At 46.5% G+C, this 288,358-nt stretch overlaps 5 protein-coding genes and 1 non-coding gene across 28 annotated transcripts in view; 2 read left to right on the top strand and 4 right to left on the bottom strand.

Moving 5' to 3' along the window:
• PTK2 (protein tyrosine kinase 2) overlaps positions 1 to 5,200 on the top strand; it is a 458,969-nt gene extending 453,769 nt beyond the window's left edge. For all 20 annotated transcript variants that reach the window (XM_040355020.1, XM_040355019.1, XM_040355017.1 and 17 more), the window contains one exon: positions 3,637 to 5,200. In XM_040355020.1, coding sequence (XP_040210954.1) covers positions 3,637 to 3,849 — 213 coding nt within the window. In that variant the 3' untranslated portion in view covers positions 3,850 to 5,200. The remainder of the gene's footprint in view (positions 1 to 3,636) is intronic.
• A 27,445-nt stretch (positions 5,201 to 32,645) lies between these two features.
• LOC120941561 (60S acidic ribosomal protein P1-like) lies at positions 32,646 to 43,509 on the bottom strand. The gene is made up of 4 exons (XM_040355016.1): positions 43,290 to 43,509; positions 37,501 to 37,575; positions 34,961 to 35,072; positions 32,646 to 32,771 (listed from the first exon to the last, which is right to left on the bottom strand). The coding sequence occupies exons 1-4, from the start codon at positions 43,359 to 43,361 to the stop codon at positions 32,692 to 32,694; spliced, it is 339 nt and encodes a 112-aa protein (XP_040210950.1). The 5' UTR covers positions 43,362 to 43,509; the 3' UTR covers positions 32,646 to 32,691.
• A 49,732-nt stretch (positions 43,510 to 93,241) lies between these two features.
• AGO2 (argonaute RISC catalytic component 2) lies at positions 93,242 to 187,246 on the bottom strand. Of its 4 annotated transcripts, none has more exons than XM_040355011.1 (20): positions 187,025 to 187,246; positions 185,124 to 185,361; positions 155,381 to 155,561; positions 134,106 to 134,226; positions 131,365 to 131,549; positions 130,602 to 130,738; positions 127,680 to 127,814; positions 126,228 to 126,333; positions 121,744 to 121,891; positions 120,120 to 120,239; positions 113,230 to 113,379; positions 107,484 to 107,617; positions 105,661 to 105,845; positions 102,973 to 103,132; positions 99,926 to 100,016; positions 98,839 to 99,033; positions 98,592 to 98,726; positions 97,512 to 97,613; positions 94,868 to 95,067; positions 93,242 to 94,468 (listed from the first exon to the last, which is right to left on the bottom strand). In XM_040355011.1, exons 2-20 carry the CDS (start codon positions 185,167 to 185,169, stop codon positions 94,360 to 94,362), a joined length of 2,640 nt encoding a protein of 879 aa, XP_040210945.1. In that variant the 5' UTR covers positions 185,170 to 185,361; positions 187,025 to 187,246; the 3' UTR covers positions 93,242 to 94,359. The 4 variants fall into 4 exon arrangements, with proteins under 4 accessions (XP_040210945.1, XP_040210948.1, XP_040210947.1 ...); XM_040355014.1 differs by having other exon boundaries at positions 113,257 to 113,379; positions 187,025 to 187,245; XM_040355013.1 differs by having other exon boundaries at positions 126,228 to 126,315; positions 187,025 to 187,245.
• Positions 146,979 to 147,113, bottom strand: LOC120942099. The gene has a single exon (XR_005749894.1). It is a non-coding gene; the product is annotated as a small nucleolar RNA SNORA16B/SNORA16A family (small nucleolar RNA).
• A 29,400-nt stretch (positions 187,247 to 216,646) lies between the features above and the next one.
• On the bottom strand, positions 216,647 to 223,309 carry CHRAC1 (chromatin accessibility complex subunit 1). Its single transcript, XM_040355010.1, has 3 exons — positions 223,064 to 223,309; positions 220,081 to 220,207; positions 216,647 to 217,034 (listed from the first exon to the last, which is right to left on the bottom strand). The coding sequence occupies exons 1-3, from the start codon at positions 223,292 to 223,294 to the stop codon at positions 216,781 to 216,783; spliced, it is 612 nt and encodes a 203-aa protein (XP_040210944.1). The 5' UTR covers positions 223,295 to 223,309; the 3' UTR covers positions 216,647 to 216,780.
• A 17,132-nt stretch (positions 223,310 to 240,441) lies between these two features.
• TRAPPC9 (trafficking protein particle complex subunit 9) overlaps positions 240,442 to 288,358 on the top strand; it is an 806,634-nt gene continuing 758,717 nt past the window's right edge. Inside the window, exons 1-9 of the mRNA XM_040355009.1 lie at positions 240,442 to 240,527; positions 241,934 to 242,537; positions 249,560 to 249,705; positions 255,689 to 255,817; positions 260,567 to 260,593; positions 263,854 to 263,975; positions 265,590 to 265,715; positions 272,904 to 273,120; positions 282,096 to 282,239. Of these exons, the coding sequence (XP_040210943.1) occupies positions 240,458 to 240,527; positions 241,934 to 242,537; positions 249,560 to 249,705; positions 255,689 to 255,817; positions 260,567 to 260,593; positions 263,854 to 263,975; positions 265,590 to 265,715; positions 272,904 to 273,120; positions 282,096 to 282,239 (1,585 nt within the window). The 5' untranslated portion in view covers positions 240,442 to 240,457. The remainder of the gene's footprint in view (positions 240,528 to 241,933; positions 242,538 to 249,559; positions 249,706 to 255,688; positions 255,818 to 260,566; positions 260,594 to 263,853; positions 263,976 to 265,589; positions 265,716 to 272,903; positions 273,121 to 282,095; positions 282,240 to 288,358) is intronic.

The raw sequence follows: 288,358 nt of genomic DNA, 5'->3' as shown, positions 1-288,358 counted from the left end.
AGGCACAGTGGTAAAAGGCTCAGGTATAATACCGGGATATAACAAAGGCGGAGGTCCAGATATTAGAGATCCCTGAGGCACCGCCCATCAATAGTCAAGCAAGAGTAGTACAATCAGTGCTGGGAGAGGGTTAGTGGACTTGCCAACCATCTACCCCAAATTTTGTGAAAGGTTTTGTTCCGTTTCCGGAGTTCAAAAGTAGGTTTATACAGTGGGATAGCGTCATTAATACGTTTTAACTACCCTATATTTTCTATAGGGGGCTTTTGAAGCGTTACCTATAGGTATCAGTTTAGTGTTACAGAGGAGAACTTGTGTCAATATGCAACACGTGTATCGCAATCAACGGTTTCACACGTAGGCGCCCCGGCGCATGCCTTTACGTTCATGCATGTGTATATGTGGGGGGCCTCCAAAAAAATTTGGGAGGGGATTTTATGTGCTTGGATGTAACTTTATTTTTTTAAATCACCATCCCTATGTGATGATTTTTAGGTGACTAAAAGACTCTGCATGTCTCCCCTGTACTCTACTGACTTTTTTGCAATGCAGATCGCGCTACAAAACGAGCCAGGGACACCGAGAGCTTGACCCGGAAGTGATGAAGGAAGACGTCGCTTCTGGGTCACAAAAAGAAAGTGAGGAGAGCGGACGAGTGTCCACTCTTCTACTTTCCCTCTACCGGCGGTCAGCCGACATATAGATCCTGGGCCTGCCGATGGGCAAGCGGGGCGTTGCGGTGGGGGGAGATGCCGGTATCGCAGGTGTGAGCGATCGGCCGGCAGCGGAGCCACCTGAATGCTCTGCCTGTCAGTTCCACGCGCAATCACGGTGGCTGCATCCACCGGATTGTGTGTGATAAACCCCTTCCGACGTACGGACCTGGAGGCGAAAAGGTTAAACCCCAGAACAGCTGAAATCCTTACTGGTATTCGTTTCCAGCATTAGTTCAGTTTGGTCTGTGCCAGACTAGTTGGCATCTCTTAACCATTTAAGACCCGGACCTTTATGCAGCTAAAGGACCCGACCAGTTTTTGCGATTCGGCACTGCGTCGCTTTAACTGACAATTGCGCGGTTGTGCGACGTGGCTCCCAAACACAATTGGCGTCCTTTTTTTCCCCACAAATAGAACTTTCTTTTGGTGGTATTTGATCACCTCTACGGTTTTTATTTTTTGCGCTATAAACAAAAATAGAGCAACAATTTTGAAAAAAATGCAATATGTTTTACTTTTTGCTATAATAAACATCCCCCAAAAATATATTAAACATTTTTTTTTCCTCAGTTTAGGCCGATACGTATTCTTCTACCTATTTTTGGTAAAAAAAATCGCAATAAGCGTTTATCGGTTGGTTTGCGGAAAATTTATAGCGTTTACAAAATAGGGGATAGTTTTATTGCATTTTGATTCATTTTTATTTATTTTTTACTACTAATGGCGGCGATCAGCGGTTTTTTTTCGTGACTGCGACATTATGGCGGACACTTTGGAAAATTTTGACACATTTTTGGGACCATTGTCATTTTCACAGCAAAAAATGCATTGTTTACTGTGAAAATGACAATTGCAGTTTAGGAGTTGACCACTAGGGGGCGCTCAAGGGGTTACGTGTGACCTCATATGTTTTTCTAACTGTAGGGGGTTGTGGCTGTAGGTGTGACGTCATTGATTGTGATTCCCTATATCAGGGAACACACAATCAATGCGGGCGCCACAGTGAAGAACGGGGAAGTTGTATTTACACACGGCTCTCCCCGTTCTTCAGCTCCGGGGACCGATCGCGAGACTCCAGCGGCGATCAGGTCCGCGAGTCCCGCGGTCCCGGAGCTTCGGACCCGGTCGCGGTCCCACGACTGGGCACCAACAGAGGACGTACCTGTACGTGGATGTGCCCAGCCGTGCCATTCTGCCGTTGTAAATGTGCAGGAGGCGGTCCTTAAGCGGTTAAGCTGGCCATAACTGTGTAGAATTTTGTTTGATTCCTGAATTGGTTGAAGTTGGTTCCATGAGTGTCCTTGTAAGCAACACCCGGGTGACCAAAATTCAGTTTCATTAATTGCCATCCAATCGGATGCAGGCACTGTTCCGATATTCTGACTGACAGGCGGGAGATTTAGTTACCTGTGCTATTTGGCATGGAAGGAGGAATCTTTTTCAATTTCTTTGCTTCAGCCAGTAGGTTGAACACATACAAAAAAGGGAGAAAGGCTGGAGCCATGGAAGTTGGCTAAAACAAACATTGTTTTAGTATTGCAGGTGAACAACAGTCAAAAAAGCCAGCTTTAGGTTCTGCAGATATGTAGACCATATACACATGTCCTAATTCCCCTCATCCCAAAGGATCCATTCTTTGTCCATCAAAATCTGACCCTTCCATTAAAGCAGAAATTGAGAGCCTTATGACCAGGTACAATGTTCACCATGTTCAGTCACCCGAAACTGGTGTTCTGCGGCCCTTGGAGCCTCATTTTCCTCATCATAGGTGACGGAACCACACGTGGTCTTCTGCTGCTGAAGCCTGTACTCTAGAAGGTTCAGTATGAGTGCTCAGGGGTGACCATCTGTACAGCACTGCTGTAAACCACCATTAGCATCAGGATAGCTGTAGACCACCTTCTGTAAGCTTTGAAGACATCTGTCCGTTCTTCTCTGATGTCTTACTAACAAGTTTTCACCCACAATCTCTGAAACATTGTTTATTAGGCCCCTTTCACACGGGCGGATCAGATTTTAGACACCCGCTTTCTCAGCGGGAATCGCTCCGTTGATCCCCGCTGAGCCGGCGGATCACAAGTCCATCTCTGCACACTGTTCAGAGACAGACCTGCCAGATCTCTTTTTTCCTCTATGGGGGGGAATCGGATGAAAACGGACCGTAAAGTCAGTTTTCATCGATCGTCGTGCACGTGCCCACCTTTTTTGCTTTCTCAGCGGGGATCGCTCCGTTGATCCCCGCTGAGCCGGCGGATGACAAGTCCATCTCTGCACACTGTTCAGAGACGGACCTGTCAGATCTCTGCTTTCCTCTATGGGGGGGAATCGGATGAAAACGGACCGTAAAGTCAGTTTTCATCGATCGTCGTGCACGTGCCCACCTTTTTTGCTTTCTCAGCGGGGATCGCTCCGTTGATCCCCGCTGAGCTGGTGGATGACAAGTCCATCTCTGCACACTGTTCAGAAACGGACCTGTCAGATCTCTGCTTTCCTCTATGGGGGGGAATCGGATGAAAACGGACCGTAAAGTCAGTTTTCATCGATCGTCGTGCACGTGCCCACCTTTTTAACAACTATCGTTTGCAGGTTTAAGTGACTTTCATTAATGCCTGGCCTGTGTGGGTGACTTTTGTATTGTCTCTTCTCGATTTTCAATAAAAAATTATTGTACCAGGAAAAAAAAAAACGAAACAATTTAGCCACAAACAAAAATGTGGAGACCGGTCAATGCACGGGACTGTGATCTATGTAGACCTGGAGCCCTCTAAATTTTAAAGTGGCATAAAAAAAAATATGCAACATTTTTAATTTCATTTGCAAATTACTTGCCATGGCTTGGGACAATATTGTAGAATAAAATGTATAATGTTATTAACAGCAAAACTAGAATACAATATATAATATATTTTTTGCCTTTCAGATTGAAATGGCACAGAAGCTGCTCAACTCTGACCTGGCAGAGCTCATCAACAAAATGAAGTTGGCCCAGCAGTACGTCATGACCAGCCTCCAGCAGGAGTACAAAAAGCAGATGCTAACCGCTGCGCACGCACTGGCCGTGGACGCCAAGAACTTGCTAGACGTCATTGACCAGGCCCGGCTAAAAATGATCGCGCAGTCGCGGCCACACTAAGCGTCCGAGCACAGACTCCTGTTAACGCCTCTGTCTAACACGTTTTCCTTTTGGGATCATGTCTAGCCTTCCACCAGCAGCCTCGCTGTCAGCAGGCGGCCCACGCCTCCGGCGCAGGAAAAGCGCCGGTTGGCGCTGCGCGCAGTTTTCAACCTCTTTCCGTCACAGCTGTCAAGGGCTGAGGGTGTGCCGCTGCCGCGGGTCTCTGTATGTGTCAGTCACCGGGAGGAACGTTGGCACGGGACATTGCTGGATCGAGAATGACCAGAGTCCAGGTGCAGATCAGCGGAGGATAAGGCTCGGCGATATCCGTAAAAAAAAAAAATCCGCAGCGTCCGTCAATCCCGGCGGCTGCTGCAACTGGAATATCTTCCTGTTCTGAGTTTTCTTCTTTTTTTTATTTTTATTATTTTTCATTTCTGCTGTCCAGTATGCTACGAAGAAGTTCTATTTTCAAGACTTAATCTATTGAGAGACTCCAGACGGATTGTTGCAGTTCAGTCCCTTTTTTTATTTTTCACCCCTGTGGACGTGTGAAACCTTTGATCGGACACTCAGTGTGAATCCTGTATGTCTTACATTTCCTTTTTTTTTTTTTTATCTTCCCCTCCACCAGAATAAAGTGCCAGTTTTTTTTTCTCCCCCTTTTTAAGAGGTCGATTTTTGGTTGCTTTTTTTTTTTTTTTTTTTTTATGTAAACGCGCGCTGCTAACTCACAAAAACGTGCGTATAAGACAGGCGTGGATGGTCAGTATCCCTCCGCCATGAGGATCTGCAACTCCCAGCATGCCTAGAGGCTGACAGGTCATGCTGGAACTTGTGGTTCCTCAAAAGGATGGGGTTCTCCGTGCCTGGTATAGATAGATCCAGAGCCATTAAATATTCCCATTTTTTTTTATAAATATATATATATATCTGTAATTTATAAATAAATCTTAAGGCTGTGCTAACATTTTAAATGCAGCTTTCTTGTGCACTGTCTTGCCTGTTCCATCCCATGTTTTTTGTTTTTCGTTTTCTTTTTTTTTTTTTTTTTTTGTCACAGCTTTACTTCCCTAATAAATTATCAGACCACGTTCACGCTATAAGACCTATTCCCTCCTACGGGTTTGCCAGGGGAATAGAATTGATTCTCAGGAAGAATATAAAGAACTTGTACAGAGCATTTCAGCTATTAAAGAATTAGGCGGTTTGTAAAAATCCAGAATCGCTGGGATAGACGACTTGTTTCCTCAATGGTTTCAGCAAAAAGAGATAAAGACTCGGCCCTCCGGATCGGTGTGAACAGCGGAGCATCTGGGAAATCGATAAGCTCTTGAAGATCATTCAGTTATTAAAGGATTTGAATATATTGCTGGTTTCCTTGGCGTTGTGTTTGCAGATGCCGTGATTAACGACTCTTAATTCAAAAAGCAAAATACCGTAACCCATGAGCAACCAAAATGTACTGTTCACGCCTTTGCATTGGTTTATTGAGTAAGTCTGGATGAAAATGAACCAGCAAGAAAATACTAGAAATATTCTCACTTTCCTCACTAAACCGCACCAGTTGACCTTGGGGCACAGCCCCTGTAGACTTCTTTGGGAGCATCTCTGGCCTCAGGACAGAGCCCCATAGACTTCTTTGAGAGCATCTCTGGCCTCAGGACAGAACCCTGTAGACTTCTTTAGGAGCATCTCTGTCCTCAGGACAGAGTCCCATGGACTTCTTTGGGAGCATCTCTGGCCTCAGGACAGAGCCCCATAGACTTCTTTGGGAGCGCCTCAGGACAGAGCCACATGGACTTCTTTGGGAGCGCCTCTGGTCTCGGGACAGAGCCCCATAGACTTCTTTGGAAGCATCTCTGGCTCCAGGACAGAGCCCCATAAACTTCTTTAAGAACATCTCTGGCCTCAGGACAGAGCCCCATAGACTTCTTTGGGAGCATCTCTGACCGCAGGACAGAGCCCTTAATAGACTTCTTTGGGAGCATCTCTGACCGCAGGACAGAGCCCCATAGACTTCTTTGGGAGCATCTCTGACCGCAGGACAGAGCCCCATAGACTTCTTTGGGAGCATCTCTGACCGCAGGACAGAGCCCCATAGACTTCTTTGGGAGCATCTCTGACCGCAGGACAGAGCCCCATAGACTTCTTTGGGAGCATCTCTGGCCTAAGGACAGAGCCCCATAGACTTCTTTGGGAGAGTCTGTGACCGCAGGACAAAGCCCCATAGACTTCTTTGGAAGCATCTCTGACCGTAGGACAGAGCCCCATAGAGCTCTTTGGGAGCATCTCTGACCACAGGACAGAGCCATATAGACTTCTTTGGGAGCATCTCTGGCCTCAGGACAGAGCCCAGTAGACTTCTTTGGGAGCATCTCTGGCCTCAGGACAGAGCCTCGTAGACGTTTTTGGGAGCATCTCTGGCTCCAGGACAGAGCCCCATAAACTTATTTGAGAGCATCTCTGGCCTCAGGACAGAGCCCCATAGACTTCTTTGGGAGAGTCTGTGACCGCAGGACAAAGCTCCATAGACTTCTTTGGGAGCATCTCTGACCGTAGGACAGAGCCCCATAGAGCTCTTTAGGAGCATCTCTGACCGCAGGACAGAGCCCCATAGACTTCTTTGGGAGCATCTCTGGCCTCAGGACAGAGCCCAGTAGACTTCTTTGGGAGCATCTCTGGCCTCAGGACAGAGCCTCGTAGACTTTTTTGGGAGCATCTCTGGCCTCAGGACAGAGCCCCATAGACTTCTTTGGGAGCATCTCTGGCCTCAGGACAGAGCCCCATAGACTTCTTTGGGAGCATCTCTGGCCTCAGGACAGAGCCCAGTAGACTTCTTTGGGAGCATCTCTGGCCTCAGGACAGAGCCTCGTAGACTTTTTTGGGAGCATCTCTGGCCTCAGGACAGAGCCCCATGGACTTCTTTGGGAGAGTCTCTGACCCCAGGCCAGAGCCCCATAGACTTATTTGGGAGCGCCTCAGGACAGAGCCCCATCTCGGGCCAGAGCCCCATAGACTTCTTTGGAAGCATCTCTGGCTCCAGGACAGAGCCCCATAATCTTCTTTGAGAGCATCTCTGGCCTCAGGACAGAACCCCATAGACTTCTTTGGGAGAGTCTGTGACCGCAGGACAAAGCCCCATAGACTTCTTTGGGAGCATCTCTGACCGTAGGACAGAGCCCCATAGAGCTCTTTGGGAGCATCTCTGACCGTAGGACAGAGCCCCATAGAGCTCTTTGGGAGCATCTCTGGTCCCAGAACAGAGCTCCATAGACTTCTTTGGGCGCGTCTCTGACCTCAGGACAGAGCCCCGTAGACTTCTTTGCATAGGTGGCCGATGCTCCGTTTTTTTAGGAAAGGGGGGGGCAAACAAACCCCGCCTGCACTTACCCCATCCAGGTGGCGGGCGGCTTCTTCTCCAGGCCAATCCGGTCTTAGGACCCACTTCCTGTCCTGATTGGCCAGGAGGAGAAGCAGGAAGACCATAGCGAATGTTGATTCGCTAATGTCACAAGTATGTGGGCTTGGAGGGACAGTGCTCTGCTCCCCAAGCCCAACCTTTTTGAAGCCAGTTAGAGCACCATGTGCTTTTAAAAGAAAAAAACCTGTAGAAATCCATGCATCCGGCACCCCGCATGGAGATTAGGGGCCAGCGCATGGAGAATAGGGGGCATCACCCCTTATGGACGGCCACCACTGCTTCTTTGGAAGCATCTCTGGCCTCAGGACACAGCCCCATAGACCTTTTCAGGTCCGTTTCTGGCCTCAGGACACAGCCCTATATAATTCTTTGGTAAGGTATCTGGCCTCAGAACAGTCGTGTAAACATCTTTGGGAGCATGCAAAATAAAGATGTAACCCTAATTTGTTTATGCACTAGGTGCAATAGGCAAATGCTAAGTGCAGCATTTTCTTATTTCACCTAGCGCATAAAAATATTACGGTTACGTTTTTGTCTTTGGGAGCATCTCTGGCCTTGGGACACTGCCCCATAGATTTCTTTGAGAGCATCTCTGGCCTCAGGACAGAGCCCCACAGACTTTTTTTTTTTTGGACTGTTTCTGGGCTCAAAACATAGTGCCATAGACTTTATTGGGACTGTGCCTGGGCTCAGGACACAGCCCCATAGATTTTTTTGAGATCGTCTCTGACCTTAGGATACAGCCCCATAGACTTCCTTGGGAGCATCTCTGACCTCAGGACACAGCGCCATAGACTTTATTGGGACTGTCTCTTGGCTCAGTACTCTGCCCCATAGACTTCTTTGAGACCGTCTCTGACCTTAGGATACTGCACTATAGACTTCTTTGGGAGCATCTCTGGCCTCACGACACAGCCTCATAGAATTCTTTGGGACCATCTCTGGGTTCAGGACACAGCCTCAGAGAATTCTTTGGCACCATCCCTGGGCTCAGGACACAGCCTCATAGAATTCGTTGGGATCATCTCTGGGTTCATGACACAGCCTCATAGAATTCTTTGGGACCATCCCTGGGCTCAGGACACAGCCTCATAGACTTTATTGGGACTGTCTCTGGGCTCAGTACACGGCCCCATAGACTTCTTTGAGACCGTCTCTGACCTTAGGATACAGCCCCATAGACTTCTTTGGGAGCATCTCTTGCCTCAGGACAGCCCCATAGACTTCTATGAGAGCATCTCTGGCCTAAGGACACGGCCCCATAGAATGCTTTGGGACCATCCCTGGGCTCAAGACACAGTCTCATAGACTTAATTGGGACCATCTTTGGTCTCAGGAAATAGCCCCATAGACTTTATTAGGACCACGACTATCCGCTTGGAAAAAAACTGAAGACCCACCTCTTCTGAAAGACCTGTACAACTCTGGATGCTAGCACCTTGAGGCGATTAAGTTCGCATTTGTTTGCGCTATATAAGTTTCTCACTCACTCACTCATCTCTGGCCTCAGGACAAAGCTCCATAGAATTTTTTTGATAGTGTCTGGCCTTAGAACACAGCCCCATAAACTTCTTTGGAAGCATTTCTGGCCTCAGGACCAGCGGCGGCCCATCCATTATAAGCACTGCCCCCCCAAAACCATGTGTCCGACCCCCTAATCTACATACATTGTGCTTGATGCATTGATTCCTATGGGGGGGTCTTTGAAGCACGTGATTAGAGCCAGAGGCTCTAATGGACTTCAAAAAAGGGCAGTCTCGGGGGGCAGAGCACTGCGCACTGAGCCCATCCAGTTTTGTGATGATAACGAATGAATATTCGCTATTTTCACATTGAATCTGCCTCCCCCGCCAATTGGGAAGCTGGTCATGAGATCCATTTCCCGATTGGCCAAAACGCCAGGCAATCCTATTGGGCGCTGAGAAGAGCACAGCCGGAGGAGAAGACCGTCCGACTCTCACCGGCCGCCACTGTGACCATGGATGGCTCATCCGCAGCGGTTTAGCCATCTGGCACTCCCCTGGTCGGACTGTGAAGGGAGGGGAGATCGGAATGCCATCCAGGGCAGGTAAGGCGGCCGTCCATCTCGTGGGGGGGGGGGGTGGAACGGCCTTGTCTCCCGCCAGGGGGGGGTGGCATTGATTTGCCGCCCCCATAACATTTGCCACCCCTCAGGACACGGCTCCATAGACTTCTTAGGGAGCATCTCAGGCTACAGCTCCATAGACTTTTGGAAGCATCTGTCCACAGCTCCATAGACTTGTGCATAGGCGTGACAAGGACAGTGAATGCTTGCACTGTTGAATGTAAACAAACAGCAGTACCGCAGCCATCAAATCGAGATACATATATATGCATCTGTGGAGAGGGACAGTGAGTAAAGCCTAGTACCTAGTTGGGCCGGCTTCTGTCAAAGGGAAATGACTGAAAAAGGTCTGCCGATCAACCAATGGTGCTGAGAGCGCTGACTAGGGAATTCTGGTGGAGGGACCGCCCACTGGGTTGAACGAAAAACAACTACTAGTGTTTACCAGGCTTTAGATTGAGTGAAGAGAAGGAAGGCAAAAAGATTAAATTCACTTTGTTTTAAAGCGCACTTAACCTTTAAAGCGGGGTCTCCGAATGATTCAGTATGAGGGCCACATCGTATATTTTACAAGTATTTGCGGGCCGATAATATCCCCATCAGCGTTCTCCTTACATCTGGGTCCCCATCAGAGTCTCCTTTACATCAGAATTTCCCCCCCTTACATCAGTTTTCCCATCAGAGTCCAGAGTTCCCCATTGGGTGGGGAAGGGAAGGGGGGGGAAGTTGATATATAGACCATGGACAGCCTGTGTTGACCCTAATCCTCAACCTGTGCACATTGACAATACTCCAATGACCCTAGCTGTGGGCGAAATAAAATCTTGTAGTGGGCCATAGTTTGGAGACCCCTGCTTCAAAGCATTGCTTCCCAACCTCAGTCCTCAAGTACCTCCAACGGGCCATGTTTTGGGAATCTCCCTTAGAAAAAAATAGGCATCATGAATACCAAGCCATTGACATTGATTTAAAGCCCCTGTGCAAGGTGAAGGAAATCCAGAAAACATTACCTGTTAGGGGACCGAGTTTGGAAACAAGTGTTTTAACCACTTGCTTACTGGGCACACCCCCTTCCTGCCCAGGCGAAATTTCAGCTTTCAGCACTGCGTCGCTTTAAATTAAAATTGCGCGTTCTCCCAAAACAAAATTTACATCCTTTTTTTTTTTTCCCACAAATCAAGCTTCCTTTTGGTGGTATTTGGTCGCCCCTGCAATTTTTATTTTTTTGCGCTATAAACAAAAGAAGAGCGACAATTTTGAAAAAAAAACCCAATTTTTTACTTTTTGCTATAATAAATATCCAATTAAAAAAAAAAATTGTTTTCTCAGTTTAGACCGATATGTATTCTACATATTTTTGGTAAAAAAAAAAAAATCGCAATAAACGTATAGTTATTGGTTTGCGCAAAAGTTATAGTGGCTACAAAATAGGGGATAGAATTCTGTTTTTTTTTTTTTTTTACTAGTAATACGGCGATCTGCGCATTTTGTCAGGACTGCGATATTGCGGCGGACACATCTGATACATTTTTGGGACCATTCACATTTATACAGCGATTAGTGCTATAAAAATGCATTGATTACTGTATAAATGTGACTGGCAGGGAAAGGGTTAACACTAGGGGGGCGAGGAAGGGGTTAAATGTGTATCCTGGGAGTGATTCTTACTGTGTGTGGAGGGGGACTGACTGGGGGAGGTGACCGATGCTGTGTCCCTATGTACAAGGGACACCGCATCTGTTTCCTCTCCCTGACAGGACGTGAAGCTCTGTGTTTACTCACAGAGATCCACATCCCTGGCTCTGTCATTGCCGATCGCGGGTACCTGGCGGACATCGCGGCCGACAGGCACACACATCGGCATCTCGGGGATGCGCCGGCTCCCCAGTGGCTGGAGGATGCGAGGCCGTAAAAAGACGGCCTCCCGGATTTATAGAGCCACCTGGAGGCCGTCTTTTTACTATGGCCCGGGTCTAAAGTAGTTAAAGTGACTCTGTTGCCTTTTTAAAAAAAACATTTTTTGTAAGCACACTACAGAAAAGATCATACTTACCTGTTTTGTTGTTCATTTATGCTACCGCTGCCAAAGAATCTTCATGTCCATCAATTCCATGTGCTCTACTGGAGTTCCTTCCACTGGTCCCTATTGTCATGGCTAGTTCCTGCATGTAGGGTCCACATTGGGAACCACACAATGCAGCAGGGGATGCAGGTATACCTGGAAGTGTTAAATGTGAAGATCCTCCAGAAGGCCATAACCCTTAAATGGAGTGAAGATTCGGAATGGGTGGCAGCGGAGTATTAATGTCTTTCCCAAATAGTCCGTCCGCCCCTGCTCTTGAGGAAAGTACTGAGGCAGGGTGATGTGATGTTTTCAGCAAGCCATATAAGGCACCTTGGTTGCAACATGACAAAATGTGGAAAATTTTAACCACTTAAGCCCCGGACCTTTAGGCAGCTAAATCCCCAGGCCAGGTTTTGCAATTCGGCACTGCGTCGCTTTAACAGACAATTGCGCGGTCGTGCGACGTGGTTCCCAAACAAAATTGGCGTCCTTTTTTCCCCACAAATAGAGCTTTCTTTTGGTGGTATTTGATCACCTCTGCGTTTTTTATTTTTTGCGCTATAAACAAAAACAGAGCGACAATTTTGAAAAAAATGCAATATTTTTTACTTCTTGCTATAATAAATATCCCCCAAAAATATATAAAAAAATGTTTCCTCAGTTTAGGCCGATACGTATTCTTTTACCTATTTTTGTTAAAAAAATCGCAATAAGCGTTTATGGATTGGTTTGCGCAAAATTTATAGCGTTTACAAAATAGGGGATAGTTTTATTTATTTTTTTACTACTAATAGCGGCGATCAGCGATTATTTTTTTCGTGACTGCGACATTATGGCGGACACTTCGGACAATTTTGACAAATTTTTGGGACCATTGTCATTTTCACAGCAAAAAAAGCCTTTCAATTGCATTGTTTATTGTGAAAATGACAGTTGCAGTTTGGGAGTTAACCACAGGGGGCGCTGAAGGAGTTAGGGTTCACCTAGTGTGTGTTTACAACTGTAGGGGGGTGTGGCTGTAGGACTGATGTCATCGATCGAGTCTCCCTATAAAAGGGATCACTCGATCGATGCAGCCGCCACGGGGAAGCCGTGTTTACATACGTTCTTCAGCTCCGGGAGCGATCGCGAGGGGGTGGCTAGAAACGAATAGCCGCGCCCTCGTCCCGGATCGCTCCCCGCAGGTTTCCGACCGCCGCATGTACCGGGGGGGGGGGTCCCGATCGGACCCCCGGGAAAGGCAGGGACATACATGTACGCCCTTATGCCTGTACGTGCCATTCTGTGGACGTACATGTATAACCGGTTAAGGAATAGGAATATTTTTTCGAGGCACTGTAGATATGGCACATTAGGCCATGACTAAGGACGAACGTCTGAAACGCGTAGGTGTTTTACAGCTTTGTACATGTATTTAATAAAGAAATACCATTTTGGATGTCATCCTGAGTGCTGACCATCCCTTTCCTTATATTGTATACCTGCATCCCCTTAATGTCTGTATGTTGCAGACACTCCATGTTGGAGCCACAACTTTTTTTTTTTCTTTAAAATTTACACACTTATGCCCCACCTTGGCTGCAACTAGGGTTGCCACCTGTCCAGGATTCACCCAGACAGGAATGTGGCTCAGAGCAGGGCTCGACAGAAGGGTGAGGGGGCACTGTGTGCACCACATTACCTTTCCTCAGAGGTGTCCCAGGTCTGTTTATCCTATAGTGCAGTGATGGCGCACCTCGGCACCCCAGATGTTTTGGAACTACATTTCCCATGATGCTTAACTACACTGCAGAGTGCATGAGCATCATGGGAAATGTAGTTCCAAAACATCTGGAGTGCCAAGGTTCGCCATCACTGCTATAATGTATACTAAATTAAAATAAAAATTAGCTGGGCGCCGCTAAAATGTTCACGTTTGGCTAGAAGAAAAAGTGGCAACCCCAGCTGCAACACAACCGCTACACGCCATAACAAATGCTGTGCCTGTGAGATCCAGCTTGCTCCTTGCAAGGTCCACAATTTGTCCTCCTTACCACTGCTAACCCTTCCTACCTTGGCAATTCATTTGTGAGTAACTGTTTTTAGAAATGTCCTCACTTTACCAACTCCTAGTATGACAGATCATAAGCGCAAGGGTAGTCTATACAGTTTACAATCCACTAACCGCTCAGAGGCGTAGCTTGAAGCTTGTGGGCCCCAATGAAAAAGTTGAGCCGCCCCCCCCCCCCCCCACCACCACCACCACTTTCACCGCGCATGCAGATGCACACACCGCACGCCATGATACTCAAAGTGGCTTAAAGTGGAGTTCCACCCATTTTTTTTATGTTTGTCTGTGCTGCATGCTCTAATCTCATAGTGTTCAGAATGGACAATTTTTATTTAATTTGTTGCTTGTAAATACCTTTATTTTGTAGTCCTTCATTACTTCCTCCTCCTTATTTGCCTAGGCTATTTGCAAGGGTTTCTGGGATAGGCATCATGTTTCCCAGTAGTCCTTGCAAACCTGACTGAAACCTATTACATTGCTTGTGCACTGAGCATGTGCGAGATATGCAAAGCTGAAATCCATGAAGTCATACAGTCTGGCTTCATGATGCCCACACTTAAGATGGCCACGGTCTATTTCATAAACTATCTAAATGCTGTAACAACCTAACAAAATGGACCTTAGTTTACAGACTAACTTTACTAGAATACATTAAGCTTGTGTTTTACAGGGGTATTTATATTTAAAAAGTGAAATTGTGGGTGGAACTCCCCTTTAAGAGTTTTGAGTTCTCAGAGTTCCTCCTTACATCAGAGGACAGGGATCACCACTGGAGAATCGGAGGCCAGGAACCACTAGCAGGTCACTTGGCAGAGCTCCTTTTCTATCTCAGCACTGTATACATCTCCTCCCCCCACACAACACAGGGCTGAAATCACATGCCTTTACACACAGTCTGTCAGAATTCACAGGGTGTATCTGGCTTTTATGTTCCCGTTCTGATCTGTGAAATTCTCTGGTCGGAACGGCGGTGTAGTTGCAGTAGGCAGATCATGGATGACTGGCTGTTTTGAAAAGGAATGCGATTTTAGCCCTGCGGAGGAGGAGCAGTATAGAGGGCTGTAATTGGAAAGGAGCTCAGCATCCAAGGTGGAGGGTGTGGTCAGGGGGCTTTGGGGAGGGGCACAACTTAGATCTGGGGGGGGGGGGGCAAAGCCACGTGATACAAAATCTTGAGCCTGCAGCCCCTCAGGAGGTGGGATTTGTTTTTAGCAATTTCTGAAGGTTTCTCTGTCAGTGTTCGCAGGTGTTGGGGGAAGGTCGCCCCCCCCCCCCCCCCCCCGGAGGTGTGTGTCTTTTCCCCAGTTGTCAGGGAAGTGGGGTAAGCGGACATCCCCGGATGGGAGGGGGGGGGGGGTAAAGAGAATCCCAGCTGGTGACTAGGAGACACTCACCAGTGCCATTGGTCCCAATGTGGCGTGGCTATAGGACGGCACTCTCTTCCTCTTAACTCGCTGAGCTTGGTTACCATTCCATGTTGCCAGCATACAGCAAAGACAATTCCCCATCCTGGGCTGTTCTCACCCCGTGCTTCTCTCCATTCAGGAAATGACTCACAGCTTCTCCTCAGCCAATGAGAACAGAGGGGTGTGGACTGTGGAAGCCCAGTACTGGAGCGTGGCTGTCTGGCTCTAGGGCAGATCGGAGCTGGACTTTGTGGAGTACATGACAAGGAGGCTGCAGGGCCCCCCTGGAGCTAGGGGCGGGGTTGCGATTGTGATCCCTGCAACCCCTTATGCTACGCCCATGGTTTCACCGTAGTTTGCAGCGGACATCTTAAAGGACCTGACACATAACTAGACTAATTTTTTCCCTGCTTGAATCCAAACTACCCTCAGAGTCCTCTTTAACTCCCACAGGTGTAGCTCCTCATCTGTATTGTCAATGGAGGAATTTTCTGCAACCTTGAGTTCAGGGGAAAAATTTCAGCCATGTTAGCGGACTCAAAATGCAGGGATTGAAATCGTGCTTCCCCGCCCTCTCCTCTTCTGGTGGCTAGTTTCCGTCCACACATTCAGCTGGGGTTGTTGAGTGTACCTTGCCCCTTTTGGATGATTTGGTACATGAGGAGAGTCAGTCTGCTGACATAACTCCTAAGCTTAAGTATACCATTTTGGTCTTTATCGCAGTACAGACATCTAGCGCTGGAGCAACATGCATCTGCCATCTCTACCAGCCATGCTAGCCTGGAAAAGAGGTGGAATGGTTAAGCAGAACTAAACTGTGTGACAATAGCGAAAGGGGGGGGGGGGGGCAATCGTCCCATACTGGATCTAAAGGTTCTCAACGCTTTCCTTCAGATTCAAACATGGGAATGTATGCAGAAATGATATTATACTAACCATAACAATAATGACCCAGAGAAAAAATGAAGTGGGGTAAACTTGGCCGCAGGCCTTTATTACTGGTATTTAATTTTATTAACCATATTTATCCAAATATATAACCATTGTTAGATAACACACATTTATTCAAAACCACATTACCTTCATCAACCCAGCCACTATGACTCAGGTTGGAATCAACAACTTTCTTAACTAACCCCTCTTGTTCATGAAACAAAACCAAGGGGGATACCCCATAATAATCAGGCCGCGACAAGGGAGGGGGGGAAGGGATAGGGCTTCCTAATGATCTGGTCACAACAAGCCTGCTGTGTCAGCCCTACAGTATATAGGCTCTTTTCTTTCCAGAACCTTCCTTGGTACCATGTGACCCTACCTATGACCTTTCATTGGTTACTAAGATTACCTGTTCCTATACCTGTACAAGGGGAGGGGCTAAACCCCTTTTACTTTAGCCTCAACCCAACAGCTGAGGGAAGATGAGGGGGACCTAGAAACTCCCTTCTGCACCATTCCCATGAGCTCGGGTGACTTAAAACAGTCCCCCTCACTGGCATTCTGCATGGAATCTACAAGGCTTTCCGACCTCCATGGATATCGGAGACGATCACTTGCATGTCCCCATCTTTTTTGCTGCAAAAATGCTTCCTGTGTTTTGCAGTGGGCATGCAACATTGCCAATTCATTATTTTTTGGTCTGACTGTCAGTCAATGTCAAACAAACTGATTAACCTCTGCAGAGGTTTGTGTAGATCTTTAACCGGTTAACACCCGCCGCATGTACATATACGTCCACAGAATGGCACGTACAGGCATATGGGTGTACATGTACGTCCCCGCCTTTCCGCGGGTCGGGGGTCCGATCGAGACCCCCCCCCCCCGGTACATGCGGCGGTCGGTAACCCGCGGGGAGCGATCCGGGTGGAGGGCGCCGCTATTCGTTTCTAGCTGCCCCCTCGCGATCGCTCCCCGGAACTGAAGAACAGGGAGAGCCGTATGTAAACACGGCTTCCCCGTGCTTCACTGTGGCGACTGCATCGATCGAGTGATCCCTTTTATAGGGAGACACAATCGATGATGTCAGACCTACAGCCACACCCCCCTACAGTTGTAAACACACACTAGGTGAACCCTAACTCCTTCAGCGCCCCTTGTGGTTAACTCCCAAACTGCAACTGTCATTTTCACAATAAACAATGCAATTTAAATGCATTTTTTGCTGTGAAAATGACAATGGTCCCAAAAATGTGTCAAAATTGTCCGAAGTGTCCGCCATAATGTCGCAGTCACGAAAAAAATCGCTGATCGCCGCCATCAGTAGTAAAAAAAAAATAATAATAAAACTATCCCCTATTTTGTAAACGCTATGAATTTTGCGCAAACCAATCGATAAACGCTTATTGCGATTTTTTTTTACCAAAAATAGGTAGAAGAATACGTATCGGCCTAAACTGAGGAAAAATTTAATTTTTATATATGTTTTTGGGGGATATTTATTATAGCAAAAAGTAAAAAATATTGATTTTTTTCCGAATTGTCGCTCTACTTTTGTTTATAGCGCAAAAAATAAAAACAGCAGAGGTGATTAAATACCACCAAAAGAAAGCTCTATTTGTGGGGGAAAAAGGACGCCAATTTTGTTTGGGAGCCACGTCGCACGACCGCGCAATTGTCTGTTAAAGCAACGCAGTGCCGAATCACAAAACCTGGCCTGGGCATTTAGCTGCCTAAAGGTCCGGGGCTTAAGTGGTTAACCTCAAGCAGTAAACACTGGAACCAATCCATCACTAGACCTCCTCCTGCACACTGTTCTGTCCAGGGGACTTTCTTCTGCAGGAAAAACTCAATCTGCTCTCCCATGTTTGTACTCCCCGGCCCATAAGATACCCTACTCTCTGTTTTTCCAGGGTTCTGGGCTTGATAGCTGTCTACTTTGAGGCAATTCTCTATGCCCAGTTGCACTCCAAACAGCTCATCATTCTTGCTGCATGGAATAAGAAGGCACTTTCTCTGAACAATCACATACACCTGACACCCAAGACCAGAACCTGCCCTGCCCTGACCTGGTGGCTTATGAATCTAGCCCTGGAGTCGGAGAAATAATTTTTCCCACTGGTCTGGAAGGTTTTCACAAGGGCCTGAGGGACTGGGAAGGAGTGCACATCGAAAGAAGCTCATCTCCCAATCAACATTTTAGAGCTAGAGGTGATTTGGCTATCCTTTCACTGTTGGACCTCCCAAATGGCAGGGTAATTCGACTGGGAACCAGTCATACAACACCACAGTTGTGGCTTACGTTAGCTATAATGGAGGGGTCACAGAGAGGTAGATCTGATTGTGGCTTGAGGGATACTTCACGTTCCAACCCAGTCTGGTGAGCACATTCCACATTCCAGGTGGGGGTTTCAAGACCTTGCTGTGGAAAACGATAGACATGGACCTCCTGGCATCCAGGTTCAACAAGAAAGCAAGCAACTTTGTCTCCAGGTCCAGGGATCCTCTCTAGCTATGTCAGGGGATGCTCTGGTGACTTTATGAGATCATTTAATCTTTCTTCCTCTGAAACTGCTTCCACACGATCGAAGTGAAGGGCATTCTGGTGATATTTATCACACTAAACCAACCCTGGCAGATATGGTACTCAAACCTTGTCAACCTCCTGGCAGATCACCTGGATTTTTTTTGTCTGTTAAAGCCCAGGTCACAAAAGCCAGGTGCTTAGATTCAGTTATGTAAAATCAACTTTATCCAAAATCTACCATCACACCTAGGAACATATTTCTCATGGTGCAAGGCAAGGATCTTCCATCCCAGGAACCAAGTCCTTTCTCCAGTCTGGCCTGGATCAACATTTGAGTACCATCACAGGTTAAATTACAACCATGGGCCCGGATTCAGAAAGGACTTACGACGACGTATCTCCAGATACGCCGTCGTAAGTCCAAATGTGCGCCGTCGTATCTATACGCGTATTCTGGAAATCAGATACGCCTGAATTTTGCCAAGTAAGTCTCCTACGCCGTCGTATCTTGGGTGCATATTTACGCTGGCCGCAAGGGGCGCTTCCATAGGTTTACGCGTCGAATATGCAAATGGCCTAGATACGCCGATTCACGAACGTACTTGCGCCCATCGCATTAAGCTACGCTGTTTACGTAAGGTGTACGTCCAGCGTAAAGTTACCCCTGCTATATGAGGCGCAGGCAGGGCTGGACTGGGACAAAAATTTGGCCCTGGACTTCATCCAGACTGGCCTACTTTGACAGGTGTCTCCCATGGCGGCCGGACAACTACCGCACCCCCCCAGGCCACCCAAGCCCCCTCTCCCCCTTCACTAGCCATTCTACTTTATTAGAGTAGAACGGCTGGTACTGGTACTCTTATAGGCAGTACCAGTGGGAAGCTAGACATTATTTCACCCGGGGCAAAGAATCAGTTCGGTGTGCCCCCCCCTTATGGGACAAGATTAGGCAGAAGTGAGAAACTCCCAGGCCATAGCTGTTGAGTCAGCTGTCTGTCCCCTCCCCCATGCTCCTCTGTCGCCCCCTCTGGTCCTCCCCCTGATTCTCTGTATCCCCCCAGGTGAGCGCTGCGGGGAGGGAGAGGAGGTGAGCGCTGCGGGAAGGGAGAGACAAAGGGGCGGAGGGGGGCGGCGGTCTGCTGTCACTGAAGCCGGCCCACTGAGCCATCGGCCCACCGAGCCATCGGCCCACCGGGAAACTCCCTGTAATCCCAATGGCCAGTCCATCCCTGGGCGCAGGTAATGCAAAGGTATGGACGTCTAATTTTACGTCATTTACGTAAGTCGTACGTGAATCGGGCTGGGCGTAGTTTACGTTCACGTCACAAGCATTGAGCCAGCGTATGTTAGGGAGTAAATTGGACGTGATACTGAGCATGTGCGCACATGTGCCGTTCGTTCGACGCTTCATTTACATGGGGTCACAATTAATTTTAATACAACACGCCCACTACTTGCCTACTTTGAATTACGCAGGCTTACGCCGGCCCATTTACGTTACGCCGGCGCACATATGGGAGCAAGTGCTTTGTGAATACTGTACTTGCCTCTCAATGTTACGATGGCGTAGCTCATATGAGATGCGCTACGCCTATTTAAAGATGCGCAGATCTCTCTGAATCTGGCCCCTGGTCTCTTTCAGAGACTGCTTGCCTCTCACTACTTAGTGAAAGCTTTTGAACTGGGTGTTGCTCATGTTGCCCCCCCCCCCCCCCACCCACATCTGTACATCCCCCCAACTGTGCAATCTCAACCTGGTTCTGTTGGTCATGCAGAAACCACGCTTTGAACCGATCAAGAATATTTAAGTCTCTTCTACTCTAACTCACAAGCTTGCCTTCTAAATTTCATACAACATAAAAATTGCAACTTCTGCCTTTTTATTTTCCAGGCTCTGTGCTATCAGATTATATTTTTTTGGGGACTTAGAGTAATTTCTCTTTATATATATATATATATATATATATAAAAACATTGAGAGGCAAGTACAGTATTCACAAAGCACTTGCTCCCATATGTGCGCCGGCGTAACGTAAATATATATATATATAAAAAATGTATCAAACACATAGAACCATATAGAAGTCCAATTGATAAAACAGCGCTAGTATTGGAAGTCGGAAGTGACGAAACATGTCTGTGCGTGGCTATGACGGCGTAACCAGGAAGGGAGAGGAGTGTGTTCCACCGCCTGCCACAACGTAACCAGGAAGGGTCCCTGCAGCACTGTGCTTTCAGCACACACGGCCCCTGTGTTCAGAGGACAGCAGTGATTACCCTTTTCATATGTTCTTTACAAGTGTATGAATTGTACGTATATTGGAAGAAGGGTTGTTGGTACACAGGGTTTATTAATTAACCACTTCATTACTGGGCACTTAAACCCCCTTCGTGCCCAGACCAGTTAAAAAAAAAAAAAATCGCAATTGATTAGTTTGCGCAAAAGTGATAGCACCTACAAAATAGGGGATAGATTTATGATTTTTTTTTTTTTTTTTTACTAGTAATGGCGGCGATCTGTGATTATTATTTTTTGTCAGGCCTGCGATATTGCGGCGGACACATTGGACACTTTTGACACTATTTTGGGACCATTCACATTTATACAGCGATCAGTGCTATAAAAATGCACTAATTACTGTATAAATGTGACTGGCAGGGAAGGTGTTAACACTAGGGGGTGAGGAAGGGGTTAAATGTATTCCCTGGGTGTGTTCTAACTGTGTGGGGGGGGGACTGACTGGGGGAGGTGACTGATGCTGTGTCCCTATGTACAAGGGACACAGATCGGTCTCCTCTCTCCCTCACAGCACGTGGAGCTCTGTGTTTACACCCCATCATTACACACAGAGCTCCACGTCCCTGCTGTGATCGCGGATACCTGGGTGACATCGCGGCCGCCTGGTACGTGCATCGGCTTCCCAGCGATGTGCTGGGCACAGTGTTTCCCCGCTGCGTGCCCCCAGTGGCGTGCGCGGGGAATGTAAATAGCAGGACGTCCACCCGGCACTTGAGAGCCGCGCTGTGGACGTCTTTCGTCTATAGCGCAGCCCTCTAGTGGTTAAAGCAATACTAGCGCTGTTTTATCAATTGGACTTCTATACGGTTCTATGTGTTTGATACATTTTTTTATTTTGTTTTTATAGATGATTTTTCATTTATTCTCAAACAGCTGCTGGTTTTATTTATCATATCATTATTTTGATATTGGATATTTATTTATTTTCTGTATGATTTTTCCTATACTCCATTTTGCAATAGTGGAGTCTCATAAACAGTTAATTTAGTTCCTTTGGCGCAGAGAAGTGCACTTTGGGCCCCTTTTCTGTGTGCACCTTCTTTTGATTGATATTATATATATATATATATATATATATATATATATATATATATATATATATATATATATATATATATATATATATATATATATATATATATATATATATATATATATATATATATATATATATATATATATATAATTGTGTGTGTGTGAAAAATAAAAGAATTGCCCTGTAACAAGTAGTTAAAGTGGCTGCAGGACTTGGAAGTTCTTAATTAGTGCCTACAGCCAGACCTGCATTGTGTACAGGGCTGTGATCTCTCTAACTTGTAGTTCAGTTGCTGAGTTGCATGTGCCGCCTATTGTCAGTTTTATTTTATTTTTAAATATTTACCTAGGAAATATATGAATTGTGTGGCGTAAATTAGCCATTCATGAATAAGACCATTTCTAATGGTAGCGCTCAAAGCTGCAATAATAGCCCCACCTAGAGGATATCACACCACACTACCTCTCATAGTGAACATTACATTGGCTTTTTTAACCACTTCAGCCCCCGGACCATTTTGCTGGTCAATGACCGGGCCACTTTTTGCGATTAGGCACTGCGTCGCTTTAACTGTCAGTTGCGCAGTTGTGCGACGTGGCTTCCAAACAAAATTGGCGTCCTTTTTTTTTCCTACAAATAGAGCTTTCTTTTGGTGGTATTTGATCACATCTGAAGTTTTTATTTTTTGCGCTATAAACAAAAATAGAGCGACAATTTTGAAAAAAAATGAATACATTTTGCTGTAATAAATATCCCCAAAAAAAAATAAAAAAAAGTATTTTTCCTCAGTTTAGGCCGATACGTATTCTTCTACATATTTTTTGTTAAAAAAATCGCAATAAGCGTTTATTGGTTTGCGCAAAAGTTATAGCGCAGGGATATTGAATTAGCAGACCTCCAGCTGTTGCAGAACTACAAGTCCCATGAGGCATAGCAAGACTCTGACAGCCACAAGCATGACACCCAGAGGCAGAGGCATGGTGGGAATTGTAGTTTTGCAACATCTGGAGGTCCGCTAATTGCATATCCCTGTATATAGAGTCTACAAAATAGGGGATAGTTTTATGGCATTTTTATTAAAACAATTTTTTTTTTTTTTTACTAGTAATGGTGGCGATCAGCGATTTTTTTTTTTTGGTACTGCGACTTTACGGCAGACACTTTGGACAAATTTTTGGGACGATTGGCATTTTTTATAGCGATCAGTGCTCTAAAAATGCATTGATTACTATAAAAATGACACTGGCAGGGAAGAGGTTAATACTAGGGGGGCGGGGAAGGGGGTTAATTATGTTCCCTGGGTGTGTTCTAACTGAAGGGGGGGTGGGACTGACATGGGGAAAATGATTGATCGCTGTTCATACATTGTATGAACAGAAGATCAGCATTTCTCCCCCTGACAGGACCAGGAGCTGTGTGTTTACACACACAGCTCCCGGTTCTCGCTCTGTAACGAGCGATCGCGCCCGCCGGGCATGCGCATCGTCACCAGGGGTGTGCGCCCCTATTGGCTGAATCGCGAGATGACGTATAGCTACGTGATCTTGCGCAGCCGAGCCGACCTGCCGCCATATAACTGCAGCGGCTGGTCGGCTAGTGGTTAAGAGTAGCTCACAAATGTAAACTTCCTAAGTAATAAAACACAGAGCCGGCCTGAGGATCCACATAAAGGAGCTCCACATGCTGGACAATGGCATAAACAATTGTGATATTCTGCATAACTGTGCCCCTCCTAATTACAGCTTGAGGCTGGGTTCCCACTATAACACACAGCGTCTCACTACAGGAGTCCAGTGCATCTCCATTCACCACTTCAGGTCCGATTTCAGCCCAAGATTTTTTTTCTGAATTCGGACCAGAAAGGGAACAAAAGATGCACAGGGCTCCTGTGCAAATCATGCACAGATCTTAGGCGGGATTATGTCCTCCTTGAAGATCCTCTCCAAGTCGCTAACGTTTCGAGGCTGACATTTAGTAACTAGAACCTTCAGCTCCCTCCATGTAATTTCTAGGGGATTAAGGTCTGGAGACTGGCCAGGCCACTCCAGGACCTTAATGTGCTTCTTCTTGAGCCACTCCTTTGTTGCCTTGGTCGTGTTTTGGGTCATTGTCCCCACAGAGGCAGCCATGCCCGTCCGTCCGTCCGTCCCCACAGAGGCAGCCATGCCCGTCCGTCCGTCCGTCCCCACAGAGGCAGCCATGCCCGTCCGTCCGTCCCCACAGAGGCAGCCATGCCCGTCCGTCCGTCCCCACAGAGGCAGCCATGCCCGTCCGTCCGTCCCCACAGAGGCAGCCATGCCCGTCCGTCCCCACAGAGGCAGCCATGCCCGTCCGTCCGTCCGTCCGTCCGTCCCCACAGAGGCAGCCATGCCCGTCCGTCCGTCTGTCCCCACAGAGGCAGCCATGCCCGTCCGTCCGTCCGTCCCCACAGAGGCAGCCATGCCCGCCCGTCCGTCCGTCCGTCCCCACAGAGGCAGCCATGCCCATCCGTCCGTCCGTCCCCACAGAGGCAGCCATGCCCGTCCGTCCGTCCGTCCGTCCCCACAGAGGCAGCCATGCCCGTCCGTCCGTCCGTCCGTCCGTCCGTCCGTCCGTCCGTCCCCACAGAGGCAGCCATGCCCGTCCGTCCGTCCCCACAGAGGCAGCCATGCCCGTCCGTCCGTCCGTCCCCACAGAGGCAGCCATGCCCGTCCGTCCGTCCCCACAGAGGCAGCCATGCCCGTCCGTCCCCACAGAGGCAGCCATGCCCGTCCGTCCGTCCGTCCCCACAGAGGCAGCCATGCCCGTCCGTCCGTCCGTCCCCACAGAGGCAGCCATGCCCGTCCGTCCGTCCCCACAGAGGCAGCCATGCCCGTCCGTCCGTCCGTCCGTCCCCACAGAGGCAGCCATGCCCGTCCGTCCGTCCCCACAGAGGCAGCCATGCCCGTCCGTCCGTCCTCACAGAGGCAGCCATGCCCGTCCGTCCGTCCGTCCCCACAGAGGCAGCCATGCCCGTCCGTCCGTCCGTCCCCACAGAGGCAGCCATGCCCGTCCGTCCGTCCCCACAGAGGCAGCCGAGGCAGCCATGCCCGTCCGTCCGTCCCCACAGAGGCAGCCGAGGCAGCCATGCCCGTCCGTCCGTCCCCACAGAGGCAGCCATGCCCGTCCGTCCCCACAGAGGCAGCCATGCCCGTCCGTCCGTCCGTCCCCACAGAGGCAGCCATGCCCGTCCGTCCGTCCGTCCCCACAGAGGCAGCCATGCCCGTCCGTCCGTCCGTCCCCACAGAGGCAGCCATGCCCGTCCGTCCGTCCCCACAGAGGCAGCCATGCCCGCCCGCCCGTCCGTCCGTCCGTCCCCACAGAGGCAGCCATGCCCGTCCGTCCGTCCCCACAGAGGCAGCCATGCCCGTCCGTCCGTCCCCACAGAGGCAGCCATGCCCGTCCGTCCGTCCCCACAGAGGCAGCCATGCCCGTCCGTCCGTCCGTCCCCACAGAGGCAGCCATGCCCGTCCGTCCGTCCGTCCGTCCCCACAGAGGCAGCCATGCCCGTCCGTCCCCACAGAGGCAGCCATGCCCGTCCGTCCGTCCCCACAGAGGCAGCCATGCCCGTCCGTCCGTCCTTCCGTCCGTCCGTCCCCACAGAGGCAGCCATGCCCGCCCGTCCGTCCCCACAGAGGCAGCCATGCCCGTCCGTCCCCACAGAGGCAGCCATGCCCGTCCGTCCCCACAGAGGCAGCCATGCCCGTCCGTCCGTCCCCACAGAGGCAGCCATGCCCGTCCGTCCGTCCCCACAGAGGCAGCCATGCCCGTCCGTCCGTCCCCACAGAGGCAGCCATGCCCGTCCGTCCCCACAGAGGCAGCCATGCCCGTCCGTCCCCACAGAGGCAGCCATGCCCGTCCGTCCCCACAGAGGCAGCCATGCCCGTCCGTCCCCACAGAGGCAGCCATGCCCGTCCGTCCCCACAGAGGCAGCCATGCCCGTCCGTCCGTCCCCACAGAGGCAGCCATGCCCGTCCGTCCGTCCCCACAGAGGCAGCCATGCCCGTCCGTCCGTCCCCACAGAGGCAGCCATGCCCGTCCGTCCGTCCCCACAGAGGCAGCCATGCCCGTCCGTCCCTCCTTCCGTCCGTCCCCACAGAGGCAGCCATGCCCGCCCGTCCGTCCCCACAGAGGCAGCCATGCCCGTCCGTCCGTCCCCACAGAGGCAGCCATGCCCGTCCGTCCCCACAGAGGCAGCCATGCCCGTCCGTCCGTCCCCACAGAGGCAGCCATGCCCGTCCGTCCCCACAGAGGCAGCCATGCCCGTCCGTCCGTCCCCACAGAGGCAGCCATGCCCGTCCGTCCCCACAGAGGCAGCCATGCCCGTCCGTCCCTCCTTCCGTCCGTCCCCACAGAGGCAGCCATGCCCGCCCGTCCGTCCCCACAGAGGCAGCCATGCCCGTCCGTCCCCACAGAGGCAGCCATGCCCGTCCGTCCCTCCTTCCGTCCGTCCGTCCCCACAGAGGCAGCCATGCCCGTCCGTCCCCACAGAGGCAGCCATGCCCGTCCGTCCCTCCTTCCGTCCGTCCGTCCCCACAGAGGCAGCCATGCCCGCCCGTCCCCACAGAGGCAGCCATGCCCGTCCGTCCCTCCTTCCGTCCGTCCGTCCCCACAGAGGCAGCCATGCCCGTCCGTCCCCACAGAGGCAGCCATGCCCGTCCGTCCCTCCTTCCGTCCGTCCGTCCCCACAGAGGCAGCCATGCCCGTCCGTCCCCACAGAGGCAGCCATGCCCGTCCGTCCCTCCTTCCGTCCGTCCGTCCCCACAGAGGCAGCCATGCCCGTCCGTCCCCACAGAGGCAGCCATGCCCGTCCGTCCCTCCTTCCGTCCGTCCCCACAGAGGCAGCCATGCCCGTCCGTCCCCACAGAGGCAGCCATGCCCGTCCGTCCCTCCTTCCGTCCGTCCCCACAGAGGCAGCCATGCCCGTCCGTCCCCACAGAGGCAGCCATGCCCGTCCGTCCTTCCGTCCGTCCGTCCCCACAGAGGCAGCCATGCCCGTCCGTCCCCACAGAGGCAGCCATGCCCGTCCGTCCCCACAGAGGCAGCCATGCCCGTCCGTCCCTCCTTCCGTCCGTCCGTCCCCACAGAGGCAGCCATGCCCGCCCGTCCGTCCCCACAGAGGCAGCCATGCCCGTCCGTCCCCACAGAGGCAGCCATGCCCGTCCGTCCCCACAGAGGCAGCCATGCCCGTCCGTCCCCACAGAGGCAGCCATGCCCGTCCGTCCCCACAGAGGCAGCCATGCCCGTCCGTCCCCACAGAGGCAGCCATGCCCGTCCGTCCCCACAGAGGCAGCCATGCCCGTCCGTCCCCACAGAGGCAGCCATGCCCGTCCGTCCGTCCCCACAGAGGCAGCCATGCCCGTCCGTCCGTCCCCACAGAGGCAGCCATGCCCGTCCGTCCGTCCCCACAGAGGCAGCCATGCCCGTCCGTCCCTCCTTCCGTCCGTCCGTCCCCACAGAGGCAGCCATGCCCGCCCGTCCGTCCCCACAGAGGCAGCCATGCCCGTCCGTCCGTCCCCACAGAGGCAGCCATGCCCGTCCGTCCGTCCCCACAGAGGCAGCCATGCCCGTCCGTCCCCACAGAGGCAGCCATGCCCGTCCGTCCGTCCCCACAGAGGCAGCCATGCCCGTCCGTCCGTCCCCACAGAGGCAGCCATGCCCGTCCGTCCCCACAGAGGCAGCCATGCCCGTCCGTCCCTCCTTCCGTCCGTCCGTCCGTCCCCACAGAGGCAGCCATGCCCGCCCGTCCGTCCCCACAGAGGCAGCCATGCCCGTCCGTCCCCACAGAGGCAGCCATGCCCGTCCGTCCCTCCTTCCGTCCGTCCGTCCCCACAGAGGCAGCCATGCCCGTCCGTCCCCACAGAGGCAGCCATGCCCGTCCGTCCCTCCTTCCGTCCGTCCGTCCCCACAGAGGCAGCCATGCCCGTCCGTCCCCACAGAGGCAGCCATGCCCGTCCGTCCCTCCTTCCGTCCGTCCGTCCCCACAGAGGCAGCCATGCCCGTCCGTCCCCACAGAGGCAGCCATGCCCGTCCGTCCCTCCTTCCGTCCGTCCCCCCAGAGGCAGCCATGCCCGTCCGTCCCCCCAGAGGCAGCCATGCCCGTCCGTCCCTCCTTCCGTCCGTCCGTCCCCACAGAGGCAGCCATGCCCGTCCGTCCCCACAGAGGCAGCCATGCCCGTCCGTCCCTCCTTCCGTCCGTCCGTCCCCACAGAGGCAGCCATGCCCGTCCGTCCCCACAGAGGCAGCCATGCCCGTCCGTCCCTCCTTCCGTCCGTCCGTCCCCACAGAGGCAGCCATGCCCGCCCGTCCGTCCCCACAGAGGCAGCCATGCCCGTCCGTCCCCACAGAGGCAGCCATGCCCGTCCGTCCCCACAGAGGCAGCCATGCCCGTCCGTCCCCACAGAGGCAGCCATGCCCGTCCGTCCCCACAGAGGCAGCCATGCCCGCCCGTCCCCACAGAGGCAGCCATGCCCGTCCGTCCGCACAGAGGCAGCCATGCCCGTCCGTCCCCACAGAGGCAGCCATGCCCGTCCGTCCGTCCCCACAGAGGCAGCCATGCCCGTCCGTCCGTCCCCACAGAGGCAGCCATGCCCGTCCGTCCCTCCTTCCGTCCGTCCGTCCCCACAGAGGCAGCCATGCCCGCCCGTCCGTCCCCACAGAGGCAGCCATGCCCGTCCGTCCGTCCCCACAGAGGCAGCCATGCCCGTCCGTCCCCACAGAGGCAGCCATGCCCGTCCGTCCGTCCCCACAGAGGCAGCCATGCCCGTCCGTCCCCACAGAGGCAGCCATGCCCGTCCGTCCGTCCCCACAGAGGCAGCCATGCCCGTCCGTCCCCACAGAGGCAGCCATGCCCGTCCGTCCCTCCTTCCGTCCGTCCGTCCGTCCCCACAGAGGCAGCCATGCCCGCCCGTCCGTCCCCACAGAGGCAGCCATGCCCGTCCGTCCCCACAGAGGCAGCCATGCCCGTCCGTCCCTCCTTCCGTCCGTCCGTCCGTCCCCACAGAGGCAGCCATGCCCGTCCGTCCCCACAGAGGCAGCCATGCCCGTCCGTCCCTCCTTCCGTCCGTCCCCACAGAGGCAGCCATGCCCGTCCGTCCCCACAGAGGCAGCCATGCCCGTCCGTCCCTCCTTCCGTCCGTCCGTCCCCACAGAGGCAGCCATGCCCGTCCGTCCCCACAGAGGCAGCCATGCCCGTCCGTCCCTCCTTCCGTCCGTCCGTCCCCACAGAGGCAGCCATGCCCGTCCGTCCCCACAGAGGCAGCCATGCCCGTCCGTCCCTCCTTCCGTCCGTCCGTCCCCACAGAGGCAGCCATGCCCGTCCGTCCCCACAGAGGCAGCCATGCCCGTCCGTCCCTCCTTCCGTCCGTCCGTCCCCACAGAGGCAGCCATGCCCGTCCGTCCCCACAGAGGCAGCCATGCCCGTCCGTCCCTCCTTCCGTCCGTCCCCACAGAGGCAGCCATGCCCGTCCGTCCCCACAGAGGCAGCCATGCCCGTCCGTCCCTCCTTCCGTCCGTCCGTCCCCACAGAGGCAGCCATGCCCGCCCGTCCGTCCCCACAGAGGCAGCCATGCCCGTCCGTCCGTCCCCACAGAGGCAGCCATGCCCGTCCGTCCCCACAGAGGCAGCCATGCCCGTCCGTCCCCACAGAGGCCGCCATGTCGTCGTCCCCCACAGAGGCCGCCATGTCGTCGTCCCCCACAGAGGCCGCCTCGTCGTCCCCCACAGAGGCAGCCATGTCGTCAATACACTCAAATTGCATGACAGGTGCACTTTAAATTGTTAGTTAGTTCAGTAGAAGCACTGGCTGGATGATAAAGAAATCCTTTTACAGGGGGTGACATGCAACCAGCAACTCTCCAGCTGCAGCAGAACTTCCCAGTATCCCCCCATTCCCTGCTGGCACACATTATGCACTCTGACTGACAAGGTATGGTGAGAGCTGTAGTTTTACGCCAGCTGAAGACATACTGGTTGCCCTGCATTGCTGTAGCAGAAGACTACTTAGAAAATCTCTCATTCCTGACTACGTTCATAGTCCAATATGTCCAGGAAACATCCTTCCGAACGTGAACACTCAGACAACTGTAGCAATGCTTTACCAATGGTTCACTCACAATGCCTGTGCAGTTCATTGCACGTCAAATGCAAACTCCCAGCAGCATCTCTACACCCCTGTATGTCAGCGGCAGCGTGCAACACAGGCAGCGTGCAACACAGGCAGCGTGCAACACAGGCAGCGTGCAACACAGGCAGCGTGCAACACAACATTATTCTGATCATACAATTTCATATTGTGTGGTAATGTTGGGAACGAGAAGAAAATCCCCAAGGTATAGATTCTATTTGAAAAAGGCACAGAAAGTGTACACAGCTACACATTTATTCCCCACACAGCATGTACACTTTAACAATTGCCACAGCACTCCAATAATACACGCATCAGCAAACTCAGTTCCTGGGCATGAGAAAGGCCTGTTATTTGGGGGGGGGGGGGGGATCTTCCGTAGGCACCATCACAGCCCCCCCATTGGCTCAATGGTAAACCATGTGTTCCGCCTGTCATCCAACCCGGAGCAACCCTTCATCTCTTCCACACCCCATCATTGGCTCAATCCTCACCACGTGTTCCGCCTGCCATCCAACCCGGAGCAACTCATCTGGTCCACACCCATCCTAGACACATCATCCCTGGCCCCAGAGACTTGTGGGAGATTAAGTTCTATGTGAAGGGGAGCTGTGGACACGATATACCTCAGTACAGGATTTTCTCACGTGCCCGCAGAGAGGGCCTCGGCGTGCCACAGGTTCGCCATCACTGATATACACTGTCTTTTTTTAACCACTTGCCGCACGCACTTATGTTGACAGAATGGCACTCCTGGGCAAAAGGATGTACCTGTACGTTCCCTTTAAGGAAGCGGCATTGTGGACGCGCTCCGCGAGCCTGAAAGCGGGTCCCGCAGACTCGATTTATTTATTTATTAAAATGCTTATAAAAAACACAGCGCAGTCTTACACACGTGCCTCGATGCGCTGGCGGGATAAAAACAGAACAGAAAAGGGGCAAAAACATCGACCAAACAAGTGACAATAAAATAACAATCAGCGAATAAAAAATATAAAAAACATACAAAGCTAAATATATAAAAATTTTGAGCTATCAGAATACTTAATATTTAAGTCACCCCGAAAGCCTGGATATATAACCATGTTTTTAACAATCTCCTAAACTTTAGGAGATCATTTTCCAGTCTTATTTGAAGGGGTAAGGAGTTCCAGAACTGAGCTCCTTGAACTTCCAGGGTCCTCCCACCACATTTGTTTTTAGCAAATTTGGGGATGTTCAACAAAGCCAAATTCTCAGACCGCAGCGATCTAGTAGGCACATGTCTGATGAATTTTTCTGTGAGATAGCCCGGTCCAAAACCATGGATGGCCTTATGCACAAGACACCCCGTCTTAAACTGAGCCCGTTGTGCCACGGGCAGCCAGTGTAAGGCTTGTAGGGATTGCCGCGGGGATACCCACAATCGCCTAACAGTGAGGAAGAACAGGGAGATGCTAATGTAAACTAGCATCTCCCCGCTCTGCCATCAGACAAGCAGGAAGTGAACAGAACAGAGAAGAAATAGAGCCACTTCTGACCAAAAACGAACAATGAGGAAGTGAAAAGAGGAATGTCTGCAGGTAAAGGATGATCATTATGAAAAAAAAAAAAATTCCTTTACAACCCCTTTAAAGCATGTACAAACAAGCCACACACCAGACCAATGATAGAAGAGCACAAAAGTGCTTTAGTGGATCATTCAATTATCCAATGTATTTTGGGGATGAGTGCCGCCCACATTTCCAAATTAGTGCCTTTCTACAAATGTGAATTTACAATGACAGAGGAAACCAAGGACCCACACACACTGACCACACAGGAACACACTACACTCCTGTTTGATTCACATGCTATTCAGTGCGATTGATTTGAGCCCATTTTGAATAGGCGCACACTGCACCAAAATACTGCGAGCATTACTTGTGGAAATGCACTGCAACCAGATTGCACGATACATTTATACCAGGGGTGTCCAATTTTTTTTCAAAGAGGGCCAGATTTGATGAAGTGAAGATGCGTGAGGGCCGACTATTTTGCCTGAGATTCTGTGAACCATTAAAATTCAGTCTAAGTGTGTTCATTCGAGCAACTAATACACGGCCCAACAAGAATTCTCTTGCCCTTGTAACCGAGTAAAGAGATGAGCTCTGGTGTGTTATTTGAATATACCGGATTTATTGGCGTATAACACGCACCTTCACTTTAAAAAATCTTAAATTTTAAATAACGTACTGTGAAGCAAAATTAGGGTCAGTGCCCTCAATGGCCCCAGCACCCGCACAAGTGCCCTCAATGGCCCCAGCACCCGCACAAGTGCCCTCAATGGCCCCAGCACCCCCAATGCAGACTTACCATTGCAGCCAGATTCATGCCCATCTGCAGCATTGGAGGAGACAGGGAGGGGGTGGGACAAGCGCCGACAGACATACAGGAGAAACTTTTGTTTTATCGGCGGCCTGTTTAATAGAAAGTTCCACCTCCTGTGATGGGCAGAACAGTCGTCCAATGGAGACGGGACTTTCTTTTACAGAGGTCGCATGTATTTCTTTTGTGGCCCCCGGGGATTTGTTGGGGGCCACAAAAGATATACGTGTCAAAATGACCAGGCAGGCCACATGAAACCGGAATGCGGGCCGTGCCTGCGGGCCAGACTTTGGACATGCCTGATTTATACCATGCAATCTGGTACAGACAAATGCACGGTTTGCAACCTGCATTCAGCATGTTAACCCCCCTGGACACCCGCTGCAGGAAACGTGCCCAATCACAGCTTTCCAACACTGCGTTCTGAGCCCCGCATTGGTTTGAAGCTTGTGTGTTCCAGGTTAATACTAAAGACATACAAATGAAAAGGCAGAACAGGTTTTACTTGAAGACAGTTCTTTATTACAAGTCCTTTAACAAAATTTCTAGTCAAAGAGACCGAAGCCCATGTCATCATCCGACTCCTCAGACTCGTCCTTCACTTCCTCCTTTTTCTTCTCTTCAGCTGCAAAAGAAAAAAAACGATCAACGTCAGCGAGTTACTCACCCAGCCCCCGCTCTACACACACCGCATGCAGTTCATCTACTTCTAATCAGTATGAGTCTGGGAGGCAGCAAGTTGTCAGCACATCAGCGGTCTCCCAGCACACTACAAATCCAGCTATTTGAACAGAACCCAGAGGGTCCAGTCCCAGCTCTATATATTCAGATACAAGTCAGGATTTCATGAAAACGGAAAAAAAATGCAAGTCTGTTCCTTTCAACAGGAATCCAGTCTGCTTCTGTAATTGGTTCTTTCTAAAAGGTCTGCACAGAGCCTGAAATCAAATCACACGCCTCAAAGTGTGGGCAGCAGAGTCCTTGTTATATTTGCCACAAGGGGGTGCTGTTCCGTATTCAAATAAACTTATAAGTAAAGGCAAAATGTTAGTGTCAGTTTTGTATAGAGTGGAGAGGGATTAGAACCTCTGTCAGTTGTATTGCCGTCTGTGCCCCCGTTAAAGCGGGGGTTCACCCAAAAAAAAAAAAATTTAACATGCCATTGAGCCGAGTTGTCAGAATGACCAATCGGCTGTTTTTTTAGTGCAGCACATACCGCATTTTCACCGCCGCTTCCGGGTATGTAATCTGCGGGACTGGGCGTTCCTAAGTGATTGACATCCTTCTGACCGGCGCATACAGCGCGTCACTAGTTGCCGAAAGAAGCCGAACGTCGGTGCGCAGGCGCCGTATAGAGTCGACTCGCAGTCCGGCTTCTTTCGGCAACTAGTGACGCGCTGTATGCGCCGGTCAGAAGGATGTCAATCACTTAGGAACGCCCAGTCCCGCAGATTACGTACCCGGAAGCGGCGGTGAAAATACGGTATGTGCTGCACTGAAAAGAAAAAAAACGTCCGAATGTTATTCTGACAACTCGGCCGAATGTCATGTTAAAAAATGTTTTTGGGGTGAACCCCCGCTTTAAGGAGATTCACACTGTGTCCTGTTTATCATCCTTGAAAGTAAAAAAAAAAAAAAAAAAAAAAAGTAAAATTCTGGGTTGTCCCCATAGAAATAGAGGGGGTATCTTCCAATGGGACTAGTTCTGGTGACATGGGAGTCCAAGGAATTTCCTCTCACTTCCTGTCTGGCTATGGGACAGGAAGCGGAGAAAACTCTGCAATGGGACACAGATGGTGAAAAAACCAACAGGGGTTCCAACACTTCCTGGCTCTATCCAAAATGAAGAAATGTTTTGCCTATATAGTTCTACTTTAACACATTACGTGATAGGCCACATCAGTGCATTCTTTTGGGGCCTCGGAATCATTTCAAGCACCCATCTCCATATCTAGAGGACAGAAGCAATAAAATTAAGTCCTGCTAGACGACTTCTAGGCCGGCCCCTTTTGCAGGTATAGTGATGGAAAATATGAGAGCGCGTTACTGGATTCTAAACAGCACTTCTCATCCTGCTCTGCACATGCTCAGTTGCTCTCCCATTTTAGGCATTGCTGAGATTGAAGAAGCCAATCTGCTGACAGCCCTAAAGCGCAATAAAACCCTTCTATACTCTACAGCAGGGATATGCAATTAGCGGACCTCCAGATGTTGCAAAACTACAATTCCCATTATGCCTCTGGGTGTCATGCTTGTGGCTGTCAGAGTCTTGCTATGCCTCATGGGACTTGTAGTTCTGCAACAGCTGGAGGTCTGCTAATTGCATATCCCTCCACTACAGCCAAGAAAGCTGCTTCTGTTAGATCTTCAACTGCCATGGTGCTGCATATGTTATGACAGCCATTTGATGGTTGCGGACACAATCAAAATGTGACAGTTATCCATCCTGCCATTCCCAGAACGCCACTTAAAGCCATTAAATCTTTGGGTTTAGTTGCGCTTTAGGATTTACTGCCGCTCAGAGGCTTTGCGCTTCAGCAAAATGGCAGCCTCCATCAAGACACAGAAGCAATGCCAGAGGCAATTTACAGCACACACATTCTGGTAGCAGAACACGGAATGCATGTTGCCAGCTAAAAGAACATTTGTTATGGGTAAAGTTCTGCTTTAGGGACATGAATAAGTTGAGCAGAATAAAGATGTCTTGGACAAAGATTAATAAAGCTGGAATTTGGATTTGAATATAGGTAGCAGGTCCCATTCAACACTGGGGACCTCAAGCTAAGCAGTCAGCCATTCACTGCAATCCCTTACCTGGAGCAGCTCCGCCAGCTGCAGGAGCAGCAGGGGCAGCGCCAGCAGCAGGGGCTCCACCACCGGCTCCCACGTTGCTGATCAGACCACCAATGCTAACATTGGAGAGTGCCTGCAGAGAGAAGAGAAAAAGGTCAATGAAATACACAACTTCAGTCTGCTGTATGTCAAACTACAGCTTTCACCTTAGACCCCTTTTACACTGTCATGCTAATTTGCAGTCCCAAGTCACACAAAGTCACACCTCATAATTTCCAGTGAGCACCATTCATCTGTGAGACTTCAAACTAGTGCCTGCACTACTCTGGCCCGACTGATGCAAGTTTAGGTCCATACACCAAGTTTACACAGGCACTCCCTGAAGTCGCAGCCAAGTGAAAGGGGCCTTGCAGGGTCTGAAATCCCTGAACACTGTGGCCTCCAACCCCAGTCTGCCTCTTCAGGTCTTGTACCACCATGCAGATATTCAGGACAGGTACTGCTTTAATCTGTCGCACCGAATTCTATACACTTGCCAAGTCTGTCTATAGATTACCACTCTAGGCGGTGATACGGGTGCGTTCCTACTGGGATCTCTTCCTTCCCGCAGTATTCAAATGCCAACAGGATAGGGTTTTTTTCTCTCAACCACAAAAAAGGTTTATTGCAAGTATTACAAAATCTCACATTGCTTCACCACTAGACTCTCTCCTATTCCAAAGTGAAGCAATGTGCTGACAGTTTGTACTACTTGCAATAAAGCTTGTTGGATATTTAAAAAAAAAAAAAAAAAAAAAAAAAAGAAGCAACCCAAGTATAGTGGGCTACCTTACTCCAATGACAATGTGCATTCAGTGAGCTGCTTATTCATTTGTGCGGCATTTCTTCCAACATCTGGTATAAGCAATATGACTGTATAGTCGGATTTGTGCTCCGCAGGATCTTTATTTTTGTTTCAACCCGGGGCTAGTTCATCAATTAGCATTTGATAGGGAAATCGTGCAAATTTTCCAAAGTTTTATTTGCTGCCACATTCCTGTTCATGCGACATGACTAAACAAAAGACTCTCCAGCAGGAACCCACAAGTCACACCCTCCCCCGCTGTCATATTCTTAAAGGGGTGGTTCCCCTAAAAATAAACTTTTGACATTGCATTTGCTACATTAATTACAATTAGAATCGGCTGGTTTTATTGAAAAAATACCTCCGTACGTAGCGTTTGCTATATTCGTTCCCACCGCCACTTCCGGGTACGATGCAGGCGGTGGGCGTTCCTAATTGATGGACAGGCATCCGACCGACTCATCCATCGCGTCACGAGATGCCGAAAGAAGCCGAACGTCGGTGCGCATGCGCCATATAGAGCCGCACCGACGTTCGGCTTCTTTCGGCATCTCATGACACGATGGATGCGTCGGTCGGATGCCTGTCCATCAATTAGGAACGCCCACATCGTACCCAGAAGTGGCGGTGGGAACGAATATAGCAAACGCTACGTACGGAGGTATTTTTTCAATAAAACCAGCCGATTCTAATTGTAATTAATGTAGCAAATGCAATGTCAAAAGTTTATTTTTAGGGGAACCACCCCTTTAAGTATTTATGGAGTCAATATAAAATAGTGAAGTCTGATCTGATTGTACACCCTGTACAGCCACTTTTACCTCCACGGTTTAGGAGGTATTTACAATAGCGACGTGCGCCGTAGATAGTGGCTGGGGCATACTTTAGAAATGGCCATCTTGCCATTTCTAAATGAGGATGTGCTGGCGGCTCCTGCGCATGCGTGGGAGTGACGTCACACGACACCAGAGTTCACAGCCCCTGAAGGAAGCAGAGTGAAGATGACGCTGACTGCTAGTGGAGATGGCAGTGACATCACAGGCTTTGGTTTCAGGCAAGTGGCACATAATGGGCTACTATGCACATTATGCTTTACCTTTGCAGGGAAATAAAGAGGAAGCAAAGGCCATCAGGGTTTACTTCCTCTTTAATGATTCAATGACTCACGTACGGAACCAAGATAACCAGAAAACTAGCATTTTCTTCAGAAAGGTAAAATGCCTTTACAAATTATATATGGGCAGCACAATGGTGTAGTGCAGGGGTGTCAAACTGGCGGCCCTCCAGATGTTTCGAAACTACAAGTCCCATCATGCCTCTGCCTGTGAGAGGCATGCTTGTAACTGTTAGCCTTGCAATGCCTCATGGGACTTGTAGTTTTGCAACAGCTGGAGGGCCGCCAGTTTGACACCCCTGGTGAATAACACTCTCGTCTAGCAGTAAAAAGGGTCACTGGTTTGAATCCCGACCACGACACCCTGCCTGGAGTTTGCATGTTCTCCCTGTACCTGCGTGGGTTTCCTCCGGGTACTCCAGTTTCCTCCCACACTCTAAAGACATGCTGGTAGGTTAAATGGCTTCTGCCTTAATTGGCCCTAGTATATGAGTTAGGGACCTTAGATTGTAAGCTCCTTGAGGGTAGGAACTGATGTGAATGTACAATGTATATGTAAAGTGCTGCGTAAATTGACGGTGCATAATATAGAAATAAAAGTACCTTGGAGAAAAGGCTGGGCCAGAAAGGCTCCACATTGACTCCTGCTGCTTTGATCAGAGCGATGATCTTGTCTTCCTGGAGAGAGAAGAACAAACATTGTTACTGACAACCATAAAGGGCAACATCACAACCCAGTATAGGAGTCACCAAATACAGTACATTATATATACAGACACAATACCTTTAGATTGTAAGCTCCATGGGCAGGACCCTCCTATTCCTTCTGTATTAAACTGTGTGGCAATTCTACTGACCCCCTTTATATTGTAAAGTGCTGCACAAACTGTTTACCAAATCCTGTAGAATACTTGCGCCAAGAAGGACCAAACAAGTCATGACTCTAGAACGCTGCATGTCACAAGGATGAAAAGGGATCCCAATATTCCCAGCCAGGTTAAGTGCGCCATATACAGATCACAATTCAGTGGGGGGCCGTTGTGCAAATTTTGATGTGATATTTGCAACAGCCAGCATTTTATTCTCTAGGACAGTGAACCTCGGCACCACAGAGGTTTTGGAACTACATTTCCCATGATGCTCATGCACTCTGCTAGGGTTGTCCCGATACCGAGTATTTCCGGGAGTACTTGTACTCCCGCAAATGCCCCCGATGCCTGGCTGAATACTTGTCCCCCGCCGCCGCAAACCCACTGCCGCGTTGATCTGCATGCAGGGAACATTACAGCTTTCGTTTGAATAGCTGTGTTCGCCGTGTATAGACACTCCCCCTTGCTTGGGATTGGACGGGTGATCTGTCCAATCCCGAGCAGGGGGGAGTGTATACACGGTGCGGAACACGGCTATTCAAACGAAAGCTGTAATGTTCCCTGCCCGTTGATTAACACGGCAGCGGCATCTAGGTATGGGGGGGGACACGGCTGCATATGTGGGGGGACACATTTAAAAAAAAGTTTTGGTATCGGCGAGTACATGAAAAAAAAAGTATCGGTACTTGTACTCAGTCCTAAAAGAATGGTATCGGGACAACCCTACACTCTGCAGTGTAGCTGAGCATCATGGAAAATGTAGTTCCAAAACATCTGGGGTGTCAAGGTTCTCCATCACTGCTCTAGGGCCTCTGCTTAAATATATGTTTGAGGGTTTTAAGTTTTCTAGCACAAAAAAACAAAAACAAAAAAAGTGTTTTTCACATGTAGGAGAGTAATGTCAGAATTGGACTGCATGTGGTTTGCATGTGGTTTGCATGTCGTGCTGGTGCTCTTTGTACTTTACCCATTATGTTACTAAACATCTCAGGCCGGGGTCATACCTCTGTTTTTTGGTGCTTTTTGCAGAAACACACTACAGTTCATTTACATGTTTTCCTATGGGACACGTTCACATCCATGATTTTTTTTCAGCTGCTGCGTATTTAGAAAGGGCGGGGACTTTAACGCAAAACGGTGCTATTTTTATTTAATTTTTTTGTTCAATATACTTCAATGGAGAATCTGCAGAAAAGTCCTCACCGGGCAGTGCTGCGCGCCCTCACTTGCCGCCCCCCCCCCCCAAATCACTGGCCTCATTAAAAAGGACAGCAACATCTCCTGTGTCCTGTCAGAATAAGGAACTTAGCAGAAAAATCTAACCACATCCTTTTGCTTTCTTTATAGCCGAGGTCCACCCTTTTTTTTTTTTTTTTTTTTTTTTATAAAGTCAGCAACTAGAAATACTGCAGCTGCTGACACTTGCCTGTCCAGGGTGCCCACGATGTCGGCAGCCGAGCTTGAGCAACCGCTCGTCTCTCAGCTGCCCCCGCGGCCATCCTCTGTGAGGGAATCAGGAAGGGAAGCATTGCGGCTTCACTGCCCGATTCCCTACGGCGCATGCGCAAGTAGCAAGGCAAGCTCTCACTGGTCCCCGCTGTCGCCTGGAACCAGTGTGTTTCCCAGGAGAGAGCGGGGGGGGGGTGTCGTGACCCCCAAAAGGTGTTTATGCCCAGAAGTGGATGCAAATACCTGTCAGGTATCTGCACACCCTCCCCACTGAAAGGTGCCAAATGTGACACCGGAGGGGGGGGGGGTTCCCGAAAAGCAGACATTCCATTTTTGGGTGGAACTCCGCTTTAGACCATCAGTAATTGCCGATTTGGATGAATCAGTGTTTGGACACAACACTGGGCTACTGAATACAGTGCGGTACAGGAAGATTTTGCCGTTTTCCCCACAGCACAGCAGCTAACAGGACAAAGTTGCCTCGGAGGCGGCCATTTTCTTGGTTAGATTCGGAGCAACAATCTCCACTCATAATATTGTGCGCCGGACTATATTCGGTTGCCGGTTTTGTGTCCAAACAGCAATTTGTCTAAATCTGCAATTCATGATGGTTTAAAGCAGGGGTCTCCAAACTGCGGCCAGATGCAGCCCTTTGCTTGCTTTTAACTGGCCCTTGGGGCATTATTCCTTCTACTGATACAACACACTATTGTGCCACCTGGCACCAACAATGGGGCACCATTTCTTCCACTGACACCAACAATGAGGGATCCATTTCCCCACTGACACCAATCATGGGGCATTACTCCTTTCTATAATACCAACAATGGGGCATTGCTCCTTTCTATAATACCAACAATGGGGCATTATTACTAGAGGTCAACCAATAAAGCGATCGACTTTTAGCACTTTAAATCGGCATCGGCCGATTGTTTAAAAAAAAAGCAGATTTACTTCAGCGCGACTTGCCATGACTTCTATGATGCAGAAATCATTGCAAGTTGCCTGAAGTTTCACGTGGAGGGGCAGCCAAGTGTGAGAAAATAGTGTTTCTACTTATCACTGAACTCCATGTGTAGAAGTTCTCAGTTTCCCGGGCTTTCACACCGAGACTGCAGGGGAGCCGTTTTGCAGGCGCTATTTTTAGCCCAAAAGCGCCTGAAAAACACCCCAGTGTGAAAGGGGGTTCAACTGTTAGATTTTATGAGATGAAGGGGGAAATTCTTGTTTTTAAATTGGCCCAACACAAGGGTCTCCAAACTGCGGCCCGAGGGCCAGATGTGGCCCTTTGCTAGCCTTTATCCGGCCCTTGGGGCACTATTCCTCCAACTGACGCCAACAAGGGGGCACAATTTCTTTCACCGATACCAATGATGGGATACTATTACTCCTAATAGGGGAACTCCTCCTACTGACTGCAAACATTGAGGCCATATTTACTCTCAACAATGCTGGACCCAGGACTTTTTTTACCCCCATGGTCACAATCCGGCCCTCCTAAAGTCTGAAGGACAATTAACTGGCCCTTTATTTGAAAAGTTCGGAGACCCCTGGCCTAACATATCGGCCCAAATAAAGCGGCATCATTTATCGGCAGCCGCAATTTCTAAATATCGGTATCGGCCAGAGAAATACCCATATCGGTCAACCTCTAATTACCCCCCCCCCCCCCCATACCAAATGTTTGGATGTTTACCCTCACTGCCCGCAGTCATGCCCTCCTAAAGTCGGAAGGACAAGAAAGCAACCCTTATTGAGTTGAGACCCCGGGTCTAAAGAGAACAGAAGAGACGCGGGACGCTCACCCTGCCAGGTTTGACATTTTGTCAGAACCCTGGTGACTTGTCGGCATGGTTCCTGTAAGGACTGCGCAGGCGCAATCCTCGCCGACAGAAATCTCCGAACCTCGGCCGGCATCCAGGCTCATTCTTTAACATCCCAGTGGATTGGAGGATGTTAAAATAAGAGCCAGGAGGCCGAGCGAGCCGTCTGAGCGAAGCGAGAACGTGAGGCCGACCGGCCCCTTTCCTCAAATTCAATGCCGGTCGAGATTCGGAGATTTCCGTCGGCTAGGATTGCACCTGCGCAGTCCTTACAGGAACCATCTGGATAGCCGGAACCGTATCGTCAGATCACGGTGCATTGTTTATATCCAGGAATGGGGCGGTCAGCCAATCACAGCATGCCCATGTAACAAGCCAGCTGGGAAGGGTGACCCCCCATCTCATCACACACAGGGGGGCTCCTCTGGAAATGCCCCCCAACCTGGCTGTAGCACTGACCCCCATCACACACAGGGGAGCTCCTCAGGAAATGCCCCCCACCTGGCTGTAGCACTGCCCCCCCCCCCATCACACACAGGGGGAGCTCCTCTAGAAATGCCCCCCCACCTGGCTGTAGCACTGACCCCCCATCTCATCACACACAGGGGGAGCTCCTCTGGAAATGCCCCCCCACCTGGCTGTAGCACTGACCCCCATCTCATCACACAGGGGAGCTCCTCTGGAAATGCCCCCCACCTGGCTGTAGCACTGACCCCCATCTCATCACACAGGGGGGCTCCTCTGGAAATGCCCCCCACCTGGCTGTAGCACTGACCCCCATCTCACACACAGGGGAGCTCCTCTGGAAATGCCCCCCAACCTGGCTGTAGCACTGACCCCCATCTCATCACACAGGGGAGCTCCTCTGGAAATGCCCCCCACCTGGCTGTAGCACTGACCCCCATCTCATCACACAGGGGGGCTCCTCTGGAAATGCCCCCCACCTGGCTGTAGCACTGACCCCCATCTCATCACACAGGGGGGCTCCTCTGGAAATGCCCCCCACCTGGCTGTAGCACTGACCCCCATCTCACACACAGGGGAGCTCCTCTGGAAATGCCCCCCACCTGGCTGTAGCACTGACCCCCGTCTCATCAAACACAGGGGGAGCTCCTCTGGAAATGCCCCCCCACCTGGCTGTAGCACTGACCCCCCATCTCATCACACAGGGGGAGCTCCTCTGGAAATGCCCCCCACCTGGCTGTAGCACTGACCCCCCATCTCATCACACAGGGGAGCTCCTCTGGAAATGCCCCCCACCTGGCTGTAGCACTGACCCCCCATCTCATCACACAGGGGAGCTCCTCTGGAAATGCCCCCCCACCTGGCTGTAGCACTGACCCCCCATCTCATCGCACAGGGGAGCTCCTCTGGAAATGCCCCCCACCTGGCTGTAGCACTGACCCCCCATCTCATCGCACAGGGGAGCTCCTCTGGAAATGCCCCCCACCTGGCTGTAGCACTGACCCCCCAACTCACACAGGGGAGCTCCTCTGGAAATGCCCCCCACCTGGCTGTAGCACTGACCCCCCATCTCATCACACAGGGGAGCTCCTCTGGAAATGCCCCCCACCTGGCTGTAGCACTGACCCCCCATCTCATCACACAGGGGAGCTCCTCTGGAAATGCCCCCCACCTGGCTGTAGCACTGACCCCCCATCTCATCACACAGGGGAGCTCCTCTGGAAATGCCCCCCACCTGGCTGTAGCACTGACCCCCCATCTCATCACACAGGGGAGCTCCTCTGGAAATGCCCCCCACCTGGCTGTAGCACTGACCCCCCATCTCATCACACACAGGGGAGCTCCTCTGGAAATGCCCCCCACCTGGCTGTAGCACTGACCCCCCATCTCATCACACAGGGGAGCTCCTCTGGAAATGCCCCCCACCTGGCTGTAGCACTGACCCCCCATCTCATCACACACAGGGGAGCTCCTCTGGAAATGCCCCCCACCTGGCTGTAGCACTGACCCCCATCTCATCACACAGGGGGAGCTCCTCTGGAAATGCCCCCACCTGGCTGTAGCACTGACCCCCCATGACTAGGAGTCGTGCTGTAGATATATCCCGGGGTGATAGGGCACAGGACACCCGGCCTTCCTCCGTACATTACATTGGACAGACAGGAGGAAAGTGAACCCGAGAGGCGCACAAATCCCAGCAAGCCCCCACGTGCCAGACAGCTCCACACTGGAGTGACGTCATCGAGGCGCGCCGCCGCCATCTCCCACACCACTAGGCCTCACTCACCGTGATGGTGATATCGTCATCGTAGAGGATGAGGGCGGAATAGATACAGGCGAGTTCGGAGACGGAGGCCATGGCTGCGTGTGTTGGGTGCTCGTAGAGTCGCGGGTGGCAGAGGAGTGGGGTGCTAGTCGCCGGAATATCACCAGGCCTTAGCTTCACAAGAAGGACCGAGCACCTTAATCCGCCGCCGTACTTCAGCGAAAGAGAGAGGAGGGGGCGGATCCGGGATTCTTATAGGGCGACCGAGGGGGGGCGGGGGCGAGCGCCTTATAGGACAAAAGGAAGGGAGGGTGGGGCCGAACGCCTTATAGGACAAAGGGAAAGGAGGCGGGACCGAGCTTCTGATAGGACAAAAGGAAGGGCCTTCTGATAGGAAAGCCGCATGACAAGCAAAGGCGGGACACCTGTCTCAGGCGCCCGTTCTTTTTTTTTTTTTCTTTACACTCAGTCACTCAGCTTTATTTAAAAACAACAATGTGAACACAGTATAATGGTTGTCATGTAAACAGACGTCCTAGTCCCAGTGTATACTGTGTCTGTGTATAATCAGAAAGGGGGTTCTTATTTGTCCAGGGGACACCTTCAGGGCGGGGGGCTGACATTTCTTCCTGAATGTGCCCCTGGAAATGTCCTATTCCCACCATGAGGGCCCATTATTCACGTTTCTGAGGCGAACAAACGCGTCACACATTAGCGTATTGTGCCTTAAAGCAGGGCAATTGATTTAATCCTTTTGCTGCATTTTGCACACAAGTTTTATACAAAAAATTATCTGACAGAAAACCCCCAAACGTTATATATATTTCCTGAAAGCAGAGGCCCTGGAGAATAAAATGGTCGGTAGTTCCAGATTTTTATGTCACGTGATATTAGTTTACAAAACACAATATTTCTGTGAAAAATACATGAAGGTTAATTGCAGTCTCACTGTGCCTATCAAATGCAGCAACTGTACAATAATTTATCACCACTGTGCCATGCCATCAAACGCAGCGTCTGTGCCATGCCATCAAACGCAGCCACTGTGCCATGCCATCAAACGCAGTCACTGTGCCATGCCATCAAACGCAGCCACTGTGCCATCAATTGTCACCACTGTGCCATGCCATCAAACACAGCCACTGTGTCATCAATTGTCACCACTGTGCCCTTTGATTGTCGCCATTGATGTCACTGTGCCCTTTAATTGTCGCCACTATGCCAAATTGTCGCCACTGTGCCCATTAATGTCGCTGTGCCAATTGTCCCCACTGTGCCAAATTGCCGCCACTGTGCCCATTCATGCCGCTGTGCCCATTCATGCCGCTGTGCCCATTGTCGCCACTGTGCCCATTGATGTCACTGTGCCCTTCATCGCCGCTGTGCCCTGTAAAATGCCCCTTCCCCTTACCTTTACTGGAGTCAGCCATCCATGTCCCTCGATGTCTTCTCCCGCCCTCGATGACGCTTCAGTCAATCAGGTTACCAGTGACCAGTGAACCTGATTGGCTGAGACGTCTGTCAGTCTTATCCAAGGAACGCACCACCGGTACGCCCCAAGGATAAGCATTCGGAAGCTGACTACAGCCTGAAAGCTGTACTCGGAAAGCCTATCAGAGCCGCTGGCTCTGATAGGCACTTCCGTACAGCCAACCAGCTGCCGTTATTCAGGTGGCCGCCGCTCTAGGTCCGGCCATCTGATTAGACCAGCGGCAGCGGCGATAATAAGATCGATTCATGCAATGCAATGAATCTATGTTATTAGTCAGTGGTGGTGCGGAGCTAGAGGGGGCGGCGCTCCAGCGCCCTCTATGGACGAACCGCCACTGCGTTGCACCGAGTAACTATATACCCAACATGTCAAACCTTAAAATCGTGTGCGCCTGTAAAATGGTGACAAGCTTCGGTACCCTAGATTTTCCATAGAGGACGCGCCAAAAGCCCCTACAGGCCATCAGTTTAGAAATAACTACCAATAATGGGCCTAGAATTATCGCCCCGATTCCAGCATGTGCAGCAATATCAGACATCCCAACCTGCAAAAACTCATTTCAGGGAGGTGACGCTTTGCGCCGGCGCCGACCCCTTGGACTGGGCACAGATCAGGACATAGGGCACACAGTAGGGCATACATCACAGCACTGGGCACATCGCAGAAAAGCACTGGGCACACCATGGGACACACAATGGGGGAAACACAAGCAGCTGCTGTTTACATTACTTGCAGAGTAGCGTGGGAAGTGGGTGTCATTAGACTTCTCGTGGCACGCTCCTCCCCGCTGGCCCCTCCTCTCTTCTAGTCCGTCCCAGGTGATGACAGATCTGGTCTCTGCAAAGCGTCGGTCATTTTACCTCTCGTGGCATGCTCCTCACTGCCGACCCTCCTTCCTTCCCGTCCACCCAAGAAGCACCTGGCCACAGACAGAAGACGAAACAGCTCAATCGGCCACCGCGGCAGTACATCATTCAGCCGATTGGGCTCCTCTGTCTGTGGCTGAATGACAGGCCAAGCTGCGAGATCGCCCGGCGCTCGCGGGTGTCCGGGAGCCCGCAGTCAAATGCGGGAGACTTCCACGACTCGCGAGAGACTTGAGAAGTCTGCAATATGTACTGTGCATCGCAATCAATGTTTTTGTGAATAGGCACCCCCAAAGTTTGCATTTACAGGACTGTGAAAAAGTTTTAGACAGGTGTGGAAAAAATGCTGTAAATGAAGAATGCTTTCAGAAATATAAATGATAAAAGTTTTTTTTGTATCAATTAACAAAATGGAAAGTAGATGCAGAAGAGAAATCCGAATCAAATCAATATTTGGTGTGACCACCCTTTGCCTTCAACCCAGCATTAATCCTTCTAGATAGACTTGCACACAGTATTTGAAGGGTAGGTAGGTTGTTCCAAACATCCCGGAGAACTAAGCACAGATCTTCTGTGGATGTCGGCTGCCTCAAATCCTTCTGCCTCTTCAAGTCATCCCAGACAGACTCCATGATGGTGAGATCAGGGCTCTGCGGGGACCATACCATCATTTCCAGGGCGCCTTTTCCTGAATGGATGTTGGCAGTTCTTTCTGGGCTATACCTTTTTGGGCTATACACACATAACCTTTTGGGCTATACACACATTTTAAAAGCCAACATTTTTGCTTTTTAGGCAAATTCTTCCAGTCTCATTCAATACAGACTTAAAGCAGATCTTCAATCTTCTTTGCTGCTTTACCTAATATTGCTCCTTCACCACATTCAAAATGTTTATGTATTTTTTTGTTTTATAAATACACATTTCAGGCAGCTTTGAGCTAATCAGTCTAGCATTGTGCATACACCAGGCAATCCACACCATACTGTACATGGGACTGGCTGCAAGAACCAGGAAAAGACAGCCGATCCCTGATGACATAGGAAGAGGATGACAGAATGGGGCCTGGTGGCAGATCAGCATACTACAACAGACAGCACTGGATTTTGAGGGCGCTTATCTCCCAAATCCAGCCAAAACATATTTTTTAGTTTTCAACAGAGTGGGAAAGGTTCCAAAGGTATGGATGGGAGGGCCTGGATCTTCTGCTATGGATGTGAGGGGTTGGATCTTCTGCTATTGGTGTGAGAGGTTGAATCTTCTACTATGGATGTAAAGGGATGGATCTTCTGCTATGGATTTAAGGGGATGGATCTTCTTCTATGGGTGTGAGTGGTTTGATATTCTGCTATGGATGTAAGGGAATGGACCTTCTGCTATGGATGTGAGGGGATGGATCTTCTGCTATGGGTGTGAGGGAATGGACCTTCTGCTATGGATCTTACTACATGGATCTGAGGGGTTGGATCTTCTGCTATGGGTGTGAGGGAATGGACCTTCTGCTATGGATCTTACTACATGGATCTGAGGGGTTGGATCTTCTGCTATGGGTGTGAGGGAATGGACCTTCTGCTATGGATCTTACTACATGGATCTGAGGGGTTGGATCTTCTGCTATGGGTGTGAGAGGTTGAATCTTCTGCTATGGGTGTGAGAGGTTGAATATTTTGCTATGGGTGCGAGAGGTTGAATATTTTGCTATGAGTGCGAGAGGTTGAATCTGGTTGCGAGGGGATGGATCTTCTGTCATGGTTGTGAGGGGATGGATCTTCTGCTATTGCTGTAAGGGGATGGATCTTCTGCTATTGCTGTAAGGGGATGGATCTTCTGCTATGGAAGTGGGGGGTTGGATCTTCTGCTATGGATGTGGGGGGTTGGATCTTCTGCTATGGATGTGAGGGGATGGATCTTCTGCTATGGATCTTACTACATGGATCTGAGGGGTTGGATCTTCTGCTATGGGTGCAAGAGGTTGAATCTTCTGCTATGGGTGCGAGAGGTTGAATATTTTGCTATGGGTGTGAGAGGTTGAATCTTCTGCTATGGGTGCGAGAGGTTGAATCTTCTGCTATGGGTGTGAGAGGTTGAATCTTCTTCTATGGGTGCGAGAGGTTGTGTCTTCTGCTATAGATGTGAGGGGATGGATCTTCTGCTATAGATGTGAGGGGATGAATCTTCTGTCATGGAGGTGAGGGGGTTGGATATTCTGCATCTATTTTTATGCCTTTTTTTTAAATAATATACACTATGGGCCAGATTCATGAAGACTTACGACAGGCGTATCAGTAGATACGCCGTTGTAAGTCCGAATCCCCGCAGTCGTATATTTAAGCGTATTCTCAAAGTGAGATGCGCTTAAATATTGCTAAGATATGACCGGCGTAAGTCTCCTACGCTGTCGTATCTTAGCTGCCTATTTACGCTAGCCGCTAGGGGCGTGTACGCTGATTTAGGCCTAGAATATGTAAATCAGCTAGATACGCCTATTCACGAACGTATGCCCGGCCGTCGCAGTAAAGATACGCCGTTTACGTAAGGCGTTTTCAGGCCTAAAGATAAACCACCAAAAAGATGGCGCAGCCAATGTTAAGTATGGACGTCGGGACCGCGTCGAAATTTTCACGTTTTACGTCGTTTGCGTAAGTCGTCCGTGAATGGGGCTGGGCGTAAGTTACGTTCACGTCGAAACCAATGAGTCTTCGCGGCGTAATTTGGAGCATGCGCACTGGAATTCGTCCACGGACGGCGCATGCGCCGTTAGTAAAAAAACATCATTTACGTGGGGTCACAATGAATTTACATACAACACGCCCACATCTTACACATTTGAATTAGGCGGGCTTACGCCGCCGTAAGTTAGAGCGCAACTTCTTTGTGAATACAGGACCTGCTGCTCTAACTTACGGCGGCGTAGTGAATCTGAGATACGCTACGCCCGCCGAAATCTCTCTGAATCCAGCTATATATAGGTTCTCATTATCATTTAACATATGAATACACACTGAATCATCCATCCACCCACCTGAGCTACTGAGGTTCTCCAAAATTCAGAGCCCTTGCTGAATAAGAAGGAAAGGAGTCCATCTAGTGTTGGAATGCATATTGACCTTTGTTGTGGGGCGCCGTACAGGGAGGTGAGAGTTTGCCCATAAGGGATTTTCCTTGGTGGAGGTATTTAAATATAATCTTTATTGACACCCTCAACAGGCGAAATCAGGTCAATACATCCAGTAAATATAACAAATTGCAGTTGAAATGTAACATCATTCGTCCAGTAGCCAGCGGCACAGAGTAATATAGGGGTTATAAAACTAGTATCTAGCTGATGTTGCCGTTTGCTGTCTGCTAAAGGGTATATATATATACGTATATATATATATATATATATATATATATATATATATATATAGATATAGATATATATATATACAGTACAGACCAAAAGTTTGGACACACCTTCTCATTCAAAGAGTTTTCTTTATTTTCACGACTATGAAGATTGTAGATTCACACTAAAGGCATCAAAACTATGAATGAACACATGTGGAATTATACATAACAAAAAAGTGTGAAACAACTGAAAATATATTTCATATTCTAGGTTCTTCAAAGTAGCCACCTTTTGCTTTGATTACTGCTTGGCACACTCTTGGCATTCTCTTGATGAGCTTCAAGAGGTAGTCACCTGGCGCAGCACCCCATCACTCTCCTTCTTGGTCAAATAGCCCTTCCCCCGCCTGGAGGTGTGTTTGGGGTCATTGTCCTGATGGATGGAATAGCATGCCGCTGCAAGATGCTGTGGTAGCCATGCTGGTTCAGTATGCCTTCAATTTTGAATAAATCCCCAACAGTGTCACCAGCAAAGCACCCCCACACCATCACACCTCCTCCTCCATGCTTCACGGTGGGAACCAGGCATGTAGAGTCCATCCGTTCACCTTTTCTGCGTCGCACAAAGACACAGGGGTTGGAACCAAAGATCTCAAGTTTTGGCTCATCAGACCAAAGCACAGATTTCCACTGGTCTAATGTCCATCCCTTGTGTTCTTTATCCCAAACAAGTCTCTTCTGCTTGTTGCCTTTCTTTAGCAGTGATTTCCTAGCAGATATTCTACCATGAAGGCCGGATTCACACAGTCTCCTCTTACCAGTTCTAGAGATGTGTCTGCTGCAAAAGGTGGCTACTTTGAAGAACCTAGAATATGAAATATATTTTCAGTTGTTTCACACTTTTTTGTTATGTATAATTCCAGATGTGTTAATTCATAGTTTTGATGCCTTCAGTGTGAATCTCCAATTTTCATAGTAATGAAAATAAAGAAAACTCTTTGAATGAGAAGGTGTGTCCAAACTTTTGGTCTGTACTGTATATATATATATATATATATATATATATATATATATATATATATATAGCTCAGGTAAGGGACCCAAAGTCACTTCTGACCCTTTTCCTATTTTCAAACAATTAAAGAAGAATAGAACTAGAGAGAATTTGAGACAAAGATGGGAGAGAAGAGGGTGGGGGGGGGGAGAGTGGAGAAAATAGACAGAGGGGGGAGGAGGTGGAAGAGAGAGGTGGGGGGGACTGGGTATCGTTGGTTCCAGATAGCCGAGGCACACAAGAGGTAGTGTTGTGGCCTTCGTGTCCAAGGAGGGCTAGACCCTCCATGGACAGGATAAACTGTTTCCAGAGTCTCAAAGTTATAGGGCCAAATCCTCAGCCAGGCGGCGTAACTTAACTTTCAGCAGTTAAGTTACACTGACTTAAAGTTTTTACCTAAGTGCCTGATCCTCAAAGCACTTACGTAAAAATTTCAAGCCGTGTAAGTTAAGTGCCGCCGTCGTAAGGCGTTCCTCCTCTCCGGGGGGCGTTTACAATTTAAATGAGGCGCGCTCCCGCGCCGGCCGTACTGCGCATGCGTGTGACGTCATTTTCCCGACGTGCATCGCGCGAACGTAATTGACGCCGGGCGGCTTTGTGGATTGCGACGGGACACTAAAGTTGCGACGGGTGAAAAAAAGACGCGCCGGGAAAACAAATAATTATAAAAAAAAATGACAGCGTCGCTCGGCATGCATTCCTGAGGGAGAACTCCATGCCAATTTTCAATGAAAAAAACGGCATGGGTTCCCCCCCCAGGAGCATACCAGGCCCTTAGGTCTGTTATGGGTTGTAAGGAGACCCCCCCCTCCGCCGAAAAATTGACGTAGGGGGTCCCCCTACAATCCATACCAGACCCGTATCCAAAGCACGCTACCCGGCCAGCCAGGAAGGGAGTGGGGACGAGCGAGCGCCCCCCCCTCCTGAGCCGTGCCAGGCTGCATGCCCTCAACATGGGGGGGTTGGGTGCTCTGGGGCAGGGGGGCGCACTGCGGGCCCCCCCACCCCAGAGCACCCTGTCCCCATGTTGATGAGGACAGGACCTCTTCCCGACAACCCTTGCCATTGGTTGTCGGGGTCTGCGGGCGGGGGCTTATCGGAATCTGGGAGTCCCCTTTAATAAGGGGGCCCCCAGATACCGGCCCCCCACCCTAAGTGAATGGATATGGGGTACATCGTACCCCTATCCATTCACCTGTAGGCAAAAAGTAAAAGTTAATAAACACACAACACAAGGCTTTTTAAAATATTTTATTATTCTGCTCCGGACGCCCCCCCTGTCTTCGTTATTAGCTCAATTACCAGGGGGGGCTTCTTCTTCCACTCTCCGGGGGTCTTCTCCGCTCTCCGGGGGTCTTCTCCGCTCTCCGGGGGGGGTTTCTGCTTCCGCTCTCCGGGGGGGGCTTCTTCCATCTTCTCCCCTCTTCCGCTCTTGACTCGGCGAACCCCGGTTCTTCTGCAGCTCTCCGGTGCCTTCTTCTTCAGCGCTGGCTGCCTGCTATGTTTGTGTGTTAGCTCGATTTCTAACAGGCAGCCGGCGCGGTCTTCTGTGACGTCATCTTCTCTTCTGTTCTTCTCCCCTCTTCCGATGTTGCCTCGTCGCCTGTTGTCGCTGTAATGATGGAAGCGCGCCTTGCATCACATTTATATAGGCATCACCGTCCCATCATGCTCCGGTAGGTACCCATGTGGTGGGTGCACGTGGGTAGGCACCCACCACGTGGGTACCTGCCGGAGCATGATGGGACGGTGATGCCTATATAAATGTGATGCAAGGCGTGCTTCCATCATTACAGCGACAACAGGCGACGAGGCAACATCGGAAGAGGGGAGAAGAACAGAAGAGAAGATGACGTCACAGAAGACCGCGCCGGCTGCCTGTTAGAAATCGAGCTAACACACAAACATAGCAGGCAGCCAGCGCTGAAGAAGAAGGCACCGGAGAGCTGCAGAAGAACCGGGGTTCGCCGAGTCAAGAGCGGAAGAGGGGAGAAGATGGAAGAAGCCCCCCGGAGTCCGGAGAAGCCCCCCCCGGAGAGCGGAAGCAGAAACCCCCCCCGGAGAGCGGAGAAGACCCCCGGAGAGCGGAGAAGACCCCCGGAGAGTGGAAGAAGAAGCCCCCCCTGGTAATTGAGCTAATAACGAAGACAGGGGGGGCGTCCGGAGCAGAATAATAAAATATTTTAAAAAGCCTTGTGTTGTGTGTTTATTAACTTTTACTTTTTGCCTACAGGTGAATGGATAGGGGTACGATGTACCCCATATCCATTCACTTAGGGTGGGGGGCCGGTATCTGGGGGCCCCCTTATTAAAGGGGACTCCCAGATTCCGATAAGCCTCCGCCCGCAGACCCCGACAACCAATGGCAAGGGTTGTCGGGAAGAGGTCCTGTCCTCATCAACATGGGGACAGGGTGCTCTGGGGTGGGGGGGCCCGCAGTGCGCCCCCCTGCCCCAGAGCACCCAACCCCCCCATGTTGAGGGCATGCGGCCTGGCACGGCTCAGGAGGGGGGGGGGGGCGCTCGCTCGTCCCCACTCCCTTCCTGGCTGGCCGGGTAGCGTGCTTTGGATACGGGTCTGGTATGGATTGTAGGGGGACCCCCTACGTCAATTTTTCGGCGGAGGGGGGGGTCTCCTTACAACCCATAACAGACCTAAGGGCCTGGTATGCTCCTGGGGGGGGAACCCATGCCGGTTTGGAATTTACAAATTGCCGTGGAGTTCTCCCTCGGGAATGCATACCAAATGCCGTCGCTTGAATGGGCCTTTACAAGGTGTGACTAACTTTACACTTTGTAAAAGCAGCCCTAGTTTTACACCAGGCAAACTAACACTTACGGCGAAAAAACTAGGCACAAAAGCTTTGAGGATCGCCCTAAGTGCTAATTTGCATACTAACAGAGGCATTTCGACTCGAAATGCCCCCAGTGGCGGATGCGGTACTGCATCCTAAGATCCGGCAGTGTAAGTCCCTTACAGATGTCGGATCTTCTGCCTAACTTAGGAAAACTGCTTCTGAGGATCAGTTCCAAAGTTAGAACCAGAGATACGACGGCTTACGCCGGAGTATCTCTTCTGTGGATTTGGCCCATAGAGTAATTTTCCTGCTGGTGTTGCGCAGTTGATATTAAAGCGGTGGTTCACCCTCAGTGACACGATTTTACCATCGAGACAGGCATTGTAGCGCGAGCTACAGTATGCCTGTCCCGATTTTTTTACCCCCGTACTCACTGTGTACTCGTACATTATAGATTTCGGCTCCCGCGGGGAATGGGCGTGCCTATGGAGACGGAGGATGATTGACGGCCGGCCCTGGCACGTCACTCTCCCCGAAGACAGCCGAAGTAGGTCTCGGCTCTTCACGGCGCCTGCGCACAGGCTATGCGCAGGCGCCGTGAAGAGCCAAGCCTATTTCGGCTATTTCCGGAGAAGCGTGACGCGCCAGAGCCAGCCGTCAATCATCCTCCGTCTCCATAGGCACGCCCATTCCCCGAGGGGAGTCGGTATCTTCGATGTACGAGTACACAGTGAGTACGGGGATAAAAAAATCAGGACAGGCATACTATAGCTCGCGCTACAATGCCTGATTTTATGGTAGAAGAATTTTTTTTTTTTTTTTTTTGGGTTTATAGGGTGAACCCCCGCTTTAAGTCTTCCATTCTAGTGATTTTTGCCACTTTACTTAACCAGTCAGCTACAGTTGGCGGTAATTGTTTCTTCCAATGGAGTGGAATGCAACACTTTGCAGCGTTGAGAAAGTGTCTTAAAATAGATTTTTTATAGCGTTTAGCAGAGATATTAGAAACATATAGTAAGAAAAATTCCGGATCACCAGGAATGTTGTACTCCGTGAACTTTTGAATCACATCTCTGACTGTTGTCCAGAAATTAGTTAATTTAGGACATGACCAAAATATGTGGAGTATTGTACCTCTATCTCCCTGGCATCTCCAGCAATGATCAGTAGTGTCACAATAGTATTGGTGCCAGAGGTGGGGGTGAGGTACCATCTCATCAGTAGTTTATAATTGGACTCTTGAATTTTTGTACAAACCGAGGACTTTAAAGCGAATCTGAGTAAATTTTCGCTGTAGGTCCTGTTCAAATTTGTTCAAGAACGGCATATGTGGCGGGGCTGCTGGACAGTTCAACATGGAGTATGTTTTAGATAAAACATGTGTTATGGTGCCTTCATCAGAGCAGTATTCTTCAAGCGTCATCAAAGGACAAGCAAAGTTCTGGGGGTTAGGTAGGGTATCCAGAAAGTGTCGTAACTGGAGTGCTGGCCAAAAGGGCAATTTAAAGGGGCCCGCCTCCGCCATTAATTCCTCGATAGAGGGCCATCTGCCGTCCATTACAAAATGGAACACCTGTGTTTTGCCCGACTGTAGTAAGTTTCTGAATGTGTGAGGGCAAAGGCCCGGAGAAAATTTAGGGTTCCCCAGAATAGGAAACAGCTGGGAGTCAGCGGAGAAGAGAGAGTATCGTTTGCTAACTATTGAGCCTATTCGAAGCGTCGTTCCCACTAAAGGGTGGGATTTCAGTGGTGATTGGAGGAGTTCATAACACCAAAGTCCCTGAGAGCTGAATACGTGTTTATGCTTGCTCTATTTGAGCCCATAGTTTAGATCAGCTATGACGGCACCAGTCAAGAGTCGCTTGTCAGTATGCTTGGATATCCAGAAGGGCTAGGCCGCCGCATTGCTTGGGTAGGGATAGTAAGTGGAGAGGAAGGCGAGATTTCTTATGCACCCATACAAACTTAATCTCTTCCCCACCGCGCCATAGACAAAAGACGTCTACAGCGCGGTGGAGTTATTCTGGGAGGACGTCCCTGGGACGTCCTCCCAGAATCCTTCACTCGCGCGCCCCCTGAATCATCTGTGAGCGCCGGGTCTAGAAGACCCGGCGCATCACAGATCGCGGTAAATTGCAGCTGATAGCGGCCGTTTACCACGTGATCGCTCCGTCAAATGACGGAACGATCACTTGTAAACAAACCGGCGTCATGTAATGACGCCGGTTCCTCCCTCTCCTCTCTTTACCGATCGGTACAGTGTGAGAAGAGGGGGGAGCGGAAGCAGCAGCAGCTGCTGTGGCTGGATCTGTGACAAATGCAGTCACAGATCCAGCCATCCCTCCCTGTGCAATACTCTGCAATACCATCAATACTCTGCAATACCCCCATACCCCCCATACTCTGCAATACCCCCATACCCCCCATACTCTGCAATAACCCCCCCATACACTGCAATAACCCCCCTATACGCTGCAATAACCCCCCCATACGCTGCAATAACCCCCCATACTCTGCAATAACCCCCCAATACTCTGCAATACCCCCAATACTCCGCAATACCCGCTAATATGACAGAAACAAGATATTTTTTTTTTTTTTTTACAGAATTTTCAGTGTTTTTTCTTTTATAGCGCAAAAAATAAAAAACCCAGAGGTGATCAAATACCACCTAAAGAAAGCTCTATTTGTGGGGAAAAAAGGACAAAAATTTAAGATGGGTACAATGTTGTATGACTGAGTAATTGTCATTCAAATTGTGAGAGCACCGAAAGCTGAAAATTGGTCTGGTTAGGAAGGGGGTTTAAGTGCCCAGTGGTCAAGAGGTTAATGAAGAGTGAGTTAACTTGTTTAAAGTAAGATAGGGGGATCCTAATTTGTAAGGCTTGGAATAAATAAAGAAATTTAGGCAGAATACACATTTTCAGCAAATTAATTCTGCCGAACCATGCGTGCAGACCCTTGTTCCAGGTCTCCAGAAGCATGCGGGTTCTAGACAGCAGTGGTGGGAAGTTAAGTTTGAATATGCGTGATGTATCCATGAGGATATGAGTGCCTAAGTACTGTAAAGCCGTCTCTGTCCATTTAAAGTCGAAACTAGGCGTAAGTGTAGACAGCAGGGAAGGGGGTATCCCTATCCCCATGGCTTCTGATTTATGAAAATTTATCTTCAAATTGGAGAGGGATCCATAAGTTTTAAACTTGCGTGAGAAATTGGGGAGCGAGACGGCGGGGTTTGCCAGGAAAAAGAACATATCATCCGCGTAAGCCGAAATTTTGTATTGGTCACCTCCGACATTTACGCCCTGGATGTCCGAGTTCAGACAAATTCTGCTTAGGAATGGTTCCAGGGACAGGGCGAATAACAGGGGGGAAAGCGGACACCCCTGTCTGGTGCTGTTCTTTATGGGCAAGGGGTCAGATAGGACCCCATTGGCTTTAACCTGAGCCGTAGGTTGGGAATAGACTGTAGTGATCCATTAAATAATAGTTTCCTAAGGCCCAGGTGTCTAAAATAGTGAAGCTCTATAATACTGAAGAGTAAGGGGCCAGGGGCTTTTCCCGGTTTGTTAGAGTTCACTGCCAGAGTCAGCTCCTCTAAGCTTATCGGTTCCTCTAGTTCAGCTCTAATTTAAGGTGGGATAGTGGGCAGCTGAGCCGATTGCACGTATTCGTCCATCAGCGATTGAGATTTTGTGGCAGGTGGTATATTATAGAGAGATGCATTAGAAATCTTGAAAGGCTATCTTCTGAGCATTCAAGGTCATAATATACGGTATGAATGATTGAAGTTTTTCTTCCCTAATCGACCTAGCTAGTGTATTCCTGCATTTCCCGCCATATGCGTAACTGATTTTCCTGCATTTCTCCAGTGCCGCCTTGGCCTTGTATTGTAGGAGATCATTAATTTGTACACAAAGTGAAGCTAGTTCCCGTTCTAGAGTAGGGGAGGGTGGAGGTGTTTTCTACTTGCACGTTCTTGTAGCACTTACCTGGGAGTGATATATATATATCACAAGTTGTACAAGTCTACCACATTCACATTTATATGGACTTTTGCTATTCTGTTTATGATCATTAGATGATTGCTGAAAACACATAGAACATCAGATTGCAGACATTGGTTATTACTAAACAAGATGTTTCCACAATTCCTTTAGACTCGCTCATTTGGATTTCCAGTCTTTCCTCTCCAAAGCTAAGGATTTATCCTACTATAGGCCCGACATGGCAGACGTGCAAATGGCTTTAAAGACTTTGGGCCAGATTCACAGAAGAAATACGCCGGAGTATCTACTGATACTCCGGCGTATTTTCAAATTTGCCGCGTCGTATCTTTAGTTTGAATCCTCAAACCAAGATACGACGACTTTTGGCATAGATCCGACATGCGTACGGCTTCGTACGCCTTCGGATCGTAGGTGTAATTTTCCGGCGGCCGCTGGGTGGAGTTTGCGTCGTTTTCCAGCGTCGGGTATGCAAATTAGCTGTTTACGGTGATCCACGAAGGTACGCGCGTTCGTCGCATTCTCTTACGTCGGTTTTTCGAGTCGTAAAGTTAAGAGTGCTATTTAGATGGTGTAAAATTACACCATCCATGTTAAAGTATGGCCGTCGTTCCCGCGTCGAATTACATTTTTTTTTTTTGCGTAAGACGTCCGGGAATACGAAAGTACGTTACGCACGTCGCCGTTCAAAAAACACGTCGGGGCGCCGTAATTTCGCGCAAAGCATGGCGGGAAATTTCCAAACGGAGCATGCACAGAACGTTCGGCGCGGGAACACGCCTAATTTAAATGGTACACGCCCCATTTGAATTAGGCGGGCTTGCGCCGGACAGATTTACATTACACCGCCGCAAGTTTACAGGCAAGTGCTTTGTGAATCAAGCACTTACGCCGAAAACTTGCGGCGGCGTAACGTAAACGGGATACGTTACGCCGCAGCACAGGTACATGAATCTGGCCCCCTTTTTTTATTGGTCTTATGTAATATTCAAATTTTCAGAGATACTGAATTTTGGGGTGTCACTAGCTGAAAGCCATAATCATCAAAATTAAAAGAAAGAAATGCTTGAAATATATCACTCCGTGTGTAACGCATCTAAATAAAATATATGAGTTTCACTTTTTGAATTGAATTACTGAAATAAATGAACTTTTTGATGATATTCTAATTTTTATGAGATGCACCTGTATATATTATGTTTGCATGCACTAAAACTCATTATTGTCCTAAAAATATACCTTTGATAAACAGGTGCACAAATAACGCGCAACATAAACTCCAACTGCTATCTCTTTATTCTACTCGCTTCTGCTTTCAGAAAATGTACAATGTGCTTGGGAGTTTAAAGAAACTTTATGGCCAAAGCACAACTGATTAAACAATCAATGTCTACATGATTGAGGGGATGTAGGGATTGGAATGGCAGACCTAGGGCCAGATTCAGGTACCTGCGCTGCGGCGTAACGTATCTCGTTTACGTTACACCGCCGCACATTTTCAGCTCAAGTGCTTGATTCACAAAGCACTTGCCTGCAAACTTGCGGCGGTGTAACGTAAATGCATGAACGTTCTGCGCATGCTCCATTTGGAAATTTTCCGCCGTGCTTTGCGCGAAAGAAATTCCGGCGCCCCGACGTGTTTTTTGAACGGCGATGTGCATTACGTCCTTTCGTATTCCCGGACGTCTTACGCAAAAAAAAAAAATTTGAAATTCGACGCGGGAACGACGGCCATACTTTAACATGGCTGGTCTAAATCTAAGCCATGAAATAGCAGCCGTAAGTTTGCGACGGGAAAAGCTGACTAGCGACGACGTAAGAGAATGCGACGAACGTGCGTACCTTCGTGGATCGCCCTAAACAGCTAATTTGCATACCTGACGCGGAAAACGACGCAAACTCCACCCAGCGGGCGCCGGATAATTACACCTACGATCCGAAGGCGTACGAAGCCGTACGTCTGTCGGATCGAAGCCTAAAGCCGTCGTAACTTATTTTGAGGATTCAAAACAACGCTACGACGCGGCAAATTTGAAAATTCGCTGGAGTATCAGTAGATGCGCCGGCGTATTACAACTGTGAATCTGGCCCCTAATTGTTATTTTATTGCAGTTCTTCTCACTTCATGAGAGTCTTGGCTTTCTGCTGGTTGCACTCTGGTTTCTCTTCCTCCTCTTATTCTTCACCACTTCATTTATTTATTTTTTGATACCCACATTGATGTGTTATCACAGATTTTTTTAAAACTTAAATGTTATTGATTTTCAACATTTTCCAGGCAAAAAAAAGAAGGGACAAAAAAAACATAAAAGGACATAAAACATTATGGAGAGGCAGCACTTGGAAGGACAAGCAGAATTGCCGGCTATACAACTTGAGCAAAATATGCAGAACAAACCACTAAAGATAGGTAAAAGCGAATCCAATCTGGTGAACATAGGGCCAAGTATCTATATCATCACAGAGTCCAGTCTGCCATAGTGTGCCTTAGCGAAAAAAGGAGAATAGGGTATAGTGTAGAAGTAAGAAGCAGTCAGTGAAAGTGAAGAAGAGTAAAGAAAGAGAGGTAAAGAGTAGAGAGGAAAAGAGTAGAGAGGAAAAAGAGAAAAGATAGGACTACCATCCGCCTTAAACCCCCCCCCCCCCGCGCAGCCCGGGGTACCCAACCATGCTGTGTCCCCCCCAAAACGGGGGTTATTCATGTGATCGGGGCCTCCAGCACATTCCATAGTTCCCATACCCGGTTGTGAGTATTGAGAGTGTTATTCAGGGAAGCTGTCATAAACTCCATCCTCTTGACGTCCCTGATTCTAGAGTGTAGTTCAAACAGGGAGGGAGGTTCCTTCTTTTTCCATTTCAAGGCTACCAAGCACCGTGCGGCCGTATAAAATATTTACAAAAATGTGAGGGGTGTACTCACTTTTGTGAAATACTGTATGTGAAAAGCTTCAATAAAAATCAATGTTAAATCACATCATGCAAATCAGATGCATCCAATCCGCATATATACAAATCAGCACAAACGGTTTTGGATCGGAATTATAAATGGTCTCTTGATATCATGTAATGGATGTATACAACTTGTTAAATAATTTAACAACAAAAAAAAAAGTATAATTACGTGGTTGCATAAATATGCACACTCTTAACTACTTAACCCCCGGACCATATTGCTGGTCAAAGACCAGAGCACTTTTTGCGATTCGGCACTGCGTCGCTTTAACTGACAATTGCGCAGTCGTGCGACATGGCTCCCAAACAAAATTGGCGTCCTTATTTCCCCACAAATATAGCTTTCTTTTGGTGGTATTCAATCACCTCTCCGTTTTTAAGTTTTTGCGCTATAATCTAAAATAGAGCGACAATTTTGAAAAAAAAAATATTTTTTACTTTTTGCTATAATAATATCCCCCAAAAATATATATAAAAACATTTTTTTTCCTCAGTTTAGGCCGATACGTATTCTTCTACATATTTTTTGTAAAAAAAAAATAAAATAAATAAATCGCAATAAGTGTTTATTGATTGGTTTGCACAAAAGTTATAGCGTTTACAAAATAGGGGATATTTTTATGGCATTTTTATTAATATTTTTTTTTTACTAGTAATGGCGGTGATCAGCGTTTTTTTTTTTTCGGTACTGCGACATTTGGTGAACACTTTTGACACATTTTTGGGACCATTGGCATTTTTATAGCGATCAGTGCTATAAAAATACATTGGATTACTATAAAAATGCTAGGGGGCAGGGAAGGGGTTAAGTATGTTCCCTGGGTGTGTTCTAACTGTAGGGGGGGTGGTCTCACTAGGGGAAATGACTGATCTTCTGTTCATACATTGTATAAACAGAAGATTTCTCTCCTGACAGGATCGGGAGCTGTGTGTTAACACACAGCTCCTGGTCCCCGCTCTGTAATGAGCGATCGCATGTTCCCAGCGGCGATCGTGCCCGCCGAGCACGGGGGTCAGGGGCGAGCGGGGGGCGCGCGCGCCCCTAGTGGCCTGCGCGAGAGCTGACGTATAGCTACGGGCTCTCGCGCAGGGGAGCCGACCTGCCGCCGTAAAATGACGGCGGCTGGTCAGCAAGTAGGTAAACTAATACTTTGTTGAAACATCTTTTGATTTTATGACCACATTTAGCCTTTTGGTCTAGGAGTCTATCAGAATTGCATATCTTACTTTGGGAATCTTTGCCCAAATTCAGGTCTGGGCCCTTCCAAAACTTTCATCTTCTGGTGCTTACAAACCATCAAAGGATCTCATTGTTGGAAAGTTTCAGTAAGAAAAAAGGGTCCGAATTTTGTTTTGCCCCAAGGCACTAGATATACTATGGAACACAGTGAAAATGGTCATCAAGTAAAGAAAATATGGCACAACTGTAGCATTACAAAGTTATGGTTGCGCACTACACGTGATCATCTCCCATATTCTTCATATGGGTCTGGGCTGTAGGGTGGCAAGACAGAAGCCTTTTCTTTCTAAGAAAAACATCCAAGCTTGGTTACATTTAACAAAAACCTACATCAAATCTACCAACGCCTTGTGACTATGTTAGGGTCTTTCGAGACCAAGAATTAACTTTTTGCCCATAATTCCTGAGTATGTTTGGCACAAAACCATCACTGTGCATCAAAAAACAAAACACCATATCCACAATGATACATGGTGGTAAAAGCATTATGCTTTGGGACTACGTTTTTCCAGCTTGATCTGACATTTTAGTCAAGGTGGAGAGAGAGTTCCAAAATAGTTAATTTTGGCACAAAACCTTCAAGCCTCTGCGGGGGGAACAGCTAATGGGATGGAGGGTGACCTGAAAAAAAGCTGTGCACAGGAAATGACCTCGCAATCTGCATCGCACATATGTGAACCAGCCTCATTGAAATCAATGTATTTTATAATGTTATGCGAAATGGTTGCGGCTTAAACCGCATCCAATTCGCATAACATTATAAAATACATTGATTTGAATTAGGCTGGTTCACATATGTTCGGTTCAGGCTGGTTCACATATGTTCATATTCGGCATTCGCACTGCGCATTGCCGAAAAAACGTGTGCGTTTTCTAGGCATTGCGGTTCGGCTCAGGTGCAAATTCAGGCCCATTATCTTCTATGGGCAGCGACAATTTTGAAAAAAAAATCAATATTTTTTACTTGTTGCTATAATAAATATCCCAATTTTTTTTTTAAAAACGTATTTTTCTCAGTTTAGGCCGATACCTATTCTTCTACATATTTTTGGTAAAAAAAAAAAAAAATCGCAATAAGCGACTGGTTTGCGCAAAAGTTATAGCCCCTACAAATTAGGGGACAGAATTTTTTTTTTTACTAGTAATGGCAGCGATTTGAGATTTTTATTGGGACTGCGACATTATGGCGGGCACATCGGACACTTTTGAGGCACCACTCACATTTATACAGCGATCAGTGCTATAAATATGCACTAATTACTGTATAAATGTGACTGGCAGGGAAGGGGTTAACACTAGGGAGCGAGGAAGGGGTTAAATGTGTAGCCTAGTGAATGTTCTAACTGTAGGGGGAGGGCACTGACTGGGGGAGGTGACCGATCCGTGTCCCTATGTACAAGGGACACAGCATCAGTCTGTTCTCTCCCTGACAGGACGTGGATCTGTGTCGGATTGAATCCGAACTGGGTGGCCCTGTAACCTGTGTGTCCAGGTTCTGAGGGCTAAGTATACTGCCCGTATTTCCAGTATGTTGATTGGCAGGCTCCTTTCCGCAAGTTCTTGGTTTTTAACCACCAACTGAAGCTTTGGCACACTTGTGAAGACAGGTGCATGGGTAAATCCAGAGCTTGGATCTTCCTGTTCCACGCGGCTAAAATACTGCCTTGAAGTAGTCTCAAATGAAACTGGGCGTAAGGGACAGCCTCGAAAGAGGGCTACCATCTTCCCTAATAGCCTCATGCAAAGGCGAATAGATGTTTTTTTTCTTTGACCTTGTGGATCAGGTCCTTTAGCGACTTGATCTTTGGCTCTGGTAGGAATACCCGGCTTTGGGCTGTGTCTATGATCATGCCCAAATACTCTACCCTTCTTTGGGCTTGTAGAGAGGATTTTTGTAAGTTTACAATCCATCCTAAATGCTCTAGGTATTTTATTGTGGCGAGCACAGCGTGATCTCATCCTGCCTCTGACTGATCTATCACAAGTACATCGTCTAGATAGGCTGTTATCGCTATGCCCTGTGTCCTCAGATTTGCCAACAGAGGGGCTAGAACCTTTTTAAATACCCGGGGCGCGGAAGCCACACCAAAGGGCAGAGCCACAAACTGGAAGTGCCGATACTCTACCACAAACCTTAAGAACTTTTGGTGAGCGGGATGGATAGGCACATGCAAATATGCGTCCTTGATGTCTATCAACGCCATGAATTCTCCACCTTGTAGGGTGGCGGCCACTGATCGAATAGTTTCCATTCAGAAATGGCGAATGTTCATTAATTGATTTAGAGATCTTAGATCCAGGATGGGTCCAACGTCTCCGTTTGGTTTTGGGATCACAAAGAGGTTTGAATAAAAACCTGAACGTTGCTCCTTTAGGGGGTACTTCTGTGATCACCCCTTGAGACAGCAAGTGATCCAATCCTTTGAAAAAGAACGCCCTTTTTAGTGGATCCTTGGAGAGCCTTGAGCTTCGGAACTGAGAAGATGGAATCTCTTGAAATTCCAGTTTGTACCCTAGGGATACTGTGGATACTACCCACTCGTCCTGGATTTCTGGCTGCCATGCTGCTGAAAACTGACGGAGCCTTCCCTCCCACTCGGCCGAGTGGGGGCGCCTCTGGCTAAAAATGCCGTTGCCACTGGCTGGAGGTACTTTTGCCAGGAGCCGGGGAGAGAGAACGTTTAAAACAAGGTCGCTTGTTTTTCTTCTTCGAATAGAAGTGGTCTTCCCACTCGATATCTTTTGGATACATTTTTCCAAATCTTCCCCAAAGAGGCTTTCGCCATAGAAGGAGAAACTGGCCAAAAGTTTTTTGCATGGTGCCTCTGCTGACCAATGCTTTAGCCAAATAATTCTGCGCATATGCACCAGCTGGAGTGTGAGACGCGATGCTTGCTGAATCGAATCTCTAATAGCATCTATTGCATAACATAAGGCTTTATGGCTAATTTTTCCCACAATTTGACTTGTTCTGGAGGCAGCTCCTTCAGCCTATGTTTTACCTGGTCCTTGAAGACCTGACAAATGCCTACTGCTGCTACAGCAGGTTGGGCAACTGAACCGGCCAGAAGGAAGGAAGATTTTAGTAAGGATTACAACTTCTTTTCCGAAGGATCTTTAAACACCTGTACATTATCCACTGGACAAATCAGGTTCTTATTTATACAAGAAATGGCTGCATCTACAGAAGGCAGACTCCACTTCTTGGAAAACTCTTCCTCCATAGGATAAAGAATGTCAAACTTCTTAGGAGGTGAGAAACACTTATCTGGATGTAGCCAGTCTGCGTAGATTAACTTTTTAAATAACGGATGAACCGGAAAAGAGCATGCACCCGGCAGGGATTTTAAAGAACCCATGGAGGAGACAGGTGATTCAGTTGACTCCAAAGAGGGCAACCTGAATGCAGTATGCATTGTTTCAGCATAACATTGCACCTGTGACCTTAGCATCTGGGAAGCAGAGAAGGGTTCCTCCGATATCCCTGATCCATCCGACTCCTCATTCCTGTCCTCTGTAGGTGTTACATCATCGTCATCCTTCTCAGATTTTTCTGAAAGGGGATCTAAAACCACCGAAGATCTGCTTCGCTTTTTGTCCTTTTTCGAGGACTTTGCGATTGGCGTAGCAATCTTCCCTTCAAATTTTTACAGGGCTGCGGTAAAAGTGTCCTCAGTGACATATGCAGGCCCAGGTGCCACCGGAGAAATTGTTACACCTGATAGTGGCAATGGCTCCTCCTGTATAGGTACATCAAAATTTACAGGGGAGGAAGGTACCAAGCAGGCATGGCTAGAGCCCCGTCTCAGGCGACGGTGCTTTCTTGACTTTCTTAGTCCCTGAAGGCTCCGATGATGGTACACAGCTAGAGGAAGGCAGTAACGTGAGCCCAGAGAGAGGGGGTGCCCAAGAAGGACAGCAATCTGGCAGTCATGTTCCCCCAGCTGCAGCATACTGCCAGGTTTTCTACAGCAGTGGCCATCAACCCTGTCCTGCAGGGCCCACTAACAGGCCAGGTTTTATGTATTACCTTGGGGAGATGCAGTCTAGAATACTGCAATCACTGAGGAGCAAATGATATCAGCTGTGATGTATTTCAGTTATCTTGCAAACCTGGCCTGTTAGTGGGCCCTGCAGGACAAGGTTGATGACCACTGTTCTACAGTGATGAGGAGGGAGGGGATGATGAGGTCACTGGGTGCCTGATAGGAGAGAGGAGGAGGAGGCACATCTCCAATGAGGCAGGATACCCTCCAGGGGCCAGCTTAAGGGCAGCACACCGACTGCATCACAACGCAGAGCTCCGCATGTGCAGGGCGCTGCTGTCTCTCAGCGTTATTCCAAAAGTTCTTTGGTGTGGGCTTTTTTTGAGACGATTGCATCAGATCGCACAGCTGCTATTTGCAACATATGTCTCAAGCGTATCTCGCGTGGCCAAAACATCACCCGCTTGGGCACCACATGCTTGACCAGACATATGTTGACCTGCCATGCAGTTCGTTGGCAAGCGTACCTCAAAGACCCACACCAAAGAACAAAGCAGACCTTTCCTTGCTCCTCATCAGCTGGGATGTCCAACCCCACTATACCCTCAGTCCTCTCTGAAGCCTGCACTGATGGGACTGAAAGTGTAGAATTAGGTGTGTCACAGCCAAGTACTTGCGAGCAATCTACTATCGGTACACCGATGGCAGATTGTACCAGGCAAATTTCCCTTCCCACAGCTGCTGCAGCGCCGAAAGAACTTCTCTCCCAGCCATTCACATGCCCAGCAGTTGAATGCTAGCTTAGCTAAATTGCTAGCACTTCAACTGCTGCCTTTTCAGTTGGTAGATTCTGCCCCCTTCCGTGAATTTGTGGAATGTGCGGTACCTCAGTGGCAAGTTCCCAAATGCCACTTTTTCTCACGGAAGGCGATTCCGGCTTTCGACCTGCATGTGGAAGGCAATGTCCATGCCTCGCTGGACAGGGCGGTCAGTGGTAAGGTGCATATTACCGCTGACTCATGGTCCAGCAGGCATGGACAGGAACATTACCCATCTTTCACGGTGCATTGGGTGACTCTGCTTGTAGCTGGGTCAGGACGCAGGACAAGGTACAGTAGTGTTGGAGGTTGTTCCGCCACCACGCCTCCAAAATGCTACTACTGGTTGTGACACACCTCTCTCCTCCACCCCCTCCTCTTCTTCCTCTGTGGCCTCTTCCTGTGCTGATGTGTCCATGGAACCAGCAGTGCTCCATAGGCATTCTAGGGGCTACGCAGGCAGATGCCATGCGGTGCTTGAGCTGGTGTGCTTAGGGGACAGGAGCCACACTGGGCCAGAGGTTCTGTCAGCTCTGCAGGGGCAGGCTCAGAGGTGGTTGATGCCACGCCAGCTTAAGCCAGGAATGGTGGTTTGCGACAATGGCACCAACCTCCTCTCCGCCCTGCGACAGGGAAAACTGACCCATGTGCCCTGTTTTGCTCATGTCCTTAACTTGGTGGTGCAGCGGTTCTTGGGCAGGTACCCGGGCTTACAGGATGTCCTGAAGCAGGCCAGGAAAGTCTGGGTGCATTTCCGACGGTCATATAATGCCAGTGCTCGGCTGGCAGACCTCTAAAAAGAATACAACCTGCCCAAGAACCTGGACAGGACCCTTGAGGCAGAACAGAGGGAGGAAGAGGAGTTCCTTACCTCTCAAGGCCCCCTTTATCCAGACAGTGTTCCTGCTTGCTCACCTATGACACAGGAAGAGGAGGAAGATTGTGTCAGCATGGAGGTGGAGCCTAGCACTCAGCATCAGTCTTCAAGGGATCAATTACAGTCCCAAGAAACCCATGGACTTGTAGGTGGCTGAGACGAGGTGGCTGCGGATCATCCCTTTTAAACACAGTTTCATGCAATGGAGTAGTTGTCTCTCTTGGGAGTGCCCCACCCAGGAGCAGACTGACCATTGAGGCACTCGGGCCCGAGGACCCCATGCCACTAGGGGGCCCCATCAGGGTGGCCAGGCTCATTAAAACCAGGGAAAGTATGTAAAAATCTTTTTTTTTTTTTACATCTGTCCCTGATATGTCCAAAACCGACATGCTTTTGATGTGAAAATCCTGAGATTTTAGCTGCCCCGCCTCTGTAATGCCTCCTGGCTTGGTGGCCATCTGTAAGCCCGGGGGCCCCATAATCTTCTATTTCCCGGGGGCCCCATGAGTTGTCAGTCCACCCCTGGCCCCACCACATAGAGCTTACGTGCCCCCTGAATGATGCCGGCCTCCGAGTCCCCTTTATGGCTCTTGTAATGAGCGCCATGCTTTAAACTAGCGATCCCGCTCCTCCATCCCCGATAAAGCACACGCAACCTAGTGAAAATGGCAGCTGTCCTGGGGCGAGGGGGAGCCACCTCCTGCTTGATACTGACTGTGCTGTGGCATTCTTGCCCAGCGTCTGGAGGAGAGAAGCGGTGGCCGTTCTATGCAGAGCTTTGCAGCGGAGGAAGTGTGCTTGTCCTGTTAGATCTGACACTGTATAGAGCGTGGTGAGAAACTCAGCTCTTTACTCCCTCTAGTGGCAAAAAAAAGAGGACACCTTATGCAAAATTGGAAAAAGGTCCTTAAGATTGTTCTTAGGATTCCTTTTCCTCTTGCCTTTATCCCCCACCGCAGGTTTTTCCGCTGAAATTTCAGCACCAACCTTCACCCATCATGGCGGGTTTTGTGTGCCAACCTTCAGGGATATGGGTTCCTATTTAAAAGAAGACCTCTGCCCTGGGCCTTGTAAAAGACTCTTACCAGGACTTAACGTATGGAGCTAAAGTACTGGACCCTAGAGCCCAGTCCTCCAAAGAGACACATTACAGGTGACGCCTGAGGCCTGGATCCCATCCAGTTTCAACATAAATTATTCAGCATCTTGGAATGGATCCAGAAGCATAGCTGTTTATACCCCCTCTTTGGCAGAGCTTTGCTTAGCACATCCTACACCTTAGACCAGGGCTCGACAAAATCCGGGCGCCCGGTCAATTGCGACAAGAAATTGGGACCACGGCTTTTGTGGCCTTCACAGAAGGAAGCTTAGGCCTGCAAAGCCTCAATTACCAGCCGGCACGGCAGGGGAGGTGGGGGCGCACGGAGACACAGGATTCTGCATCTCCGTGCACCCCCACCTCCCCTGCTGGGCGATCGCGGCCGCCGGTAATTGAGGCCGCAGATCTGCAGCCTAATATAGGCCTAAGCTTCCTTCTGTGATCTGGCACCATCTTGTGGTAACAATTGGCATTACAAGTAAAACAGCATTTCTAAAGTCCAATCTCCTTCCCTCTAATTAGAATAAAAAAATATTTATAATGTTTGGGGGTTCTTTTTATTTGTTTTTTATTTTGTGCGTGTACTCGAGAGAGGAGCCGGACTGCAGGAGTTAAGAGTAGGCAGGCCTCCCCAGCTGCAGAGGTGAATGGCTTGTCAGCGCAGTGCCAATCGCGTTGAGCCACCACAGCTCCCTCTTGTTTGGGGGTTCTAACACCCTAGAGAAAAAAAATGGCAAGCGTTGCAATACTTTGTCACACTGTATTTGCACAGCAGTCTTACAAGCGCACTTCTTTGGGGAAAAATACACTTTTTTTTTAATAAAAAATAAAACAGTAAAGTTAGCCCAATTTTTTTTTTATATTGTGAAAGATAATGTTACACCAAGTAAATTGATACCCAACATGCCACGCTTCAAAATTTTATCCACTCGTGGAATGGGGGCAAACTTTTACCCTTTAAAATCTCTAGAGACGACGTTTAAAAAAATACTACAGGTTGCATGTTTTGAGTTGCAGAGAAGGTGTAGGGCTAGAATTATTGCTCTCGCTCTACCAATCGCGGCGATACCACACATGTGTGGTTTGAATACCGTTTACATATGCCGGCGCTACTCACGTATGTGTTCGCTTCTGCGCGAGCTTGGCGGGACAGGGCACGTTTTCTGGCTTTTTTAGCTGGCCCCTAGATTCCAAGCAAATTTGTCAAACCCTGCCTGCCTGAAAAACTGAGGCACTTCCCTGATGGGAGTTGTTATCTGAAGGGGAACAGTCTTCAATTGGTTGTGCCAGTATGCAATCACCGCTGGTGACCCATTATGTTATAAGTGTCCCGTGGTGTACAATAAAGAAAAATCCTATTTTCTTTTTCATACATCATGGGACAGAGTCAGGCTAATATTCCTTACCTGCTGGGATGTACCAGAGCAATAGTCTTGAGGGGAGGGAGACAACCTGCCAAACAGTAGCCATCAGTTTTTATGCTCAAGCATCCACTTGATAACATTTTGTGAACGTATACACTGAAGGCCAGGTAGCAGCCTTACAAAATCGGAGCCACAACTACCTGATGGCGAAAAGCCCAGGAGATTCCTACACACCTGCTAGAATGAGCTCATACCCTAAAAAGGGAAGCGCTTTATGTTTCAGACCGTAGGCCTGAATGACCAATTGACGGACCCAATTGGCAATGGAAGCTGCCTGCCCTTTCTTGGGTCCTTTTGGTAAAAAAAAAAAAAAAGGAGTCAGATTCTCAGATCTCCACAGATCTAGACAAATAAACCTTGACTGCCTGGACAACCTCCAAAGAGCGCAGTCTCCTCTTCTGCCGAACGAGGCTGAGAGAGAAAAAAGCCAAAAATGTCCCGATTTAAATGAAAGGCAGACACCACTTTTGGCAAAAAGGATGGAACAGGTCATAGCCTAACCCTGTCGTGGTAAAGGATTAAATATGGTTCCCTGCGTGACAGGGCCGCCAACTCAGACACCCTCCTAGCTGAGGTTATAGCCATTAGGAAGGGTAGCTTACATGACAGCAATTCTAAAGGAATTTCCCCCAAAGGTTCAAATGGTTGTTGCTGTTGTAATACACACAACACCAAGCTCAAGTCCCATGGACACATAAGTGACCTAATGGGGGGAAACCAGCGAGTAGCCCCCTGCATAAAAGGTTTGGATCAATGAATGGGGAGGCTAAAAGGCCTTTGGAAGAATACTGATGGGCCCAAAACCTGACCTCTAATGGCACTCAAAGCCAGTTTGCCTTCAACAGCTAACTGTAAAAAAAGAAAATTCTCCAACTGATGCATTTCCGAGGATACCATTTACTAGGGTAGACACTACTGGTTCTAAGATGCCACAGTTCTTTAACACCCTGTAAATTGGGGTGGAATATAGGACCCCAAGACAGTAGATCAGGGAGCTGTGGAAGCATCCATGGCCCATCCATTGTTGGTTTCAACAATGAACCAGGGCCTACTGGGCCAGGCTGGTGCCACCAGAATGACTGGATATCCCTCTTTCTGAATCCTGCACAACAAATGTAGAAGGAGAGGGATTGGAGGGAAAGCATAAACCAGGGTGTATTGGCTCCCTGGAACCATCATAGGATCTGCTTCAAATGGCAGAGGATCCCTTGAACGGGACACAAACTGTTATAGTTTGTTGTTGAACCTGGATGTTCTTGTTTAAGGATGAGACTGCTGCATCTATGGCTGGCATGCTCTATTTCTTAGTGAACTTTTCATCTATGGGATAAAAAAAAAAAAAAAAACCTGTTTAGGAGGAACAAAAATCCTTTCAGGATTTTCCCAATCAGTATACGCCGCCTCTTCTTGTCCAGATTGCTGGATAAAAGGAATTATATAATAGGCCTACTCCAAAAGTAAAAGTTAATGGGACCATGTCGTGAACATTTGAAAATGTATAAATGGCGCATGACGGGGATCGCCCCTGTTCACGCTGGAACCCCTGTAAAGGGGGGAATAAGGCGGAATGCGGACATAAGGGGGGTAAAAGTGGGAGAGGAAGAATACAAATTAGCAACCTATGCGGACAACATTTTATTTTTAATAACTAGCCCCAGAATAAAACACTGCCAAATTTAATGAAATCCTTAAAAGAATATGGAGAGATCTAATTTTAAAATAAATCCGGCCAAATCTGAAACCAAGTATGAACACACAAAAAAAAAAAAAGACATATATATCTCTATCAAAAAGAAATCCCTTTTGTCTGGAGGAAAAAAATAATAATAATCTAAAATATTTAGTAGTAAATATAACAAGAGGGGGGGGGGGGGTGTTACCAGATCACATAAATGCCAAAAGGAAAAAACTTCAGAACTATGCTGGCGGGGGTGCAAAGAAATTGGGATTATGGCACATATTTGGTGGACATGTCCCAAAATTTAATATTGGGGGGGGGGGGATTACGGATTCAATGACAGATATAACCAGTATCAAAGTCCCAGATGACCCAGGGGGATGCCTACACCATGGGGTTAGAATTCCAACAAAGCAATACCTGAAAACTTTGCTCCCACAGCTGTTAAATGCCGCAAAGAGCCTAATTCCCAGACATTGGCAAGACAGGGAAAGTCCTTCGGTGAAGAAATGGTGTAATCAAATACAAAACTTAGAATACTTAAGGTTCAGTCATACAGAGGGCTTAGATGAGTTTGAGGAGAAATGGAAGCGGTGGGAAGATTACAAGCATACAATGAAGTTTGCAGAAAAGATTAGAGCATAAAATAGCACATCCTACAACAGATTCGGTGAGAGAAAAGAATAGTAGTTGGAGGTTTTTAGGGAAGGGAGGTGGGAATGGGGGGTTTGGTAGATACATGCGTTTTGAGTACGCATTTTTGTACATTTATATATGTTGAAGATGAAAATAAACTTTTACAGTAAATACCTTGCATATTGAAAAAATAAATAAAATAAAAGATTGCTCGGAAGCAGACCCATTTGCCAGGTCATGCACAGAAATCTGAGCTTTTCCCCATCCTCAACCTATTCCTGCTCCAGACATGGAGGCTCCAGGAGAGGGATCTGTCACGCTTCTTGCCACCCTGTGGGGTGGATGCAATCATGTGCTCTAAGCTGGCTAGAACAGTTCATTCTTAGTGATAAAGGGTGAGGCAGCAGCGCTGACTGTAGGCACAAAACCAGATAGGCGCAACGGCTCAGATTGCCCGGAAGCCTTTGGTCTTTCAGGAGATACAACACTAGGGATACGACTGGGTTCATCAGGAACCAATGATGACCTAGGTGTGCCCTTCCCTGTAGTGTTAGTCCTGCGCCTCTTTTTTGAAGACATTTACTAGCCACAAAAAGAGTACTTGGGTGTAGATTTAACACCTTAAAAAAAAAAAAAAAAAAAAAAGGGAGGAGAACCTTTAATAGGGCAGCTCACCAAGCCCCCATGTAACAATTCTGCTAAGCACCTTAGCCTGCCAAGCAACACTTGGTGACTATCATGACCCAGGTAATGAGTAATGAACCGCTGCAAGTGTCTGGTTTACAGCCTGCTCCGTGTCCCACAGCTGTCTCCTGCTAGTCCAGCTAGCTTGAACTGATTGTTACGATCACTGGGACACTTCACAATATATATGTAATGGGGTTTCACTTACCTGTCCAGGCACAGGGCAGCGTAGAAACCAATAGCCCAATCATCACCCATCATGGCGGGTTCCTTTCACTTGAGGACCTTCAAGGACTGGGTACCCTTTTCATGTTTAGGGTCCACTCCCTTGGACCTGTATAGCATCCTGCAGGAATGCCTTAGCGCTGTAGCATCCAGGGTTCCAATTTGCAGAGTCTAGCGCCCGGAGGCAGCTTACAGACAAAACCTTGCAGGATCTTGAGTCTTTGCAAGGCTCGGGTACCATTTATCTAAGCTATAAAAGTGTCAAATGGATCTGATCGGTCAATCCCTCGATTCATTTTGGAACAGTTTGTGGGAATAGAGGCCTGGAGCTCAGCAAGCTCAAACAAACATGCCAACCACTATTTAGACACTGGTTAAGAAAAAAAAAAAAAACACACAAACTGATAACTTCCTGTATGGGAGGGGGTTGTATAGGGGATCACTTCCTGTCTAAAGAACTGGTTTTACCAGTGTCCATTCACCTGATGGAGTATAACCTGGCAGGTAATGATTATTATTAGTTTGACGCTGTGTCCCATGATGTATGAAAAATAAAGGACTGACTTTATCCCCTCCTTAATCATCGCCACATAGCAGATTCACTGTGTTATAGGGTGGCCGTTCTGTATTATATATATATATATATATATATATATATATATATATATATATATATATATATATATATATATATATATATATATTTTTTTTTTATTAATTACACACACACACACCATTGTTTGTAGACGCTCTAAATATATTACACTGGTATTTTTTTTACCACAAATGTGCAGAACACATATTGACCTAAATTTAAGAAGAAATTTCATTTTACTTTTTTATTGGATAGCTTTTATAACAAAGTAAATAGTTTGTATTTCTCATTTTTTTGTGCGATAAACAAAAGACTGAAAAAAAAAAAAAAAAAAAAACATAGTGGTGATCAAATACTACCAAAAGAAAGCAAGCTATCTTTGTGTGAAAAAAAAAAATAAAGGCAATAAAAATTTTTACATTTGGGTACAGGTGCTGCATGACCACGCAATCGTCATTCAGAGCATGACCGTACCAAAAGCTGAAAAGTGGCCTGGGCAGGAAGGGTGTAAGAGTGCCCAGTAGACAAAATTTGCATCTGGTGTGTGCTTTTTTTTTTCTTGGAACCCAATCAACCTGCTTTAATGCCGAAAGATCAAGGGGAGTCATCTTTGAACCACCGAAATTAAAAAGTAATTTTCAGACAACAAAACAAAGCTTTAAAGTCTTTATTTTATTAACATACTATCAGGGAAAAAAGACAAAAATTGACACCATACAAAATAACTTGATAAAATTTCATTCACATCAGTCTGTCAGGAGTTTACAGCATTTGGAGAAGATAAACCACATTTAAAAACTAAAGCTTTTAGTATTCCGGTACACACGTTAAAAAAAAAAAAAAAAAAAAAAAAAAACAACAGGATAAGGGCTTGTCAGTGAAACTTTATTATTGCAAAATGAAGAAAAAAAAATAAAAATTAGTGCAAACTAAGTTTTCTAGAAAGCGTTCAATTACACTTAACCCTTCATTAGCTGCAGGAGGAGCTGATGCAAATGGGTTAAAATGGGATAAATGAACACACTGTAAGACAATATAAACTCCACTGTAAAAAAAAAAAAAAATTAAAATTTCTATTAATTGCAAATACAGTGTTGCAAGTTAGGTAGAAATAAAATTATACTTTTTCCTCTGGAAGAATATATTGCCTCATTTCCGATTTAACAAAAAAAAAAAAAAAACCCACCTCACAGGCGGTGTGACAGGAATATAGGTAGACTAGACACTCTCAACATACTAAGTAAATGAATTCAATAGGGTTAACTTAAAGCTAAACAGGTAAATACAGTAAAAAAAACAAAAAATTTGTTGCAAACCTTTACAAGGAAATAAAAGTTGATGTATAGGAATACTATGCAGCATTTTCAGGATTTGAGGTACCTACTTTTCCATTTTTGCCCAAAAGTATGATTGTTCTAGATAAGGCGTTGTGTATATGGGCTTTTAATATGTACCCGAGGCCTTCAACATATCTTCATTGTTTAATCTCATCTTGTATATGCTTGTCTAAACAAAGAATACAGATTTTAACACGACTGGTGAATGTAGCTTAAAACAAGCTTTTAGCCAACTAGCTTGTTTAAAGCTACAGCCAGCAATTCCATTAGGGTGCTTATTCAGCACCCTCAAGCTGGAGCGAAGGAATCCTTCAAGCAGCTGAACTTGATGCCAATTAAAGCCAAATGTTGTTTCAAACCAGCATTTTTAAAGCCAAGATTTAACAATGGCCGTGTTTTGGAAGGCCCAAAAATCTGCGCTCAGCGAAAAAGGGGCAAACTGAACTAGAGCTGTTTTGTATGGTTCACTTGATCTTCAGAGAAGCATGGTCATCTAACCAGGGTTTCTTTCCTTTCTGCTGTGAGTTTTCTGTGTATGTTTGCGCTCTAGAAGGTACAGTGAATCAAAATCAGACCAACTCTATCGGCCCAGCAAAGAAAAAAATGGACTGAGCAGCATGGCACTAAAAGCACAATACAACAGCCCAAATACACAAGCCCTCACACACAGTCGTGTCGATCCAAGCTTCGGGCATACATTGAGAAAGTGCAATGACGCTGTAAGTGAAGATATGCAGCATTTAGACGCATGATTCATTTTTTATTTTGTTTATATAAAAAGTAAAAACACAGCTTAAGTGGAGCAAAAAGGGGTGCAGTTTTCAGAAACCATGACTGAAAAAAGTTTTAAAACTCTTCTGAATGCCATTACTTCAATGTTTAAATGAGGAATGTTGGATTAAGTTTGGTTACTGATAAAGCCACATCTACAAAAGAATGCTAGGCAAGCTCGTTTCAAGTAATCTGAAGTCATAATAGAAGTCTTAAAGTTGTACTTTGCTTGCCCCAGACTACTACTGATAAGTTACCATATTACAGATCCAGGTTTGATATCAACTTGACTTCCTAGAAGATGAAGAGTAGACTTGTGGTCTACAAGGGGGTGCCAACCTCTAGTCCTTGAGGGCTTACGATCCTCACAAACTTATTGGGATTCTCCAACAGACCGCAATAAAAATGAAGAAAGTTTTAGCTCAAAAAAGTAAAAAAAAAAAAAAAAAAAAAAAAAAAAAAGTATCCATCCCAAAAAATACCAGCCTTCAAGTATTAGTGTTGGGACACCCCAGTCTAAAAAAGTTGATTTGGTTGCTATATAAAAATACGGGTGAAGAGAATTAGCAATGAGGTACAAAATACAGGACGACGATACATTAAAAGGCACAGTTAAGGGTAGTAGGTTATCCAAAAGGGTAGTAGGTTATCCAAAAAAACAAACAAAAAAGGAAAACCACACATCACGGTCTTTATATAGTATGATGTAAACAATGCTCAAATACAATCAAAACAGCAACAAATCACAGATTGGAGAGGCGTTTTCAACATTTGAGAGCTAGAAGACCACAAGATGCCTAAACAGCTGCTTGTAGACTAAAAAATAAAATAAAACAAGCACACCTAAAACCAGTACATATACCAGCAACTTAAACATTTTGGTGTTGCAAATTCTAAAAAAGGGGAAATTATCCCTCTTCCATACCCAAGTAACTGTATTTGTTTGTAGTTTGATGGTCCAAGATTAGAGGTGCATCACTGAATCTTACAATTGTTTGAGGTTTCAATTCTGGAACACCATTTTACTATATTACCTTTGCAATTTCACCACCTTTGCAATTTGTTTCAAGTGACCCACACAAATGGCTTATCATACAGAACCCGATCATCACCAAGCATGCTAGGAAGGGAATGGTGTATTGCTGCCTGTTTATGTTCAATTCCAGACTGGTTGGAGACACATAACTGACCCTTGCACAAACATTATTAAACCACCAGTTAGATTTTTGGATGGCCAATGATCGAACTATGGCAGAACACTCTTACAAGAAAGCAGTCAAGCAGTGTGTCAATTGGTCACCATGCAAGCCAAAACAGCACTTTACTAAACCACCATAACTAACCAGAGAGATGGACTAGTGACAAAACATGCTTGCTGCTGAAAAATATTACTGCATTTTACAGAAGGCATCTAATGTACACCCGCTGTACGCAGCTATGATCGATGACGTCGATGTATACAAACTGAACTGCACTGATAATACAACATTAAGCAACTGAACAAGGTCATGGAACGGTAGCAACTGATTGGAACACAAGGTCATGGCAAATGTTAGATTTATCCTTATACATCAATGTCATAATGGACATGGATTTTGAAATACAACCAGATCAGTTTTATATTTCCAGGTATAGAGGGAACAAAAAAACAAGTTGCTGGGTAGGGGGATGGTGCAAGAAGGGAGACGTCAAAAATTCTGCCATTACACATTAATATGTTCTTACTGTGATATTAGAGTGGAGCATTCCAATGAAGAGGCCTCATGGAAGACTAGTCTGGGTTTACCAGGGTAATCACATTCAAAGGTTGAGTAAAATGAACCAATTGGAAGACTATGAAACCGCCTATAGAATGCCGACATTAAGTTTTTAATTCTTGGTCCTCTGATGGTGATCACCAAGCGACAGAACAAGATATCTGCATAGGAAGATAGGATATTTAAGTTGACATAACAGAACAAGGAGGCCTACACGGAAGCTTCAATTTGTCTGGTCTTTGAAAGGCTCTAAAATACAAATTTTGCAGTCTCATATATAGAATACCTCAGACAGTTCACGATACCTATGGAGGTCATCACAGGACCCCATGAAACCCTAAATGGATAAAGACGAAAAATACTGTGGACAGAGTTAGAAAGCAAAAAGGGGCCACATCCATCAAAGTGTGTTATAAAAAGGTCCAATCGAGCAACTTCTAACCAAATGGACCACCACTGCTGTACCACCAAACAGGTGCCTGAAAGAGTGCCCCCGCCACACATGCACTCGTCGCCCTTCATCAATAGGTGGAAGCCCCCAATCCATATGTATTACTATTGCCTGACAGATTCTAGTTCGAGTAACTGCCTCCTGAATTATCCCAGTTTTAGCCCTGGTTCACATTGGTGCGATTTGACATGTCAAATCGGCAGCGTTTTAATTGGTGCAACTCTGCATTTGCGGCGCCACACCAATTTCAAAAAGTCGTTTATGTAGCAGTTCAGGGTGCGAGTTCCATTGAGATCTACACAGAAGTCTGAAATTTAAAGCGGAACTTGGCCCAAAAAGGTCAAGCTCATCTCTCTGGTCTCAATTCAGCACACCCGATTCTTCCACTCCAGGTCTAAGCTATGCCATGCAAGAGGCTGACAGCCTCTTGTCAAATTTGGGTACTTAAAGTGTATGCATTCAATATAAAAATGCATTTGATGTACAAGGTGGTGTCAATATGAAGTTGAGCTTTAAATTTGGAGCCAGGCCATTAGCTTTTTTTTTTTTTTTAAAGTCAAAGACCGCTTACACAATTCTCTCAGGACAGGCTTTAACAAAAAAGGGATGAACACCAAAAAAAAAATCATAAACAGTGAATACAGCGGAATACTTGTAAACAAAGCTTTTTGAAAAACATGTTTGACATCAAACTCATCACTTGCATCCCTAGGCTGCACAATATACTAACAAGTCTCCACAACAATATATCGCTCTATATATTTTCTTTTCATTATAAAATATTAGCACCCTTTATAGTGTTGCAACTTTAAATATAAAATGCACCATTAATGGTTTATAAATAGAAAAACCCTTACAAGACAAAAAAAAAGCTAAAATAAGTAGAAGGAAGATGACTACATGACTGGCTACATTAAAACATGGCACCACTAGAAGCTAGCATGCACATAGCCACCCTGTGAGGATTGGCAAAAGTGGAGAATCGTCATTAGCAAAATGGCCGTATCTGCATTTAGTTAATGGTTTTGGCCATCATTTAAAAAAAATAGTTTGGCTTCGCCTTATTTTTACATATAGGAGGTAGCAGGTAATTCTACAGGTTATACCAGCTGAATTGCAAAGTGCACCAGTCACATACACACCCAAGAGGAAGCCATTATGTAACCCTTTGTTGTGTCAAGTAGTTTTTTTTTTTAAAAGGGTCTTTTACATAGTTGCTTGTTTGGAACCCCTCTGTGCAGTAACAGATGGGCTTCGACCTACCTTCAAAAATCTATTTTGAAACTACATTTGATAATTTTAATTGGGAGAGCCCACTGGATGGAGTTTAGGAAAGGAAAAAAAAAAAAAAAAGTACTAGCATTGGTCGTTCTAAAATCCACCTCCGATTATGAATAATAATAGCCATGACCTTAAAAAGGCAGCAATGAGGACCCTTTAACTGTATAAAAAGTTACCCCACACACACGTAGCCTTTAGCATTCCTAAACCAATCACCCCTTTTGCAGGTATAGCTTGTCCCTTTAAAACAGCTTCTATAGTGCAATTGGCAGGATCAGCTGCTGTCTTACCATCTGCCTATGCAATGAAACGATCAGTCATGAAACACTCCATAAACACAGTTCGCGGGTCAGTCAAACTAAAACTGGTACGCCCAATGGCTTCCAACTCGGAACTCTAGCAGAGTGCTCTGCCCTCCTTATTGGCCATATGGAAAAAGGCGTTTCAGCTGCCGGGAAATAGACTTTTATCCCTATTGATAATGGAATTAAAAGAATGGCAGTGAATAAGCTGAAACGGTAGGCAGAGCTGGTAGCACCAGTTCAGATATCACCCAAATTCAGAGGAATTTGGCCATTAGGCAATTGAGCCCACCAACCTTCAATCAGAAAATCTAATCAGTTATGGCCAAAGATGGATCAAGACATATTGGTCTGTCTTTGAACTATTCATCTCCGTGTCAGTGCCTGCCACAATATGTACACAAATATTGGCAAAAGCACACAAACTTGTTAAGCTTGTCAAAAAAAATATTTAAATATAAACATGGAACCCTTGTTGCTCCCCTATACTTGAGAGCAAGCCGGAAGCAGTGAAACGCATTAAGGTAGGTCCCCAGGTGGAGAAATTGCTGTATGCAGTCATTTGGTTGAAAGCAAAATCGGTACGGCAAGATGAGCCAAGAACCCTTTTTAAAAATAGAGCTCTTAAAACGTTCTCCATGCATCTCATAGGACCCTTTCACACGGAGGCGTTGCGCTGGTGGGGCATTGAGAAAAGTCCTGCAAGCAGCATCTTTGGAGCAGCTTTTGGGCGCTGAAAAAAATAATAAAAAAGCTCCAAGGACCCTCTTCATTGAAATGAATTGAAAACGCTGTAAAAACGCCTGAATATCGCCTAGAATTGGCTCTGGGCTATAGTAAAAGTCACATGATCTCCCAAAAACGTAAACATGCAAGCAAAATAAAATTAAAAAAAACACGAGCAAAAAGGCATTTTAGCAGCGCCTCAGTGTGAAAGGGCTCCAAGAGTGAAGTGCGGCCGATATATTTTTTGGGATTTGAAGGAGGGACCCTCGACAAAAAACAAAACAAAAAAAAACAAAAAACACACTTTTGCCTCAGGGCACCCCTGCTAATAAACTAGCCACAGCTACTGGTAAATTAGTAGGTCACTAGAACATGGCTCCTCATTTGTAGTCAATTGTGAAAAAAAAAAAAAAAAAAAAAAAAAAAATTCTCCTTTACAGATGGTAAAAAAAAAAAGAAAAGAAATTGGTGAAGGTTTCGGTACTTATTCAAGAGGCAGAAACTGCTCATGGAAGCTTCAGGGACCACCCTAGGACTTCCATGAAACCTAGATTTGAAAGAGGCTGCATCAGTTCACCTGCTTCACAGTAGAGTGATGCAAGGTGGAAAATCTCCCTGCATGGTATCAGTCCTATCCAACCAGAGGCACGAATAAGGCCCCTTTCACACTGCCGCAACTTGAAAGTCGCACAATTTCGTGGCCGCGATTTCAGGGAATGCCTACGTAAACTTGAGGTCTATGGACCTCAACTCGCATCAAAGTCAGACTAAAGCAGTACAAAGACTAACTTTGATGTCACACAGATATGAATGGTACTCATTAGAAATCATGGAGTACGACTTGTCCTGTGACTTAGGACTGCAAAGTCGCATGACAAGTCACACAACTGTGAAAAGGGGCCCAAGGCCCTCAAAATGGTCAGCAGCTATCTGAAAATGACAAAACGCTTTAAGCTAGGGGCATCACTTGTACTTCATTACTATGAAGGCACAATGTTTGCATGTGAACAATTCAAGCTGGACTATAACACAATCCGTACACCTAGAATCACTAAAAACTAGACCGAAACATGGAAGTTTGTCTCAAACAAGTTGCAGGCTTAAAACAGATCAAAAATTGAAAAAAATGTATTCCTTTATTAGGCGTGACAGATGCACAAAAAAAAAAAAAAAGGCAGCTGAAGAACTAATTTTCAGTTACATTCAACATCATAAAAAAGCTAAAAAAAGAACAAAGCATGAGTTTTAAAACCATGGATTTCCACTACAAATCTGTTATTGGATATAAATATACCACCACATTTAAAAGCTGGCTTCATGAATACTATAGTACTCTTCAAATACAAAAAAAAAACAAAGAAAAACTGAAAAAAAACAAAAAAAACCCACACAAATACAATGTATTGTAAACGCACATTAAAAAGTGGACTACATACACCATCGTGGTAGCCATTATGAGGGCTGACCCAAGATTCAATCCATGAACTAGTAAATTTCACCAAGGGAAGACACATGAGGGTCTAAGTCGATGACTGTCAAACATTCTCCAGTGGCGAACCAATCATTGCACTTGGGAGTATCTGCAGCGAATGTTTGCTGAATGTCCAATTTGCTACTTTTTAAGTAGGCCCCATGGTGTTCTAAAACAGGACAGGGCACGAGTCATATGCCCATGTATCAAATAGACTTCATTATTATTATTCAGGATTTAAATAGCGATACATTTTCAACAGCACCATTTATTGATGTACATTTTGGATTCGGGGGAAACAAAAAACGCAAGCCTCAACATTACTGACCCTATTCCCCGCCCCCTCCCCCCCATCCATTCAAGGCAACCACCAGTACCTCAAATCACCTTTCCTGCCTCTTTGTAAATCACAAACACATGTGGGTATAGGAGGTCGAAAATTACACAATCTGCCGCCCCATTATGCAGCAAGGCCCAGAAGCTTTTTAATGGACACGCCATCAAGGCTGGCCATGAGTTGAAGAAAACTGTCCCTGCCGGGAGAAGCCGCTAGCAAAAAAAAAATTATTAACTTCGTGCATTGAGCCTGCCCACACACAATTCCAACCATTATTGGCTGGCCTTAGAATGCAATTGTCAAAAAAAATGTCAGGAATTGTTAGCAAATGCCAATATCGCTGCCAGTGGTGGGGGCCAAGGTACACACCACTATATAGACATTGATGCATACCACCAGAGTATCAGGGGGTAGGTTGCATTTCCTTACCTCCACAGGTTTATTTTAGGAAGGCACACATCTTAAAAAGTTTGAGAGAGAAGTCAGGGTAAAAAACAGACACCTGCTGGCATTTTTCAGCCAATCCTGGCCTTTCGTGGGATCCAAGAATGGCACCAATTGTTTAATTCAGCATGCGTTGTACACATTTACTACGGTTTCAACTAGATATACACAAATCACTGCCAAAAAAACTTAGCCGAATTCTCTAAAAAAATAAATTGGTCGAATGACAAGTACAAAGTCTGCAGTATGTACAAATGACAGGTACAAAGTCTGCAGAATCTGAACAAAGTAAATTGAATTGAAGCATGAAGCAAACACGTGGAGGAAAGAATGGGAAGTCAGTCAAGATGGCTTCAGAGAGGCTGCAACTTTCAATATGTGAATCTGAAAGCAGTTGGCAGCATTACATCCAATATATGTCAGCATAATGCGGGATATTTTTTAGTTGGGTTCATTCTTCGTAATGGTAGGTTTATGAGAAAATTGTGATCTACACAGAAAAAATACATTTTTTAAATGGCTTCAAAATGCCATATGGATTGTCTTCACTTGGTTTATGATCAATACAGCCCGATTACTATACACGAGATACATTCACCGGTACAAGCACGAACCTCCATGTAACACCACCAGTTAAGAAACAAAAGGACACAAGAAACCACAGTAAAATACCAAAACGTGGAACAGAATTTGTTTAGTTGCTTATTTGTATGCCTTTTCTAACGGTTGATTTTTGTACACTGTAAAAACCAAACAAACATAATAAATATTACGTGATTTAAGGAAAACCCACCACGTGGACTTGGCCAACTTTTGAACGCCTCTGAAAATTCCTTGCCTTTGCCGCCGCCGCCCCCCCCTCTCTCTCCAAGCTCCATGAGTAATGTTGAGCACCAGGTTGGTGGAGAAGAGAACCAAGTTACAGACCCACCCCCCCCCCACACACACACACACACACACACACACACACACACACACACACACACACACACACACACACTACAAAATTATCAGAAGAGAACATTTAGGCCAGGACCAGGCAAACTAAAGCTAGAGGTCTTCAAATTCCATCCCACCCAAACATCTAGGAACTGGAAAGACCAGCAAGATATTTTACTAATCAAAAAAAAGAAGACTAAAACTTGCAAAGGAAAGGCCCCTACAGTAAGAACCCATTTCTCCGGACACCAATAATGGTTCACCATTCCTCCCTATGATACCAACGATGGGGCACAAATCCTCTCCTAAAACCAAATGCGACAATGTTTACTTTCACTGATGCCGAGAACATTGTCACTCCTGCTGGCCAAAGTCCAGCCCTCCTAAAGTCTAAAATTAACAGGCCCTTTGTTTAGAATGTTTGGAGACCCCTGGTCTAGGGGGGGGGGGGTGGCTGCATAGGTAGAATCATTGTTATAGACATACAACCAGTTACAGGTTCCACCATTCCCAGAAAGTCTAAAAACCATCTAATTTCTAATCTTGAGCTGCCCACTGATGGGTGGATATCACAGGCAACCATGCAATCGTCCCGCCTTGGAACTTATGTTCCTCAGTCTGCCATGTGCATAGTAAAAAGAACTATTAAAAAAATAAACTAATCTATAGGAAAACAAGCAACTACACAAGCTTAAAAGGGACTACGTTTCTTAAAATAACAGGATTAAAGGAATGCCTTCAAAAAAAGAGAAATAGTTTAAGATCTACACCTCCAGCACTGCCCATATTTCTCGTTTTCCTGAGCTACGTTGACTTGAACATCCAGAACTGGGTGTGTTGAATGCCTGGTCCCCCCCACTGTACCGTTTTGTGTTTTATGACATGGGGGGGTGTTGGAAGGGGGAAACCATAGTGCTTTGATAGGGACCAGACATCCCCTCAAGGCGTGTCAGATGCTGGTTTAGACAGCAGAGATTGGCAGGAAGGTAGCGGTAAGGGTGAGTATTAAACTTTTCCTTTGCAGGGATGCCTTTGCTTCTGCGATTTAAAAAATTGACAATTTAAAGTAATGCAGGAAGAAGAATATAGGACATTTGCATGGGATTACTGGCTTTAAATAGAAAGTTTACTTTTTTTTTTTTTAAAAAGGAAGCCTCAATGGACTCCTAGTCCAGGAGATCTACAAGCCATCTACAGTGGCAGACGGGGACTAGCAGTTTATGCATTCAGATGTCTGAATTCATGATGCAGCTGTGCGCCGATTTTAAAAGCGACAGCGCTGCTGCAGGGTAGAGGAACCGCTGCATGAGGTCACAGGGAGGGGGCTCTGGGGGTGAGAGGCGAGTGCTTAGGAACAAGTTACACACTAAATTTGAGTTGTAAAATGTAACATGTTTCTAAAAGGTGAACACAGCTTTTAAAAGGCTAAACAATGTACTGGGCATCAGTTCTTTAGTATTCCAGGAAAACAAGACGCGATGCCAATATTCTTGGTGTGCAAATTGGCTCTGTGAAACTTGGGAGATTAAAAAGGAGAAGTTCGACTTTGTAAAAAATAAATGCACTGCTTTACAGGTAAATAAAATGTGCATTTATGATTTTATTTTTTTAGCTATGAGCCTGCAAAGCTTTGCCCCCACAATGAGATCGCAGGTGCTATGCATGGCTCTTGCAGACAGAGCCTGTGTAAGGTGACTGCTCGTACCCTGAACGGGGCAGGCATTTACACAATGACTGAAAGACTCAATGAACTACCTAGAGTGCTCAACAGCGCCCTGGTAGATCATTGAGAACTAGAAGCCGCAAAGGCTGCTGGTACTTGTAGCTTTCACAAGCAAAGAACTCTGAATGAATGATACGGCCGCAGGATTGCAGTTTAATCTTTAAATTGTGACCGTGCGCGAGGGGGAGAAGATCCCCCCGCTTGCTGTCAAAATCAAAAGGCAGTGAAATTCTTAAACATTAATTTGCTGGTGTTAATGAAGGTAGTAAAAAAAAAAAAAAAAACTCAAGCTGCTGACAGTTCGGTTAAACAGTTAAGGAAAAATTTTGGGTTCACACAACTGATTAGTGAAAAAGCACAAACTGAACAGCGAATCGTGCAACAGAAGACAAACTTGACCTTACATTTTACAATCACGAGCTTTAGAGGGACAAAAGGGTAAAATGAACAGAAAAGTATCCACAATATCTGAATATACTTAATTATTTTGTGGTTCCTTAACTGCATTAAACTGCATGAGCAAAATAAAAATAAAAAAGTAATTAATTTGTTTTGTTGTGAGAGTTAGTGCAACATTAAGTATATAAATATGTTCTTTTGTGTGCAAACGTTTCAACAGAAGCAAATCTGCCTACTGATTTTTCTTATAAAAAAAGTTTCCCCATAATCCCTTCAAATGATTAAAATGCATAGATTCTTGTGAAACTTGAAAATAAAAGCGCCAAACTTGAAAACTGCTTTGCCTCTAAAGGGTATAGTGTTTATTTTTTTTAAGCTTTAGGTCAGGGCAGTGAAACAGAAAATTGGTACATCTGCAACTGTTCAGAGACCTCAACTTGGTTGACCATTTACAATCTACAACCAAATGGTAACTATTCCTCCCACAGACAGCAATGACGGAGACCTATTCCTCCGGCGGACACCAATGACGGAGACCTATTCCTCCCGCGGACACCAATGACGGAGACCTATTCCTCCCGCGGACACCAATGACGGAGACCTATTCCTCCCGCGGACACCAATGACGGAGACCTATTCCTCCCGCGGACACCAATGACGGAGACCTATTCCTCCCGCGGACACCAATGACGGAGACCTATTCCTCCCGCAGACACCAATGACTGAGACCGATTCCTCCCACGGACACCAATGACGGAGACCTATTCTACATCCTACTGGTGCTCTGCAATTTATTTTTGGCACACTGACCACAGAGCCATTGTTTACTCCCAATGATGCTGGGTCATTATCTACTTCTGCTGGCCACAGTCAGGCCAACCTAAAAAGTCTGGAGGACAGTAAACTGGCCCTTTGTTTTGAAAGTTTGGCTAGTTCAGGGGTCTCCAAACGAATGGGACTTTTGGGAAATCAAACCTGCTTGAGCACTGTACCTAGGCGTGACTATACACCAGTAATAGCGAACCTTGGCACACCAAGATGTTTTGGAAAGATATTTCCCATGATGCTCAACTACACTGCATGAGCATCATGGGAAATCTAGTTCCAAAAATTCTGGGGTGCCAAGGTTTGCCATCACTGCTATACACCAAAACATTCCTAATAATTTGTCCCCAACCAGTGATTTGTGAACCTAATGTTTGAAAGATGCGGTCAGAAGACCTACTCCCTCCGACACATTCAAGCCAACAGGGGGTTACTATAAAATTTCATTACACCCTTTTTAATGGCTTGTATTATATTAGACTGAGGACCTCTTCTGTAGAACCACTTAAAGTAAAGGCTTATCGTTCCTGTAACGAAGTATGGGTTTGTGTACAGAAAAAACAAAACAAAAAAGGAGTTCATAAGTTGCAATGCCCCCCGTTTAACCCCAAAAAATAAAATTTAAATAAAAAGGAGTAAAAGTTTTTCTTAAATTTGACAGTATAGTGTTAAATCTTTGCACAGGTTTCAGCTGAAGTTCTAGGTTTAAAGCCATTTCTGCATATGTACAGCAAGATCACAGCATGGTTTATAGGTCTGGACACAGTATTTTTTTTTAACTTAAAAAAACACCGTCAATGCCCACTAAAGTTGGCAGTATTGATCCCAAATTTTATTTGACATTTTAGCCAAGTGCATTTTATCAGCTGCATGGCTCTTATATCAATTAAGCCAAGGAGCTTGGCAAAGCAGATATTCACTAGAAAAAAGGCATGTTTTGTAGGCAGACTATTTTGAAATTTAATAGAACAGCCTCCCCAACACCAACCACTTCTATCTGCACTCCCAACACAGAACAAAAAAACAAAAGACAAAAAACTCAAATAAGCCCAAAGCTCTACCTAAAAGCGGAGTTCCAGTCCCCAAAATGTTTTTTTATTCCCCATCAATAACACTTCCTAATTTAAAATTTGGATAATGTCACCAAGGCTCCATTCACACCCAACTATCAATTTAATGGCGTTTTTTTTAAAGTTTTTTTGCAGCTTTTCTAAAGCGTTTTAAAAAGTGTGTAACAGCTTCAGGCATTTTTGTCTAGCCAATAGAAAGCACTATGGGAGGGGAGGAGAGGTAGAGAAAATTAGGGGTGGAGAGGTTCTTACGCACGTTTAACTGCACAATTCAGGCGTTTCCATTGAAGTCTATGAGGCCAAGGCTTGAAACCTGCCAAAAAGAAACTCATGAATTTTGAGCTTCAGGTGACAGAACACTCATGTGTGAACAGAGGCCATTGAAATGAATGGGATTTTGCTTGTTGGCCGTTTTGAAACACACGTGTGAACAGGCCCTTAGATGTTCCATCTAATGTAAAATCTAACCCGATTTTGGAAGCAGGCAGGTGGTGGGCATCTGAAGCCCACTTGTCCCCCATTTCTGGGATTTGATCCAGCTGGCTACCCAAACATGCACCCCCACCGATCTTGTGCCTGTGCAGTAATGACACTGCACAGTGCCTTTTCTTCATGACAGGTTGCCAGAGCAACGGTCTGGAAATTACGCAGGATGTCAGCATTGGGAAATTCCCATGGACTCCTGGGTTAGACGCCGCCAGATATCCCAGGAGTCCAAGGGAATCGCCTTAGGACGACATCGCCTAGGCGACGAGACCAAACTCTAAATTATGGCATTTAAAAAAAAAAAAAATTAAGCCATTTAGAATTGTAATGCGGATGGGCATGTGAATGCAAGTACATTGTAAAAATGGGTGGAACTGCACTTTAAAGTGTTAGTTTCCTTTTACCAAAAGAATCCTTACGCAGGTACGGGTGTCTGGAAAAAGCTGCACCGTTTGGTTTTTATCTAAAGTTGAACACCACCCTTACAAGAACACACCACACACAACTTGGTGCCAAGAGTCAATTGCAAAGTGGGAAAAAACTGCCAAGAAGTAATTTACTGAAGACTGCTAATAATTGATGTGGCACAGAAATCCTAAGGCGTCATTCACACACGTGTACGCCTGTGCAAGGGCGGTGTGCACACTGATTGCGTTCAGTGCCGTGCACAGATGTCAAATTGGGACCAGTGGCTGTGTCCCACTTAAAGCAGGAGTTCACCCGACAAACAATTTTTAACATTAGATTGATGCTCATTTTGTCAAGGGGAAATCGGGTGTTTTTAAAAAAAAAATCAAAGCAGTACTTACTGTTTTAGAGATAGATCTTCTCTGTCGCTTCCGGGTATGGTCTTCGGGACTGGGCGTTCCTATTTGATCGACAGGCTTCCGAGGGTCGCATACATCACGTCACGAGTAGCCGAACGTCGGTGCGGCTCTATAGGACACCTGCGCACCGACGTTCGGCTACTTTCGGAAATTCGTGATGCGATGTATGCGACCGTCGGAAGCCTGTCGATCAAATAGGAACGCCCAGTCCCGCAGCCCATACCCGGAAGCGGCGGAGAAGATCTCTCTCTAAAACGGTAAGTACTGCTTCGATTTAAAAAAAAACCCACCAGATTCCCCTTGACAAAATGAGCCTCAATCTAATGTTAAAAATTACGTTTTTGGGTGAACCTCTACTTTAAAAGGAAAGGATTGCCTTTATGGGGATGAACGTCCTCATGCGGGTGAACACAGCCCTTGCACCGGCGTGTGCTGTAGTACTGTAGTATGTTCATACGAACATGGCCTATTGGAAACAAATTCCTCACAGCGGAAATTGCATGACAAACGAGCAATCTGTACAAAAAACGCTATTGTGTTACTTAATAAGGCAATACACATCATTGCCCTCTGTACAGTGAAGTAACCTACAAAAAAAAAAAAAAAAAAAAAAAAAAAAAAAAAAAAAAAGGAATCAACTCATTGGCGAAGAGTAGATTGAACAGAAATTGAAGGCTGGTAGGCTGCTATGGGTTATTGCCATTGGCAGTTTTTAACCTCGTTATATAGGACATCCACAGGCATCGTCAAAGTCATCTCAGGCATATTTACTGATCCGACAGAACTGTCTAGGCACAGCATGAGCGTACAACAACCATGCACCCACCAAAAAAAACTACGATTACAAGAAAGCCTTGCTTGCCAATTACCGGTAGTTCTTTAGCAGCTATAGCGCTGCGGTCGCCAACAATCACTCTAGGGAGCCTGCTGTCGTTATCTAAATCCAAATCATCATTTAATAAATTACAAAAATATTAGGGAGTTAAGGCTCAAACAGCTGGACAATTAAACACAACAGGTAGCAGTTAAAAAAATAAATGCCGGTATATTAAAAAAACAGACCCTTGTAACAGCATTTTGATACGTTTTTAAAGGATATTGCTTATAATCAATCACAGGTCACGCTTTTTGCACAATTGCATATTCAATAAAAGCACAAAAGGAAAAAAAAAGTTGCATATAAATATCATTGCAGTATGAAAGAAAGGGATAAGAAAGCCCCGACCCCACTCAAGACATCACAAAAAGACTGCAACACACAGTGGACAATCTTCAAACGATTAACAGGCTCAATTACAAAAACTGAATCATTGGAAAATAAAAATAAAAAATCATGGTGCATAGAAACAAGATGACCCCTTCTGAACAGATGCTGCTGTCCCTCCCACCGCCCCAAAAAAAATTAAATACAAATTAGCAGGTCTCTGCAAAAGTATCATCAAGCTCTTTGGCGGTCTGTTGTCTCCTACCTTAATCCATGAAAGTGCTGCAGCCCCCCATTAGTCCTTTAAGCATTAAACACTGTTGGAAGTGTGAGATGTGGCCCCCGCCGCACACTGGTTCTTTCCTGGTTTCTTTCCTGACCCCTACCATCACAGCTGTGACCTGCACCAATGTAGGGGGCTGAAGGATTAAACAGCATGCAACAGGGGACACAGGCATCCAAACCCCCTGAACCTGTACAATGCTTAAAAAAAAAAAAAAAAAAAAAAACACGCGCACACAACCGAGTATCGAATGAGGCTGCAGCATTTCCACAGGTAAAAAAACAAGAGACACTACTGGCTGACAATCAAGTATGATACATCTTTGCTTCAGGAACTCACTACATTTTTTGGCAGGGCACAGTATCTATTTAAATTGCTCTGCAATTTGCTGTGAGCAGCACTATTTTTTTGCTATAAAAGTGCCCCAATTGAAACTTGATTAAAGTGTATTTAAACCACCCTCCCTAAAAAAAACAAACAAAAAAAAAACACACACAAGCATTCTATTTATATCAGTATTCGCTTATCAGATGTGGTGACTGCATTATTCCCCCCCCATTTTCACTTGGTGATCCTGCAATTAAAACACTGTGTCCTAGGGCGCCAACACTCGTTCACTCTCCAACGCAATTTATGAAAGCGCAATTTTTTGAACCCCCCCAGGACAGAGAGTGTCAGGACTACAGAACGGGGTTGATTTACTGAAACTGGAGAGGGCAAAATCTGGTGCAGCTCTGCCTAGAAACCAATCGGCTTCCAGGTTTTATGGTCAAAAGCTCAACCACTTTGTATCCGGGCCGATTCTGACACTTTGCCCCTACAAGTAAAAATCTAAATAATTGTTTCGGGGGAAACTTTTTTTTTATGAATTAAAAAAAAAAAAAAAAAAAATAGTTATCCCATTTCTTTCTGCATAATGTGAAAGAGGTTACGCCAAGTAAATATGCCATGCTTTAAAATTACATCTGTCCGTGGAATTGCGGCAAGCTACGGTGCCTAAAGTCTCCATATGCAACGTTTTAAACGCCTTTACAGGTTACCAATTTAGAGATGCACGGAAGGTCTGGTGCTAGAATTATTGCTCTCGCTGTGAGGTTCACAACAATACCTCACATGTGTGGTGCGATGACCGTTTACATGAGTGTGGGAGCAACGTATACATTTGCGCATAAGCCCGAAGGTTCTTTAATAAAAATATTTTATACAATTTTTTTTTTTACACTTATTGATTTGATTTAAAGGAGTTGGAAAACATTTTTTTGCCTACAATTAATGTCTGCAAGGTAGACAGACAGAATAATGTAATGATTCTGTTAAAAAAAGAAAAAAAAAAGAAAAAAGAGTAAACACCTTATAAAATTCCTTCATCTATATCACCTCCGGCATTCTAGTTTGTTCTCTCATTCACTTCCTGGTTTGCGGCGCTTGTTCATGCAAGAACTACATTTCCCAGTATGCATTGCGGCACGCCCAGCAATTCACACCTCCTTGAAGCCTCTAATGCTGCGTACACACGATCGGTTAAACCGATGAGAATGGTCTGATGGACTGTTTTTATCGGTCAAAGCCGATCGTGTGTGGGCGCCATCGGTTAAAAAAAAGGCAACTTGTTTTAAAATTAACCGATTGATTCCTAACCGATAGGACAAAAAAACGATCGTTAGTAGGCACGACCATCGATTAAAAATCCACGCATGCTCAGAATCAAGTCGACGCATTCTGAACTTCGTTTTTTCAGCACGTCGTTGTGTTTTACGTCACCGCGTTCTGACAAGATCGTTTTTTTTAACCGATGGTGTGTAGGCGCGACGGACCATCAGTCAGCTTCATCAGTTAACCGATGAAAACGGTCCATTCTCATCGGATGGACTGATCGTGTGTACGTGGCACAACACGTAGAGAGCGTCCTGCCGCACAGATGTAGTTCCCAGGAGGGGGTGAGCACGTTACTGACCACCGCAGTAAAGCCTCCCTTCACGGTGGTCAGTAACAATCAGACAAGCAGGAAGTGAACAGAACAGAGAAGAAAGAGCAACTTCTGAGCAAAAACAAATGAGGAAGTGAAAAGAGGAATGTCTGCAAGTAAAGGATGCAGAGGGATCTCCTCTGGCCTCCAATTCAGCCGATTAGACACAGAGAACGTCAGTTCTTCTCTGTTCAGCCATTGCTGCCGGCCGCAGCGCTCTGCAATTGGACAGTAGAGTCCAGGAAAGGCAGAACTGGTGGTGGGAGGATGGCAAGACCCCCTTCTGAGTCCTGCAGAAGTGATTGAGGGGCTCAATTACTTCTGCTACAAAAGGGAATCGCTGTCTGAAAAACTCCATAACGAGATAATTCTCGTAGGACGTCCATGGGCAGCCTACGGGTGAGAAGTAGTTAATTGAACAAGCTGAAATTATAAGCTGACTGGCTACCATGCACAGCTGCACCACATTCTGCACTCTCCAGCTTTAGTAAATCAACCCCACTATCCCCTTTCTAGTTCTATATTCCACTAAAGGTAACCCGGGCAGGAGGAGAAGATTGTTTGAGAGAACAATGCAGAGGGCACTGAATTTCTGGCAGGATTGACAAGTATTTTTTTTATTTTATTATTTTACAAACAGGTTTAACAATACAATTTTAATGGTATATTTAATAGACCAAAAAGGGGGCAATTAAGGGTTTACCTATGATTAAAAAAATTGTCTTTGGGATGTTAGATTTGGTGGAAAGTGTTTATGTATTTAACATCAAATTTTATTTGTGATTTTGGTATGTGCCCACAAAAGTGATCAGATTAAAAATTTAGAACAAAAATCCCCAGAAAAAACAGAAGACATGGTCATCATTACTACCTAAAAAAAAAAAAAAAAGTTGAACCACAGAGCCCTGCTTTGCAGTGTTATACAAGCCATCCATGGGAGAAGCAATTCATGAAAATTTGCATCCATTCATTGCCGGTGGTCCTGTAGGAAGTTTCTAATGCAGATTCATACAGGTCTCATTGACAGTGCAAGGGTAGTTGGCCCAGTAAATCTAAAAACACAAGGCACCTTATGTATACAGTTCTATAAAAGGAGAAAAACAAAAAAAAGTCCTTGCTTTAAATAGAACATAGAAATCCAGTTTGAAGCAATATTTGTATATCCCCAATCTATCCCATGCAGCTTTCAGCCCTTATTGAAATTAATGATATTTAAAATCTTAAAACTGGGAGAGAGAGAAAAAAAAAAAAAAAAAGAAAAAAAGGGAGTGCCATGACCAATAATGCTTTTTCATTAGCTGTGGGAGGAGTCAGGTGGAGCCAGCCAGCAATTACTGCAGTACATGGTTAAATTTTTTTTTTTATTATTATTTCAAACATTAAGTAAAAGCGCAACTTTTTCTCACCCAGATGTAACGGGCTCTATGTTTTGACACCCCTAAAGCCCACTGGGCTGCCTATGTTGGTTATCAGTTCTTGCAGAAAACTCGATTTCACATAGACAGGAAAGGTGTCTGATGCAACGCCGCCCCTTCAAAGAAGAGTTAAAATGGGAGACGAAGGAGAGGAGAGGATGGAGTTCTGCATTCATGAAACATGCTCTGTACTCAAGTATTTTTCTAGAAGGTTTTACTTCACACCATTACTTAAAAGAAATTTTGCACATCAAAAAAAGCACTCGTCTCATAACAGGGTTATCCGGTCTGATAAAGTTCCCTAAATTTGTACAGAAAAATTTACATGAGCCAACTTGTATTGTAGGTTTACTGGTCCTTAAAAAAAAAAGAAAAAAAAATACACAAAAAAAAAACATAATTTTGCCTAAGTACATAGAGATATGTTGATAGAAATATGATGCTCTGTGTAAATAAAATAAATAGCATTGTTATCTCACATTAATACTGCTAAAATAGAACTCTTCTGTACATTAGCTTAACCTGATTGTACTGTCTTTCATTGCCACAGACCCGTATTGGAGAGCAAAATTTTGGACAAGTTTTGAGTCCAGCCAGCATTAAATTAAAAAATATCTTCCTTTGACAGAGGTTTCTGAATGGCACACTGAAAAAAAAAAAAACAACCAAAAAAAATGAATACTATGATATTTAAAACTTAATCACCTTTGACCTCCACAGCTTTCTCAGAATAGTTACAGACATAATTTTATGCACTAGAATATTTGACACAATTTTAAGAGGAAAACAACGTTTTTTTTTGTTTTGTTTTTTATAATAAAACATCTCAAAAATCACTTAAAATATTTAAGGCTTTACAATTTGGAGAAAATGCCTTTTTCTTCAGATTTCAGGCCATGACATTTCGTCAAATATTTCAAAAATAAAATAAAAATGGAACTTCCGACCGAAAAAAAAAAAAAAAAAAATATGAAGTGAAGTGTTTCATAGCGTTTCTTAAAAGCCCTGAGTGAACGTCTGTTCAGATTGTATTTGAAGAGGGTAATTCCGTAAAACGCATATGTATGTTACAAATCTGACTCCAAAAAAATATTGCAGGTGTGCAGATCGGGAGAGAGAAAAATAAAATAAATTAATAAACAAAAAAAGGGTCTGGACGGAAGGCTGGTAAGTGATCAAGGGAGAATATGCATGGGTTGTGGGTGGTAGATTGCACTTGGATGTCACTGTAGTGCAGGCTACAATACAAATAAGTGCAGCTGGTCTGGCGTGAATCCTCCTTGGTTAGTGCCTCTAAGATCTGGGAACCAGCACCAGTTAAGCAAAGTACATTGTACGCAGTGTGTCCTGGTGAACCTGAATTGCCTTAGCAAGTGCTTGGTGGTCTCTCCCGTTGCTCTGACCAGAAGTGTGGCTGCCTTCAGCGCTGAAAAACAAATACACATTTTAGGATTAGCGCAACAAACCATAAAAGAAGAGACTTATCACACGACACGCTATAAAACTGAAGGGAGTAGTCAGAAGTGGAAATGAATCTGATGAACTTCTAAAAGAGGAGAATTGAACATTGTAGTGTTATCAATATAGCAGCTAGGCTTCTGTGTTTGTTAAACATTTGCTGAACTTGAGGTCCCCCATTTACTAAGCTGACCACCACTGCTCTAGGAAGCCAGTAGCTGGTTACCCTCTACAGACCAGACAGCAGCAACAGAGTGCTGCAACAGGGTCATAGACCCATAATAAACTCATCAGCTGGAAAATGGGGGGGGGGGGGGGGGGCGACTACAATCCAGCAACTAACAAAAGCATTACATAGAAAACATACCTGTCATGTTCTTTATCCACAAGGTGATACCGGGCTCTAAATGCGACTAAGTGTGCGTAGTAGGCAGGGGCGGGGATAGAGACAGATCGAGTGCAGCGCACATAAGTGTGACAGAGCTGGTAAGTGAGGATTTGCAGCTCATCAGAAGAGAACCGGTTGTCATCCCAAAGGACATGGTAATGGGAGGGCCTGCTTGTTCCCTGTAAAGTAAACAAAAATGTGAACTATTGTAAAAGCATACATGTACAGTGGATATAAAAAGTCTATACACCCCTGAAAAAAACGTCAGGTTTCTCTAAGGCCCCCTTCACACTGGGGCGGGAGGCACGGTGGCGGTACAGCGCCGCTATACCGTCGGATTTGCCGTGGGATTCTGCCGCTAGCGGTGCGGTATTAACCCCCGCTAGCGGCCGATAAAGGGTTAATATCGCCCGCAATGCGCCTCTGCAGAGGCGCATTGTGGGCGGTATTGCCGCGGTTTCCCATTGTTTTAAATAGGAAGGAGCGGTATACACGCCGCTCCTCTCACCGCTCCAAAGATGCTGCTGGCAGGAGATTTTTTTCTCTCCAGCCAGCGCATCGCCTCAGTGTGAAAGCCCTCAGGTTTTCACATTGAGTATGCAGTGCAGGAGTTTTTCAGGCGGTACCCTCTACAGGCACTATTTTTAGCACTGTACCGCCTGAAAAACTCCTCAGTGTGAAAGGGGTCTTAATAAAAAAAATCATTTCAGAACTTTATCCACCTTTAATCTGACCTATAAAAACTGTACAAACTCAGTTGAACAACAAACAAATCTTTGAGGTGGATAGACGTAAATAAAAAACATGGTTGCATAATTGTGCACACCCTTACTTTGTTGAAGCACCTTTTGATTTTATTACAGCACTCCTACACTACAGCACTTACCTGTACCTTGAAAAAATAAAACGAATTCAGCCACCCAGAGACGCAACTAGAACCTTCAGTCTTTCTGGGTACATGTCTATCAGCCTGTGCATCTTGACTTGGCAATATTCACCCACTCTTCATTGCAAACCACTCCAAATCTGTCAGATTGTGAGGGCATCTCCTGTGCACAGCCCTCTTCAGATCACCCCACAGATTTTCAATAGGATTCACGTCTGGGCCATTCCAAAAACTTTAATCTTCTGGTGAAGCCATTCTATTGTCGATTTGGATGTATGCTTTGGGTCGTTATGCTAAAAGATGAAGTTCCTCTTCATCCCAGCATGGAGGTTTTGTGCCAATATTGACTGGTATTTGGAACTGTTCACAATTCCCTCTACCTTGACTAAGGCCCCCATTCCAGCTGAAGAAAAACAACCACAACGCATGATTCTGCCACCACCATGATTCACAGTGGGTATGGTGTTCTTGCGCCAAACATGCATCTTTTGGAATTATTGCCAAAAAGTTCCACCTTAGTTTCATCAAACCACAACTTTTTCCCACATGCTTTTGGGAGACCTCAGATGTGTTTTGCAACATTTAGCCAGGCTTGGATGTTCGTCTTCCATCTTGCCACTCTATTCCATAGCCCAGACAAAGAACATTGGAGATCGTCGTCACATGTACCACACAGCCAGTACTTGCCAGATATTCCTGCAGCTCCTTTAATTTTGCTGTAGGCCTCTTGGCAGCATCCCTGACCAGTTTTCTTCTTATCAATTTTGGAGGGACATCCAGGTCTTAATAATGTCACAGTTGTGCCATATTTTCTCCACTTTATGATAACTGTCTTCACTGTGTTCCATGGTGTATCTAATGCCTTGGAAGTTCATGTGTACCCTTATCCTGACAGATGCCTTTTAACGATGAGATCTCTCTGATGCTTTGGAAGTCGTCTGTGGACCAAGGTTTTTGCTGTAGGATGGACTAAGAAAATGTCAGGAAAGAACTACTAGACCAGCTGACCTTTATTTGGGGTTAATCAGAAGCACTTGAAATTATGGCAGGTGTGTACATACTCCCATTTAGCACGAGTTTGAATGCGATTGGTTAAGGCCCCTTTCACACATGGCGGATCCACTTAGTGGACTCCGCTAGCTCAGCGGAGGATCGCTCTGTTGATTCCAGCCAAGCAGGTGGATGACAGGTCCGTCTCCGCTCACTGTGCAGGGATAGACCTGTCAGAGCCCCGCTGTTCTCTATGGGAAGATCGGATGAAAAACAGACTGCATGTCAGTTTTTATCCAAGCCGCTGGACAGGTGGCACAATGATCTCCATCTGTCTGTTTTCAGCCGGTCTGATCGGATGGCAGGCATGTCGACATCTCCGTTGACATCCACCTGCCCATACAAATCAACGGGTGGCACACTCAGATCCGCTTGAAAAGCAGATCTTTGTGTGAAATCGGCCCAATTCTGAACACGGCATCCCCAGTTATAAGAGGGCATGCACACTTATGCAACCACATTATTTTATTTTCACTACAGACCATGTGGTGAAAAAAAAACGAAACCCATAATACTGTCCAGTTATCAGTCACTGAACACTTGTACAAATCATTCTACTTCATATGTAAAGCTCAATGGTTCATGTATGTCTCCACACTAATATGTACTATATTGGTACTATTATGTACTATATTAGCATAATAATGTAAAAACTTTACCCCATCATACAGCAAAACGTAAACAAACCTGAATTCCAGCATGGCTGCACAGGTAAAAGTCAAACTCCGACGGGTGGGTAATTTTTGTGTCCACAGTTGTACCAGCTGGAATATTTCCACTCTTCCCAACCTGAGAAAAAAAAAAAAAATCAGTGTAATTGACAAGATATGGTTTAGTCTCGTGTCATGCGACGCATCAGAAGGGTAGCAGGTGACGTCACTTCCAGTCCAGAGTGAAACTCAGCTATATTGGTACTCCTTGTGAGATGTCATTGATTCTGATGTTATATACACCCATGAGAGTAGCTTTTTACTACGCTTTTAATTTTTTATTAAATATACTGCCCTATGGAAGCGCCCCTTGCATTTCTTTTGGGCTGAACACCCTGGGACCATCAGGAGATTGAGTGAATTTATCCTATACGTGGCCAAACGCAGCAGGAAGTATTGTAGTTGGAATACCAAAGTGTATACTGACCCTTGGTGTCGTTTGTTGGAGGCAAGCGTGCATACTGGCTGGTGGAGGATCAGTCACATTGTGTGTTATATGGAGCACAGGTGTTGGCTATGAACAACTACACGTTTGGACTCTATATAATGGACACTTGACTTAATATTGTAATTATGTTTATGGAGAAAAGAATTTGCACCACTTTACTTTGTGATGGTTTTCGGTAGATTACATCATAAGTTTGGTGATTACACCCCCTGGAGGGTGTTAATGATCTTTTTTTACTGCCATCTATTTATATACATTTTTTTTGTGGCTATTTTTGGTAAGGTTATACCTCTGAAAGTTTTTTTTTTTTTTTACCGCTCTTGTATTTAATAATGTTGCACTTGTTGATTGTTGAATCCCTCAGGGGTTAACACCTCTGTAGTGTGTTTATTGTCCGTATCATATTTTCTGAAGCAAGCAGTGCAGCAGCATCAGTTCAATGTGTTTTCAATGTGTGAAATCACTTTTGGGGTGGCTGCAGCAGCTTTCTTCCTTTATATTTTGGAGTTGACAGTGCACAAGTTCTTTGCTTTAAGATACAAGGTTCATCTTCCAACCATCGCTCTATGCACGGCCACAGAAAGGAAACATTCAAGTCTACGTTCTTACCCGCTCATTTCGGTCTGTGCAGAAAAGTCGCGTGTGATGTCTTTTCTGTACAACAATGAAGGTAATGCCAGGTTGGTAATCCTTTTCCAACTTGATACAGGCCTCCCTAATTGCCAGAAGCTCATGATGCAATACCTGTTTTATAAACACAAGGTGAGACGGAAATCAGAAGACAGTGACTGTTTTAACCATCTTACTCTTGCTCTTTTTTTTCTATCCAGACGTCTACCCTGTATAGGCATCCTACCTGCTGGAACTGTCCTTCAGAAACCCCATCCCTGTAGAAAATGATCCTTGTGGGCTTGAAACGCGTTGACTTGTAGAATTGAATAAGCAGTTCTCGGACCATGGCAGCCAAGTCCTGGATGATCTCCTGACGGTGTTGCTGTACTCTTACGGTGGCACAATAGCGGTTGGGGTGTGCATCCATGCTACCTACAACCTATTTAAAAGAAAAAAAAAAAAAAATGCTTGCTTGTTGGATCATTTACTTGCTCATACACAGGCTTAAAGTATTTGTCCGCCTAAAGCTATACCCATTGTCACTAGGACACTGAAATCATGCTGCAACAAGAGAGTGTGATAATCCTAACAGGCCAGACATGCACTATATAACCAGGTTTATGAATACCTGAACATCACAACTGCTATACAACGAAAAGAATATGGCACCCCTACAAATGATTGAGCTCAAGTATTTCCAGTAAAAAGGTACTGTTTATAGCACAGCCCCACTGCATGGGTTAACTGCTAATATTTTACTAGGAGTGAAGAGAGTAAAGATATATTTAGCTAATCTGCCGATCCTCCAAGCGTAGGACTGAGGACTACCACTCCCCCACCCACCTGCAAGCTAGTGGCCTTGTGCATGGACTGTTCCTGATGTCATCACACCCATGGACTGGCTCTGGATGCGAGGACGACATGTAAAGTCCACAGTTGGGCGTGGGGAGGAGCACTGTTTACCGGCGGATTGGTCAAGTATAGCTTTTTCTATACATCCCCAAAAAAAAATGTGCAGAAGGTTGGGGGGGCGGTCGAGATGCATAACCGCCAACATGCAATCTTCAATCTGCCCAACACAATGCAAACCTACTTTCTAGGAGGTCTGCGGTCTTCAATATTCAAAAGGAGAAAAATAAAATAAAAATGGCCGCCTCCGCTTTACATTCAGCAGAAGAATGCCAACGGAATCCCCCTAGCTATGGATACTTTTCATTGCAATAAGTGGACAATAAGACAAAAAAATTAAAAAATAATACACTGACTGATAACACAATTACTAAATCCAAACTGATATTGTAAAAGTTACAGGTAAAAGTTCAACAACTTACTGCTGCTATCGATGGCTTTTTTCCATCCCCTGCAGGAGGATGAGTAACATCTGCGCCAAGGAATATAACTGGCTGCTGAAAGACTGGAGGTCTGAGAAGAAGAAAGGCAGAGTTTTATAGGAGCCATGGAAACGAGGACACTTTCTATGCAACTCAAAATTAAACAGGTAGATCCACTACTAGTTAAATCACCCTTAAAGCAACCTGCAAGGTAAAGCCATAATGTACTAGTATGCATTGCATACTAGTACATTATGTGAAACTTGCCTTAGAACGAAGCCCTTCCAGATGCGAGCTGTCTCAGTATTTATCTTCACCCGTTTTGCTTCCAGGTTAGCGGACTCGGCTGTGTGAGGCGAGTGGTCGGAGCCATGATGACCTTAAAGGACTCTGAAGAAGCGGCTCTGTTGGCCGGTCCTTCAGAGCGCATGCGCCGGTGACGTAACCAGCAACACGTACAGTAAATATCTGCTAAACGGCGCACGTTTAGGAGTATTTATAGTACCTATAGTTAAAATCTTATTATAGGCTTATTTATAGGTACAAATTATGTATGAAGGTTTACTCCCACTTTAATGGACCCCAGAGTGAGGCCGAGCAGGCTGCACAACAAATATTGCCGAAAAGCAGGTAAAAGGTATGCGGTTTGTGAGTATTGACATTTTTCCAAAACGGTAGCCTTAAAGTGGATGTAAACCCACGCTCATCCTTTCTAAACTACTGCCATAGTGCTGATCTGGATATAGATGCCTCCTGCATGTATCCTCACCTGTAAAATGTCTCCTGTCTGTTATGAGACCCAAAAAAACAGCAGATAATGTGGATAGGTGTCTGTTGTCTGGAGCATAGTGGGTGGAGTCGTGATGCAAAACTGCCCACCCACCTCTACAGGCCCCTTGTCAACATGCATTTTCTCCTGTGTATTTCTTACACCGAACTTTTGCTAGGATCACCAACATTCAGTCAAAACAGAAAAGTCACCACATGACTTCAGCATGCCCTATCATGCTGAGGTGTGGAGTAGCAAAGTCCTAAGAGAGTCAGAGAAGAAAGGAGGAGGGGATCTGAAGTACACAGAATATGTCTCAGGCTCTTGCATGAGATATGTAAATCACCTGTCACTCACAGCATTGGGGAAGAGCTGACTCCTATTTCTCTATGTGTCAGTTTTTATCTCACAAAAAAAAAAATATATAAAAAGGATACTGAGGACAAGGGGGCACTCTTTACGTCTAGAGGAAAAGAGATTTCACCTCCAAATACGGAAAGGTTTTTTCACAGTAAGAGCTGTGAAAATGTGGAACAGACTCCCTCCAGAGGTGGTTCTGGCCAGCTCAGTAGATTGCTTTAAGAAAGGCCTGGATTATTTCCTAAATGTACATAAAATAACTGAGTACTAAGATTTGTAGGTAAAGTTGATCCAGGGTAAATCCGATTGCCTCTCGGGGGATCAGGAAGGAATTTTTTCCCCTGCTGTAGCAAATTGGATCATGCTCTGCTTTATTTTTTGTGGTTGAACTGGATGGACTTGTGTCTTTTTTCAACCTGACCAACTATGTTCAGAGCTGGATGAACTCTTTGTGGCAAGATAGGGCACAGATTACATGAAATCATATACTGTGCAAGCCTTAGTAAAAAAATAAATAAACAATTAGGTTTACATCCACCAACTTTTTTTGCACATATGCAACCAAGGTTAACTTGCTGGGGATTACTGTAAGTGGGCAGGCAGGGGTGTTTTTTATTGCAGGTCTCTTCAGCAATAAAAAGTCTGCTTGCTCAGAGTATATATACATATAAAAAAAAATAAATAAAAAAACACTTTTGCTCCCACTCCATTGTGTTTTATGGTTTTCCCACATACGTCCACAATTTATAGCGCTGCTGATATTGTTGTGCTCAGAGTATAAGAGTGGGAACTTTAGTTTTGCTTTGAAGCGGAGTTCCACACAAAAGTGGAACTTAAAGGGTCACTAAAGGAAAAAAATTTTTTTGCTGAAATTACTGTTTACAGGGTATAGAGACATAATAGTTAACCGATTCCTTTTAAAAATAGATAAAAACCAATCATATAATGTGCCTGCAGTTTAGTTTCGTTCTTGCTGGTTCTCTGATGTACAGAGAGCCAATAGAGGGCAGTCAGCCAATAGAGGGCAGTGATACTGTGTCTAAAACTCCTCAGCACCAATCCAGTTTCGTTTTACACACAGTAATCACACCTCCTTGATTAGTCACCACAGTGAGAAATCTCCCAGGACTGTGGTGATCAGGAAACAGACAACCTGGAAGTGTCCAGAACAGAGGATTTACAGCAACATCAAAGCAAAAACGAACAATGAGGACATGAAACCAGGACTGCAGTAAGGTAAAGGAAGCTATTTAGCTAAAAAAAATAATTCCTTTAGTGACCCTTTAACTTCTGCTTTAATCACTCCTCTGCCCCTTACATGTAATTTTATGGGGGCTTCGATAGGAGTGGGACTTCCTGTCCCACTTCCTCCTTCCACCCAGGGACCGCCTCAGCGACTTCACTCCTCGCCTTAGGTGGCCCCTCCCTTTAGGCAATTTCCAGGGACATGTGACAGGTCCCAGGAGTTCGCCTGTCAATTCATAGAGCGCAGCGCGACTCGTGCATGCAGTGAGGGCCCGGCCGTGAAGCCAAAAGCTGGCACTGGCAGGTGCCCACACTATGAATGGAGGCGCTGGCTGGAGGAGGAAAAGGAGGGGGGGTGGGTCGGAGCTCCGGGCGGTCGCATCGCTGAACCATGGAGCAGGCAAGTGTGTTTCTTAAAAGTCAACAGCTACACTTTCTGTGGCTTCTCACTTTTTTTGGGGTCTATTAAAAAGGGGCTGGAACTCCCCTTTAGGTCTCAAAGCTGAGGAAAATGACATAGACTTACACGTGGGAAGATAGGCATTTCTATTAATCCACCACTTACATATTCACGATTACTTTATTACTAAAATTCTGCAACTGATGTTCCTGAATATAAAATGACAAGTCATAAAGAAGTTGGACATAATTGTTTTCATTGGCGGTATCTTACCTGCCCTGGGGTAACAGAATGTTATTAACACCTCCTAACTTAACATTAATCTTCAGGCAAAGGTTAGACAGCGTCTGCGGCGTAGTTCTCTGTACGTTTTTCATCTGCACACATTGCGTTGCCATTCCCAGCACAGTGTCTCCCACACGTTTTACCTCCGCTAAAAATAAAAAAAGTGAAAAAGTGAAGATTTAAATTCCCATTGAATAGTCAACTAGTCATGGAAAATTATAGATGTTATAGCTGTTGGTATTAAATATCATCCATCAGGTCAGATAGTTTATAGTAAGAAATGTCTAGGAGGTATATCTAATGTCTTTTTTTAACTGGTCAAATAAAAAATTTAATTATAAAAAAAACAAAAAACAAACACACAACAGCTCCCAACTTCTGTCTCACCTTCACCATCTTGAAGCTTACCCCCGCCCCCCGACCAAATAAAATATTGTCTGTATGAATGGTAAATGCAATACATTTTGGTCAGCAAGTGAAAAGATGGATGCCAGTCCGCCTGCTTGATAAAATGGTACACAATCATTGTGCAAATTCCTTATTTTTAGTGCCATTAAAGTGGAGTTCCACCCATAAATATAAAACATTACATCAGTAGTTTTAAAAAAATGTCATTAGTCCTTTACGAAAAAATGTTTTTTTTTTTAGATGCCTTCAAAGTGTTGTTGCTAGGCAGAATAGTTAATCTTCCCACTTCCTGCACCTAGGTGCTTAATGCCCACTAACCTACACCGCACAGACTCCTGGGAATGTAGGGGGTGTAACTTTCCAGGAGTCTGTGCACTCCCCAGTCTCAGAGAATCATGTGACTTGGACAGCACAGGTGCTGAAACCTGATCTGACACTGCTTGTGCAGCACTGAGCATGTGCGAGATTTGCAAGGCTGAAATCCAGGAAGTCATACAGTCTGGCTTCATGATGCCCACACTTAAGATGGCCCCAGTCAATTTCTATTTTATAAAGTGTCTAAATGCTGTAACAACCTAACAAAATGGACCTTAGTTTACAGACTAACTTTACTAGAATACATTAAGCTTGTGTATTACAGGGGTATTTATATTTAAAAAGTGAAATTGTGGCCGGAACTCCGCTTTAAGTAGCTAATAAAATCACAGGGTTATCAGAGATTGAAGACAAATAACCCATACAAAGTGTCAGTATGATTTACTGCCAACAACTATGCTTTATGGCATAACAAAAAAAAAAAGGGGGGGGGGCTCTAGTCTACAAGAATCTGCCCAAATATCTAAAGTGGACATGAATCTGGACAATGAGAGGAAAATCTTGGAATTAAACACCAAAACATAAGAATTTAATTTGTGTCTCGGATCACCAACCTGCACCAATGAAATATCACTTTGAGTGAACTGAACCTTTAACTTGGAAATGCAAGCTTTGTACATTAACCACTTCGTTACCGAGCCTGTTTTTCAGATTCAGTGTTTACGAGACTAAAACAGTTTTTTTTGCTAGAATATTACTTAAAACCCCCAAACATTATATATATATTTTTTTCTAACACCCTAGAGAATAAAATGGCAGTCATTGCAATACTTTTTGTCACACCGTATTTGCGCAGCGGTCTTACAAGCGCACTTTTTTTGGAAAAAATTCACTTTTTTAAATTAAAAAATAACACAATAAATTTGGCCCAATTTTTTTATATATTGTGAAAGATAATGTTACGCCGAGTAAAATGATACCCAACATGTCACGCTTAAAAATTGCGCCCGCTCGTGGCATGGCGTCAAACTTTTACCCTTAAAAATCTTGATAGGCGACGTTTAAAAAATTCTACAGGCTGCATTTTTTGAGTTACAGAGGAGGTCTAGGGCTAGAATTATTGCTCTCGCTCTAACGATCGCGGCGATACCTCACTTGTGTGGTTTGAATACCGTTTTCATATGTCGGCGCTACTCGCGTATACGTTCGCTTCTACGCGCGAGCTCGTCGGGACGGGGTGCTTTAAAAAAATTTTTTTTTGCTTTTCGCATTTATTTTTAATTATTTTACAATTTTTAACACTGAAATAAAAAAAAATTAAAAAATTATCACTTTTATTCCTATTACAAGGAATGTAAACATCCCTTGTAATAGAAAAAAGCATGACAGGTCCTCTTAAATATGAGATCTGGGGTCAAAAAGACCTCAGATCTCATATTTGGGCTTAAATGCAAAAAAAAAAATTGGAAATGTCATTTTTTCAAATGACAAAAAAAAAATGTCTCTTTAAGAGGCTGGGCGGGACTGACGTTTTGACGTCACTTCCGCCCAGCAGAGCTATGGGGGACGGGCGAAGGAGATTTTTCCTTCAGTCTCGTCCCCGCTCAGCTGCCGGATGGTCGCGATCCCCTCCGCCGCTACCGACGGCTCCGGTAAGCGGCGGAGGGCGCGGAACAGCGGCGGGAGGCCCCTCTCCCGCCACCGATAACGGCGATCTCGCGGCGAATTCGCCGCGGAGACCGCCGTTATCGTGTACAGGACCGTCGGCACTAAAGATGGATACCTCAGTTGTGGCAGCAGCTGCTGCCGTTACTGAGATATCCATCTTTAAAAACAGGACGTCATTTGACTATGGGCCAGTAACGAAGTGGTTAAAGACATTGTGTGCGATTTCCTATGCAATTCATGGCAAAGGAAGACCAAGGCTGAGTGGAGAGGCAAGCATCGACTTACCATACACAGGGGTCTTCCCTGGGAGAATCACAACAATCAGTTGTAGGCCAGTATAGGTGTTCTTCAGATGCCTGAACATGGGCTCCACACTATCAGCTCCTTGGGCGTATTTGCAGAAACATGGTTGCCCTTGAATTGGCATACCCGCATCACGAGAGATCTTACGCAACTGTTCAGTAAAAGTTCTAAAGAAACAAAAAAAATGAAGTTTTTTGAAAAGTGGTATGCAGAAAAGACAACAGTACACCAAGCAAAATATTGCCAGAAGATTCATTGGGAAGTCAGGCTTTAAAAACTCCACAGGAGTGTAAACTGAATTTATCATAAAGCTTGAGGCTAAACTTTGAATTTATAAATAATAAAAAAAAAAGAATATAAAGCATCTCAGTCCGAAATACTCCTTCTTTCAATCAAGCAATGTCCCCTGGAGTACCTCCTCTTTGTCACAAGATGCCCCAGTCTCTAGGGTTAAATTACATCCAGCATCACTAAAGCCCCGTGGGACACACGATCCGAGAACCGTACGAAAAATGCCACTTTCGAAGCAATCGTACGATAATCGGATCGTTGGTACAGAGCTTTCGAGAGCCGATGATGACCGCTCATCCAATAATATTCGGACATGTACGAAATTTGTTTTCATACGTTTTTTTGTTTTAATCAGTACAGTTGTCGTTCAAAAATGCAATACAAATGCATTACAACACATCACATCCGAATTTTGATTCCGTCGTACGAGAATTTGTGACTTTAGTAAACTCTTCAGATTCGATCTGAGATTAGCATGCAAAAAAAAATGGGGATCATTCGTCCAATAATCTCAACGTGTGTACCGGGCATTAGCCTCGGCTCACACTGTTGTGACATTGGATCCAAATTGTGAGACCCCCAAGTCGCATAGCATGTTAAATTCAATGTTTCCCTATGAGAGCTGTCTTAACCGATGCTACATGAGCCGCGCCAACTTTAGAAGAGGTTCCTGCACCACTTTGGGCCGACTCAAGTTTGTTTTCAGCCCTTGTATAGGCTCCTAAATATCATCCAAGTCGGAAGAAAATCATAAGGCAAAGTTGCAAGCAAAGTTGCACAACCGAGCCTTACAGCGGTAGTAAACTTTTTATTTACAAAAAGTCACCCTGCAATGCAATGTCTTATCTTAAAATAAAGCCCTCCAGTGGTGTGCCGTCACCATAAAGAGAGCTTCCATCTTCACCCAGTCTCCCTTCTGGGTTCGTAGACTCTGGTTTTGTGAACTCAGGCCATCTGACTGGCCAAAATGCAATGACGACACTTCTGCACACGCACACAGGAGTCACCGTTCAAAGCAGAGACCTTTGTAGGAATGGCACAATATGCCGTTCCTTCAGAGTGCATTTGTGCCGGTGACGGCACTGGCTGCTGCTCTGTAAAATATCTCATAAACAGTGCACATTCAGAAGATGTTATTTTACTTGCAGGCAAGCTTTATTATAAGCTTACCTGTAGGAAAAAATAAAATCTCCGATATGACTTTACTACCACTTTAACCTGGACAACCAAGTACATACTGCGAGTACAATGCATCATTGCCCCATCTCTTGAGGGGTGTTACCACGAGGACCTCTATTCAGTGTACTGGTGCAGAGAGCAGTGCCGATGTCCTAATTAAAGCAATCACCTTTGAACCAGTGAGAACCCCCCAAAAAACTTAAGAGGACAATGCTGCTTCAAATGACCATCCTGGAGACTTTGGAAAAGATTTTTAAACTCACTGTGGGTGAGACTCTGGAGCTAGGCTTTGATAATCATAAGGCACATACAGTAGGATGAGAACAACGACTTACTTGAGGTGAAGTTCTGTACATTGTCGCTGAGGAGCAAAGCAAGCTATCGCCCACACTTTAATTTCAATGCCAGTGTGGAACTGTTTGTTCCTCATGTCCCAGACACCTTGGACAGGGGTAGCAATGGCCTTATTCTGAGAAGAAATAACAGAAAATCCCGATTTGCGTCGAAAAGACAAACAACCACAACCAAGCTCCCATTCCCAACACTACAAACCCAGCAAAACGTGTAAAATCTATAAATACAAACATTTTCATAAGGACTTTGAGTTCCAAACCCAATATAATAAATCTATCATCTAGATCAGGGGTGCCCAACCAGTGGCCCGGGGGCTACATGTGGCCCTTGGAGCCCTCTGATGTGGCCTCCTGCTCTGGGAAGGAAAAGAGTAGAATGCGGTTATTAAAAGGTCAGTTTATTACTAAAATCAGTGTATATATGGGCATATCTGTTCTGCGGTGGTTACTGGGCCGCTTTCAAACGAATCCGCAGATGCAGAGCAATGCACCTGCGGGTTACCTGCACTGAGCCATAGACATCTGTTTTTCCCTGCAAGTTTGAGCTTTCTGCAAGCGCACCAAACCTGCAGAATATAATAGAAGTCTATTGCAAAGTGCAGGAAAGACAAAAGGCACAGTATACTGTGTTGCACCCATGGTGTGGGTAAACCGCAACGCATCAGTGTGAAAGCAGCCATTCACCTCTGATTGACAGATGTAAATTGACTTGTGTCCTACCTCCAATCCGATCAGACTGTATCTGCATCTGCTCTGCATATGCAGAGCAGACACAGACCTGCCCGCTCCACTGATTGCGATCAGTTACCAAGTTGCTTAAGTGGCCCTTGTGCTTCAAAAGGTTGGGCACCCCTGATCTAGATCATTGCATGTGTTAGGTGGCTTTCACACTCCTGTATTTTAGCATAGAGCAGGTGTACCAGCGGGTTTTCGCGCCGTTAATCCAGTTTCCCGTAGACACTTTCAGATAGCGAACCAAAAAGTTCAATGCTGCATCTTTAGTGCTTTCGCTTTCAGAAAGCGATGTTAAAATGTTACATATAATAAAAATGCGATTGGAAACCGCTGGTTTACCGCACACAAACCACGAGTACCTCCGCTGTGGCTAAACTGCAGTGCAGCAATGTGAAAACCACCTTAGTGCAACAGACAACTACCCAACAGACTCCTTTAACATAAAGCAGAGTTTGACAGGTATCCTGTTCCCACTTCTGGGAGTCCGCGTACCGGCCCATGACGCCACCGCGGGGTTCCCTCCGGTCCCCCATCGCCGGGACAGTAACAGAGGAGCAGGGCCTTGCACAAGCCGTAAGGCTACACTGCCGGGTTCCCTTGCCCGCAATGTCGGCGGCATGCATCCGACAACTGATGGAAACATCAGCTGCGGGGCCGACATTGCTGGACTCCAGGACGGGCAAGTGTTTCATTATTAAATGCCAGCAGCTGCAGTATGTGTAGCTGCTGGCTTTTATTTTTTGGGGCGGACCTCAGCTTTAAAATTAAACTTATTACACAAATCTTATGCTAATCCATTTTAGAAACCTCCACAGACTGAAGATTCAGGCTGCTTTTGTCTAAAGTGTTGAGAATTTGACAGGAGTTATCAGGCTGATAACTGAGGAACAGATCAGGAGAGAGCTATGGGACTTGTTTTAATAAAGGAGATAAAATACTGCAGATGTGTGCCCAGCTCAATTTCATGAATCGGTTTACATCCACTTTAAATACTAAAAGGACAGACAACACAGCTTTATTAGAACACCGAAAGTGCACCAGGTGTTCAATATTGGCAAAAAAAATAAAAAAATCAAATGACCAGACCCTCCCATGCAGGAATCAGCATGGAAAGGATAAGTTGAACAATTCCGACGGCAGTTACCGTACGAAACACTAAACTGGTCTACAGCTCCGTAACAAGCCAAGCATCACAGGTTTTACGGAGTAAGGAGCTAAACACCAAAATGTGTAACCGAGACATGGCTACTACATGGTCTGAAAATTAAAATGTCTATATTAGACAAGGCAAATTGGTGTATTATCGGCACTACGCAGCATGTGGTTAAGTTTTCAGGAAACGTTTTAGGGCAGTGGTCATCAACCCTGTCCTGCAGGGCCCACTAACAGGCCAGGTTTTATGTATTGCCTTGGGGAGATGCAGTCTAGAATACTGCAGTCACTGAGGAGCAAATGATATCAGCTGCGATGTATTTCAGTTATCTTGCAAACCTGGCCTGTTAGTGGGCCCTGCAGGACAGGGTTGATGACCACTGTTTTAGGGCACCCATTTCTATGGGATAAAATGTTGTGCATTGTCATTTTTGCTAAAAAAAAAAACTCATGCACATGGCTGCAATCAAGAGATGCAACCAATCCAAATGCAGTATACAGATATAGACCATATTTACTGTTGCATGCATGAAAACATTTGTGCAAATGTTGACTTGCATACCGTGTTTACGGTAAATATTAACCAACGGCCCTGAATACCAATAGGCACCTACTTCATCTCCATCCTACGCCGTTAGATTGCAGGCGGCAACTGAATCGAGATTTTACATAGATTCACATCTTGCCGCCACACAACACTATGGTGCTATAATTTTTTCAGGAAATAAATAAGTGCGGCACTCTGTAGTTAGAATACAACCCTCCAGAAGATTTAGTCCCCTTGATTAACCTAAAGTCCATCATACCTGGTCTAAACAAATGACTTAACTAAGCAGTTATTTCAAAACAGAACATACATTAGACTGTGGTTACATGTGTGCTTTATAGCAGTGGGATTGAGAAATTACAGAATTCTGTTTGCATCAATTTTAAAAGACTTGGCACACAGGAAGACAGACACAAACAGCTGAGCATCCAAAATGGTGCTTTTCTGAGCGACGTTCCCCACTTCAAAACAAGTGCTAGGTCTCTGCAGGGCAAAATGGACAGGTTCACCTAACCGCCACCCTTCCCAACTGCATATTCACTCTTTGCTCCCCCACCATCTGTTTAACGGATTGCCAACCAGCCGCCATCATATTGCGACAGGTTGCCACCGCAAATCGCCGTAGCTGTACGTTGGCTGCTGTAAGCGCAATAGCAGGTGTGTTGCGGTGCTGGAGCCGATGCATGTGGCTAGCAGCTGCGATGTTCGCTAGCCACCTGCGACCGCGCCAAAAAAAAAGCCATAAAGGGATCTGTCAATGTAAACAAACAGATCCCATTGTGACAGGGGAGGAGAGACAGATCTGTTGTTCCTAGCGATTAGCAAATGTGATCCCCCTACTCTGTCAGTCTCTACCCCAACCCCTCTCCCCCAGTTAGAAACACAACCCATTGATCACTGCATAGTGTTCAACCCTTTCCCACCAGTGCCATTTATACAGTCATCAGTGGCTATTTTTAGCACTGATCGCTGTATAATGGTCACTGGTCCCCACCAAAAAAAAAAAAGGTTTCCGATCTGTCTGCCGCAATGTCACATGCCCACTAAAAGTCGACGCTATTACTAAGGGGGGGAAAAAAAAAAAAACATGAATATATCCTATAGTGTACAGTACAGAGCAAAAGTTTGGACACACCTTCTCATACAAAGAGTTTTCTTTATTTTCATGACTATGAAAATTGTAGATTCACACTGAAGGCATCAAAACTATGAAGTAAAACATGTGGAATTATACATAACAAAAAAGCGTGAAACAACTGAAAATATATTTCATATTCTAGGTTCTTCCACCTTTTGCAGCAGACACATCTCTAGAACTGGTAAGAGGAGACTGTGTGAATCAGGCCTTCATGGTAGAATATCGGCTAGGAAACCACTGCTAAAGAAAGGCAACAAGCAGAAGAGACTTGTTTGGGATAAAGAACACAAGGAATGGACATTAGATCAGTGGAAATCTGTGCTTTGGTCTGATGAGTCCAAACTTGAGATCTTTGGTTCCAACCCCCGTGTCTTTGTGCGACGCAGAAAAGGTGAACGGACGGACTCTACATGCCTGGTTCCCACCGTGAAGCATGGAGGAGGAGGTGTGATGGTGCTTTGCTGGTGACACTGTTGGGGATTTATTCAAAATTGAAGGCATACTGAACCAGCATGGCTACCACAGCATCTTGCAGCGGCATGCTATTCCATTCGGTTTGCGTATAGTTGGACCATCATTTATTTTTCAACAGGACAATGACCCCAAACACACCTCCAGGCTGTGTAAGAGCTATTTGACCAAGAAGGAGAGTGATGGGGTGCTGCGCCAGGTGACTACCTCTTGAAGCTCATCAAGAGAATGCCAAGAGTGTGCCAAACAGTAATCAAAGCAAAAGGTGGCTACTTTGAAGAACCTAGAATATGAAATATATTTTCAGTTTCACACTTTTTTTGTTATGTATAATTCCACATGTGTTCATTCATAGTTTTGATGCCTTCAGTGTGAATCTACAATTTTCATAGTCATGAAAATAAAGAAAACTCTTTGAATGAGAAGGTGTGTCCAAACTTTTGGTCTGTACTGTAGATGCTATAACTTTGGCGCCAATCAATATACGCTTATATCTTTTTTTACCAAATATATGTAGAAGAATACATATTGGCCTAAACTGATGTAATGTAAAGTAAAAAAAAAAAAAAAGTAAGATAGTCGGTCCTTATTTGTTTATAGCGCAAAAAAGATTAACTGCAAAAGTGATCAAATTCCACCAAAAGAAAGCTCTGTGGGGGGGATCAATTGTTTGTGTACAGCGTCGCATGAACGCGCAATTGTCAGTTTAGGTGACGCAGAGGCGTAAAGCAAAATGGCCTGATCATTAAGGGGGTATGTCCTTCCAGGGCTAAAGTGGTTAAATACCTGGAAGAAACGGGGCCCTGTGCAAAGCTAAAGGTTCTTTCTATGTCTCCATATGACTGGCCATCCAGGTACCCAAATACAACTTGGGAGTGAGTGACAGTCTATCCACACAAAGTGTGGGTAGCCTGTAGCACCTTCGCTCCTGGCAGGTAAGCCAAGTGAAAGGGGATGGAAGGAGAGTATAAGCAGTAAGGGGATGGTAGCAATATAATGAACCTGCTATTTTGCCCTAAAACCAATCATAACCCTCCTGCAACACATGCACATTTCTCAGTTTTGCCTTTTTTTTTATAAAAAGGAAGAACATGTGTTTATCTTCTAGAATACAGTTACCTTCCTATTTGGTGTAAAAAGGCTGCTGCACTGTAATCCCAACCAGTGCTTTCATCCAGCCATGGTTTTTATGCTTGACTACAGAACACCCCCATTATCAATATGGTATTTTGTAGTCCAGTAGAGATTAAAATGGACAGGGCTGACACGGCCTGTAATTTCAGTGCAGAAAAGACCTAGGGTTGTCCGCTCAAATGGGAACATTTTTAAAAGGTTAAAAACATAGGAAAAAATGTGCATGTAATGCAAAGTTGAACTGATGTGTTTGACAAATGAGCACAGGGCTACTAATGACTATTCAATTCTCCTGCAAAATCATGAATTATAGATTTTCTTGTAATCAATTAGAAATTTTCTACAATTTAAATAACCTGGAAGTGTAGCCACAGTTTAAAGTGATGATCCACAATAAAACCAAAATATAAAATACATATAAAAAAAAAATCAAGCAAAACACTCAGCGACAGATCAGCACAAGCATATTAGTTTACAATATGAAGCAAAGCAATGCCAAGACAAACAGCTCACAGCACAGAATAAAGATCAAGAACCATTGAGATGTCTACCAAGGGAGCATTTGGCTCTTCCCATACCCTGCCTCCGTATAGGATTGAAGGAGGTTGAAGGACTCTTCCGGTTACATCCGTCATGTCGTCTTTTACCATAATACCGAATTCCCGTACAAATGGATCGGTATTAAAACTTGCACTGCGCATCTGTAAAAAAAAGGACACAAAATAACATTACGGAAAAAGCAATAGGGCAGGAGGAAGAGGGAAACCTACACGTCAAAAGAAGTTTGAAAACAAAGTGTTGCAAAGTAGGTGAGCGCAAGAAGTTTTGGATGCATTTTTTTTTTTACAAAAACAAGCAAGAAACCTTTGGCACCTGGATTGGTGGGCAGCTCTTTGACACTAGCAAAAATAAAGATTTTAACTAGGGCCGATTACTGATTAAAAAAAAATCGATTAATCGAACACGAAAATTTTAATCGATTAATCGACCAGTTTCAATTATAACGCACATACAGATCCAACTAATTTTAGCTGATCTCCATGCATTGCAACTCTACATTAGTCAGTGGTAAATGTGGTATACACTATATACAATCCCCCGAAACTTAACTTCACACAAATACGTTTTAAATTCAAACTGTAGCACTGACATACCGTATTTATCGGCGTATACCGCGCACTATTTTGCCCTGAAAATCAGGGCAAAATCGTGGGTGCGCGATATACGCCGATACCCGCTTTCCCGACACGAGTTTGAATACTGCGCCGGCATATACCGAGCGCAGTACTCTCGTGAATCTTCGGGCAGTCTCGGCACCTCTCGCACTGACGTCCTGAGCGTACAGGACGTCAGCGCGACAGTTGCCGAGCCTGCCCGAAGATTCACGAGTGTACTGCGCTCGGTATATGCCGGCGCAGTATTCAAACTCGTGGCGGGAAACGAGCGGGGAAGGACGCGAGGACGCCGCAGGACCCCCAACCCGCCGAAGAGGACCCCCGACGAGGACCCCCAAACCGCCGAAGAGGACACCCGAAGCCGCAGAAGGACGCCCGACCATTTCTGGAAGCAGACATGATCGCATTTTATTCACAATGTACCCTGAAGAACTGAACAGTCTTTCACACGGAACAGATGTTGCCGATACACAAAGAATTGTCTGCACAAAATTGCTTAGGACAGGAAAACGATGTTTATAATTTCCCCCTTCCCCTGATGCATCTTGCTGCTCCACAGATACAAAGGTACCTCAATCCAATGGGTGCAGTTTGCTCGCATCCAGCAGGGTAAGTCTCACTGTCCGGTGACGTCAAGAATTTTGATCGATCAAAAAAATTTGATTAAATCAAGGAATTAATCTTTAATTTCCCCAGCCCTAAATTTAACTTTAAAACATTTAAAACAACAAATGTCAGAAAACGGTTTAGTGTTTAAGTGGATAAACTTTTCTAATTTACATTCAGAAGTCTTTTCCTTTGATGTAAAAGACAAAATTGTTACAATGTTTAGACTTAACATTCCACTGATAAAGAATGTTGCAATACTTGGCAGACTGCCCAGATTTATGTGTAGATTCACACCATAAGTCAGACACTTTATGAAATTTACGACGACAATATATCTTTGATTATCCCTTGAATGGGGAAAAACAAACTGTTAAAAGGGTAGTAATGTTTTTTTTATTATTATTAAAAATCTGGGACACTTGCAGGTCAATACCATAATAAAATGTACTACTAAGGCTGCATTCACATCTAGACGGACGAAATCGCGGCGTTTTGTCGCCGCAAATCGCGGTAAAAATAGCGGCGTTTTGTACCGCGATTTGCGGCGACAAAACGCGGGTATTGTCCGCCTAGATGTGTCCCAAGATGACCCCCTCTATGGAGATGATTGCCATCTCCTAGCCGAACGCTCGAAGACGCCTGAAAAAAAGGTCCGGGACCTTTTTTCACGCCGCAGGAGACAGGCGTCCGGCGTTCGGCGTGGAGATGTGAACCATCTCCATAGAGGGACATGTATTTCCAGCCCTCTGGCGGCAGAGGCGTAGCGCTACAGGCGTAAAAACGCCTAGGTGTGAATGGGGTCTAAGCCCCACAAAAGGAAGCCGTTTCAGCGATTCCATCTAAACCTGGTCTTCCTTGCAGGTTAACGCAGTGTTTCCCAACTCCAGTCCTCAAGGCACACCAACAGGTCATGTTTTCAGGCTTTCCATTATTTTGCACAGGTGATTTGATCAGTTTCACTGCCTTAGTAATTACCACAGCCGTTTCATCTGAGGGAAATCCTGAAAACATGACCTGTTGGTGTGCCTTGAGGACTGGAGTTGGGAAACACTGCGTTAACGTGTTCTAGCCACTTGAGTGGCCGGACCATGACAACATGAGTCAAGATTGCAGCACAGCGCTCAGCATTCCATGGAACACTGACTTTTAAGAGTGACCTGGTGACTTTGTAGGGGAGCAAGGAGGAGAGTAGCTACTTGATCCCAAAAATCAGCTATGATGGGGGACCTCCAAATAAGGAGCCTAAAATTTGCTTGGGCTGGGTATAGAATATACAGAAATACAGTGACAATACTTCCCATTCACTCTTAATAGTTTTGAGAATGCTGCAGGCTCACTTGACAGTTCTAACCAAGAAACAACTCTTAGGCCACTAACCTAAAATTGGCCTCCACAACAAGCCTGTAGCCCAGTGGTCACCAACCCTGTCCTCAGGGCCCACTAACACACCAGGTTTGAAAGATAACTGAAATACATCACAGGTAATATAATTTGCTGCTCAGTGATTGCAGTATTCTAGTCTGCATCTCCCCAAGGTAATACATAAAACCTGGCCTGTTAGTCGGCCCTGAGGACAGGGTTGATGACCACTGATGTAGCCCATCAAATTGCCACTTGCTGCATACCAAGTTTATCGTGAAACCATTGTATGCAGTTATTTCAGGTACATATATACGTGTAAAGCGCTGTGTAAAGTGATGGCGCTATATATGGTAAATTTACATCAGTCCCTGCCCTCAAGGAGCTTACAATCTAAAGTCCCTAAATCATTCATACATAAACTCGAGCCAATTTAGACAGAAGTCAATTAAAGAGGAGTTCCACCCTAAAAATTGACCTCCGCTTAACCCACTCCTCGCCCCCTTACATGCCACATTTGGCATGTAATTTTTTGGGGGGGGAGTGGGGGCTTCAGGAGAAGGGGACTTCCTGTCCCACTTCCTCCTTCCGCCGAGGGGCTGCAAAAGGCGATACGTCATATCGCCTTTTGGCAGCCCCTCCCTGTAGGCGATCGCCCAGGACACGTGACAGGTCCTAGGCGATCGCCTGTCCAATCAAACAGCGCAGGGCCGCGCGCGCAGTGCCGCTCTGCGCATTGGGTGCCCGGCCGTGAAGCTGAAAGCCGTCACGGCCGGGTGCCCACAGTGACAATGAAGACGCCGGCCGGGGGGGGGGGGGGGGGGGGGGTGTGTGTAAGAGGAGCGGAGCCCCGGCCGGCGCGTCGCTGGAACGTGAAGCAGGCAAGTGTCAGTTTATTAAAAGCCAGCAGCTAAACTTTTTGTAGCTGCTGACTTTTAATAAACGTAAAAAATGGGTGGAAAACCCCTTTAACTTCATATATAAAGGGGTCTATATAGTACTTGGTGTTGAGTTAATTACTTTACGGTCAGAGGACAAGGGGGCACTCTTATGTCTAGAGGAAAAGATTTAATCTTCAAATACAAAAAGGTTTCTACACAGTAAGAACTGTGAAAATGTGGAATCTGGTCAGCGCAGTAGATTGCTTTAGGAAAGGTCTGGATTCTTTCCTAAAAATGTACACAATATAACTGGATACCAACATTTATAGTTAAAGTTGATCCAAGGAAAAATATTAGGAATCAGGAAGGAATTTTTTCCCCTGCTGTAGCAGATTGGATCTCATGCTTTGCTGGGGGTTTTCGCCTTCCTCTGGAATAGAATTGGTTATATGGAATTGTAGGATTATTTTTTATTTGGTTGAACTAGATGGATTTGTGTCTTTTTTCAACTTATGTAACCTGCCAGCATGCCTTTGGAGATTGAGAGGAAACCGGAGTACCCAGACACCCATGCAAGCACAGAGAGAACCCCCCAAACTCCAGGCAGGTAATGTCATGGTTGGGATACAAACCGACAATCCTAGCTGCTAGGTGAAAGGGCTAAAACACTATATCACTGTGCTGCTAGTTACTGAACGTTCTATACACTGTGTACAGCATTGTATTGTACTGTTAACATCAGCTCCTTCTCTAAATTTCTTTTGATATATTATGACTACTGCAGCCACATAAATGCCAATGACAGTATTTAGGATAATCAACTATATTTAGAGGATGGGGGGGCTTAAACACAAAAATTGCAAAGAGAAACTACTTGCTGAAAGAGTTTTGTGGGAAATGAAGTCCAGCACTGTAAGAACACAATGCTGAACAGCTCACCATGTAGTATGCAGGGAAGTCTAGGGAGCTGCAGGGCTGCAAGAAATTTACTTTGCAATATAAATAAAGCCAAGGATTGCAAATACCATGACTTGACTTAATTTTGCCTGCCCTTCTAAGCCATAAATTTTATGACAAATTTTAGTATTATAAACCTCCAATTGTGCAAATGGCCAACAGGCATGCTCTGGTGCTGCACAGTACATTCCACAAATCAATCCTAACCCTGCCTGCTAATCTGCTAAGCCAATGAGAGAAATTAAATTCTCCGCTTGGGGTAAATGCATGTTCCCTGCCTGCATAGAAGTGTGCGACAAAGATGCCCCGGGGTGGGTGTAACAGCTAGTCCTGTACAAACTTGGTAGAGGGTATTCAATATACAATTGTTCTTGCATTGCACACCTTGATAAAGCCATCCCCAGTAAAAACCCTTGACCCAATTTAACACATTGTAATCTTTATCCATTTGCATTCAGGGGGATTGCTATAAAATAGGATTTGTTTGAAGCTTGTGCTAAAAACATTAGAGTAAGTGGATGTTGGTGATCATAGTAAAAGTCCAGGGTAAGAAATACACTGCATGTTGACAAGGGGAGTGTAGAGGTGGGCGGGGAGTCTACTGACATCACGACTCCACCCACGAGCTCCGGTCAACAGAACCACCCACAGAATCTGCAGTTTTTCAGGTCTCATAACAGACAGAGGGGAGAAACTGGACAGGTAAGGATACATGCAGGAGAGGCATGTATATCCTTAGAGAACCACTAAGGCAGTAGTTTAGAAAGGATGAGAGTGGGTTTACATCCACTTTAAAGCAGGGGTTCACCCCAAAAAAAATTTTTAACATTACATTCAGCCGAGTTGTCAGAATGACAATCGGTTATTTATTATTTTTTCCCCGTACATACCGTATTTTCACCGCCGCTTCCGGGTATGTCTTCTGCGGGACTGGGCGTTCCTTATTGATAGACAGGCTTCCGACCGGCGCATACAGCGCGTCACGAGTTGCCGAAAGAAGCCGGACTGCGAGTCGGCTCTATACGGCGCCTGCGCACCGACGTTCGGCTTCTTTCGGCAACTTGTGACGCGCTGTATGCGACGGTCGGAAGCCTGTCAATTAGGAACGCCCAGTCCCACAGAAGACATACCCGGAAGCGGCGGTGAAAATACGGTATGTACGGGTGGGGGGGGGGGGGGGTTCAGCCGATTGTCATTCTGACAACTCGGCTGAATGTAATGTTAAAACATTTTTTTTGGGTGAACCACCGCTTTAAGAGCAAACATTACGGTCATTTACAAAGCGATACTAAAAAGCAAGCAGTCTTTAAAGCCCAGCATCCTAGCAAAAAACAGGGGGTCAGCAACAGATCCTGTACATATTGGATACTTTAAGAGCCAGTTCACACCAGACGCAGTTCCGTTCAATGTGCTTTTTTTCTGCACTAAAAATGCATGCAGTGTTTTCTATGTATTCCAATGCCTCTAGTTCACACCATGCGGTTTCGGGTGCAGAAACTAACCAGAAACCGACTGCATGGTGTGATCTAGAGCCATTGGAATACATAGAAGAAACTTAAAAAAAAAAAAAAAAAAAAGCGCACCGAGCGGAACTGCGTCTGGTGTGAACTAGCACCAAATGATATTATTCAAATGCAAAAAAAAAAACTTTTTTTTTTATTTTTAATTTTTTTTAGCCGTACGGTCTAAAGTACCGACCTTTCTTTACCCTCCCTGATTGAGACAAATCTTTGTTTTCCCCCCAAGCTCCCTCCTTCCCAGTTGCTGCAGCTCACAGTGGAAGGATTTTAGCAACAGAGGCAAGTTCTAGTAATCCAGGAAAGCAGCGGACGGGACCAGATGTGGCCAGGTGCTGCATGACAAGCTATAGGTTTAGGAGTCAGCAGCGACAATGCCTCCTGAAATACTTGTTCATCCCACCATAGTGCAAGCAGGCACAGCCTACAGGAGAGTGTAAACTTTGCTCTGAATTCAGGAACACTGGCAGGATCTACAGGTATTTGTAGAACTTTGAAGGGTTAAAAAAAAAAACTGCAGATGCACTTATAATGAAGAGTTGCAATACATATTTTTTGGCCAGGTCAAGCTTCATAGAAAGCATTAACTCAGCTACGGCAGAGGCAAATATTTTGTGTGCCAACATGTAATTTTAGAAAATGCTGACAAATTAAACACACAATTTGACTTGTGGAGCAATTAAGTCAGTGGGCTACCACTTCAAGGTATAGGCAGCTACCGCTAAAATGCAGCATCTGCCTGCACAACTGGATAGGGGGAAAAAAAAAAAAAGGGTGACATACATACAATTTTAAAATAAAGCTTATTGAAGGCATTTCTCCTTCCTCCGTAACAAAAGCGTTTATGCATCTTCCCCTGGGATTTACACCAAGTTTATGTGCCTATGGTTACACCCTCAAGAGAGAAAGTAGGACTCGGGCAAAGCGATTAGAAACCTCTTACCAATTTACTGATTTCCTCCTGACGGTCTGGAGCTGAGCGGGCAGTTGCTCGGATCATAGTGGAAGTTTGATTGTCTGTCAGTTTCTTTATACACCTTTGTCCTGCCACTATATTGCATACCTAATAAGAGGACAAGAAAAATTACTACTTAAAAATATCCTTAAAAAAAAATAAAAACAATTAATTATACAATGGATGTAGTTTTCTATTAATGGATTTACTAGTTAATTACATTATATTTGAAAGTTTAATGTATAGCATATGATTAGATTATAGAGTGAATTCTGAAAGAAGAAGAAGAAAAAAAAAACATTTTAAACAGTAGAGTACCATCATGGTAACACTATACTACTCTGGAGGGGTGATCAATGATTAGTTTTTTCTTTTTTAAAATGTTGTTATTGCTTATAACAGGGATTATCACTTATAATAGTTTTAGCTGTCAGGAATGGCTTTCATTCATGGCAGCATGCATACTATTGTGATTGGCTACAATCTATTTACAGGGTGCTGTGATTGGCCCAAGTACCATGTGTGATAGCTGAGGGTCAATCACAGCATCGTAATAGTAAACAAAAAACAGTTATGAATGGAAGCCATTCATGACCGTTTTGTTTACATTGTAATCAAGTGATCACTTTGATTGGTCATAGCAAACAGAATTCCCCTGGACGCTCACAGCAGCCAGATACAGTGCGTCATGATCCGTTGTGTCAACCGCACACAGAGGGCACCCCAGTACGGCACTGAGCCTGTATCTGCCGCCACCTCACAGTAAAAGTATTACGAGTGGGTTCGGCAACTGGTTTAAGAACAGCTATGAAAGATGTTTGGCTGCAGTCACACCTAAGCGTTTTGTTTTCAGGCAGAATATTCCGCATTTTTTTTTTTTTTTTACAGGTAATCGGCCTAAAAAAAAGCTCATGTTCTTTGAGCTTCAGGCGACAGAACGCTCAGACGTTAAAAGGGGCCATTTAAAGCAATGGGATTTTGCTTGATGGGCATTTTTTTTACTTTTGAGATGAGCATTTTCAGCTCGTAAAACGATCAGGTGTGAATGCAGCCTTAATCCACCCTCGGGGCGTTATTGCATGTTGCAAAAAGGCCCCCCAATTTAAATCATTCAGCTACAATGCACCAAAAAAAATATAAAATCAGATTTACCACAACAATTAACAACTCGGCACACTATTGTGCCTAGCGACACATGTGTATAGCCTTAGTGTAAAAGAGTGCCATTCAAAATTAATGCACCACAGCTACACGTGAAACAAGCATTACCATAAAGCACAAGGTTCAGCAATGAAGAGAATCCCAATTTTAGACCCCTGTCATTGAGTTCCCATAGTACTAGATAAGTGACCCCTAAGACAGGACTACAAAATACACACCAACACAAAAGTAACCCAAAGTATCCAAGAAGGTGACCATCAGGTCAAATAACCGACATCACCTTCCCCAATCATCGCAATGGGCACATTTGTTTTTTTCCCTCCGTGTGTACCATGCTTACTAAAACATAACCGTATCTTGCCCTTCTGTTACCAATGTCAGCCATTTCAACCTGTTGCAGGACTTTATATCTGTACAAACAAGAGACAGACATGAATTACGAGATGCTTGCCTCGAGAGGGAGGTATGTGTGTTTCTGCTCCTGCCCGACCTGTAAACATGGAAGATGAGGGTAGCGAAGTACTAGTTTGTGTCTATCCTTGAAGTACTGTGCAACAGTGCATTCCACCGTTTGCCCACTCTCTTGCTGGAGAGGGAATCTATAGGACGAAAGATTAGATAAATAAAACACATAAGATACATACACACAAAACCTTGGATTGCTAGCATAATTTGTTCCAGAAACATGCTTGCCATCCAAAGCACTTGTATAGCAAAGCAAATGTCCCCATAAGAAATAATGGAAACTCAAATGATTCGTCCACAACCATTTATTCATAAATCCTTCAGGTTATAGTCCATACACAATTATAGCAATGTGATTGGATGTTTTTATGGTTACACAACCTTTAAAAAAAAAAAAAAGAAAAAGGAAGGCTTCATATAGGGGGATTAGAAGCAAAATCCTGTAGGAGCTACAGAGTATAGAAGAGAAGAGAGGTGGCTCAAAGTGTAGCAATGTGTTGCTAAATGTTGTACCTTCATGAAATGTAACCATATTGCTACACTTGGAGGCTCCTCTCTCCTATAATCAGTTGTGGCATGATGCTACTTGTATAGCAAAGACATTGCTTGTCTTTCAAAACACCATCAGACCAAGTTACTCTCAAACCAAGGTTTTACTGTTTACATATACAAAATAGGTAACAGAAGATTTTTCTGTTACAATAATTTTTTATTAAAGTTTGTTTTGTAGGGGTGTCTTAGTAAAATACAAAATGTTTTACATACGAAATGCATACAAGCCATACGGGTAAAGATAGTTCAGGCAATAAAATGTAATTTAAAAAAAAGACGTATGAATTAAAAGCTGGTGACCCACATGGGGCTTCTGTCACCTCAGGAGAATTAAGTTTGCTGAAGGGAAAACATGGGGTGGAGGGTAATGGCATAAAGTCAGGAGGGCGAAGGAAAGAGGAAGCATTTGGAGTAAAGAGAAAAGAGTGGGAAGACAGAAGAAGGGGCTGGGAACGTGGGGTAGAAGAGGGGAAGGAAGATAGGGGGGGGAAAAACTAGACCCCCCCAATCTACAGCAGCCATGAGTCTATACCTATACATGGCTCAGTTTTTAAAAAACTAGGTCAGACTTAAAGTGGAGTTCCACACATTTTTTTATGTTTGTCTGTGCTGCATGCCCTAATCTCATAGTGTTCACAATGGACAATTTTTATTTATTTTGTTGCTTGTAAATACCTTTATTTTGTAGTCCTTCGTTACTTCCTCCTCCTTATTAGCCTAGGCTATCAAGTCACAAGGCTATTCGCAAGGGTTTCTGGGATAGGCATCAAGTATCCCAGTAGTCCTTGCAAATTTTTCCATTTGCATAAAGAAGGGGCGTCAACTTCCTCTGACACTCCCGTTGCTATGGAAACCTGACTGAAACCCATTACATCGCTTGTGCAGCACTGAGCATGTGCGAGATCTGCAAGGCTGAAATCCAGGAAGTCATACAGTCTGGCTTCATGATGCCCACACTTAAGATGGACACGGTCTATTTCTAGATTATAAACTAAACTAACTAAATGCTCTAACAAAACGGACCTTAGTTTACAGACTAACTTTACTAGACTACATTAAGCTTGTGTATTACAGGGGTATTTATATTTAAAAAGTGAAATTGTGGGTGGAACTCCCCTTTAATAGATGAAACACCAACAGTTCATTCACACTGCCTGCATTTGCATCTACTTTGTTTCATGAAAAAGTAGATAAAAAGTTCATTTAGGAAAAAAAAAAAAAGCAAAACAATTGTATTCCTTTAACTAACCCCATTGTGACCAAAGAGCACAAATGAGAAAATGCAGCAATCAAAGTAAAAGAGGGGGGGGGGGGGAGCACATGTTGCTGTACATATTTTAGAGGCATTGTCCATGTATTTTCATACCTAGGGAAGTTATAGGAAGGAAATGAAATGTGCTTTAAAAAAAAAAAAAAAAGAAGACTTCCAGCTCTTAATGAAGTTTAAATCGTTCATTAGTACCAAGTTGGTCCAAAGTATTCGAGCCCATTCACACTTCAAAATCTTGTGCTTTTCAATGCGACTTTGGCTTTGACCAATGTGATGGTGTGTGCTCTACAAAGTTGCATGTATATCCTTCAGGAGCGAATTTCATGTGACTTTTGGGGTTTACATTGAAGTCTATGGACCTCAAGTAACATGAAAGTTAGAGCAAAGTAGTGCAGGAAATGTACTGCAAAGTCGTAATATATATTATATATATATATATATATATACATACACATATATATACACATATATATACATACACATATATATACACATACATATACATACATATATATATACACACACACACACACACACACACACACACATATATACATATATATATATATATATATATATATATATATACATATATACACACACATACACTCATTGGTAAACATGGGGTGCAAGTTGTGTGACTTTAGGGTCCAATACACACACACACACACACACACACACACACACACACCTCAGCAACATACCGTGTTTGCTTTAATTTCCTGTTCTGCTCCAGAAAAAAAAAAAAAAAAAAAAAAAGCCTCATCAACTCTGACTTAAAGCGGGGGTTCACCCTTAGAGGGCACTTTTCCCCCTTAGATTCCTGCTCGTTATTACTAGGGGAATCGGCTATTTATTTTAAAATATGTGCAGTACTTACCCGTTTACGAGACGCATCCTCTCCGTCGCTTCCGGGTATGGGCTTCGGGAATGGGCGTTCCTTCTTGATTGACAGGTTTCCGAGAGGCTTCCGACGGTCGCATCCATCGCGTCACGATTTTCCGAAAGAAGCCGAACGTCGGTGCGCAGGCGCAGTATAGAGCCGCGCCGACGTTCGGCTTCTTTCGGCTACGAGTGACGCGATGGATGCGACCGTCGGAAGCCTCTCGGAAGGCTGTCACTCAAGAAGGAACGCCGGCTCCCGAAGACCCATACCCGGAAGCGACGGAAGAAGATGCAGCTCGAAAACGGGTAAGTACTGCACATATTTTAATATAAATAGCCGATTCCCCTAGACCGAACGAGCAGGAAGCTAAGGGGAGATTTTTTTTTTTTTTTAAATGGGTGAACTCCCGCTTTAACACTGCTCAACCTTTCACAGGGCACTTTGCATTCTATGTATGAATGAATACAAAGCTTCCTCCAATTGGCTGAGGCAGAGATCATGACGACATCATCCACCCGACTCAGCCAGAGGAAAGTTTGTGACCCATAGAAAACAAAGCTCTCTGAGAAGCGCTCAGCCCAACTCAATTTTGTTCTGCGAGCAGGATGGGAAGTTCCCACCCCACTGCCGTAAAATAGCACTGTATATCCATATATACTGTAGGCGGCTGAAAAGCGGAGTTAGGCTTACCGGTAACTCCCTTTCTGAGAGTCTTCCAGGACAGCCCATGAGACCTAGGGCTCCTGGTAGGAGGAGATCTAGGTCTCATGGGCTGTCCTGGAAGACGCTTGGGAGAAATTAAAGTGCTGACAGTCGCTGCATTTGTTTGTGAAGGTAATGTCCTCAACCATTTAAACGTTGCTAAAAACTGGAGAACTACTTTAACACAACAGGCTCAATTCACGAATGCAAGAGGATACACGATCGCTAGCCATTTATGACATCTGTAATCTTTTCTTTGAAGTGCATGTACATACACAATATGCTATTGTTATCTATGTGTATGCTGCCCATAGTCATAAACCCTTTGCACCCGGTTCACACAGGGGCAACCTGTCAAGCGACTTAGCCACGTGACAAGTCGAGCTCCATTTTATGCCATAGAATGATTTCAATAGGAGAGGCTCAAAGTGGCACCAAAGGTTCCTGTACTACTTTGGGGCGACTTCAGATTGGCTTGCATTGACTTCTATTCAGAAGTCATATTGCAAGCCGCGCTGTACAGGGCAGCTTCAGAGTAGGGGGCGACATATATTTTAGAATACATTTTCAAAAAAAAAAATTTTACATTGTGTATATATATATATATATATATATATATATATATATATAAAAAATTTTTTTTTGAAAATGTATTATATTTATATATATATATATATATATAATCTTAAGAGCCGGTTCACACAGGGGCGACCTGTCAGGCGACTCAGCCGCCTGACAAGTCGCGATCCACTGTATTTAATGGAACCGTTCTAATAGGAGCGACGCAAGTCGCTCCGACTTAGAAAAAGGTTCCTGTATGACTTGCATTGACTTCAATACAGAAGTCATTTTGCAAGTTGCCTCTCAAGTCGCCTTGCCGAGTCGCCCCCAAAGTCGTGCCGCCTGTGTGTGAACCGGCTCTTCGGTTTGCATAAACTTATGTCATGTGAGCATATTGCACATTTATACAGAAAATACAATATGTGAATTTGCACGTGTTACCGCAATGGGACAGATAGGTGTGAAGGTGGAAATCTTACAAAGAATTAAAGACACTTACGTTTGATGACTTGCTGGTCGCCTTGTTACATTGCACACTCTGTATTTTCTCTTCATTTGTCCACAGTGCGTAATTTCTACTTTTAAGCCTGGAAAACCAAAGCAGACTAGTTCACGCTAAGATCTGGAGCTCACGCACCATACCACGTTTCCAATCAAGTGACCCCGTCGTCACAGAGTCACTTCCCATTTCAACATAAATAAAAGTCTGCATTCACACCCGAGAACTGCGATTTTTCAGGCGTTTGAGAGTTTTGCAAGCGCATAGAGGAGTTTTAGAAGTGTCTGGCTAAAATTCAGACAGTAAAAAGATAAAAAAAAAAAAGAAGAAAAAAAAAAATTGAGAACCACCTCCAGGTTGCCATATTGCACTGAAAAAAGACAGCGGCTGCAGATTTGAAAGGAGATGTAATATTTAACAATAAATTACAACATGGCTTGTGAGGCAATAGCACATGCTATATAAACCCCCCCCCCCCCCCCCCCCCACCGTGATCGCAAATGGATGAGTCCTTTGAACTCAGTTGTTCACAAATCGAAAGAAACGGCCAATCGCACATGCCCTTTACCAAGTGATCAGCTGTCGGCCAATGACAGCTGACCACGGGATGTAAACACAAGCCAGTTATCTAATTTTTTGTTCCCGCTGACAGCACAAGGAGAGAAGAAATCCAATAACCAGCTTATGTTTAGCTAAGGGACATCATAATGGATTATTGGTGTTCCGATTATCAGTGCAGTCCCACCAGTACTGGCAATTAGTACCCATCCGTGCAGCCTCAAATGCAAAATCAGTGGCGAATAACCCGTTTGCAACATTTTATAATCAACTATGAAAAAATAAATTTCAAAATTCAGTCCGTTTATAAAAAATAAAAAAAGCAGTGATTAAATTCCACAAAAAGAAAGCTCTATTTGTGTGAAAAAAAAAAAAAAAAAAAAAAAAGATAAAAAAAAGTCATGTGTACAGCGTTGCGTGACCACACTATTGTCAAAGCGTGACATCGCTGAAAGCTGAAAAAAGGCCTGGGCAGGAAGGGGGTAAAAGTGACCCGTAGGCAAGTGGTTAACGTCCCATTTTTGGCTCAGGCATGCATTACTACGCAGGGGAAATACAATTTTCAGTCAACCTTTTGCTGATTTTGCTGATCAGCAAGGTTTTAAAAAACACTGTATACATAGATCATTGTAAGCCAAGTTTTTTAGGAATCTGGCAGATGACCCATCATGTATTCCATTATGGAAAGTGAGGTATAAAGTTCTTTGGAATTTCGGAGCACAATCTCCGGTCTAAAGTTCTCTTCACAAACATATGAATGCTTTAAAAAGTGTGAAGGAGGAACACAGTCTTCAGCCATTAGCTCACACAACCCTGATCCACTGGGACCTTAACCAATGCCTAAAATGGGGCCATTAGCTGAACAGAATAATCATGCACGGCAAAGGTACTTACCTTTGATTTCTTTGGTAAACTTAACCCTTTGGGAATCTGTAAGAGGTTTTTGTTGCTCTTCTATGCTTTTAAAATCCAGAACTTCACACATAAACTCTATGACCGGTTGTGCTTTATAAAACGCCGTAGCAGATACTGAAAAAAAAGAAATGAAACAATTAAAACCATTTCCACTGATGTATCAATCCCCTCCTCAGTTTGGGAGATAATCCCCCACTTCTTGTTTGTTTTTGGACCTTAAGGCTCCATTCACATCTATGCGACAAAACGCCCGACGCCGGACGCTTGTGCCGCTAGAGGGGGGAATTCCCATTGCTGTCTATGGAGATGGTTCACATCTCATAGACGGCGAACGCCTGTCGCCTGAAAAAAAGTCCCGGACCCTTTTTCTCAGGCTACATGGTCGTTCTCCCATTGACAGCAATGGGAAGAATTTGAAAAAAAAAAAGTTTCACACTCGCGGCAAAATACGCCGCGTACGCCGTTGTCGCGGAGGTGTGAATGGAGCCTTACAAACTACAGAGTAGAGCTGCACGATTAATCATTAAACAATTGCGATCTATACTCACTCACAGCTGTCAAAAAAAAAAAAAGCATCCAGCAAATGTTTGTCAACATTCCTCAGTGCTGAGAGACAACTATAAATAATGTAACGTTTGAGTCTTTTAGATGAAAGGGATGAACTTCCGCCTGCAAACAAGGTCAGTTCAACCACTTAAAGCGGGGGCTCACCCTAAAAAAAAAAAAAAAAAAAAAATTTCCGCTGTACTCAGTTTAATCCATTAGTTTAGTTTCAGACTACAGCAGGGAGAAGGCGTTCCTATGAAGAGGGGAACATGATTGACGGCCGGCTATGGCGCGTCACGCGTTCCGAAAATAGCCGAAATAGGACTAGTCTCTTCACGGCGCCTGCACAGTCAGCTCCTAGTCTGTGCGCAAGCACCGTGAAGATTTGAGTCCTACCCCTGGCTATTTTCGGAACGCGTGACGCGTCATAGCCGGCCGTCAATCATGTTCCCCCTCTTCATAGGAACGCCTTTCCCCGCGGGAGTCTGAAACGAAACGAATGGATTAAACTGAGTACAGCGAAAAAAATAAAAATAAAGGCATACTGTAGTGACGCTAGTATGCTGGATGGCATGGTAGAAAGTTGTTTTTTAGAGAGAACCTCCGCTTTAAAGAGGAGCCCACAATGTCGGCACAGCAGCCATTCCTTCACAGCCAATTCCCTACCGAGCATGCAAAGCTCGCTGCACTTTCTAATTGGCCAGGTGGCGGATGGAGCCAAATGTCCAGGAGACTGGGCAGTGGCAAAGTCTTCCGGAAGTGGGGAACGGTACCTGACAAAAAAACAGATATAACCCACCCCCCAAAAGGAGAGGGATTTTTTTTTAGCTAAGACCCTAGAGAATAAAATAGCAGTTGCTACAATATTTTATACCAAAATTTGCGCATCAGTCTTTCAAACGCAATTTAGGCAAAAAGTATACTTCAATCTAGGGATGTCCCGATACCGATACTAGTATCGGTACCGATACAGAGCATTTCCCCGAGTATCGGGAAATGCTCCCGATGCTTCACCCGATACCTGGGCAGGCAGGGGAATTGAAATTCTTCTCTCCCCCCCCCACTCCGTGCGGTTGTCTCCCCCCCCCCCCCCCCCGTCCGTGCCGTTCTCTCTCCTCTTCCCCCCCCACCCCCACCCGTCCGTGCAGTTCTCTCCCCCCGTCCGTCCGCGCAGTTCTCTCGCAGAGAAGCTTCTCTCCATTCATTTAAGCTGAGGCTGCTAAGAAAGGGACTGGGAATCTGTGTCCTTGGTCCCTTTCTCGGTCTAAAAGGGGAGATGTCAGAGTTCTGTTAAGACCCCTGATATCTCTCCAAAGACCCAACAGGGCTGATTAAAAATAAATAAAAAATGGCAATAAATATTTTTAAAAAATAAATAAAATGTAAATAAAAATAAATACAAACACACTGACACAAAGGCCTTGGTAAGCTACAAAAACTTGGTTGGAGGAAAGAATTACCATATTTAGCTTAAGATCCCACAATGAATACCAATAAGTAAAAATGTGTGAGAAACACTTGGCCAAGACAACTTTTGAACTGGTCTGGTAGAGAGAAGAGCATGGTTTAGCTCGTAAATAAGACAAAAGCCATGGCATCTGTATAGGATGTACGGGAGAACAAAATGCTTGCAAAAAAGGGAGCCGGTTTCTGCCCAACCAGTTCCCTGACAGATTTACATTTAGGGCCAGTTAACACCAGACGCAGTTCCATGTGCATGCGTCTTTTGGAAGGCAAGAACGTGGTGACGTCATCGCGTATGACGAGCATGCGCTCGTCACATTCGATGCCGACATCTTGCTGTACCCTACCTATGCAAAGGAAGCTACCGCACATGCGTCAGTCATTTCGAGGATGCGTGGGTTTCCACAGCGACAGGCAAGTATACACACTCGAGTTTTTCGGCAGGAAAAGACTGCCGAGAAAATAGAGAGCAGGTTCTCCATTTTTCTCGTCTAGATTTTAGGCAGTTTTCTTGATGAGAAACCCGAAAGCCTCGTACACACGCTCGGTATACTCAGCAAGAAAGCCCTGCCAGCAGTTTTCTTGCCGAGTAAACCGAGCGTGTAAACAAGGCTTTAGTCTTGAATGCCTGCAGAAATTTGGCAGTGCACTCCAATGTCTTGAGCCCTCCTGCTCTATATCTTTTACACTTGGGCAGTGCGGACGTTCGTAAAGCACTGCTAGTTTTAGCGGCACTTTGTTTCAAAATGATTTCCCAAGAAATCAAAGCATGGAGACACAGATGAATGAATTTACTTTTAATATCAAAAACAAATAAAGCATTTTTGATTTGTTCACCTTTAAAAACGTAGAGTCAGTAAAGACAGAAAAAACATTTGACTCCATGCTTACCATCTATGTTGAGCATCATTTTCCAGAGTGAAGGTCTGACAGATTGGTGGAAGCCAAACCAAACTTCTCTACCTCCACCAAGAGGATTAGCACATCCTTCGGATGCAGTAAAAAAAGATCGACCTACAGGAGTATACCTAGGAACAAAAAGATAAAATGATTCAGTAAACAAAATTATACAAATGCAGGAATTCATTCAAAATTTAGTGTCAGCTAGTATGGCTAGACTTAAGCGGTGGTTCACCCTCCATAGCAACATTTTAGCATAAAATTAGGCATAGTAGCGTGAGCTACAGTATGCCCGTCTTGATTTTTTTAGCCCGGTACTCACAGTGCAATCGGACATTGACGATTCCGACTCCCCGCGGGGAATGGGCGTTCCTATCCAGACGGAGGATGATTGACGGCCGGCTCTGGCACGTCACGCTCCCCGAAGACAGCCGGAGTAGGTCTCGGCTCTTCACGGCGCTATACGGCGCCTGCGCACAGACTATGCGCAGGCGCCGTGAAGAGCCAAGCCTATTTCGGCTATTTCCGGAGAATCGTAACGTGCCAGAGCCGGCCGTCAATCATCCTCCGTCTGGATAGGAACGCCCATTCCCCGCGGGGAGTCGGTATCTTCAATGTACGATTGCACGATGAGTACCGGGCTAAAAAAAAAAAAAAAAAAACAAGACAGGCATACTGTAGCTCGCGCTACTATGCCTAATTTTTTATTAGGGTGAACCCCCGCTTTAAAAACAGAAGTTGAAGCCTTCCATACCTCATAGAGGGTAAATGTCTCATCACAACATCTAATGCCTGTATAGTCTCAAAAGGGACAGTGGGAAGCCGTCCAGATAATGCGTCATGTAGAGCCTGCAAGTTGACGCAAGCCATCCACTTAATGGCAACTTTAAAGATGCGATCCTTTCCTTCCCCGGGTAGCGTGACTTCCAATTCCACCTGCTTTAATTTGCAAGAGTAAAAAAAAAAAAAAAAAAAAAAAAAAAAAAAGAAGTCAAAGCAACCCAACTGTTCACTCTATATCCTTCCATACAAATTACAGAACTGTGATTCTTAGGTTTTTGACTATGTGTTGTAATTCCTTACAAAAATGTGAAAAAACAGTTTAGATAAATGGAGGACACCAATGTTCCTTAGAATTGGGGCAAAGACAGCCAAGGTTCATCTCTTGCAAAATTCGGACCACATTATTCTATGGGGACGTTACCATTTAGCCTTTGGGACACACAAGCACAGTACAGGAGTTCAACTACTCACACCAACCTATTATGGACCCTTGCTATAATGGGTACTTGTACACATCAGCACCACACTATACCGCCACTACATCAACCAATGAAGGCCGAGATCTCAAAATTACATTGGGAGGGCTGATCATGAAAAGCCCATAGGTATTTTTCCCCAATGGGGTTTTTGGGCAGCTCAATTAATGAATTGTAAGCAGTATGTAAAAAAGAGGGTATTTATTGTGTAATAACACGTACAAAAAAGGGATAAAGTAGTATTTGAGACATGAGTTACATGTCTTAAATACCGATCTGTGATTTGACGGAAGAGATCGGTTAGGATTATTCCATACCCAACCATACATACTGATTCGGTAACCTTTGCTATTTAATTCTCAAATTTTTGTGTAAATTTGTTTATGTTTGCTCTTCTCCCCTTTTCACCACCCCCTTTTCAAAAATGGGAGGAGTAGGAGTTGTAAATACATTTCAATAATTTTGTAGCAACAACATAACCTCTGAAGAAGACCCGAGTAAGGGTTGAAACGCGTTAGAAACTGCCTTATGCTTGCACCTACCCTCGCCAAGCTGTATGACACTTGTTGTTGCTGTTCTGTTATCTCCATGTATGGAACTTTAATCATTTTTGTAACATTGCAACTCATGTCTTAAATACTACTTTATCCCTTTTTGTACGTGTTATTACACAATACCCTCTTTTTTACATACTGCTTACAATTCATTAATTGAGCTGCCCAAAAACCCCATTGGGGAAAATACCCTTGATACAATTTTCGGGGTGAGCAGCAATATCTCTCTACAGATATGCGTTTTCTTTTTCTATCATGAAAAGCCCTACCATGTTACCAAAGAACTCCACTTTGCCACAGTTGGGACAAAGCTGGTACAGAAAAGTTGTCACTTCATACATTTAGGAAACACGCATGATATTACAGTAGGAAGGAACAATTCCATATTGATCAAAAAACGTCACAATCATTGGTGGTCAGTAGAAATATGCTGTGTGTGGAGGAGCTTGGTGCTCATTCACACAGTGCTGTGGCCCATATATCATGAATACTTTTTTTTTAAGCCGCTGCAGCCATGTAGAGTTATGCACAGGCAGTCCATGTTACTCTATGAGGATATAGCAGCTATTCAAAACACAATAGCAGCTCCTAATTGTCAGGCATGCAGTCTCAGGCCCATTGCCCCCTTTTCAAATTAGGACCGCAGCCCATATAGGTTTTAATTAACAAGCTGCCTGCATGCCGTTCCAGCTGCATAAAACCAATGGTTCATTTTCTTGCTGTAAGGGAAACAGGAAAATGCAAACAGCCCTCAAAAGGTAAGTTCACCTTTACAGAAAAATCTGTAAGGTGAACTTACACAGGACCCCATCTAAATCTTCCCCCCGACCTGGAGCACGTCAATCACCTCGTATAGCCGCCTTACCAGTCCAGATCTTAACAATCCCCTAGGCTTAATCTCCAAAAACATAGCTAGTCAGGAGGTAAGTTTTAAGAGCATTCTAAAGCAATCGGAAACCGCGTAGCCTGTCAGGTAACCGCGAGCCGAAGTGGACTTCAAATACCATGACTGGTAAAGAGGCAATACGATCTGCCAGAACGATTGTCACTCTCCAGGTTAGCGGGACTGGGTCCAGTGTAGGTTCACCTTACACTTAAGTTTTATTTTTACAATTTGATATATATTTTACATTTCAATTTTTTTATTTTAGTAACAAAATGATGAATGCAACCAACACTTCAATTTTTTTTTTTTTTTTATATACAGAGAAAAACTCTGAATAGAAATACAAAGCCATTGGCAGACTAGGTGTGCCTGTAGTAGGCCCCTTCCACACTAGTGGACTGATCGGGTATGCCCGTTTTTCAGGCATACCAGATTGGCCAACCCAATGTCACCCGCCAGCATATGATCTGGCCCAAAAAAAAAAAAATATAGATTATAGACACTGATGTGGGATACGTTTGCCATCTGTCCAGCAGATCAGATGGGAATGGACATGCAGTGCGTTCCCAATCTGACCGCCCAATAGAGAACAGCGGGCCGTTTCCCTGTCCGCTCTTCAAAGCAGACTGGACACAGACCGGGCATCCACTTTCTCAGCGGAGAGATCCCCCGTTGAGCAGGTGTATTCGCTTGGACCAATTGCGCCCCATATGAAGGAAGCCTTACCACCCACAGCAAAAGGCAGACAAACTTATTTTGGCAAAACAAATGGCTGCTTCAAGGTTTAGGTGCTTACTTTGTCTCTGGCGATTGGAAGAGGCATTGCAGTGTACAGGTTCTTTCTGCCATCGAATACTGGTTTACGATCTCCAAAGATCTGAGCCTTGAAATGCAGGACCATATGTTCAACGATTTCTCTAAAAAAGTAAAAAACAATCTGACATTAGGGGTTTGTTTTTGCATGACTGAAGAGATGCAGACAGAGTGGACTTATACCCAACATTTTAATTTAACCTCACAGAGATCAAGAGATCACTAGGGAATGACATAAGGTAGAAAGTTTGTGTGACTTCCCCACAGGGTTGATTACAAGATCTAAATCCTAGGTATCTGGTCAGGTGATCTTTACCAACATATAGGATTAGCGTTCTCCCCCTTCAGCTGAAGTCAAATCAGGCAACGCTCCTCAAATGCCCTGCAAGTTTTTATCAATTTATAAATTTTGTGAGCAACCATCACTTTTGACGCTTTGCAACTGCACCTTAAAATCACTGTAAATGTCATAGGTGCGTTTACAGAGCGTTTCCATGGAACTTAATGGATGTGGTTGCAAAGCATTAATGTCTATCAATCTCAGCAGGCAGCATCAATTTTGCCTTGAGGTGAAGCAACATAAATTTTGCAGTGCAAACACTTTCACTCATTCCCTTGAGTGGCACCGATAGGCGGTCAGAAAGCAGTAGAAATGTAACTGTCTATTTTTTGTTAAAGAGCTCATTTGGGTAAACCAATGGCCTCACCTCCTTTGAGGGTCCAGGTACCTCCATGCGACTGCTTAACCACTTAAAGTGGAGGTCCCGCCCAATTTTTTTAATTTTTAAAAACCAGCAGCTGCAAATACTGCAGCTGCTGACTTTTAAAAAAATGGACACTTACCTGTCCAGCGCGTTTGCGATGTCATCAGCCGAGGACAAGCAATCGCTCATCCCTCGGCTGCACCCGCCGCAATCCTCGTTTAAAGGAAACGGAAGTGAAGCGTTACAGCTTCACTGCCCGGTTCCCTACTGCACATGCGCGAGTAGCGAGCAGTCACTGGTCCCCGCTCTCTCCTGGGAACAGTGCGTTTCCCAGAAGCAAGCAGGGGCTGCGGGTAGGGGCGTGGCTGCCGCAACTCCTATTCCCAGAAGGGAGTGCAAATACCTGTCTTAGACAGGTATCTTCACCCCCCTGAAAGGTGCCAAATGTGACACCCGAGGGGGGGGGGGGGGGGGAGAGGTTCCGAAAAGCGGAAGCTCCATTTTTGGGCGGAGCTCCGCTTTAAGCTCTAGAAGGTTTTACCCCCTTCATGACCAGAGCATTTGCCATTTAGCACTGCAGTATTTTAATTTGCAATTGCACACAAATGTCAAAAAAAATAAAAAATTCAACCCACACAAACAGCTTTTTCTTTTGGTAGTATTTGATCTGGCTGCCTGACAGTGGCATCTGTGGTTCCAATGGGGGGGGGGGGGGGGGGGGGGGGGGGGGAAGGGCCATCGCCTACCTGGAGGTTATACCTGTATGGGGCATATGTTGTTGACCAGCTGTTAATTCAGTGGTCCACACTTAGAGGTGAGTGATTCGAGTGCTCTGCAGGTGGAGGGAAAGTCACTCTTTCATTGAAATGTTCTCATGTGGAATCTCTGCCTGCATGGACTGTTAGTCTTCCTTTGGATTTATATGGACTTATCAAATTTTTAGGTTTTATTAAGCCCTGATATGTGCTGCATTCCTCTATATCAGACCTGGGCAAACTACGGCCCGCGGGCCGTATACGGCCCGGCGGACCTTTTAATCCGGCCCACCCCCGCCGCCGCAACCTACTGTTATCACCGCGGCGGGGAACATAACAGACAGCGTTCGTTTGAACAGCTGTTTTCCCCGCCGCGCATAGACACTCCCCCTTGGACGGATCTGTCCAATCGCGAGCAAGGGGGAGTCACATAGACACTCCCCCTTGCTCGCGATTGGACAGATCCGTCCAAGCCAAGGGGGAGTGTCTATGGCATAGACACTTCCCCTTGGACGGATCTGTCCAATCGCGAGCAAGGGGGAGTTACATAGACACTCCCCTTGCTCGCGATTGGACAGATCCGTCCAAGGGGGAGTGTCTATGCGCAGCGGGGAAAACAGCTGTTCAAACGAACGCTGTCTGTTATGTTCCCCGCTGCGGTGCGGTGATAACAGTAGGCAGGGCCGGGAGGGGTCACTGTGCCCATCACACGCAGCACATGCAGCCACTTGTGCCAACACACACAGCCACTTGTGCCAACACACACAGCCACTTCGCCACCATAAATTGTCGCCACTGTGCCAATCACACGCAGCCACTGTGCCAATCACACTCAGCCACTGTGCCCATCACACGCAGCCACTTGTGCCAACACATGCAGCCACTTGTGCCAACACACGCAGCCACTTGTGCCAACACACGCAGCCACTTCGCCACCATAAATTGTCGCCACTGTCCCGATCACACGCAGCCACTGTGCCAATCACACTCAGCCACTGTGCCCATCACACGCAGCCACTTGTGCCAACACATGCAGCCACTTGTGCCAACACACGCAGCCACTTGTGCCAACACACGCAGCCACTTCGCAACCATAAATTGTCGCCACTGTGCCAATCACACGCAGCCACTGTGCCAATCACACGCAGCCACTGTGCCAATCACACGTAGCCACTGTGCCAATCACACGCAGCCACTGTGCCAATCACACGCAGCCACTGTTCCCATCAAACGCAGCCACTGTGCCAATCACACTCAGCCACTGTGCAATCAATTGTTGCCACTGTTCCCAAAGACAGCCACTGTGCCAATCACATGCAGCCACTGTGCCAATCACATGCAGCCACTGTGCCAATCACACGCAGCCACTGTGCCAATCACACGCAGCCACTGTGCCAATCACATGCAGCCACTGTGCCAATCACATGCAGCCACTGTGCCAATCACATGCAGCCACTGTGCCAATCACACGCAGCCACTGTGCCAATCACACGCAGCCACTGTGCCAATCACACGCAGCCACTGTGCCAATCACACGCAGCCACTGTGCCAATCACACGCAGCCACTGTGCCAATAACACGCAGCCACTCTGCCCATCAAACGCAGCCACTGTGCCAATCACACGCAGCCACTGTGCCCATCAAACGCAGCCACTGTGCCATCACATGCAGCCACTGTGCCAACACACGCAGTCACTGTGCCATCAATTGTTGCCACTGTGCCCATCACACGCAGCCACTGTGCCATCAATTGTCGCCACTGTGCCCATCAAACGCAACCACTGTGCCATCACACGCAGCCACTGTGCCATTACATGCAGCCACTGTTTAATCAATTGTTATTGATTAAACAGTGGCTGCCTGTCCCCAGCCTCTGTCCCCCTCCTGTGTCATGTCCCCAGCGTCTGTCCCCCTCCTGTGTCATGTCCCCAGCGTCTGTCCCCCTCCTGTGTCATGTCCCCAGCCTCTGTCCCCCTCCTGTGTCATGTCCCCAGCCTCTGTCCCCCTCCTGTGTCATGTCCCCAGCCTCTGTCCCCCTCCTGTGTCATGTCCCCAGCCTCTGTCCCCCTCATGCGTCATGTCCCCAGCCTCTGTCCCCCTCCTGTGTCATGTCCCCAGCCTCTGTCCCCCTCCTGTGCCATGTCCCCAGCCTCTGTCCCCCTCCTGTGTCATGTCCCCAGCCTCTGTCCCCCTCCTGTGTCATGTCCCCAGCCTCTGTCCCCCTCCTGTGTCATGTCCCCAGCCTCTGTCCCCCTCCTGTGTCATGTCCCCAGCCTCTGTCCCCCTCCTGTGTCATGTCCCCAGCCTCTGTCCCCCTCCTGTGCCATGTCCCCAGCCTCTGTCCCCCTCCTGTGCCATGTCCCCCGCCTCTGTCCCCCTCCTGTGTCATGTCCCCAGCCTCTGTCCCCCTCCTGTGCCATGTCCCCAGCCTCTGTCCCCCTCCTGTGTCATGTCCCCAGCCTCTGTCCCCTCCTGTGTCATGTCCCCAGCCTCTGTCCCCCTCCTGTGTCATGTCCCCAGCCTCTGTCCCCCTCCTGTGTCATGTCCCCAGCCTCTGTCCCCCAGTTTTCCAACAATGATATTTACTGCTTTTTATAAAGAAATACAATTGATTTTATGCAGTATTGAGTTTAGCCTTTTGGCCCGGCCCTCCAAAATATTTTTAGTTTCTCATGTGGCCCCATCGAAAAAATAATTGCCCACCCCTGCTCTATATAATATTTGACCACCATGGTTTGTTTTTTTAGAATATAAAAAAATAAATAAATAAAAAAAAATTCTACTTTGGGTCACAAAACATATCCGATGACATCAAATGTAATAAATATTGGCCAAAATGTATACTGTTACACAGTGTTAATTGTGTTGACTAAAACATTAGTCGACTAAATGAATACTATTTTAGTCAACTAAAATACGACTAAAACAATTGAGAGGACTAGAAATACAACTAAAAAAGTAAAATGCCATTTTAGTCAAAAGACTAAAACTAAATAGAAATTTTACGTCAAAATTAACAGTGGTCTGTAATGCATGTTCATACCTCAATACCATAAAATAATAAAATATTATATTTTTCACTCCAGCACTATATAAATGAGTTTGGAAAAGATAAATGTTAACTAATGCATTTCAATTAAACTACACCCATTACATTTTAGTCTACTAAAATATACCAGAGATTTAGTCGACTAAATATGGCTAAAACAATTGCAGAAGACTAAAATGCCATTTTAGTTCCAAGACTAAAACGATCAAAATTTGCTGCCAAAATTAATACTGGTATATTGAATAGAAAAAAAAAAAAAAAAAAAAAAAAACACACACACAAAACACAATTTAGCCTGTAGGAAAGTTAAAATCATCCACAAACATTTGAGACCCTTAAAATATCGGGACAGTACAAAACACCCCCCCCCCCCCCCAAATGACCTACTTTTAGACAGTCTGAGGTGCTTTTAGAAAAAATTGTGTGCGTTACCGGCGCCAAGATAATATCAATATTCTTATTAAGTCTTGCTGCAATAAAAGTGCAACCTTAAAAGTTTGGATTTAGATTTGTGTATTTCTGAAGTAAATTGCGCCAACTTATATTTATATAAACATTTTACCACGACTGGTCCTGTGAACTTGTTACTCAAAAAACAAAAGTATGTACATGTGTCTATGATTATTAATTAATGTGCAAACAATCAAATATGTGCAATAAATACCAATACAGTGCCCTGTGCCAAACATATGAATTTCTCAATCCGTCATAAAAAATTGAAATAAATCCAAAAAGATTTCAATATGCTACTATTACAATCCACAGATTGAATGTGCCCCAAGAAAGCAAGAAAAATGTATTATATACGGAAAAAATATGTAAAAAAAAAATAAAGTATATGTGCCAAGAAAGTCCTTAATAAAAAAAATTCTTGCAGTGATGCCCAGCTAGGTTTCCACCTTCACCGCAAATGGTGCCTACACCGTCACCGGATAAAATGGCCACTCACCAGATGGACCCAGAAATCTGCCTTTGGTTCATATGGATAACCACTCCCTCTCTCAGGTTTATCAGCAATCACTCCCAATGCTTTGGCTGTAGTCTCGTTATGTATAAGTGCCTGGGATCCGGCACTGAGCTGATCCAAGCTGACTGGGCGCCATTTTAGTTCCTGGCTATTCACTGCCGCTGGTGCGAACCTGCTGGCAACATTTTTTTTTTTTTACATAGCTCCCCCTCCCCTGCTTTAGTTCCAATGGTTTTATCTTCACATTATACTTAGAAGGCTGCACTCCCCATTCCTGGAAGTAATACAACCTCTATTTTAACAACTGGTGGGTGTGTATTGCCCCAAGTGCAAACCTGCTGGCAACCCCCCATTGTGGTTATGGAGACTTAACACAATCATTATAATGCATTGATAATGATTGTGTTAAGTCTCCATAACATTGGGGGGTTGCCAGCAGGTTCGCACCAGCGGCAGTGAACAGCCAGTAACTAAAATGGCGGCCAGTCCACTTCCGGTAAAATGGTGTATGGACTTCCGTCCGGAAGTTCCAGTAGTCAGGGAATTACCAGTAGTCAAAATGGTGGATGTGGTGCTTCCTGTTGTACGATACAGATTATAGGATAACAAGTAGCACAGGGAGGTATAAAAAGACTGACGAGCACCAATGAGGCAGCTTTCCGATGACGCATTAAGTTGCGAAATGCATAGAGGCTGCGGGACCATTGCCAGGTCGTCAAGTCCAGTCTGAGTATAACGAGGCTGGGAACGCAGGCAACAAAGTAAGGCATCACACGTGCGGACCAGGACATACTCGTACATTTGTATACTCCTATTTACGTCTGGATCAGCTCAGTCCCGGCTCCCAGGCACTTTTACATAACGAGACTATAGCCAAAGCATTGGGAGTGATTGCTGATAAACCTGAGAAAGGGAGTGGTTATCCATATGAACCAAAGACAGATTTCTGGGTCCATCTGGTGAGTGGCCATTTTATCCGGTGACGGTGTAGGCACTATTTGCGGTGAAGGTGGAAACCTAGCTGGGCATCACTGCAAGAAATTATTTATTAAAGACTTTCTTAGCACATATACTTTATTTTTTATTTTCTATATTTTCGCATACAACACATTTTTCTTGCTTTCTTGGGGCACATTCAATGTGTGGATTGTAATAGTAGCATATTTGAAATTTTTGGATTTTTTTCAAATTTTTTTTTTGATGGATTGAGAAATTCATGTTAGTTTGGCACAGGGCACTGTATTGGTATTTATTGCACACTATTTGATTGTTTGCACATCAATTAATAATCATAGACACATGTACATACTTTGTTTTGTTTTTTGAGTAACAAGTTCACAGGACCAGTCGTGGTAAAATGTTTATATAAATATGAAATTAGCGCAATTTACTTCACAAATACACAAGTCTGAGGTGCTTGTTCACATCTACGTGACTTTAACAGACATCCTGCATGAACAGAAGTCCATGCAAGTTGCTATGAAGTCGCCCAAAATTAGTGCAGGAACCCATTTTTGAAGTCCATAGTTGTTATGGGGGTGCAACTTTGAAATCCCAAATTGCATGACAAGTTGCAGCAATGTATATTAGCACTTAGTAAGACTGGGCAAGTTTTTTGAAGTTGTAATTTTTGGGCACCAATTTTTGGAAATTTAATAAGAAAAAAAAAAAAGTTAATCATTAAACACCTGTTGAGTCCTCATCTTTTGCGCACTTAATGCGGCCCTGGACATTTCCTCCTCCACCCCACCCTTGCGGGAGGCTTTGATTGTCCTACTTAAACCGCGCAAGGATTGCGCCTCTTAAAGGCTTATTTCATTCGTGTGGATACCAGCATTCTGGCAAGAGTCCTTGCTAATCGAAAATAGTTCCCTCTCTGGTACAAAATAACCAGGGATACTTCATTCCAGGCTGTTCTACAAGAACAAAACATTCGTAGACTTCCAGAATATACAGTATCCTCATGGCCACTCTTCTATGCAAGTTATTGTGCTATAAGAAACCTGTAAGGCATTTGATAGCGTACAATCGTCCTACTAATTTAAGGTGTTGCAACTTTATGGGACGGGTCCTCAGATGATTGCCTGGATACGGCTCCTATACTGATCAGGTGGCTACAATGCGAGTCAATACCTCAGTCTCTCCGGCATTCTCCCTCTCCAGGGGAACACGACAGGTCTGCCCTCTGTCTCCACTCCTCTTCGCATTGGACCATTTGCTATCCAGATTAGTTATTCATCTACTATTCAGGGACTCATTTTTGGCACTATAGAGGAATGAATCTCATACATCTGGCTGACCCTTATTGGTCTTTATGCTCTCTCCCCTACATGAGATGGAGACTTTTGGTAGATTCTTAGGTTTCCAGATCTACTGGTCCAAATCCAGTCTTTCCCTTAGATTCAGGAGCGGGTGATTCATCCGAGTTCACAACTTCAAGTTGCCCATTCCTTCTGCTATTTGGGTGTGGTGGTACAACTTCCTTTACACTCCGATGTGACTAATATCTGCCCTATTACTGCCCAGCTACAGCAGTGCACCCATCATTGGATGAATCACCCATTAGACCTCACAGGGAGAGTCAATTAAAGAGGATGTTTATTCCCAAACTTTTATATGTGATGGCTAACGCTCACTGTAAACTTTCCAAATCTCGTTTTAAACACATCGACTCTTTGTACAGGTTTCCTTTGGAACCAGTGTGCTCCCAAGATGGCTCTAGAAATTCTGAAATTACCCTCCCATTTAGCTATTGTCTGGCTTACCCAAATATTTAATTTAGCATCCCAAATAGTTGTGGTACACAATTGGCTTTATATCCCTTCCCACATAATGCCTGGACCACCACCAAAGCAGCTATAGTATCTTCTTTTGAGACTCTTCACAATATCATACAGCAGAGAAATGCCAGCATGTGCGGGAAAAGCAACGTTACAAACAAGGCTGTCTTTTTACCACTATAGTGACCCATATTCGAGGGAGTATTGGGTCACTTAACCCAACAACCCGCTTTGGCATAACCCTGTACTAAAATGATTTGTTCACGATGCCCCACCCAGTTATTGTTATCATAATCAGAAACACATGTTTTTTTGTAGATCACGAGACCTGTTCTCTTGCCACCAACGAACCTTAACTGGTTGCTGACCAGCCGCCGTCGTTTTACGGCGGCAGGTCGGCTCCCCTGCGCGAGAGCCCGTAGCTATACGTCTGCTCTCGCGCAGGCCACTAGGGGCGCGCCCCCGGCTCTCCCCCGACTCCCGTGCCATCGCCACCGGGCACACGCGATCGCTCGTTACAGAGCGAGGACCGGGAGCTGTGTGTGTAAACAGCTCCCGGTCCTGTTGGGAGAAATGCCTGACCGTCTTTTCATACAATGTATGAACAGCGATCAGACATTTCCCCATGTCAGTCCACCTCACGCCCTACAGTTAAAACACACCCAGGGAACATACTTAACCCCTTCCCTAGTGTTAACCCCTTCACTGCCAGTGCCATTTTTATAGTAATCCAATGCATTTTTATAGCACTGATCGCTATAAAAATGGCAATGGTCCCAAAAATGTGTCTGTGTCAAAAGTGTCTGCAATAATGTCGCAGAACGCAATTACTAGTAAAAAAAAAAAAAAAAAAGCCATAAAAATACCCCCTATTTTGTAAACGCTATAACTTCTGCGCAAACCAAACGCTTATTGCGTTTTTTTTTTTTTTTTTTAACGAAAAATATATAGAAGAATACGAATCGGCCTAAACTGAGGAAGAAAAAAAAGTTTATATATTTTGGGGGATATTTATTATAGCAAAAAGTAAAAAAAATATAATTTTTTTTCAAAATTGTTGCACTATTTTTGATTATAGTGCAAAAACGAAAAACCGCAGAGGTGATCAAATACCACCAAAAGAAAGCTCCATTTGTGGGGGGGGGGGAAAAAAAGGACGTCAATTTTGTTTGGGAGCCACGTCACACGACCATGTAATTCTCAGTTAAAGCGACGCAGTGCCGAACCGCAAAAAGTGCTCTGGTCTTGGACCAGCAATATGGTCTGGGGGTTAAGTGGTTAAAGGTTACCTGACAAAGCTCAACAGTGAAACGCTTTGCTACACAAGGGCTCACTATATATCATGCATCATAATATATAGGTTTTCCAACTCTTTACCAATGCTTTTATATACACACACACACACACACACACACACACACACACACACCATGTACTTTTTTCAATAAATAATTGTAATTTGTTCCAATATTCTTCATCGTTTACTGTGCCTTAAAAGGTCCGACCCCATTTTACCTATTTTGGTACCCCCCTTTTTCTTGTTCCCCCTATAACCTAAAGATGTGGCTATGCGAATGCTTCTCTTTATCTCCCCACCCACAGTACTGGATTACCCAAGGTGTTAAATACCTTTGTCATTTATACATTGACCAAGGCTTTAAATCCTTTACCCAATTAAGTGAAAACTTTAGCCTTTGCCCTACCTCCTTGTTTTTTACATTTTCAGATTCACCATGGCCTGAGAGCAGCGCATGGCTCACTTACTGTCCGAGCTTCTGAGAAGCTTCTCTAAAGGGACCATCTGCAGAGGAAGTAACAAATTGATCTCTCAATACTACTCTGCATTAATGGCCGATTCTAATCCAAGGTTTACAACTGCACAGACCCACTGGGCTGACTTAGATATTCCATTCACTGAATTTGTGGAAACTTATAGAATGCTCAGACATAGCACCCTCTAGTGACATTTATGCAAATAAAAGATATTTCATCATAGTCATCACACCCCTTATCGAATGTATAAGATAGGTTTACACTTCACACCAGAATGCTTTAGAGGCAGAAGCTGACTTCATACACTGTTTTTGATCCTGCCCATTAGTTTCTTTATTCTGGTCAGAAATTGGCTCATTCTCATCTACCATTCTAGGTGTCCCTAACATTTTACATCCTAAAAATTGTCTATTGGGCAGAGCTGCACGGTTCTGGCCATAAAATGAGAATCACGATTCTCGGTGTAATATCTTTCACACAATACAAAAAAAAAAAAAAAAAATTGTGCCAACTTTACTGTTTTTTTTTTTTTTTTTAATTAAAGTCCCCCCCCCCCCCCCCCAAAAAAAAAAAATGCATTTGAAAGACCGCTGTGCAAATATAGGTTGACAAAATATTGCAAGCACTATTTTATTCTCTAAGGTCTCTAACAAAAAAAAAAAAAAAAAAAAACACTTCCACACATACATATAAAATGTCATTTTCTAGCAAAAAAAATAAAGAATCCAAGTAAAAAAAAAAACAAATGTCGAAAAAAATTTAGGCCCGGATTCACGTAGATGCGCGTATCTTTGTGCAGGCGTAAAGTATCCTATTTACGTTACGCCTCCGCAACTTTTACAGGCAAGTGCCGTATTCTCAAAAGAAAGTTGCGGTGGCGTATCGTAAATAGGCCGGCGTAAGCCCGCCTAATTCAAATGTGGTAGATGTGGGCATGTGTTATTTAAATTTTATGTGACCCCGCGTAAATGACGCTTTTTATGAACGGCGCATGCACCGTCCGTAAAAGTATCCCAGTGCGCATGCTTCAAATTTACCCGCAAGAAGCCAATGCTTTCGACGTGAAAGTAAAAGACGCCTAGCCCTATTCGCGAACGACTTATGCAAACGACGAAAAATTTATCAAATTCGACGCGGAAACAACGTCCATACTTAACATTGGTATGCCGCATGTACGCCTCATAGCAGAGGTAACTTTACGCCGGGAAAAGCCCAACGTAAACTGCGCATCTGTACTGCGTCAGCCAGGCGTACGTTCGTGAATTTGTGTATCTAGCCGATTTACATATTTCTAGGTGTCGTAGCGGCCAGCGTAAATATGCAGTTAAGATCTGACGGCGTTAGAGACTTACGCCGGTCGGATCTAATAGAAATCTATGCGTAACTGATTCTAAGAATCAGGCGCATAGATACGACGCTCAGACTCAGATACGACGGCGTATCTGGAGATACGCCATCGTATCTCCTTTGAGAATCTGGGCCTTAGTGTCTTAGTGGTTAAACTTTTCTCATTTACACACAGAAGTCTATTCCTTTGATGTAAAAAGACAAATTGTTACAATGTTTAGACTTGGTTCCACTGCTAAAGAATGTTTAGATACTTTGCAGACTGCCCAGAATTTTTCTTCCTTTGTTTTGACGCTGTCGGCTCAGCAGAGCAGACATAGTTCTCTGCATAGAAAGATCATGAAGTAAAAATAAGGCCATGAAGATTAATCGTGCAGCTCTATTAGGCCCCTTTCACACTGGAGCGTTTTTTCGAGCGTTATTCGATCAAAGACTCTTCTGCAATCCCAATGTGAAAGCACCAGTGTGAAAGGTTAAGGCGTTTTTACAGCGCATTCATTTCAATGGAGAGGGGCGTTTTTGGAGCGTTTTTTTAGTGCCCAAAAGCTGCTCCAAAGATGCTGCTTGCAGGACTCCGTGTGAAAGGGTCCATTGAGATGCATGGAGAGCCTTTCAATAGCGCTATTTTTAACGCCAAAACACTGTAAAAACAATTCAGTGTGAAAGGGGTCTTAGGCATTTTTAGTGAATTATCTGTCTCTACGCACACTAAACGTTTACTACGCATTTGATACTTTGCCAAGAAGACTATCCTCCTGAGCTGGAACGGAACTTCCAAATCATCTACATGGCTACAATTAATAATATATCTCTTGAAAACAATATCAATTGCATTTTACTCAAACGGCTAAAACTAAATTGAAACTTGATGTCAAAATTAACACTGCCTGGCAGAGCCCTGCTGCACATCAGTGCATTCACAGAGGTCCTGTTAGCTGTTAACTGTGCATGTACAGTCTTTGCCCACACAATCGGGTGCAAGGTTATTCTCACCAAACTCAGAAGAGAGGAATCACTGTCCCGCAGCATAAAAAGGGAAAAAAACGCAATATTGACGGCTTCCCGTCCAGCCTATTGTCAGATGACGTCCAAGCTGGAGCTATCCCATCCTGGGTGGAAGTCATGGCATCCTCCCGGGGCCGCACTGTAGCACGACCTGTCACCTAGCGTGTCCCCCGGACAACAGATTGTATGGGCCAGATGATGGTACCATGTGATCACATGATCGTTGTACACATAAAGGGCTTTTATTTTATTTTTTTAACGTTAAACAAATCCAGTACATCATACCATGGAGAAAAAAAGTAAATAAAATAAAAAAAGCCTTGTTTGAGCTCCACTGTGCAAATCTAAGCAGCACGGAAATAAACCCAATTCACAGATTAGGCAAGTTATAAAATGAAACCAACCTTTAACACATTTTTTTTTGGAAGAAAAGGGAGTTAAAAAAAAAAAAATAATCTATCCCTACTGAAGCATACAAGTGTAATTTCCCTAAAATGTTGCCAAGTAGGCACATGAGTTCCTAAATAGCGACCGTCGAGGAAATGTTTATCTAGGCTCACTACTATCCACAGCAGCAAATAAATGCTGTTATGGCTTGGATTAGAGCCAAAACACAAAAGGCTTTTATAGCCACACAGTAGTGTTGATCACTGATTGGTCACAGTGACTGTACAAACAATTATACGGTATCTGTACCATGTCATAGCTGTGGCCAATCACAGTTTCACAATAATACCAGGGCTGTGGAGTCGGTAGATAAATGTTCCGACTCCTCAGTTTTATGTACTTCCGACTCCGACTCCTCTGTATTAATATGCGAATGTATTTTATACATTCCTTGAGGGAAAGAAACGCAACCTACCACAGGACTACTGGCTGGGAAGCCAACAGTCTACTGTATTGCACAGTTTAAGCAAAAGACAAACACAATGAAAACAATCAAGTGGCTGGATAGTAGCAGCAGGCATAAACATCAGGAACAGGATTTTTACCAGTTCAAAAATACAAACCACATTATTTGGTTGTTTTAGAACAAAAACAAAGCTTATCTATAATGAACCAAAAACAAAATCTGTAAAACCTAGAAATGGTTTATATTAATCTTGGAATGTAGTTATAGGCTTAGCAAATGCAAATAAATGCAATGTAGAGTTCTAAGGAAGAGAATTGCCTCTGCCCGATCCTCTTTCATAGAGGCTCTTAAAGCGGAGTTCCACCCTATTTTACAACTTCTTTGCATTGTATTTTACACTGCCCCCTTAAATCTAATTGGCATGTTTTTTTTTTCTTTTAAAAACTCACGGTTTTATTCCTGTGAGTTTATTTCCCAGTTGCGGCGGAATGGCCTCCCCGCCGCATCCAGCACTGCTATGCCTCCTGGGAGATGTGTGTCATCAATCCCAGGAGGCTGGGCTGAACGATCGCCGCCGAAGTTGAAAATCTCGGGGGGCGGGAGGGAGGGCAGTGCCGCCCATAGAGGTGGTGTCCTCTTCCTCTTGTCCCTCTCCAACTCCTCCCACCGCCCCCGTACTCCCGCCCACCATCTGTCTCCAGTGAGCGGAGATACATACAGATCATCAGGATGACAGTCAGAGCGGATCTCTGTCTGATAGGTCTGTATGTGTGAACACCGATCGTAGTACAGCCCCGCCTCCCTGTACATTGAAACAGCACGCTCTGCACTGTCTGTCACAATTCTAGTGCAGAGAGGTGAGGCTGTACCACGAGCTGTGTTCACACATACAGATCTATCCTGGGCGCTAAAGTGTCAGACTGCTCTCCTTCCTGCTTCTTCAGAGCCGGTCCTAGCATAAGGCAGCTGCTGGGGCGCGACGAGGGCACTGAAGAAAAGTTGTACTGCACTTCCCTGCACCTCTGGGTCGGCTGGCATCTCTAACTATACAGGGAGGGGGGCGATGGGCAGCTCTGTGACGTCCCTCCAGCCAGCACAGTTCATTTCCCGGGTGTCAGTGTATACAATGGACAGGGGAGGAGCCTCTGACCTAAGCAGACACCAGATTCAGTGCACAAGTTTGTCCCTCTGCAAACTTGTCGATACACGCTGGGGTCAGAGGCTCCTCCCCTCTCCATTGTATACACTGACACCTGGGAAGTGACCTGTGCTGGCTGGAGGGACATGCTGCATATATCACAAGGAAGCATGTGCAAGGACTGCTGTTTAGACTTCTCATGCAATGTAAGCCTGACACTTGCCCCCCACACCTGTGACACTCTCCCCCCCCACCTGTGACACCCCCCCCCCCCCCACCTGTGACACTCTCCCCCCCCCCACCTGTGACACTCTCCCCCCCCCCCACGTGACACTCTCCCCCCCCCCCCCCGTGACACTCTCCCCCCCCCCCCACGTGACACTCTTCCCCCCCCCCCCCACGTGACACTCTTCCCCCCCCCCCACGTGACACTCTTCCCCCCCCCCACGTGACACTCTTCCCCCCCCCCCACCTGTGACACTCTTCCCCCCCCCACGTGTGACACTCTTCCCCCCCCCCACCTGTGACACTCTCCCCCCCCACCTGTGACACTCCCCCCCCCCCCACCTGTGACACTCTCCCCCCCCACCTGTGACACTCTCCCCCCCCCCCCACCTGTGACACTCTCCCCCCCCCCCCTGTTACCCTCTCCCCCCCCCCCCCCCCCCCACCTGTGACACTCTCCCCCCCCCCCCCACCTGTGACACTCCCCCCCCCCCCCCCACCTGTGACACTCCCCCCCCCCCCCCCACCTGTGACACTCTCCCCCCCACCTGTGACACTCCCCCCCCCCCCCACCTGTGACACTCTCCCCCCCCCACCTGTGACACTCTCCCCCCCCCACCTGTGACACTCTCCCCCCCCCCACCTGTGACACTCTCCCCCCCCCCTGTGACACTCTCCCCCCCCCACCTGTGACACTCTCCCCCCCCCACCTGTGACACTCTCCCCCCCACCTGTGACACTGGCTGTAAAGACACATCTGTACTACTGACACCGGGCTGATGCGGGTTGCCGGGGCCAATGCAGTGTGCTGTGCCGGGGCCGATGCGGGGTGCCGGGGCCGATGCGGGGTGCTGTGCCAGGGCCGATGCAGTGTGCTGTGCCAGGGCCGATGTGGGGTGCCGGGGCCGATGCGGTGTGGGGTGCCGGGGCCGATGCGGGGTGTAGGGGGCCGATGCGGGGTGCTGTGCCGGGATGATGCAGGGTGCTGTGCCGGAGACGATGCGGTGGGCAATGTTATGGTGGCAATGTGCTGTGCTGGGGGAAGAAGGAAGCAGGAGGAACTCGGCACAGGGATGGTGGGAACTCCTCATAATGGGCACAGCGGGTGTACAGACCCGGGAACTCAGCACAGGGATGGTGGGAACTCCTCATAATGGGGCACAGCGGGTGTACAGACCCGGGAACTCAGCACAGGGATGGTGGGAACTCCTCATAATGGGGCACAGCGGGGGGTACAGACCTGGGAACTCAGCACAGGGATGGTGGGAACCCCTCATAATGGGCACAGCAGGTGTACAGACCCGGGAACTCAGCACAGGGATGGTGAGAACCTCTCATAATGGGCACAGCGGGTGTACAGACCCGGGAACTCAGCACAGGGATGATGAGAACCTCTCATAATGGGCACAGCGGGTGTACAGACCCGGGAACTCAGCACAGGGATGGTGAGAACCTCTCATAATGGGCACAGCAGGTGTACAGACCCGGGAACTCAGCACAGGGATGGTGAGAACCTCTCATAATGGGCACAGCGGGTGTACAGACCCGGGAACTCAGCACAGGGATGGTGAGAACCTCTCATAATGGGCACAGCGGGTGTACAGACCCGGGAACTCAGCACAGGGATGGTGAGAACCTCTCATAATGGGCACAGCGGGTGGTATAGACCCGGGAACTCAGCACGGGGATGGTGGGAACCCCTCATAATGGGCACAGCGGGTGTACAGACCCAGGAACTCAGCACATGGATGGTGGGAACCCCTCATAATGGGGCACAGCGGGTGTACAGACCCGGAAACTCAGCACAGGGATAGTGGGAACCCCTCATAATGGGCACAGCGGGTGTACAGACCCGGGAACTCAGTGCAGGGATGGTGGGAATGCCTCATGAAGGGTTCCCACCATCCCTGTTCTGTGCCGACTTCCTATGGCTGTACTCCTGCTGTGCCCATTATGAGCGTACGAATCCGAATTGAGTTTCGGGCACAAAATACAAAATAACGGCTAATGCGAAACGGAACTAAACAAAATGAATTTATTGACAGTGCACATGTCTAGTATATGTATACACACCACATATATAACAAGAGATATATATCATCTTGTTATGTAGATATATCTGCACAGGAACAAATTATTATGTATATTTACTGGTTCCTGGAAGGAGGAGGAGAGGTTTGCATAGATAAGGGGCGGTAACTTCCTCTGACACTCCCGTTGCTATTGAAACCTGATCTGAAACCATTACACAGCTTGTACAGCACTGAGCATGTGCGAGGCTGAAATCCAGGAAGTCATACAGTCTGGCTTCATGATGCCCACACTTAAGATGGCCCCAGTCAATTTCTATTTTATAAAAAGTGTCTAAATGCTTTAACAACCTAACAAAACGGACCTTAGTTTACAGACTAAGGCTGGGTTCACACTACGGTTTTCCCGTCCGTCAGCCGCATACGATTTATATGAAAAACCGTATGCGGCTGAAACGGACGGGAACGTATGGAACCGCACACATGTGCGTTTTCCATTGACATTAATGTTAAAGGAAAACGTATGCGTTTGCCATACTGTTTTAAAAACGACCGCAAAACCGTGGTTGAACACGGTTTTGCGTACGTTTAAAAAACGTTTTGCCAGCAAATCGTACGCACCCGGATGCATCTGAGTGCATACGATTTGCAATGCATTCTCTATCTATACGTTTTCCCGTCAGGGCCCGTACGTTTTCAATACTGAAATCGTATGCGGCTGACGGACGGGAAAACCGTAGTGTGAACCCAGCCTAACTGTAGTAGAATACATTAAGCTTGTGTATTACAGGGGTTTTCATATTTAAAAAGTTTTTATTTTTAAAATTGTGGCCGGAACTCCGCTTTAAGTCAGACTTTATTATTTTTAGGGCTGAAAATAATCCTTCACTTAACGTGTTCGTTTTGCGGTTACGTGAGGCACTGCATGCATTGGTCTTTATTCTTACAGTAGAGAAGTCATTAATTATAACTTTTTGTGAATTGGGACATTTAAACTTGCTTTTTTTTTTTTTATTCCAATCTAAATTTAGTATAGGAGTCGGAGTCGGTGCATTGTTCGCCGACTCCAGGTACCCAAAATTTCCCCCGACTCCGACTCCTCGACTCCGACTCCACAGCCCTGAATAATACACAAATTGATTGGATGCTAGTCATAAAAATCAGAGTTCTAAGCAAATATAGTGTGTAGTATAGCAGTGTCACTATGGCAACACTGTACTGCTTTGGTCACAGTAGTATTTTCTTTAAACGGGAAAAAAAAAGAAAAAAAAAAAAAAAGAAGGGGGGGGGGGGGGGGGATTTGTACTATCGTGGCATTTTAGGGCCTCAAATAAGGACATCAATTGGAACTAATCGATTTAACATGCAATATTATATTAATAAATATCCCATAGCTTGTAGATGCTTATCCTTCCTACAGACAAAATATACATTGATTTGGGATATTTTTAAACAAAGAAAAGTAGCAGAATATATTTATGGTCTAAATTTATTAGAGTGGAAGTTTTTTTTTTTTTGTAAAACACCCCACACGTCTGCAAGACAAAAAGGCATAATGAGCCATTATGCATAGCATACTAGCTCATTATGCAATACTCACCTCCGTGACCAAAGCCATCCTCGTACACCGCTCAGGCGGCCGACATCTCTCCGTGGGGTTACTTCCGGGTATCGTGTCTCCGGCACTGATTGGCCAGTGTCACTCCCGCTGGAGCCGCCAGTCACGGCATGTTCACTGTTGCTAAAGAACGCCTGCGCCATAGACATCGGCGCCCATCATTTTTGTAAATATCTCCTAAACAGTGGAGGTTTAGGAGATATTTCAAGCACCTACAGGTAAGCCTTAATCTAGGCTGTAGGTAAAAGTGGTTGTTAAGGGTTTACAACTACTGCTAAATGACTTCAAGCTGGTCACTTTTGCAGTGATTTATAGCGATGTAAAACATTACAAACAAGTGCCTATGCTGTGTAAAAACCCAATACATTGTCTCACCCTGCTCTGCACATGCTCAGTTTGCTCTCCCATTTTAGGGATTTTTGTGGAGGCTGATCTGCAGAATTAATATGCCTTCATCCTTTACAGCCACGGAAGCTGCTTCTGTTTGATCTGCAACTGCCATGGTGCTACACGTGATCAGTTACGACACCAGCCATTTTATGGTTTGACAATTTGGTTGAGGACACAAGCAAATGTGACATAAATGCCAGCATTCCAGGAATGTAACTTCTTTGAAACTGCTAAATCAATGGGTTTGGTTCCGCTTTAGTATTTACTTCTGCTCTGGGCTTCAGCAAAATGGCAGCTTCCAGCAAGAAGAAAACAGGAGCAATGCTGAAGGCAATTTAAAGCACACACTAAAATGTGTAAAATGTATGTCCTTTGCTAAAGAACATTTAGTTATCTATCTATCTATCTATCTATCTATCTATCTATCGCCCCCCCCCCCCCCCCCCATATCAAGTTATGGATTAAGTTCTGCTTTAAAAAAAAGAAAGAAAGATTGTGTTGCAAAATTTTAGAAAAGTTTACAACAAAATAAAAAAATAAAAAGTCTTCAACATGTTCAGCCTTTTTTGCTTATATAGAAAATCAAAAATAAAAATGTGATTAAATTGGAGTTCCACCTAAAAATGGAACTTCCACTTTTTGGAACCCCCCCGGTGTCACATTTGGCACCTTTCAGGGGGGAGGGAGTGCATATACCCGTCTAATACAGGTATTTGCTCCCACTTCCTGGCATAGATCACCTCGGTGATCTACGCGTCTACACTGTACCCCCGCTGTCCTCTGGGAGAAACACAGCTCCCAGAACACAGCGGGGACTAGTGAAGCCGCGCAGCGCGACTCACGCATGCGCAGTGCGACTCACGCATGCGCAGTAGGGAAGTGAAGCCGCAACGCTTCATTTCCTGATTCCCTCACAGAGGATGGCGGCGGGGCAGCCGAGCGATTGCTCGGCTTCTGACATCGCGGGCAACCTGGACAGGCAAGTGTCCATATATTAAAGTCAGCAGCTGCTGTATTTGTAGCTGCTGGCTTTTAATTTTTTTATTTTTTATTTAGTGGGACATCTCTGCTTTAAAGCGGAGGTTCACCCAAAAAAATCAATTTTTAACATTACATTCAGCCGAGTTGTCCTAATGACAATCGGCAGTTTCCCCCCCCCCCCCCCTACATGGCGTATTTTCACCGCCGCTTCCGGGTATGTCTTCTGCGGGACTGGGCGTTCCTAATTGATTGACAGGCTTCCGACCGTCGCATACTGCGCGTCACGAGTTGCCAAAAGAAGCCGAACGTCGGTGCGCAGATGCCGTATAGAGCCGCACCGACGTTCGGCAATTCGTGACGCGCTGTATGCAACGGTCGGAAGCCTGAATGTAATGTTAAAAATGTATTTTTGGGTGAACCCCCGCTTTAAGTACCAAAAAAAAAAAAAAAGCACCATTTGTCTCACAAAATAATTTATATCTATATATCTAATAATAATGTCATTTGGGTACAGTGTTGCATGACTGACAGTAGGGTTATCCCGATACCAGTATCGGGACCGATACTGAGCATTTGCGGGAGTACTTGTACTCCCGCAAATGCCCCCGATGCCAGATCCGATACCACCCCCCCTGCCGCCGCCGCATACCGCAACATCGCCGCCTATTTAATCAGCGTGCGGGGAACATTACAGCTTTCATTCGAACTGCTGTGTGTTCCGCGCCGCGTATAGACACTCCCCCTTGCTTGGGATTGGACGGGTGATCCGTCTATCAGAGTGCAGATCACCCGTCCAATCCCGAGCAAGGGGGAGTGTCTATACGCGGCGGGGAACACACAGCTATTCAAATGAAAGCTGTAATGTTCCCCGCACACTGATTGACTAGGCGGCGACGGCATCTAGGTACGGGGAGACATGGCTGCATCTGTGGGGGGACATGGCTGCATCTGTGGGGGGACATTTAAAAAAAAAGTATCGGAGAGTACTTGAAAAAAAGTATTGGTACTTGTACTCGGTCCTAAAAAAGTGGTATCGGGACAACCCTAACTGACCGTGATGAAAATTGGCCTGAGCAGGAGGGGGATGAAAGCGTCTGGTATTGAAGTGGTCAAATAAAAAATATCCCCAAAACACATGCTGGATTGGGGTCTGATGGAAGCAGCCATTTCTTGATCCGTCTCATAGCAGCTGTATGCTGGGTATAGAGTTGTAGAGAGTGGATGGCAAACCTATTTCATGGGATAATTGCTTCCATCAAACCACTCTCACAAAGATAAATGGCTTTGTGAAAAACTTCTTAAACGCAGTAAAAAAACTGGTCAATAACAGATCTACAACTATTTGAAAAAAGTACTTGACTAGCTATAAAAAGAAAAATTAATCATGCAACTCAAAAACAGGGCAATTAAAATCCCCAAGCAAGACACAGTAATCATGATCATAAAAATTGACATCCTGTGCGCTTCTGTCATTCAGGATGTACAACAGAAAAACCAATAAAAAGCTTCATCAATAAAAAGATTCGCACATTACATGCTCTCGCCAACATCACTGTATTCATAGTCATACATTAAAAAATAGTTACATATAGCACTATAATCACTTTTCTCTGGATTTCACCGGAAAAAAAATGAATTCTTACCTGTTGACTCTCCTGGGACATTTTTCTGGTTTGATATCTACATCATAATGATAAATTTCTATTTTGGGAATGTCCATCTCGAAGAAGTTCGCCTGGAGCTTGATGGTCCTCCCCGAGGTGCCAAAATCGGGTCTCAGCGGAGGCTTGAACGTATACACCGGCGGAGGGGGCGGTCCAATCACTGCAAACAAAAAAAAGAGAACCGTTACTTTTTATTATAACACTGGAGTTAGAAGAAGCATCTCTTCTACAAAAATAGCCATAGCGTAAAGACGAGGGTCTTCTGATCTATGGCAACTAAAGACAATCCTAGCAACCATTTTTTGCAGGGAATATAATTCCCCTTTAAAATTTGATGTTGAATCGCGGCAAATCACAGCGCCGGGGCACACAAACACAGAAATTTCACCCAGGAGACATGTCACCAGCCACAGTGGTCTACAGGGGCTTCGATCCAAGGTAAGCAATTCATAATGAGCTAGTATGCTGTGCATACTATCTCATTACGCCTTTGTCTTGCAGGTTTCTTTCCCCTTTGGGTTTACAACCAACCACTTTAACAGGCCCACAGACAAAAATGCCCAGATACCCAATTTCTATGAGCTTCTTGTATAAATGCCGCCACCTAAGGATCATTGGAGGAAACTTGTCCCAATGGCCTCTGTTCACATCCAACACTTTATTTCTGCAGGCTCAAGAGTGTAAAGCCTAGTACACAATCAGAACACCGGACGAAAAACAACATTTTCAAAATCGATTGGACGATAATCTGATTGTTGGTACACAGGCTTTGAGAGGCATTTAGGACAGTTCATCTGAAGGGAAGAACAAAATTTCTTATAAGATACCAGATAGTACAATTTATCAGTACACCACCGGTGGGACCCGACTTATGCTGTACATGATACTACCTTTCCCGTCATGATTAACCACTTGCCAATGTACGTCGGCAGAATGCCACGCCTGCGCATATTGGCGTACAGGTATGTCCCCTTTAATATGCACAGCCGTTGGGTCACGCAGGCTCGCGACCCAGTCGGGTACTTCGTGACCGTGCCCAAACGGGTCACAGAGCTGAAGAACGGGGTGAGGCAAGTGTAAACAAACCTCTCCTAGTCAGACTGTCACTGATCGTCTGTTCCCTGTCATGGGGGACAACGATCAGTAATGCGACAAGCCACGCCCCCACACAGTAAGAATCACTCATTGGGTCACACTGGACCCCTTCAGCGCCCCCTACAGGTTAACCCCTTCACTGCCGGTGTAATTTTCACAGTAATCAGTGCATTTTTATAGCACTGATCGCTGTGCAAATGACAATGGTCCCAAAAATAGTGTCAAAAGTGTCCGCCATGTCGCAGTCAATAAAAATATAGGCATTAATAAAAAAGCCATAAAACTAACCCCTATTTTATAGGCGCTATAACTTTTGCGTAAACCAATCAATAAACGCTTATTGCAATTTTTTTTTACCAAAAATATGTAGAATACGTATCTGCCTAAACTGAGGAAAAAAAACTTTTTTTTATATATTTTTTGGGGGATATTATAGCAGAAAGTAAAAAAAAAAAAAAAAAATTGTCGCTCTATTTTCATTCAAAGGAGAGTGTCCTGGCACTTCTGCTTGCCCCCTCCCCCCTCAAGAGGCTTTCTCCACACCAGGGATAAAGCCTTGCATTACTGTGTGGAGTTACAGACAGAAGAACAGGAAGTGAGGATTTCTCAGAAGAAAGAAGGACATTTAAAAGCAAAATGGAAGGATGAGGTAAGTGAAGGAGGACTGCGCTAAGGTAAAAAGCTATTTAGGGGAGAGAAAGAAAAAAAAATACCTTTACAACCCCTTTAAGTGGTTAAAGCACCAATTAACCCCCCCCCCCCCCCTCCCCATCATGATTTATTTTTGGGGAGGTTACCTCATCGGGTCTCCTCCCCACCCTGCCGCCAGCTTGCTGGGACATATTAAAAGTCCCAGAAGGCTGCAGGACCATTCACAAAGTGCAGTGAGGCGTACACATGAGCAGCTGGCTGTGAAGCTGCAAGGAGTCATAACCATCTGCCCACAGTTAAGATGTCAGTGCCTGAAGACCAGTGAAGAAACCGGCCTGGGAATAAAGAAGGAAGAAGAAAAAGTACAAGTAAAAACAAACCACCACAACAGGATCATCTATGCGGAAGGAGAATTATCAATTTCTTAAAATTAGAGTGGTGCACGATTTATGTCTGCACCACGTTTCTAGACTGAGAAAATAAAGGCTAGACCTGGCCAGAACTGGCAACACATCCAAAATGTAAGTTTTTCCCTTTAACTTCCCTTCTAAACTTGGGGTGCGCGCGTTATACCCCGATAAATACGGTACGTCACAGGTGATATCAATTGCTGACTGGCGATTGCAGGATCGCGCCCATGAAAATTCAGGGCTCAGGTAAGTAAAGCGGGGGGGTGGGGGGGTTTACAACCCCTTTAATTATGTGTCGTCGGAACCAGGTCTAGTGAATGTAGTTTTTGTAGAGCACCTTGGAATGTTGTATACGTCTAGTTAAAGCGGAGCTCCGCCGTTTAAAAATTATTAAAAGCCAGCAGCTACAAATACTGCAGCTGCTGATTTTTTATAAATGGCAGTAATTTTGAACTCCTGTCCTCAGGACCCACCAACAGGCCAGAATTTAACTAGACGTATACAACATTACAAGGTGCTCTACAAAAACCACACATTCACTAGACCAGGTTCCAATGACTCAGATTTTTTTACTCTCGAATCACATCTGGTTGTTGGAAGAGACAGTTTGGACCTAAATGCAAAAAGATACTTATGTGGAAAATTTAGAAATGCTAATTGTTCCAAACCTGAAAGAGGTGTAGCAGTACACTCCCTGTACCTTGAGCCTCATCGCTGTATATCTGCAGGTTGAGATCTCTAAAGGCAATGTATGCCTCAGTGGATTTTAAGTGAGGTTTAGGAATGTCATTAATGTTCTGCACATTCTTCTCCCTGCTCTGTACTTAGGGACCTGCAGTGCAAGCATCCCCCTGCTCTGTACTTAGGGACCTGCAGTGCAAGCATCCCCCTGCTTTAACCAATTGGGACCCGAGCCATAGACGAATGACGTCCACAAGGTGGCTCTACAGGTCCGGGAGGCCGTCAATAGAAACGTCATCGGGCCTCCGGTCGCTGAGGGGCGCGTGCCCGCCGCATCACTGAGTTGCTGATGCGTGTGTCTGGTGGCCGTGATGTGCGCCAGGTACCGGCGATCGCCTGTCAGAGCCAGGGATGTGGATCTCTGTGTAAACACAGCTCCACGGCCTGTCGGAGAGGAAACTGATGGTGTGTCCCTTGTACATAGGGACACCCACCGGTCACCTCCCCCAGGCACTCCCCTCCCCCCACAGTAAGAATCACCTAATAGGGAACACATTAACCCCTTGATCGCTCCCTAGTGTTAACCCCTTCCCTGCCAGTCACATTTATACAGTAATCAGTGCAGTTTTATAGGACTGTTGGCTGTATAAATGTGAATGGTCCCAAAAGTGTGTCAAAAGCGTCCGATGTGTCCGCCGTAATATCGCAGGCCTGACAAAATGGCAGATAACTGCCATTACAAGTAAAATAACATTTTAAAAAAAAAATCATAAATTCTATCGCCTTTTGTAGCCGATATAACTTTTGCGCAAACCAATCACTATACGCTTAGAGATTTTTTGCTTCACCAAAAATATGTAGAATACGTATCGGCCAAAACTTTTTTTTTTAACCACTTAAGGACCCCTTCACGCCGATATACGTCGGCAGAATGGCACGTACCTGTATGTGGCCCTTTAAGCCCAGCCATGGGGTCGCGCACGCGGCCCTAAGGGCCGCAGGACACACGGACCCGATCGCCGCTGGAGTCCTGCGATCGGTCCCCGGAGCTGAAGAACGGGGAGAGCTGTATGTAAACACAGCTTCCCCGTTCTTCACTGTCCATTGTCATTGTCCGAAGTGTCCGCCATAATGTCGCAGTCACGAAAAAAGAAAAAAAACGCTGATGGCCGCCATTAGTAGTAAAAAAAATAAAAATGCAATAAAACTATCCCCTATTTTGTAAACTCTACACATTTTGCGGAAACCAATCGATAAACGCTTATTGCGATTTTTACCAAAAATAAGTTGAAGAATACGTATCGGCCTAAACTGAGGAACAAAATAATTTTTTTATATATATTTTTGGGGGATATTTATTATAGCAAAAAGTAACAAAAGTTTGGCATTTTTTTCAAAATTGTCGCTCGATTTTGGTTTATAGCGCAAAAAATAAAAACCGCAGAGGTTAACAAATACCACCAAAAAAGCTCTATTTGTGGGGAAAAAAGGACGCCAATTTTGTTTGGGAGCCACGTCGCATGACCGCGCGAATGGTCATCCAAAGCGTGACAGTGCTGAAAGCCGAGATTTCGCCTGGGCAGGAAGTGAGTATGTGCCCAGTAAGCAAGTTGTTAATCATCCTGATGATCTGATTGCGGCACCTTTGATGTCGTTTCATCATTACCCAGTTATTGGGTCACCAGTCATCAGGAGGTCAGCACTAACATGAGGTGGCAAAGTCCTGCTCATCTACCAAGATCGGCACCTCCACACAGTGCAGAACAAGGCATAACAAGTTCATAAAGAGAAAAAAAAAATAATCAGGAAAACAATAGGTGAAATCCATAACTAGCCCTTTGTTCTCAGATTGCCTCCAGTACACGTATCCCATACAGCAGCCCAAAAGCAAACACATTTGTAAAGCACGTAAAAAAAAAAAAAACACACAACCCACACACAGACACAGAATTTAACGACTTGTAAAAAGGTCGGCTTCACCACAGCATAGTCCAACTAAAGCAAGCCATGCTCATGTCAGCACCGAAAACTTGCTTGCTCCGAAAACGCCCTGCCCATTGAAATGAATTTGACACAGGACTAGCATGTACAACACACACACACACACAAAAAATAACAGAAACCAAAACAAAAAAAAACACGGAAAGACGATCGGCATAATCAGCACCAAGTTATCAGCATAAGGAGAATTCATGTCGTTATCTGTTAAAAACAGCCTTCAAACCACACCTAGTCAGCAGCACTAAAATGTGCAGATAAACCCAGCAAGTCAATATGCACTACAGCAGTCTAATAATTCAAAACACACATACAATTCACAAATTTTAAAAATACTTATATTTTTACGTTAACACTTTCATAAGAAAGTTATGAACTTAAATATTCTCAGGGGTGGAATTTTGTTCTCCACATAAAATAGAAGACAGTCTGTGTCAATGAGAAGAAAAAAAAAAAAAAAAAAAGTAGTTGGCACTGAAAACAAGCCACCGAGAGGAAACCACATAATGAAAACCTAAATTCTGCCCTATTCTCCTCTCCACCTGTTGATCCCCAACCTGGAAAGCTTTCAAACTTTGGGCTCTCGCTGACCCTAGAGGAATTTGGCTGTTCAGCGCACGCACGAGAGAGCAAGTCACTCGATTCCTCCATCCATGCTCAACCCCGGGGGATGAAGAAACCCCCATTGTATTCAAACAGCCAGGGAACCCTTGAGTGCTGGAGCTGCCGACCAGTGGCTGCATTTGAGGCCTCGTACACACGGCCGAGGAACTCGACGTGCCAAACACATCGAGTTCCTCGGCCAGTTCAGCCCTGAAGCCGCCGAGGAGCTCGGCGGGCCGAGAGCTCCCATAGAACAACGAGGAAATAGAGAACATGTTCTCTATTTTCTCGACGAGTTCCTCGGCGGCTCCATCGGGCCGAAAGTGTACACACGACAGAGTTTCTCGGCAGAATCCGGCTCTGACCCTGACCGAGTTTCTCGCCGAATTCTGCCGAGAAACTCTGTCGTGTGTACGAGGCCTTATAGGATATAGCCATTACTCAATTTTTAAATGGAATTGCTTGAAGGGCAATCCATGGCTCAGATTTTGGACAATTCAGGAGGAAACGTAAGCCATTTATGGCAGTTTTACGCTGCATTCACACCTTAGCGCAGCGTTTTGTACCGCGATTTGCCGCGCCACAACGCGTCGTTTTTTAACCTTGTTTTCGCTGGAGGGGTGATTTACACATTGTCGGCTATCTGAACGCCGAAGCCGCCTGAAAAAAAGGGTCAGGGACTCGTTTTGAGCTTCAGGCGTACAGCATTTCGGCGTTCGGCGTGGAGATGTGAACCATCTCCATAGAGAACAATGTTAAATCACCCCTCCAGCGTATTTTAGGCTGCAATAGCGTCGGGCTTCAGGCGTTAAAATGCCTGGTGTGAATGGAGCCTAACTGTTAAGACTGTTGACAAGTAGCGGGATCTGTGTAAGAATTTACTGGCCAAGTAGGGCAAAAGGCAGCTAGTGAGGGCCTCACATAGGACCAACAACTTGCATCTGCTTTGGCAAGTTCACCTTCTTAAAAAAAAGGAGATGTAAAGTCAGAAGGTGCGGTGATATCTGAAGGATGCCTGCAGCTACACGCATCATTCAGATATCACCGTCTTCATCCGCCGATTCTCTGCACGATAAGAACGATCAAAACGGCAGTTCCACCGCTTGATCGTTCTTATAGGCAGCGGGAGGGGACTTTTTCTAGTGTCCTGCAAGCGCGCCGCCCCATTGTGAAAGCACTCAGGTTTTCACACTCGACAGGAGAGGCTCTATTTTCAGCGCTAAAAACATCTGTAAAGCGCTTCAGTGTAAAAGTGGCCTAAAAATGGAAGTAAACTTTCATGTATGTTTACTAGAGCTACACGATTCTGGCCAAAATGAGAATTACAATTTTTTGCTTAGAATACCAATCATGAATATCGCAGCGTAACATCTTTCACAGTACACACAAAAAAAATAAAAAAAAAATAACTTTACGATTTTTTTTTTTATTATTATTAAAGTGCGACATAAAATATTGCAACAACCACCATTTTAATCTAATGTTTGGGGATCCAGGTAATTTTTCTTTATTTTTTTTGCTAGAAAAACTGATTTTAAACTTATAAGCAGCGTCAACAACAAGTGTCAGGAAAAAAGTTTAGTCTTTAACCTCTTGACCACTGGGCACTTAAACCCCCTTCCTAACCAGACCAATTTTCAGCTTTTGGTGCTCTCGCAATTTGAATGACAATTACTCAGTCATACAACATTGTACCCATCTGAAATTTTTGTCCTTTTTCCCCCCCACAAATAGAGCTTTCTTTTGGTGGTATTTGATCACCTCTGAGTTTTTTATTTTTGCGCTATAAAAGAAAAAAACACTGAAAATTCAGTAAAAATAAAAAATAAAAGTTTGTCATATTAGCAGGTATTGCAGAGTATGGGGAGTATTGCAGAGTATGGGGAGTATTGCAGAGTATGGGGGGTATTGCAGAGTATGGGGGGTATTGCAGAGTATGGGGGGTATTGCAGAGTATGGGGGGTATTACATGACGCCGGTTTGTTTATAAGTGATCGCTCCGTCATTTGACAGAGCGATCACGTGGTAAACGGCCGCTATCAGCGGCAATATACCGCGATCTGTGATGCGCCGGGTCTTCTAGACCCGGCGCTCACGGATGATTCCCCAGGGGGCGCGCAAGAGGAGGATTCTGGGAGGACGTCCCAGGGACGTCCTCCCAGAACAACTCCACCGCGCTGTAGACGTCTTTTGTCTATGGCGCGGTGGGAAAGAGGTTAAAATGACCTCATTGACAGATATTCATTCCTTTCATCTAAAAACTATGTGCTACAATCAGTATTAATTTTGGCACCAAATATAGATTTAGTTTTAGGACTAAAATGTCATTTTAGTTTTAGTCCCATTTTAGTCTTCTGCAATAGTTTTAATTGACTAAAACTCATTTACTACAGACCAGTGTTAATTTTGACGTACATTTATTTTAGTTTTATTCTTAGTCTTGACTAAAATGGCATTTTAGTCTTCAGCAGGCCATACACGGTTGAATTTCGAAATAATTTTCCTTTCAAAACCAGAAAGTTCGTTTTTTTTGTGATCCGATGATGCCACCATTGATTTTCGAAATTCGGCCGACCAAACCTTCATGTTGCCGGGAATATTCGTTTCTCTCCGGGAATATTCTTTTCTTGCACATGCGTATTTTTCTTTTTCGATTACATTTCTCGTACGATTCTCCCAGCATTGAAAATCGTTCGATTTTCAAAAAATAAAAATACCAACATGTTGGATTGCTCAAATTTGTTTGCGCACGAAAATCGGCTGTTGCTGCAGCCCACCAACGGTGCGAAATTTGTACAAAAATTCTTTGTTACGATTTTCGAAAGAAAATTCTTTTGAAATTCAAACCGTGTATGGCCGGCCGGCCGCCTTTAGTCCCATTTTAGTCATCTCAATTGTTTAATCATATTTTAGTTGACAAAATTAAAAGGGGTTGTAAAAGGTAAATAGCTTCCTTTACCTTAGTGCAGTCCTCCTTCACTTACCTCATCCTTCCATTTTGCTTTTAAAATGTCCTTATTTCTTCTGAGAAATCCTCACTTCCTGTTCTGTCTGTAACTAAACACCCTAATGCAAGGCTTTCTCCCTGGTGTGAACGCCTCGAGGGGGAAGGGGCGAGCAGGCAAGTCAGGGCACTCTGCTTTGCAGATAGAGAAAGGAGCTGTGTGTTAGTGGGCGTCCTAACACTCCTGCTTGCCCCCTCAAGAGGCTTTCTCCAAACCAGGGAGAAAGCCTTGCATTACTGTGTGGAGTTACAGACAGAAGAACAGGAAGTGAGGATTTCGCAGAAGAAATAAGGACACTTAAAAAGGAAAAATCGAAGGATGAGGTAAGTGAAGGAGGACTGCACTAAAAAAAGGTAAAAGGAAGCTATTTAGGGGAAAAATAAAATAAAAAGATTTACCTTTACAACCCCTTTAACACTGGTTACCAAGTTCATCATCTCCGCCTCATCGATGTAATAAAACAAAAAAACGAAATAAAAATGGGCAGCCTGTTGTGCGTTTGTTTGGCAGCAGTGAGCAGATAAATCTGCACTGAATTGGGAAAATGTATGCGTCTATGGTGAGTGAGTGAAAAACTTATATAGCGCTGCACATGCGAACTGAATCGCCTCTGGGCGCTTTTTTACCAGTTCTCCTTTAAAACTTAAGAGATGGGTTTTGATCTTTCTCCTAAAGGCCAAGTGGTTCTCCTCCAACCGAATGGAGGTTGGTAAAGCGTTCCAAAGCCGAGGGCCCAGGACAGCAAATCTTCTTTCTCCTTTGGACTTGTATCTGGTTTTGGGGATTTGGAGTAGATTTTGGTTGGAGGATCGCAGAACGCGATTGGGGTTGTAAGGTTTTATTTTTTCGCATAGATATTTGGGTGCATTTCAAATACATTTATGCGTCAGACAGAGAGCTTTGAAAGTGATTGTCTTTCACTGGCAGCCAGTGCAGGCTTCTCAGTGAAGGCGAGATTGATTCCCAAGGGTTTTTCCCAGTCAGTCGCGCGGCCGTATTCTGAACGACCTGCAGGCGAGCGATTTGGTACTTTGGGAATCCGAGGTAAAGGGCGTTTGCATAATCAAGTCTGGAGTTAACAATTGTTCCCACCACGACTGCCATGTCCTCTTTAGGAATAAATGGAATAGGTCTACGTAGCAGGCGCAGCAGATGGTGGGATCCGCTGACTACTGACCCCATTTGTGCATCCATTGTCGTGTTGGTGTCAAAGATGACTCCGAGACTTTTGACTTTGGTGCTAGGGGCCATGATTTTGCCCAGAATGGGCGGAGGTGTCCAGGGTGTTGCCGGTTGATTCTTTCGATTGGCATGAAACAGGAGAAGTTCTGTTTTCAATCCGTTGAGTTTAAGATAGCTCTTTGTCATCCAGTTCTCCATCAAAGAGAGGCATTTCTCTAGACAGAGATGATCCTTTTTGTTGCAGATGCGAAAGTACAATTGTGTGTCATCCGCATAAGCGTGGTAGAGCAGCTTTTGCTCTATCACTCTTATGCGGATGACACACAATTGTACTTTCGCATCTGGTGCATGGAGCAATAGCCTCTACCACCTATTGTACCTACAGCCAGAGATGTATTTAGGCCTAGACCGACAAGGCGTAGGGCGGCACTTTGCGTGGGGCGGCCAAAAAAGCCACCCCCCCCCCCACATGAGAGAAAGCCCCCCGACCCGTCTTCGCGATTCCCGGCTCCTGCACACATGCAACCCACGGCGGCCGGCTTGCTGTAGCGGCGCCGGGGCTCTCAAGTAAAGTATGGTGTGAATGGGCGTGCCTGGCCAAGGAAAGGGTGGTGGGCGACACGCCCCCATAAGCGGCAGGCAATTGGCTGGATGTAAGGTGACTGGCGGAGGTGGAGTCTTAAGCTCCACCTACCCACCTCCGCACGGCTTTCCCTTACTGAATAATTTCCTCTGCACCAGGGCAAGCTGTGACGTCAGGGGGAGGAGGAGAGAGGGGGGAGCACGAGGGAAACCCCCAGGCCAGGACAACAGGCACAGTGGCTGCGTTTGATGGGGCACAGTGTTGACAGGAGGAGGTGGTTTACAGATAATAGGGTGGGTCTTAAACAGGAATTAAATAAGGGGGGGGTGCATAAGTTTAGTCAGGCCTAGGGCAGCAGAAAACCTAAATACACCACTGCCTACAGCCACATGTGTAAGTCTGAACACAACGGTCGACATTGGATGCAATCACCATTCAGCCAGAATTTGACCCAGCTCCTTCAGATTTTTTCCATCTGAAATATATTGAGCCAGGTGGTGCCGACAGGGCCAACGATGGCTTGAAATCTGATTCACCAACAATCAGGACCAAATTGGAGCCCTGTATGACCAGCATTGGGGCTCTCTGCTTTGCTCAGTGGGGGATCATTCAGTCGATCTTTGCTGCGCAGGCCGATGACAGGTCCGTCTACGCTCATTCAACCGAGACAAACCTGTCAGCGTCCTGCTGTACTTGGGAAGATAGGACGAAAAATGAAAATGGACAGGCAGATCGGCCAGAGGGATGGAAAACAGGGTCTCCATCCGTCTTGATTTCACGGATGGGAACAGATACCAGCGGACATGTCACCGCTGACATACACCGCTGCATAGGAGGCGAGTGTCCGATCAGGTACGCCTGAAAAACTGACAGGCGAACTAGATCGGAAAGCCACGTGAAGTGGTGCTAAACACTTACAACACACTTTTTGCTACAGGTAAGCCTATAAAAAGGCTTACCTGTAGCTACCCCGGATATCGCCTAAACGGTTTAAGAGATATACTGTCCCCTGCATGTGCCGATGTCATCGGCGCACTAAAGCAAACAAGCAATGACGCATATGTGCCAATGCTTCAGTGAGTGTTCCATTACCGGCGGCTCCCGCACGTATGAGTGACATCGCTGCTCCGGCCAATCACAGCACCGAAACGGCAAAACCCAGAAGTAACCCCCGGGAGGGATATCGCTGGCCGAAGGGGGGTACAGGGACTGCTACGAGGGCTTCGACGTAAGGCAAGCAATTACTAATGAGCTAGTTATGCCTTTGTCTTGCTGGGTTTTTTTTTTTTTTTTTTTTAAATAGGGTTTACAACCACATGGCTGTTAATAAAAAATTAAAGAAAAAAAAAAACATTTTGCTTTTAACTACAAAGTTTTCCCTGAGCACCTCATAAGGCTGCTTGTTACAAAGACAGATTAGGAAACAAAATCGGCTGCGGGTCTTGGCCCTGATCTTCTCTGCTGCAGGATCTGAACGGGTCGGATAACCTCCATAGGACAGCACCTGCTACTAGACATCAGCTGTAGACTGCACTTACAAATGCACACAGCCTGTGTCTCCAGACAAACCCAAATACTCCAACATGACAGCAAAGCAAAGATGAAGAGTCAAAAAAGAAGTCCGTTATGCAAAAAGGCCCCCCCCCCCCCTCCCCACTTCTGAATCACCTACTAAAAGGCCAATACAACACGTCCTGTCAGGGGAGTAGAGCCAGATCGGTTTTCCTATATACTAGGAACTAGGGCTGAAACTACTAATCGAGTAATCGACAACTGATGAAATTAATCGATTACAATATTGATAATTGATTAATCGGCCGGTAACATAATGGGGTATTAAAAAAAAAACTAAAATTGGCCCTTTAACTACTTCCCGGCGGCCGTACGACTATTGACGGCCGCAGGGTGGTTCTACATCTGAGGCGCCGTCAATTGACGTTCGCCCCTTTCCGCGTGCGCTCCCGAGCGCGGAGCTGCTGTGCTGGCCGTGTCCCTTGGACACAGCCAATCACAGATTGCCGTGAACGGCCAATCGGAGTGGCCGTTTGCTAGGCGATCTGTGCGGCCAATGAGAGATGATCTCATATGTTTACATATGAGATCATTTCTCATTGTCGGCTCACAGACAGCGGTGCTGTCAGGGAGAGAGGAGACTGATGCTGTGTCTCTACATAGAGACACAGATCGGTCACCCCCCCCACACAGTTAGAACACTATATAGGACACACATTTAACCCCTTCCTCACCCCCTAGTGTTAACCCCTTCCCTGCCAGTCACATTTATACAGTAATTAGTGCATTTTTATAGCACTGATTGCAGTATAAATGTGAATGGTGCCAAAAATGTGTCAAAAGTGTCCGATGTGTCCTCCATAATGTTGCAGTCGCAATATAAAAAAAAAAAAAAAAAAAAACGCAGATCGCCGCCATTACTAGTAAAAAAATAAATAAATAATTCTGTCCCTTATTTTGTAGGCGCTATAACTTTTGCGCAAACCAGTCGCTTAATGCGATTTTTTTTTTTTTTTTTACTAAAAATATGTAGAATACGTATCGGCCTAGACTGAGGATAACAAAAAAAAAAAAAAAAAAATTGTCGCTCTATTTTTGTTTATAGCGCAAAAAATAAAAACCGCAGAGGTGATCAAATACCACCAAAAGAAAGCTCTATTTGTGGGGAAAAGGGACACCAATTTTGTTTGGGAGCCACGTCGCACGACCGCGCAATTGTCTGTTAAAGCGACGCAGTGCTGAATTGTAAAAACCCCTTGGGTCATTTAGCAGCATATTGGTCCGGTCCTTAAGTGGTTAAATACCACCATAAGAAAGCTCCATTTGCAAAAAATAAAATAAAAAATCTATTTTGTTTGGGTACACACGACAGCACAATAGTCAGTTAAAGCGACACAGTGCCATATCGCAGGAGGTATTGTTACTGACCATGTCCATCCCTTTATGACTACAGTGTCCCCATCTTCTGATGGTTCCTTCCAGCCGGATAATGTCACCATGTCACAAAGCTCCAATCATCTCAGCACTGGACAATGAGGTCACTGGACTCCAATGGCCGCCACACTCACCACATCTCATCCAATAAAGACCCTTTGGGATGTGGTGGAGATTCACATCATGAGTGTGCATCTGACAAATCTGCAGCAACTCTGATGCCATCATGTCACTATGGACCAAAAATCTGAGAAAAGTTTCCAACATTTTGTAGAATCTAGACCATGAAGAACGAAAGCAAAAAAGGGGGGTCCAAACCTGCTACTAGCAAGGTGTACCCAATAAAAGGTGAGTGTTATTTCTAGTCGGTTCATACATAAAGTCATCCTAACGGGATATTATAATCAGCAGACATATTCTTTTACAGTAAATATGAGTTTGCACAAAATTACAGTGGGACAAAAAAGTATTTAGTCAGCCACCAATTGTGCAAGTTCTCCCACTTTAAAAAATGTGAGAGGCCTGTAATTGTCATCATAGGTATACCTCAACTATAAGAGACAAAATGTGGAAACAAACCCAGACTATCACTGTCTTACTTGGAAAGAATTTATTTGAAAATGATGGTGGAAAGCAAGCAAGTATTTGGTCAATATCAAAAGTTCATCTCAATACTTTGTTAAATATCCTTTGTTGGCAATGACAGCTCAAACATTTCACACTGTTGCTGGTATGTTGGCCCAGATCTCCTCTAGAGCAGTGATGTTTTGGGGAGGTCGCTGGGCAACACAGACTTTCAACTCCCTCCAAAGGTTTTCTATGGGGTTGAGATCTGGAGACTGGCTAGGCCACTCCAGGACCTTGAAATGCTTCTTACGAAGACACTCCTTCGTTGCCCGAGCGGTGTGTTTGGGATCATTGTCATGCTGAAAGACCCAGCCACGTTTCATATTCAATGCCCTTGGTGACGAGGAGGTTTGCACTCAAAGTCTCACGCTACATGGCCGGATTCATTCTTTCATGTACACGGATCAGTCGTCCTGTTCCCTTTGCAGAGAAACAGCCCGAAAGCATGATGTTGCCACCCCCATGCTTCACAGTAGGTATGGTGCTCTTTGGTTGCAACTCAGCATTCTCTCTCCTCCAAACACAACGAGTTCTGTTTCTACCAAACAGTTCTACTTTGGTTTCATCTGACTATATAACATTCTCCCAATCCTCTTCTGGATCATCCAAATGCTCTCTAACAAACCTCAGACGAGCCCGGACATGTACTGGCTTAAGCAGGGGGGACACATCTGGCACTGCAGCATCTGAGTCCCTGGAGGCGTAGTGTTACTGATGGTAACCTTTGTTACGTTGGTCCCAGCTCTCTGCAGGTCATTCACTAGGTCCTCCCGTGTGGTTCTGGGATTTTTGCTCACCGTTCTTGTGATCATTTTGACCCCACAGGGTGAGATCTTGCGTGGAGCCCCAGATCGAGGGAGATTATCAGTGGTCTTGTATGTCTTCCATTTTCTAAATTATTGCTCCCACAGTTGATTTATTCACACTAAGCTGCTTGCCTATTGCAGATTCAGTCTTCCCAGCCTGGTGCAGGTCTACAATTTTGTTTCCAGTGTCCTTAACCAGCTCTTTGGTCTTCACTATAGTGGAGTTTGGCAAGTGTCTTTTATTCTGATAACAAGTTAAAACAGATCCCATTAATACAGGTAACGAGTGAAGGACAGGGGAGCCTCTTAAAAAAGATACAGGTCTGTGAGGGCCAGAAATCTTGCTTGTTTGTAGGTGACCAAATCCTTATTTTCCACCAGAATTTGTAAATAAATTCTTTCCAAATAAGACAATGTGATTGTCTGGATTTGTTTCCACATTTTGTCTCTCATAGTTGAGGTATACCTATGATGACAATTACAGGCCTCATCTTTCTAAGTGGGAGAACTTGCACAATTGGTGGCTGACTTTTTTGCCCCACTGTATGTATACATTGTGTTGGGGACATTGCCCCATTTTATGTCCAGTTAAAACTATATTCGATTTAGTCATCAAATAAGCTGGCACAAAAATACACACTTAAAGTGGAGTTCCACCCATAAATATAACATTACATCAGTAGTTTTAAAAAAAGATGTCATTAGTCCTCTTTTTTTTTTTAGATGCCTTCAAAGTGTTGTTGCTAGGCAGAATAGTTAATCTTCCCTCTTCCTGCACCTAAGTGCTTAAAGCGGTGGTTCCCCTAAAAATAAAAAGTTGACATCGCATTTAGCAAATAAATTACAGTTAGAATCGGCTTGTTTTATTTAAAAAATACCTCCGTACATATCGTTTCCATTATTCGGTCCCACCGCCACTTCCGGGTACGATGCAGGCGGTGGGCGTTCCTAATTGATTGACAGGCATCCGAACGACGCATCCATCGCGTCACGAGATGCCGAAAAAAGCCGAACGCCGGTGCGGCTCTATACGGCGCATGCGCACCGACGTTCGGCTTTTTTCGGCATCTCGTGACGCGATGGATGCGTCGTTCGGATGCCTGTCAATCAATTAGGAACGCCCACCGCCTGCATCGTACCCGGAAGTGGCGGTGGGACCGAATAATGGAAACGATACGTACGGAGGTATTTTTTAAATAAAACAAGCCGATTCTAACTGTAATTTATTTGCTAAATGCGATGTCAACATTTTATTTTTAGGGGAACCACCGCTTTAAGCTTCCTAACCTACACCGCACAGACTCCTGGGAATGTAGTGGGTGTAACTTTCCAGGAGTCTGTGCACTCCCCAGTCTCAAAGAATCATGCGACTTGGACAGTACAGGTGCTGAAACCTGATCTGAAACCCATTACACTGCTTGTGCAGCACTGAGCATGTGCGAGATCTGCAAGGCTGAAATCCAGGAAGTCATACAGTCTGGCTTCATGATGCCCACACTTAAGATGGCCCCAGTCAATTTCTATTTTATAAAGTGTCTAAATGACAAAACTGACCTTAGTTTACAGACTAACTTTACTAGAATACATTAAGCTTGTGTATTACAGGGGTATTTATATTTAAAAAGTGAAATTGTGGCCGGAACTCAGTTTTAAATACAGCTTTAAGGCCTCATGCACACTGAACGTTAAAACGTTATATAAAATTTCAAAAAAATTAAATAAAAAATAGTAGCTTTGCAGTGAGTTTTTAAACTTTTTTTCAACGTTTTTGCAACAGCGCTATTCCGAGTTAGCTTCCCCCCCCCCTTTCTCAATGGATTAAAAACGTTAAATAAAACGCTGGCGCGTGAGGTTTGAGTGTTTACCAGCGGTTCTCGCTCTGTAACAAGCAACTGCGCGAGTCGGCACACGCACCCCTATTGGCTGAATCGTGAGACGTAATATTACGTGATCTCGTGCAGCCGAGCCGACCTGCCACGGTATTACTGCGGCGGCTGGTCAGCAACCAGTTAAATGCCACTGATAACAGCCTATGTGTGTATGGACACATAGGATAATATGGAGAGTTTAATGACGAAAAAATAAATAAATAAAAGAAAAGAGTCTACAGCCAAAAAACAGCTGCTGTAAAAATGGCCAGTAGCATGAGGCCTTAGTGCCGGTTCACACTGGGGCAGCTCGACTTGCCGTCCAACTCGGCAAGGCGATCTGCACATGACTTCAGAGGAGACTTGCAAAATGACTTCTATATTAAGTCAATCCAAGTCGCCCTGAAGTTGTCTTAAAGTCTTACAGGAACCTTTTTCTAAGTCGAAGCGACTTGAGTCGCTCCCATAATACAGAATGGAGCACGACTTGTCAGGCGGCCAAGTTGCCTGACTAGTCGTCCCTGTGTGAACCGGCTCTTAAAGCGGAGGTTCACCCTAAAAAACTACTATGTACCATCTTATCCAGCATACTAGCGTCAGCTACAGTATGCTTTTATTCTTTTTTGCGCTGTACTTACCGTTTAATCCTTTAGTTTCGTTTCAGACTCGCGCGGGGAGTAGGCGTTCCTATGAAGAGGGGGGAACATGATTGACGTCCGGCTATGGCGCGTCACGCGTTCCGAAAATAGCCGGAGTAGGACTCGGCTCTTCACGGCGCTATACGGCACCTGCGCACAGACTAGGAGCTGACTGCGCAGGCGCCGTATATATCCGAGTCCTATTTCGGCTATTTTCGGAACGCGTGATGCGCCATAGCCGGACGTCAATCATGTTACCCTCTTCATAGGAACGCCTATTTCCCCGCCGGAGTCTGAAACGAAACTGGACGATTAAACGGTAAGTACAGCGAAAAAAAAAAAAAGAAAAAAAAGGCATACTGTAGCCGACACTAGTATGCTGGATAAGATGGTAGATAAAGAAAAAAATTTTTTAGGGTGAACCCCCGCTTTAAAACTTTGTTAAAGGGGTTTTCCACCCATTTTTTACGTTTATTAAAAGTCAGCAGCTACAAAAAGTGTAGCTGCTGGCTTTTAATAAACTGACACTTACCTGTTCCAGCGACGCGCCAGCCGGGGGTCCGCTCCTCTCCCCCCCTCCCCGGCCAGCTTCTTTATTGTCACTGTGGGCACCCGGCCGTGACAGCTTTCGGCTTCGCGGCCGGGCACCCACTGCGCATCCTCGAGCGGCGCTGCGCTGTTTGATTGGACAGGCGATCGCCTGGGACCTGTCACGTGTCCCAGGCGATCGCCTACAGGGAGGGGCTGCCAAAAGGCGATATGACGTATCCCTTGGCGGAAGGAGGAAGTGGGACAGGAAGTCCCCTTCTCCTGAAGCCCCCACTCCCCCCCCATGTAAGGGGGAGAGAGGAGTGGGTTAAGAGGAAGTTCCATTTTTGGGTGGAACTCCTCTTTAAGTACGTAGCTAAACACACACACACACACAAAACAGCCACCACATACGAGCTGGTTAGCTGAAAAGCATAACATTTTTTCTTCTTGGGTTTAAAATATCCTGTAACCAGCAAGCATGATAACCCAGGCATCTAAATTACATTTATCTGTACCTTATCTGACACCGGGGGAGAGACCACACCAACCACAAGTCAGTCCCTCCTTACCTCACCACATTGCATATATCCTGTCAGTGTTGACTACTGTAAGCTAACCATTTAACAACTGTTTTACTCCTAGAAGCATAAAGCTTTGTACATCTACAAAATTGGAAAGTTTTTTTTTTTATTCCCCAATTCTAACAGGTCAGGATAAAAAAAAAAAAAAAAAAAAGCCATTTCTCACTCCATTTCTTTGGCAATATTGACATTCACTTGTTCCCAGCCCACTTAATTTATAAAAACACTTTGTCAGGATTTAAACATTTTTCCAGAGCAAGAACTACAAGAGAGTGATCTAAATCAGGTACTTGTATAGCACCGTCAATTTATAGCTTGCTAAAGAGCGCTGCAAATGCTTTGTCAAATCTTGCAATTCCCACTGCTTTGATACAGGCCAAAACCTTTGCGAAACAGGCCTTAGAAAAATTCTACATGAGAGAGACTAGAAAGGCTTGTGAAAAGAAAAAAAAAAAAAAAATATCCTACTGCCATATTTGGCATCTATTCTCGTAACTCCGGAATCCCAGCCACTAAGAAAAGCACAAAACAATCTAACCTCATGTGAGGCCAATACTCCTTGGACGGAATGGGGGGGATGCTGCCAAAATCTCCTGCTCTTAACACAATAGAAATGAAGAACACACACACACACACACACCAAAAGTTAGACAAGACATATCTAACCTTGCTTGTACTTTATTACAGGAACAAAAAAAAAAAAAAAAAAAAAAAAAATCTATTTAAAACCACAATAAAACGTTTTTGAAGAAATCAAGGCCACGTCCATCTTAAAGAGGGGGTTCACCCTAAAAAAAAAAAAAAAAAAAAAAAAAAAAATTTTTTTTTTCTAGCATGCCATCAAGCATACTAGCGCGATCTACAGTACGCCTTTCTTTTATTTTTTGGCGCCGTACTTACAGTTTACTGCCGTAGTGAAGTTTCAGACTCCACGCGGGGAATGGGCGTTCCTATGCAGAGGGAAGATGATTGACGGCCGGCTATGGCGCGTCACGCTTCCCGAAGATAGCCGAAATAGGACTTGCCTCTTCATGGCGCCTGCGCAGTCAGCTCCGATGTCTGTGCGCAGGCGCCGTATAGCGCCGTGAAGAGGCAAGTCCTATTTCGGCTATCTTCGGGAAACGTGACGTGCCATAGCCGGCCGTCAATCATCTTCCCTCTGCATAGGAACACCCATTCCCCGCGGGGAGTCTGAAACTTCATTACGGCAGTAAACTAAGTACGGCACCAAAAAATAAAAGAAAGGCATACTGTAGCTCGCGCTAGTATGCTTGATGGCATGCTAGAAATTTGTTTTTAGGGTGAAACACTGCTTTAAATTAAAAACATAAAAATCAGCACCAGAAAGAGCGTGGTGTGCAACCAGGAAACTTCAACAGAGAGCAAAGCCATGTACCCCAAAAGCACAAGAGATATTGTCAAGGTTTGTAAGTAATATTTAAAAACCATCAGAAGTGCTTAATACCAATTGTAGAAATTCTCTAAGAAATAAGAGGATTCTATAACTGAAAGCGGAGTTGCAATCATTTTTCATACTTTAGGTCAATTGCATACCCATGGATCATGCTTTTACTAATGGACAGTTTTTTTCCCCCCCTGGCAGGTAAACAACTTTAAGCCCCGTACACGATCCGAAAAATCGCACAAAAAATGCCGCTTTCTAAAACGATCGTACGATAATCAGATCGTTAGTACAGAGCTTCCGAGAGCCGATCAGGACAGTTCATCCGATTTTATTCTATCGACATGCACGTTAACATTTTACGTACAATGCCAGATCGTACGATTTTCGTTTAATCAGTAAAGCTGTCGTTCGAAAATGCAATACAAATGCATTACAACACATTACATCACTTCCGATTTTTTATTTTGCCGTACGAGAATTTGTGACTTTAGTAAACTCAGATTCGACGCGAGTTTAGCATACCAGGCAATAATCTAGGGTTTCACCTGCACTTGCCCGCCTAGGCGATTTACAAGGGCTCCTGGGATAGCGGGGTTGTGGTATCCCAGGAGTCCTTGCGAATTGCCCGACGACATTTCGTGTTATTTACAGGCAGTAAAAAAGACACAAACGTGTCCGATTGACATAAAGCAATGGAGCGGAAACTTCCACCGACATTGTTATTGCAAACTGCCAGGAAGACAGAGAGCCGTGCAGCAGCATTACTGCGCTTGCGTGAAATTGGGAGGAAGTCCTGAAAATTTAGACAGGTGGGGCTTCAGATGCCCACAGTCAAAAGGGGTTGTAATCCCTCCTGTTTTTTTCACCTTTTCAACTTCTGGCAGTCATCAGCCCCCCCTCCCCTATTTTACTTAACTGAGCCCTGGAATGCCCCAAGGCGAGGACGGGCAGTCTCTCTGCCCAGGGTTCTCAGGTCTTGATTGGATAGACTGATAGCAGTGCAGCCATTGGCTCCCGCTGCTGTCAAATCCAATGACGTGGGTGCCGGGGCACAGTCCTGCATTCAGCGGCTATGGATGCAAAACGTTGGACACTGGATCGCGCCCGTAAGGCAACCTCCCGGGAGAGCCACCGAGGACCACAGAAGATGGCGTTGGGGGCCACTCTGTGCAAAACGAACTGCACAGTAGAGATGGAGAGACACACACACACACACACACACAGTACAGACCAAACGTTTGGACACACCTTCTCATTCAAAGAGTTTTCTTTATTTTCATGACTATGAAAATTGTAGATTCACACTAAAGGCATCAAAACTATGAAGTAACACATGTGGAATTATACATAACAAAAAAGTGTGAAACAACTGAAAATATATTTCATATTCTAGGTTCTTCAAAGTAGCCACCTTTTGCTTTGATTACTGCTTGGCACACTCTTGGCATTCCCTTGATGAGCTTCAAGAGGTAGTCACCTGGCACAGCACCCCATCACTCTCCTTCCTGGTCAAATGGCCCTTACACAGTCTGGAGGTGTGTTTGGGGTCATTGTCCTGTTGAAAAATGAATGATGGTCCAACCAAAGATCTCAAGTTTGGACTCATCAGACCAAAGCACAGATTTCCACTGGTCTAATGTCCATCCCTTGTGTTCTTTATCCCAAACAAGTCTCTTCTGCTTGTTGCCTTTCTTTAGCAGTGGTTTCCTAGCAGATATTCTACCATGAAGGCCTGATTCACACAGTCTCCTCTTACCAGTTCTAGAGATGTGTCTGCTGCAAAAGGTGGCTACTTTGAAGAACCTAGAATATGAAATATATTTTCTGTTTCACACTTTTTTGTTATGTATAATTCCACATGTGTTACTTCATAGTTTTGATGCCTTCTGTTAACTGAGATCAGAAGGTACAAAACTATTTTTTTAACCACTTGAGACACGCGCTATTGACAAGACGTCAACAGCGCGGTTCTCAGGTGCCAAGTGGACGTCTTTGGACGTCATTTGAAAGCAGGGGGCCGATGCGTGTACCCGGTGGCCGCGATGTCCGCCGGGTACACGCGATCGTCGGGAACACAGCCGGTAACAGCAGGGACGTGGAGCTCTGGGTGTAAACACATAGCTCCGCGTGCTGTTAGAGGAGAGGAGACCGATCTGTGTCTCTTGTACATAGAGACACAGCATCGGTCACCTCCCCCAGTCACCCCCCTCCCCCCACACAGTTAGAACACACCCAGGCTACACAGTTAACCCCTTCTTCACCCCCTAGTGTTAACCCCTTCCCTGCCAGTCACATTTATACAGTAATTAGTGCATTTTTATAGCACTGATCGCTGTATAAATGTGAATGGTCCCAAATTTGTGTCGAAAGTGTCCGATACGTCCGTCGCAATATTGCAGTCCCAATAAAAATCGCAGATCGCCGCCATTACTAGTAAAAAAAAAAAAAATTATGAAAAAAAAAATCATAATTCTGTTCCCCATTTTGTAGGCGCTATAACTTTTGCGCAAACCAGTCGCTTATTGCGTTTTTTTTTTTTTTTTTTTTACAAAAATACGTCGAAAAATACGTATCGGCCTTAACTGAGAAAAAAAAAATTTTAATGGGAGATTTATTATAGCAACAAGTAAAAAAAAAAAATATATATATTTTTTAAATTGTCACTCTTTTTTTGTTTATAGCGCAAAAAATAAAAACCGCAGAGGTGATCAAATACCACCAAAATAAAGCTCTATTTGTGAAAAAAAAAAAAAAAAAAAAACGTCAATTTTGTTTGGGAGACACGTCGCACGACTGCGCAAATGTCAGTTAAAGCGACGCAGTGCCGGAAGCTGGTATTTTGCCTGGGAACGAAGGGGGTTTATGTGCCCAGTAAGCAAGTGGTTAAAGACAGTAAAAATGCAACACATGACGACATGTTGCAATTGTTATCAAAAACACACACACACCACACACAAAAAAAAAATATAACTTGTGCATCAAGCGTTTGGGGGACTGGAAATCACTGTTCAAACACTGGCCCAAATGAAGAGAAGGTTACAACATCAAATCCTTATCTCCCACCATTCGTGTAAGCATGCTGCCTATCTATAGGTTCCTGAAGGGATAGATAGAGAATATGTGATAGAGAATGTGCTTTACACTCCAAGCTGGCCATAAGGGTGAAAATAAAATGGGTCTTGTTCTTGCCCAATGTGATGTTCAGTCTGCTTAGGGCTACCTTAGCAATGATAAACAGGAGCTTATTAGTCGAGTTTACCTTCCCCCACCCCCTTTTTTTTTCTAAATTCCAGCTCCCTTATGTACAAATATAGCATTAATGTATTTTTTTTTTATTTTTTTTATAAAAAAAAAGACTTCAGGTCATGACACAGGAAGGAGTTAAACAGCTGATCTCATTAGCAATTTGCAAACTACCTGCATCATCTACCCTCAGCTGATCAACTCCTTCCTATGTCATGACCTAAAGTCTGTCCAGGAAGTAATGGAGAAGTGTTTTAAAACATCCATGAAGAGTAAAGTAATGCTGGCCATACACTATACGAAAATTCGGCCGAAAATCGGTCGTAAAGAAAGATCTTTCGTTTTTCGGCCAGTTAATGGGCACAAAAATCGATAATCATTGGGACGTTTTTGAGCCGAAAAAACGAAGGACAAGTTTGGAAATTTTCTGCCGAACGAACGATAAATCGGAAGGTTAATGTGTTTCCCGTCTGAACTTTCTGCACTAGGTATATGTAAAAAAAAAAAAAAAAACATTTTTTTTTTTTTTATGTCCACTGAACGATTTATCGCCCATTACATGATGGCACTATCGTTTGCACTCACGAAAGAACTTTCGTTTTTCGAAAGTTCTTTCGGACGATTTTTCGTGGAGTCTATGGCCAGCATTAGTGTGTGTAGAATAAAAGGAAAGCCATTTATTTTTGCAAAAGTAGTACATTAAATGCTATATTGGTACATAGGGGAGCTGGAATTTAGAGGGAAAAAAAACCCAGGCAAACTTAGCCTTTAGACCAGGGGTCTCCAAACTGCCGCCCGAGGGCCAGATGTGGCCCTTTGCCAGCCTTAATCCGGCCCTTGGGGCACTATTCCTCTCACTGACACCAACAATGGGGCACTATATCTTCCACGCATACCAATGATGGGATACTATTCCTCCTATTAGGTGATATACTCCTCTTCCATTTGACCATTAACCCTGAGGCCATATTTATTCTCCCCGATGCTGGGCTTGTGACATTTTCTGCCCCTTTTGGCCACTACTGGCCCTCCTAAAGTCTGAAGGACAATAAAGTGGTCCTTTGTATGAAAAGTTTTGAGACCCCTAATTTACACGATGGGGGAACCCCCCCCCCCACACAAAATATAATATATAAATATATTTCGTAGCGATTGATCGTACTATAATCTAGTTGTCCGTACACAGCTTTAAAGCCCAACAGTTTATCTGATGGGAGAAGAATGCAAATTTCTCGTACGATACCAGAGCATAAAATTTTTCTTTAATCAGTACAGTCATCATTCAAAAAATACAAAAAAAAAACACAATTAAACAACTTACATCACTTCTGAATTTTAATTCTGTTGTACGAGAATTTTAACCACTTTAGTAAACTTTTATTTTGATATGAGACCATTAGGCATGACGTCTGATAAGCTCATCGTGGGTACCAAGCGTTAGAATACAGGGACATTTTTTTCCAGACGACTAATAAAGACCTTCCTACAGGACCACAAGACAAGCCACACACTTCACACCTCTGTCTCTGCAGACTTCCCAGACTGTAAACATAACACAGGCTTCACCAAAATAAGGCATTTGTTTACTTATAAAAGAAACAATGAGGTCTGTTCTGTTGAAAGTGTCTGACCATTTGGGTGTAAATGATTCAAGGTCAAACTATCACAAGACACCAGCCTAATATGAAGTACATTCCAGTCTCGTAAGACTTGCCGATTTAAAAAAAAAAAAAAAACATTTCACCAATAATTAATGTTACCCTGAAACAGATGCTCGGCCATGTTTTTCAACAGAGAGAAGCTGGAACGACAGGATTCTTTATGCCATACTGGACCACTCTTGAGATTAATGACTCAAGATAACATTCTCATGGATCATCAATCCCTAGAACCGGCTTTGGAGATTTTTTTTTTTTTTTTTTACACTTTTGTTCACGATGGGCATGTTTACTCTTGGATAACCAAAGCAAACTTGCCATACCTGAAGAAAAGCCAAGCTCCAGCCCATTAATGATGATTAGCATCCATTTTGGCAATGTACAGGAATGGCCGTTGTTCCCACACCTGCAACCAAATCACGCAGTTCTGCTGAACTGACATTCACCCCCCCCCCCCCTTCCAATTCTTTATTTCAACTAAGTACATGGTTATACAGGAACATCAAGAATGTTGAACATACAGTGGGGTCATCTCCACCCTTGAAGCCACATGCCCAGTTAACACAGTGTCTTTAAGTAAATAAACAAAGAAAGTAATTGACAGACAATGAGCCTCAAGGACTAGGAAGTCCCCATATCCCGCAAACATTTGACAGTCATCACCGTTATTTATTGGTGAAAGTACTAAAAACGCAAGAGAAAAAAAAAAAATGTAATGAGAGAACAGGCAAGACCCGGAGGGCCAAACAGCAAAGGGAGCATTAGCGAAGATTTTGAAAGAAGAGGGGGGGGGGGGGGGGGTCAACCACCGGCCAGCACCTCCAACAACATCTGAGTAACCTTTCCAGTAGCCAATTCACCAGATCGGCATGTTGCTCCGAGTTGACAAATTTGTGCCAGTAAGACCCACTTAAGGCATTTCTCCCGGAGGCCCCTTATCAGTGGTCACCAGGTCCTCCATGGTACTTTTTTAAACCAGGCGGCAACCAACGGCGGCTGTGTCTGCTTCCAGTATAGTTGGATGAAGCTCTTCGCTGCTTCCTATAGATCTTACTTGGAATATCGCGGTGGTGAAGGAGGAAGAATGTGGGGGTCATGGGTAGCCCATGATCGGTAAATTTCGGAACGATTTGGTAAATCTCAGTCCAGTAGGGCAGCAAAAGGCGACATGACCAGAAAGATGTGGAGGAGAGAGCTGGGTTCCTCCCCACATCTCCAGTAGAGATCAGTGCTCTGCGGGAACATCCGATGGATCCTTATTGGCATATAATACCACCTGCCATTCATTCTTAATGGCACTGCCACGTATCTTGACCAGCAGGGCTTTTGTGGGTTGGGAAAGCGCTGCTGAGGGACCCCAGAAGAGGAGGTTCGGGACCACCATGTACAAAACCAACTGCACAGTGGAAGTATGACACGTTTAGTATTTTTTTTTTTTTAAACAAGGGTTTACAACCCCATTTAAAAGGGTGTAATATTATAGAAAGTGGGTGAAGATCCGTTTTAAATCTCACAGATGGCAATGAAGAAAACTTGAACCCTAGTGTGCAAGGTGCACTTGCAAACAAAAGTGAATGTAGACCGGTAATGAAGACTAGAAACACAGTTGGCTACTTTTCCTCATGTAAAAAACGGGCGTTGATGAACGGCCTGTACTTCGCACTACTAAAGAAAATAACATTTCAAAAATTACCACAGCAGTTTCCTCTGAGGGAAATCCTGAAAACATGACCTGTTGGGGCACCCCCGAGGACTGTAGTTGAGAAACACTGCTCTATAGGACCAGCTGTGCCCAAACAAAGCAGGTCAATCACAACCTTAAGGCTGCAGTCACACCTGAGCGTAGCTTGTTTGGTCGTTTTTTTCCGGCGTTTTGTCGCACGTATTCATGCTTATTTGCATACAGCGTCGTCCGACTTTTTTTTTATTTTAATAGGATAAATTATCTTTTCATCACTTGTTGCTATGTTGGTAGATTTTATCTTCTGCCTGGGTGAAATGTTCTATTGATTAAAGCGACAAAACGCCCGTAGCAAACGCTCGTTGTCGCGCTAGTCGCTTGAATCAAGCATTTCCATTACTTTCTATGGGAAATAGAGACACTCAAAGGCCTGATTCGCGCGACAAAAAAGGGTCCGGAACTTGTTTGAGCTTCAGGCGTTTTGGAGTGGAGATGTGAACCATCTGAATTGAGAGTAATGTATTTTTTCCCCTCTAGCGTTTTGGAGCGTCACACTTCAGGCGACAAAACGCTCAGGTGTGAATGCAGCCTAACAGTGAGTTGCACTACACCACTAAAACAAGGGCCTGTTCCCACCACAATCCAGCAAGCTGCAACAAATTTGTTCCTACACTGGAAAGGGAATGGCCCCTCAAAGGCAACCCCGCCCCACACACAAACACACACAGTACTAGGTCCTACACAGCTATATTTCAGTGTGGAACAACACAGATTATACATCTATGTGCTGCACAGTGCTACAAAACGTGTGCTGGAGATAATGGCCCGGATTCAGATACATTTTCGTATCTATCGGCGGGCGTAGCGTATCTCAGATACGCTATGCCGCCGTAACTTAGGGCGCAAGTTCCGTATTCAGAAAGAACTTGCGCCCTAAGTTACGGTGGCGTAGTGTAAATGTGTCGGCGTAAGCCCGCCTAATTCAAATGTGGACGTGTTTTATTTAAATTACTTGTGACCCCACGTATTTGACGTTTCTTACGAACGGCGCATGCGCCGTCCGTGAACGTTTCCAAGTGCGCATTCTCCAAATTACGCCGCAAACCGTCAATGCTTTTGACGTGGACGTAACTTACGTACAGCCCTATTCGCAAACGACGTAAAATACGACGCTGTTCGTTTCCGCCGTCCATACCCAACATGACTTACCCCTGCTTTATGAGGGGTAACTTTACGCCGGAAAAAGCCTTACGTAAAAAAATGCGCCGGGCGGACGTACGTTTCTGAATCGGCGTATCTACCCCAATCTGCATATTCGACACGGAAATCTACGGAAGCGACACCTAGCGGCCAGCGTAAATATGCAGCCTAAGATACGACGGTGTAAGAGACTTACGCCGGCCGTATCTTGGTTTCTGAATACAGAAAGAAGATACGCCGGCGCTTCGTAGAACTTACGCGGCGTATCAATAGATACGCCAACGTAAAGGCTATCTGAATCCGGGCCAGTGATTATGGGGTTTGATTCACGAAAGGCAAATCCACTCTGCACTGCAAGTACACGTGGAATTACAGTCACTGTAGATCTGAGGGGGGGGGGGGGTGTGGAAGACTTTAAATGAGGGGGAATCTCTATTGATTTTATCATCCAATAATGTGCAAGCAAAAAAAAAATAATGTATTTTTTATTTTTTCCCAGCCCCTTGAACGCATCTACAGCGACTGCAGCTCCAAGTGCACTTGCCTTTAGCAACTAAAACTTTGTAATAAGATCTTCTAAAACAATGTATTCAATTTGTATCATCAGAATGCCTCTTGTACTACACAGATGGCGGTAGATATAAAAGTAAATTGCACAACTACATTGTAACATCTTTTGTCAGCAACATGCCAGTGGTGAACTTACACATTATACAACCAACTGAAAGCGAGAACCCAAAATATAATACAGTACAGCCACTAATGACTGGCAAGCTGCATTTGTTTGCTTGTCTTTTTTCTTTCTTATGTCTTGTTCACATCAGAACGTGGTACAGGAAACTCACATCTGCGCACCTTTCTCACACACACACACACACACACACACACACACACACACACACACACACACACACACCACGTCCAAAACGCATTGCTGCTGTGGGTGCCAATATAATCCCAACAACAACCCAAACACAGATCGTAAAAGCAGTGCGTTTGCCTGCACTGGATTGCATGGTACGGCAGTGTGTGCATGCACTACGTTTGGTGCGATTTTAGCCCAGTCACATAAATGAGCCGAGAAAAAAAAAAAAAAAAAAACACCCTGTGCGAATTAGTGCAGTAAAGCGCAGCACGTTCGTGTGCAATTCAACGTGAAATCACCCTGCAGGCCCCCAACAAACAGCTTTAAAAAAAAACAAACACACACACACACACTGCAGCAGCTGTCGCTGCGCTACACTCAGGTGAGAATGGAGACTAAGGCTGGGGTCACACTTATGCGAATAGGTTTCTCTGCATCCAATTTGCATGACAGGAGAGTGACTGGCTCTCTATGGAGCCAGTCCACACATGTCCAGGGCGGCTGCAAAAGCGCACTGCAGAGGGGTCCTGTGTGTCTTTGGCTCCAATTCAGGCAAAATAATTGGGGCCGATTCGTCACTGAAGATTGGAGAACAGGGACGCACCTACTCCTGCTGTCAGACACATCCAAATTCAAGTGTGAGCCCGGCCTGAATCATTTGTATAATCCATCCAATTCTCTGGTGGCCAACCTGCATCCCGTTGGAACTTTGTGTAGCCCCTGGAGACCCTACAAACACTTAACTAGGTCCCCCTATTGCCCGGTTTTTGTAGCAATTGCTAGTCGCTTCCAGCGCCCCATCCGCAGAGCCCCACAGCTGGCCTGCTAGCCGCCTCAAGCGCCCCATCCACAGAGCCACACAGCTGGCCCGCTAGCCGCCTCCAGCACCCCATCCGCAGAGCCCCACGGCTGGCCTGCTAGCCGCCTCCAGCACACCCTCCGCAGAGCGCCACGGCTGGCCTGCTAGCCACCTACAGCACACCCTCCAGAGCCCCACAGATGGCCTGCTAGCCACCTCCAGCACCCCGTCCACAGAGTCCCACAGGTGGCCTGCTAGCCGCCTCCAGCACCCCGTCCACAGAGTCCCACAGGTGGCCTGCTAGTCGCCTCCAGCACACCCTCCACAGAGCCCCACGGCTGGCCTGCTAGCCGCCTCCAGCACACCATCCGCAGAGCCCCACTGCTGGCCTGCTAGCCACCTCCAGAACCCTGTCCGCAGAGCCCCACAGCTGGCCACCAGCACCCCATGGCTGGCCTGCTACCCACCTCCAGCAACCCATCTGCAGAGCACCACGGCTGGCCACCAGCACCCCAAGGCTGGCCCGCTAGCCGCCTCCAGCACACACTCCACAGAGCCCCACGGCTGGCCTGCTAGCCACCTCCAGGACCCCGTCCGCAGAGCACCATGGCTGGCCTGCTAGCCACCTCTCACCCACACCCCCTGTGCCCCTTGCAAGTCTCTTACCCTCTCCTGTGATAGGGTCGCATTCTCTGGCCGTCTCTTGCATCATTTTCGGTAATGTTTTTGTTTTTCCTTTCTTTAATATATCCTGGGTCGTGCGTCTCTCTCCGGCAGTAATTATTCACCGACTGTTATGTGCAGTCCCTCTGGTGACGTCAATAACAATCGCACTTGAGTCCCCCAGTTCGAAAGAAAGCCGACCGCCGATGTTCTAACTGCTACATCTGCAGGACAGCTTGTTCTGTTAAAAAAAAAATAGGGGAAAAAAAAAAATTAATATAACAGACTTATTGGCAGGATCATCAGGTGAATACAAAACAAACGAAAAAACAAACAAACACATAAAAGTAAAAACCAAATGCAGCCATCACATCTAAGGACTGGTAAGCTGTTATACAATACAATAAATGTTGTTTTTTGGGGGTTGAATATAAAAGTCACACAATTACATTGTAACAAGTATGATGAGCAGAACCTCTCTCTCTACAAACAAGACATCTGTGACCTTCTCTGGGGGGCACAATGGAGCCTGAGCTCCGCTTACATTGACATTAACCACTTGCCGACCTCCTCATGTACATTTACGTCAGCAGAATGGCACGGACAGGCACATGTACGTACCTGTACGTGCTCTGCTTGACGTGGGTCCGATCGGGACCCCCCCCCCCCCCAGTACATGCGGCGGTCGGGTTCCCTCGGGGAGCGATCCGAGACGACGGCGCGGCTATTCGTTAATAGCCGCCCCGTCGCGATCGCTCCTCGGAGCTGAAGAACGGGGAGAGCCGTATGTAAACACGGCTTCCCCGTGCTTCACTGTGGCGGCTGCATCGATCGTGTGATCCCTTTTATAGGGAGACTCGATCGATGACGTCAGTCCTACAGCCACACCCCCCTACAGTTGTAAACACACACTAGGTGAACCCTAACTCCTACAGCGCCCCCTGTGGATAACTCCCAAACTGCATCTGTCATTTTCACAATAAACAATGCAATTTAAATGCATTTTTTGCTGTGAAAATGACAATGGTCCCAAAAATGTGTCAAAATTGTCCGAAGTGTCCGCCATAATGTCGCAGTCACGAAAAAAAAATAGCTGATCGCCATAGTAGTAAAAAAAAAAAAAAAAAAAAAAAAACTATCCCCTATTTTGTAAACGCTATAAATTTTGCGCAAACCAATCGATAAACGCTTATTGCGATTTTTTTTACCAAAAATAGGTAGAAGAATACGTATCGGCCTAAACTGAGGGAAAAAAAAATGTTATATGTTTTTGGGGGATATTTATTATAGCAAAAAGTAAAAAATATTGAATTTTTTTCAAAATTGTCGCTCTATTTTTGTTTATAGCGCAAAAAATAAAAACCGCAGAGGTGATCAAATACCACCAAAAGAAAGCTCTATTTGTGGGAAAAAAGGACGCCAATTTTGTTTGGAAACCACGTCGCACGACCGCGCAATTGTCAGTTAAAGCGACGCAGTGCCAGAAGCTGAAATTTCACCTGGGCAGGAGGGGTATATGTGCCCAGTAAGCAAGTGGTTAAACATACAATAACAACACAACAGGTCATAGAGAGATCAATAACAATGGCATGCTGGGAGCTGTAGCCCAACAACAACACCACCACCACCAGCATAACTCCTCCCCCTCCCCAGATGGATTATAAGGGGGGTGCCTGGCCCTTTAAGAAGCGGGGGTCTCCCGGCATGCCCCGCGCTGCTCTCTCCCCCCACCTCGTCTCTCAGCCCAGGCTGGCACGTGACCAGGCTCGCTGGCGCGGGATGTGGCGCGCGGCGGCCTGAAGGGTGAAAAGAAGAGCCGGCGGGAAGATAAATGATGATCATGTCCGCCCCAGACAGGCCTCGGACACACACTGAGGGATGTGGGGGGGAGGGAAGACACTCACCCGGTCTGGCTGCGGCGTACATGATGCTTGTTTCGGTCTGAGCCGGAAGACACACACGCACAGGCGACGTTATATCCCGCGAGAGAGAGAGAAGGGGGGCGCGACAATGGCGGCCGAGGGGCTCAGGCTCGTTCAAGTCTCCATAGAACTGTCCAACGCCGCCGCCGTTCCCTCTGCACTGTGCGCGACATGAACTGAGGAGGGGAGCGGTGACGTCAGGGGGTGCGTCTATTTTCCCATTCGTCGCGTCCTTTGCCGGGTGGGTGGGGCGTAGACGCGGGGCCCCACTGATGTCACCTGAGGTGAAAAGGGCGGGTAACTAAGAAAGGGGGGCGGGGGCCAGCGCGGCGGTTATGGTTACTGGGTCAACAACGGCAACAAACAACCCCCGCCATGTTGGATGAGGGCAAAATGTGTGGAAACTGAGGGCAGGGTGCAAAAACTCCTTTTACGGCGACTGCTGCAAAATGATGAAAATGTCATGGAAACGGCACGCAGTCAGCTTTTACTGTTTAAAGTTTTTAGAGGGCCTGTCATGACTGGGCAATAGTAGTATACCACAGAAACATGTTCTCTAAATAAAGAATATACAAAAAAAAACAATACATTATGTGTGTGACGTGATTCAAAACCCCCAAATTTGGGGTTTTCCTTTAGAAAAGTAATAGAGAGGAAAATCTTCCAATGGGGACACTAGTTCTGGTGACATGGGGGGTCCAATAAATTTCGTCATTTGTAGGGATTTCCTCTCACTTCCTGTTTGGCTATGGGACAGGAAGTCAAGGGAAATCTCCCCAATGGGGCACAGATGGCAAAAAACAAAATCTCACAGGGGTTATCCCTTCACCACTTAAGCCCCGGACCATATTGCTGCCTAAAGACCCAAGGTGTTTTTACAGTTTGGGACTGCGTCGCTTTAACAGACAATTGCGCGGTCGTGCGACGTGGCTCCCAAACAAAATTGGCGTCCTTTTTTCCCCACAAATAGAGCTTTCTTTTGGTGGTATTTGATCACCTTGGCGGTTTTTATTTTTTGCGCTATAAACAAAAATAGAGCGACAATTTTGAAAAAAATGCAATATTCTTTACTTTTTGCTATAATAAATATCCCCCAAAAACATATATAAAAAAAAAATTTTCCTCAGTTTAGGCCGATACGTATTCTTCTACCTATTTTTGGTAAAAAAAATCGCAATAAGCGTTTATCGATTGGTTTGCGCAAAATTTATAGCGTTTACAAAATAGGGGATAGTTTTATTGCATTTTTATTATTTTTTTTTTTTTTTACTACTAATGGCGGCGATCAGCGATTTTTTTCATGACTGCGACATTATGGCGGACACTTCGGACAATTTTGACACATTTTTGGGATTTTTGTCATTTTCACAGCAAAAAATGCATTTAAATTGCATTCTTTATTGTGAAAATGACAGTTGCAGTTTGGGAGTTAAACACAGGGGGCGCTGTAGGATTTGGTGTACACTGTGTGTGTGTTTACAACTGTAGGGGGGTGTGGCTGTAGGAATGACGTCATCGATCGGGTCTCCCTATATAAGGGATCACTCGATCGATGCGGCGCCATAGTGAAGCACGGGGAAGCTGTGTTTACACACGGCTCTCCCCGTTCTTCAGCTCCGGGGACCGATCGCGACGGAGCGGCTAAAAACAAATAGCCGCGCCGTCGTCCCGGATCGCTCCCCGAGGGGACCCGACCGCAGCAAGTCGCGGGGGGGGGTCCCGATCGGACCCCCGACCCACGTCTAGGCAGGGACGTACAGGTACGCCAATGTGCCTGTACATGCCATTCTGCCGACGTATATGTACATGCGGCGGTCGGGAAGGGGTTAAAGAGGAAGTAAAGCCGATTTTTTTTTTTCCTACAAAAAAAAAACCCTGCAAGAAAAAGGCATAATGAGCTAGTGTGCATAACATACTAGCTCATTATGAATGACTTACCTGAGATCGAGGCCCCCGAAGTGCTTTTCGTTCCCCTCCTCCGCCGCCACCATGTCCCCTCTGCGCTTCTTCAGGGTATCGCCGCTCCGGCGCTGTGATTGGCTGGAGCGGTGATGACGTTGATCCCACGCATTCGTGCAGGACCAGCATGATCCCAATCATAATGCCAGGACACTCAGTGCGCCTGCGCCATTGTCTACGGCGTGCAGGCGCCTTAGACATCGGTGCAGTGTTTTCTGCAAATATCTCCTTAACCGTGTAGAATGATTAACCACTTCCATACCAGGCACGTATACACCTTCCCGCCTAAGCCAATTTTCAGCTTTCAGCACTGTCGCACTTTGAATGGCAATTGCGCGGTCATGCTACACTGTACCCAAACAAAATTGGCGTCCTTTTTTTCCCACAAATAGAGCTTTCTTTTGGTGGTATTTGATCACCTCTGCGATTATTTTTCTTTGCGCAACAACTAAAAAAAGACTGAAAATTTTGAAAAAAAATACGTTTTTATTTTTTTCTGTAAATTTTTTTGTAAATAAGTAAGTTTTCTCTTTCAATTACGGGCACTGATATGGCGGCACTCATGGGCACCGATGAGATGGCACTGATGGACATCAATGAGGTAGTACTGACGGGCACAGATGAGGTGGCACTGATTGGCGGCGCTTGTATGCGGCACTGATGGGCACACATAGGCGGCAATGATGGGCACACATAGGCGGCACTGATGGGCACACATATGTGGCACTGATGGGCACACATAGGGGGCACTGATGGGCACACACAGGCGGCACTGGGCACTCATAGGTGGCACAGATGGGCACTCATGGGCGGCACTTATGGGTGGCACTGATGGCTACTTATGGGTGGCACAGATGGGCACTGATAGGTGGGCACTGGGCATGGATGGGCACTGTGGGGTGGCACTGATGGACACTGTAGGGTGGCACTGACGGACACTGGGGCGGCACTGATTAACCTATGTTGCCAGTCAGTGCCCATTTGTGGGCACTGATTGGCATCATTTTTTTTAATGCTTTTTTTTTTTTACAGCCTTTTTTTTTATTTTTTTTGGCCTTTTTTTTTTTTGATCTGCCCTTTTTTTTTTACAGCCTTTTTTTTATTTTTTTTGAGCCTTTTTTTTTTATCTGCCCTTCCCTGGTGGTCCAGGGTGGGCTTCCCTGGTGGTCCATGTGGCGATCCGAGGGGGGGCTGCGCTGATAAACAATCAGCGCGAACCCCCCTGTCAGGAGAGCAGCCGATCGGCTCTCCTCTACTCACGTCTGTCAGACGCGAGTGAGGAAGAGCCATCAACGGCTCTTCCTGTTTACATCGTGATCAGCCGTGATTCGACACGGCTGATCACGTGGTAAAGAGTCTCCGTGAGAGACTCTTTACCGAGATCGGTGTTGCGGGGTGTCAGACTAACACCCCGCAACAACGATCGCCGCGATGCGAGCCCCCGGGGGCGCGCAGTGGCTCAGAATCCTGAGGACGTCATATGACGTCCGGTCAGGATTCTACAACCACTTTGCCGACGTCAATCTGTCATTGGCGGGCGGCAAGTGGTTAAGGAGATATTTCTTGAACCTACAGGTAAGCCTTAATCTAGGCTTACCCGTAGGTGCAAGTTGGCAGAGTGGGTTTACAACCACTTCAATACCAGACACTTACCCCCCTTCCTGCCCAGGCCAATTTTCAGCTTTCAGCGCTGTCACTGTTTAAATGACAATTGCGCGGTCATGCAACACTGTACCCAAACAGAATTGTTATCATTTTGTTCCCACAAATAGAGCTTTCTTTTGGTGGTGTTTGATCACCTCTATTTTTTTCTAAACATATAAAAAAAAGACTGAAATTTTGCTAAAAATTTTTTTTTACTTTTGTTTTTGTTATAAAATTTAGTAAATAAGTAAGTTTTCTCTTTCACTGATGGGCACTGACAGGCACTGATAAGGCAGCACCAATGAGGTGGCACTGACAATGAGCACTGATAGGCGGCACCGATGGGCACTCTATGGTGTCACTGATAGGCAACACTGATGGGCACTGAAAGGCTGCACTGATGGGTACTTATGGGTGGCACTGATGGGCACTAATAGGCAGTACTGATGGGCACTAATACGTGGTGCTGATGGGCACTGATAGGCCTCCCTGGTGGCACTGGCAGGCATTGTGGATGGGCACAGATTGGCAGCTGCCTGGGCACAGATTGGCATATCCCTGGTGGTCCTGGCGGCGTCATGGGTGGGCATCTGAGGGGGGACTGCACTGATAAACAATCAGCACAGGCCCCCCCTGTCAGGAGAGCAGCCGTTCGGCTCTCATGTACTCGGGTCTGTCAGAAAATGGCTCTTCCTATTTATATAGGGCCATATTCTCATAGATTTTGGGCGGGCGTCGCGTAAGCCATTTACACTCCGCCGCCCCAACCTACAGGAGCAAGTGCTGTATTCCCCAAACACTTGCTCCGTAGTTTGGGGCGGCGTAGTGTAATTGGCCTGGCGTATCCCCGCGCAACTCCAAGGGGGCGGCTTGTATTTAAATTAAGCGCGCCCCCCGATTCGAACGAACTGCGCATGCGCCGGGCTTAAAATAGCCCAGTGCGCATGCTCCAGTTCTCGGCGTAAAACGTCAATGACGCCGACGTGTGCGTCATTGACGTAAAGTCGTATTCAAGAACGACTTAGGGAAACGACGTACCCGACGGGAAAAGACGACGCGGACCCGACGCCATACTTAACATGGCGTACGTGGGACTGGCGTAAGGTTACCCCTCATATAGCAGGGGTAACCTTACGCTTACGCAGACGACGTTAGCGACGGTTACGCGACGCAAATTCGTTCGGGAATCGGCGTATCAGGCTCATTTGCATAAACAAATGAGACCTGAACGTAAACGCCACCTAGCGGCGGGCTGGGTAATTACATTTAAGATCCGACAGTGTAAGTGACTTACACATGTCGGATCTTCAGCGTATCTATGCGAAAATGATTCTAAGAATCACTCGCATAGATACGCGGGCCAAAAAAGAGAGATACGATGGAGTATCCTGAGATACTCCATCGTAACTATACTCAGAATATGGCCCATAGTGATCAGCCGTGATTGGACACGGCTCCTTTGGAGGCTCTTTACTGAGAATGGTGTAGCGGTGTGTCAGACTGACACGCTGCACCACCGATCGCGGCGGCGGCTGTTATCCTGCTGGACATCATATGACGCCCAGTCAGGATAGCTAAACCATTTCCCGCCCCTATAACAGAATGACGGCCGGGTGGGAAGTGAGTGGTTAAGCCTCATACACACAATCCGATTGTTGGAAGCGGATTGCCTGTTGACAGACTGTTGTCCTAAAATCTGATCGTTAGTACGCTCCTTCTGACAATTGTTGTCCAACTTTCGGCCAACAAATGTTGGATGACGGGCTAGTGAGTTTTCGGCGGACAACGATCTGTTGTCTGATTTTCGTATCGTCTGTACACAAATCCATCACACAAAAGTCGAAAGTACAAACAGGCATGCTCAGAATCAATGCTCACCAAACACGAAATTAGCTATCTCGGTTCACAGTGGGGCAGCTTCAAAGTCGCCCGACTCTGAAACCACCCTGCATAGCGCGGCTTGCAAAGGACTTCTTTAACCACTTCAGCCCCGGAAGGATTTACCCTCTAAATGACCGGGCCATTTTTTGCGATTAGGCACTGCGTCGCTTTAACTGACAATTGCGCTGTTGTGCAACAGTGTACCCAAACAAAATTGATGTCCTTTTTTTTCCCCTCACAAATAGAGCTTTCTTTTGGTGGTATTTGATCACCTCTGTGGTTTTTATTTTTTACGCTATAAACAAACAAAGAGCGACAATTAACAAAAAAAGAGAGGGCTAGATTCAGAAAGAATTTACGCCGGCGTATCTATTGATACGCCGCATAAATTCAAATCTGCGCCGGCGTATCTTCTTTCTGTATTCAGAAAGCAAGATACGCCGGAATTAGGCTAAGATCCGACTGGCATAAATCTCCTACGCCGTCGTATCTTAGGGTGCATATTTACGCTGGCCGCTAGGTGGCGCTGCCGTCGATTTCAGCGTAGAATATGCAAATGAGCTGGATACGCCGATTCAGAAACGTACGTGCACCCGGCGGTATTTTTTACGTCGTTTGCGTAAGGCTTTTTCCGGCGTAACGTTGCTCCTGCTATATAAGGAGCAACCAATGTTAAGTATGGACGTCGGCCCAGCGTCGAATTTTGCGTAGTTTACGTCGTTTGCGTAAGTCGTTCGCGAATAGGGCTTTGCGTAAATTACGTTCACGTCAAAAGCATTGACTATTTGCGACGTGATTAGGAGCATGCGCACTGGGATATGTTCACAGCCGGCGCATGCGCCGTTCGTGAGAAACGTCATTTACGTGGGGTCATGTTTTATTTACATAAAACACGCCCACCTCTTGACAATTTGAATTCAGCGCGCTTACGCCGGCAGATTTACGCTACACCGCCGCAACTTACGGAGCAAGTGCTTTGCGAATAATGCACTTGCCCGTCTAAGTTGCGGAGGCGTAGCGTAAATAGGATATGCTACGCCCGCATAAACTTACGTCCCCCTACCTGAGTCTAGCCCAATATATTTTCCATCCGTCTGGTTGATCAAATCGGATGAAAACGGACAGGCGGATCCGTTTTTATCCGATCCCCCATAGAGGAGAGCAGAGCTCTGACAGGTCCGTTCCTGCACAGTGAGCAGAGACGGACCTGTCGTCCGCCAGCTCAGCGGGGATCAACGGATTGATCCCTGCTGAGCAAGCGGAGTTTGTCAAAACAATAACAATAAGGGGCTAGATTCAGGTAGCTGTTATGGCGGCGTATCTCCAGATACGCCGCCGTAATTTCAAATCTGCGCCGGCGTATCGTTACGCCGATTCTCAAAGGCAGATACGCTCAAAAAATAGGCTTCCTCCACCAAAGTAACTTGAATACGGCGGAGTATAATTGTGTGCAATTCTACGCTGGCCGCTAGGGGCGCTTCCGTTGTTTTCGGCGTAGAATATGCAAATGACCTAGATACGCCGATTCACAAACGTACGTACGCCCGGCGCAATTTATTTACGTTGTTTACGTTAGGCTTTTTCGACGTAAGGTTGCTCCTGCTATTAGGTGGCGCAGCCAATGTTAAGTATGGATGTCGTTCCCGCTTCGAAATTTGAATTTTTTACGTCGTTTGCGTAAGTCGTTCGCGAATAGGGCTGGACGTAATTTACGTCGAAAGCAATGACGATTTGCGTCGGAATTTCGAGCATGCGCACTGGGATTCTTTCACGAGCGGTGCATGCCGTAAAAAACTTAAAATAAAACACGCCCCCCTAATCATCTTTTGAATTACGCGCGCTTACGCCGGCCCCATTTGCCCTACGCCGCCGTAAGTTACGAGGCAAGTGCTTTGTGAATACAGCACTTGCCTCTCAAACTTACGGCGGCGCAGCGTAAATACGATACGCTGCGCCGCCGTAAGAAGGGGCGCAGCTACGTGAATCTAGCCCAAGGTGTGAAAGAGCTAAAAATAGCCACTGATTACTGTATAAATGACACTGGCAGGGAAGGGGTTAACACTAGGGGGCGATCAATGGGTTAAGTGTTCCCTAGGGAGGTGTTTCTAACTGGGGGTTCTAATTTATCTCTAATCTGCCCAAAAAAAAAAAAGTTTTGTCTTTAGTTATACCTTAACCACTTCCCGCCCGACTGATAGCAAAATGACAGCCGGGAAGTGGTTGAATTATCAAGGCTGGGCATCATATGGCGTCCATCAGGATAAGGCGCGATCGCTCGCCCACGGAGGGCGTGCAGCGCGGCGATTGGTGGTGTGGTGTGTCACTCTGATGCCGCGTACACACGATCGTTTCGTCTGATGAAAACAGTGGCCCGGATTCAGAAAGAATTGCGCTCTATTTGCAGAGGCGCAGGGCAACGATTTTACCCTGCGCCCCCGCAAATATTTTGCGCTGCCCTCGATTCACGGAGCAGTAGCTCCGTAAATTGCGAGGGCGCGCCGGCAAAATTGCCCGGCGCAAGTGCACGCAATGTAAATGGTCCCGCCGGGGGCGGGAATCATTTAAATTAGGCGCGCTCCCGCACCGAGCATAGAGCGCATGCGCCGTCGGGAAACTTTCCTGACGTGCATTGCGGCAAATGACGTCGCAAGGACGTCATTTGCTTCCAGCGCCATTCACGATTCACTTACGCAAACGACGTAAAATTCGAACGTCGCGACGCGGGAACGCCGGGTATAGTTTAGCATTGGCTGCCCCTGCTATTAGAAGGGGCAGCCTTACGCTAAACACGCCGTACGGAAACGACGTAACTTGCGTACGCAGGGGGCGCGCAACATTGTGAATCGGCGTAAGTATGCAATTTGCATACTATACGCTGACCACAATGGGAACGCCCCCTAGCGGTCATCGCAAGAATGCAGCCTAAAATCTGCGTGGCATAAGAGCCTTATGCCATGCAGATTTTAGGCTGCAGTCGGCGTAACGAGTTCTCTGAATCAGGAGAACTCGTTACGCCGGCGCAAGTCAGCAATTGCGCTGCGTAACTATGGTTACGCAGGCGCAATTGCTTACTGAATCTGGGCCAGAGTTTTTATCCATCGGTGAAAAAACTAGGAACTTGTTTTAAAATTATCTGATGGTTAAAAAAACGATAGAAAAAAAAACGATCGTCTGTGGGCACAACCATCGGTTAAAAATCCAAGCATGCTCAGAATCAAGTCGACGCATGCTCGGAAGCATTGAACTTTTTTTTCAGCACGTCGTTGTGTTTTACGTCACCGCGTTCTGACACGATCGTTTTTTTACCTGATGGTGTGTAGGCACGACTGATGAAAGTCAGCTTTATCGGTTATCTGATGAAAAAATCCGTTTTCACCGGATGGACCGATCGTGTGTAGAGGGCATAACACACCGCATCTCTGATCATGGAAAAAGAACCTCTGACGTAGGCTCTTTACCACAGGAACAGCTGTGACCACAAACTTTACTAGGTGAAGACTGCAGCCATAGTGCTAGAAGCTGATGCAAACATCGGACTAGGTCATGAAATATGTAAATATTATGCAGGAACTCCACAAAGCTGATCACCGCGTGTAACCAGGAAGTGCCGGTAATCGGCTTTCCTCACTTCGCACTGGCAGGGAGAGCCGATCGGCGTCTCTCTTGCCAGAGGGGGGGGTTGTGCACTGATAATCAGCACATTGATTATCAGTGCAGCCCCCATCAGAGGTGCCCACCACAATGCCAATCAGTGCTCATCAGCTACAAGTCATTGCCCACCATCCAAATCGCCAATCAGTGCCCATCAAAGTGCTAATCAGTGCCCATCAGTAACGCCTGTCAGTGCCCTTCACAGATGGTCATAAGTAATGCCTTTCAGTACCTCCTCATCAGTGCTGCCTATCAGAGCCATCTATTAGTGCCCATCAGTCCAGCTTATCAGTGCCCATCAGTGTTGCCTATTAGTGCCCATTAGTGCTGCATATCAGTGTAGCCTATCGGTCCGCATCATTGTAGCCTATCGGTCCCCATCTGTGCTGCATATCAGTGTAGCCTATCGGTGCCCATCAGTGCTGCATATCAGTGTAGCCCATCAGTGCTGCATATGGGAAATGCCGGCAGAAAAAGTCTGATGGGGCATACACACGGTCGGAATATCTGACGAAAAGCTCCCATCGGACTTTTTGCATCGGAAATTCCTACCGTGTGTACGCGGCATAAGGCCGGGTTCACACCATTGCGAATTGGATGCAGGAAAATCCGCATCTAATTCGCAATGGTGTGAACCCGACCTTATGCCGCGTACACACGGTAGGAATTTCCGATAGCAGGAGATTTTGATGTGTTCTCTATGGAGCCGGTTCACATATCTCCGCAGCGGGTCCGGTGCGATTTGCACAAAAACGCTGTGCGTCTTTTGATCCATTTCAAGTCTGAATTCAGCCAGCAATTCGGGGTGAAATCAGAGCTGAAATGGTGAACCAGGACGCACCGTACCCCTGCTGTGAGCCGCATTCAGCTCATATGTGCACCCAGCCTTAAGAGTAGGCAATAGCCAGACAGATTAGAGTAGGGAGTTCCAGAGGATGGAAGAGCAGAGCCGGCCCTATCATGGGACCGGGTGGTACCAGGCGGTACATTTAGGGGAGCGGCATTTTGACGCCCCTGCCAGCCCGTTTCGCAAACCCCGTCAGCCCCCTCTCTGTCAGCAAACCCTGTCAGCCTCCTCTCTGTCAGCAAACCCCGTCAGTCCCCTCTCTGTCAGCAAACCCCGTCAGCCCCCTCTCTGTCAGCAAACCCTGTCAGCCTCCTCTCTGTCAGCAAACCCCGTCAGCCCCCTCTCTGTCAGCAAACCCCGTCAGCCTCCTCTCTGTCAGCAAACCCCGTCAGCCCCCTCTCTGTCAGCAAACCCCGTCAGCCCCCTCTCTGTCAGCAAACCCCGTCAGTCCCCTCTCTGTCAGCAAACCCCGTCAGCCCCCTCTCTGTCAGCAAACCCCGTCAGCCCCCTCTCTGTCAGCAAACCCCGTCAGCCTCCTCTCTGTCAGCAAACCCCGTCAGCCCCCTCTCTGTCAGCAAACCCTGTCAGCCTCCTCTCTGTCAGCAAACCCCGTCAGCCCCCTCTCTGTCAGCAAACCCCGTCAGCCCACTCTCTGTCAGCAAACCCTGTCAGCCCCCTCTCTGTCAGCAAACCCCGTCAGCCCCCTCTCTGTCAGCAAACCCCCTCTCTGTCAGCAAACCCCGTCAGCCCCCTCTCTGTCAGAAAACCATGTCAGCCTCCTCTCTGTCAGCAAACCCCGTCAGCCCCCTCTCTGTCAGCAAACCCCGTCAGCCCCCTCTCTGTCAGCAAACCCCGTCAGCCCCCTCTCTGTCAGCAAACCCCGTCAGCCCCCTCTCTGTCAGCAAACCCCGTCAGCCCCCTCTCTGTCAGCAAACCCCGTCAGTCCCCTCTCTGTCAGCAAACCCCGTCAGCCCCCTCTCTGTCAGCAACCCCCCTCCATCAGCCCCCTTCTCTGTCAGCAACCCACCCCTGTCAGACCGCCCCTCTCTGTCAGCCCACCCTTCTCTGTAAGCCACTCCCCTCTGTCAGCAACCCCCCTCTCTGTCAGCCCCCCTCTCTGCCTCTTGGCTCCTGGAAGGTAAGGTTTTTTTTTCTCTTGCTGTAATGGAGGTCTCTATTGGGGGGGGGGGGGGGCAGGCACGGTCTGATATTTAATCTGTTTTTTTGTTCTCTATTTGTGGGGTGCCTGTGGATTGCTTTGAATTTTTTGGGCTTTTTTGTTGTAATTAAAAGGTGCTTGAAATGGTTGTAGAATGCACAGTGCCACTTTGTGAACAGTTTGTATTGGGTTGGGTTCAGTAGAGCCGATCCAGGTTTTTGGATGGAGGTACAATGCTTCTGACACCGTCCACTGCTCTACTGACACAGTCCACTGCCCTACTGACACAGTCCACTGCCCTACTGACACAGTCCACTGCCCTACTGACACTGCCCTACTGACACCGTCCACTGCCCTACTGACACCGTCCACTGCCCTACTGACACCGTCCACTGCCCTACTGACACAGTCCACTGCCCTACTGACACAGTCCACTGCCCTACTGACACCGTCCACTGCCCTACTGACACCGTCCACTGCCCTACTGACACCGTCCACTGCCCTACTGACACAGTCCACTGCCCTACTGACACTGCCCTACTGACACCGTCCACTGCCCTACTGACACAGTCCACTGCCCTACTGACACTGCCCTACTGACACCGTCCACTGCCCTACTGACACCGTCCACTGCCCTACTGACACCGTCCACTGCCCTACTGACACAGTCCACTGCCCTACTGACACCGTCCACTGCCCTACTGACACCGTCCACTGCCCTACTGACACCGTCCACTTTTTATTTTTTGTGTATAGAGCCATGACAGGTCCTCTTTATATTCCTTTTCCCAATCCCTTTCCTGAACGAGATACTGGTCCCCCAGAACCGGTATTAGTCAATGGGGAAGAAGAATTTGAGGTAGAATCCATCCTTGATTGCAGGAGGAGACGCAACCAAATTCAGTTCCTCGTTAAATGGAAGGGGTATGGGCCCGAGGAGAATTCATGGGAACCAGAGGACAACATACATGCTGAGAGACTAATCCAATCATTTAAGGACTCGCATCCACTGGAGATGTCGCGATTGGGCATCCGGAGGCTGCCCATTGGAGGGGGGCAATGTCATGAAATACCTCAGCCACCAGATGGCGCTAGCGGCGCATCGGCGCGCGCGGGGCACGCGCAATCGCGGCAACAGCGCGCACGGGCACGCGCACCGGCGGCAATGGCGCGCACGGTACGTGACAGTACCAGACAGCCATGTCCGAGCCCGCGCAGGGAGTGGATCCTATGCAGGAACTTTGCCGCCATCTTGAGGGACTGACCCAGGCCGTCCGAACCTTACAAGAAGGCTACACGCGTTTGGAGAATCGTGTCCAGGCTCTATCTACTCCCACCACCTCTGCAGCGGCTTCTGGGGCATCTGCTTCCCCATCCGTGATCATGCTGCCGCCCGAACCCAAAGTCCCTATGCCCGAGAGGTTCGCGGGTGAACGTAGTAGATACCGGGCCTTCCGCAATGCTTGCGAACTGTACTTTGCTCTGCAGCCACGGACCTTTTCGTTAGAAGCCACTAAAGTGGGTTTCGCCATCTCACTGCTGTCTGGCGAACCGCAAGCTTGGGCCCATCGCCTCCTGGAAAACAAAGATCCATCACTTGACAATGTTACTACCTTTTTCCAAGCCATGTCTCTGCTGTATGAGGACCCTCACCAGGCCGCCTCCGCGGAGGCCGCTTTGCACGCCCTGCAACAGGGTCGCAGACCAGCAGAGGACTATGTGTCCGAGTTTCGCAGATGGAGCTCAGACACAACCTGGAATGACTCGGCCCTCTGCTACCAATTCCGCCTTGGTCTTTCTGAGCCACTGAAGGACGAACTGGCCCGGGTAGGGGTTCCAGGGACCCTGGAGGCATTAATTAACCTGACCATCCAGATCGATCGGCGCCTGAGGGAGCGCCGAACGGAAAGGACCACTACCCCATCTCGTCCGGTCTGGATGCTGCCACGGGTGCCTCCCGTTTCCAGTATAGTTCCTCCGGTTCCTTCAGCCTCATCTGTTCCTGACACCTCAGAGCCCATGCAGTTGGGTCTCCTCCGTCCTTCCCTGACGCCTGAAGAACGACAACGCCGCAGGGTCAACAACTTATGCCTGTATTGCGGAGAGGCCGGGCACTACGTGAGGACCTGTCCTGCCAAACTTCGTAAGTGTCTGTCCATGTCTTCCGTTCACCTACCTGTTCTGCCAAGTAATTCCGCTCATCTGGCTATTCCTATTCTCTTCCAGCTTCCAGGAGAGTCCATCCAAGTCAGCGCTATAATTGACTCAGGGGCCTGCAGCTGCTTTTTGGACCAGTCTTTCGCCATCAAGCATCGGATCCCTCTTCGTCCCAGGACTACTGGACTCTCTGTTTACCTAGCGGATGGCTCGGTGCTAAAATCCGGACCAGTCACCCGAGAAACCCAGCCTCTACCCACCACCATTGCTGAAAATCACCATGAATTGCTATGCCTAGATGTGATTCACTCTCCCCTATTTCCTGTCATACTGGGGGTACCATGGCTTCAAATTCACAACCCGCAGATTGACTGGACCACAGGCAAGGTCAGCTTCGGTTCTCTGTTCTGCCGACAGCACTGCTTACAAGTGTCACCTCCTCCTCTGCCTTTACTTTGTATGGACTTCGACATCGAGACCCGTCAATCTGTTCCAGAAGCTTACCACGACTACCTGGATGTTTTCAGCAAGAAGGGGGCTGAGACCCTTCCACCACACAGGGCCTACGATTGCCCCATTGAACTCCTTCCAGGTGCTGAAGTTCCCTTCGGAAGGATCTTTCCCTTAACAGGACTTGAACTAGAGACTTTAAAAACATACATCGATGAAAGTCTGAGGAAGGGGTTCATCCGCCCATCCACATCACCCGCGGGAGCAGGCATCTTTTTTGTGGAAAAAAAAGACCATTCCCTTCGCCCTTGTGTGGACTATCGGGAACTTAATAAGATAACAATTAAGAACCGGTACCCTCTCCCCTTGGTGCCTGAACTGTTTCAACGTCTTGGGTCCGCGGTTGTCTTTACCAAACTAGACCTCCGTGGGGCCTACAACTTAGTCCGCATACGTGAAGGGGATGAGTGGAAAACCGCTTTTCGTACCCGTTTCGGGCACTTCGAATATTTAGTCATGCCCTTCGGGCTCTGTAACGCCCCAGCAACGTTCCAACACTTCGTGAACGACATTTTTAGAGACTACCTGGACCTCTTTGTCATCATTTATCTGGACGATATCCTGATCTTCTCCCCTTCTCTGGAAAAACACCGGCTACACGTCAGGAATGTACTTGAGCGTCTCCGAACCCACGGACTGTATGCCAAACCCGATAAATGCGAGTTCGAACGCTCAAGTATACAGTTCCTGGGGCTTATAATTTCCATAAAAGGCGTTGAGATGGACCCCCAGAAGGTCTCAGCGATTCTTGACTGGCCAGCACCTACGGACCGAAAGGGCGTTCAGCGATTTGTCGGCTTCTCGAATTTTTATAGGAAATTCATCAGAGCTTTCTCCAGCATCATTGCTCCTATAACGGATTTGACCAAACAGACTGCTCGTTTCCGCTGGACTACAGAAGCCCAAACAGCCTTTGAAACCCTGAAGAACTTGTTCACTTCGGCATCCATTCTCAGACACCCCGACGCGAGTTTGCCATACATTCTTGAGGTGGATGCGTCTGAAACCGCGGTTGGGGCAGTTCTTTCGCAGAGACAGGGCCCCAAGGCTCTGTTACACCCCGTTGCTTACTTCTCCCGTAAGCTGTCTGAAGCAGAAAGAAATTATGACGTCGGGGACCGAGAGTTGTTGGCAATAAAGGCCGCTCTGGAGGAGTGGCGTTACCTCCTGGAGGGCGCAGCGCACCCAATTTTAATTTACACTGACCACAAGAATCTCGAGTACCTGAAGGTGGCCAAGAGACTTAAACCACGCCAGGCCAGATGGGCACTTTTTTTTACGAGATTCTCTTTTCATATCACATACAGGCCAGGGTCAAAAAACACCAAGCCGGATGCTCTTTCCCGCATGTACGGAGATTCAGGGTCTCTCAGTCCCCCTGACACCATCTTGTCATCTGGGAACTTTCTATTGTTACAAAGGGACTTATTACCACAAATCAGGCAAGCCTCTGCTGGAATTTCCCCTTTATCTGGTTCGGAGCTGCAGTCCAGGGACGGTTTGCTATGGCATCAGGACAAGATCTTCGTGCCCGAGAGTCTACGAATTGATGTTCTGAGCTCTTGTCACGATCATGAGTTGGCCGGTCACTTTGGGATACAAAAAACCTCGGAACTTTTGCAACGCACCTTTTGGTGGCCTCAACTTCTGAAGGACTGCAAGGACTATGTGGAGTCTTGCACCACGTGCATTCGCAACAAGGGGAGCAAGCTTAGAGCCTGGGGACTCCTTAAACCGTTATCAGTGCCAGAGAGACCATGGAGAATGATCTCCATGGATTTCATTGTGGAACTTCCCCCATCAGAAGGCTTCACCACTATCTTTGTGGTCGTGGACAGGCTCTCAAAGATGGCACACTTTGTCCCTTTGAAAGGCACACCCTCTGCCCCGGAAACAGCCAAAGTTTTCATCAGGGAAATTGTTAGGCTTCACGGCGTCCCAGCGGACATCGTGTCCGATCGGGGGGTGCAGTTCACGTCTAGGTTCTGGAGGGCACTCTGCAGTAGTCTCAAAATCGGTCTCTCCTTTTCATCAGCATACCACCCACAGTCAAATGGGCAGACGGAGAGAACAAATCAAACTCTTGAGCAGTATCTCCGCTGCTTCTCCTCGTTCTCTCAAGAAGATTGGGTGTCCCTGCTGCCCTTAGCGGAATTCGCTTACAATAATTCTATTCACTCCGCCACCAAACAGTCACCCTTTTATGCCAACTACGGGTTTCATCCTTTGTTCCTGTCTAATTCTATTCCGGAGAGTACGGTACCCGCTGTCCAGGATACTCTAAACTTTTTCAACACAAATAACAGGATCCTGCAGGAGACAATGACTAAGACACAGGAACGCAATAAAGAGATCTTTGACAGGGGAAGAAGAGGAGAACTCAATCTGGAACCTGGAACCAAAGTTTATTTGTCCACTCTGAATCTAAGACTTGCATGTCCCACGAAGAAGCTAGGCCCTAAATTTGTGGGCCCCTTCTCTGTTAAAAGAAAGATAAATGAGGTAGCCTACGAACTTGATTTACCAGAAACCTTTCGAATTCATCCAGTCTTCCATGTTGCTTTGCTCAAGCCGGATGTTCCCAATCCCTTTCCTGAACGAGATACTGGTCCCCCAGAACCGGTATTAGTCAATGGGGAAGAAGAATTTGAGGTAGAATCCATCCTTGATTGCAGGAGGAGACGCAACCAAATTCAGTTCCTCGTTAAATGGAAGGGGTATGGGCCCGAGGAGAATTCATGGGAACCAGAGGACAACATACATGCTGAGAGACTAATCCAATCATTTAAGGACTCGCATCCACTGGAGATGTCGCGATTGGGCATCCGGAGGCTGCCCATTGGAGGGGGGCAATGTCATGAAATACCTCAGCCACCAGATGGCGCTAGCGGCGCATCGGCGCGCGCGGGGCACGCGCAATCGCGGCAACAGCGCGCACGGGCACGCGCACCGGCGGCAATGGCGCGCACGGGCACGCGCACCGGCGGCAACGGCGCACGGGCACGTGCAAACGGCAATTCGGCGCCAAAACAAGGTACTTAAGGCGTCCTGGGAGTCTGGCCCCTTGCTGTCCGGTCTGAAGTGTCTCCTGAACCTGCCAGTACCTGTTACCCCTGCTTGAATCCTGATCCTGATACCCGGCTTGTTCCTGTTGATCCTGTCTTCCGCCTGCCCTGACCTTTTGGCTTGCTCCGACCATCCCTCTGCCTCATCCCTGGTACTCTGCCGCCCGCCTGTTACTGACCCGGCTTGACGACCCCTCTACCATCCTGACCTTCCTGCGCCTGATCGGCTGGTCCAGCTTCTCTCCGGCTTCTGGGACTTTCACTGTCTTCTGGGACTTGCACTGTCTTCTGGGACTTGTTGCTGCTTGATCTTCCAGACCTCTTCCCACCGGTCTGCTACTTGCCAGGCTGCACCTGCCTTCCAGAGACTCCATCAGATCCTGCAGAAGCGACCAACAGCCCCTGCATCAGCGTCTCTCCAGGCGCTTGTGCGACTCTGCATTTCCGTTCCTCCTGTCTACTCTATCAGGGGTCCCGGAATCAGAGGAGTAACGGCTGCCACTTCCTGCACGTCGGGCTCACCCTCTGAGGTACGTGACAAATGGTTTGCACGTCCTCTCTTTAGGATCTGGAGACTGCTACCAGTAGACGGATCGCCACAAGCTAAAGACTGTTATATTGTGGTTTTCTTTCCTTGCCTTTGAGTAGTTTTTATCACTTCTTCTTTTAATAAATTCACCAAAGTATAATGCACAAGGCGGGTGCGCCCTCTTTTTGATATTTTCTTTTTTAACGGCTAGGATACCCCCATCAGCAAGGCCTGAGATATTATCCACTCTGAACTTTGGATTGCCTGGTCAACACATTTATGTGCAAGAGTATTTGTTTCTTCATCATACATCACGGGACACGGAGCCTTAATTACTTCATGGGTTATGTAGTCACCGCAGGTGATTGGACACTGGCAAACCCAATTAAAATTGAGTTCCTCCCCTATATAACCCCTCCCAAATGGAGAGTACCTCAGTTTTTTCGTCAGTCTTAAGGTGATTGGTCACGTTCAACATGTGCTAAGAAGAAAAATGCTCTTTTGATGGTCTTGCTGCGGAGACCTAGGAGCTATAACCGGATCCATACCTCGGGCCGATATCAAAAGCCTAAGGCTGCATTCACACCTCCGCGACAAGTAACGCCGCGTACGCGGCGTATTTTGCCACGAATAGTGTAATTTTTTTTTTTTTTTTTACAAATCCTTCCCATTGCTTTGTATGGCCGAACGCCAATGCCGCCTAAAAAAAAAGGGTCCGGGACTTTTTTTCAGACGGCAGGCGTACGGCGTCTATGAGATGTGAACCATCTCATAGACAGCAATGGGAATTCTCCCCTCCAGCGGGACGAGCGTCCGGCGTCGGGCGTTTTGTCGCGGAGGTGTGAATGGGGCCTAAGATGATGGCTGTGGACGTGGTATACTTAGATTTTGCAAAAGCGTTCGATACAGTTCCGCACACACGGCTCATGTGTAAGGTAAGGTCTACAGTAGGGTTGTCCCAATACCACTTTTTTAAGACCGAGTACGAGTACCGATACTTTTTTTCAAGTACTCGCCGATACCGAATACCGATACATTTTTTTAATCTCATGTGACAGCGGCACATGTGTCAGTAGTTTTTTTTTTTTACAGTTTTTTTTATTTATAATGCTTTCTTTTTTTTAAGGGGGGGGTGGACCGTGTCAGTGTGTTTTTTCTTTTATTTTTTTATTTTCTACAATAATTTTTTTTATTCTTTATTTGTTTTATTTATTATTTCAGCCCTGCTGGGGGCTTTGGTGAGATATCAGGGGTCTTAACAGACCTCTGACAGCTCCCCTTTGAGACAGAGAAAGGGACTAGGGATACATGTTCCCCAGTCTTTTTCTCAGCAGCATCAGCTGCGCTGAAAATGAAAGGAGAGAAGACAGCGTCTTTTCTTCATTCATAAATTGAAACATTGTAATCACAGGTTACGATGCTTCAGTTATGTGAATGGACAGAGTCTGTGATCACTGACTCTGTCCATTCGAAGCAGTAAGGAGCTGGATTTACCGGCTCCTACCCCGCTCTCCATCCTGACAATTCCAGGGGGTGGAGGAGGAGCACGGAAGGGGAGAGAAACACGGCGGGATACACGGCGGGATACACGGAGGGAGAGAGAAACACGGGGGACACAGAGAGAGAGAGAGAGAGAAACACTGCGGGGGACATGGAGGGAGGGAGACAGACTGCAGCAAAACGGAGGGGGGCTGGAGGAGGACACGGGACAGTCAGCGGTGATCGTGTGTGGGGGAGTTACAAGCACCGATCACCGCTGATTTTAAAGCAGCTGAAAGCCGCGCAGGGGGAGGGGTGTAGAGAGAAGCGGAGAAATTACTTTTAAATCTACAGTGGTGATCGGTGCTTGTAACTTCCCCACGAACTGATCACCGCCGACAGTACAAGTATCGGGTGAAGCATCGGGAGCATTTGCCCGAGTACAAGTACTCAGGCAAATGCTTGGAATCAGTCCCGATACCGATACTAGTATCGGTATCGGGACAACCCTAGTCTACAGGATTGGATATATCCGTTTGTAAATGGATAGAAAACTGGCTGAAAGACAGAATTCAGAGAGTCGTGGTTAACGATTCTTACTCTGAATGGTCCAAGGTTATCAGTGGTGTACCCCAAGGTTCAGTCCTGGGACCCTTACTTTTTAATATATTTATAAATGATATTGGGTCTGAGATCAAAAGTAACATTTCTGTCTTTGCAGATGACACCAAGCTATGCAGGGGAATAACGTACTTACAGGATGTCACCAATTTACAAGCCGACCTCAATGCTCTGTCTGATTGGGCGACTATGTGGCAGATGAGGTTTAATGTTAATAAATGTAAAGTTATGCACTTGGGGGCTAAGAATATGCATGCATCATACATACTAGGGGGAGTACAACTGGGGGGATCTGTAGTGGAGAAGGATCTGGGGGTCTTGGTAGATCATAAGCTCAATAATAACATGCAATGCCAAGCTGCGGTTTCCAAAGCGAGCAAAGTCCTTTCTTGTATTAAGAGAGGTATGGACTCCAGAGAGAGAGATATCATTGTGCCCCCCCCTGTACAAATCATTAGTAAGACCTCATCTGGAATATGCAGTTCAGTTTTGGGCCCCAGTTCTCAAAAAGGATATCGGGGAACTGGAGAAAGTGCAGAGAAGGGCAACCAAACTGATAAGAGGCATGGAGGAGCTCAGCTATGAGGAAAGATTAGAGGAACTGAATTTATTCTCTCTTGAGAAGAGGAGAATAAGGGGGGATATGATCATCATGTATAAATATATAAGGGGTCCATATATTGAACTTGGTGTTGAGTTATTCACTTTACGGTCAACACTGAGGACAAGGGGGCACTCTTTACGTCTAGAGGAAAAGAGATTTCATCTCCAAATACGGAAAGGTTTCTTCACAGTAAGAGCTGTGAAAATGTGGAACAGACTCCCTCCAGAGGTGGTTCTGGCCAGCTCAGTAGATTGCTTTAAGAAAGGTCTGGATACTTTCCTAAATGTACATAATATAACTGAGTACTAAGATTTGTAGCAAAAGTTGATCCAGGGTAAATCTGATTGCCTCTCGGGGGATCAGGAAGGAATTTTTTCCCCTGCTGTAGCAAATTGGATCATGCTCTGCTGGGGTTTTTTGCCTTCCTCTGGATCAACTGTGGGTATAGAATTGGGTGTATGGGATTGTACTGTGTTTTTTATTTTGTTTGTTTATTTTTTTGTGGTTGAACTGGATGGACTTGTGTCTTTTTTTTTTTCAACCTGACTAACTATGTAACTATGGTTGGTACCCGGGCCTTGTGTAAAGAAGAAACGAGGCTTGCCTGTAATGTCTCTCTGCGGATGTCTGGGCTCTGGGATCCAGACGTTGGTGTACTAATACATCTGTGGCACGAAAAGTTTCTGGCAGAGTCTTCTTCTACAGGTCCAGGTATGAGGTTTTCTCTAATAAAACTCTTGATAAACCTGAAGGTTGGCACAACTTGCCCGCCGTGATGGGTGAAAGCTGGAACTACTTTTAGTAGCTTTCCTGCGGCGTCACTAAGGTAAGAAGAGGATAATTTTATTTGATATTATCGTCTGTGAGTAGGATGTCTTTCCTGGTTATCACCACTGGAGGGAGTAAGTGCAAACCTGGTGTTTTTTTACATAAGCCATCCAGGATACAAGCTCAGTGAAGTCGGTGAAATTTAAACACCACTCACTTCCTTCTGCTGCAGGCTTTGCCACAATAACGCATACAGGGGTCCACAATGATGCCCCCAGTAATCTCTCCCCTGTTTTTCCTCGTCTCCTGGGTGCCGCCATGACAGTGGCGGGACTGCGCTTTAGCTGTCTAAAGTGAGACCTGGATACATGGTAAGGCAGAACAAAGCAAAGTCCGGTAGCAGCCCGAGGTCAGTACCAGGGAAACAGGTAGAACATAGTCAGAGGCTAGCCAATGTCGGTATGCAGAATCCACAAAACAAGGTCAGGAGCAAGCTGGGTCAGCAACGGGAAGTCAATCAGCAAAAGCAGGAGCACAGGAACACAGGTCATAGGGAAGCTGAAGAACATCCAGCGATTAGCACACATCAGAGCCTCCTTTAAATAGGCAGCTTGGTGCCATTCTTGGAATTGGGTCTGCACAGGCATGCATTAGCTGCATTACTTTCCTGACAGTTCCAGAGGATGGGGGAGGCTCTGGAGAAGTACTGGAATCAAGCATGGGAGGAGGTGGCAAGGGAGCCTGAGAACAGGTGGTATTGGGAGAAGTGGAGAGGATGGTTTGGGTGACATTTTGAGTTGAGGTAGGTGATGTAGCTCAGGACAGAGTTGTGGTTGGCGTTGTAAGTTGTTTGTAGTATTTTACATTTTATTCATTGGGTAATCTGAAGCCAGTGGAGGGGTTAGTGATGCACATGGAGACTGAAGAGTTGAGAATCAAAGACAGATTCGGGTGTCATCAGCATAGAGATGGTATTGGAAGCCTTACAAGGTTATTAACCACTTCCATACCGCGCCTATTCTGGCACTTCTCTCCTTCAAGTAAAAATCATATTTTTTTTACTAGAAAATTACTCAGAACCCCCAAACATTATATATATATATATATATATATACACATACACACATATATATATATATATATATTTTTAGCAGACACCCTAGGGCAGGGGTGTCAAACTCAAATTCATCGGGGGCCGCATCAGCAGTTTGGTTGCCCTCAAAGGGCCGGTTGTATCTGCACTCCACCATATTGTTCAGTGTGAGCAGTCTCCGGTAAAGTTTTCTTGCGCTGCATAGGGACGCAGTGCAGGGATTCAGGAGTGCGCTGCGTAGGGAGCGCAGGGTTCAGGAGTGCGCTGCGTAGGGAGCGCAGGGTTCAGGAGTGCGCTGCGTAGGGAGCGCAGGGTTCAGGAGCGCGCTGCGTAGGGAGCGCAGGGTTCAGGAGTGCGCTGCGTAGGGCGCGCAGGGTTCAGGAGTGCGCTGCGTAGGGAGCACAGGGTTCAGGAGTGCGCTGCGTAGGGAGCGCAGAGTTCAGGAGTGCGCTGCGCAGGGTTCAGAAGTATGCTATGCACAGTGTGCAACAACCGATTTCATCCCTCCTCCTGGGTTCTGACCGCACCGCCCCCCCTCCAAAAAAAAAAAACTCTGACATCTATGCTCTCTCCTTCCTACTATTAGGAGTGGGGTTTTATATTTCAGTTAATGGAAGCTACATATGTCATATTCACACTATAATACTTGATGCAGCACTTTGTAGTTGGGATCAATACCCAGTAGGGTTTTGTATTTAACCTTTTTGAAAATGTTGTTATATGTATATATAAACCAAAATATATATATATATATATATATAGAAAAAATTCAAAAAGGTAAAAAAAAAATAAACCCTACTGGGTATTGATCCCAAGTGCACAGTGCTGCAACAAGTATTATAGTGTGAATATGACATATGTAGCTTCCATTAACTGAAATATTATAAAATAACCCTACTGGGTAGTGAGTCCCAATCACCGAGCGTACTTGATAATGACTGGTAAAGCCAGGAGTGGTGACCTCATGCATATGTTCCTATGTCCCACCTGTTGTTGGCGCTCCCTCCTCTTCACACTCGTGACAGCGCCCCTCTAAATTTTGCGCCCAGGGCGTTGGTCCCCCTTGCACCCCCCACGCTACGCCACTGCAAATAGCCCATCTGCTTAGCCAGGAACCAAAAACAACTTCTCCTCCGTCCTTATCCTGACTTAAAGTGGAGTTCCACCCCGATTTTTTTTTTTTACCAAAAATCTAAAAAAAAAAAAAAAAATAGAAAAAAAGACCGGAGTTAGGCTTACCGGTAACTCTGTTTCTAGGAGTCTTCCAGGACAGCCTCTTGAGACCTTGGGCTCCTCCCTCCGGGACAGGAAACACGTACACCCTTTTCTTTAAAGGGCGGTCCTCTAGATCTCCTCCTCAGTTTGCCCGAGAAATACCAGAAGATCCTGAAAGACATAGTCTACTAACACATCGTTAGATCATTTTATATCTTCACCACAATTACAGTTCCTTAACAGACACCGGGTGGGAAAAACTCCGGCTGTCCTGGAAGACTCCTAGAAACAGAGTTACCGGTAAGCCTAACTCCGGTCTTTCTCTAGTCGTCTTCCAGGACAGCCTCTTGAGATGACAAGCAAGAACTTACTGGTTTTTAGGGTGGGACTACTGTCTGGAGGACCCTTCGTCCGAAGGCCTGATCCTTGTCTGACAGCAGGTCCAACCGGTAGTGTCTTGCAAAGGTTGAGTAAGATGTCCAGGCTGCCGCCTTACAGATCTCTTCTGGGGACGCTCCTGCTCTTTCTGCCCAGGAAACCGCCACTGCCCGAGTAGAATGTGCTTTAACTGTAGGTGGTTCCCTACCCCCTAACGTATATGCTTCTACAATCAACATCCTGAGCCATCTGGCAATAGAGGATTTTGATGTTCTGTGACCCTTGCGGGCACCTGAGAAGTTAACAAAAAGTGAGTCACATAATCTAAATTCCTTTGTGACTTCTAAGTAAAATAAAAGACTTCTTTTAACATCCAATAAGGACAAAAATTCCCCTTCATCATCTTCTGAAGAGGAAAGCAGGGTTGGTAGGACAATGTCCTGAGTCCTATGAAAAGTAGAGGCTACCTTGGGTAGGAAGCTAGGATCCGTCCTAAGAACTATCCTATCGTCAAATACAGATAGGAAGGGCTCCCTAATAGAGAGGGCCTGAAGATCGCTGACTCTCCTGGCTGAGGCTATGGCCACTAGAAAGACTGTTTTAAGGGTAACATGTTTCAGAGAAGACTCTTCCAGCGGTTCAAATGGTTTGTTAGTAAGAGCCTTTAGTACCAAGGACAGATCCCAAGAGGGACAGGCTCTAATCCTAGTTGGATTAGATCTTGTCAGACTTTTGAAAAAGTTTTTGACGAAGCGATCCTGTTGAAGAGGTACATCCAAAAAAATACTTAAGGCAGCCGCCTGTACTTTGAGAGTGCTGACTGATAAGCCTAAGTCCGCACCTGCCTGCAAAAATTCTAGCACTACTGGGATGCCAGAATGATTCATTCCTTGCTGTATCTTCCAGGAATTGAATGTTTTCCACACCTTAGAGTATATTGCTCTAGTTACAGGTTTGCGACACCCTAAGAGAGTCGTGACCACTTTATCCGAAAAACCCCGTGCTTTCAATAGTTGCTCTTCAGAAACCAGGCAGTTCGTTTCAGGTTCTTTATCTGAGGATGAAGGACTGGACCTATAGACAGTAGATCTACTTTTTCTGGAAGTGTCCAAGGTGGATACAGGGCCAGCCTCCACAGGCTGGCGAACCATGGCCTCTTGGGCCAGAAAGGCGTGATCAGAATCAGATCCGCTGGTTCCCTGAGAAATTTTTGAATTACCCTGGGAATCAACCTCACTGGAGGGAATGCGTATGCCAGGCTGAAATGCCAAGGATGTGAGAAGGCATCTATCCCCTTCGCTCTGTCTTGTGGGTGAATGGAAAAATATGTTGTAACCTTCCTGTTCTCCTCTGCTGCGAACAGGTCCACCTCTGGTAGTCCCCAGAGTGAGACTATCTGGTAGAAAGTCTCCTGGTCTAGAGACCACTCGTCCTGACATACTACCTGTCTGCTGAGGAAATCTGCCAGGGTATTCAGTGAGCCCTTTAAGTGGACAGCTGAAAGGTGTACCAGATTTTTCTCTGCCCAGATCAAGATCTGTGTAGCTGTTGCCTGGAGGGCTGGGCTCCTTGTGCCTCCTTGCTTGTTTATATAAGCTACTGTGGCAGCGTTGTCCGTCCTGATTTGTAGATGCTGACCCACTAGATAGCACTTGAAGCCCTGAATGGCTTTTAGAATGGCTAACAGTTCTTTTTGGTTTGATGACCGAAGAACCTCCGAGGACGACCACTGACCCTGGGTCCAAACTTCTCCCAGGTGGGCTCCCCAACCCCCCCTGCTGGCATCTGTGGTCATTACCAGAGCCACTGGCGGATCCCAGAGAAGACCCTTGTCCAGGTTTTCTCTGGCTCTACACCACCATAGGTTTCTTTGAATGCTCTTTGGGATAGGTATTGTGAGGTCCAAATCCTCCTTCCTGCCACTCCAAAGTTTGAGCATATGTGCCTGGAGAGGACGCGAATGAAATCTGGCCCAGGGTACCGCCGGAAAACAGGCCGACATCAGACCCAGAACTCGCATAACTTGCCTTATGCTGATCTCCTGATTCGTCTGGAGGAGAGCAACCGCCTGATCCAGTTTGAGAATTTTTTCCTGGGGAAGGAAAATCTTCTTTTCTACTGAGGATATTCTGTATCCCAGATACATCACCTCCTGTGATGGTATCATCTGCGATTTTTCTTCGTTGACCAGCCAACCCGGGGAACGCAGGAAAGACAGGGCTACCTTCAGGTCGCTCTCTAACTGATGACCAGACGGGGCTATGAACAACAGATCGTCTAGGTAAGGCACTATTGTTACTCCTTGGAGTCTCAGTGGTGCCAGGGCTTCTGCTAGGACTTTGGTAAAAATCCTTGGCGAGGAAGACAGGCCAAAGGGGAGGGCCCTGAATTGCAGATGTTTGGTAGCAGAACCCAGTCTCACCGCTAGACGCAGGAATTTTTGGCATTCCTGACGGATCGGAATGTGTAAATATGCGTCCCGTAAGTCCACGGTGGCCATATAACACTTTGGGAAGATCAGACTGGTGACTGAAAATATCGATTCCATTCTGAACCGTTTGTACCGGACCCACTTGTTGAGGGGACGAAGGTTTAAAATCAGTCTGTACTTTCCTGAGGGCTTTTTCACCACGAAGACATGTGAATACACCCCCTGACCTTCCTCCTCCTGGGGAACTTCCGACAGAACCCTCTGATCCAACAGGTCCCCTAAAAGGAGACCCAGGGCCTCTGCTTTCTCCCGGTCTCTGGGAGGTTGAGTGACCAAAAATATTGGGGGAGGGGGAGCTGAAAATTCCAGCCTGTAGCCGTTTTCTATGAGGTCGTGTACAAACGGACTGACTGTTAATTCTGTCCATTGTGAGAGGAACTCCCCCAATCTTCCTCCCACAGGGACCTGAGTGTCACTGGGTTTTGGGGGGAACCTGAGGAGGGTTAAACAAGATTCCTCCTCTTCCACGTCCCTTTTGGCCCGACCAATGTTTTTTAGGATGTGAATCCCGGTCTTTCTGGTTTTGCCTAAACCCTCGAAAAAAGCGTTTATTTCCTTCTTTCTTTCCGGAAAGGCTTTCTTTTTATCTTGTGTCCTTTCTAGTGCCTCCTGGAGACCCGGACCAAATAAGTGATCGCCAGAAAAGGGTAAGCCGCAGAGTTTTAACTTTGATGCGGCGTCACCAGTCCATGTCTTTAACCAGACCAACCTTCTGGCTGCGTTGACTAACGCTGCGGATCTGGCTGCAAGCTTCACCGATTCTGAGGAAGCATCGGCTAGGAAGCCAGCCGCCTTCAAGAGCAACGGGAAAGATTTTAAGATCTGCTGCCTGGATGTACCAGCAGTGATATGCGCTTGGAGTTGATTGAGCCAACACTCCAAGTTCCTGGCTACGCAGGTAGCCGCCAACGCTGGTTTAAGTGCAATAGTGGAAGCATCCCATGCCCTTTTTAAAATGATGTCACCCCTTTTATCCATCGGATCTTTAAGTGATCCAAGGTCATCGAAGGCCAGGTCAGTTCTTTTTGATACCCTGGCCAGAGGTGCATCTAGCTTTGGAACTTTGTTCCATGGGAGCGTTGTATCTTCCTCAAAAGGAAATCTACGCTTTAGGTTCCCTGCAAAAAAAGGTATTTTTTCTGGTTGCTCCCACTCCAACAAGATCGTTTCCACCAACGACTTATGAACAGGAAAACACCTGGTCTTTACAGCACTACCTTGATAAAGTTGGTCGTGCTTAGATAGCTGGACCTGTTCCTCTCGGATCTCTAGGGTTTCATATATTGCTTTAAGCAAGTCTCCCACATCTTCTAGAGACAGTCTATATCTAGTCCCCCTGGAAGAGTCTTCTTCTTCTAGCTCAGAGCCAGAAGCTGAATCTACCTGAGAGGAAGCCTGGGACCGAGTGGACCCTCCTGCTTCCTCCTCCTCATGCTCATCCCCTTCGACCGGAGTTGCCAAGGACGGGGCACTAGGGGTCCTATATACCGGGGACGGCATCTGCATCCTATCCATCATTCCCCGGAAAGATTTGAAAGTGGATGCGAGCTCATCTTTTACAGATGATAAGACTTTTTGGCATTCTGCCACAGAGTCATCTTTGACCAGACTGGAGATGCACTCTACACAGAGGCTTTTTCCAGCTGGAACCCAATTTTTCCCCACATACAGCGCACTTTCTTTTAGGGGCTTGTGCTGGCGTTTGTGTTTGATTTTAGGTCAAAACTCAGGACAAAACACCAAAAGAGTTGTTTAGTATAAAAGACAATGCCCCCTGACAACCACACCGTGTGCCAGAAAAGATAAGTGCTGGGGAGCCCTCCACCACAGGCCCTGCCCAGGGAGGGAGAAAAGGTCCTGAGATAAATTTAGACCATGTCCCCCAAGGTAAGTGAAGAGTCAGCCTAGCCCCCCTTACCTGGGAGACGCCGGAGCCGGTGGACCCGGAGTCTGTGGCCTGCCTCGCTTCCTCCATCGGTCCTGTGTCCTTAAACAGCCCGGCTGCGTTTGGAACACACCGCTCCGTGTGCCTTCCTTCCACTGCCGCGCCTAAGTCGAATGGGACTAGGTTTCGACGGCGCCCCTTGATGACGCCGTTCCGGTGACGCACTTCCGCCTTGTGGAACGCATCCGTCCCGCCCCTCAGCGCCGCTCCGGAAGGGGATCTGCAGTGCAGAGCGGCATGGCACAGCCAGCGTCTCTCGCCGCCGCCATAGCTGATGTACCGCGCTGTGCTCTGAGAAGAAGACCAACGCAACAGGTACTGGGTACTGCGGGGGGGGATGCCGACATCAAGGGTTCCCACTCTCTCTGAGCTTTAGACAGCAGTGAAATCGGTGACCTTTCTCTTCCTAGCAGGAGCAGAGGGGTACCAGGCAGAGAGGGAATCCAGCATTTTTAAAAGTCCCTTAAAAAACGTGCTCCTTCCCTTCTGGCAGGAAACACAATAACTGAGGAGGAGATCTAGAGGATCGCCCTTTAAAGAAAAGGGTGTACGTGTTTCCTGTCCCGGAGGGAGGAGCCCAAGGTCTCAAGAGGCTGTCCTGGAAGACGACTAGAGAAAATGTTTTACTTACCAAATATGTCTGTTTCTATGTGGAAGTCCCTAATCTGCCTCTTCATCCTCCGCGGCTGGACTTCTTCCCCGTCCTACTCGCGGTGTGTTCTGGTCAATAGGGCGCGCTGCCTTCTGGGAACTGTGTGTATACCAGAGAGCAGCCGGCCCATTCACAAAGCGCCGTGCAACTTGCGCATGCACAGTAGGAAACAGGCAGTGAAGCCACAAGGCTCCACTGCCTGTTTCCCTTAGTAAGGATGGTGGTGCCGGGACCTGCCGCGATCGAGCGACTGGCCTCGGGGGGCGACTTCGCGGGCACCTAGGACAGGTAAGTGTCCTTATTAAAAGTTAGCAGCCACAGTGCTTGTAGCTGCTGACTTTTAGGAAAAAATAAATAAAAATAAATTGCGGGTGGAACTCCTCTTTAAAGTAATATGACATTTTCAAGGGTACAATGTTTTTCCCTAAATAGCTTCCTTTACCCCAGTGCAGTCCTCCTTCACTTACCTCATCCTTCCATTTTGCTTTTAAATGTCCTTATTTCTTCTGAGAAATCCTCACTTCCTGTTCTTCTGTCTGTAACTCCACACAGTAATGCAAGGCTTTCTCTCTGGTGTGGAGTGTCGTGCTCGCCCATCCCTTGGACTACAGGAGAGTCAGGATGCTCTCTACGTTGCAGATAGAGAAAGGAGCTGTGTGTTAGTGGGCGTCCTGACTCTCCTGTAGAAACCTGTGGACAACCTTCCCAGAAGAGTTGAAGCTGTTATAGCTGCAAAGGGCGGGGCCAACCCAATATTGAACCCTACGGACTAAGACTGGGATGCCATTAATGTACATGTGCGTGTAAAAGCAGGCGTCCCAATACTTTTGGTAATATAGTGTCTATTTTTAGGATCATCATCAGTAAAATTGCACTGGGCTTATGTTGCATGCTCAAGTTAGCTGTCTTTTTTTTTTAAAGAAGAACTCTAAAAAGGAAACAAAAAAATACATTAATGGATGTTTATTAAGAAACTTTATTATGCACAAGAACAGCAGTAATTCACTATTTTGTCCTAAAATAAAAATAAAAACTGTAGAAAAATAAATCTAGGATGAAGAATGTGTCCATAATAAAGAGAATTGTCTCATTAATCATCTTCTTCTTCTTCCTCCGCCTCCTCCTCATCTTCATTATCCTCCTCATAGTCTATATCCGCATCATCATCAGAGTCAACACTATCTTCATCCTCATCCTCCTCCTTGTCTTCCTCTTCTTCATCATCTTCTCCCTCCTCCTCCTCCTCTTCTTCTTCCTCCTCCGCTTCATCCAGGGTACCATCCTTGACTTCTTTCGCCACTATTTTCAAATACTCACTGGCCAGGATTTTCTTCGGCAGAATGTCTGGAAATGAAGGAGCAAATACTTTACTGTACACATTGGGGGAGGGGGGGGGGAAGGGTTTGTGACATTGAAGCTCATGTACAGGAATTATGGGGCCCCTTACACAGCAAAAAAAAGGGGCGGTAGCCCCATTTTGGTCCTTTAATAAAAAAAAATTATATATATTATATCTCATTTTTTAATTGTTATTAATAAAAAAAAATTGTATTATCATATATATATATATATATATATATATATATATATATATATATATATATATATATATTATATATATATATATGATAATACAAAAAAAAATTTATTAATAACAATTAAAAAATGAGATATAATATATATTTTTTTTTTATTAATCATTTTTTTTTGTAATTATATATATATATATATAAAAAAAATACAAAAAAAAATTAATAACAATTAAAAAATGAGATATAATATATAATTTTTTTTTATTAATCATTTTTTTTGTATTATTATATATATTTTTTATGAAAGGGTCCAGAGGTCCCCAGGAGCTTGGAGGTTGCCAGGGCCCCTGGATGGCAACCCCCCCCCCTTTTTTTCTAATAATATTTAAAAAATAAAAAATCTTAAAAAAAAAAAAAGGGGGGGGGGGGGGGGTTGCCATCCGGGCCCCTTACAGGTGTACTGCCTGTATCCCCCTGATGACGGCCTGTAATCCATAACAATCAAATTCTCTGTGTCCTGTGGGGCTGAGGGCCCCTGGGACGAGGACACATCCTCGTACCCCCTCCTCCATGTGTGCTGTGCATCCCTGTTACCTGCCCTTCCCGGTTACTGGGTCCCCCCCCCTCCTCGATATCCATCCATAAACAGTGACAGACCTCAGATCATCAGAGCAGCTGTTGCAGTGCAATTCCCCTCCTCCTCCTGTCTGTGTAGATCAGGGATCCTCAAACGACGGCCCTCCAGCTGTCGCGGAACTACACATCCCATGAGGCATTGTAAAACTCTGACATTCACAAACATGACTAGGCATGATGGGAATTGTAGTTCCGGAACACCTGGAGGGCCGTAGTTTGAAGACCCATAAAGATGGATGGAGAACATCAGAGCCGAGGAGAGGGAGGAGGATTCCTCAGTGAGCCCAGCGTGGTGTGCAGGCTGTCAGCGGGTAGAGATGGTGGTGTCCGCTCTGCCACAGAGGGGGCGACTGCTGCGTGCGGGAGGCCAGGCTTCCCACAAGAGGTGCGAGGGTGAACTGTCCAATCTCGAGCAAGGGGGAGTGTCTATACGCAGTGCGGCGCAAATCATTACAGCTATTCAAAGCTGTAATGTTCCCCGCCCGTATTAACCAGTCGGCGGCAGCGGGGATGCGGCGCGATGCAGGTAAGGGAGACATTGCTGCATATAGGGGGGAGGACATGGCTGGATATAGGGGGGAGGACATGGCTGGATATAGGGGGGAGGACATGGCTGGATATAGGGGGGAGGACATGGCTGGATATAGGGGGGAGGACATGGCTGGATATAGGGGGGAGGACATGGCTGGATATAGGGGGGAGGACATGGCTGGATATAGGGGGGAGGACATGGCTGGATATAGGGGGGAGGACATGGCTGGATATAGGGGGAGGACATGGCTGGATATAGGGGGAGGACATGGCTGCATGGGGGGGGACATGGCTGCATATGGGGAACATGGCTGCATCTGTGGGGGGACATATTTAAAAAAAAGTATCGGTATTCGGTATCGGCGAGTACTTGAAAAAAAAGTATCGGTACTCGTACTCAGTCCTAAAAAAGTGGTATCGGGACAACCCTAGTTCCATACCCCCCCCCCCCTTCCTGGCCAGAGGTGGTATATATATATATATATATATATATATATATATATATATATATATATATATATAGCCAGGGCTCGACAAATCCAGGTCGCCATGGTGACTAGAAATAGCATCCTGGCGACTTGGCTTGGAAGGGGAGCTGGCGCCATCTGGTGGTGAGCCGTTGGTATTACAAGTTATTACCACCAGATGTGTGAGCTGGCGCCATCTGGTGGTGGCCGTTGGTATTACAAGTTAAGCATTACAAGTTAAACAGCAATTCTAATGTCATTTTTCACTATTTTCACTGCCATCTTCTTCCCTCTAATTAGAACCCCAAACATTATATATATTTTTTATCCTAACACCCAAGAGAATAAAATGGCGATTGTTGCAATACTTTCTGTCACGCCGTATTTGCGCAGCGGTCTTACAAGCGCACTTTTTAGAGAAAAAATTACACTTTTTTTAATAAAAAAAATAAGACAACAGTAAAGTTATCCCCATTTTTTTTTTAATATTATGAAAGATAATGTTACGCCGAGTAAATTCATACCCAACATGTCACGCTTCAAAATTGCGACCGCTCGTGGAATGCCGACAAACTTTTACCCTTTAAAATCTTCATAGGCGACATTTAAAAAAAAATTCTACAGGTTGCATGTTTTGAGTTACAGAGGAGGTCTAGGGCTAGAATTATTGCTCTCGCTCTACCAATCGCGGAGATACCTCACATGTGTGGTTTGAACACCGTTTACATATGCGGGCGCTGCTCACGTATGTGTTCGCTTCTGCGCGCAAGCTCGTCGGGACGGGGTGCGTTTTCTGGCTCCTAACGTTTTTAGCTGGCTCCTAGATTCCAAGCAAAATTTGTCAAACCCTGGTTTAGGCCCCCTCCCTCGCCAGCATTCTAGCCCAGACAAGAATAGGGACTCGCAGCGGCCGGTGTGTGCAGCTGCGGACATCATTGGCTGCATGAACCCAGGAGAGGCAGGAGGCTTTCGAGAAGGGCCAAGATGGCAGCGCAGGACCAGGGCTGCTGCATCAAATCAGCGGATTGTAGCAGGACAATACTGGATTCACTGGGCAAGAAACAACACTGCACAGGTGTCAGAGGGACAGGAAGTGAGGGAAAATCTTCCTAAGGGGGACACAGGCAACAACACAACCCCCGACTTTCCCCTTCCCCCACACTATCCAAAAGTAAATAAAATCCCTGGTTAGACTATCGGGGGACGTTAATGGGCTCCACCTACCAGAGAGGAATCCGAAGGTCTCGCTGTTCTCCGCCGTGTCGGACAAGTCGTCATAGGACAGCGTGTTGTCTTTTATCCCCGTGCCGTGTTTATAGGAATAGGAGGCCAAGTATTTCACAAACAGCTCCTGCCAAGGGAAGAAGACGTGAGAATCCGTCCAATCACAGCTCTACAATTCATTGTCAGAAGGCGGGACTCTCCAATCTGTCACCGACCCCACGCTTTCATTTTATTTTTTTATTCTGCTCTGTAAAAATTACCGAATAGTTTCATCCTTGTGTAGAGATCTCCCATTGGTGGATCTCACACATACCGGTGATCCGACATCCCCCATTGCTGGAGTCTGATAATAATTGTCCCATGTGGGCCGCCATATTATCACCCAGCCCGGCAAGTCACCCCTCCCAAATCAATGACATCATACATTCAAATCAATGACATCATACGTTTTACCCCACCCTACTTAGGGGGTCACCCAAGATGTCCCACATTACCCCCCTCCCCATGATTCTTGTATGGGGGGTCACCTAAAATGTTCCATATGTCTTGTATGGGGGGGGGGGGGGGGGTCACCTGGGATGCCCCATATTCCCCCCCTCTCCATGATTCTTGTATGGGGGGGGTGGTCACCTAAGAAGTCCCACATTTCCCCTCCCCTGGGGTTTCTTGTATGGGGGGGGGTCACCTAAGGTGTCCCAAATATCTTGTATACGGGTCACCTAAGATGTCACATATTTCTCATATTGGGGGGGGGGGGGTCATGTTTCTTGTATGAAGGGGTCATCTAATATGTCCCATATTTCCCCTTCCCATGGTGGTTCTTGTATGAGGGGGTCATCTAAGATGTCCCACGTTTCCCCCCCCCCCCCCCTCCCCAGGATTCTTGTATGGAGTTACCTAAGAAGTCCCATATTTCTTGTATGGGGGGGTCACCTAAGTTGACCCACATTTCCACTCTCCCCATGATTCTTGTATGGGGGGGTCACCTAAGATGTCCCACATTTCCCCTCCCCAGGGTTCTTGTATGGGGGGGCGGGGTATCTAATATGTCCCATATTAATATTTCCCCCTCCCCGGGGGGTTCTTGTATGAGGGGGTCATCTAAGAAGTTCCATGTTTCTTGTATGGGGGGGTCACCTAAGGCCCTTTTCACACTACAAAATAAATCCGTTTTAATAATCCGTGTTAAAATCTGTCAGATAATGTTAAAAAACGGAAGTTATACGTCCTTTATAAAATATCATTAAAGTCTATGGGATTTTTTTATGTTCCGTAATAGTCCGTTATAACGTACGGACGTTAGTTATAACGGAATATGTGACGGGTCTTGCACTATTTTTTGTCCATTTTTTGTCCGTTGCAAGTAACGGATATATTAACGTCCGTTATATTTTAACATTGAAGTCTATGGCGCACAGACGTTAGTAAATGTCTCCGTAAATGTCCGTTATGTTAACGGACGTTAATTTTATTGAGCATGCTCAGTAAAGACTTCTGGAGCTGGACTTCAAGAAAGGGTGAAATGGTTTTTATTAGCGGACGTTAGAAAGGAATGATATAACGGATGTATACGGATATATACGGATAAACATTATCCGTTTTCAATAAAGGAAGAATGGTAAAATATTTATCCGTATGTATCCGTTATTAAATCCGTTAATAAACGTCCGTTAATAGGTGTAATACGGATATTATAAAACGGACATACAATCCATAGTGTGTAAGAAGCCTAAGATGTCCCACATTTCCCCTCCCCCAGGGTTCTTGTATGGGGGGGTTATCCAATATGTCCCATATTAATATTTCCCCTTCCCGGGGGTTCTTGTATGAGGGGGGTTACCTAAGATGTCCAATATTCCTTGTATGGAGGGGGGGGGGGGGTGACCTAAGATGTCCCATATTCCTTGTATGGGGGGGGGGGGGGTGACCTAAGATGTCCCATATTCCTTGTATGGAGGGGGGGGGTGACCTAAGATGTCCCATATTCCTTGTATGAGGAGGAGGGGTCACCTAAGATGTCCCATATTCCTTGTATGAGGAGGAGGGGTCACCTAAGATGTCCCATACTTTCCCTCCCCCAGGGTTCTTGTATGGGGGGGTCACCAAAGATGTCCCATATTTTCCACCCTCCCCACGATTCTTGTACGAGGCCACCTAAGATGTTCCCCTTCATACAAGAAATATGGGACATCCTAGGTGACCCCCCTCCCGATACAAGAAATATGGAACATCTTAGGTGACCCCGTACAAGAATCATGGGGAGGAGGGGGGAAATCTTAGGTGACCCATATTTCTTGTATGAAGGGGGTCACCTAAGATGTCCCACATATCCCCCCTCCTCCCCATGATTCTTGTACGGGGTCACCTAGGATGCCCCATATTTCTTGTATGGGGGGGTCACCTAAGGGGTCCCATATTTCTTGTATGGGGGGGGGGGGGGTCACCTAAAATGTCCCATATTTCTTGTATGGGGGGGTCACCTAAAATGTCCCATATTTCTTGTATGGGGGGGTCACCTAAAATGTCCCATATTTCTTGTATGGGGGGGGTCACCTAAAATGTCCCATATTTCTTGTATGGGGGGGGGGGGTCACCTAAGATGTCCCACATCCCCTCCCCCCATTATTCTTGTAAGGGGTCATATTGCATGGGGGGGGGTCACCTAAGATGTCCCATCCCTGTATGGGGGTCACCTAGGATGTCCCATATTTCTTGTATGGGGGGGGGGGGGGGGGGTCAGCTAAGAGGTCCCATATTTCTTGTATCGGGAGGGGGGTCACCATATTTCTTGTATGGGGGGGGGGGGGGGGGGGTGTCACCTAAGATGTCCCACATCCCCTCCCCCCATTATTCTTGTAAGGGGTCATATTGCATGGGGGGTCACCTAAGATATCCCATCCCTGTATGGGGGTCACCTAGGATGATTTCTCATGCTCAGACACTGCACACCCCAATAAGTCATCGCCCCTCCCCCGGGGGGTACCGTGGCCTTGGTGGTGAGGAGGAGGGCATCCGGGTTGATGCTGGACACATCGGGCGAGCTCTTCATGATGACCCGGATCCGGGACTGAGGCAGAACCACCAGCCGGCTCTCTGCCACCCTCTTATCCTCCGCCATCCTCCTCTCCTCCGCTGTCCGCGAACAATAAAGCTCCACGGGTTCAAAACAACACAGAGCGGCGTGCTCCACCTCGAGAACTACATCTCCCGGCATCCCCCGGGGCGGGGTTCAGAGACAGGCGTTCCGTTGTTTCGTCAGATATGGCGACCCGTTGTTCGGTCAGATTCGGCGACCCGTCGGATTCCGTCACGGAAGTGACGTTTTGCGACGGCCATCTTCGGGCCTGTCAGAGCACTGCTACCCATCAGAAGAGGTAGCAGATGTGACGTTCTGTCACCGCCATCTTGGTACACCCCAAACTCAGCCGCAGTAAGCCACACTACACCTGCAGTTAGAAGGCGGCAGCGGACATTTTTTTACACCTACCAGAGTCCTGCCTTTCACACTTATTTTTACCAGTAAACTGAGTTTATATATTGAATTACAGTGTTTTGATGTTGAATTTAAATCTTGAATCTTTTCAACATCAAAGAGTCCTAAGAGTCGGACGGATTTCAAAATATTGTATTTCACTTTATAAGCGCAGTTTACTGGTAAAAATAAGTGTGGAAGCGGTGGGTGTAAAAAGATTTCCGCTGCCGCCTTCTGATTGTAGGCTTACTGAGGCCGAGTTTGGGGTGTGCCAAGATGGCGGTGACGGAACGTTACTTTCGTTACCTATTCTGATGGGTAGCCGTATTCTGATAGAACATTGGCAACTGTCCTGTCAGAATACTGCTACCCATCAGAAAATGTAACTGGAGTCACTTTTGACTCCAACATGACAATGGATGCACAAATAAGTTCAGTAGTCAGCGGATCCCACCACCTGCTGCGCCTGCTACGTAGACTCATTCCCTTTATCCCGAAAGCAGACACTGCAGTCGTGGTGGGAACAATAATCAACTCCAGACTCGACTATGCAAACGCCCTTTACATCGGACTCCCAAAGTACCAAATCGCTTGTCTACAAGTCGTTCAAAATACGGCGGCACGACTTGTGACTGGGAAAAAACCCTGGGAATCAATCTCCCCTCCCTGAGATCCCTTCATTGGTTGCCAGTAAAAGACATAATTACGTTTAAGGCACTTTGTCTTACACATAAGTGTGTTCAAGGAAGTGCCCCCCAATATCTATGCGAAAAATTAAAATGCCACAACACCCATCGCGTTCTCCGTTCCACTAACCAAAAACTACTCCAGATACCCAAGGCCAGATACAAGTCCAAAGGAGAACGTAGATTTGCAGTCCAAGGACCTAGACTGTGGTACGCACCACCAACCAGCATCCGATTGGATGTGAATCACCAGGCCTTCAGTAATAAACTCAAAACCCATCTATTCTGAAGGCAAAAATACAATAGGGAATGGATACTAAGCGCCCTGAGGCGATTCAGTTTGCATGTGCTGCGCTATATAAGTTTCTCACTCACTCACTCATCACCCTGAACACACCATCATTACTGTGAAACATGGTGGTGGCAGCATCATGTGGTGGGTATGCTTTTCTTCAGCAGGGACATGGAAGCTGTTCAGAGTTGATGGAAAGATGGATGGAGCCAAATAAAGGACAATATTATAAGAAAACCTGTTAGAGTCTGCAAAAGACTTGAGGCTGGGGGAGGTTCACTATCCAGCAGGACAACGACCCTAAACAAACATCCAGAGCTACAATGGAATGGTTTAGATGAAAGCATATTCATGTGTTTGAATGGCCCAATCACAGTCCAGACCTAAATCCAACTGAAAATCTGTGGCAAGACTTGAAAATTTCTGTTCACAGACGCTCTCCATCCAATCTGACAGAGCTTGAGATATTTTGCAAAGAAGAATGGGCAAACATGTCCTCTCTAGATGTGCAAAGCTGGTAGAGACATCCCCAAAAAGACTTGCAGCTGTAATTGCAGAGAAAGGTAGATCTACAAAGTATTGACTCATGGGGGCGCCATACAAATGTACCCCCCACACTTTTCACATATTTTTGTCATTTTAAAGCCAATGTATCTAATTTTTAGGGACTCGTTAATGATTGGAATAGTACCACTGGATTGGCGCAGGGCCAATGTGGTGCCTATATTTAAAAAGGGAAAAAAGTCTTTCCTGACTGACTCCATGGCAGCCTACGTGTGGGTTAATCCCGCCTCCTCTCCATTGATAGGACCCCATACCCATAAAGGTTTACTCACCGCCCAGTACTGGTGTTCCTTTTTTGTCCTCCTCCATGGATCAAGGAAATACAGAGTTGTTCAAAACAAAGACTTACTTGGAAAAAGGATAGCACACTTTAAGCGGTGCAGCTCGGATCCCAGCCATGGGCGGGTGGAGAGCTTTGCAGCAACTTCCCCTCCGCTGTGCGGTCGTTGCTGTGTGTGCTGAAGATCCGGACTTCCACGGCTGGCAAGGTCTTATCTTATTCATGGCAGTCACCTATGTGTTGTATGTCTTTTTGTATGTGTTTATTGCCTGTATGGCGGCTGGAGCGCTCCTGCGTTCCAGCGCCGTTTTTCCTCTTCCTGGTGTGAGCATCAGAGCCCTTCGCGCATGCGCAATGCCCACTCTCAGAGTGAGGCTTGGTTCGCGCATGCGCAGTCGGACGAGACTCGCGGCGGCCGCGCAGGCGCCGCTGAGTCATTCACCACTGCGCAGGCGCGTACGTGGGCAGCGTCTGACGTCATCGGCGGGGATTTTAAAAATCAGCTGCTCGCCTGTGTACATTGGGGTTTTCCTGACAGGCGAGCAGCTGACACTGTGATCTGTGCCAGGTTAGTGTGGGGGATCTGCCTGTGCTTAGGCATAGATCCCCCTTTCATATTCCTTCTCATGCATTTAGTTTGGAAATGATTTTAAAGTACTGCATATTAATAATTAATGTATTGTTTTTTCCTTGCATAGCAATTTTAAAAATTATATTTTCTCTAATGGTATAGAACACCTTCAATTCGTGTGCCTACCCTTTGGGCTGACAACCTCACCACGAGTCTTCACCAAAACCCTGTTGGCAGTGGTGGCCTTTATCAGATTGAAAAAGATAAGACTTTATCATTATCTAGACGACCTCCTTGTCCTAGCCCAGGACAAGCCGCAGCTCTTAACGCAAAGAGATCAGGTAATCTCGATCCTGTCCGAATTCGGTTGGCTCCTGAACTTAACGAAAAGCCATTTAGAACCAACTCAATGCCTAGTATATCTGGGGGCCCAGTTCGACACAGTGAAGAAAACCATCTCTCTTCCGATGGAAAAGATCCCCGTGGTTCAAGAAAGGATTTCTCGAGCGTTAGACACCCACCACCTGAAGGCATTCCAATGTCTAAAGATCATCGGAACAATGGTCTCCACAACCCCCATGGTGAAATGGGCATTATGGAGACTACGTCCCTTCCAGTCCGGCTTCCTCAAGCAGTGGAAGTCAGGCAACAAGAATCAGCAGATTCGCATCTCAACTTCCATGAGGAACAGCCTCTTTTGGTGGCTTCAGCCAAAAAATCTACGGAATTGTCATTCCATTGCCCCGGTCTCCTGGGTCACAGTAACGACCGATGCCAGTGGCTACGGCTGGGGGGCCCTGTGTGGTACAAACATGGCACAGGGCAGATGGGATGCTCGCCTCCGCAATCCGGGCTCGAACATCCTAGAGCTTCGAGCAGCCTGGTGTGCCCTCCAGTCCTTCTCCCAACTCCTGAAGGGAGAGTCGGTACTGTTGAGGATGGACAATACCACAGCAGTGTCCTATGTCAAGAGGCAAGGAGGGACACGGAGTTCGTCTCTTCTACGGGAAGTTGAACCCATCATGAAGTGGGCACAGGAAAACCTGGCCAACCTGACAGCAGTCTTTATTCCCGGAGTACAGAACTCCCAGGCAGACTTTCTTTCTCGCACTCAAGTGGATATCAACGAGTGGTCTCTCCACTTCCAAACGTTCCAGTGGATCTTGTCTCTGGGAGTCAGTCCCCAAGTAGATCTTTTTGCTTCACAGCACAATGCCAAGATGGAGAAGTTCTACTCGAGAGGTCATTGCAGTCAGGCGATCGGGACGGATGCCTTGACGGATCGGTGGAGTTTTCAGAGAGCATATGCTTTTCCCCCGATCCCAGTAATTCTGAGATTTCTACAGAGACTTCAAGCAGAAGAGGTCGAGGTGACACTAGTGGCTCCCTACTGGCCGAACAGGCCATGGTTCCCTCTCCTGGTCCAACTGAGCTATCGGGACCCAGTACCTCTACCAGTCAGACCGGACCTTCTCTCTCAGGGTTCACTCCTACACCCCTGTCCGGCTCTGATGAAACTGACGGTCTGGTTCTTGAGAGGGAGAGGCTGGAATCCCTTGGTTGCGCCTCTGGGGTGATCTCCACGCTGATGAGCTCGAGAAGGGCAAGCACGAATAAGGTCTACGGAAGAATTTGGGATAAATTTGTAGAATTCTCTACGGTGTCAGGCAGGTCCTTTAGGAATCCAGAAATCCAAGATGTATTGAGTTTTCTCCAAACGGGGTTAGATCTTCCCCTATCCGTAAGTTCATTGAGAGTTCAAATCTCGGCTCTGTCGGCCTTCTCTGGAATTTCGTGGGCAGTACACCCACTAGTCAAACAATTCTTTCGAGGGGCATCAAGGTTGAGACCTCAAAGGAAGCCTAGATTTCCCAAGTGGGATCTCCCACTAGTCCTGGATTTTCTGAGTGGGCTCAGTACGGCGGGGCCTTCCCCGTCCTCTATAAAAGACTTTTCAGCTAAAGTGGCATTCTTGGTCGCTATCACCTCGGCCAAAAGAGTGTCGGACATCGGCTCCCTTGGTCACAAAGAGCCATTCCTGACCTTCTTCCCGGATCGGGTGGTTTTGATACCCATGCTGGGTTCAAATCCGAAAGTTTCTTCTGTCTTTCATGAGAATCAAGAAGTTGTCCTTCCTACCTTCAGGTCTTCGGATTCCAATGAGACTCACCCTCTAGACATGGGAAAAATCCTTTCTGAATACATCCAGATGACGTCCCCCTTTAGACGTTCAGATCATTTGTTTATCCTGCACTCAGGCAGTAACAAGGGGAAAAAGGCTTCTGCCAGAACAATCGCGACCTGGATCGTTCAGACAATTCAGCAGGCTTATAGGGCGAAGGGCTTGGCTCCTCCGCAAGCGGTGACAGCTCACTCTACCAGAGGGATGGCCGCATCCTGGGCGGCAGCTCGTCACGTGGCTCCAGATGTCATCTGCAGAGCGGCCTCTTGGTCTTCTATACATACCTTTATGTCCCATTACTGTGTTGAGCCTGCATCTCTTTCCTCTGTGAATTTTGGTTTATCAGTTTTGTCAGTTGACGGGACAAATTAAAATTTATTTTTGTTCAGCATACCCACCCGTGTGGTCTGGCTAGTTATTTCCCACACGTAGGCTGCCATGGAGTCAGTCAGGAAAAAGGAAAATTTATTATCATACTTACCGTAATTTTCCTTTCCTGATGGACTCCATGGCAGACGGAGTTCCCACCCTGAAATTATGGAGTCGGGATAGTTACGGAACACCAGTACTGGGCGGTGAGTAAACCTTTATGGGTATGGGGTCCTATCAATGGAGAGGAGGCGGGATTAACCCACACGTAGGCTGCCATGGAGTCCATCAGGAAAGGAAAATTACGGTAAGTATGATAATAAATTTTCCTTTTTACCAAGTAACTATAGACTTGTTAGTGTAACTTCTATAGTCGGGAAGATACTGGAGAGTTGAATAAAAAAACACATAGATGAGTTCTTGCTGGAAAAAAACAATTTAAGCAACAGACAGCATGGATTCATGAAAGACAGAAGTTGTCAGACAAACCTGATTTCTTTTTATGAGGGGGTAAGTAAAACCTTGGGCAGAAGGGTGGTGGTGGACGTGGTATACTTGGACAGAGGGGTGGTGGTGGACGTGGTATACTTGGACAGAGGGATGGCAGTGGACGTGGTATACTTGGACAGACGGGTGGTGGTGGACGTGGTATACTTGGACAGAGGGGTGGCTGGGGACGTGGTATACTTGGACAGACGGGTGGACGTGGTATACTTTGACAGAGGGGTGGCGGTGGACGTGGTATACTTGGACAGAGGGGTGGTGGTGGATGTGGTATACTTGGACAGAGGGGTGGGGGTGGACGTGTTATACTTGGACAGAGGGGTGGCTGGGGACGTGGTATACTTGGACAGAGGGGTGGCTGGGGACGTGTTATACTTGGACAGAGGGGTGGCTGGGGACTTGGTATACTTGGACAGAGGGGTGGCAGTGGACTTGGTATACGTGGACAGATGGGTGGCTGGGGACGTGGTATACTTGGACAGAGGGGTGGGGGTGGACGTGGTATACTTGGACAGAGGGGTGGCTGGGGACGTGTTATACTTGGACAGAGGGGTGGCTGGGGACGTGGTAAACTTGGACAGGGGCGTGGCGTTGGGCGTGGTATACTTGGACAGAGGGGTGGCGGTGGACGTGGTGTACTTGGATTTTGCAAAAGCGTATGACACAGTTCCGCACACACGGCTCATGTGTAAGGTAAAGTCTACAGGATTCGAAATATCAGTCTGTAAATGGATAGAAAACTGGCTAAAAGACAGAATTCAGAGAGTCGTGGTTAATGATTCTTACTCTGAATGGTCGAAGGTTATCAGTGGTGTACCCCAAGGTTCAGTGTTGGGACCCTTACTTTTCAATATCTTTAAAAATGATATTGGGTCTGAGATGAAAAGTAACATTTCTGTCTTTGCAGATGACACCAAGCTATGCAGTGGAATAACGTCCTTACAGGATGTCTCCAATTTACAAGCCAACCTCAATGCTCTGTCTAATAGGGCGACTGAGTGGCAGATGAGGTTTAATGTTGATAAATGTAAAGTTATGCACTTGGGGGCTATGAATGTGCATCATACATACTAGGGGGAGTACAACTGGGGGGGTCCGTAGTGAAGGATCTGGGGATTTTGGTAGATCATAAGCTCAATAATGGCATGCAATTCCAAGCTGCGGTTTCCAAAGCGAGCAAAGTCCTTCCTTGTATAAGAGAGGTATGGACTCCAGAGACAGAGATATCATTGTGCCCCCCCCCCCCCCCCCTGTACAAATCATTAGTAAGACCTCATCTGGAATATGCAGTTCAGTTTTGGGCCCCAGTTCTCAAAAAGGATATCGGGGAACTGGAGAAAGTGCAGAGAAGGGCAACCAAACTGATAAGAGGCATGGAGGAGCTCAGCTATGAGGAAAGATTAGAGGAACGGAATTTATTCACTCTTGAGAATAGGAGAATAAGGCGGGATATGATCAACATGTACAAATATATAAGAGGTCCATATAGTGAACTTGGTGTCACAGAGGACAATGGGGCATGCATTACGTCTAGAGGAAAAGAGATTTCATCTCCAAATACGGAAAGGTTTCTTCACAGTAAGGGCTGTAAAAAATGTGGAACAGACTCCCTCCAGAGGTGGTTCTGGCCAACTCAGTAGATTGCTTTAAAAAATTGCTGGATTCTTTCCTAAATGTACATAATATAACAGGGTACTAAAATCTATAGGTAAAGTTGATCCAGGGAAAATTCGATAGCCTCTCGGGGGATCAGGAAGGAATTTTTTTGTGTGGTATAGAATTGGGTATTGTACGATATTTTATATTTTATTTATTTTTATGGTTAGACTTGTGTCTTTTTTCAACCTGACTAACTATGTAACTATTTGTCTAGACATGAGCAATTTGTTTATTTCCAAGTTATTTTTAACAAATTTGTTCATTCAGAAACACCCGAATTAACGAAAAAACGTTTAACAAATTTCTCCAAATATTCGTATATTCGAAAATGTGTAAATTCGAAAATCCGAAAACCCGAAAATTCGAAAATCTGAAATAATAACTAACTATTAGTTAGTGAACATAACGAATACAAATTTATCCGAAGTTACGAATTATCCAAAGTAACGAATGCCGCATCTAAACGAATGGAACGTAATTATTTATTTTTAATTTGTTCAGTTCCATTTGTTTAGATGCGGCATTCGTTATTTTGGATTAATCGTAACTTTGGATGAATTCGTATTCTGGCGGAACCTGGTCACGCACAGTCACGAACAGCTGGTTTCTGGTGGTGGAACGCACGCCAGATCTTCCAGTGACGGGGGCCACCTCTCCTTAGGGATATACGCTCAGCAGCCTCAGTGCCGGGCACCGCAAATAGTAAGGAGCTATTTGGCTATTTTGTTTTTAAGCTTGTTTTAATAAAACGGAATTATACTATTGCGGTCCTTCCTCTTTTTCATCCTATATCCCATGGTTTTGCTACTGGAAAATGGTCGCTTGATAACAAGCTATAATTGACCTCTTTCTAATCAAAAGGGTCAACAACTGTTGGTAAGGTGCCATCCTTATTCTGAGCACGTTGGGTGATCCTTTGTTCTTAGCGGGTGAAGGTGGACACTTTACACAGTGGATTTGTTTGCAGCACGCAATAACACATTTATTTCTGCTACCGAGGACTTTTGTTTAAGGATTGGTGGAATCACTGGGATATTGCACTTCAATTTGCATTATTATTATTATATGTTGAATTTATGTATGGACTTTTTTTTGGACTATTGCAAGTCATCTTACACTCATTGATATATGTAATTTATACATTATGGGCTAGATTCAGCATTGATTTACGCCGGTGTATCTATAGATACGCCGCGTAAATTCAAAGCTGCGCCGGCGTATCTTTTTTCTGTATTCAGAAAGCAAGATACACCGACATTAGCCTAAGATCCGACTGGCATAAGTCTCTTACACCGTCGTATCTTAGGGTGCATATTTACGCTGGCCGCTAGGTGGCGCTTCCGTCGTTTTCGGCGTAGAATATGCGAATGACCTAGATACGCCGATTCACAAATTTACGTACGCCCGGCGCTATTTTTTTACGTAGTTTACGTTAGGCTTTTTCGGCGTAAGGTTGCTCCTGCTATTATGAGGCGCACTCAATGTTAAGTATGGACATCGTTCCCGCGTCAAATTTTGAATTTTTTACGTCGTTTGCGTAAGTCGTTCGCGAATAGGGCTGGACGTAATTTACGTTCACGTCGAAACAAATGACGTCCTTGCGGTGTACTTTGGAGCAATGCACACTGGGAAATTCCATGGACGGCGCATGCGCCTTTCGGGAAAAACGTCAATCACGTCGGGTCACCAAGAATTAACATAAAACATGCCCCCTCATCCTCATTTGAATTACGCGCGCTTACGCCGGCCCCATTTACGCTACGCCGCCTTAACTTAGGAGGCAAGTGCTTTGTGAATACAGCACTTGCCTCTCTAACTTATGGCGGCATAGCGTAAATACGATACGCTGCGCCGCCATAACAATGCGCGCCCTTACCTGAATCTAGCCCTATGTATGGTGTTTAGCACAATTCTTACATTTTTATCCAACGCCCCCTACCCTCCCTTCTTTGCAGTTATTATTAGTTAGTTAGTTATTATTTAGAATTTTCGAATTTCATTCTTTCGAATTTTCAGATATTCAATTTTTTTTTTTAACAGAAAAAGCAGATATTCAAATTTACGAATTTTCAAATTGACAAAATTTGGAATTTAAAAATTTTAAAAATTATAAATTTAAAAAAAAAATTAATTTTCTAATTTACAAATTTATGTTTTTTTTTACTTTTTCATTGACACATTTTTGTATTTACGAATTTACGAACTGCGATCATAACAAATGACCCGAAAAACAAAAACAAAAAAAAACAAATGAAACGAAAACGAACAAAATTTTTGGCAGTTCACATGTCTAATATGGTCCCCCTGGAAGGACTTCTCCCGTTCAGAAGAGTACATCCATATCCTGTCTAGCTCTTCCCCCTTCTCTACAGGGAGCCGGTAAGGTAGATTTTGGGTACGTCATTCATCGCATATAAAATATCTTTTTATCTATAGACCAACATTGATTAAAATGTTGTAAAGCGCTGCATAAACTGTTTGCGCTATATAAATCCTGAATAATAATAATAATTAAATGCCATAAATATTCTTCCCAATTGGATCAGGGGTAATAATGTACATAACACTGCCCCCTCTCTACCCTCCACCTCATCACTAATCATCTTGATATTTTATATTATAAATTCTATATTTGTTTTTTTATTATACAGTATATTACCTCATTCATTGTGTAATCTCATGTCATGTAATATATATTTTTAACGCTGCATTTACTCAAATTTTTTGTACATATTTTGACAACGAGAGGAAAATATAAACATTTTATTTATTTATAAATTATTTTCCATTATTATTTTATTATTATTACTATTTGTTTATTTACATATTTTATTATTCAATTATTCGTTTACATATTGTTGATGTTTGTGTAGTGATTGCTTTTCATATTTTTTCTTTGCAATGTAACACTTTAAAATTCTTAAATAAAAGAATGCAAAAAAACAAACAAAAACATAATAATGGTAAATTTTTTTTTTTAAGGTTTACATGTGCATTCAAGCTTCGGGTGTTTTTGTTTTAGTCCAGGGGTCTCCGAACTTTCTAAACAAAGGGCTAATTTACTGTCCTTCAGACTTTCAGGTCAGTGGGGCCCCATCTTTGATATTAGGAGGAGGAAAAGCGCCGCAAGGACCAATTAAAGGCAAGCAAAGGGCCACATCCAGTCCCCAGGAGGCAGATTGGAGACCACCGTTTTAGCCAATAGAAAGTACTAGGGGGAGGAGATTAGAGGTAATGTAATACGCTCACATTGTGACACCAGTGACACGCCCCCTTCTGACGTCATGTGACGTCTTGTGATGTCTTGTGATGTCAGAAGTGACGTACCCGAGTGGCACCGCCCCTTGCCTATATAAGAACTGTCAAAGCGAAAAGAGGGGGCAGACGGCAGGCAAAGCGTTTTTTTTCAATTTTTCTATTTGTTGGGTCTGCAGGCATTTTGATTGACGATGGATCTACATCAAGGGACACTATTGTATTTTAATTGTGTTGTGGGTAACACTGCGCTGCCAGGGAAAAAAGTGAAGCTGCTAACACAGCTAATTGGAAAAAAAAGCAAAATTATATGGTGTATGTGTAGCGCTTAAGTTAATACAATAAATAATAAAACCATTGTATTCATATAACATAAATAGTGAATGCCATTGCAATGCAGACAATAGTACAAAATGTCCAGTAAATCTCAAAAAATGAAATGATATAGAATGTGAACCAAATAATGTAAGTCCATGTATGACCATAAATGGCAAAACATCCACCACGTGGCAAAAACTGTGTCTGAAACTCAAACGTTGAAGTGAGGCAAAAACAGACGTGACTTCTTATGTGCAGTAAACAACCCTCCACCAGTAAGGATGTAGGCTTACCGGAACATATGGACTCAAATAGCCAGATTCACGTAGGCGGGCGCAACGTTAGGCAGGCGTAGCGTTTGGCATATACGCTACGCCGCCGTAAGTTAGAGAGGCAAGTGCTGTATTCACAAAGCACTTGCCTACTAAGTTACGGCGGCGTAGCGTAAATGGGCCGGCCTAAGCGCGCCTAATTCAGATGTGGAACAGGGGGGCGTGTTTTATGTTAATGACTGGTGACCCGACGTGATTGACGTTTTTAACGAACGGCGCATGCGCTGTCCGTGGACATATCCCAGTGTGCATTGCTCCAAAGTAAGCCGTTTCGACGTGAACGTAAATTACGTCCAGCCCTATTCGCGTACGACTTACGCAAACAACGTAAAAAGATAGGCTTGTTCCGACTTCCATACCTTGCATGGGCTGCGCCACGTAGGGAGCAGCTTTATCTTTATGCCGGCGTATCTCTTACGTAAACGGCGTAACTAATTGCGACAGGCGCACGTACGTTCGTGAATCGGCGTATCTTGCTCATTTGCATATTCGACGCGGAAAACAATGGAAGCGCCACCTAGCGGCCAGCGTAAATATGCACCCTAAGATACGACGGCGTAGTACACTTACGCCGCTCGTATCTTAGCCTAATTTAAGCGTATCTGGTTTCCAGAATACGCTTAAATTTACGACGGCGTTGATTCAGAGTTACGACGGCGTATCTACTGATACGCCGGCGTAAACGTCTCTGAATCCAGCTAAAAGAAATATATATCTCAAATTAGTCAAACAGGCTTAAGGGTCAATGTAGACTATGAAGGCATCTTTGGAGATAATACGTCGTTCAATCGATCATCAACAGAATTGTATACGATCGAATAGAAATAGTTGCCACAATAGCCCACAGCTTGTCCTCAGTGTATACCAATAATGGAAGGATAATGGAAGGAGAGAGGAGGCAACATAGCGTGATTCCGTAAAAAAATAGTAAAATTTAATAGGCAGTTGCACTTACATTTGATTGGAAAATACAGCGCATATATGAATAGTAGATGAGGCGGCAATGGAGTCCTCCCGCCGCGTTTTGTGTCAATACACGTCGTCTGGGGTGTATTGACACGAAACGCGTCGGGAGGACTCCATTGCCGCCTCATCTACGATTCATAGATGCGCTGTATTTGGTTCACATTCTATATCATTTCATTTTGTGAGATTTACTGGACATTTTGTACTATTGTCTGCATTGCAATGGCATTCACTATTTATGTTATATGAATACAATGGTTTTATTATATATTGTATTAACGTAAGCGCTACACATACACCATATAACTATTGTATTTTCAAACTTGTCAAAAACGTACTTTTTGACAATTTTTTGGTGAATGGGTAGGGGTACAATGTACCTGATACCCATTCACATAGAGGGGTGCTGGGATCTGGGGGCCCCCTTATTAAAGGGGGATTCTGATAACCCACAGACCACGACAACCACAGCCCAGGGTTGTCGGGAAGAGGCTCCTGTCCCCATCAACATGGGGATAAGGTGCTTTGGGCACCCACCCCCTCTATGTTGAGGGCATGTAGCCTGGTTTGGTTTGGGGAGACACTCGCTCGTCCCCCCCCCCCTTTTCTGACTTGCCTGGCTGCATGCTTGGATAAGGGTCTGTTATGGATTTTGTGGGGGGGACCCCATGCTGTTTTTTTTTATTTTGGTGTGGAGTTCCCCTTAAAATCCACATCAGACCCGAAGGGCCTTGTAAGGACTGGGGGAGGGGACTGTACGCCATTTTTTTTTAACATTTTTCTATTGCCGGCATTCTTTATCTTTACATTCCTCTGTCAGTGGGGAAATCAGCTGACAGATAATGACTCATGGTTGCTTAAAGCACAGGTCCACAAAAAAATGGAACCTCCGCTGTCCAGATTCCTCCCCCACTCCGGTGTCACATTTGCCACCTTTCAGGAGGGAGAGGGCAGCAGATACCTGTCTAAGACAGGTATTTTCACCCACTTCCGTGCTTAAATCCCTGCATTATCTGCGGGAATCCATGCCACGACTGGCTCCCCCTTGCTGTCTTCTGGGAGACACACAGGTCCCAAAAGACAGCAGGGACCAGTGGCATTGCGCAGCATGAGTCACGCATGCGCAGTAGGGAACAAGGAAGTGAAGCCGCAAGATGGCGGCGGTGGCAGCATTCGAGAGCCGAGGCAGAGATCGGCTTCGGGTGCAGACATCGCAGGCGCCCCGGACAGGTAAGTGTCCTTATTTTAAAAGTCAGCAGCTGCAGTATTTGTAGCTGCTGACTTAAAAAAAAAAGCCTCCGCTTTAACAACCATATATTTCTTCACACAGAATTTGAATCGGTCGATCGTTTTTCATACCGAAACAAATTGCACAACATTTCTAATTGGAGTTACTGTTGCCTTTCTATCATCTGGAACCAGTCTGCCCATTCTCCTCTGACATCAACAAGACATTTTCCTCCACACAACTGCCGCTCACGGGATAATATGGTCAGGAGCTGGGATTTTTTAGGTGCCAATGACTCAATTTCATAAACACATAATACAATTCATAATCTTTTACTCTATTTGTGTCAGGTCACCTGTGGCCAGGTGACAAGTGCACCCCGTGGGGGTCAGGGATGCACCTCAGGGTAGTGAACCCTATATGCGACTGCTGCGATCAGAGAGGAAGCAAACCCAAGATCGCCCACGGCGCAGAGTCTAAGACCCAGCTTTGTGTTCACCAGAGCCTCAAGTGGTGAGGATGGCCTTCGCCGCAGCTGGATCCAGGTCGCGACCCCTGGGAACCCCTAGGAAGTGCTCCGCAGAGAGAGAGGGGAAGCAGCAGGCAGGACAAACGGTAGTGATGGGTAGGCCGAGGTCAGGGCAACAGGCAGACTAGGGTAACCGAGGGACAGGCAAAAGGTCAAGAGCACAGGCAAACAGGAGAAATCAGAGACAAGCCAAAAACGGTACACAGAGAGGTAATCGTAGCACACTGCAGACAGGAACTAAAGCAAACAAGACTGTTGAACAGCACTGCAGGCCTGTAGTGCAACAGTTAATATGGGGCCATACAGGAAGGAGAGGAAATAAGAAGGTAACCAGAACAGAGTCAGGCCTCTAATGGACAGATGGAAACAGGTAAGCTGCCAGACTATTGCGTATCCATGACAATTTGTTTAAAATATATATAAATGTAGCAAAAAAAAATATCCATATACTGTATATACAAGGACACATGATAAAATTATTGGATCAGGTTGTTATAGATGTTGACAATATGATGATAAGTTTAGTAGCCAAGACTGGGGGTGATCATTCCAACATGTTTCACAAATAAGTTCAGCTTCTTCAGGGGATATTAGTTATCACACCTAAATAAATAAATTTTGAGTCTAATCATCATTGTAAACAAAAAATAATATATATATATATATATTTATTCATTTCAACTAGTGACAAGTATGCAAAATACAGCATATGAACAATTCAAAAGGAGTATGTGGCAGATAAATGCAAATAATACAATATAACAATACGACAATATCTATGGAAAGATTGACGACAGGCATCTTACCACTGTACACCATTGATAAGTATAGTTGTCAAAATCCCAAGATCCATATGTATTTATGATGAATGTTTATAAATGGTATACAGTGGTAAGAAGACTGTCCACAGAGTTTAGGAGAGTGTCTATGGGAATGTGTGACCATTCTTCCAGAAGTGCATTTGTGAGGTCAGGCACTGATGTTGAACAAGAATGCCTGGCTCGCAGTCTCCACTCTAATTCATCCCAAAGATATTCTATCGGGTTGAGGTCAGGACTCTGTGCAGGCCAGCAAGGTCCATAAAGACATGGATGAGCGAGTTTGGGGGTGGAGGAACTTTACTGGCCTGCACAGAGCCCTGACCTCAACCCGAACGCCTTTGCAATGAATAAGAGTTGAGACTGCGAGCCAGACCTTCTCGTCCAACATCAGTGCCTGACCTTTACAAATGTGCTTCTGGAAGGATGATCAAACATTCCCATAGACACACTCCTAAACATTGTGGACGGCCTTCCCAGAAGAGATGAGACTCTTATAGCTGCAAAGGGCGGGGCCAACCCAATATTGAACCCTACAGACTAAGGCTGGGATGTCATTAAAGTTCATGTGTGTGTAAAGCAGTGTTTCTCAATTCCAGTCCTCAGGCCCCCCCAACAGGTCAGGTTTTCAGGATTTCCATTATTTTGCACAGGTGATTTGATCAGTTTCACTGCCTTAGTAATCACCACAGCCTTTTCATCTGAGGGAAATCCTGAAAACCTGACCTGTTGGGGGGGCCTGAGGACTGGAATTGAGAAACACTGGTGTAAAGGCAGGTGTCCCAATACTTTTGGTAATATATAGAGTGTATGGGCTAGATTCAGATAGCCCGCCGTAACTTTGTGCGGGCGTAGCGTATCTCAGATATGCTACGCCGCCGTAACCTAGTGAGGCAGGGGCTGTATTCACAAAGAACCTGTGCCTTAAGTTACGGCGGCGTAGCGTAAATCTGCCGGCGTAAGCGCGCCTAATTCAAATTATGAAGAGGTGGGTGTGTTTTATGTAAATAAAACATGACCCCACGTAAATGACGTCTCCAACGAACGGCGCATGCGCCGTCTGTGAACGTATCCCAGTGCGCATGCTCCTATAATCACATCGCAAATAGTCAATGCTTTTGACGTGAACGTAAGTTACGCAAATCCCTATTCGCGAACGACTTACGCAAACAACGTAAACGACGCAAAATTCGACGCTGTCCCGACGTCCATACTTAACATTGGATACGCCTCATATAGCAGGGGTAACCTTACGCCGGAAAAAGCCTTACGTAAACGACGTAAAAAAATCCGCCGGGCGCACGTACGTTTCTGAATCGGCGTATCTAGCTCATTTGCATATTCTACGCTGAAATCAACGGAAGCGCCACCTAGCGGCCAGCGTAAATATGCACCCTAAGATACGACGGCGTAGGAGAGTTACGCCGCTCGTATCTTAGCAACATTTAAGCGTATCTCAATTTGAGCATACGCTTAAAGATACGACGGCGCGGATTCGGACTTACGACGGCGTATCTACTGATACGCCCGTCGTAAGTCTTTCTGAATCCAGCCCTATATATATATATATATATATATAGTTTATTTTTATTATTTTTTTCTTTAATTTACCTTTTGTCTTTTTGATTTTTATTAAGTAAAGCACCTACGATTTAAACAAAAATAAAACATGTTAAATTGATATTTAATAAATATTTTATGATATTATATACACAAACACATATATATAAAATATTTAATAAACAGATATTAAATTGGGAAAGAACAGCACTTCTTAGGAAGAAACCCCAGGGCACAAAACATAATAATAATCATAGTAGAAATATAACCCAGTTAGAAACCTTGAGATTTTATAATGCATTATTATTATTATCTGTTTTGTAGGCTGGGATTTCACATGTATATGCAGTATTTATGCCAGCTGATCAATAGTGACCTCTAGCGGCCAATATGCAAACTGCTCTTCACCTTCCCATACACACAATTTCCCCCCCCCCACATCGTTTTAGCAGCAACTGATGACGCGCCCCGCGTTTTCTTCCTATTGGCCCGTCACCAAAACAATGACTCTCGGCGCGAGCCGCTTTCCGCCAATCACCGCATGGTTAAGAATGCTTTAAGCCCGACGGGCGATACCACATAAGCCGCTTTTTTGGGGGGGAAGCCTTGTGACGTTTAGCATTATACAACGAAAATAAAACAGGCATCGCTCTGTCATAACATTTCTTTGGCACACACCGATTTATCCCTCTCAGAAATGATCACGGATTGTTTATTTTCATGCAGTTTATTTAAAGAGATTTGACAAGAACAGGATCACTCCCCCCCCCTGTGTGGTGGTTGCGTCTGGGAATGAGTGGCTCCTCCCCTTTTAGGAAGCAGGAAGTGAGGGCAGAACTGGCAAGAGACAGCTGGGAGAAAGGTGAGTGATTGGCTGGGTGAGTGAGTGAGTGCTGCCCCCTGCTGGAGATGGCGGCTTTCTGGGTGCTGCAGCTGGAGGGCCCATTGGTTGGCCCTCAGGGGCCCCCAGTGATTTTATAAGCAGAGCGTATCCTCTGTTTTCCTTTCATTGAGCTGGTTGTGCAGAGCTGTCATTACATGGCTGGTCACATCCCCTGTGCTGAGCTCTCTGTATATAATGACAGATTGTATTCAGACACCCTCCCCCACCATCTACAATGTATTATCTCTCTCCACACTCACTGTCTTATATTATGTTTAATATGTAGATAGAAAATCTGGGTATCCACCCAAGAATGGCCCTTGCCCGGTGGGTCCCTGTCGCAGATGGTCCCTCCCCGCTGAGGCTGGTGCAGACGGTCCCTGTTTCTTGACCCTGGTGCAGAAGGTCCCTGTCCCCTGTCGCGGACGGTCCCTGTCCCCTGACGCGGAAGGTCCCTGTCCCCTGACGCGGAAGGTCCCTGTCCCCTGACGCGGAAGGTCCCTGTCCCCTGACGCGGAAGGTCCCTGTCCCCTGACGCGGACGGTCCCTGTCCCCTGACGCGGACGGTCCCTGTCCCCTGACGCGGACGGTCCCTGTCCCCTGACGCGGAAGGTCCCTGTCCCCTGACGCGCAAGGTCCCTGTCCCCTGTTGCGGATGGTCCCTGACGGTCCCTGTCCCCTGTCGCGGAAGGTCCCTGTCCCCTGTCGCGGAAGGTCCCTGTCTCCTGATGCGGACGGTCCCTGACGCGGAAGGTCCCTGTCGCGGAAGGTCCCTGTCCCCTGACGCGGAAGGTCCCTGTCCCCTGACGCGGAAGGTCCCTGACGCAGACGGTCCCTGTCCCCTGACGCAGACGGTCCCTGACGCGGGCGGTCCCTGTCCCCTGACGCGGGCGGTCCCTGTCCCCTGACGCGGGCGGTCCCTGTCCCCTGACGCGGGCGGTCCCTGTCCCCTGACGCGGGCGGCCCCTGTCCCCTGTCGCGGACGGTCCCTGTCCCCTGTCGCGGACGGTCCCTGTCGCGGAAGGTCCCTGTCCCCTGTCGCGGAAGGTCCCTGTCCCCTGTTGCGGACGGCCCCTTTCCCCTGACCCCTGACGGTGCCTGTCCCCTGACGCGGACAGTCCCTGTACCCTCGGAAGGTCCCTGTCGCGGAATTGGTTCCTGTCCCCTTATCCTGGCGTGGATGGTCCCTGACCCTGGCGCAGACGATCCCTGCCCGCTGGGGCTGACACGGTTGATCCCTGTCTGCTGACCCTGGTACGTGTGTACGAGGCTTTAGTCTGGCCCCCCTAAAAAGGATAGTAAACTGGCCCTTTGTTTATAAAGTTTGGAGACCCCTGGTATAGAAGCATTTGGTTTTATTCTGTATTTTTATTTCCACCTCTTAGGACCTAATCCTAATATCGGAATGAGTGTCCCGGATTACATGCAGTGTGCAGAAGACCATCAGAGCCTCCTGGTTGTGGTTCAGTTTGTCGGGGTGGTGAAGAATGACAACTTCTTTAAGATTTACAAACGTATCTCTTCCGTCTCTCAAGTCAACGTCAACAACTCCCAGCGGGGCCTCTACATCCGCTACCGCCACCAGTATCCCCTAGAGAACAACGATTGGGGGGACTTTCAGACGCACCGCAAAGTGGTGGGGCTCATCTGCATTGCGGAGTGCGGCTCGCCCAAGGAGCTCACCCACACCTTCCTGAAGTTTGACCAGCACAAGGAGGCCTACAGCTCCACGCTCTACGACTCTCGCCTCTTCGTCTTCGGGCTGCAGGAGGAGGTGGCGGATCAGCAGCGGATCGACGTGGCGTTTTACCCCAGCTATGAGGACTGCGACGCTGTGGAGAAACACGTGGAGGATATCATTGAGTCTCTCTTCATTGTCCTGGAGTGTAAGAGGCTGGACAGGACCAGCGAGAAGTCCGGGGAGAAGATCCCGCTGCTCTATGTTCCCTATGAGAAGAAAGACTTTGTAGGGCTCGATCCAGACAGCAGGTGAGTGCCTCAAATGGTTATATCGGTGTATTTTATTTATTCACTACCACTGGAAACAATGACTCTCGGCGCGAGCCGCTTTCCGCCAATCACCGCATGGTTAAGAATGCTTTAAGCCCGACGGGCGATACCACATAAGCCGCTTTTTTGGGGGGGAAGCCTTGTGACGTTTAGCATTATACAACGAAAATAAAACAGGCATCGCTCTGTCATAACATTTCTTTGGCACACACCGATTTATTCCTCTCAGAAATGATCACGGATTGTTTATTTTCATGCAGTTTATTTAAAGAGATTTGACAAGAACAGGATCACTCCCCCCCCCTGTGTGGTGGTTGCGTCTGGGAATGAGTTGCTCCTCCCCTTTTAGGAAGCAGGAAGTGAGGGCAGAACTGGCAAGAGACAGCTGGGAGAAAGGTAAGTGATTGGCTGGAGGGGCTGGGTGAGTGAGTACTGCCCCCTGCTGGAGATGGCGGCTTTCTGGGGTGCTGCAGCTGGAGGGCCCATTGGTTGGCCCTCAGGGGCCCCCAGTGATCTTATAAGCAGAGTGTATGCTCTGTGTTCCTTTCATTGAGCTGGTTGTGCAGAGCTGTCATTACATGGCTGGTCACATCCCTGTGCTGAGCTCTCTGTATATAATGATAGAAGGTTTCCTCCACAGATTGTATTCAGTCACCCTCCCCCACCATCTACAATGTATTATCTCTCTCCACACTCACTGTCTTATATTATGTTTAATATGTAGATATAAAATCTGGGTATCCACCCAAGAATGGCCCTTGCCCGGTGGGTCCCTGTCGCAGATGGTCACTGACGCGGACGGTCCCTGTCCCCTGACGCGGACGGTCCCTGTCCCCTGACGCGGACGGTCCCTGTCCCCTGACGCGGACGGTCCCTGTCCCCTGACGCGGACGGTCCCTGTACCCTGTTGTGGATGGTTCCTGACCCCTGGCGGTCCCTGTCCCCTGACGCGGAAGGTCCCTGTCCCCCCGACGTGGACGGTCCCTGTCCCCCGACGCGGAAGGTCCCTGTCCCCCGATCAAAAAAAACAAAAAACGTATATTCTATTTTTGTGTCCTGTCACTGAAAAAAACATTATAGCTAGGGTTGTCCCGATACCACTTTTTTAGGGCCGAGTACAAGTACCGATACTTTTTTTCAAGTACTCGCCGATACCGAATACCGATACTTTTTTTTAAATGTCCCCCCACATATGCAGCCATGTCCCCCCACATATGCAGCCATGTCCCCCCACAAAAGGCAGCCAAGTCCCCCCACATATGCAGCCATGTCCCCCCACATATGCAGCCATGTCCCCCCACATATGCAGCCATGTCCCCCCACATATGCAGCCATGTCCCCCCACATATGCAGCCATGTCCCCCCACATATGCAGCCATGTCCCCCATATAACCAGCCATGTCCCCCATATAACCAGCCATGTCCCCCCACATATGCAGCCATGTCCCCCATATAACCAGCCATGTCCCCCATATAACCAGCCATGTCCCCCATATAACCAGCCATATCCCCCATATAACCAGCCATGTTCCCCCATACCTAGATGATGCCGCCGCCCCAGCGTGCGGGGAACATCACAGCTTTCATTTGAATAGCTGTAGTGTTCCCCGCTGCGCCGCGTATAGACACTCCCCCTTGCTCGGGATTGGACAGATCACCCGTGTCTATACACGGCACGGCGGGAAACATTACAGCTATTCAAGTGAAAGCTGTAATGTTCCCCGCACGCTGTTTAACCAGGCGGCGTTGCAGTATGCGGCGGCGGCTTTCGTTGCGGCGGCGGGGAGGTGGGGGTGTAGTGTTCCCCGCTGCGCCGCGTATAGACACTCCCCCTTGCTCGGGATTGGACAGATCACCTGTGTCTATACATGGCACGGCGGGAAACATTACAGCTATTCAAGTGAAAGCTGTAATGTTCCCCGCACGCTGTTTAACCAGGCGGCGTTGCGGTATGCGGCGGCGGCTTTCGTTGCGGCGGCGGGGAGGTGGGGGTGTAGTATCGGATGAGGCATCGGGGGCATTTGCGGGAGTACAAGTACTCCCGCAAAAACTCAGTATCGGTCCCGATACCGATACTGGTATCGGTATCGGGACAACCCTAATTATAGCTGAATTATTTGTTTTGTATACTTACATTAGTCCAGCTTGGAACATTGGAAGTAATAATTTCTCATACCTGATGGAGCAGGGGGGAGGGGGGGATCTAGAAATCGTTGTAGTAGTCGGTAGTTTTGGTTTATCCCTCTGTGCCCCCCCTTCTTCTTCTTTTTTTTTTTTTTTTTACGTGAACCCGATCGTTCCAGCGATGAGAAAGAGTACAGCAGCTCCAGCCACTGTCTCGGATCCTCATTGGATAGATTGATAGCAGCAGGAGCCATTAGCTCTATCAAATCCATTGACATGAGAGCTGGGGGGCGGGGCAGAGTCCCGCTGTCTATGTCAATGGACGCAGCAGCAGGACTCGGGAGCGTACCCGCATGGGTGCCCCCATGGAAATCGTCTCTCCGTGGGGGCACTCGATGAAGAGGAGGAGCGCCACCGGAGCACCCCAGAAAAGTAGGATTGGGGCCGCTCTGTGCAAAACCCTTGCACAGAGCAGGTAAGTATGTAAATGTTTGTTATTTGGAAAAAAAAGAAAAAACCTTCACAATCACTTTATACTGTCTGTGAATGGTGCCGAGTCAGCAGGTGACTGGGTCTAAGGAGGTATGTCAATGCATAAAGATGCATTTGAAACAAAACATCGTCTAACCAGAGAGCCCCTTGTATTAAATAAAAAAATGATGGGGAGTGCTATGGATGGTGGCGGTGCTGAGAGAGCAGAATCTAATGCAGCTGTGCATGGCAGCCAATCAGCTTCCAACCTTAGCTTGTTCAATGAAGCTTTGGCAATAAAACCTGGAAGCTGATTGGTTTCTGTGCAGAGCTGCACCAGATTTTGCACTCTCCAGTTTTAGTAAATAACCCCTCTGTTTTAGTGTGCTCTGGGGCTCCCTTCCTTCCTTCCCCAAACTCCCTCATCTATTAGGTAGATTCAGAGAGACTTACGCCGACGTATCAGTAGATACGCCGTCGTAAGTCCGAATGTGCGCCGTCGTATCTTTAAGCGTATTCTGGAAACCAGATACGCCTGAATTTGTCCAAGATACGGCCGACGTTGTATCTTGGGTGCATATTTACGCTGGCAGCTAGGGGCGCTTACGTTGATTAACGCGTCGAATATGTAAATTGGCAAGATACGCTGATTCATGAACGCACGTACACCCGTCGCAGTAAGCAACGGCGTTAACGTAAGACATACGCTGGCGTAAAGATAAAACACCTCTCTAGGTGGCGCAGCCCATGCAAGGTATGGACGTCGGAACTGCCGTCAAATTTTACGTTGTTTACGTAAGTCGTACGTGAATGGGGCTGTGCGTAAGTTAGGTTCACGTCGTACGCATTGAGCCGTCGTATCGTAGGGAGTATTTGCGACGTGATTCTGAGCATGCACGCACATGCGCCGTACCAACGGCCCTTCATTTACATGGGGTCACGGTTAATTTACATGTAGTACGCCCACTACCTGCCTAATTTGAATTAGGCGGGCTTACGCCGGCCCATTTTCGCTACGCCGACGTAACTTAGGGAGCAAGTGCTTTGTGAATACTGGCCTTGCCGCTCTATTTTACGCTGGCGTAGCGCAAATGAGCTGCGCTACGCCCGCTTAAACATACGCCGATCTATGTGAATCTGGCTATATGTCTTTATAGACCTTGCTTTGTGCACTGGTGTGCAGTCATGGTGGAACAGGAAGGGGCCGTCCCCAAACTGTTCCCACAAAGTTGGGAGCATAAAATTGTCCAAAATGTCTTGGTATGCTGACACCTTAAGAGTTCCCTTCACAGGAACTAAGGGGCCAAGCACAACCCCTGATAAACAACCCCCCACACCATAATCCCCCCTCCACCAAATGATTTGGACCAGTGTACAAAGCAAGGTCCATAAAGACATGAATGAGTAAGTTTGGGGGTGAAGGAATTTGTCTGGCCTGCACAGAGTCCTGACCTCAACCCGATAGAACACCTTTGGGATGAATTAGAGCGGAGACTGTGAGCCAGGCATTCTCCTCCAACATCAGCACCTGACCTCACAAATGCGCTTTTGGAAGAATGGTCAAACATTCCCATAGACACACTCCTAAACCTTGTGGACCGCCTTCCCAGAAGAATTGAATCTGTTATAGCTGCAAAGGGTGGGCCAACTCAATATTGAACCCTACAGTCTTATGCCGCGTACACACGATAATTTTTCGGGTTATAAAAAAACAAAGTTTTTCAGGCTCTAGAAAAAACAATGTTTTTATTCAACTTCATCATTAAAACGGCCTTGCCTACACACAATCGTGAAAAAAAAAATGCTCTATCAAAGTGCGGTGACGTACAACACGAACGACGGCACTATAAAGGGGAAGTTCCATGCGGATGGCGCCACCCTTGGGGCTGCTTTTGCCGATTCCGTGTAAGGCCCCTTTCAGACGTCCGCTCCGCCTGTCCGTTATTACAAGTCCGTTAACGGACTTGTAATACATCCCTATGGGATCGCGTCCGTTAGCGGATGGAGCATCCGCTAACGTCCGCGTCCGTCGGGATCCGGTTTTCGGACGGAAGAAAACCCTATTTTTCTTCCGTCCGGCGGAACGGAACGGATGCAGACGGACAGACGGTCCGTCTGCATCCGGTTCCCCATAGGGCAGAGCGGAGCTGAGACAGGGCGGTCCCTGCACTGTGTGCGGGGACCGCCCTATCCGCCGACAGCTCAGCGGGGATCCCCGCTGAGCCGACGGAGACACACGGAGCGGACCCAGAAACGGTCCGCTCCGTGTGAAAGAACCCTTAGTAAAAGACGATTTGCGCTTTTCTGTCTGTTACAGCGTGATGAATGCGCTTACTCCATTACGAACGCTAGTTTTACCAGAATGAGCGCTCCCGTTTCATAACTTGCTTCTGAGCATGCGCGGGTTTTTCACGTCGTTAAAGCCCACACACGACCATTTTTTACAACCCGAAAAACTGCAACGTTAAAAGCGTCGGGGAAAAAATAGAGCATGTTCGGAAAAAAAATTTGCCCGTTTTTCAGAACCCGAAAAATGCTCTGAAGCGCACACACGATCGCTTTTAATGACATTGAAAAAAAAAACATTGTGTGTACGCGGCATAAAACTGGGATTCCATTAAAGTTAATGGCCCAGATTCACAAAGCACTTACGCTGACGTATAACACGTTACGCCAACGTAAGTGCAAATGTGCGCCGGCGTATGTGTGCGGCAGACCCACGAACCAACATGCACCTAAAAACAGGCTACACCCCCCCGACGTAGATTGCACACGCCGGCGTAGGGTGGGCGCACATATGGGCTGGGCGCATGGTGCTGCTCCTATTGACTAGCCATTCAAACATGCAAATGAGGGAAATACGCCGATTCACGAACGTGCATGTGGCCGTGTGCCCGGCGCATGCTACGCGAGATGCGCGCAAGTTTTACGTCCGGCGTAAAGTTATTCCCCATAAATGAGGTGCAACCCGGCCACAGCCATGCACATGTCTGCACCAGGGAACACAAGCTGGCGTATTGTGCGTTGGACGTGTGTCTGGCTGGGCGTACGTTATGTTCACGACGTACGCGGTGATCCGACGTAGCTTAGGCCAGGGCTCGACAAATCCCGGTCGCCGGGTCGCCATGGTGACTAGAAATAGGGTCCTGGCGACTTGGCTTGGAAGGGGGGGCAAGCTGGCGCCATCTGGTGGTGAGCCGTTGGTATTACAAGTTATTACCACCAGATGTGTAAGCTGGCGCCATCTGGTGTTGGCCGTTGGTATTACAAGTTAAACAGCAATTCTAATGTAATTTTTCACTATTTTCACTGCCATCTTCTTCCCTCTAATTAGAACCCCCAAACATTATATATATTTTTTATCCTAACACCCTAGAGAATAAAATGGCGATCGTTGCAATACTTTCTGTGACGCCGTATTTGCGCAGCGTCTTACAAGCGCACTTTTTTTGGGGAAAAATTACACTTTTTTCAATTTAAAAATAAGACAACAGTAAAGTTATCCCCATTTTTTTAAATATTATGAAAGATAATGTTACGCCGAGTAAATTGATACCCAACATGTCACGCTTCAAAATTACGTCCGCTCGTGGAATGGCGACAAACTTTTACCCTTTAAAATCTTCATAGGCGACGTTTAAAAAAATCTACAGGTTGCATGTTTTGAGTTACAGAGGAGGTCTAGGGCTGGAATTATTGCTCTCGCTCTACCAATCGCGGCGATACCTCACGTGTGTGGTTTGAACACCGTTTACATATGCGGTCGCTGCTCACATATGTGTTCGCTTCTGCGCGCAAGCTCATCGGGACGGGGCGTGTTTTCTGGCTCCTAACTTTTTTAGCTGGCTCCTAGATTCCAAGCAAATTTGTCAACCCCTGGCTTAGGCAGTTGTGCCAGCGTGGTTGTGAGCAGGCGCAGGGGGGGGGGGGGTGCTGTGCATGTGTCCACGTCACGGCGCATGCGCAGTTTCGTGATACGTACCTGTCTGGCGCTCGGCCCATCATTTGCATGGTGTCACGCCTCATTTGCATGGGGTCACGCCCACTTCCACCTACGCCAGCATGCGCCTTCGAAATCCACGCCACGCTGGCGCAGCGTTGGGAGGCACTGGCTTGCTGAATGCAACGCTTGCCTCTCCGAGCTACGTTGGCGTGGCGTACGGTGTTTGCTCTACGGCGGCGTAATGTGCGCCTTGCTCTCTGTGAATCTGGGCCGATGTGTGTGTAAGGGTAGGCGTCCCAATACTTTTGGTAATAATGATATGAATGTGTGTATATTTACATAGTAAAGGCAATACACATATGCACATATTTACTGTATTTTGTGTGTAAATTCTACATCTCCTTTAAAAGGACATTCAAGTATATCTCATTTTTTTTATGTTTTCTAAATGTTGTCTCTGCAGGCATTACAAAAAGCGGTGCCAGGGACGCATGCGCAAGCACGTGGGTGACCTCAGTCTGCAGGCTGGGATGCTCCAGGACGCTCTGGTCCATTATCACATGGCCGTTGAGCTGTTACGGGCTGTCAATGACTTTGTGTGGCTCGGAGGTAAGATATTAATGAGAGATTCAGAGGTATGATATATTGATTATTGGTCTTTCTATTACTGTTCACAGCCAGGTATTTGCATGGGACTCCAACAGATGAGGCAATTCACACCTAAATGATAAAAAGCACCCCTGAGTCTTAGGCTCCGTTCACACCTGAGCGTATCGCGGCGACAGTTGCTGCGGCTCGGTTTGTTTCGCTTTTTTTTTGTGAAGAGTTATTTTTTAGAGTGGCACCATTTATTCGAATGGGCCTCCCTTCACTCCAAAAAACATTCCAAAGAAGCTCATGTACCAAATCTTGGCACAGCCGCAATGAAATCCGAGGTGCAAATCGCACTGATCTGCGGCTTTGAAATCACACTGAAGTAGCACGATTTCAAAGTCGCACCAGTGTGAACCAGGGCTTAATAATTCCTGAGTGGTCAGTAGTAGTCTTTCTTGTGGTGGTGAGTGGGCTCTCCCTGTGTGTGTGTGTGTGTGTCTGCAGGGCCGCCATCAGGAATTATGGGGCCCCTTACACAGCTTCAGGCATGGGCCCCCTGGAGCAGAGAACCCGGGGTGGGGGGTGCTGCTGCCTGAAATTGAGAAGCGGGGGGGGGGGGGGGCTGCTGTGAATTGAGATTCGGGGGGGGGGGGCCCCTTACAAGAAAAATAGGGAATAAAGAAAAATATATATCTGGGCCCTTTAACAAAGAGAAAAAAAGAAATACAAAATATATATCTTTTTTTTTTTTTAAAAGGGGGGTTGCCATCCGGGACCTCTGGGCCCTTTAATAAAAATAAAAAAAATTCAAATTATAAAAAAAAATAAACATTTATAAAAGAAAAGAAAAGGGGGGGTTGCCATCCAGGGCCCTGGGGACCTCTGAGCCCTTTAATAATAAAAAAAAAATTAAAAAAAAAATTAAAAAAAAAAAAAAAAATATATATATATATATATATATATATATATATATATATATAAAAAAAATGAAATAATATAAAAAATATATATTCTTTTTTTTATAAAAAAAAAAGGGGGGTTTCCATCTGGGGGCCTCTGGGCCCTTTAATAATAATAATATATATAAAAATAAATAAAAAAAGGGGCCGTTGCCATCTCGGGCCCTGGGGACCTCCGGACCCCTTAGGCCCCGTACTCACGACCAAACATGTCTGCTGAAACTGGTCCGCAGACCAGTTTCAGCAGACATGTTTGGCCGTGTGTTGGCCCGAGCGGACCATTTTCGGGCGGATCGGACAGGTTTCCAGCGGACAACTATTTCCTGGACTTGCTTTAAAACAGTCCGCTGGAAACCTGTCCGCCCGGACATGTACGGTCGTCTGTACAGACCTACCGTACATGTCCGGCCGCCCGTTATCCCTCGCATGCGTCGAATGACTTCGACGCATGCGTGAAAGCATTTTTAAGGCGGCCCGCCCACGTCGCCGCGTCATTGTCGCGGCGACACCGCGTCATCGACGCGGCGACACCGCGGACACGCCCCGCGTAATGTTTACGCGCGGGCTTCTGTTCGATGGTGTGTATAGCCATCGAACAGAAGTCCCCGGGCAGTCCCCGGCCAGACATGTCCGATGGAAACGGTCTGCAGACCGTTTTCATCGGACATGTCCTGCCGTGAGTACTCGGCCTTACAGGTGTACTGCCTGTACCCCCCTGATGGCGGCCCTGTGTGTCTGGCATGCTGTGATGTTCACTATTATCTATTTAGCATTTACACCACACTGATGTAAAAGGAAGACATACAGTTAGGTCCATATATACTTGGACACAGGCACAATTTTGGGGATTTTTTTCATAGTTGTATAATGGATATGGGCAGGGCTGTGGAGTCGGAGTCGAGGAGTCGGGGGAAATTTTGGGTACCTGGAGTCGGAGTCGGCAAACAATGCACCGACTCCGACTCCTACTAAATTTAGATTGGAATAAAAAAAAAAAAAAAAAAACAGGTTTAAATGTCCCAATTCACAAAAAGTTATAATTAATGACTTCTCTACTGTAAGAATAAAGACCAATGCATGCAGTGCCTCACGTAACCGCAAAACGAACACGTTAAGTGACCGTGAAGAAGCATGCTTTTCATGTGCTTCACTATATGGCACGCAACGCACAATTAGGAGCTGCAATACTTATACTTTCCATACTGTTGTGTTCTGCTTTTACAGGGAACGCATGTTAGAGAACCAGTAAGTGTCCAAATAAAAAAATTCCAACAGGAGTTTTATAAAGCACTAAAAGAAGTTGAAAAGTATGATCGCTCATCAAAACTTACTGTTGAAGAAGCCATCCTTGTTTATCCGGAGATCGTTAGTGATGTGGCCAGAATAGTTACTGCAATGCCACCCACCCAAGTCAGTGTCGAAAGATTATTTTCAGCCCTAAAAATAATAAAGCCCTGGTTCACACTGGGTACGATTTGGAACGATTTGAGATGCGATTTGACATGTCAAATCGCATCTCAAATCGGCGGCAATTGTCGGCAATGGCACTGTCCTAATCAGTGCGACGCCGCATCTGCAATTTCAAAAAGTAGTTCCTGTACTACTTTTTGCGATTTCGGGCCCGATTTACATTAAATTGCGGCCGAAATCGCGGCAAAATCGCAGCCGCGAAATCGCGGTAAAATCGCGCATTTTACCGCGATTTTGAATTTGCAGCAGTGTGAACCTAGGCTCAGTCTGACTTAAGAGCTTCTATGAAAGAGGATCTGGCAGAGGCAATTCTCTTCCTTAGAACTCTACATTGAATTGATTTGCATTTGCTAAGCCTAGAACTACATTTCAAGATTAATATAAACCATTTCTAGGTTTTACAGATTTTGTTTTTGGTTCATTATAGATAAGCTTTGTTTTTGTTCTAAAACAACCAAATAATGTGGTTTGTATTTTCGAACTGGTAAAGATCCTGTTCCTGATGTTTATGCCTACTGCTACTATCCAGTCACTTGATTGTTTTCATTGTGTTTGTCTTTTGCTTAAACTGTGCAATACAGTAGACTGTTGGCTTCCCAGCCAGTAGTCCTCTGGTAGGTTGCGTTTCTTTCCCTCAAGGAATGTATAAAATACATTCGCATATTAATACAGAGGAGTCGGAGTCGGGGAGTCGGAGTCGGAAGTACATAAAACTGAGGAGTCGGAACATTTATCTACCGACTCCACAGCCCTGGATATGGGCTGAGCGTGTACACTCTGAGGTTTAATTTGAGGGTATGTACATCCAAATTGGGGGAAGGATTTAGGAATTACAGCTCTTAAGAATAGCTTCCTTCCCCCTTTTTTAAGGGACCAAAAGTAATTGGACAATTTAATCAAAAGCTGTTTCATGGCCAGGTGTGTGCTACTCCTTCATTATTTCAGTTAACCACTTAAGGACCGCCTCCTGCACATGTACGTCGGCAGAATGGCACAGCTGGGCACAGGCACGTACCTCTATGTCCTCTTTAAGTGCCCAGCCGTGGGTCGCGGGCGCGCGCCCCGGTCCGAAGCTCAGTGACCGTGGCCCCGATCACGGCTGGAGTACCGCGATCGCTCCCCGGAGCTGAAGAACGAGGAGAGGTGTGTGTAAACACAGCTTCCCCGTTCTTCACTGTGGCGCTGTCATTGATTGTCTGTTCCCTGATATAGGGAAACACGATCAATGATGTCACACGTCCAGCCCCGCCCCCCTACCGTTAGAAACACATATGAGGTCACACTTAACCCCTTCAGCGCCCCCTAGTGGTTAACTCCCAAACTGCAATTGTCATTTTCACAGTAAACAATGCATTTTTATAGCATTTTTTGCTGTGAAAATGACAATTGTCCCAAAAATGTGTCAAAATTGTCCGATGTGTCCGCCATAATTTCCTGTCCTGTGTCCGCTGATCGCCGCTGTAACGGCTACCCAGGCTAGTGAGGGGGTATCAGCCGTTGGAGAAGTCCTTTTCCCTGGCAAGCGATATGCAGGTACCGCCGGTATATCCCATCGAACGCCCTTTCAAGAAACAAAACGGGCTACGTTTGCAGAGTCAAGCAGGACTGATTTTTAATGGTTCACTCTGAGATTTTATACAGTATTCAAGGCACATGAACAATCAAACTGTCCCCACCCACACATCACACCGTGGGGAAGCTTCAATCACCTTCTTTGAGCTAATTATAAACATTTCTTCATTACCAGAACTCAAACACAATGATCTCCTTGAATCAATCAGTCTCTAGACGTTCCGGCACCGAGATCTACTTAACATGACCTGGCCGGGCACATTCCTTTCTCAATAGAATTCAATTAACCTTTAGAACAATACACACTCACAGATCATCACGTTAGCATACACCTGGCAGGAGGCTGTTACTACACAAAGGAGAGTCCATTAGCTATGCAAAGGGAATATTAGCATTCAGTAGTGGAAAAAGTCACTCTACAATTAACCCTTTGAGCTCAGAATAGTTGATAGGTCCGTTACAGCCGCCATTAGTAGTAAAAAAAAATTATTAATAAAAAAAGGCAATAAAACTATCCCCTATTTTGTAAACACTATAAATGTTGCGCAAACCAATCGATAAACGCTTATTGCGGCCTAAACTGAGGAAAAAAATAGTTTTTTTTATATATTTTTGGGGATATTTATTATAGCAAAAAGTAAAAAATATTGCATTTTTTTCAAAATTGTTGCTCTATTTTTGTTTATAGCGCAAAAAATAAAAACCGCAGAGGTGATAAAATACCACCAAAAGAAAGCTCTTTTTGTGGGAAAAAAAGGACGCCAATTTTGTTTGGGAGCCACGTCGCACGACCGCGCAATTGTCAGTTAAAGCGACGCAGTGCTAAATCGCAAATACTGGCTGGGTCCTTTACCTGCATTTTGGTCCGGGTCTTAAGTGGTTAAGCAGGTAAAAGGTCTGGCGTTGATTCTAAGTGTGGAATTTGCATTTGGAATTTATTGCTATGAACCTACATTATGCGTTCAAAGAAGCTGTCCATGCAAGTGAAACGGGCCATTGTAAGGCTTCAAAAAACACTTTATTAAGTCTGAGTACAAGTACCGATACTTATTTTTAAAGTACTCGCCGATACCAATTACCAATACTTTTTTTAAATGTCATGTGACAGTTTTTTAAAGCATAATACAGATTAGGTGGCACTGATATGCAGCACTGATAGATGGCTAACTGGCAGATGGCACTGATGGCTGGCTGGCACTGGCAGGTGGCACTGACGGTTGATAGGTGACATTTATGGGCACTGATGGGAAACTGATGGGGAAGGCTGCCTGCAACGCCCATCCTGGTACTCCTTGCACTCGGCCGCATAACAGCAGCAGCGGCCATCGTGTTACACCCAGCCCAAACTATATGGGCTGGGTGTAACAAGATGTCCGCTGCTGGCATACTGTGGCTGAGTGCAGGGTGTACCAAGATGGGCGTCTCTGACGGCAACACGGAGCGTCACTTCCGCAACCGAATGCGACGGCTCCGGTCGCCCTGGACCCTGCACTCCCTGCCAGCTTGGCGCACCTCCCTCCACTCCGCCTGCTTCCCTGCCCGCTACTCCGCCTGGTATCATGAGTACAAGTACTCTCGCAAATGCTCGGTCTAGTCCATGAGTTTCAGACTTCAGACAGTGGCAAGTAAAGAATTCTCATCAACATATTAAAAAAATGAACATTTTATTTATAAATATATTCATTTGTCCAATTACACTTGATCCCCTGAAAATGGGGGGGGGGGGGGATTGTGTATAAAAATGGTTGCAATTCCTAAAATTTGTAGTTGATATTTATTTTCGACCCCTTGAATTAAAGCTGAAAGTCTGCACTTCAAATTCATTTGGATTGTTTCGTTTTTTTATTTATATTCTGGTGGCATAGAGAGCCAAAAGTATGAAAAATGTGCCTGTGTCCAAATATATATATATATATATATAAAGGACCTAACTGTGTATATGCTTTGGAATTCTGACCTTTGTTCTGTAACGCGGAACTTTTCATTAATCGTTGCAGCTGCCTTGGAGGGTCTGTGCTCCGCATCGGTCATACACCATTATCCGGGAGGTACGGCAGGCAAGTCGGGAACGCGACGCACGCAGAATATTTCCCTCTCTGCAGAGGCCAATAAGCGGCACAGACCAGGTACAACCAATGCCTTCCTCTGGATCAACTGTGGGTGTAGGATTGTGTATATGGGATTGTATTTATTTATTTTTTATACCTTTTATTGGCTGAACTAGATCGATTTTATTTTTTCAACCAGACTGACTGTTAAACTACCGTATTTGCCGGCGTATAAGACGACCCCCATCCTACTAGTCTGTCTGGGAGCTGAGGGGTAGCCAGAACAACCGCTGACGGGAACAACCACTGACAGAAACAGGCATTTTTCAAATCTCACTGTGCCATTCCATTACATGCCCCACTGTGCCGTGCCATTACATGCCCCACTGTGCCGTGCCATTACATGCCCCACTGTGCCGTGCCATTACATGCCCCACTGTGCTGTTCCATTACATGCCCCACTGTGCCGTTCCATTACATGCCCCACTGTGCCGTTCCATTACATGCCCCACTGTGCCGTGCCATTACATGTCCCACTGTGCCGTGCCATTACATGTCCCCACTGTGCCGTGCCATTCCATGCCCCACTGTGCCATTCCATGCCTCCGCTGTGCCATTCCATGCCTCCTCTGTGCCATTCCATGCCTCCTCTGTGCCATTCCATGCCTCCACTGTGCCATTCCATGCCTCCACTGTGCCATTCCATGCCCCCACTGAGCCATTCCATGCCTCCACTGAGCCATTCCATGCCTCCACTGAGCCATTCCATGCCTCCACTGTGCCATTCCATGCCTCCACTGTGCCATTCCATGCCTCCACTGTGCCATTCCATGCCCCCACTGTCCATCCCATGCCCCCACTGTCCATCCCATGCCCCCACTGTCCATCCCATGCCTCCACTGTCCATCCCATGCCTCCACTGTCCATCCCATGCCTCCACTGTCCATCCCATGCCTCCACTGTCCATCCCATGCCTCCAATGTCCATCCCATGCCTCCACTGTCCCTCACATGCCTCCACTGTCCCTCACATGCCTCCACTGTCCCTCACATGCCTCCACTGTCCCTCACATGCCTCCACTGTGCCGGCCAAGACGATCTCCCTACCTTATTTTCTTTCTGCGGACATTCATGTTTCAGGCTGCGGGCATCCATGATTCAAAAGCCGCGCCTCCTCCTCAGACTGTTCCTTGATAGGCGGAACACTAATTATCCCAGCGGGGCCTCTGTTCAGTGTTCCGCCTATCACGAACGTCCTCTCGCCCGAGGATGAGAAGGCATCCGTGATAGGCGGAACTCTGAACAGAGGCCCTGCTGGGAAAATGAATGTTCCGCCTATCACAGAACAGTCTGAGGAAGAGGCGTGGCTTTTAAATCATGGATGTCCGCAGCCTGAAACATGGATGTCCGCTGCCTGATGGAGACAGATCCGGCGTATAAGACGACACCCGACTGGATGCATTTTTGGATGCATTCTTATACGCCGGCAAATACGGTATGTAAATGAGAAATAAAGGGTGGGATTTGTAGCCCACTGATCCCCCCCCCCCCCCAACGAAAAGGGTGGGATTTGTAGCCCACTCATAGCCCCCCCCCCCCCCCCCCAACAAATGGCTTGTGAGCCCCATGTGACTCTCCACTCCTTCTGCTATTGCTCGCCACAACTTCTCAACTTTGTAATGGCTCTGCTTATGCAATATTATACACTTTGTGTGGTCAATAACCCCTCGACCATACGCGCACAATTTGCGTTCATGGCTTGAAGGGGTTAAACCAGGGTATCGTTTTTCAGATTGGGCGGTTGGCTCTTAAGTGATAACAACCAATACAGCTAAAAGCTGACCGGGTGTTATCCTAAGAAACGGGAGCGGACGGTCCCCCGTCCCCCGTCCCCATCTTCCGCTGCTCTTCCCGGGCCTCCCATCTTACCGTGAGACGCGAGCCACCAGTTGGCATATTCTCCGAATATCCTGAGACCAAAACAAAGCCGGATTCTGCTGTAATCCCGGAAGCGATGTCACTTTCGGTTTACTTGGCTGTCAATGGCGCAGATGATAAAAAAAAAAAAAACAGTGTTCAGATTGGCCAATGTTGTGGCTTGCTGCTGAACCGCAGGGAAACAGAGGCGTGTAACGCACACCGCTCGAGGAGTCACACACACGCTGGTGAGCGGCTATAACGCTCGATGCTGCCAAAGGGACCCGGTGTCGGTCTGAGGCACCCTGCGGTTCAGCGGCAAGCAACAACGTGTGACGCACTTCCGCTCTGCGTGAACACCAGAAGCCTCTACGCGTTTCGCAATTATTGCGTCATCAGGAAGCTTCACTTGCAATTGTTGCACATAACCTAGTATTTACTAGGGATTTTTTATTGGTTCTAATATTAAATCTAATTTAAACTCTTTTTATTGGATTGGCGCATTAAAACTTTCTTGATATATTTTCTTTTACCTCCTTTTGGAGGCGCATACGGTACTGCAGCAGATCACTTATATTAATCCTTTTTTGCGCCGGTGACACCCACATCACATAACTGTTGAGGTCTGCCTGGAGCAGGTGTATCTGCAGTGTTGTATTAGTGGTCCTCCGTACACAGAAACAGGGCTGCTGAGACATGGTGGTCTTGGGTGCGTATACCGTGCTTCACAAGATAGGAATAAAATAAATTAAAATGGGTTTGTGGGGGAGGGTTAATATTTGCCCAGAATTTGGGCTTTAAAGTGGAGTTCTGCAAAAGGCATAATGAGCTAGTATGCGCCGCATACTAGCTCATTATGAAATACTTACCTTGGAACGAGGTGTGGAGAACTTACCTGGTCCACGCCGAGCAAAATGTCCTCTTGCGTCGGCGTGTCTTCCGGGTATCGCCGCTCCAGCGCTGTGATTGGCTGGAGCGGCGATGTCGTCACTCCCGCGCATGCGCGTGGGAGACTTTATTCCGGCAAGGTGTGTCGGCTGCCGGGCCTTTAGTCGAGGATCCCCGCTGCACATGCCCTGCTGCAATCAGCGGCGCATTGCGAGGGGAATATCTCCTAAACCGTACAGGTTTAGGAGATATTCTTTATACCTACAGGTAAGCCTTATTATAGGTTTACCTGTAGGTAAAAGTGGTAGCAAAGAGTTTACTACCACTTTAAGTCGGCATCTACAAATACTGCAGCTGCTGACTTTTAAAATAAGGACACTTACCTCTCTAGGGCATCTGCGATGTCTGCACCCGAAGCCGATCTGTCCCTCGGCTCTCGGGTGCTGCCGCTGCCATCTTCGCTTTGGCAATCAGGAAGTAAAGCCTTGCGGCTTCATTTCCTGGTTCCCTACTGCGCATGCGTGACTCGCACTGCGTGTTCCCACTGGTCCCTGCTGTTTTTTGGGACCTGTGTGTCTCCCAGAAGACAGCATGGAGGGACGGAGGAGGCACCGGATGTGGCATAGATAGCTGCAGGTGGCTCGGGTATCTATGCCCGGAAGTGGGAGAAGAATACCCGTATTATACAGGTATCTGCTCCCCCCTGAAAGGTGCCAAATGTGACACCGGAAGGGGAGGAGGGTTCCAAAAAGCATAAGTTTCATTTTTGGGTGGAACTCCACTTTAACCACTTAAGGACCCTTTTTACGCCGATATACGTTGGCAGAATGGCACGGCTGGGCACATGTATGTGGCTCTTAAAGCCCAGCCCGGGGTCGCACGCGCCGCTGGAGTGTGCACGCGATTCGGTCCGAAGCTCCGTGGCCGCGGGACTCGCGGACCCGATCGCCGCTGGTGTCCCGCGATCGGTCCCCGGAGCTGAAGAACGGGGAGAGCTGTGTGTAAACACAGCTTCCCCGTTCTTCACTGTGGCGGCGTCATCAATCGGGTGATCCCTTTTATTGGGAAACACAATCGATGACGTCACACCTACAGCCACACCCCCCTACAGTTAGAAACACAAAACACATAAACCCTTCACGCCCCCTTGTGGTTAACTCCCAAACTGCAATTGTCATTTTCACAGTAAGCAATGCATTTTTAATGCATTTTTTGCTGTGAAAATGACAATGGTCCCAAAAATGTGTGAAAATTGTCCGAAGTGTCCGCCATAATGTCGCAGTCACGAAAAAAATCGCTGATCGCCGCCATTAGTAGTAAACAAAAATGTTTTTTTTTTAAATAAAAATGCAATAAAACTATTCCCTTCTTTGTAAACGCTAATAATTTTGCGCAAACCAATCGATAAACGCTTATTGCGATTTTGTTTTTTACCAAAAAATAGGTAGAAGAATATGTATTGGCCTAAACTGAGGAAAAAAATAATGTTTTATATATTTTTGGGGGATATTTATTATAGAAAAAAGTAAAAAATATTGATTTTTTTTTCAAAATTGTTGCTCTATTTTTGTTTATAGAGCAAAAAATAAAAACCGCTCAGTTAAAGCGACGCAGTGCCGAATCGCAAAAAACTGGCCGGGTCTTAAGTGGTTAAGAGCAAATTGGGTTTTTGGCAGGATCTATTAAGCCCCATACACACTATCAGTTTTCCTGCTGGTTTTCTCTTCAGGTTTACTAAAACCATCTAATATGAGGTCAAACCTTAAGCGTTTCAATTTGAATGCAATCAGGCAGGTCCTTGTACTACATGGTTTTGGTAAACCTGAAGAGAAAACCAGCAGGAAAACTGATAGTGTGTATGGGGCTTCAGTGTTTTATTTTGTCCAGGCATACACTTTAAAGTGTGATAGCTGACCTTTAAATCCTCTGTTATGTAATCCAGTTTATGAAGATCATACAATCCTTCCAAGTTGACCCTTTCCAAAAATCTGACCGCTTTTTTCTTTCTTTCTCCATCTGACAGGAGCGCAAGAAGTGCTGATTGACCCCGGTAAGTAGATGGTTGCATTATATATGGCAGTGGTCATCAACCCTGTCCTCAGGGCCCACTAACAGGCCAGGTTTGCAAGATACCGTATTTATCGGGGTATAGCGCGCTCCCGCGTATAGCGCGCACCCCTAAAGTTGCCCGAAATTCCTGTGGAAAAAAAGATTTTTTGTACTTACAGTTTTGGTGTCTTGCGCGGCATCCATCGGCGGCCTCGTCGGGTCCGGCGTCCGTCTGCGGCTTCGGGTGTCCTCTTCGTCGGGTCCGGCGTCCTTCTGCGGCATCCTCGCGTCCTCCCCGCTCGTTTCCCGCGCCGAGTTTGAATTCTGCGCCGGCATATACCGAGCGCAGTACACTCGGGCAGGCTCGGCTACTCTCGCGCTGACGTCCTGTATGTCCAGGACGTCAGCGCGAGAAAAGCCGAGACTGCCCGACTATACGAGTGTACTGCGCTCGGTATATGTCGGCGCAGTATTCAAACTCGGCACGGGAAAGCGGGTATCCGCATATATCGCGCACCCACGATTTTGCCCTGATTTTCAGGGCAAACAATTGCGCGGTATACGCCGATAAATACGGTAACTGAAATACATGACAGGTGATATAATTTGCTGCTCAGTGATTGCAGTATTGTAGTCTGCATCTCCCCAAGGTAATACATAAAACCTGGCCTGTTAGTGAGCCCTGAGGACAGGAGTTGATGACCGCTGATATATGGTGTATGAATATCTCTGGTATGTTCTCATTTCAAGAGTAATATTAGTCACCCTTGTTAGTAAGCACTGAAAATAAAGGCTTAATGTATGAATCAAACACCGAAAACAGAACACCGGACCCTTTCATCAAAAATCTTCCCATAGGATGATGTGTGCATTTAACGTATCGTATGCATGTTATTTGCCTGTAAAATCCTCCCTTGTGTAGATATCCAAAAGCCCTGAGACTGCTGTAGGATGCCGCCATCTTGGATGTGATGCCAACAGCCCCAGCAGGCTCCGTTGTCATCAAGTGACATTCTATAGCAGCCTTTCTCAACTGGGGTGCCGTCTGGATTTGTCAGGGATGTTGCGAATATGGGAAGCAGTTTTTTATAGCATCACACATTGCTATGGTGTGTGTGTGTGTGTGTGTGGGCTGGCTGTAAGCACTGTAACAACCATTGATGCATGGCATAATTCGTTGCCATGGGGCTGGCTGGTGGCACCGTAGCGTCTTATGATGTTGATCCAGGGCGGGTGGCATTCAGGGCTGCCCACAGCGTTCAGGAGAGTTTGGAAGTCCACCTCCCTCCAGACCTGCTCCTCCCTTCTACCATGCTGCCACAGCTGTATGGGTGGGGAGGGCTTTGTGTAGAAGGACTCTGATGCATAGTGGGGCTCTGATGTGATGAGGGGGCCTCTGAAGTGATGGATAGACATCTGATGTGATGGGGATGAGAGGACCTCTGATTTATTGAGGGGTCCTTTGATGTGATGAGAGGTCTTTGGATGTGATGAGGATGGGAGGTCTTCTGATGTGTTGGAGGTACCTCTGATGGAATGAGAGGTTCTCTGATGTGATAGGGATGGGAGGACCTCTGATGTGTTGGAGGTACCTCCTGATGGAATGAGGGGTTTTCTGATGTGATGGGGGATCTCTGATGTGATAGGGATGGGAGGACCTCTGATGTATTGAGGGGTCCTTTGATGTGATGAGAGGTCTTTGGATGTGATGAGGTTGGGATGTCATCTGATGTGTTGGAGGTACCTCTGATGGAATGAGAGGTTCTCTGATGTGATAGGGATGGGAGGACCTCTGATGTGTTGAAGGTACCTCCTGATGGAATGAGGGGTCCTCTGATGTCATGGGGGATCTCTGATGTGATGGGGATGGTAGGACCTCTGATGTGTTGAAGGTACCTTTTTAAAGGAATGAGGGGTTTTCTGATGTGATGGGGGATCTCTGATGTCATAGGGATGGGAGGACCTCTGATGTGTTGGAGGTACCTCCTGATGGAATGAGGGGTCCTCTGATGTCATGGGGGATCTCTGATGTGATGGGGACGGGAGGACCTCTGGTGTGGAGGAGTGACCTCTGATAGAATAGGGGTGCCTCTGATGTGATGGGGGATATCTGATGCAATGAGGGGGTCTTCTGATGTGATAGGATGAGAGGACCTCTGATGTGTTGGAGGTACCTTCTGATGGAATGAGGGGTTTTCTGATGTGATGGGGGATCTCTGATGTGATAGGGATGGGAGGACCTCTGATGTTGTGAGGGGTCCTTTGATGTGATGAGAGGTCTTTGGATGTGATGAGGTTGGGATGTCATCTGATGTGTTGGAGGTACCTCTGATGGAATGAGGGGTCTTCTGATGTGATGGATGAACTTCTGATGTGATTGGGATGGGAGGACTTCTGATGTGTTGAAGGTACCTCTGATGGAATGAGGGGTCTTCTGATGTGATGGGGATGGGAGGACCTCTGATGGAATATGTGGGCCTCTGATGGGATAGGAGGACTGCTGGTCTAATGGGGGGACCTCTGATGTCATAGAGGGACCTGTGATGTGATCCTTGGTGGGCGGGCTGATATGAAATTAATTTCATCAAGCTTTTTGTGTGCACTGTCCCAGGCTCAGGTTGAGGTTTACCATTGATAATAAGTAACATTTTATGTTTTTTAAGCTGAGGTGCCTTGAGAAAGTCTGCTTTATAGTATTCCACTTCACTCCCCCCTCGGCAGCTACTTTTAAAGGTTTTATAGGATGATGAGGGTGAGGTCTACAGGAGCTTGGCCAGCACAGACAGTATATAGAAACTCCTGGAAGAGGAGAGGTCTGGAATGTGTAAGGATATCCCATATACCCATTGGTCCCAGGTGATACACATAGATATCAGAAAAACCGGGTGGCGGATAGCTGAAGTTACACTCTGCAGAGCTCAAGAAGGAGAGCTCTGAGAGCTGATTGGAGAGAAGGGATACACCTCCTTCACCAGGAGCAGAGTTGAGTCTGGAGGTCTCTCCCCTGTCACTATTTTTCTCTTGGAGTCAGGAGAACTTGTCAGAAGTGACTCCGGCTGATAGCGGAGGAAGGAAGCAGCAGACAGAAATGAGACTCCCTGCTCTTAATGGAGACAAGTACACACTATAGAGGGCTATGCTTTGTTCATATTTCACGTCTGAGGTTTACAACCACTTTAAGTTTTTTTTTTTATATGAATTTTCAAGAATAATAGAGATGCCAATAATAACTAATTTTGTACATTTTGGTTCTCTCATAAGGTGCCCTGTCCACCAATGGGATCAATATGGATGCCAGTATGGAGATTGGACGAGCCAAAAACTGTCTGAGTCCTGATGACATCATAGAAAAGTACAAAGAAGCCATCTCTTACTATGGGAAGGTAGGAGAGTAACTGAGTGAGAAATATCTCATCTGAGATAATAGAAACCCCAGCTTTGACTGTACACTTAATAATGTCAATGTCCTATCTGATAGCTTTCTTCTTGCTAATGGCACCAGTCTCTAGGGCTATATTCTCAGCGATGTCACCGGTCTCTAGTGAATGGATAGGCTGCATTCTCAGTGATGTCACCGGTCTCTAGTGAATGGATAGGCTGCATTCTCAGCGATGTCATGGGTCTCTAGTGAATGGATAGGCTGCATTCTCAGTGATGTCACCGGTCTCTAGTGAAGGGATAGGCTCCATTCTCAGTGATGTCACCGGTCTCTAGTGAATGGATAGGATATATTCTCAGTGATGTCACAATTCTCTAGTGAATGGATAGGCTGCATTCTCAGTGGCCCAGATTGAGGTAGAATTTGCCCCTTTTTTACGGAGGCACAGGGCAGCGTTTTTGCCCTGCGCCCCCGCAAATTTACTGCGCTGCGCGCGATTCACGTAGCAGGAGCTCTGTAAATTGCGTGTGCGCTCTTTAAAATTGCCCTGCGTAAGGGCGCCTAATGTAAATGATCCCGTAGGGGGCGGGAATCATTTAAATTAGGCGCGCTCCCGCACCGAGCGTAGAGCGCATGCTCCGTCGGGAAACTTGCGGCATTGCGGCAAATGACGTCGCAAGGACGTCATTTGCTTCCAATTGAACGTGAATGGCGTCCAGCGCCATTCACGAATCACTTACGCAAACGACGTGAAATTCAAATTTCACGACGCGGGAACGGCGGTATACTTTAGCATTGGCTGCCCCTACTATTAGAAGGGGCAGCCTTACGCTAAAGACGCCGTACGGAAATTCCGTAACTTGCGTACGCAGGGCCCGCGCAACATTGTGAATCGGTGTTAGTATGCAATTTGCATACTATACAGTGAGCACAATGGGAGCGCCCCCTAGCGGTCATCGCAAGAATGCAGCCTAAAATCTGCGTGGCATAAGAGCCTTATGCCACGCAGATTTTAGGCTGCAGTCGGCGTTACGATGTTCCTGAATCAGGAGCATTCGTAACGCCGGAGCAAGTCAGCAATTGCGCTGCGTAACTATGGTTACGCAGGCGCAATTGCTCTCTGAATCTGGGCCACTGATGTCACTGGTCTCTAGTGAATGGATAGGCTCCATTCTCAGTGATGTCACCGGTCTCTAGTGAATGGATAGGCTGCATTCTCAGTGATGTCACCAGTCTCTAGTGAATGGATAGGCTGCATTCTCAGTGATGTCATCGGTCTCTAGTGAATGGATAGGCTCCATTCTCAGTGATGTCACCAGTCTCTAGTGAATGGATAGGCTCCATTCTCAGTGATGTCACCGGTCTCTAGTGAATGGATAGGCTGCATTCTCTCAGTGATGCCACCGGTCTCTAGTGATTGGATAGGCTGCATTCTCAGTGATGTCACCGGTCTCTAGTGAATGGATCGGCTGCATTCTCAGTGATGTCACCTGTCTCTAGTGAATGGATAGGCTGCATTCTCAGTGATGTCACCGGTCTCTAGTGAATTCTGTGTTTTTGGAGAAACATGTAATCTCTATGGATGAGTCTGTAAACGCCCTTCTTCTATTGTCCTCAGTCTAAGGCAGCGGGAGTCATCGAGCTGGAAGCCTGTGTGAAGGCGGTCCGTGTGTTGGCCATACAGAAGAAAAGCATGGAGGCCTCAGAGTTTCTGCAGAATGTGGTCTACATCAACCTGCGACAGGTTAGTCATAAACCCCCCAACATCTAATGAAGAATGTGATGGATCTATATAGAAAAGATATCAAAGATCAAAGAAAGGTGAACTCTCTTTGAAAGTGAAAAGCTCCAAATCTCAGGATGGTATTGTTCCTTCACTCTTTTTGGCTGCCTGTCTCTGGCAGAGTGGATCTGATAATAAGCAAGTGAGCAGTGCCCTCTTTCCTGACACCCTGGCAATGAGCAGTGCCCTCTTTCCTGACACCCTGGCAATGAGCAGTCTCCTCTTTCCTGACACCCTGGCAATGAGCGGTCCTCTCTTTCCTGGCAATGAGGTCCTCTCTATCCTGGCAATGAGCGGTCCTCTCTATCCTGGCAATGAGCGGTCCTCTCTTTCCTGGCAATGAGGTCCTCTCTATCCTGGCAATGAGCGGTCCTCTCTTTCCTGGCAATGAGAGGTCCTCTCTTTCCTGGCAATGAGGTCCTCTCTATCCTGGCAATGAGGTCCTCTCTATCCTGGCAATGAGCGGTCCTCTCTTTCCTGGCAATGAGCGGTCCTCTCTTTCCTGGCAATGAGCGGTCCTCTCTTTCCTGGCAATGAGCGGTCCTCTCTTTCCTGGCAATGAGCGGTCCTCTCTTTCCTGGCAATGAGCGGTCCTCTCTTTCCTGGCAATGAGCGGTCCTCTCTTTCCTGGCAATGAGCGGTCCTCTCTTTCCTGGCAATGAGCGGTCCTCTCTTTCCTGGCAATGAGCGGTCCTGACAGCCTGTCAATGAGCAGTCCCTGGTTTCCTGACACCCTGTCAATGAGCAGTCCCCTGTTTCCTGACACCCTGTCAATAAGGAGTCCCCTGTTTCCTGGCGACGAGCAGTCCCCTGTTTCCTGGCGACGAGCAGTCCCCTCTTTCCTGACACTCTGGCAATGAGCAGTCCCCTCTTTCCTGACACTCTGGCAATGAGCAGTCCCCTCTTTCCTGACACTCTGGCAATGAGCAGTCCCCTCTTTCCTGACACTCTGGCAATGAGCAGTCCCCTCTTTCCTGACACCCTGATGTATTTAGTGTATGCCATTCTCTCTCTATTCAGCTCCATATGTGGCTTGTAATAACCATAATGGCCGAATTAGAGAAAATCAATCACATGCACACTAAATGACATGGATGGAGGAGTCTCCACTGCTGGCTATTGTATTTAGGAGGCTGTGCCACCCGTAGCTATTGTATTTGGATGGCTGTGGCTGCTTGGGTGCATTGGCACTGCTGGACAGTGACTGCATCTGACTTTTTGTTGGTGCTTGCAGGGGCCACCTATGACTTAAATTTAAACAAGCATTCGATGATTTTCAAGCCGTCTATGAGGGGCCTTCAATCGGGATGATGGAGAGCAGCACAACAGGAAAATAAATGTGACACTAATATCTGGTTTAAAAAAAAAAATAATCTTTTCATGTAATGTATGTATTCTTAACTTCTTAAAACATAAAAGTCTCTTCTATTGCTCTCAGCCTTCTCCGAATCTACATTTCAAATTTTTTTTTTTCTACTATAATCCCACTTCCTTTTGGGCCAGGGGTTGGCAATTAAAGCAGTAATAAACCCCAAACCATGAATTTATTTCATTGCAGCTTCCCAATTCTTAGGTGTGATGGCTGCATTCGTTTTCTTTCGTAGGTTTTTTTTTTTTTTTTCACCTGGTGATCCTACCAGGAAGTCTGTTTTTCAAAAGAAGAAACACGTTTGCAGATAGTATTTTTTCAGATAGTACCTTCGCAACATCTCCAAAATACGCCCCTTTCTAACCAATGACACCACAAAGCTCGTAATTCACTCCCTGGTCATCTCTCGCCTTGATTACTCCATCCTCATTGGCTTTAACCCCCCTTCAGTCAATCATGAATGCTGCGGCCAGACTCATCCACCTTACCAACTGCTCTGTCTCTGCTACTCCTCTCTGTCAATCCCTCCACTGGCTTCCGCTCACCCAACAAATTAAATTCAAAGTGGGGACATGGCTGCATATTTGTGGGGACATGGCTGCATATTTGTGGGGACATGGCTGCATATTTGTGGGGACATGGCTGCATATTTGTGGGGACATGGCTGCATATTTGTGGGGACATGGCTACATTTGTGGGGACATGGCTACATTTGTGAGGACATGGCTGCATATTTGTGGGGGACATGGCTGCATATTTGTGGGGACATGGCTGCATATTTGTGGGGACATGGCTGCATTTTTGTGGGGACATGGCTGCATTTTTGTGGGGACATGTCGGCATATTTGTGGGGACGTGGCGGCATTTGTGGGGACATGGCTGCATATTTGTGAGGACATGGCTGCATATTTGTGAGGACATGGCTGCATATTTGTGGGGACATGGCTGCATATTTGTGGGGACATGGCGGCATTTGGGGGACACATTTAAAAAAAAAGTATCGGTAATCGGTATCGGCGAGTACATGGAAAAAAAGTATCGGTACTTGTACTCGGTCCTAAAAAAGTGGTATCGGGACAACCCTAGTACAAAAAAGTTGGAGCTTCTCTTGGGCAACAAACGCTCAAAGGGCAGTCCATTGACGTGAATATGCATCACGTGAAAATTGCACAACAAAAATCGCAGGCGGGAGTGCTAGTTCCCACTATGCAATATGTGAATGGGGGGCCTATGTAACTACTGCTATCTGTACCAAGACCTGAGAACCTTATCAGGAATATTATCATTGCTGCATACCTGAATTGCCTGACAGCATCTGCAGTACTTGCATGGGGCTCTAGGTGTCACCAGTGCTCCTTGGTTATTATTTTGCAAGCTGTGATTTTGGTGTCGGGGAATATGAAATCGCAGTTGCTGTACATTTTATGCAGTGCACTGTTTGTCCTTCTTTTTTTTTTTTTTTACTCATTCTTTTTTTCCCGGTTGGTGGTTATGAAAGTTTTATGCCAGTTTAAACTTTCATTATCTTTGCATAGTCTATAAGCCAGCTTATTAAGCAGTGTAACGATGACATAATGCTAAGGCTGCATTCACACCTTGGCGTACAAAATCGCGGCGTTTTGTCCCACAAATTGCAGCGTTTTGTACCGCGATTTGTGGCAACAAAACGCCGCGATTGTGAATGCATCCTTTACCCCCTCTATGGAGATGGTTCACATCTCCTATGCCGAATGCCGCCTGAAAAAATGGTCCGGGACTTGTTTTCAGGCGGCAGGCGTACGGCGTTCGGCGTTCAGCGTGGAGATGTGAACCATCTCCATAGAGGGCAATGTGAAATCATCCCTCCAGCGTCTCAGGGGCGGCTGCGGCGTCGCACTACAGGCGTATATACGCCTAGGTGTGAACGGGGGCTAAGAGTACTAAGAGAGCTGTGAAAATTTGAACTACAGTTGCCGTTGCGCAATTTGAACTCCGCCCCTTCCTTTCAGTCTTGCACAGCTGTAAAAGCTCCTCTCCTGGACTGAAATGGCTTCCTCTGATTTCACTGCACACCGTGAGCTCCTGAATATGGCATTTTTTACCACTTAAGACCCAGGCCATTTTGCAGCTAAAGGACCAGGCCACTTTTTGCGATTCGGCACTGCGTCGCTTCAACTGACAATTCCGCGGTCGTGCGACGTGGCTTCCAAACCAAATTGACGTCCTTTTTTTTCCACAAATAGAGCTTTCTTTTGGTGGTATTTGATCTCCTCTGCGTTTTTTATTTGTTTTTGTTTGCGCTATAAACAAAAATAGAGCGACAATTTTGAAAAAAATGCTATATTTTTAACTTTTTACTATAATAAATATCCCCAAAAAATATATAAAATTATATTTTTTTTCCTCAGTTTAGGCCGATACGTATTCTTCTGCCTATTTTTGGTAAAAAAAAATCGCAATAAGCGTTTATTGATTGGTTTGCTCAAAAGTTATAGCGTTTACAAAATAGGGGATGGTTTTATGGCATTTTTATTAATATTTTTTTTTTTTTATTAGTAATGGCGCAATCGGTGATTTTTTTCCGTGACTGCGACATTATGGCGGACACATCGGACACTTTTGACACATTTTTGGGACCATTGTAATTTTTACAGCGAAAAGTGCTATAAAAATGAACTGGTTACTGTGAAAATGGCAGTGAAGAGGTTAACCACTAGGTGGTGCTGTAGGGGCTAAGTGTTCCCTGCATAGTGTTTCTTACTGTAGGGGGGATGGGCTCTGTGTCACCGAGTACGAGATCATTGTCACTAGTCAGAGCAAGGAGATGCTTGTTTACACAAGCATCTCCCCGCTCTATACCCTCTATGAAACGATCGCAGTGATTCCCGCGGCAATCGAGTCTGCGAGACCCACGTTCCAGCTGGGCACAAGCACGTACCTGTACGTTCTCTTTAAGTGCCCAGCGACCCGGTTCGAAGCTCCGTGACCCGTGGACCCCGATCGCCGCTGGAGTCCCGCGATCGGTCCCCGGGGCTGAAGAACGAGGAGAGCTGTGTGTAAACACAGCTTCCCCATTCTTCACTGTGGCAGCGTCATTGATCGTGTGTTCCCTGATATAGGGAAACACAATCAATGATGTCACACGTCCAGCCCCGCCCCCCTACAGTTAGAAACACATATGAGGTCACACTTAACCCCTTCAGCGCCCCCTAGTGGTTAACTCCCAAACTGAAATTGTCATTTTCACAGTAAACAAGTCATTTTGACAGCAAAAAATGCTATAAAAATGCAAACGGTCCCAAAAATGTGTTAAAATTGTCCGATGTGTCCGCCACAATGTCGTGGTCATGAAAAAAATCGCTGGTTGCCGCTATTGGTAGTAAAAAAATAATTATTAATAAAGATGCAATAAAACTATCCCCTATTTTGTAAACACTATAAATTTTGCGCAAACCAATCGATAAACGCTTATTGCGTTTTTTTTATCTTCTCCTTTTTTTTACCAAAAATGGGTAGAAGAATACGTATCGGCCTAAACTGAGGAATTTTTTTTTTTATATATATTTTTGGGGGATATTTATTATAGCAAAACAGAAAAAAATATTGCATTTTTTTCAAAATTGTCGCTATATTTTTGTTTATAAAAAATAAAAACCGCAGAGGTGATCAAATACCACCAAAAGAAAGCTCTATTTGTGGGAAAATAAGGACGCCAATTTTGTTTGGGAGCCACGTCGCACGACCGCGCAATTGTCAGTTAAAGCGACGCAGTGCCGAATCGCAAAAACTGGCCGGGTCCTTTACCTGCATTTTGGTCCGGGTCTTAAGTGGTTAATCTGTTAAAGATTCTAAGGTATTGAACTGAGCAGACACACTGGATGTACAGTGCGCTTCACTTTTTCCACATTTTGCTATGTTGCAGCCTTATTCCAAAATGGATTAAATTCATTATTTTCCTCAAAATTCTACAAACAATATCCCATAATGACAACGTGAAAGAAGTTTGTTAGAAATCTTTGCAAATTTATTAAAAATAAAAACGCGAAAAAAAACTCCCATGTACATGAGTATCACATGCTCCTCCCATGTACATAAGTATCACCGGCTCCTCCCATGTACATAAGTATCACAGGCTCCTCCCATGTACATATATATCACAGACTCCTCCCATGTACATAAGTATCACAGGCTCCTCCCATGTACATGAGTATCACATGCTCCTCCCATGTACATGAGTATCACATGCTCCTCCCATGTACATGAGTATCACATGCTCCTCCCATGTACATGAGTATCACATGCTCCTCCCATGTACATGAGTATCACATGCTCCTCCCATGTACATGAGTATCACATGCTCCTCCCATGTACATGAGTATCACATGCTCCTCCCATGTACATGAGTATCACATGCTCCTCCCATGTACATGAGTATCACTGGCTCCTCCCATGTACATGAGTATCACGGGCTCCTCCCATGTACAAGAGTATCACGGGCTCCTCCCATGTACAAGAGTATCACGGGCTCCTCCCATGTACAAGAGTATCACGGGCTCCTCCCATGTACAAGAGTATCACGGGCTCCTCCCATGTACAAGAGTATCACGGGCTCCTCCCATGTACAAGAGTATCACGGGCTCCTCCCATGTACATGAGTATCACGGGCTCCTCCCATGTACATGAGTATCACGGGCTCCTCCCATGTACATGAGTTTCACAGGCTCCTCCCATGTACACAAGTATCATAGCCTTTGCTCAATACTTTGTTGAAGCTCCTTTGGCACCAATTACGGCCTCAAGTCTTTCTGAGTATGATGCTACAAGCTTGGCACATCTATTTTTGGGCAGTTTCTCCCATTCTTCTTTGCAGAACCTCTCCAAGCTCCATCAGGTTGGATGGGGAGGGTCGGTGCTCGGCCATTTTCAGATCTCCCCAGAAATGTTCAATTGGGTTTAAGTACTCAGTTGTGACATGACGCTACTCTTATATCAAGACATCGCTTGTATATCAATGCCCTTGAGTGGCCTGGGCCACTCAAGGACATTCACAGAGTTGTCCCGAAGCCGCTTCTTTGTTATCTTGGCTGTGTGATTAGCATCGTTGTCCTGTTGGAAGATGAACCTTCGCCCCTTGTACAGTAAAACCTTGGTTTGAGAGTAACTTGGTTTGAGAGCGTTTTGCAAGACTAGCAAAATGTTTTAATACATTTTGCCTTGATATACAAGCGATGTCTTGATATAAGATTAGTGTCATGTCACAACTGAGTAGAGAAGAGAGGAGCCTCTAAATGTAGCAATATGGTTACATTTAATGAAGCTACAACATTTAGCAACTTATTGCTACACTTAGAGGCTCCTCTCTTCTCATTTATACCCTGTAAAAAAAATGCTTTGATATACAAGTGCTTTGGATTACAAGCATGTTTCTGGAACGAATTATGCTCGCAAACCAAGGTTTTACTGTATTAGGTCCTCGTTCCGTCTATCACGGACGAGGAGAAGGCGGGGCTTTGTTACAGTGGATGACCGCCAACTACAGCTTAGACTGCATGACACAGCGGGAGATTGGGCACAGTGAGGCTGCAGATGGGCACAGTGAGCGGCAATGCAGGGAAGTGCCATTAAGAAATAAAAGGCACCCCGCGTGTCTGTAGAAGAGCAGAGCGTATTGGCTGCGGGTGGCCTGGCTTCTGTAGAATGTGTAAAATGAATGCACAGTACAAGCTGATTGGTCCGATTTGTTTCAGTTCACCTTCCCCAATAGCGGATGGATAAAACTAATTTTTTTTCTCTTTTCTCAGCTGTCTGAAGAGGAGAAGATTCAGAGGTACAGCGTTCTGTCCGAATTGTACGAGCTCATCGGCTTTCACCGCAAGTCCGCTTTCTTCAAGAGGGTGGCCGCCATGCAGTGCGTGGCCCCGACCATCCCGGAGCCCGGCTGGAAAGCTTGCTACAAACTCCTACTAGAGACTTTGCCTGGATACAGCTTGTCCCTGGACCCCAAAGACTTCAGCAAAGGTAAGAAGAGTCTCTTCTATAAACAGAATAAGACAATGAGAGTCACAACGTGGAAGGACCTGGAATGTACACCAACCGCACTCTACTCTTTTACCTGGTAACCTTGTGCTGGCCATGCAATGTATATGTGTGGCATCAAAGAGGGTGGGCTTTAACAGTTGAGGTTTCTGTGCTTAGAGCGCTCCCCGCTGCATGCTCCCTTGCTGTCATAGGCAGCTTCCAGTCTTAAAGCGGAGTTCCACCCAAAAATGGAACTTCCGCTTTTCCGGTTCCTCCCCCCTTCCGGTGTCGCATTTGGCATTTTTCAGGGGGGAGGGGGGAGCAGATACCGGTCTAATAAAGGTATTTGCTCCCACTTCCGGGCATAGATACCCGAACCACCCACGGGTATCTACGCCACTTCCGGCACCTTCTCCGCCCCCCCCCGCTGTCTTCTGGGAGACGCGCAGGTCCCAGAAGACAGCAAGAACCAGTGGGTACACGCATCGTGAGTCGCGCATGCGTAGTAGAAAACCAGGAAATGAAGCCACGCGGCATCACTCTCTGATTCCCTTACTGAAGATGGTGGCGGCAGCACCTGAGAACCGAGGGACAGATCGGCTTCGGGTGCCGACATCGCGGGCGCCCTGGACAGGTAAGTGTCCTTATTTTAAAAGTCAGCAGCTGCAGTATTTGTAGCTGCTGACTTAAAAAAAAAAAAAAAATCGGCGGACCTCCGCTTTAAAGGGGTTTTCCACCCATTTTTTAAGTTTATTAAAAGTCAGCAGCTACAAAAAGTGTAGCTGCTGGCTTTTAATAAACTGACACTTACCTGCTCCAGCGTTCCAGCGACGCGCCGGCCGGGGGTCCGCTCCTCTCCCCCCCTCCCCGGCCAGCGTCTTCATTGTCACTGTGGGCACCCGGCCGTCTTTCGGCTTCACGGCAGGGCACCCATTGCGCATTCGCGAGCGGCACTGCGCATGCGCGCGCGGCCCTGCGCTGTTTGATTCGACAGGCGATCGCCTAGGACCTGAAGTGTCCTAGGCGATTGCCTACAGGGAGGGGCTTAAGCTTAATCGCCTTTGCAGCCCCTCGGCGGAAGGAGGAAGTGGGACAGGAAGTCCCCTTGTCCTGAAGCCCCCCCCCCCAAAAAAAAATTACATGCCAAATGTGGCATGTAAGGGAGAGAGGAGTGGGTTAAGAGGAAGTTCCATTTTTGAGTGGAACTCCTCTTTAAGTAGTGATTGGGAGCCCGTCCCGCCTTGTCAGCCAATCACAGTGGTCACTGTGACTGGGCAGTCCATCCCACGACCCAACTAAAAGGATGCCAGTGCAGAAAGGGGTAAAAATAATATTAGAGGCTCCAATTTAACTACTTCAGCCCCGGAAGATTTCCCTCCCTTAATGTTCAGGCCATTTTTCGCGATACGGCACTGCGTCGCTTTAATGGACAATTGCGCGGTCGTGCGGAGCCGTACCCGAACAAAATTGATGCCCTTTTTTTTCCCACATATAGAGCTTTCTCTTGATGATATTTGATCACCTCTGCAGTTTTTATTTTTTGTGTTATAAACAAAAAAGACCAACAATTTTTATTAGTTTTTTTTACGCAATAAGTGTATATTAATTGGTTCGCACAAAAGTAGATTTATGGCCTTTTTATTATACTTTTTTATTTTATTTACTAGTAACGGCGGTGATCAGCGATTTTTAACGGGACTGCAACATTGCGGTGGACAAATCGGACACTTTTGACACTTTTTTTGGGACCAGTGACATTTATACAGCGATCAGAGCTATAAAAATGCACTGATTACTGTATAAATGTCACTGTCAGGGTAAAGGTTAACACTAGGGGCGATCAAGGGGTTCCCTGGGGGATGCTTTTTGACTGTGGGGGGATGGGCTCACTGGGAGTACAGAAAGATCGCTGTTCCTAATCACTAGGAACAGATGATCGCTCTGTACTCCCCTGACAGAACGGGGGTCTGTTTGTTTACATTGACAGATCCCCGTTCTGGCTCTCTGTGGAGCGATCGCGAGTGGCCGGCGGATGTCGTGGCCGCCGAACGCGCACATCGGCTCCCCCGAGCGCCTGCTCTAGCTGTTAAAGGAGCCAACGTACAGCTACGGCGATTCGCCGGAACGAGCTGACCTGCTGCTGTATGACGGCGGCTGGTTGGCAAGTGGTTAAATAAGAAAAATAAAAAAACAACCATGGTGTACTTACCTTCTCTGTGCATTGGTTTTTTGCACAGAGCAGCCCTGATCCTCCTCTTCTCGAGTCCCACTCCGGTGCTCCTGGTTCCCCCCCCCCCCCACCCATTGAGTGCCCCCATAGCAAGACGCTTTCCTTTTCAATCTGCAGTCAATGGGCTGGATTCAAGTAGAATTGCGCTTTTTTTTACGGAGGCGCAGGGCAACGATTTTGCCTTGCGCCCCCGCAAATTTACTGCGCTACCCGCGATTCACGGAGCAGTAGCTCCGTAAATTGCGTGTGCGCTCTTTAAAATTTCCCGGGGTAAGCGCGCGCAATTTAAATGATCCCGTAGGGGGCGGGAATCATTTAAATTAGGCGCGTTCCTGCAGCGATCGTAGAGCGCATGCTCCGTCGGGAAACTTTCTCGACGTGCATTGCGGCAAATGACGTCGCAAGGACGTCATTTGCTTCAAAGTGAACGTGAATGGCGTCCAGCGCCATTCACAAATCACTTACGCAAACTACGTACAATTCAAATTTCGCGACGCGGGAACGATGGGTATACGTAACATTGGCTGCCCCTGCTAATAGCAGGGGCAGCCTTACGCGAAAGACGCCGTACGGAAACGATGTAAACTGCGTACGCAGGGCTCGCGCAATGTTGTGAATCGGCGTTAGTATGCAATTTCCATACTATACGCTGAGCACAACGGGAACGCCACCTAGCGGCCATCGCAAGAATACAGCCTAAGATATGCGGGCATAAGAGCCTTATGCCGCGCATATTTTAGGCTGCAGTCGGCGTAACGAGGTTCCTGAATCAGGAGCATTCGTTACGCCGGGGCAAGTAAGCAATTGCGCCTGTGTAACTATGGTTACACAGGCGCAATTGCTTCTTGAATCCAGCCCATTGTCATTTTTCTGAGAATACATTGCAATATGGCTACCTGGAGCTGTTCTGTACAGAGAGTGTACTGACCACTCCCCAGAAACATAATTTCCTGCTTCTGTGATTGGCTCACCAGTTTTCCCAGAAATCTGCTTAAGATACAAATCAGATTTCAGACATCCCCCGCAACAAAAATGTCATTTCTCTTTCGTTCATTGATGGACACAGCAACTTAAATCTTGTTCTTAGGGTTATATCGCCACCTTCAGGAGAGGACTGGGCAGAACATGTTAAAACGGCAAAACTGCACAGTACCGCCCAGGGGGCATCCTACTGGCTTTAACCCCTCACACTGCATCCAGCAGCTCAGTTTTTTTTCTGCCTAGTGTAGGAGAAGGACGTGGCTCCCGGTGGGGACCATTGGTCCTGGGGATTTTTGTAATTTTTTCGGATTTTTGATTCTTGGGATCTTATATCAACAGCTGGGCTGGGTGACAGGCTGGATAATATAGATACTGGTAGTCTGGCATCGAGCGTGAGCAGGCCCTAGCGACGCGCGGGGTCGGCCACGACATACTCCGTCTGATACAGGGGGGGGCTGGGAGCTATATGCCCAGGGGCACACATATGACCGGGGTGCTGCTGTCCGTGTCACAGTGTGCCGTGGCCGACAGCCACCCCGTACCGCTCGGGTGATGGGTCTGTCAGGAATGCGTCCAGCAGTCCCCACAGGAGGGGTAAGTATGGTTCCACCTGTTCTGGCATGATGGAGCAGCTGGGCATTCCCTGGGAGGTCGACTAGGGGGTCTCTACTCTATCCTCTCTCCCCGTCCCATACCTCCCCTATGGGCCGCTCTGTGACTGGGGCCTACCTGGCCGGGGGGGCCCGCCGAGTCCTGACGGGGCTGCGCCCGGGTGTACTGGTCCACTCGACTTTCCCCATGTCTTGAGCGCTGTGGGGTGTTTGGCAAGGTGCCCGCTGAGGTGCGCTGTGGGGGGGGGGGGGGACAGGGGGGCGCCGCGTGTTTGCGGCCATTATGCTGTGGCCAGGGAGTCCGGCGGCCATTTTCTATAATTTTTGCAATGTACATAGATCACCCAGGAGGAATGTTTTTGTTCTCAACAAAAGTGAAGTTACGCTTTAAATTAAAGTAGAGTTACTCTTTAACATAAATGTTTCTGGCACCTCCGATCTGACTTCGGAGGGTTTAGTTCCTATCTTTTCATTCATTTTTGTTGTCTTTTAGCTAGATTCAGGTAGGGGCGCGTATCTTTAAGGTGGCGTAGCGTATCGTATTTAGTCAGAGAGGCAAGTTCTGTATTCACAAAGCACTTGCCTCCTAACTTACGGCGGCGTAGCGTAAATGGGGCCGGCGTAAGCGTGCCTAATTCAAATGAGGATGGGGGGGCGTGTTTTATGTTAATGTTTGGTGACCCGACGTTATTGACGTTTTTTACGAACGGCGCATGCGCCGTCCGTGTACATATCCCAGTGTGCATTGCTCCAAAGTACGCCGCAAGGACGTATTGGTTTCGACGTGAACGTAAATTACGTCCAGCCCCATTCACGGACGACTTGCGCAAACGACGTAAAATTTTCAAATTTCGACGCGGTGAACGACGGCCATACTTAACATTGACTAGGCCAGCTATTTGTTGGAATAACTTTACGCCGGAAAAAGCCATACGTAAATGACGTAAAAAAAATGCGCCGGATGCACGTACGTTCGTGAATCGGCGTATCTAGTCATTTACATATTCTACGCCGAACTCAACGGAAGCGCCACCTAGCGGCCAGCGGGAAAATTGCATCCTAAGATACGACGGCGTAGGAGACTTACGCCGCTCGTATCTTAGCCTAATTTAACCACTTGCCGCCCGCCAATGACAGATTGACGGCGGCAAAGTGGTTATAGAATCCTGACTGGACGTCATATGACGTCCTCAGGATTCTGAGCCGCTGCGCGCCCCCGGGGGCGCGCATCGCGGCGATCGTTGTTGCAGGGTGTCAGTCTGACACCCCGCAACACCGATCTCGGTAAAAAGTCTCTCACGGAGACTCTTTACCACATTATCAGCCGTGTCCAATCACGGCTGATCACGATGTAAACGGGAAGAGCCGTTGATGCTGTCTGACAGACGCGAGTAGAGGAGAGCCGATCGGCGGCTCTCCTGACGGGGGGTTCGTGCTGATTGTTTATCAGCGCAGCCCCCTCTCGGATCGCCACACTGGACCACCAGGGAAGCCCACCCTGGACCAGGGAAGGGCAAAAAAAAAAGGGGCAAAAAAAAAAAGCATTAAAAAAAAAAAAAGGTGCCAATCAGTGCCCACAAATGGGCACTGATTGGCACACATGGGTAAATCAGTGCGACCCCACAGTGTCCATCAGTGCCACCCCACAGTGCCCATCCATGCCCAGTGCCCACCTATCAGTGCCCATCTGTGCCACCCATAAGTATCCATCCGTGCCGCCCATGAGTGCCCATCCGTGCCGCCCATGAGTGCCCATCCGTGCCGCCTATGTGTGCCCATCCGTGCCGCCTATGTGTGCCCATCCGTGCCGCCTATGTGTGCCCATCAGTGCCGCCTATGTGTGCCCATCAGTGCCGCATACCAGCGCCGCCAATCAGTGCCACCTATCTGTGCCCGTCAGTGCCATCTCATCGGTGCCCATCAGTGCCGCCATATCAGTGCCCGTAATTGAAAGAGAAAACGTACTTATTTACAAAAAAATAAACAGAAAAAAATAAAAACGTATTTTTTTTTCAAAATTTTCAGTCTTTTTTTAGTTGTTGTGCAAAAAAAAAAAAAACGCAGAGGTGATCAAATACCACCAAAAGAAAGCTCAATTTGTGGGGAAAAAAGGATGCCAATTTTGTTTGGGTACAGTGTAGCATGACCGCGCAATTGCCATTCAAAGTGCGACAGCGCTAAAAGCTGAAAATTGGCTTGGGCGGGAAGGGGCGTAAGTGCCCGGTATGGAAGTGGTTAAGCGTATCTGGTTTCCAGAATAGGCTTAAATTAACGCCGGCGTAGATTCAGAGTTACGACGGCGTATCTACTGATACGCCGGCGTAAACGTACCTGAATCTGGCTATTTATTTGCAGACCTCTTCCTTTTTTTTTTTTTTACACTCATAAGTTGCTGAAGTATAAAAGCTTTTTGGAAAGCGTTGTTTATTAATTTCCTTTGCGCCCGCCAGTAGCAGAGCTCTCGGCGATGGCTGCACAGCCATAATCTGTTTAAGAACCAAAACAAAACGGAGGATGCGAATCCTCCTCTTCTGTGACTGTTCCTAATACGAGCGCGGAACGGCGGAGCGCGCCACCGGAGAAAAATAATTCCGGATTATTGGGGTAACGGTGCTGGGTGATGATAAAACTTATTAAGATGTTCAGCCTGGTGGAACTGAGCCAGCGTATGCGTGGGCTATTCTTTTTTTCTTTTTGGATCCATCTGGAGAAGAAACATTTTGAAGAATAGAATGTAGAATAACGGTAATTGAAATTAATATTGATTCTTATAGTGGTTGTAAAGGCTGAAGAAATGTACCGTATTTATCGCGGTATAACGCGCTCCCGCGTATACCGCGCACCCCCAAAGTTGACCCGAATCCCATGGAAAAAAAGTTTTTTTGTACTTACAGTTTTGGTGTCTTGCGCGGCGTCCATCGGCGGCCTCGTCGGGTCCGGCGTTCGTCTGCGGCTTCGGGTGTCCTCTTCGGCGGGTCCGGCGTCCTTCTGCGGCTTCGGGTGTCTTTCTGCGGCTTCGGGTGTCCTTCTGCGGCGGGTCCGGTGTCCTCTTCGACGGGTCCGGTGTCCTCTTCGGCGGGTCCGGTGTCCTTCTGCAGCGGGTCCGGTGTCCTCTTCGGCGGATCCGGTGTCCTTCTGCGGCGGGTCCGGTGTCCTCTTCGACGGGTCCGGTGTCCTCTTCGGCAGGTCCGGTGTCCTTCTGCGGCGGGTCCGGTGTCCTCTTCGACGGGTCCGGTGTCCTCTTCGACGGGTCCGGTGTCCTCTTCGGCGGGTCCGGTGTCCTCTTCGACGGGTCCGGTGTCCTCTTTAAGTCAGAGAGGCAAGTTCTGTATTCACAAAGCACTTGCCTCCTAACTTACGGCAGCGTAGCGTAAATGGGGCCGGCGAAAGCGCGCCTAATTCAAATGAGGATGGGGGGGCGTGTTTTATGTTAATGTTTGGTGACCCGACGTGGTTGGCGTTTTTTTACGAACAGCCCATGCGCCGTCCGTGTACATATCCCAGTGTGCATTGCTCCAAAGTACGCCGCAAGGACGTATTGGTTTCGACGTGAACGTAAATTGCGTCCAGCCCCATTCACGGACGACTTACGCAAACGACGTAAAATTTTCAAATTTCGACGCGGGAACGACGGCCATACTTAACATTGGCTAGGCCAGCTATTTGTTGGAATAACTTTATGCCGGAAAAAGCCATACGTAAACGACGTAAAAAAAATGCGCCGGGTGCAGGTACGTTCGTGAATCGGCGTATCTAGTCATTTACATATTCTACGCCGAACTCAACGGAAGCGCCACCTAGCGGCCAGCGGGAGAATTGCACCCTAAGATACGACGGCGTAGGAGACTTACGCCGCTCGTATCTTAGCCTAATTTAACCACTTGCCGCCCGCCAATGACAGATTGACGGCGGCAAAGTGGTTATAGAATCCTGACTGGACGTCCTCAGGATTCTGAGCCGCTGCGCGCCACCGGGGGCGCGCATCGCGGCGATCGTTGTTGCAGGGTGTTAGTCTGACACCCCGCAACATTGCCGACATATACAGAGCGCAATACACTCGTGTATTGTCGGCAATGCTCGGCTACACGCGCTGACGTCCTGTACGTCCAGGACGTGAGCGCGGAAGGTGCCGAGACTGCCCGACTATACCCGAGTGTACTGCGCTCGGTATATGTCGGCGCAGTATTCAAAACTCGGCGCGGGTATCGGCATATACCGCGCACCCACGATTTTGCACTGATTTTCAGGGCAAAAAAGTGCGCGGTATACGCCGATAAATACGGTAAATAGTTTATTTTTGTGTGTTGCCCGTCGGGTCTTGTATATACTTGTTATGTCAAAAGCAAGTGGTTGTAAAGGTTTCCTCCAGCAGAGGCAGAGCAGAGTATTTCAGAGAGGAGAGTTGGATAGAGGAGGGAGCAGAGTCCTCCAGCAGAGCAGAGTATTTCAGAGAGGAGAGTTGGATAGAGGAGGGAGCAGAGTCCTCCAGAAGAGCAGAGTATTTCAGAGAGGAGAGTTGGATAGAGGAGGGAGCAGAGTCCTCCAGCAGAGCAGAGTATTTCAGAGAGGAGAGTTGGATAGAGGAGGGAGCAGAGTCCTCCAGCAGAGCAGAGTATTTCAGAGAGGAGAGTTGGAAAGAGGAGGGAGCAGAGTCATCCAGCAGAGCAGAGTATTTCAGAGAGGAGAGTTGGATAGAGGAAGAAGCAGAGTCCTCCAGCAGAGCAGAGTATTTCAGGAGAGGAGTGTTGGATAGAGGAGGGAGCAGAGTCCTCCAGCAGAGCAGAGTATTTCAGAGAGGAGAGTTGGATAGAGGAGGGAGCAGAGTCCTCCAACAGAGCAGAGTATTTCAGAGAGGAGAGTTGGATAGAGGCGGGAGCAGAGTCCTCCAGCAGAGCAGAGTATTTCAGAGAGGAGAGTTGGATAAAGGAGGGAGCAGAGTCCTCCAGAAGAGCAGAGTATTTCAGAGAGGAGAGTTGGATAAAGGAGGGAGCAGAGTCCTCCAGCAGAGTATTTCAGAGAGGAGAGTTGGATAGAGGAGGGAGCAGAGTCCTCCAGAAGAGCAGAGTATTTCAGAGAGGAGAGTTGGATAGAGGAGGGAGCAGAGTCCTCCAGCAGAGCAGAGTATTTCAATGTCTGTTACTCTCTCACTCCAGGTGCACACAGAGGATGGGCCGCTGTACAGATGCGTTTACTCCACGAGCTCGTCTACGCTTCCCGAAGGATGGGGAACCCCACCTTGTGTGTCCGCCATCTCTCCTTCCTCCTGCAGACCATGCTGGACTTCCTGTCTGACCAAGGTAGGACACTTATCTGTATACACACATGCTACCTTTTCAGTCTTTTGTGTGCAGCCCTTTAATTTTTTTGTTTGTAATTTCTATATCCGGTATAGACAACCTTGGCTGCCCAGCTGTTGTGGGACTACAAGTCCCATGAGGCATTGTAAGACTAAAAGCCACAGGTGTTCCGTCAGATTAGGCGACCCGGCAGAATTGGTAATGGCAGTGACGTTCCATCGCCGCCATCTTGCTACACCCCGCACTCCTCCACAGTAAGGATAGAAGTGAGAAGGGGGCAAGCGGACATCTTGTTACACCCACCGGAGTTTTGCATGTTACAGTTATTGGCCCAGATTCAAGTAGCAATTGCGCCTGTGTAACCATAGGTTACACAGCGCAATTGCTTACTTGCTCCGCCGTTACGAATGCTCCTGATTCAGTAACATCGTAACGCCGACTGCAGCCTAAAATCTGCGTGGCATAAGGCTCTTATGCCACGCAGATTTTAGGCTGCATTCTTGCGATGCCCGCTAGGGGGCGCTCCCATTGTGCTCAGTGTATAGTATGCAAATTGCATACTAACACCGATTCACAATGTTGCGCGAACCCTGCGTACGCAAGTTACGTCGTTTCCGTACGGCGTGTTTAGCGTAAGGCTGCCCCTTCTAATAGTAGGGGCAGCCAATGCTAAAGGATACCCGTCGTTCCCGCGTCGCGATATTTGAACGTTACGTCGTTTGCGTAAGTGATTCGTGAATGGCGCTGGACGCCATTCACGTTCACTCTGAAGCAAATGACGTCCTTGCGACGTCATTTGCCGCAATGCACGTCGGGAAAGCTTCCCGACGGAGCATGCGCTCTACGCTCGGCGCGGGAGCGCGCCTAATTTAAATGATTCCCGCCCCCTACGGGATCATTTAAATTGCGTGCTATAGCGCCGGGCAAAAAAAGCGCAATTCTCTTTGAATCCGGGCCATTGTTAACAGGAAACTGAGCTTATATGGTGATAAAGAATATTTGGAAGTCCATCAGACTGTTTACATGTTGAATTATAAAAGCAGTGGTGTTCTGTCAGATCAGCAAACCTCTGAGATCAGCAGGTTTGCCACTGCTAAATACTGTTAGCTGGATTCAGGTAGATGGGCGCATTTTTCAGGCGGCGCAGCGTACCGTATTTACGCTACGCCGCCTTAAGTCAGAGAGGCAAGTGCTGTATTCACAAAGCACTTGCCTCCTAAGTTACGGCGGCGTAGCGTAAATGGGGCCGGCGTAAGTGCGCCTAATTCAAATGAGGTTGAGGGGGGGCGTGTTTTATGTAAATGATTGGTGACCCGACGTGATTGACGTTTTTTTTACGAACGGCGCATGCGCCGTCCGTGTACATATCCCAGTGTGCATTGCTCCAAAGTACGCCGCAAGGACGTATTGGTTTCGACGTGAACGTAAATTACGTCCAGCCCCATTCACGGACGACTTGCGCAAACGACGTCAAGTTTTCAAATTTTGACGCGGGAACGACGACCATACTTAACATTGGCTACGCCACCTAGGGGGCAGCTTTATCTTTACGCCGGCGTACCTCTTACGGAAACGGCGTATCGTTACTGCGACGGGCGCACAGGCGTTCGTGAATCGGCGTATCTAGTCATTTACATATTCTACGCCAAACTCAACGGAAGCGCCACCTAGCGGCCAGCGTAAATATGCACCCTAAGATACAACGGCGTAGGAGACTTACGCCGCTCGTATCTTAGCCTAATTTAAGTGTATCTGGTTTCCAGAATACGCTTAAAGTTACGACGGCGCAGATTCAGAGTTGCGACGGACAACTTGCGCAAACGACGTCAAGTTTTCAAATTTCGATGCGGGAACGACGGCCATACTTAACATTGGCTAGGCCACCTAGGGGGCAGCTTTATATTTACGCCGGCGTACCTCTTACGGAAACAGCGTATCGTTACTGCGACGGGCGCACAGACGTTCGTGAATCGGCGTATCTAGTCATTTGCATATTCTACGCCGAACTCAACGGAAGCGCTACCTAGCGGCCAGCGTAAATATGCACCCTAAGATACGACGGCGTAGGAGACTTACGCCGCTCGTATCTTAGCCTAATTTAAGCGTATCTGGTTTCCAGAATAAGCTTAAATTTACGACGGCGTAGATTCAGAGTTACGACGGCGTATCTACTGATACGCCGGCGTAACCCTACGTGAATCTAGCTATGTATTTCACTATATAAGCTCAGTTTTCTGTTTAAAAAAAAAAAAAGTGTAAAATGCAAATCTCTGGTGGGTGTAACAAGATGTCCACTTTCTCCATTCCCACTCTATCCATACTGTGGAGGAGTATGGGGTGTAGCAAGATGGCGGTGATGGAACCTCACTTCCGTTTACCAATTCTGACGGGTCGCCATATCTGACAAAACACCAGCATGTCTCTCAAAAGGCATGATGGGACTTGTAGTTTCACCACAGCTGGAGTAATTACAATGCCTACCCCCTGATCTATGCCCACTTTATAGGTGAGCTTCTCCACAGCGCCAATTGTTGAATTTGGCAGAGTTCACTGTGAGTTGAAATAATATTGTGTGCAATGGCTAGTTTGTGACTGCAACACAATGATCATAGGAAATATAAATATTTATTTTCAATTATCATCAGCTCCATCTAGTGGCCATAATGCAGTATTTTCCTGATTGATTTTAGTCTGTATGAATGAGTAAAGTTGGACCTGGAGAGACAATAGGCTACTAACATTCATTTGCACAGAACTAATGTATATGCAGTTTCCAGGGCAAACTGCTCTGATTTTTTATTTTTTTTTAGAAATACACCCAGTACAATGTATCTTTTATTTGGGGATAAAGGGTGCTAGGTAATAAGCAGGACCTCGCAAAGTCCCTTCCTTTGTAAGTTTGTATGTTGATCTTCATTTAACCACTTAAGCCCCGGACCAATATGCTGCTAAATGCCCAAAGGCGTTTTTACAATTCGGCACTGCGTCGCTTTAACAGACAATTGCGTGGTCGTGCGACGTGGCTCCCAAACAAAATTGGCGTCCTTTTTTTCCCCACAAATAGAGCTTTCTTTTGGTGGTATTTGATCACCTCTGCGGTTTTTAATTTTTTGCGCTATAAACAAAAATAGAGCGACAATTTTTAAAAAAAAATCAATATTTTTTACTTTTTGCTGTAATAAATATCCCCCAAAAACATATATAACATTTTTTTCCCCCTCAGTTTAGGCCGATACGTATTCTTCTACCTATTTTTGGTAAAAAAATCGCAATAAGCGTTTATCGATTGGTTTGCGCAAAATTTATAGCGTTTACAAAATAGGGGATAGTTTTATTATTATTTTTTTTTTACAACTAGTGGCGGCGATCAGCGATTTTTTTTCGTGACTGCGACATTATGGCGGACACTTCGGACAATTTTGACAAATTTTTGGGACCATAGTCATTTTCACAGCAAAAAATGCATTTAAATTGCATTGTTTATTGTGAAATGACAGTTGCAGTTTGGGAGTTAACCACAGGGGGCGCTGTAGGAGTTAGGGTTCACCTAGTGTGTGTTTACAACTGTAGGGGGGTGTGGCTGTAGGACTGACATCATCGATCGAGTCTCCCTATAAAAGGGATCACTCGATCGATGCAGCGCCACAGTGAAGCACGGGGAAGCCGTCGTCCCGGATCGCTCCCTGCGGGAATCCGACCGCTGCATGTCGCGCGGGGGGATCCCGATCGGACCCCCGACCCGCGGAAAGGCAAGGACGTACATATACGCCCATATGCCTGTACGTGCCATTCTGTGGACGTACATATACATGCGGCGGTCGGGAAGTGGTTAAGGACCGCCTAACGCCGAAATACGTCGGCAGGATGGGCACAGGCACGTACCTGTGCGTCGCCTTTTTTTTTTTTACAGTAAAAGTTGTGCGTCGCCTTTAAGAGCCCAGCAGTGGGTCGCGCGTGCGCGTCGCGGTCCGAAGCTCCGTGACCGCACCCGAACGCCGTCGGTGTCCCGTGATCGGGTCACATAAGCAGAAGAACAGGGAGAGGTGAGTGTAAACAAACCTTGCCCGTTCTTCTCTGTGGCAGTGTCAGTGATCGTCTGTTCCTTGTTATAGGGAACGACGATCAGTGACGTCACACCTACAGCCACGCCCCCCTACAGTAAGAATCGCTCCCTTAGGGCACACTGAACCCCTTAGCGCCCCCTAGTGGTTAACCCATTCACTGCCATTGTCATTTTCAGGCCTCGTACAGACGAGCGGACAGTCCGATGAAAACGGTCCGGCGGACCGTTTTCATCGGACATGTCCGCTCGGAGATTTCGGTCTGATGGCTGTACACACCATCAAACCGAAATCCCCGAGGACAGACAGTGCGGTGACGTGGCGGTGGCGTTGACGCCGCCACGTCACCAAACCAGGAAGTAAAATACTTCCACGCATGCGTCGAATCCATTCGACGCATGCGGGAGATATCTGTCCGCTGGTTAGGTGTACTAACCAGCGGACATGTCCGCCGGACAGCTTTCCAGTGGACATGTTCCTTAGCATGCTAAGAAACATTTGTCCGCTGGAAATCTGTCCGCTAGCCTGTACACACGATCGGATCTGCCCCCTGAAACTGGTCCGCGGACCAGTTTCAGCGGACATGTCCGGTCGTGTGTACGAGGCCTCACAGTAACAGTGCATTTTTATAGCACTTTTCGCTGTGAAAATGACAAAAATGTGTCAAAGGTGTCCGATGTGTCCGCCATAATGTCGCAGTCACGAAAAAAAAAACGCTGATCGCCGCCATTACTAGTAAAAAAAAAAAAATATTAATAAAAATGCCATAAAACTATCCCCTATTTTGTAAACGCTATAACTTTTGCGCAAACCAGTAAACGCTTATTGCAATTTTTTTTCTACCAAAAATAAGTATAAGAATTCGTATCGGCCTAAACTGAGGAAAACTATTTTTGTTTTATATATTTTTTGGGGATATTTATTATAGCAAAAAGTTAAAAAAAATATTGGGGTAGATTCAGTAAGCAATTGCGTCTGCGTAACCATAGTTACGCAGCGCAATTGCTTAGTTGCGCCGGCGTAACGACTTTTCTGTATTCAGAAAGCTTGTTACGCCGACTGCAGCCTAAGATATGACTGGCATAAGGCTCCTTTGCCGTCGTATCGTAGGCTGCATTCTTACGGAGGCCGCTAGGTGGCGTTCCCGTAGTGGTCAGCGTATAGTATGCAAATTGCATACTCACGCCGATTCACAACCCTACGCGCGCCCTGCGTACGCATTTTACGTCGTTTGCGTTCGTCGGTTTCTGCGTAAGGCTGCCCATGCTAAGTATACCCGTCGTTCCCGCGTTGCGATGTTTGAAAATTACGTTGTCTGCGTAAGTGAATCGTGAATGGCGCTGGACGCCATTTACGTTCACGTTAAAGCAAATGACGTCCTTGCGACGTCATTTGCCGCAATGCACGTTTCCCGACGGAGCATGCGCACTAATTTAAATGATCCACGCCCCCTACGGGATCATTTAAATTACGCGCGCTTACGCCGGCCATTTTTACGGAGCGCCTCCGCAAATTACGGAGCTACTGCTTCCTGAATCAAGCGTAGCGCATGTAATTTACGGAGGTGTAGCATAAAAACGTAACGCTGCGCCTCCGTAAGAAGTGCGCAGCAGTACCTGAATCGACCCCATTATTTTTTTTTTCAAAATTGTCGCTCTATTTTTGTTTATAGCGCAAATAATAAAAACCGCAGAGGTGATCAAATACCACCAAAAGAAAGCTTTATTTGTGGGGAAAAAAAGGACGCCAATTTTGTTCGGGAGCCACGTCGCACGACCGCGCAATTGTCAGTTTTAAAGCGATGCAGTGCAGAATCGCAAAAAAAGGGGCCAGGTCCTTAAAGCGGGAGTTCACCCATTTGTAAAAAAAAATTTTTTCTCCCCTTAGCTTCCTGCTCGTTTTTACTAGGGGAATCGGCTATTTATTTTAAAATATGATCCGTACTTACCCGTTTTCGAGCTGCATCTTCTTCCGTCGCTTCCGGGTATGGGTCTTCGGGAGCGGGCGTTCCTTCTTGATTGACAGCCTTCCGAGAGGCTTCCGACGGTCGCATCCATC

Source organism: Rana temporaria, chromosome 5 (genome assembly GCF_905171775.1).
Source record: "Rana temporaria chromosome 5, aRanTem1.1, whole genome shotgun sequence".
NCBI classification, from domain to species: domain Eukaryota; kingdom Metazoa; phylum Chordata; class Amphibia; order Anura; family Ranidae; genus Rana; species Rana temporaria.
The sequence above is the reverse complement of the archived record's forward strand: the minus strand, read 5'-3'. Positions and strand labels throughout refer to the sequence as shown.

Excerpts from the sequence above, each read along its gene's own strand:
- LOC120941561 (XM_040355016.1), bottom strand. The coding sequence starts at position 43,361 with ATGGCCTCCGTCTCCGAACTCGCCTGTATCTATTCCGCCCTCATCCTC. Across the intron at positions 37,576-43,289 it reads ATGACGATATCACCATCACG|GAAGACAAGATCATCGCTCT; the intron begins GTGAGTGAGGCC and ends TTCTCTCTCCAG. Across the intron at positions 32,772-34,960 it reads AGCTGGCGGAGCTGCTCCAG|CTGAAGAGAAGAAAAAGGAG; the intron begins GTAAGGGATTGC and ends TTTCTTTTGCAG.
- AGO2 (XM_040355011.1), bottom strand. The coding sequence starts at position 185,169 with ATGATGCAAGAGACGGCCAGAGAATGCGACCCTATCACAGGAGAGG. Across the intron at positions 113,380-120,119 it reads AGGAGGAAATCAGTAAATTG|ATGCGCAGTGCAAGTTTTAA; the intron begins GTAAGAGGTTTC and ends TTTTTTTTACAG. Across the intron at positions 98,727-98,838 it reads CTGAAGGACAGTTCCAGCAG|GTATTGCATCATGAGCTTCT; the intron begins GTAGGATGCCTA and ends TTTATAAAACAG.
- CHRAC1 (XM_040355010.1), bottom strand. The coding sequence starts at position 223,294 with ATGCCGGGAGATGTAGTTCTCGAGGTGGAGCACGCCGCTCTGTGTTGT. Across the intron at positions 220,208-223,063 it reads TCCTCACCACCAAGGCCACG|GAGCTGTTTGTGAAATACTT; the intron begins GTACCCCCCGGG and ends TTCCCTTGGCAG. Across the intron at positions 217,035-220,080 it reads GACCTTCGGATTCCTCTCTG|ACATTCTGCCGAAGAAAATC; the intron begins GTAGGTGGAGCC and ends CTTCATTTCCAG.